The following is a 288358-nucleotide window of genomic DNA, read 5'->3' on the forward strand; positions in this document are numbered from 1 at the left end:
GACAAGTGATCATTCTGGAATAGAGGGGGGAAGAACAAATAAAAAAGTGCACAGAATGGGTTTCCAAAGTGCTGGTGATTTCTATGACTTAAGCTGAGTGGTAGGCACATGAAATTTTGCATTGTTATTCTAGAAAATATACACACAGAAGTCATTATGTGTATGTAATAATTTATTTATATACAGATAATGTGTATTCATTATGTATGTATGTAATGCATGTAATACACATAATGAATACACATTATCTGTATATAAATAAATTATTTATATAAAAATATAATGTTTATATTATAGGGGCATCTGGGTGGCTCAGTGGGTTAAAGCCTCTGCCTCTGGCTCAGGTTATGACCTCAGGGTCCTGGGATCGAGCCCCGCATAGGGCTCTCTGCTCATCAGGGAGCCTGCTTTCCCCTGTCTCCCTGCCTGTTTCTTTGCCTACTTGTGATCTCTGTCTGTCAAATAAATAAATAAAAATCTTTTTAAAAAATATGTTTATATTATATATGTAATGTCTTTCATAGTAGATTTCACAATAACAGAAAGGATTACTCTGGTAGTTATTTGGAAGAGATTAATAGACCCAAGGAGACAAGTAAAGCCGTTGATGCAATAGTGATAAAATAAAAAAGGACAACAAAGGTCACATCCCTTTTGAGATAGAATTAAGTACTTCGAATTAACTGGATGTGGGAGGTTGGAAGAAAAGAAAAATTTGACGATAATTCAATTTTTGAGCTTGCGAGGATATAAATTTTTAGGAACTAACAGAAAATTTCTGAAAGGGTAGTTATGAACCAGCAACAATGCTATTTTCTTTTCTTTTTTAAAGACTTCTTTTAAATTTGAGAGAGAGCGTGTGAGCAGGGGTCGGGGGGTGGTGATGGTGCACAGAGACGGGCAGAAGGAGAGGGAGAAGCAGACTATCCGCTAAGCAGAGAACCCCAAGCAGGCTCTAACCCAGAACCCTGAGATCATAACCTGAGCCCAAGGCAGACACTTAACTGACTAAGCCACCCAGGCACCCCAACAACAATGTTACTTTCATTGGAGAAATGAATGGTTCCAGGCAGGGAAGAAGGAAAACGTACTTTTTTTTCACTGTCTCTTGAATTCTGAACCACAGTTGTGTATTACTTGTTCTGTAGTAGCAGTATGAGGATGGAAATGACTCTGCCTGTGTTCCGTGATCCACTGATGAATTAGGGTAAACAGTAACCTTTTGTATTTACTCTAGGTCAGGGTGGGAGTGAGGGCTGACCACCCTCTGGTCAAGGGCTGACTCTTGCTGAGGTAAAACATGCGTGCTAGTGTAGCCCCCTCAGTAGGGCTATGGATGAGCAGTCATTGTGATCCACATGTTTGGTACAGCATCACAGAGAAAATGTAAATACTCCCAAGGCATTCCTTGTGGCTGCAATAGCACCATTGAAAGGTTATGAGTAGAGGCTGGTCCTTGACATTCTCTTACCTGCCCTTTCTGTGTTTTTTCCTATCAGGATCCCCTCCTGAATATATACATGTTAGCTGGTTCTCAGTAAACTGCTGACTGATAAAAGCCTTAAGGTATTAACCCTCCAAGGTGTTAATGCTCCAAGGGGGCGGGGTCAAAAAATCCTAAAAACAAACAAACAAACAAACCAAAAAAACCCAAAAAACAAAAACCTCAAAACTCAAATAAATCCAAATGTTATTGTGAGTTTTCTAATATTTATGTCTTTTCCATTGTACTATTTGACTAGTGACTAAGTCGGATCCCCCCTCTCACCTTACGTCATTTATGTAACATAAACATTTTGATCATTGTTTTAATTTTTATTCATACCTCACCTCATTTCACAAAATATTTGACACAAAATATTTGTGACACGCTCTCTCTCAAATATTTGTCACAAATATTCACAAAATATTTGACAAAATATTTGGCAGATCTGCCCATATGATAAAAATGATGAATTTCAAATAAGAAATTACAAATCGGACCCAGAGAAATAAAAACTAGGGGAGAAAGTTATATCCAGGCATAAAGGTAGAACACAAGTGAACCATTAGAATCACATTTCAGGCTTGATCTAAGATTCCTGGCAAAAGAAAAAAGGGAGACATGATAGGCTGCTAATCATCTGCTCTCCTTTCCCCCATCATTCCTCCAAAGCCCACCATTCCCTTAAGGGAAGTATGTCGTTTTTCCTAACACATGACCCGGGAAGAAAGCTCTCACGTGGGGCTGTAATGTTTTATTATTACCTCTGCACAATACCTGCATACCTCTGCACAATAAAGGACGCAAAGATCTGAAGAAAATACACTTTGGTGGAATTAAAATTGTGCAAATGGTTAACTTGTGCGTTGGGCAATGCAGGAAGAGTAGACGGAGCTGGCACAGGCTAAGGAGAAGCCTCTCTGGTCTTGGGATTTACAGCCAGTTGGTGGGGGCATGGTGAGCTGACCCGACTTGAGAGAGCTATGTATTTGTTTACCAATTTATATCTCAGTAGCAAATAACCAGGGATTTAAGAACCCTCACTTGTGTGCTTCAGAAACATCACGCAATCACCTGTTACAATTGCATCATTTTGGGGGGGGTTCATATGAAAATAGGGGAAGTGATGTTCACGAGAAAATTCTGTTTGCTGAACTTTGTGATTTATGTGTCATTTTATAGCATCTTTAAGTTGTTCTCTGCATGATTAAACGCCTTCATTTAATGGGCCACTGGGGAAATAATCTTAGTTTCTAAGGAAAAGTTTGGTTCAGCGTGTTTATCGATGCTCTGGGTGAAGGCAGAGTATATTGATTGAAATGGTAAAGGGCGCAAAGCTGGCCAAAGACATTTCTGTCTGTCTGTGGAATTTTTCCACACCATTTCCTGTTCTGAACGTCTGTTCTGTGTCGTGCTCTGTGGTCCCCACTGGTTCAGCCCCTCTCATCCCAGGATTTTGCTGCTGACCTATTTGGACCCACTTCTCCAGCTATGTCCTTGGCGCTGTTTCCAGCAGATGATCCGATGTTCTGACTTTGGCTCTGTGCCACAAAGCTCTGTAGTAAAAGTGCTCCTGCCTTCTCCTGTGCCTATGAGCCTGACCCAGAATGGTCCAGCGTGGTGTGTTCCCTCATGGTATGGGAGTGTGTGGGGGTGTGACCAGTGTTTGTCTCCTTTGTGTGTTGACTGGAGTCAAAGAATGAGGAAACCTAAATGCTCCTCAGAGTTGCTTCACAAAGTGAAAAATCTCCAAAGGGTATTCAATCATTTACCATTCATTCATTCATTCATTCATTGTCCATTGTGTGCTGGGCTCTGAGAACACTGAGGTAAAAATGACAGACACTGTCTGTCTTCACAGAGTTGAATTAATGGCAAGGGGGGAAATAATGTTAAGGTGGCTTTTTTTTTTTTTTTAAGATTTTATTTATTTATTTGACAGGCAGAGATCTCAAGTAGGCAGAGGGGCAGGCAGAGAGAGAGGGGGGAAATAGGCTCCCCGCTGAGCAGAGAGCCCGATGCGAGGCTCAATCCCAGGACCCTGAGATCATGCCCTGAGCTGAAGGCAGAGGCTTTAACCCACTGAGCCACCCAGACACCCCCCTCTTTTTTTTAAAGACAGCTTTTTTATGTGTGTGATTTATTTCCTATTTAGTTCCATGGTGGACATAGCTGATTCAGGTAAGAGCAATATGACCAAGTTGGGCTGTTCTTAATGGCAGCTATTAATTGATCTCGCAGGGTGATCCTCAGACTGGGGTGAATTTGCCTCTCACCCCCTCCCCAGAGACATTTGGCAATGTGTGGAGACACTTTTGGATGTCACAATTAGGGTAGTGCTACGTGGTGGTTAGAAGTCAGGAATGTTGCTAAACATCCCACAATGCATATCAAACAGTCACCCATGACAAAGAATTATCAAGTCCAAACTGTCAATAGTACTAAGATTGAGAATTCGTGGCTGGTGGGTGTTAATCGGAATGTTATTATTTTTTTTAAAGATTTTATTTATTTATTTGACAGAGATCACAAGTAGGCAGAGAGAGGGGTGGGGGAAGCAGACTCCCTGCTGAGCAGGGAGCCTGATGAGGGGCTTGATCCCAGGACCCTGAGACCATGACCTAAGCCGAAGGCAGAGGCTTAACCCACTGAGCCACCCAGGCGCCCCAATCAGAATGTTTTTGGGAGAGAAACTATTAGGAAGACTTTGTTTAGCCTGATATTCGTTATTATTATGAATGGCTGACATTTACTGAGCCCGTACTATATGCCAGGCATTATGGTAAACACTTTAAATGGATTATCATCTAAAACTCTACAGAGTGGGTATTATTACTAGCTCTGTTTTACAAATGGAGACAGGTTTAGTGGGGTTAAGAAATTGTCCCAAGATCTTTTTGCTAACAAGTGGCAGAGTAGGGAATTGAACCCAAGAAGTCTGGCTCTTCACTCTTTACTACCACAAACAGTTAGCATCTCTATCTTAGAGGCCAAGCCCCCCTTCAGCTGTTCCTTAGCCCATTAGAAATTGCTTTCGTGACAGACTGAGCTGGCTCAGGCCACTCTCCTTCATAGGCATCTCCTGCAAGTCAGAGGGGGAAAAAAAGGTTGACATGACAGTGTATAACTCAACCAATTTGGAAAAGAGACTTTAACCTTACCTAAAACATCAACACTTGGTTTATGATTAATGGTTCTCCCACATGGGGGTGCAGCTGGCACATTAATCTGACCCAATTAAAGAGAATCAACCAAGACTTAGTCTTATCGAATTCAGCTACAATTGTGTTGACACAGAATAAACCACAATACTATAAATAGCAGAATCGAGCCAACAGGCTCTGAGGCCATCAGCATTCATGATCTTACACTTTGGTTTTACTTTTCATTACTTTACTCTTCTGCTTTATTAAGAGCTTCCGGGCAATTTTTGCTAAAAATTTAGGATCAGGTCACATTTTTTGTTTGTTTGTTTTTGTCAGTTGGTGTTTTCTGAAGGCAAAGCAGCAGTCATCCATACCTTTACTTGCATAACAGTGCCGGAAGACTCCTACACTGTAATTCGATCTAGTTCCTCGACCCTATAATCTAACTGATAGAACGTAATCGAACACTGTGTCTGCCCATGTGATAGGGCAGAATTCCTCTGTCTTCTCGCCTGAGTACAACAGGCTTGTGCCACCCAGAAGAATGAAAAGGTAACTCGGAATATGTGGGGTCCTTATAGCCCAAGCGGATATCCTTATGAAGAAGAGGAAGTATGGGCCCCGCAAATTGCAGGTCAGTGTGGAGGGAGGGTGGTTTGGGCCCCAGTAGACTTCTGAAATGACTTGCTCTGAGAAATATATACGTGGATATCCACTTATATATGACTATAAATGAATGTATAAATGAAATGTATAAATGAAATGTGGGCTGTTTTATTTTGAGGTCCTGGAAGTATGTGTGGGTGTGGGTGTCTTTTTACAAAAAGTCAGTTCCCTGGAATTTCTCTCTGGTGGGCTGACCGTGAAAACACCCCTGCATGCAGGGCCAGTAGTGGGTTAAATATCAAGAATGTTGATTTTTTTTTTCTTATTATCTCTGTAGTATAAACTGTTACGTAACGGGGAGGTTGGCAGGTGAAGCGTTTTTGTGGGGAGGTGCCTTTTTCCTTGCTTGTCATTAAGACTGCTTATTACCTTTGTCCCGTATAATTCGATAGATCTCACAGACACTGATGAATCACAGACCCATACCCCTGAAACAAATAATATATTATATGTTAATAAAAAATGTAAAAAAAAAAGATCTCATAGACACTATGGCATTAACCTCCTTTGAATTCCTGGGGAATGGCTGCCTGGCATTTTTTGTTTCTTTTGTTTTATTTATTCTTTTGTCCATTACAAGTTAGAGAGAGGTTACATATATTCAACTGAGCAGTAACACAGGGCGGCTACCATTTATTGACGGCAGTGTGCCAAGGTCGGTACCGATCTGCCTTACATGTGCTCTCTCACTTCATCTGCAGGACGGGTGAAGTCTTACTGATTCTGTTACTTATTTACCCTCCTTCTACAGGGAAGTGAAGCTTTCTTAAGTAATAGGTTGGGTGAAGGCAAGGAGCTTGTTGGAAAGCAGCTAGACTGGGATGTGAATGCCAGTCGGCTGCAAGATGTGCATGATTCACTCCTCTCCCCCACTGGGCTTCCTTCTTAGGCTCGGGCTTTAGCTGAAGAGTTGTGGCCCGTGGAGACAATGGAATAAGAAGTGAAAGAGTAAGAGTCGTGGGAAAGGAGTGGAGCTTTCTTCCAGAAGACTGATTAGATATCATTTTGTTTCTCATTTTTCTCTGCCGGGTTCTGCTTCTGCATTTCACAATGATTCTGAAACTGGCAAATTGCCCTAGGAAGACGGATGGCACTTTCCGAATAGAGAAAACAGTATTTGCGAATTTCATTTTTAAGGGCAGACACTTAAAACGTTTTCCTAGTGTTATCGATCTCAGGCTTATTTCAGATAGAATTTCCTACCCTGTCCTGGTCTCATTAAAAGACAAATAGAAACTTAATTAAGACTCTTAATTAAGAGGCTTAATTATGGGGCACCCGGGTGGCTCAGTCAGTTAAGCATCTGCTTTTGGTTCAGGTCATGATCCCAGGGTCCTGGGGTTGAGCGCCACGTCCGGTTCCCTGCTTCTTGGGGAATCTGCTTCTCCCTCTGCCTGCTGCTTCCCCTGCTTGGGCTCTCTCTCTTTCTCTTTTCAAATAAATAAGTATACAAATAAACAAATACAATCTTTAAAAAAGAGGCTTAGTTACTACTGGTCATTGAGTTATAATTTCTATGCAAAATTTTAGATGTCTTTAGAAAGATGGTTCATAATACTTGGGCTTTGTGATCTTTACTCATACCATAAAACTATAGGAAAATAAGATATGTAGACTCTTGAGTGTTTTCTCATACTTCTTGACTCTTATCTGCTTTTGACTCAGCTGTTATACCTGCCAAATTTTCACCTGATTCATCTGCTAAAGGAGGTTGTAGGGTTGGTAGGGTGATAAGCTGGTGCTTCACTGTAATGTATAGTAACTGCTAATACTTATTGAACACTCAACTATCTGGCCCTGTGTGAAGGCTACGTACTTTACATCACATTATGTCATTCATCCTCACCGCACAATATGTGGGTATTAGTTCCATCCCCATTTTACAGATGATAAAACAGACACATAGAGAGGTTTGGAAGCTAGGTCAGATCACACGGTTTGTGACAGTCTGGACTCAGTCACAGGTCTGACTCCAAGGTCAGCACGCCCATCTTTGCCTCAATGGTGTCTGGGCTTCAGAGGAATGAGGGTGACATGTATGACAGCATTTTTTTCTTTTGTTTTCTACTAAAAATCTGAATGCTTTATTTTTAACCCTGACGCAGACTTAGGTCTATAAGAAACACTAGTAGCCTTCTTTACTGCAAATGGAAGGTTGAGTGATCAGGAAGCACAGGTTTGTGCTGCCACAGTTTAAATGCCTCAACCTGGTGTTAGAAAGTCTCTATTATTTTTCTAGTTTCATATCCCTGAACTTCCTTTCATGCACCCATTGCTCCAGCCACCCTCAGCATACCCCAGACATGCTTCACCTTTTTCTGTAACAAATTTGTCAAGGATTTAATACATGCAAGGCACCCCTTAAATTTGGGGAAATTTAAAGGAGAATAAACAGTCCACCACCTAGTGGGAATAGTAGTCATCCGTGAGATGCCTTTATTGCAGATTTTAGTATGATAAGCATCCCCAAAGAAAAGTACAGATAAGTTTCTATGGGAGCTCAGGAGAGGGAATAATGAAGTCTACCTAAGTCCTTGGCTTCTATGTCCCAGTAGCATTTGAGCTGGCCGTTGGCCAAGAGGATTTTGGCAGGTGGAGCTGGTAGAAAGGGCATCATGGAAGGCACTGAGCTCTGAAGGGCATGAGGTATCCAGGAAGAGACATCGTCCTGGCATGGAAGAGGACGGTATAAAATCAGACATAGTGGAAGATGAGCTTGCAAGGTGTTGGTGGAGAGAGGGCCAAGGGCCTCAAGTTCCTGATAAGGAAATGTGGATTTGGTTCTATAGGTACAGATACCATGAAGCTCCGAAGAGCTTCCCAAGGCCTATAGATTCTCTAAGATCTGCTGCACCCATCCTCCTTACTGCCCTTCTGCTCTCACTCCCTACGCTTCTCCCCTTCGTTCACTCAGCTCCATCCATCCTGATTGTCCGTGACTGCTCCCAGAATGCTCAGGGCTCACTGGTCCGCACTGGATGTTTTCTCTACCTGGAAAAATTATTCCCTATATATTTGCATAGCACACTCCTCTTTTCTCTTTTAGGTCTTTGGTCAAATAACACTTTATCAGAGACATTCCTCTGACTCCTGTTGACCTTAAAAGTAAAACAGCCTGGGTGCCTGGGTTGCTCACTTGGAAGGACCCAACTCTTGGTTTCAGTTCAGGTGGTGATCTTGCTGTCGCAGTATTGAGCCCCAAGCCTCTGGAGATGCTTAGAGTGCTCACCTTTTATCTTTTCAACTTTTTTTTGTCTTTTAAGGCCATGCGCCAAAGCATCACCTGGAATGCTTGTTTTAAAATGCAGATTTCTAGGTATGCCTGGGTGGCTCAGTTGGTTAAGCAGCTGCCTTCGGCTTAGATCATGATCCCTGCGTCCTGGGATTGAGTCCCACATCGGGCTCTGCGGGGAGCCTGCTTCTCCCTCTGACTCTGCCTGCCACTCTGTCTGCCTGTGCTTGCTGTCTCTCTCTCTGACAAATAAATAAATAAAATCTTTAAAAATAAATAAATAAAATGCAGATTTCTAGTACTTACCCTCTGATATAATTATGCTAATAATCCCAGATCACATGTTTAAAAACAGTAAGGTCTGTGTCATTTTCAGACTCTTATGTACTAGTCACAGACACTAAAACTCAAATGGACTCAAAAGGAGAATTTAGTGCCTCAAAAATAAAAATATATCATGTGTAGTTTCTTCCTTCGTAGTTGACCTAGCGATGTCACCAAGTCCTGTTTCTATTCCTCTCTCTGCTCTGCCTTTCAAGGGCTGCCTTTATTCTTGAATTCTACTTGGTGGCAAAAAGGTGGCTACAGTTCTAGATGTTAACTTTTCTCCCCACATCATTCACGATTCAGCTTTTTGGAAATTGCTCTGGCACAGAATTTGGGATTCATTCTTGCTGTTTGGCCTGTTCTGCAAAAGACCTAAGGAGCCTTAAGGAGGAAGAAAGGGGCGGGCAAGTCCAGCTTGATAAATGGTTTATTAAGAGGATTTAGGGACAGAAGCATGTGTTGGGGATCTGCAAGATGAGCAGCTCTCCACCCCTGCACCCAGTAAGCTCCTGCTTTTAAATCCTAGAGCCTGGGTCCTACGTGCTAGGAGACCACTTGGAAGGAAATGTTTGACTCATAGTCCTATCTCCAGAGCAGATCAAGGATGTTATGCCTGCAGGGTATACTTAAGGGTGTGGTTAAACAAGAAGAAAGAATGTGGTAGGGTCCTGTGCTCAAGAAGGCTTCAGGTGATGGAATGATTGTCATGGCAGATTTGTCCAAAATGGCGTGAGACTGGTTCACATAGGCCAAGACCATGTTCCTTCTTCATTCCCAACTTAGTCGTTGTGACCATTATGGGGGATAGGATATGCCGAATGGCTAAGCCAGCCAGAACCCGTGTCTAGAGCGGAGGGGGGCGGCTGAGGTTAACGCTGCCACAACCACATATTTGGTAGTGGTTGAGGGGTGAATGTTTCAAAAGCAGATTAGGGTGCTGTTGGAAGAAGAAGAGGAGAGAGAGGAAGCCAACGTAAGACTAGCTTCATGAAGTCTTTCTCTTTTAGATAGTTGACTTCTGTTCCCAATAAAATGTCCTGATAAAGCACAATGGTGTGGGTTGCTTTCTAGTCTCTATTTGGCAATATTTCCCCCTACCCCTTTCTGTATTTCTTTTCTTTAAAAATTTTATTTAGTTATTTGTCAGACACACACACACACTCACACACACACACACACACACACACACACACACACACACACACACAGAAAGCATAAGCAGGGGGAGTGGCAGGCAGACTGAGAAGCAGGCTCTCCCTCTCATCAGGGAAGCCTGATGTGGAATTCCATCCCAGAACCCTGGGATCATGACCTGAGCCAAAGGCAGATGCTTAACTGACTGAGCCACCCAGGTGCCCCCCTTTCTGTATTTCAAATATTTCAAATATTCATCACTCTCCACAAAAGCCCTACCTTGTCCCGTTTCCCCCTTAGGTGATCCCAACTTCTAATTCATAAAGAAAATAGAGGTAATGAGAGGCAAGTATACCATTTCCACCCCTTGCCAATCCAATTCATGAATTTAAGTACATTTACTCTCATTCATACCACCTCCTTGCTAATCGTAGAGTTGGGGTTGGCAACCTACAGTCTGAGAGCTTGCCATACATTCTTTTTTTTTTTTAAAGATTTTATTTATTTATTTGACAGAGAGAGATCAGAGATCACGAGCAGGTAGAGGCAGGCAGAGAGAAAGGGGGAAGCAGGCTTCCCGCTGAGCGGAGAGCCCAATGCGGGGCTTGATCCCAGGACCCTGAGATCACGACCTGAGCCGAAGGCAGAGCCCTAACCCACTGAGCCACCCAGGCGCCCCTGCCATACGTTTTTGTATATAAAATTATATTGGAAGACATCTATGCCCATTTGTTTATGTATTGTCTATGGCTCTTTTTGCAATTCAAAAGGGTGTTGAGTAGTCGCAACAGAGATCTTCTGACCTAAAAAGCCTAAAATATTTATTATCTGGCTTTTTAAAGAATTTGCTGTTCCCTGTCTTAGAAAATTCAGTGATCCTCATGTGATCAAGGCTAATCTTTCTCATTCTTAATCTTGTCCTCTTCCATTTCTTCAGATTAGTTAGGCTTTCCATCTGGCCTTGGCCTTTGCAACTCCACTCTCCTCTTTCCGTCTAATCTATCAGCGTGCTCAAAGACACCAGCCTTAAAACAATAAAACAAAACAAAACAAAGCATTCCCTTTGTCCTTCAACACTCTCACAGTGCCTGCCTTATCTCTTATTTTCCTTATGACCCAGGATTCTTGAAAGTGTTGTTTTCATGATCTCTCTCCTACTCACCTTCTAGTCACTTCTCAAACTGCTTAGTCTTACTTCTGTCCTCCTTGATTGTTGTTAGTTCATCAGTTAAACTAATCAGTTGATTTAATTAATTATATTTAGTGAATTAGCTAAAATATTTGTTGGGGTACCACCATGTGCCAGATTCTGTTTTAGACTTTGAGGACACAATGGAACCAAATTGGCAGAAGTTCTTGCCATTTGAAATTTGTACTCTAGAGGGGGGGGCGGACATGGAACAAAATAAGTAAAATAACCAGTATGTCAGAAAATGGTAAGTGCTATGGAGACAAATCAGTAAGGGAAGGGAGACAGGGAGCACTGGTGGGGGATGAGAGGTTCATGTGAAAAGATTCTCTGAGAAAATGACATCTGAGCCAAGACTAAAGGGAAATGAGGGTGAGTCCCTCCCTGCCAGAGGGAACAGGAAAGGCAAGAGCCCTGAAATGGGAATCTGTCTGGAATGTTCAAGAAACTGCAAGGACCAGTGTGGCAGTGAACAGGAATAAGGGGCTAAATGATAGAAGGTAGAGTTGGAGGGGTAATGAGAGGCTGGGTCCTGTCCCTTAGGGCTTTTTTCATGCCATTTTAAGACTTTTGGCTTTTACTCTGAATGATTTGGGACAGTATTAGAGGGTTTTGAGCCAAGAAGTGGTAAGATTTGACTTAGCATTTTATAGTATGTATGTATGTATGTATGTATGTATGTATGTATGTATGTATATATGTATGTATTGAGAAAGGGCATGTGCACGGGTCTGGGTGGACAGAAGGAGAGGGAGAGAGACTCTTAATTAAACAGGCTCCACGCAGAGCATGGAGCCCCACGTGGGGCTTGGTCTTACGACCCTGAGAACATGACCTGAGCCAAAATCAAGAGTCAGGCGCTTAACTGACTGAGCCTGCCCGGCCCACCTGACTTAGCCTTTTGATCCTTCCGCTGCTCTGTTAGGACTAGGCTGTAGTTAACACGGGCAGAATGAGGGAAGCTGGTCAGGAGATTGCTGCAGTTCTAGATGATGATGGCTTGGATATGGTTTGGTAGTGAAGAACTGTTCCAGTTCTGAATATACTGTGAAGGCGGCAGTGAAATCACCTCTAATGCAAAGACACTTGTCACTTCTAATTTTCTTTTTCTGTTATTTTTGACATTATATACTCAACACCTCCCCTGGCTGTGGACCCCAGGAGGAGTCCTCAACCAATAGCTGGTAGGAGGTGGGAGATAAATATCAGAGCTCCTTTGCTCTTTGGGTGAACTGGGAGGCAAGTGGTTGTACACCATGACTCAGTGCATCCAGGGGGATCAGCTCCAGTTGCCTACTATGAATGGTGACTGGGTCTGAAGACACACAGGGTACTGGGGTTGCCTTCCCTTTCCTGCCCCATTCCTCCACTCTTTAGATGGCATTCTCGGCTCCTCCCAAATAGATGGCTCATGCTTGATACCTTCTCCAGAATCCGAATCTTGTGGAAACTGAACATACACTACACTGCGCAGTCAGACATATTCTAAAAATTAATAAGGCCTCAGTGGACCCATGTTATGCTATAAATGTTGATTTTCAATTTACAGTTCACATATTTGCAGTTAAAAGCCCCTTCTTAACAAATAGTTTTGGGCAATTATAAAATGGAAAGATTGAGAAAGCTTCCTATTCCAAATAATCCTGAAGCTTTCCTTTTCCACCTGTGAAAATAAGAAATATATATTTTGTCTTCTTCCCATTTCTTTTTATTTTTTTATTTTTTTATTTTTTAAAGATTTTATTTATTTATTTGACAGAGAGAAATCACAAGTAGATGGAGAGGCAGGCAGAGAGAGAGAGAGGAAAGCAGGCTCTCTGCTGAGCAGAGAGCCCGATGCGGGACTCGATCCCAGGACTCTGAGATCATGACCTGAGCCGAAGGCAGCGGCTTAACCCACTGAGCCACCCAGGCGCCCTTCCCATTTCTTTTTAAAAAATATTTATTTATTTATTTATTTATTTATTTACTCATTTATTTAGAGGGAAAGCTTGCATGAGTTGGGGAAGGGTCAGTGGGAGTGGGAGAGAAAGAACCCCAAGCAGACCCCATGCTGAGTGCAGAGCAGGAGGTAGGCCTCCCATCTCACAATCCTGAGATCATGACCTGAGGGGAAATCAAGATCAAGAGTCTGTCTCTTAACGGATTGAAGCACCCAGGGGCCCCAGTGTGCTTCCCATTTCTGACACAGAGCTTCTAAGACTTCGGAATTTCCTGAAGGATAGGAGTGGCAGGAGCATCTTTGCTTATTCATAACAAGTCATACCTGAGTTTATGCTACGAGGTGATTCCTGGGGGGCTCCTAGGTTGCCTCAGGATGGGGCTGGTTACCAGAGGAACAGACCACATGATTAGAGAGTTGGAACTTTCAGCCTCATCCTACACCTCAGGGGGAAGGGAGAAAGTCTGGAGACTGACTTTAGTCATCAATGGCCAATGATAAAAATGGAAATCAGAAAGCTGCTGAGTTGGTGAACACATGGAGGTGCTGGCAGGGTGACACCCCCAGAAAGAGGAGGGAAGGTCTGAGCCCCTCCCCCATTCTTGGCCTTATGTATGGTTTGGTGGTTCCTGATTTCTATGCTTTGTAATCAACTGGTGATCGGAAGTAAAATGTTTTCCTGAGGACTGTCAGCTTTTCTAGGAAATTACTGAATGTGAGGAGGGGGTTGTGGGCACCCCCAATTTATAACCAGTTGGTCAGTACAGGTGGACTGGAATCTGAAGCAGAGCTGTCTCTCGGAACTGAGCCCTTCATCTGTGCCGTCTGTGCCGACTCCAGGTAGACAGTAGCAGAAATGAAGCTGGTGTCTGCGGAGACTTGGACAATTGCTTGGTTTGGAAAGCAACCACATATTTGGTGTGAGAAGTGTTGTGGATAGAAACAGGAGAGAACCACCAAAACCTAAATTCTTTTAAAAGGGTATGTTTTCTGCATTTGAAAGGCATTAGCACACTAGGAACTTTGCCTGCTACAGGGATGAGAGCAAAGATCTGATTTCAGATCAGGTATATTCGTTCTATGTGGTTTCTAATCATGTAAAATCTAGGAAATTATTAATTAGACAGTAATTCTCAGTGCTTTTAAGAGATTTTCCTTTTGGAGCACTTTAGAAAGTTATTCAACCTAGAATCTGAAGTAGATTATTTTATAGTCAAAGTAGTTAGGGACAGTCAACATGTCATATAAGAAATCAAGTAATTAGGGGCACCTGGGTGGCTCAGTGGGTTAAAACCTCTGCCTTCAGCTCAGGTCATGATCTCAGGGTCCTGGGATCGAGCCCCACATTGGGCTCTCTGCTCAGCAGGGAGCCTGCTTCCTCCTCTCTCTCTCTTCTCTGCCTGTCTCTCTGCCTACTTGTGATCTCTATCTGTCAAATAAATAAATAATAAAAAAATCTTAGAAAAAAATCTAGAACGTTTAAAAAAAAATCAAGTAATTAAATCATTTGTGTTAATTTATTATTTCTAAAAGTTTTTAAAAAAGTTTTTAAGAAATCAAATGCTTACAAATCCTAATTTACTTTGACAGTTAATTAAAATATTTTAATCAAGTGTAATTCTTGTATATCCTATTTTTCACATTTGCTTAGGGTCTTTGTACTAAAAATACTCTCAGTATAGAAGAAATATATAGTGTCTTATCCACATTTACCTCCAATATATGCAAATTAAATTTCAGGAATCTCAGACAGCTCTTCCCTTTATGCACCTAATTATGTTCTGTAAAAAAACAGGTGAGTTTGGGGCGCCTGGGTGGCTCAGTGGATTCAACCATCTGCCTTCAGCTCAGGTCATGATCCCAGGGTCCGGGATGGAGTCCCTCATAGGGCTCTCTGCTCAGCGGGGAGCCTGCCTCCTCCTCTCTCTCTGCCTGCCTCTCTGCCTACTTGTGATCTTGTAATCTCTGTCTGTCAAATAAATAAATAAAATCTTTAAAAAACAACAACAAAAAACACAGGTGAGTTCTACTTTGTCTTTTTAATAGTGAAAGCAAAAAAAAAAAAAAAAAAAAAAGAAGAATGGAAGATCCTATTAAGTGAGCCAAAGTCTGTATTCTTGTTATAATTCTGGTTCTTTGAGGATTAATGGAGTAAGCTCCAATCTGTTTACAATTAGTTTAAATACTTCTCAGACTATTTCTGGCAATTTTAAAATCCCTACCTGACTAGGCTTTGCCTACTTAATTATATTTCATTTTGGGGCCCCATTACCCTCTGGATAAAGTTCAAATTTTTAACCTTTTGTACCAAGATTCTTTTCCCTTTCCTCCCACTTCATTCTCTATGCTGGAGCCAAATGGAACTTTGAACCAGCCTTTTCTCTATTGCATCCCGGGCTATGCACACCTCGTTCCCTCAGTCTGGGGCTTTGACTTTGTGTCTTTCTCCTTCCCATTTTCCTGCCGCCTTCCTCCCTCTATAGGATGGCTTTCTCCACCTGGTTAGCTCCTATTCAACCTTCAAGTCTAGGATTCTCTGGTGTTTTTGTTTGGGCTGTGTTCTTGATTTTATTATTTTTTTATTTTTAAAATTTAAAAAAAAAGACTTTATTTATTTATTTGACAGAGAGAGAGATCACAAGTAGGCAGAGAGACAAGCAGGGAGAGAGGGAAAAGTAAGCTCCCTGCTGAGCAAAGAGCCCGATGTGGGGTCTGTGGGGCTCGATCCCAGGACCCTGAGACCATGACCTGAGCTGAAGGCAGAGGCTTAACCCACTGAGCCACCCAGATGCCCCATATGTTCTTGATTTTAATCCTAGCACTTGGCACAATGCTAACTAACTAACTAACATGGTACACAGTATTTGCTAAATTAATGGATGCATAAATATGAAAATGTATATTTGATGTTATGAGAAATAAAACATAATTATGAAGAGAGATATTTAATCTAAAATATATGTTGACATATTTTAGGATAAGCAGAAATTATTTTTGTTTATGTGCATGTCAAATTATTCATATCATGTTTATCCCAAAATCATAAAGACAAATTATACTTCAGATATACTCTGAAGAATGACATAGATCCTAATGTAGGAAGGCTTGGAAGGCCTTGGAAGACATAAAGTATATTTTTCCTCCATGGAAATCAATGCAAGTATAGGTGTTAATGACAACAGCAAGAATAACCATCAGTTCAGTGATTAGTTTATGGAAAAGATTATTTTCTCCTGGAGTTGCTACACAGAGGTGGGCACCAGAAACCTAGAGTTCCAAAGGGGCATCAAGGGTCCCCATGGGAACTGCAGGGAACAACACTTGTGCCCCAGGCTTCTGGAACAGAACGATTAAAAGAATGTGAGCCAGAGTGGGGGAATTTAGGAATCCACTGAGGAAGCCTGAATGGAGTCATTGGCCCCCGTTGCACTCTAGGGATAGTACCATGGCTACAAGCAGTCCGAAATGAAAGACAATGTTAACTTGTGCCTTGTGGGGATGTCGTCAGTTGATAAAAAGAACCTCTCTGTGAGTGTCTATTTTGCTTATGTTATTGGCAAGGGGTAACTTAAGCAAAAATACCTAGATCCAAAGAAATATAATAGTTTGAGTCTTGTGAATATCCGATTTTGGAAATAATTTTATATTTAATATAAGCTTTAACATTAATAACAAATATTTAGACAATGGCAGCACATCATGGTACTCTTATTTAATTCTACTATTATTCCTGTGAATTAGAAATTATTATAATATCTATTTAATGTCAGAGGAAACAGTCTAAGATTATATACACAGTTGGTGATAGAGCAATACCTGAAGCCTGGCTTCTGATTATAAATCCAGTATTTTTCCCATGACTCCAGCTGCAAATGACTGCTTTACATATTGAAGTGATTCAGGTAAGTTCATTTCCCAACATTTTAATTACTAATTTATCCAGTCATGCTCTATATATTTTTAGAGCATCCATTTTGTGGCAGTTTCCTCATCTATAAAATGGCAATAATAATAGAACTTATCTCATAGGGAACTGATGTGAGAGCTGAGCTATAAATTGTGTGCCTGGTTTTCAATAAAACTTAATTGTTATTATTTTTCTGATAGAAACGTATACAGAATATAGTAGTATAGTATAAATTAAATGGGCATGTGAGGGAACATTAGAAACTTGAAACCACAATATGTCACTAAAGTGATGGTAATGAGGAGTGAGTAGTGGCACACAGAATATTATTTTGGTGGTGATGGGGGTGAGGAATGGCACACAGAATATTATTTTATATATTTTTGGAGAAAAAATGTTCATTTTTAAATTTCCTCTCCAAAAAAAGAGTAGGAATGACAAGTGTAGCTGGATAAATTCTGCAAGTTTTGTTTAAAAAGTTTTATTTATTTATGAGAGAGTGTGATGGGGAAACGGGAGAGGGAGAAAGAAACTCCAAGTAGACTCTGTGCTGAGCATAAAGCCTGATGTGGGTTTGATCTTATGATCCTGAGGTCAGGACCTTAGCCCAAACCAAGAGTCAGATACATAATCAATTGTGCCATCTAGGCACCCCACATTCTGTAAGTTTTAAAACTGTATTGAGTGTTAGTCTATTTGAAAAATGTGGTAAATTGACCAGTAAGTTGAGCACCATTAAGTTTATCAACCTAGCTATGGAACTTTCTTTCACCTTCTAAAAATTATGTCATTCTTTACCAGCTGCATCAGTCAAGGATAAGATGATTATTGAATTGAATTTTTATTGTTAATGTTCACTAAATTTCTCAAACTATGTTCTATAGAATAATGGTTATGCTATTAAAAATAGACAATTCAGATTTTTAGAGAAGCCATATGACAACAAGAGATAATGCAACATCTCTTATTTTTCCATTCTGAGCTTAAATTATTTCAATATTTTCTCTAAAATCTTGAAGGAAAGATATTTGGCATATACATTATTATTGCTTGACATTTTATCATCTCAAAAGTTTAAGAACCCATGAGCTAAACAATGTAAGATGAGCTAAGTTAGGAGAAAATTGAGAAAAGATTATTGGTATTAGCGCAAATAATGAATACTGGTCTTATTTCTACCACGGGTCAGCTATGTGACTTCAGAAAATTAATTACCCTGGACCATGGGGGTAATTGATTCTTCTTCTCTTTTCTTTCCTCTAACTGCCCCATCATTTTTTATGAGTGGAATATTTTGTAGTAGCTCTCCATGCTACCCAGCACTCTCCCCTCCCATCCCCAGGTAGGGCCTCTGCTACCTTAGGCTCTACCAGGGTGTCTGTTTGAAAACTGGAACTAGCTGATCTGCCAGGTCCTTCCAGGTTCTTACCATCTTTGATTCTGGTTGGGAGTTCTTAAACATGCATTGGTGATCAATGTGATGCAGAATATGGCTGGGTCAGTCCACGATTTTAGCATCTGTGGGCAACTATTTCATGGTCACTTTATCTACATATTTTTGGTATTCTGATTGTTCTGTAATAATAGTTTGTGATTGTAACTATATATATGTATAAAGCTAAAGATTACTTTAAATTATTTTGGCACCTAGCAAGGAATCAAAATATTTAAACAATTCAAATTACTTTGAATTTTAAATTACTCAGAAAGATAGGTTTCCTTGTTTCACAGTTAAATTGAAAATTAATTTTTAGAAAGAATTCAAAGTACATATTCTAAATATTTTTTTACTTATGACTGAAAAAGCAACTAAAAGCACATTCCCATTATATATTCTAATAAGAAATGATGCTTTGAATAGTATAATAAATGTCACAGTTATCAGGTCTTTGATTAGCCTAAGCAACTTTTTCCTTGTCGTTCTCCAACAAGAGAGAAGAGTGTCCTTTTTTTTGCAGTTAAATGATAAAATTTGGTTCTTTTACATTTTTCATCACATTTGTTCTCATCTGAATCTTCTATCAGTGCTTTTTTCTGATCTTAGAACTAGTCACACTAAGTCATCACTGGCCTGCATTCAGTTCTGGAACACAATTTATAAGGGATATAGACAAATTGGAAAAGAAAGTCACTGGACTTGAAGCCCTGCAATTTTAGAAAAGGTTGAAAAAAATGGGGATTTTAATCTAGGGAAGACTATGAGGAAGCCGTGGCCCAGAGAAGCTGCCTTTGCATTTTTGAAGAGGTGTTATGTGCATGAATGACTACGGGTGTTCAGTATGGCCCCACCAGCCATATTTTGGTGACATATTTTGAAGCTACCTCCTAGAGTGAGTTTTCCAGTTCTGCAGGTACACACACTGGTCCGTACACTGTCTCTCAGTGCGTGAGAGACAGGATTCAAGTGATGTTTGTAGAGTTACTGTTGTTGAGACACTTTTGTACTGACCTGCTAGAATTCTCTGTATAACATTACCTTCCTTTTCTTCTTTGAGTGACATTTAATTTTCTCAGTATTTTCTTTATGTGTGAAATGACTTTCTTTATTGTTGTTTAAAATTAAAGTCATTTCTGGGGCGCCTGGGTGGCTCAGTGGGTTAAAGCCTCTGCTTTCAGCTTGGGTCATGATCCCGGGGTCCTGGGATTGAGCCCCACATCGGGCGCTCTGCTCAGCGGGGAGCCTGCTTCCTCCTCTCTCTCTGCCTGCCTCTCTGCCTACTTGTGATCTCTCTCTGTCGAATAAATAAATAAAATCTTTAAAAAAAAATTAAAGTCATTTCCTAACACTTTTATTAAGTTGGATGATTGGAAAAAGTTTCTTCCATTATCTTCCTCCATTGACTGAAATCATGCCTTTATTATGAAACTGCAGCCCATAGGAACACTGACCTCAGGATAATTGAGGGAATAAAGTGTTTTATGATGTCACTAGAACCTTGGCGTGGATGTGTGCTGTGCGTGCACTAACTTGTTTACAGTTTTTCTTGTAGAATATTCCATATCTTTTACATTGTGCAGATTTTGGTTTAGAGAGATTTGATTATACTGATAATCACTTATTTGTCTTTTGTGCAACATTAAAATATTAGAAAGTCCTTAAGAATTTCATTATAATATCCATATTGTAAATGTGATAAAGAAAAAGAAAGTTTTTCATTTTGAGTTCTTAATTTTAAGAACTTCTATTTGTTCTGGTCGTAATTCACTTTTCATGACCAAGATTTCTGAGCCAGAGAATTATATGAAAGGTTTTTGTAAATTCATTTTAGAAAATAACAAGAGGAAGTTCAGTTAAAGTTGCTTTCTCTGAAAATGCAGATTTAGAGTTCATTTCACTAGACTATATAATGAAATTAGAAGTTTATGTGTTGTATGAGAATTGAACTTCTTTTTTTCACTCAATTTTTCTAAAACAGTACTGGGATGAGAGGTTTTTCGGAAATTTTGCAAGTGAATTTAGATTCTACACAAATGTTAAATAAGCAAATTTGGAAACAGATTACCACCGCTGAATTCAGACTTCTGAACAAAAGAGTTAAGTTTACTGAGACATTCATTTGCTTTCCTTTGCCATCTTTCACATGAAAAAAACTGTTAGAATTTTTCAATACAATAATTTGATTTGGCCAACATGGTTGTTAACACCAGATTGTAAGACTGGGGTAATATCAGGCAAAATTCAAGTAATTGAATGAGCGAGGACAACATATTTGAGAGATGTTTTCCTCTTTTAGAACTCCATAGCCATTGCCAGTGGCCTGTAAGACATGGAATGCATCTCAACACAGAACACTCACTACAATTCATCTTTCAGGACTTTTATAGTTTCAAAAACTCTTGAGATTTTTTTTTTTTTTTCAAGTGAAGATTAGAGTATAGACGGTGCTGTTTGGGTATAGGGTATCAGAGGTGCTCTTTAATGATTCTTCCAGCTTTACATTTTTGTGGTCTAAAGAACTGGATGTTAGGTTTTTCTTTTTACTCTCTTACAAGGACATGTTTGATTAGAATTGAGATGTTCTATTTTTTCTGAATACCTATGAAATACATCCATATATTTTTCTTATTCTAGCAATGAAAAAAAAAATCAAACCAATCAGGCTTCCAAAAAGCACCTTCTATTTGCTTTCCGTTACAGTGTCGCTTTTTGGAAGAGTTAGCAAAGCTGACTAAAGGGGTTAAGACCAAGGAGTTGAGTTCTCCACGCTCGCCTCAAAGCGCTCCTTGCAAGCTGGCGGGGCGGCTCTTCACGGGTGCGCCCCCTTTCTCCCGAAGGCGGGCGCAAATCCCTCTCTGGGTCTGGAGAAACCACTCAGGGCGCATGCTCTTCTGATGATGGAGCCGTAGCGCCATTTTCATATCCAAGGGACTGTCCTCTAATTAGGCGCGTCCGCAGGGCACCCGGCAATAAAGTTGTTCAGTGTGAGGAGCTTCCCAGAAACAAGACAAGGGCTTTTTGAGGCGACCCACTCCCTGCAGCGCTTCAGCGAAGACTACCTAAAGAGATTCTTTTGTGTTAATTTCCCCCGTGTTCTAGTGGCCCTCTCCGGTGTCGCCTGTTCCGCCGGTCTCGCTCCCTCGCCCCCCTCCTGAGCCGAAGCAATGTAGATGTTAGGCATTTTGCGCCCGCAGTGGTGGCCCCACTGAGAGGACATGGGGGGATCGGATGGGAAGGTTTCCCCCCGTGAGAACAAAGCACAAATTATACAAAAGTCAGTGTGTGTAGAGGAAATCGGTACATGTTCTTTGGAGCGGGGAGGTAGCGCTTCTTTTAAAAACTTTATCATTTTTTAAATAAAGATGAAGATCCGTCAGTGGTGGAGGGAATGCGGAGTGCTTGAAAGATTTGCTAATAGGAGGCTGGGCCGGAGATCTGAGGTATTAAGAGTGTGTGTGTGTGTGTGTGTGCGCGCGCGCGCGCTCGCGTGCTCAAGAGTTTAGGAGAACGTGGGTGAGGGCGAGAGAGAGACGGAGACGAAAAATCTAAGAAGGCTTAGTGGGTGCAGAAAAGGGGGCGCCGGCGCATCCTTGCCAGTGAAGCCGAAAGAGCGCCCTTCCCGACATCCACTCCCTACTCCACCGTTTCATTCATAAGTTTCTGGTCTGGAGGCCCCGCCCGGCTCCCCTGGGCCCAGAGCCCCGTTTCCTGCACAGCAATTGGAGGACGGCAACAAAGCCTTAGCAACTGGCTCCTAGTGACCCGCGGGGCGCCTGGTAACTGGGGCGCGGGGCCCGCACCGAGAAAGGAGCGGGGCTGTCCCTTTAAGGGATGGCCGCAGAGCCGTGAAAGTGGAGGGGGCTGAGGGAGGGCGGGGAGGAAGGTCTGAGGGCGGACCTAGGGGGGAGGAGGAGGAAGAGTTGCTGCTGAAAGGAGGTGGCGAAGGAGGAGCCGGAGCAGCTGCTGCCAGCCGGCGGGCACCAGAGTCCTGCCCGCTGTCGCACGAGTAGCCACGGGCGCGATCGGGGCCAGACGTCTCCTCCTCCATGATCACTTTGGGAGCGGGGGGAAGACTTTGCCCGGCTGTGAGAGCTGGTCTGCGTTTCCCTGGCGCCGCGGCGGCGGAGCAGCAGCAGGAGCCGGGTCCGAATCGGAGCGGCCACAGCCTGGGGCGTGTGCGCCCCGCGCGGAGCGGGCTCGGGTTCCCCACGGAATGTCCCCGGGGCGCCCCGCGCGCTGACCCCCCAGCCGCCTCCGCCTTCGGCGCCTGCTGCCTCTCTCGGGCGGGCTCGGTGTTCGGGACTGCAAGCTTCCCGGCTCCTGGGCAGTGGGGAAGCCCCCGGGGGCGGGTGACCTCAGCTGGCCACGACCTAGTCCTCCCCCGTGCGTATCTCGCTTAAGATGGCAGCGGAGTCAGGGGAACTAATCGGGGCTTGCGAGTTCATGAAAGGTGAGCAGCAGCCGCTCCGCATCCTCCAACCCTCCCTCGCCCCCAACTCTTCACTTCTACCCCTACGTCCCAACCGCTGTCTCCGGCTTTCCCCGGGCCCCTGGTGTCCTGCAGCCGCTGCGCGCGCGCTCGTCCCCTCTCTGTACTACCTTCTCCCCGAGGACCCCCTGCTTCCGGCTTCTCTGTCTTTCTTGCGTCCCTGGTTCCCTCTGCAGCTCCCTCGGATGGCCTTCCCGCCCGGTAATGGGACAGCGCCGGTTTCGGTCCGGCTTCTGCACACAGCAGCCCGTGGGGATCCTGCTCCGGTTGATTTTTTCCGTCTCCTTTATCCTGCTCTTGATCGCCTCGGTTTTCGGGACACCCCCCAGTCACACCTCCCTGTCTCTTCCTCCCTTCCTCTTCTTGAAGTCTTCGGAGCTGCAGGCTCGCCTCTCTTCCCCTTCCGCAGCTGCTGAGGTCTGGAGATGTCTGAGCCAAACTTGCATCTCCAGTTCTACGGGTACCCCCAGCTTCTGTCCGCTCCTGCTGGCCTGAAACTGGGGAGATGTGGGAACTCTGCCCCCACCCTCAGCCCCTAGCTGAGTGTCTCATTTGGGTCCCCTTCTCACCTCTCTGTTGTGCTCTTGGGTCTCTGGGTTTCTGGGAGAGATCAGGTTTCTGCAAGAATTCCACGTGTTACTGGGGTCTTTAAATAATGGGTAGCAGTTATTATTTTGATCTTTCGTGTATTATCACCACTCTCCACGTTCAGCTGCCCTACTTCTCATATGTTTTCTCCCGTCTTTTAAACTTGTCTTTCAGATCGATTATATTTTGCTACTTTAAGGAATAGACCAAAAAGCACTGTAAATACCCACTATTTCTCCATCGATGAGGAGCTGGTCTATGAAAAGTAAGTTTCTATTTTTTTTTTTTTTTTTCTCAGTCTTTTAGCCTGTTGGCTCTTTGGTGAGGGAACCCTATGCACCTTTATGGCAGTTTTAGTCACATACCCCCCTCCCCCCACAAGTGGTGTGAGTCACAATACCATTTTTTAAAGACTCAGGTGCTTGGGGAGAGGTGCAGGCAAAGTTAACATAATGTGAACCTGTCAACACCCCACTCCTTTTAAACCTTTGTCTGTATTAGCTCTTCTTGCCACCACCACAAATTGCAACTTTCTGTTACCTAACACTCCCCAGAGTAGGACCAGGGAGACTCTCTGTCCTTGCTAGCCGCTGTAATTGGCCTGTGAATCAGCCGGGGAGTATTTATGGGGCACCCACAGAGTACAGGGAAGTGTGTGTATTAGGAGCACTTCAGCTTTCCAGTTCACAAGGCTTCTGTTGTCTCGCAGGATGTTTTTGTTTCTGCAGCTCGTTTTTGGAAAGTGGGACATGTTTGGCTGGAGGTAGCTGTACCCACGTCTTATCTATGAGTAAGGTTTTACCTGTGTGAGAAATTATTGGGTGATTTTCTTTGGGTGCCCCCAAGCTTCAGAGTATTACTTTCTTTGTCTTTGAGGAAGTGGTATGGGAGTGCTGATTTACTTTCTTCGGTTACTTTGCCTCTGTGGGATTAGGATTTGAGAGTGTAAAATAAGAATAGGGAACCGTTTTCTGTGAAAAGCAATTAATTTACAGGGAAAGGATTATCTTAGTACTTTTAAGGGCAGTAAAAATTTAATTAAAGAGAGATAAACCTCCACTCAATAAAAGCAACAGATAATAAAGAATAGGAAGGCTGAACTGACTTGAGTGTGTTCTCCTTAAAAGAGCTGGTGTTGCAGAGTAGTCCAATATATTTTAACTTAAACATTTGAATTTGACTTTTGTTGTTTAACCAAACATGCAATCACATGAACAGAGTTTAATGAACCATAGTGAGCTTCCTCGGACTTGTCACCTTAAAAGGGATTTTGGCTGATCTGCCTAAGGATTTGTAGGTACCACCCAGGCATTTGAGGAGTGAAAGTATTCTCCACTTTTAGGAGCATTATCTTTTATTTGAGGGCAAACCATCTTTAACTGTCCCTTCACCATAGGGATTTTTGAAACTGGGGTCTTGGGGAATTTCTCCTAGTGGTGCTGGAGGCAGGAGGCTTCTTGAATGGCTGAAGGCTGAAGTGGGAATGAAAGAGCCCTTTGCTGCTGCTTATGAATGCCCAGAGTTGCGGCGGCAATGAGGTCTAAATCCGTGGTGTCAGATTACAGCTCTGCCCCTAGACAGAATGGAGGACTGCCGGGCCTGCTCCCTGACCCGGGGTACCTGGATGACATCACTGCTGTTTGTTGAGTGTGCACTCTGTTGTTGGCAATGTGCATTGTTGTGGCTTTGTTTTCATGAGGTTAGGGTTTGGGGACCTCTTGTGCGTCTGAGGGTAGGGACTGTGTATTTGTCACGGTGTTCCATTCTGTAGTGACTGACATGCCGGAGGCAGTTAATATATCACGAACAAGCTTCTGTTGTTGAGGTCTGAGTTACCTCTTTAGGGATGGCTAAAGATGGTTTGCCCTCAAATAAAAGATAATGCTCCTAAAAGTGGAGAATACTTTCACTTAGATCTAGCAGGAATTGGCCTTTAACCACTAAACACAGTTGTTGGATGGTTTTTTGATTGTAGTATTGAGCATATGTGAGGAACTGTTTTTGTGTATTTTAGGATAGGGAGACAAATCCCATTCCTCTTACATTTATTCTACTGTACTTCCGGTGTCTTATAAAGAAAGACTCGCTGGAGAGACCATCCCATTTCTATTATAAGTTTCGATATCTTCTGAAACTATGACGAGGACTCCAGTATGGGCAGAGCATACATTTCTCTTGGTTTGGACTTGCCCAGCTGCCTTGCCACAGCGGTGGCCATGGTTCTGATTAGCCGTGATTCCATCTTTTTTGTGACCCCCCCAACATATTACTCATGGCTAGGTGCTGGAGAGTATGGCGATGATGAATGCACATAGGACCTTTTAGGAGCCACAAGCCTATAGGGAGAATGACAGTAGTGCAGTGAGCAGTACAGATAGAGAACTGTCTTCAGGTTAACATAGGCCCTGTGCTAAGAGGAGTTCCCAGGCAGGTGGGAGCATATTTGGTTGAAGTGTTTAGAAAAGGGCTTCCTGGAGGACTTACAGTTGGCTTGAAGGATGGACAGAGTTTTATCAGGAGAGATCCCAGAAACAAGAAAGCAAGGATGAGAAAGGAGGCTCCAGAGTGGGTTCAGGGACTAGTAAGTCCCCCAGTTTACCTGGGGGTATTCAGGTCTCATGGGGGTGTGCATTATGAAGTTGAAAGGTCAGCAGGGTGTAGACTGAATGGCGGCGTGGGGATCTGCCGTTTCAATGGAAGCCTTTGGACTCCTGCATGGTTTTGGGGAAGTCCATGGTGTGACCGGAATGGAGCTAATGGCAAGTAATAGCAAACATTTACTGAGTGTTTAAATGTATGCTAGGTGCTGTTCTAGGTGTCCCACAACTTTTTGTTTTCACAACAATTCCATGAGGCCGGCGCTGTTATCATCCTTAGTGTGCAGAGATGATGAGAGTTAGGGTACAGAGAGTTTAGGTAACTTACCCAAGGTCACAGAATGAAGACGTAGCAGAGCTGGAATTGGAAACCAGACCCTCTGGTTCTGAAATACGTATATCTTCTCTCAAAAAGTTAATATTATAGTATCATCTAAGATGGGTTAGTGGAAATAGAAGGCCACTTAGAAAAATTCTAGAATGTTCAAGGGGAAGAAATAAAGGCCTAGAGTAGGATTGGTGGCAGTGGTGGTAGAAAGAAGAGCTCTGAATCCATGTGACTGGCAACAGATTAGGTGGGTGAGTTGGGGGTTGCTGAGGCAAAAGAGGAGGCAAAGAAGTCCTTAAGACTACCTCGGTCCCAGGGAGCCTGCCGGGGCCATTCACTGAGCACGAAGTAGTGTGGAAGAATTGGGATTAATGGGGACATCAGGCATTCCATTTTGATCATGTTGAATTTAAGGAATTTAAGGGTCATTACATAGACTTGACGTTCTTAAATTTGGGGAGTTTTCCCCAAAGGGTTGATAAAACTGCGAGAATGGTGTGATTTGGGGGAAGACAGAGGAGATGTCAAAGTCCGTATTTCACAGGCAAGGCTAGGAAGAGAGGAGCAAGGGAAGGAAGAGGAAATAGAGAAAGAGGTGGACAAACGGTGGAGAGAGAGAAGAAAAGAAAGAGGGGCAGAGGCCTGGGAATTCATCTTGGCAGCGCTGCTTCTTTGGGAAGGGTAGGATGAGAGATTCTACAAAGCCCCTGGAAGCATGTATAGTAACCTGTGTTCTCTCTGTGGAGGATGTCCTGTGGGGAGAAAAGTCTTGACCGTCAAATCATACTGTACACCTCTCCAGGGAAAGGAGTGTGTTTACATACATTATCACACAGGCCTTATACAGCCTTATAACTGTGTACTTACTCACTGAACATATAAATGAAATACCACCTCTCTGGCTAAATTATCACCTTGGAAATGCAACTATTATTTTTGAATCAGGAAGTAGACTCTAAATATTAGGCTGTCGGTCCCCTGGACGCAGCTGTGTTTTGCACAGGTGGTTAGTTAGTTCTAAGAGGAATGATAGCACTCCATGATTGTAATGGCAACCTTCTGAGAAGCCGGTGGAGAAGACTTAACAGAGTAGCACCATGAGGTGAGGTGATTTATTAGAAATGAAAGTCTGAATTTTCTGTGTGATTTTAATACAGAATTTATCACCTTAATATAAAGGCCTGAGCAGTTTTAGTAAAATATGGTTGATAAGAAAGCCATACATTTATCCTTGGGTTACGATTTCACAGATCAAGATTAAAAGCAGAGTATAGGCTAACACACCCATGGGACAAAAATAGCCCAATAAAAAGGGAGCCTTTCAAAGATTTATCTGTATTTGATTAAGCTACAAATAACACGCAGCTCTCCAGAAAGGCTAATTCTTTGGGTTTTGGAATGGGGCCCTGTAATCCAAATAGAGGCTTACTTTTTATAACTTGGCTCACATATTTTTGGCTCAAAAGTTAGCGAGATGAAATATGTTAATTGTTGTAACCTTTGTATGCCCCTCCTGACTATGATGATGGGAACAGGGTTGGATGTTAACACATGGAAAGCCAGTTTGCTGTGAAGGATAGTGTAGAGGGTCTCCATTTCTAGCCGTGTCCACTTTTATCTTTCCTCTCACTATGTTTGCAAAGGAAAGGTATTGAGAATGCAGGAAAGAACTTTTCATGGACATACTCTGGGGACTGAATATTAAGCAGTTTCTGAAGTGACTTGAAGCATTTCACCCACTGTTTTAGTATGGAAGAATGAGCAGCCTCTAATGAGGACTAATTAGCTCAATTGAAGATTTAAATAATTTAAAATGTTCAGTTTTCATTTAAACTCTATTAAGGCACCCTGATATTAATGCAGCCAGGGATTCTTGGGTAAATAATGTATAGAAGAATGATTTCTTTTATAGTCTATAGAAGAGGTATGAGTCAGAATGTGGATTAGGACATCTTTGAGAGAAATACAGAAAAACTTCCCTCGCCTGGAAATATTTGTGGGAATGGAGTGAGAAGGAACCCTTTTTATTTTTGATTTTTGTTTTCAATTTAGTATGTGGCAGGGGTGCCTGGGTGGCACAGTCCTTTGGGTGACTGTCTCTTGGTTTTGGCTTGTGTTGTGATCTCAGGGTCATGAGATCAAGCCCCTTTTCAATTCTGTGCTCAGAGAGGAGGTGGGTGGAATTTCTCTTTCTCCCTCTGCCTCTGCCCCTCCTGCTCGTGCTCTCTCTCTCTCTAAAATAAATAAATCCAAGATATTTCAAATAATATGGCAAGGAGGTTAATTTAATGGAAAGGCTAGTGCTTTTTATGGATATGCTCAAATATATGATCTTATAGCATCTTAGGGCCATCATTTGGTGCCCCAGCTCTCATTATCAGTTGCTATGATAGTGAAAGAAGAGGAGATATAGTTGAATTTTGGAATAAAAAGCAAATCACAACAATAGCTTACATTTATAGTCCCGTGCCAGGTAGTGTTCTTGTGCTCTGTATGCATTCACTCAGGCTTCAGAAGAACCCTAGGTGCCATTATTATGACCATTTTAGAGATGAGGAAGCTGAGGCTCAGAGGTCATTGAGCTATAGTTAAGTTGTTGAGCTGGGATTTAGGCTGTGGGTAATTGGCCCTGGAGTTCATGATCTTAGGCTTCTAGCAAGCTCCCAGTTGTCTTGAGCTGGAGGCTGGTGGGGAGGGTGCAGAAGGGCTTCGCCCCTCCCTGGCAGGCCTGGCCCTTCTAACTTGAGCGGTGATGGCTTTGGTTAGAAGTGAGCTGCTGACAGTGTGAGCACCGCCTTTATGTCTAGGCCGTATCTAGGAATATGTGCTGGTAATGAAAATGATTTTTCCACTTCCACTTTTGTGGGTGTAATTTTGCTTTTTTTTCCTCCCCCTTTCAGTGGACTAAATAAATTAATAAATAAATTGAATAAATTATCATTCCATATTAATAAGATGGATGAAAACAAAAGAAGCCCAGCTTCTGAAAACTTCTTTTGCAGGCTGTCTAGTGAAATGTTGTTGGTTCTTAACTGTTGTAACTTAAGATATAATCGTTTCTACATAGAATTCTCCTAAAAACTCAGAAAGAAAACTCTAGCTTTAAAAGATGATGTGTTTACCCCTTTCTTCTCCCTTTCTCCTTTCTTCCATCCTAATTTTGCAAAAATAACCCAGCAGTGTTCAGTGCTACTTTTTCTTCTCTGTTTTGAACATGTAAGTTTTAGGTGTGTATGTATGTGTATGTGTATATATAACCACCAAGAGTACCACATAGTATATGTGATGAGGAAATGCACATTTCTGTGTATACATGAACCAGCCAGTTCTAAATTCAGTGGCATACTAGAATCAAATTTTACTTTCTAGGTATTGATTTAATTGAATACTTGCTATGCACTGATGGTGCAATCTGTTGGGTGGCCAACTCTTGGTTTCAGCTCAGGTCGTGATTTCAGGGTCATGGGGTTGAGTCCCGAGTCAGGCTCCCCACTCAGTGTGGAGTCTGCTTGAGTTTTTCTCTCCTTCTGCCCCTCTCCCCTGAGTGTGTGCTCTCTCTAGGATAAATAAATAAATCATTAAAAACATACTTGCTGTTTTGACTTATTAGACCTTCATAGTGGGTAGTCTATCTCTAATCTTCATAAGGACAAATTATGATTCAGTTCTTTCAGTTTGCTTGAGATGAGCCTGACAAAAACACAAAATTTAACTAAGGTGCTACAGACTCAGTTAAAACTCAGTGCGTCTTAATCAGGCGGCCTGACAGAGGGATCCAAATGGCTGTCGGAGTGTCCAATGGGGAGCTGTCTGCGGTCCAAGTTCTTTCTATGCCAAATCACCACGGGGCGGCTTCATTATTTTGTTTGAAGTAGATTCCTAAGACATCAGATGTTCTCATTTGTAAGTTCATAAACACATTCCAAAGCCCGAAGCAAATGACTTTTACTTACCCACAGCTTTAATACACCTTTGTGCCTAAAAGAAAAGGAAAAGAAAAAAGACCCTTGACGCATTTTCATAGGAAGTGAAAAAAAAGAAACTTAAAACTTAGAAATGGTTGGAAATTGCTGGAGAAGGAACCACCATTTAGGTGAGCTAGCTTTCAGTGTGGAGTTCTGGGCTAAAGCTTTGGGGGTACACAAATACATAAGGCAGTGAATACAAACATAGTGAAGGGCAAAATATGGCAAAAGCTGCAAAGGTATTTTTTAGGAATCCAAGAGACATGGAGATTATTACCACCCAGGGTGATAACAACTTCATAGAGGGGTTTGAACTGGCTTTCGAAGGGCACAGAAGAGCAAAGAGTGTATTTTACCATCTCTGAGGACATGTACTACCTGTTTTTGTTTACCATTATATATATCCCTACAACCCAGCACGGTGCCTGACGCACAGCTGGTGCTCAAGAAATTTTAGCTGAATGAATGAATGAGCAGAAGAGGAAGGAAAGAAAGTAGAGATTCCAGTGTTTGGAGTTAGCAAGATTCTCTTAGGTGAGGCAAAATGTTTGAATGCCTAGAGGTCCCCGGTGAGGTTGGACACATAGTTGGAGACTACATGGTAGAAAACCATTTGGACCTCTGTTGTGCGGGTTTATCAGTGGCAGAGAGCTCTGGTATAGGCTGTGAAGTGGGGTCTGGTTAGGCTGTGGGAGGACTGAATTACAGTTGTAGCAGTGGGAACAGAAAGGCCAGAGGGAGAACAGGGGGAAGAAGCTAGAAGGGATGGATTGACTGTGTTTGGGATTGACCAGGTCAGGGAGGGGGGTGGTGAGGAATTGGATATGTATGTTTAAGATTTCTGGTCTGGATGACTGGGATGAAGAGATACATTATAGTAGGCAATTATGTAAATCAGAGAAAGGTTTGCCTTTTTAGTGCTTGGTTTTGTTTTGGGAATAGGGAAAGGAAGTAAAAGGGGGGTTTACAATGAAAGTAAAAGGAGGAATCTTTGTCTTTTGTGATCTTTAAGGAGAAAACAGACAATGCTTGCGCAGGAGTTTTAGATATTTACTTGTTTAAAAACTGAGAAGGTGGATGGGACAGTGATCTAAAGTTCCTTTCTGACTCCCTGATTTGAACTGGGCTTTCTAAGCTACGTGTCAAATTCATTGTTTCTTTAAAAACAAAAAAACTTTTTTTGAGCTTTACTTTGAATTTACCTAAAAAAAAAACACCTTGAATTTTGGGGGATCTGGGTGACTCAGTGAGTTAAAGCCTTTGCTTTCGGCTCAGGTCATGATCTCAGGGTCCTGGGATGGAGTCCTGTATCAGGTTCTCTGCTCAGCAGGGAGCCTGCTTCCTTTCCTCTCTCTCTGCCTGTCTCTCTGCCTACTTGTGGTCTCTCTCTATCAAATAAATAAATAAAATCTTAAAAAAACAACAACAAAAAACGTGAATTTTGTTAATCCTCTAAGTACTTCCAGGACCACCAAAGAATCAGATGTTGAATGAGAACCATCAAAATATCACCTTATCTATTGAAAGTATGTACTGTTTATTTCTGGTTCTGACAACTTGGAAACATCTGGTGAATGATCACAGTTCTTTGTAATTGACAGTGAGTTCCTTTATAAGAAATAGTGTGTGTGAATTATAGTTTTTGAATAAAATGTTTTTTTTTAAAGATTTTATTTATTTGAGAGAGAGAGAGAGAGAGAGAGAATGAGCAGTGGGAAGGGCAGAGGGAGAGAGAGAAAGAGAGAAGCAGACTCCCTGATGATGTAGGGCTCCATCACAGGACCCCAGGATCATGACCTGAGCCAAAGGCAGAGGCTCAACCAACTCAGAGCCCCTGAATAAAATGTTTCATGTATTAATCTATACACTTTAATATTTTGGTCTTAACGCTGTTCACATCCTATTGATGAAGAATTTGCTGGTTTGGACTTGTTCTTTGGTTATAAAATTTAATTTTGTTTTGGAGAACCAGGAAAGATGGTTTATTTCACATTTGTTCTCCTTGGTGGGTATGTTCTAGTAATGCATTTATCTGGTTGTGTTTGGGAATGTGGCATTCCAGGGAGGCAGCTCTTACGAGTCAGTTGGGAAATCACATCTTGGAATATGAAAACAGTTTTATAATTTGTGGAACTTTTCTTTTTTCTTTTTTTTTTTTTTTAAAGATTTTATTTATTTATCAGAGGGGGGGGGAGAGAGTGAGTACAGGCAGACAGAATGGCAGGCAGAGGCAGAGGGAGAAGCAGGCTCCCTGCCGAGCAAGGAGCCCGATGTGGGACTCGATCCCAGGACGGTGGGTTCATGACCTGAGCCGAAGGCAGCTGCTTAACCAACTGAGCCACCCAGGCGTCCCTTGTGGAACTTTTCTAAGATGAATGTGTATTTCCGCCTTCTTGAAGAGTTTACTGCTTATGATTTACCTTTTGTTTTTCTGTAATACTCAGACTCTATTACTATAAGTTCATTGGTTGTACAGTTTCACTGTAATTCAGGGATGGTTTTAGCTGCTTCTAAGGAATGAAGGGCTTTCGGTTTATGTAGCAGATGGTGCCTGTTTGCTAAACATCTTGTTATCTTTTAGTGGTTTTAATTTATTCAGTCAGTTTTTATTGATAGCTGACTACTAGGAGTTGAGTACATTTTAGGTGCTGCTTACTATTGGGTTAGCTATTGACATTACTATCAGTGTAGCCGCCCCTAATCACTTCCTCCTCCCTATGGTCTTATGAGTCTAATATACTATGGACGTAGAAACCAGACATCATATTTTATTGGCCTTTGGTACAAAGTAAGACTAAATAGACCCTGTGTGAGAATGGAACTTTCTTATAAACACAGCTAAAGAGCGTGGATTTTGGGGCACCTGTGTGGCTCAGTTGGTTAAGCATCTACCTTTGGCCCAGGTCATGATCCTACGGTTCTGGGAGCTAGCCCCACATTGGGCTCTCTGCTCAGCAGGGAATCGTCGTCTTCTCCCTCTTTCTCGTGCTCTCTCCCCATCTCTCAAATAAATAAATAAATAAATAAAATCTTAAAAAAAAAAGGGCATGGATTTTGTGGCAGGCTTTAGAAGAAACAGTATGACTTTGTTTATTGGCTCACTTATAATTCTCATTTTTATTCCAGATTGGGATTTCTGAATTGGGGATCCTTGAATAACTGATTTATTTATTCATTCATTTTTTTTCCTCCCTCCCTCCCTCTCTCGTTCGTTCCTTCCTTCCTCCTCCCTCCGTATCCTCCCTTTTCTCCCTTCCTCCCTCTCTTTCTTTCTTTCTTTCTTTCTTTGCCTGCCTGCCTGCCAGCCAGAGAGGGAGAAGGGGGTAGGGGCAGAGGGAAAGGGAGAGAGAGAATCTCAAGCAGGCTCCATGCTTGGTGCAGAGTTGGACATGGGGCTCGTTCTCACGACCCGGAGATCATGATCTGAGCTGAAATCAAGAGTCAGCTTCCTCACTGACTGAGCCACCCAGGTGCCCCAAAGAACTGATTTGTTACTGTATACATTTCTCTTTCTTTTAAGAGGGCATGGTATTGATACAGCATTTACATTAGTCTTGGTAGTCAGTTATTGATTCTCTGCAGCTGGATTAATCTGAAATGTTAAAGACTTTTTTTTCCCCCTAAATATGAGATAAAAAGGTTTTAAAAAGGCCTCTTCTAGGAAGCTGTGAAGGATGGGCTTGTAAAAGAGTGCCTTTCCTGTTCTGATAGCCCCTAACCGACTTTGCACCTGTTTCACAAGCCCCAAGCAGATTGGCTGCCACTCTAGAAAACCCCGAAAGTAAAGGCTTAGGATGATTTTAATGTGGCAAAACTCTCAGAACTGAAGGGGCTGCTAGGACAAAAGGAATTGGGGCGATGTCTAGTCAGGATGAATCTTTTCAGACTGGGGGTTACTTCTGGAGCAGGCCACCTGGGGAGCTAGCCAGTAGTAAAGATACAGGCTGAAGCGGGGTGGTGGGGCTGGACTCTAGACCTTTCCTGGCAGCAGAGAGGTGGGCCATCCTTCTGTTCTCCTTTCCCTTTACTGCCTTTATGTCTTAGGTCATTTTTGTTAATTTTGTCCAGTTAGTTTTATTATGTGACCATCGATAAACAAAATGTAATACCTGATATCTCTCCCCACATTAATCTGGTGTATGGCTTAGAAGGATTAAATGGAAACAGGCAGGGTTTTTGCAGATGAACCAACCACATCTCAGTCGTTCATTCCTTACTCAGTCATCTCTGTGTCAGGTGCTAGGGATGTAACATGACAGTGAGCACATTCAAACCCAGCTCCAGGTTCCTGGAGCTTCTATGGTCCAGTGGGCGATAGGGAGGATATTGGTCCAATATTCAGACATAGGATTATTTGTAAGTACTCTGAAGGAGAGATCTAAGAAGCACATAACAATGGAGCCTGGCCTGTGGGGGTGGGGTGGGAGCGTAGAGGGATATGTGAAGTGGGGTGAGGCCCGTGGTGGGTGTGGGGTCAGGGAAGAAGTCTCTGAGGAAGTGTGAGTAGAACTGACACCTAAAGGGTAGGTAGAAGTTAATTAGGCCTGGGAGGGTGAATGTGCTAACGGCCTGAGGCAGGGACTAAAAGGAATAGCTTGGCTGGAGCTTACTAGTATTAAAACCAGGAAGATGAAGCCCCAAAGAGAGAGAGAGAGAGGTAGGGGCTGCACCAGCCTGGGCCTCACAGGCAATTATGAAGGTTTTGCTTTTAATTCCAAGTGTTTAGAGGGGTAATATGATCTTCACTGGGTTTTAGAGTAATTGTTTTCCTTTCCTTTAAAAAAAAAAGAAAAAAAAAGATTTTATTTATTTATTATTTGGGAGAGAGAGAGATTGAGAGAATGAATAGGAGGAGGGGCAGAGAGAGAAGCAGACTCCTTGCACATTTGGTCTTAAAGAGTGGAGAGCCTGACGTGGGACTCGATCCCAGGACCCTGGAATCATGACCTGAGCCGAGGCAGACACTTAACCGACTGAGGTGTCGAGGCACCCAATTATTTTCCTTTTCAAGGCCTTCGTTGCTTTATGAAATGTGAGGAGGGTACAGGGCATCAGTCATCATTCTGTCTTCTATCAAAGCTGTGAGTATGCTGTCTGCGTAGTCCTCTCTCCCTCAGTATCAGCCATTGAATAAAGAGTTAACTTTTATACTGCTTGAGAATGTTTCTGTGGGAGTGAATTTTAATTTTGCCAGTGCATTCCTGAAGAAATCTCCTATTGTTTTTATTACTGTGAGCCTCAGAGGGGGGTTTTCATTAATTGACTTGCTCCAAAGAGGGAAGTCACAGAACGAGAGACTCTGATGCTGGAAGCTTCCTTGATACCATCTAGTCTGTTGTTTGGCTTTAGGGCAAAGTGGCAACACTAACCTATTTTACAGCAGCAGCAAGGCCTTGTTCCTTGCCCCAGGGAGGGAAGGTACTAAGCAGAGAAAACTTTATCATATTTCCGGTGTTGTGGACTTTCCTAAAAACCCAGAATAATGTACCAAAGACCAGGAGTCAGAGTGGATACTGGCATTCTCCCCTTCTTTTACGATCTCAACAAATGTCAAACTTTATGCAGGCAAATAAATGGTAATGAGATCAAACTTGCTACCTTATGAAGCCACTTTGTGGTCTGTGGGTTTGTTCCCCAGCTGTGCTGAAAGGCCAGTGAATTTCAGGGAGGAAACTGAGGTTCTTCCCCTTCTTTTTTTTTTTTTTTTTTAAAGATTTTATTTATTTATTTGACAGAGAGAGATTACAAGTAGGCAGAGAGGCAGGCAGAGAGAAAGAGGAGGAAGCAGGCTCCCTGCTGAGCAGAGAGCCCGATGCGGGACTCAATCCCAGGACCCTGAGATCATGACCTGAGCCGAAGGCAGCAGCTTAACCCACTGAGCCACCCAGGCGCCCCGGTTCTTCCCCTTCTTTGAGAAGATATTCTGAAGGAAATGTACCCAGACTCAACATACAGGGAGGGTGGAATGCATCCATTAGGGCCTGTAGCCCTTGGGAAACATGTGAACTGTTGAATGGGTTTGACCAATATGTGTAACTATAGAGTCATAGACTCTTTTTTCTTTTTTAAAGATTTTATTTATTTATTTTTGGAGAGAGAATGCAAGTGAGAAAGAACATGAGCAGAGGGGAAGGGAGGGACAGAGGGAGAGGGAAAGGAGAGGGAAAAGCAGACTCCCTGATAGCAGCCTGACAGGGGACTTGATCCTAGGACTCTGGGATTATGACCTGAGCAGAAGGCAGATGCTTAACCAACTGAGCCACCCAGATGCCCTAGAATCTTAGATTCTTTCGACTCTAGTATATATGCATACACACACACACACACACACACAGAGTATATATTATATCTAATAGCCTATAATGTATATAATAGCTAGAAGGCTGGTATATGATATGATATGATATGATATGATATGATATGATATGATATGATTAAAACATTTGGAAAGAACTTTAGAAGCCTTAATTCAGCAGCTTCATCTGAGATGAGGATGTGGAATCCCATAAGGCACCAGCCCAGAGACACTGAGTGATCAAGTTGGGATTTGAACCCCTTGCTTCCCAGTGGTCTTTACTTTTCTGTCAGACTCTATATGACTGACATGGAGCTAGGGAGTTTCTCTGATGTGCCATCTCTCTTCCCTGGAAGTCAATGTCAGTGTGTGGTTTGTTATGCCATAAGGGCTTGAATGTAAGCCTTGAGTTATAAGGGCTTCGCAGTGTACTTTGATCTTAGATTAGTGTTTGCTGAACAGTTGAAGCCTTTTTGAAATTTGATTATTATGAGTTTCAGCCATATTAAGAACTTCATCATCCCACTGGAGGGGTGTGGATAATATTCCAGTTATAGAGGAAATAATAGGTGGTGCGTAGAGCCCACGGGTTGCACTGATTACTGTCACCAAAATTTTAGACATATTCACACATATATAAAATCTCACTGTACTTTGGAGGTACTTACTGTATATAATCTCATATAATCTCACTGTACTTATGCTACTCAGCATTTATCACACTGTGATAATGTTTATTTGTCTTTTCATTAGTTGGTGAGCTCCTTTTAAGTAGGGAATAGTCTGCAGGCTTTCAGTAAATATTTGAGTGAGTGAGTGAATGAATAGACAAAAACTGTCAGCAGTGATGGTAAAAAATTGAAGAGTTGGTATGCCTTACAATAATCTTATGGAATTTTTCCATCCTATTTATAAAGAAGTTAAACAGTTTTCTTGTGGGGGCACCTGGGGGCACCTGGATGAGCATCTGATTCTTGGTTTTGGCTCAGATCATGCTTAGGGTTGTGAGATTGAGCCCCATGTCCGGCTCCACATTCAGTGTGGAGTGTCTGCTCAAGATGATCTCTCCCTCTCCCTCCCCTCTTGCCCCTCTCCCAAATAAATAAAATTAAAAATTTTTTTTTGCATTGTCAGCACTCTGATGAATATACTAATTTACAGTGCCTGACCCAGAGTAGGTGGTCATAAACTTTGTGGAATGAATGAGTGCTGCTTGGATCATGGTTTATCTTTTTGCTGAGGAGTTGAAAATTTTTAGATGAATCTTTTGATACATAGAATAAGATACGATAGTGCTTTAAGGAACAGTTTTTCTGAGAATGGACCCACTTAAATTAGAGTTTGTTTGTAAAACCAAACACAAAATAATGATATGTCATACACTTCATAAGTCTATGAGAAGAGTTAGACATTTTGGGTATAACCAAAGGTCTTCTAGGCCCAATTTATATTTTACTTCGCATCTGTAGGACCAGCACTATGGATGTTAGGTGACCCTGTGGGTATTGGGTGACCCTGTGGGCAGTGGATGACCCTGGTAAACGATTGCTCTGATCTTGGGCTCCCATTTTTTTTTTTCTTCCCAGAAGGAGATGATTCTCCCTTCCCTACTTGCAAGACTCCACAATTCTTTGAACTTCTTTCCTTTTGAAACAGGAAAGAATTTGATTTTAGCTATTTATACTTGCCAAATAAAAGACAGATTGACTGATTTTTACTGAATAATTCATGAGTTTCATTCTGGTTCTTGACCCATAATTTGCCAACCTACAAGGGAAAATTTACAAATAGATAAGAGATTAATTTGTTGGTTTGTTCCTTCATTGCTTTGGAGGGGAAGCTGAAGGTATCTGAAATAATCAAATAATATATCCGCGGTTTTCCCTGCCCAAATGAGCCCAAATGAGACCAGATTACCCCTCCCTCCCCTGTCCAAGAAAAAGTGGTAGCCATTGCTTGACTGTGGCTCTGGAGGGCTCTTCCTGGGAATTGCCAGAATGGAGAAGACTATTTAGTGTCATTGACTTCAGGCTTAGGAGTCCCCTCTGTCCTTAGATTTTTCTTTCTTAGATCTCTACAGGGCTCATTTTTCCTCCTCATTCACTTTCCCCGGGTTGATAACTTCCATTTCTTCTCTTCTACCCTGAGCCCAACTCCTTCATTCTCCTGCTTTGCTTACAAGTTGCCCAAGTACATATTTTACACTCTCTAACACATTTGATTTATTTCAATTGATATCAGTTGGTTTTTGTATTTTTATATTTCTCTCTAGTAAATGTGTTTCCATTTTCCCCCACCTCGGGTGAGGAGGATTCTTATAAAGAAGCATGTTGTTGCTAGGTATTTACTCAAAAAATACAAAATACTAATTCATAGGGATATGTGCACCCCAGTGCTTATAGCAACATTACCTACAATAGCCAAGATATGGAAATAGCCAAGTGTCTGTTGATGAATGGATAAAGAAGATGTGGTATGTGTGTGTACGCACACCCACACCCACACACACACACACACACACAAACACAGGAATATTACTCAGCCATGAAAAAGAATGGAAACTTGCCACTTGCAATGACATGGGTAGAGCTAGAGACTGTAGCCAAATAAGTCAGAGAAAGACAAATACCATATGATTTCATTCATATGTGGAATTTAAGAAACAAAGCAAGTGAGCAAAGAGAAAAAGAGAGAGAGAGAGAGAGAGAGAGAGAATCCAAGAAAACAGACCCTTAACTATAGAGAACATACTATGGAACCATAGAGAACAAACTGCTGGTTACCAGAGAGGAGATGGGCAGGAGGATGGGTGAAATAGGTGATAGGGATTAAGGAGAGCACTTGTGATGAGCCACAGGTATTGTATGGAAATGTTGAGTCACTATATTGTACACCTCAAACCTAATACTCTCTGTTAACAAACTGGAATTTAAATAAAGAAGTAAAGAAAAAAAAGAAGCTTATTTTTGGAAGGTGTGTTCTTTATTCATGGTGCTTTATTGTATCAAAGTGTGAGCAGCCATGACCATTTTCCCCGCAATGATCTTGACATTTTCAAAATGTATTTAGCCAGTCAGAAAACAATATAAAAACACAAAACTATATTATTATAAATACATATATATTCTTAGAAATGCCAACACTTGTGAGGAAGGAATATATAAAATGGCCTTAAGATAGAGTTTGTTAGCTTTGTATTTGCCTGCAACAATTCTGATTTTTTTTCCCTAAGGTTTTATTTATTTATTTGACAGACAGAGATCACAGTTATGCCAAGAGGCACGCAAAGAGAGAGGGGAGGAAGGAGGCTCCCTGCCAAGCAAAATGCCTGATGGGGGGCTCCATCCCAGGACCCTGGGATCATGACCCGAGCCGAAGGCAGAGGCCCTAACCCACTGAGCCACCCAGGCGCCTCAACAATTCTGACCTGTTTTTAAATTGCTTTTGGCTGTACAAAGGTTTTGACTGCATTTCTTAGTATGACTTGAGGCTCACTCCCCTTTTTGTGAAATATGAAAGCTGGCCCACTTAGCTTTAAGATCTTGTGATGTGGGAAACTCTGGGTTCAGGTTGCTTTTCATCTACCCTTTACCTGGTGTCGTGGTCAAGATGCAGTATAGCTTCTTCTGTGTAGCTGTCTCATGCTCTTCCCGCAGCTTGTTTCTTTGAGGGACAGTAGAGGAGAGTGGGGTCAGGATCCCTTCTATTTCTCTCCTCCCCTGCTCTGGGTCTCTAATTGTCTTTTTGGAAATATGACCTCCTTGAACAAAAGGGGAGAGGAATTCCCAGAGCCTAATTTTACTGTTGGGAGCTATGTGAGCCTCTGAAGGGGAAGGACCTCCATTTCTTCAAAGATTTTATCCTTACCTCACTCAGGTTACTTGGCAATTTCTCCAGTGTTTTATACTTATTTTTGTTCTCCTCTTATCTTTTCATCTTGATTGGTGTTTTCTGTCATTGCAGAACATTGTTGTTATTTTCATTTTCCAAATCAGTAGCCATTGCTACATGTAGCTTTTGAATGCTTGAAATGGGCGGCTTAATATGATGGGAGAACTGAATTTTTAATTTATTTAACTTTAATATTAGTTAATTAAAATTTTTTTATTTGACTATAGTTGACATTCCATTAGTTTTAGGTGTACGACATAGTGATTCAATATCTCTATACATTATACTACAGTCACCACAAATTTGCTACTGTCAGTCACCATACAGCACTTTTACAGTACTGTTGACTATATTCCCTGTGTTGTAGCTTATATCCCCATGACTTCTTCATTCCATAACTGGAAGCCTGTATCTCCCACCCCTCTTCACCCATTTTGTTTGCTCTCTGGTTCTGCTTTGTGTTTGTTTATTCATTTGTTGTTTTAGATTCCACACATGAGTACAGTCATATGGTATTTGTCTTTCTCAATCTGACTTACTCCACTTATCATTATACCCTCTAGGTCCATCCATGTTGTCACATATGGCGTGATCTCATCCTTTCTTATGGCTGAGTAATATTCCGGTGTGTGTGTGTGTGTGTGTGTGTACATACACACCACTTCTTCTTTATTCATTCATCTGTGTGTGTACACTTGGGTTGGTCCCATATCTTAGCTGTTGTAAATAATGCTGTGATAGAAATAGGGTATATAACTTTAATTAATTTAAATTTAAATAGCCACAGGTGGCTATTGGCTACCATGTTGGAGAGTACAGATCAACTTAAGGACATGGTTTGTATTTGATGTTCTTTTTCCTGTCTTATTGGAGTATACTAGTTTAGTTATCTGATGTTTGGTGAAAAACAGGTGTGTTTGTTAACCATGTTGCTTCCAAAAGTAGAGGTGGCTAAGTGGGCTCTGCAGTTAGAAACTATACAGTTTGAAACTGTAGTTGAAAATGAAGTTGGCTTCTAATGGTTAGTACGAAACTGGAATTAGATGCTTCAAATTTTTTGTGCTTTCCTGAAATTTATTCAAAGTGAATCTGAAAAGCTGATAGAACCATAACTAAAAATTCTAGATTCACCTTATCTTTAAGCATTCATGTTTGAGTAGGAAAAAACAAGATATATTAGACAAGAGTGTTGCTTCCAATAACTCAAGGACAAAGAAATCTTTGTAATAGAAACAGGGCTGTTTTCATCATGCTGGGAGGTGCTTATTTTTAGATTATTTTTTCATTTTGATTCATTTGAGTGGATTTTTGTTGACCATCCAAGATGGGTCAGTAATTAGATATAATAAAACACAGTTCCTTTTTGATTCATAGGTATTTCCTTTATACTTACAGCAGTACACTGGGAACTTTAGAAATATATCAATAACTTTTTACATCAGATTATTGCAAGTTTCCTTTTTTGGCAACTCCGTGTTTTTAATTCTCATGAAGCTTGTATATAGGGACAGCTAATTTTGGTGTTACCTAGAATATAAGTTCCAAAATATTACCAACTTGATTAATGTAGATAAAATATACAAGTTTAGGGGCATCTCGGTGGCTCAGTCAGTTGTGCCTGCCTTGTGTCAGGTCATGATCCCAAGTGTCTGCCTTGGCTCAGGTCATGATCTCAAGGTCCTGGGATCAAGCCCAGATTCCTCAGGCTTCTTGCTCAACAGGGAGTCTGCTTCTCTCTCTCTCTCTCTCTTTCCTCTGCCCTTCCCCCCTGCTCATGCTTTCTCACCCACTCTCTCAAAATAAAATAAATAAAATCTTTTCTTTTTTTTAAAGATTTTATTTATTTATTTGACAGACAGAGATCACAAGCAAGGCAGAGAGAGGCAGGCAGAGAGAGAGGAGGAAGCAGGCTCCCCGCTGAGCAGAGAGCCCGATGCGGGGCTCGATCCCAGGACCCTGGGACCATGACCTGAGCCGAAGGCAGAGGCTTTAACCCACTGAGCCACCCAGGTGCCCCAAAATAAATAAAATCTTAAAAAATAAAAATACAAGTTTAGTATTGCTATGTAAGACAAGTGGCTCCTGGCAGATTTGATGTAGTGTAGTGACATATCTATGGCACTCTAATTTAAGTAGCAGAAAAAATGTAAATGACTCCCTCAAAATGAAAGTCTTTGGGGGGTGGATTTTTTGGGAAACTTGTTGATATTTAGTAAATTTATGGTCTAGTGAAATTGAACCTGAGCATTAGTGAGCAAAATAGTCTAATGAGGGCTCATTTATTGAAGGTCTTTATTATGAGCAAGATATTCTTCTCAACCTTTATGGATAAGATACAGCCCTAGAGAGAGAGGCTTACTCTGTAGTTGGGCAGGTAGGATCTACACTTAAAAAAAAAAAAAAAAGCTAATTGAACATTATGTAATAGTGTCTCAGATGGTAAGTTTTGGGAACTTTGAGAGAAGGGTAGTTTTTTCTAAGGGTGACCGGAAAGGTAGGATTTGAACTGGATTTTGAGGAAGTTAGAGAGGAGCAGAAAGAGGAAAAGGAGGGCATGCCAGCCAAGGAGACCAGTGTGAGTTGAGGCTTGGATTAAGAATACGCTATGGAAGGGCACCTGGGTGGCTCAGTGGGTTATAGCCTCTGCCTTCTGCTCAGGTCATGATCCTGGGGTCCTGGGATCGAGCCCCGCATCGGGCTTTCTGCTCAGCGGGGAGCCTACTTCTTCCTCTCTCTCTGCCTGCCTCTCTGCTTACTTGTGATCTCTGTCTGTCAAATAAATAAATAAAATCTTTTACATTAAAAAAAAAAAAGAATATGCCATGGAGTATTTGGGAATAAGGGATGGACATGGGTGTTGGAATATAGATCCTATATGGGGTCCTTTAGGAGATAAGGTCATCCTGGAAGCTAGGGGCATGAGGTGTAGGGCTTTGATTGTTGGGCCAAGGAATTATTCCGAAGAGAGCAAGGAGCCATTAAACATTTTTGACCGGTGGGAAGAAATACGAGAAGTGAGATATTATGAAGATAAATCTTCAGAGTGTAATACAGAGTGGTTGGGCAGGGGAGAGGCAGAATTTAAACATTAAGGATGTGAGATGAAGAGACTCTGCCCTTTCGTTGCTAACATAGGAAATGGACAAGCAAGGGATGACTTAAAAGTAGTGGCTTTTCTGGTATATGAGAATTAAATTGATATTTATTTGTTGCCCTTTTGTGACTGCAAGTTTTTCCTGCCTGAGTAACTGTTAGAAGCAAATGTTTTGAGTCTGGTGGGCTGATTTGAAGGAAGGGTGGGTTGAGTTTTAGCTGTTCTTGAGTTTGAGGTGATGGAAGGACCTGTAAATGTGAGGTTCGGAGGTAGTTGAAGATGAAAAGGCTGATGCTGGGTCTCAAGTGTGGAAGCAATCGATCTCTCTTCCATAGGGTTATCTGTGAAATTCATGATAGTAGGTACGAGAGAACCATGGACTGCTGACTATAGCCTGTAGATGTCCCAGGTGGGGAGAGGGAGAAGGGTCTGTGTGTCACATGATGCAAAGTTCAAGGAGAAGGAAACTGAAAGAAGACCGCTAGATTGAAGATCCTTGAGAACTGAGAGCAGTGTTTGAGGAGAATAGTTAGTGACTGAGTAGGTGATAAGTACAAGGAGGAAGTGAACATATGTGTTATGTTCTTGTTGCTTCTTTTGTTGCCTGTTTTTCAGTCCTTGTCCTGAGTGTCCTGGCAGGGAAATAGGAGGAGGTAGAACTCAGAATTGTCCAAACAGTTCCCTGTTAAGAGACTGGAGACTGATTATAGTGATTTGTGATCCTCTGTAGGGTGAAACCACGAGTTATTTGGGCTCTGCGAATCAGTTATATATTGAACCTTATTCTTGATGATAGCTGAAATTTGCAATTTTAATGAAAATGAAAATGAGTATTGATGTTACTGAAAATTATATTTCTACTAAATACTACTTTTTTATTTTAAATCTCAGTTTTTATGCAGATTTTGGACCTCTGAACTTGGCAATGGTGTACAGATACTGCTGTAAACTAAACAAGAAACTGAAAGTGAGTATTACGGTGATGTTTATGTTTTGGTATTAAACATTGGGACTTTGACCACTGGGATTGCTGTGCATACACCATTTAGTTAGGTAATCTTGATCTCTGGATATTTTTATAAGGAGTTCACCCAGAAGTTGAAACTGATCCATCTGAGTATTCCGTAAAGGACACGTTAACCTCTTTCATTTTTCAGGATGAATTGAAATGTGAGCTGGAATGAAGTCATTGGAATAGTGATCTAAGAAAGAAAGCACAAATCCTTTCAGGTTGTTGTTTAATGAGTCTATCAAATTCCTTCCTAGGATGATTTTTCTGAAACCAGGTGATAAAAGGACTCATCCCTGCATGGCAGAAGCTCTGGAGCCTTTCCTGTCTGATCAATATTGAAAAAATTTTTCTTTTTACCTTTTATTTTTATTTATTTTTAAAAATTTTTTATAAACATATAATGTATTTTTATCCCCAGGGGAAGAGGTCTGTGAATCGCCAGGTTTACACACCTCACAGCACTCACCATAGCACATACCCTCCCCAATGTCCATAACCCCACCCTTCTTCTCCCAACCCCCCTCCCCCCAGCAACCCTCAGTTTGTTTTATGAGATTAAGAGTCACTTATGGTTTGTCTCCCTCCCAATTCCATCTTGTTTCATTCATTCTTCTCCTACCCCCTTAACCACCTGTGTTGCATCTCCACTTCCTCATATCAGGGAGATCATATGATAATTGTCTTTCTCCAATTGACTTATTTCGCTAAGCATGATACCCTCTAGTTCCATCCACGTCGTCGCAAATGGCAAGATTTCATTTCTTTTGATGGCTGTGTAGTATTCCATTGTGTATATATACCAAATCTTCTTTATCCATTCATCTGTTGATGGACATCTAGGTTCTTTCCATAGTTTGGCTATCGTAGACATTGCTGCTATCAATATTGAAATTTTGACATATTTCTTGAAGGTCATCTTTGTAGAATTAACAGCTGAGATTGATGAACTAGTAGTGATACAATAGGGACTTTACCTGTTATGACAGAATTTGGGTTATACATGTGGTATTCATCTTTATTTTTGATTTTACCTGTTTTTTTTTTTTTCCTCTTAAACTCCAAACATATATGAGGAAAAGCAATATGTATACTCCTGGTTTTGGTAAAGTTATTTCATCACATAGAAAGGAACATTTCTTTTTTTCTTCCAGTTTTCTAAATGAGGATCTTAAATGTAATGTTTTGGTTTGGAAGGTCAAATACCACCTAGCATGCTGTTAAAGATGACTGGTAAATTACAATGCTCAGGTCATTTATTCTTTTTGCTGGTTAAAATGTAACTGATGTGACACAGTATAGTGCCTTGTATATATTAGCTGCTTGGTGATTGTCTTTTGATTTGATTGATTTTTATTGAATTTAGGTATAAGACAGCTGTAGTAGAGAATGTTCTGTAAAATATATTGTGCATTCACAGATTTTTGCCATTGATCTGAAAATGCTAAATGGTCATGAATGAATACCAAAGATATTTTTTTTTTAGTCAATCATTTTATAACATAAGATCTGTTGGAATCAAGTGTTTAAAGAATTAATTTATAAAGATTATCTGATTTGAAAAGATGTATGTAAATTCCTTTAACTGATCTACATTCTTCAGAAAAGAAGCTACTGCCTATAGTTTAGAAATTAAAGGTGAAACTTTTGTAATCACCAAGGAAGCAAATAATATCCTAAGAAGGATTTAATATAAAAACATAAAGTGAAGTTTTAGTAGATGAATTAACAAGGAAAGGGTAGTTCATAAATAATTAAAGCTTATTTCTTCCTTTTGAGGACCTAGGAATTTTTTTTGCTTTCTTGATTAGCCCTCTTAGTATGTAGTTGGTATGAACTGGGTATTAACAATTTGCGACCTATTATTTAGAAGATTGAAGAGAAGAGAATCATTTTGAAAATAAATTTTTGCTCTGACTTGGTGTTACGTAAGAGAAGTTGGCTTGAGTAAGGCTATTTTTCTATCATATTCAGTACCAAACCCTAGAGGTAAGTGTATACATGGATCTGTTTCAATTTGTTTTCATTTACAAAGCTTTCTTTCAACATTATATGAAAGCTTAATAGAGTTTAGCAATCCCTTGGTTCATTTCAGCAATCAGGTAATCTGATGGATTCCTAGAAGGACATTTAGCTTTGATACAGCTAGTGGGCACCCTGTTATTTGCCGAAGGAATGAATGTTCAAAACCCAAAAGTTAGTAAGTCATGGGTTGTTTCGAAGCATCCAAGTAGAATCTCTATATTAGGAGAAAAAGACTGACTTTACCAATCCAAAGCTACAGTTGCTTCAGTCTTATGGAATCTCAGTTTCTTTAGCTATAACTCCAGGATTATCGAGCTCCCACAGAGGGGTGGTTAGGATTATATTAGAAAATATATAAAAGGTCTTTGCAAATTGTAATGTCTTATGCTGAAGAAAGTTACTAATGGAACATTTATGACCTTGGGTAAGAAATAATAGTAAGAGTTTTTCAACCCAGCTTATGAATGCCTTCTCAGCCCCCTATTATTATTTCCACATTCAAAAGCTATCTGAAATAATTTTAGGAGTTGAAATGACCATTTAGTCCAGCCAGCTAATTATATCAGTGCAGAAGGGGAGGCCCGGGAGAAGCAGCTCAAGGCTGCAAAGTCAAGTAGGGGCTCGATTTCAAGGCTCTTGACTTACTCCTGCTCCTCTCCACCTTCTTTGCTAGCGGAGCCGCTGTGGTTTATAATCTTTCCAGGTGTGCTCACAACACTGCCCCAGCTGACTTCACCTTATCCCACAGGGGTCTCGAGACTCCTCTGCCTTGTTTGTTCTGGGGACTGTGACTGCCACTCCAGCTGCTTTTCTTCCAGGAACCCAGACTCCAGACTTGGCTGCTTTGAGTGGACCCTTCTCCTTCCGTACCTCCTGCATTCTGTCTGCCTCACCTTCATGTAGTCTCCAGGCCCTCAGGCTCCCTGTTGGTGTTTCTCGTCTGCAGCCCATGTTCACCCGTCTTGGGCACATTCCTTCCATGTCTTTCGTCTTGCTTGCCTTGACAGCTGCCACCCTTGCTGTCTTCCCCAGTGGATGATTTCATGCGCTAACTCACTGATTTCCCGGAGATCACAGTACTCCCTTGACAACCAGCCACGCACTTTACCCTGAGCCACAGTGGTTGCTCCACATATGATGCCTTGTGACGTCCAGTCTGACTTGAATACCTTTTCTCTGGTTTGGTCACTCCTTGTTTTTTACGCCTTCTAGGATCTCCTCATCCTATGGGAGAAGGTGGGAGGTGCCTCCCGTTTTCCCAGAATTCTCTGTGCAGATCTCTATTACTGAAGAATGATAATTACCTGTTGGCATTGCTCTCTCTCACTAGACTAGATGCTCCTAGGAGGTGCGGATATGACATATAATTCTGTGTCCCCAATGCCTGGCATAGGGTCCCCAGACACACTGAAACTTCTGTTGATCTTAGCATGAACTTCATGATCCCACTCGACTTGACAGGTCCTCTTTTAGCCTCTTGCCTTTGGAGGTTTCAGAATACTGTTGACATCCTCACTATGCACTGATTTCTTTTTTCTTTTTTTTTAAATTATTTTTTTAAAAAGATTTTATTTGTTTATTTGACAGAGATCACAAGTAGGCTGAGAGGCAGGCAGAGAGAGGAGGAAGCAGGCTCCCTGCTGAGCAGACAGCCCGATGTGGGGCTCTATCGCAGGACCTTGGGATCATGACCAGAGCCGAAGGCAGAGGCTTTAACCCACTGAGCCACCCCGGTGCCCCTATGCACTGATTTCTTAATCCTTTTCTGCCTCACTTTTGCTTTACTTACCCTGCTGAAACCGCTCTGGTGACCTTTTTTTTTTTTTTAAGGTTTTATTTATTTGAGAGAGAGCGTGCACACGAGTCTGGGGGAGGGGCAGAGGGAGAAGCAGACTCCCTCCTTAGCAGGGAGCCAGGTGTAGGGCTCCATCCCAGGATCCCAAGACCATGATTTGAGCCGAAGTCACATGCTTAACTGACTGAGCCACCCAGGCACCCTGATTGGTGACATTTTAAACACCAGATATGACAGTGTTTACTTGGTCATCAGACTCTACTTCTCTGAATAATTTGGCACTATTTTAACTGATTACAACTTAGAATAATTCTGTGGTGTGGTTTCCTAGCTCTTTTAGGCATGTCTTGTTTTCTACTTCGGTAATTTTTATTTCTTCCAATAAAGCTTTTTATGGTTTTTTTTTCTCCTTTATTTGATACCTTATGTAGATAGGTAATATTTTGCAGTGCATTCTAAATTTTTAATTTTTATATTTTCAAAAGGTAATTTTTTCAGGTTGATGATTTGAGGTAGTGATTTATTGCTATTTTTCATGTGCGTCAATATGCATTCTATTCCCAGTGACTTTCATTTTAATTATGTTGATTAGAATGGAACATTATCCATCAAACATCTACTTAGATTAAAAAACCAAAAGTAGGGGTGCTTGGGTGACTCAGTTGGTTAAGGGTCTGCTTTAGGCTCAGGTCATGATCCTGGGAGGGAGCCCCATGTTGGGCTCCCTCCCTGCTCAGCCTCCCTGCTCAGGAAGGAGGCTGCTTCTCCCTCTTCCTCTGCCCCTCCCCCTCAGCTTGTGCTCTGTCTCTTGTTCTCTCTCTTGAATAAATAAATAAAATCTCAAAAAAAAAAAAAAAACCCCGCCAAAACCAAAAACCACAAAACAAAAACCAAAAGCAGAAATTACTACCATCAACAAAAAAACCTATTTAAAAAAATTTTAAACTGTATTTAAAAAAGTATCAGCACTAAGTGTTGTGCAGTGATAGGTTGTAGTTCGCAATTTCTGGTCAGTAGTTTCTGTGATGAGGAAAGCAGTCCAAAGAAGGAAGATTTATTGAAGTGAGAAAAATTGGTAAAACTGTATTTGTTGTTTATTGTAAAATGCCATCAGTGATTGAGAGGCTAGACCAGAACTTAGTAATTTGGTATTTTAAGAGATCCATAAACCCCTGAAATTATATATAAAATTTTGTGTGTATTTACATTTTCCTCTGAGAAGACTCATAACTTTTAAACCAGTTCTTAAAGGGATTCTTGCCACAGACAATGGTAACAACACAGGGCTAGAATATACAGGCTTCTAAAAGGGAAGATGGTTTCTAGCAACGTAGTGATATTTTAAAAAACAATACCTTCTTCATACTTAGTCATGTAAGAAAATCTTTCAATGACTGATACAATAATAGGAAAGTTTTATAAACATATGGTTGAACTAGCTTTTCCTAAAATGGTCACTACGGGTTTTTTCTTTTTTTCTTTTCTTTCTTTCTTTTTTTTTTTTTTTTAAAGATTTTATTTATTTATTTGACAGAGAGACAGATCACAAGTAAGCAGAGAGGCCGGCAGAGAGAGAGAGGAGGAAGCAGGCTCCCTGCTGAGCAGAGAGCCCGATGTGGGGCTCGATCCTAGGACCCTGGGATCATGACCTGAGCTGAAGGCAGAGGCTTTAACCCACTGAGCCATTGAGGCGCCCCGGGGTTTTTCTTTTTTTTAAAAAGGTTTTATTTATTTATTTGACAGAGAGAGCACAAGCAGGGGAAGTGCCAGGCAGAGGGAGAAGCAGGCTCCCTGCTAAGCAGGGAGCCAGATATGGGGCTCCATCCGCACCCTGGGATCATGACCTGAGCCGAAGGCCGACGTTTAGCTGACCGAACCACCGAGGTGCCCTAGTGGTCAATACAGTTTTAACCATTGATTTCACTTTCCCTCTGAGAAAACAAAAACCTCAGTCTGTGGGAAACAAAACAAAACAAAACAAAAAAATAAACCTAAAAGCATCACTGAAAAAAGGGGACATTTTCTAGGACAGTAATTTCTTTTTAATACTGCTTTTACGATTCAGCAGGACAATTATAGTAATCTTGAGGACTGCTTTTAAAAGGTTTAAAAGAATATTGATAGAAGTGTAATTTTAAATGTACAAAACATCCCACATAGCCCTTTCAGGGTAAAAGAAAGAGGGGGGGTGCTGGTGAAATGGACGATTGTATTAAAGCATTGAAAGTGCCTGGCAGATGGTGGGGGCTCAGGGACTGTCCTTGTTGCTGAGTGAATCAGTGCAGTAATCCTATCCACTAACCAGGCACCTGCTATGGTATCAGGTGATTATACACAAGAACTCTTTTGATATAATGATCAGACCACCCTCTTATTATAACTACAAAAATGTGTTGAGATTTCTTCATGAGGTTATCTTCTGTTTCAGGTTCATAGGCTTTGGGGGGAAGAAAAGCAAGTTGCATTTTGGAGATAGTTGATGTAGTTTAAAGAGGTATCGTGTTCTAAAGCAGTGTTAATTCACATGGGAGTGAGCGTACGTAAAGTTAGCAAGACACGGAGTCCTTCCTGATTCCCATTTAGAAGTCTCGAGGCAAGAAGATCCCCATTAATGGAGAATCCCCAAATTTCATCAACCAGATTATCATCATGGTCAAATAATCCTGATGAGCAACTTTTCTCTGACGTGTTCACTTCTGCTCTGATCAAATGTGCCATTTCACTGATGAAACATACTGGGTTTGAAATAAAATGGACCATACAGAGACATCTTTTTCTTTTTAAAGAAACTACTCAACCTATTCTGTTTTAGCTCAAAATAAAAACCTAAACCATATTTTGTTTTGTACAGCCAAAGAAAATTTTCAAGAATATCCCTTTCCTGGGAAAGTTGGAGGTAAAACATGTAGAGGTCATGGCTGCTGACAGGAGGACCTGTTCATTTTCTCGCTTTTGCAATGAGATGACAACTGATTGCTTTGGAGACGCTGATTGCTGCGGCCATTACTGGGCTAGCCTAGTCACCTGTAAGAGAATGATGCGTTGGTCACCACGGCCCCAGAGCTATAATCTACTTAATCTGAGCACCATCACTGGCCAAGCTTGCTTGTTTAGGGAAGTGCATGGGCTCTGTTTTTTTTTTTTTTTAATTATTATTATTAATTAAAGAACATATTGTCCAGGCTGCACTAATGTCTTCCTTAGCTCTATCAGGCTCATTCACACGGTTTAATTAAACATGGTGTCCCAACCAAATGACTTGAAGATTTTACTTCTAAGCATGGCAGACAACTTTACCAAAAGGCTGCTTAAAAATCTGTGTTTCGAAATTATGCATTAACTCTTTGTGTGTGTGTGTGTGTGTGTGTGTGTGCACGCATGTGCACGAGCTCATTTTGGTTTTGAGCTTAATTACACCACCTGGCGCCACCTCTCGTTTTTGAATGGTTGAGTAGTTTGTGGTCTCCTGCCCTACGCTGAACAAGTGCATGATTTGTATATGGCACCGCCATCCGAGTATAGCCTGGGCTCTCTGTGATTCCTGTAGCATGTCAGCATTTTCTCTCTTTGAATTGCCGTGGCTTGTTTTTCTGCAGGAGTGAGGTCTCCAGAATGCAACCTTTCACACAGTGTTCTTTTATGAGATAGAAAACGTCTGACTGGGGTCAATACCCTTATCTTAATTTTTATTATTCTCTTGTAGCCGTCGGAGTACTTTGGTTTACAAGTACCGTTAAACATTTATATGCTAGATTGCATGCCTGTCATGATTTTCATAGCAAGTGGTAAAACTCTGACTCTCAGGTAAGCAGTCCAGCTCTGGAAATTTCTGGAGGTTTGATCGTATATTTAATTGATATTCAATACTATATTCTAGATATACTATTCAATAGATATTCAATACTATATTGTATCTCTTATCTATTTTTTCTAACCTTGCTAAAGGAAATAATTGCTGTCCCTGTAATTAAGATCATTCCATTGGTCTTTGCTCTGTGATGACTGCATCCCTAGATAGTTGTTCTCTTTTGTTTGTAATAAGCCTTGGTCAATATTTCCCCCTTGGTTAGCATCAAATATTCATTAGACTGGGAAAGCTTATGAGGCTAGAGACTAAGGTTCTGCTCCCTTGTTACCCCATTGTTCAGCACCGTCTTTGACACCTAACAGCTGCTCAATTCATGCCGATAAAGCCAATAGAACTTTCTTAAGCCACAGTATCTTGGTACACAGATCTGGCAAACTGGTTGCCTATGGGCTACATTCAGTTTAGTAGTGTTTTCTTGGGCATGAATGCTGTTTAAAATTTTTGAATTCATGGTTGACATCTGTAATTTATGAAAATTTCCATTTAATTCTGGATTTTTGGCTTCTCTTAAATATTAAAGTACGTGATTATGGGCCCAGATTCCTACATGGGAGTAGGAGGATGGAGCTAAGTCTGCTTGGGATAGGGCATGCTTTTCTAGTTTACCAACTTAAGGGCATTTGAACTTGGAACTTCTGGAATAATGCCATTTAAGGCAGCTCAGTTATTGAATCATTAAAGGATCTTTTCGTAAATTGTTATCATCTGGAATGCAAGAATTTACAAATTGTGATACAGTTTTCTGAGGAATCTGGGGAAATGTGTTTTTAATAACATGTTTTTAAAAGGCATATGGAATTATTTGGAGTTCCTAAGATAATTTAAATATGTCTTTTGGGGCTACTCGACCAAATGGACAGTGTTTTAGTAGTTGTGTAAAACATTTCCAGGGGTTGACCAGTCACAATTTCATGTAGCATAGCAGATTATCAGTGTGCTGTCCCTAGATCAGCATTACTAAGGAACTTGTTAGAAATAACATTCTTGGCCCAGCAATCTGTGTTTTAATAAGCTCCCTAGGTTACCCTAGAAGCAGCCTGTTAACAAAATGAAGTATAACAATAAAATATAATTTAGATTGATATATTTTTAAAGATTTTATTTATTTATTTGATAGAAGGAGAGAGAGACAGTGAGAGAGGGAACACAAGCAGGGAGAATGGGAGAGAGAGAAGCAGGCGTCCTGCTGAGCAGGGAGTCCAGTGTGGGCCTCAATCCTAGGACCCTGGGATCATGATCTGAGCCAAAGGCAGACGCTTAATGACTCAGCTACCCAGGTGCCCGATATTTGTTTTTTATTTCTGAAAAGTTTTAGTAATAATTGATGATTAATTCAACCAATTCTTTTTTTTTTTTTTTTAAGATTTTATTTATTTGATAGAGATCACAAGTAGGCAGAGAGGCAGGCAGAGAGAGAGGGAGAAGCAGACTCCCTGCTGAGCAGAGAGCCCAATGTGGGGCTTGATCCCAGAACCCTGGGATCATGACCTGAGCTGAAGGCAGAGGCTTTAACCCACTGAGCCACCCAGGTCCCCCCAATTTTTTTTTTTAAATGCACGTTTATTTCTTTTTTCTTAAGATTTCTGTTTTTAAGTAATTTCTACACCCAGCAGGGGGCTTGAACCCACAGCCCCGAGATTAAGAATCACATGTTCCTCTGACTGAGCCAGCCCTGTTGGCGGCCCTGTTGGCCCGAGAATTATTTAAATTTTGAATCGTGAAACTTGTTTTGGCTTTATAATTGGGATTTACACAAACAAGCTCAGCAAGAGAGTTGTGGATTTCTTCCATCTACCATACTCGCTGAGAGAACCCCACTCTCTGGGACCTGACATAGGAGATGTTGGCCTAGTGTGATAAGCCAGGCCCTCTCTGGCTCTTAGCTTTTGTTCTCTTGGTAAAGCAGAGACACAGAATTCTCATTATTTAAGCCTGCCCAGGACCTCTGGTTTGGGAGTCACACTGTTCTGGTCAAATTGGACCCCTATGGTAGTGTTTCTATGCTTTAGAGAATGATAGAATGTAGCAATAAATGTTAGCTGTCCTTATTAGAGAGAGCTGTCTACATCCACTTAGGTTAAGAGGGTTCAGAAGGCTGTATATATGTGAGTGGGGGCTGCAGGTTATCATTTGTAATTGGTCGTGTGCAGGCTTGCTTCAGAGCAAGCAAATAGTCCAGAAGTCTTAGTATTCCTTCTGTGATATTCTCCTCTTTATATTTAAGACTACGCTCGTTTGTTTTATCAGGTCCTAACTTTGTTATTGTACAGTGTTTTTGTAATGTCTGAACTTCTCATGTAAAGCAAAAAGTGTCTGTAATAGAGCAGGTAGCTCACTGAAGCTAGAGGTGGTGGTCTAACTTTGCAAGTGCTTTCCTTTTTTTTTTCTTTTCTTTTTTCTTTTTTTAAAGGTTTTATTTATTTCTTTGAGATAGGGGAGAGAGAGAGAGAGAGAGGAGAACAAGTAGGAGGAGCGGGAGGGGAAGAAGCAGGCCCCCTGCTTGCAGGAAACTGATGCAGGACTCAATCTCAGGACTTGATCTCAAGACCCTGGGATCATGACTTGAGTGGAAGGCAGATGCTTAATTGACTGAGCCACCCAGGTGCCCCTGCAAGTGCTCTCCTTGAAGGGCCTGGTCAGCATACTGAACCACAGAGGAGTTGCACCAAAGTAAGGAAGACGCAGTTCAGTTTGGAGGCATGAAGTTTTTTCTTGGTATTAGCGCAGAATCTGAGAAAATATCTACTGGGCTCATTCATAAATCAGAGTCCTCTTGTCTCTAGTCTGTACCTTTCTCTTCCAATGGTAAGTTCCTCCAGGAAAGATCTTGAAGTTCTTTCTTCAGGGATGTTTCTCTAAAGGGACTTGAGTCATTGGTGTCTCCAATAGATTGTACTGTTTCTTCTGGAATACTTTAATATGTAGTAGGTCATTTTTTAAAACTTTTTTTTTTTTTTTAATTTTTAAGTAATCTCTACACCCAGTGTGGAGTTTGGATTCATGACCCCGAATCAAGAGTTGTATGCTTTATTGACTGAGCCAGCCAGACGCCCCATCCTTGAAATTTTTTATTCCAGGACCAGAATATTTGCTATGTTATGATAACATTGCTGGTGTAAGACTGGGGCAGGGTGACCTATGAGAGGAAGGCCTGGCCATGGTCAAGAAGGAAATTAGGACAAGGCCAGTAAGACATAAGAGTTTTCTCTGTTATCATTTATTGTGAATTAGTTTTGACTCCTTGAGTGAGAACTGAAACTTTGTGTTCTGACCTGGGACTCACTGGCCAACCTTCACTAGGCGGATCATTTTTTGACTGTAATGCTTATGAGACTTCACTGAGAAAAACAAGAGAATTCCCAAAATATCTATGCATGGTAGATGCTAGGAGCTTAAAAAATTTTCCTGAAAGTTAGAAAGTTGTAGTTAAAAAGTTAGTTGTTGTAATGTACACCATGATGATCCTAGTTAATAATACCATATTATATATTTGAAAGTTGCCAAAAGAGCAAATTTTAAAGGTTCTCATCACAAGAAAAAAATTCTGTAATTATGTATTGTGATGGATGTTAAAAAAAAATCTGTTTCCATCCTATAGGCAGCTTCCAATAGGAGATATTTTAAAATAGTTAAAATTTGAAGGTGTATTTTGTGAGAATATTCATTATCTGATGTATTTTCTGAAAGCTTATAAAGTTGAATTTGTATTATATTTACTTTAAAAAATTTGTAGGTTTTAGTGAAAAGAAAGTTTCCTTTAGAATTTCACCGTCTAGCTTCATTATAGGATGGTCTCTGCAACATATACTAAGGTATATCCCATACACTTTAAAAGAAGAGTAAAAGAACAAAAACCAAGCAAATGCAAAACGTTTGAAATCATCCAAAAAGACTATTGGTGACAAAAGCACAGCCTTATGAGTTTGTCCCTTTTGGTGAATGGATTTGTAAAATAAAGTTAATTTCACATTATTAAAGAATAGCAATAGTCTGTTGTGAAATCTAAATTCTTCCTGGAAAAGGGCATCAAAACAGACAATCCAAACTTCCAGATCAGTTGTGGGTATTTTCTTCCCCACAGGTGTTTCAGGGAACCAGGAAATGTAATTAGTGACAGGCTGGGGGCCAAAAGAGCTGAGTCCTCATGTTTGTGGATGGCCAGCCTGTAGAAGGCAGTCTTTAGGTTTGGGATCAGACACCACAAAATCTGCTTAGGTTTTACCGGCCTTGACTCTCCTTTCGGTAAATCAAGCCTAACTTACTGATGGAGAACAATAAATGGCCAAAGCAAGCCAACAAATAATAAAATAACAAAAGGAAATGTCCAGTGGACAATGGTTTCAAACAGAGGAAGCGGGTGCCTGGGTGGCTCAGTTGGTTAAACATCCGACCCTTTTTTTTCCCTTTTAAAGATTTATTTATTTATTTGAGAGAGAGAGAGGGAGAGAGAGCAAATGAGCGGGGGAAGGGACAGAGGGAGACGGAGGGAGAGATCTCAAGCAGTCCGCAGGCAGCTGCAGTTTCCACTGTGCAGGGAGCCCTACATGGGCTCAGTCTTAGAATCCTGAGATCATGACCTGAGCCAGAACCAGGAGTCAGATGCTCACCATCAGAGCCACCCAGGTTCCCCTAAACATTGACTCTTGATTTTTTTTTTTTTTAAAGATTTTATTTATTTGACAGACAGAGATCACAGGTAGGCAGAGAGGCAGGCAGAGAGAGAGGAGGAAGCAGGCTCCCCACTGAGCAGAGAGCCCGATGCGGGGCTCGATCCCAGGACCTGAGATCATGACCTGAGCCGAAGGCAGAGGCTTAACCCACTGAGCCACCCAGGCGCCCCTGACTCTTGATTTTGGCTCAGGTCATGATCTCAGGGTTGTGAGACTAAGCCCCATATGGGGCTCCATGTTCAGGGGTAGGTCTGCGTCTCTTCCTTTCTCTCTCCCTCTGCTCCTTCACTCTGTCCCCCACCCCTGCTTGTGTGCTGTCTCTCTCTCTCATAAATAAATAAATAAATAAATCTTAGAAAGAAAACAAACAACAAATTGTGGAAGCAAGGAGATATGTTTCAGCACTATTGATAGTGACCTTGAAGTCTTTAGATAACTTAAGTGCATTGACTGAACTGAATTGAATAAAATGTATTTTTAAAGCTTTATTTCATAGGGGTATTTTCATAAGCCTGTCTGAAAATGAGGACTTCAGTCATGAGACCCACTTTGAGGCAAAACCTTCCTTTTCGAAGTTCACTTTAAAAGAGCAATGCCATTTTCAGAATAAGTGATTCTTGATTAGGAAAGAAATGCCTAAAGGAATGGTGAGGGTTTCCAGGCTCATCGCTGGGATACATATAGCTGAGTCTTCTGTGGTTTCATTAAAGCTGGAACATTACAGCTTCATGTAGAATAGACGTCAGAACTGGAAGAGTTTCGCAGGTGGAATGAAGGTGAATGAAGAAGGGGAGGTCGTCGAGCTCTCTCACATTTTTGAAGGGGCTGTAAAAGCAGGTACTCTGTGGGTTGTGGTCAATGTGTAAGGTATAAAAAGCTGCTTTTACAGTCAGTTTGAATTTACAGACGAATATTAAAAGGTACCTATGTATCTGCATTTTGAAAACTATTTGTCCAAATGCTGTAACTGTTTTGACATATGAGGAAATTGAGCAGATTTCATTGAGTTGCATCAGGTTCTCATTGTTTTATGTTTGAGTTTGATGACTATTTTGATTTCACTTTAACAGCTTTTTACTTTTCATGTTTAGCATGTATATAGCATAGCCAAGCTGCTGATTTTTGGATTTAGTTGAGTACTTGAGCATGCAGCATATTGCATGCTATAATAGAGCAGGTGCTTAATAACTGTTTGCTTGAATCCATGTATTGTATTAAGATGTTTGCTGATATCACCCTTTTGATGCATTGTCTTTTCCTATTAACCATTTATTTTCAGATAAGTAAAAGCAGACTTCTCTAGAACATTCTAGAAAGAAAATATGAGTATTGATGCTCTGTTAATATTACTATTAGTGCTCTTAGGAAAATAGGATGATTGACACATTTAAAAATAAACTAAATTATGAAAAGTTCAGATAACTTTTCTGGGAGTGGGTATGGTATTTAGGGAAAGAAAAAGGATGAATAATTACTCAGCCTTAAAAAAAGAACTTGCCATTTGTGTCAACATGGAAGGACCTAGAGGGTATTGTGCTAAGTAAAATAAGGCCAAGAAAAGCATATATCATATGATTTCACTTATATGTTGAATCTAAAAAACAAAACAAACAACAGTAACAACAAAGACCCCCCACAAACAGATTATAAATACAGATAATGGACTGGTGGTTGCCAGAGAGGAGGAGGGGGTGTGTGGGGTGGATGAAGTAGAAAAAATGGGTAAAGAGGTGCAAACTTATAAACTAAGTAAGTTAAGAAGATGAAAAGTGGAGCATAGGAAATATAATCAATAATGTATTAATGTTTTATAATGACACATGATAACTACACTTATCATGATGAACATTATAGAATCAGTATGTTGTACACCTGAAACTAATAAAACATTGTATGTCAACTGTACTTCAATAATAAAAATTCAAAAAAGAGAAAAGATGATTAGATTTTACATAAAAGATTAAGTTTTCAAAAATATTCCCACTAATAAAGACACCAGTAATTTAATTATTTCCCATTGCATGTCTCCCTTCTTGGAGAGAAATATCTGTTCTGTTGTCAAATTTGCATCAGGATTTGGCTGCAAAAAGTCTATGGCCAGTAACCTTCCACCCTCATGTACAAATGGCATAGAAACAAAAGTTGAAAGTTGTTACATTTCACTGATTATGACACATCTTGGAAGTTGAGATGTTTATCTTCTGTATATTTTAACATTGTCTCTATAGTTACACTCTTTTTATTCCCTCTTTTTAGTCATACAGTTTATCAAGAAAGAAAATAGTGCACTACACCTGTTTTGATCAACGGAAAAGAGCAAATGCGGCATTTTTGATAGGTGCTTATGCTGTAAGTACTTTTTCACGATTATTTTCTATATTCAGGCCAAAGGAATGCTACCACTGTCACATAAAATCCAGGCCACTTTCTCAGTGGAATTGGGAGATGGTGAAAATTATTAGCATGCTGGAAATGGATGGGGACTACTATCCATGGGGTGTTAAACTCCCAGATTTTATTTCTTAGTTGCTAATGAGAGAATTTTAGAACTGCAGTAGGTAGCTTGGATCCCGCAGTTGTACAGGTGTTTCTAAAAAAAGAATATCCAGAAAGAATATTTCTAGGTAAAAGAATATATAGTAGATTTTTATTTTTATTTATTTCATTTTGTTTATTTTTTAAGTCGGCTTCATGCTCAGCGTGGAGCTTGAACTTTCAACCCTAATATCAAGACCTGAGCTGAGATCAAGAGTTGGACATGTAAGGGACAGAGCCACATGGGCACCCCTATAGTGGAAGGTCTTTTTTTTTCCCCCCACTCCAAGAGAGAGGGGTGGGAGGGGCAGTGGAACAGGGAGAGAAAGAAAGTTAAACAGGCTTGCAGGTTTCATGTTGGGCTGTCTCACAACCCTGATCATGACCTGAGCTGAAATCAAGAGTTGGATTACTGAACCATTTTAAGTGCCCCAGTATAGTGGAAGGTTTTTAAAGACTGTTGACTGTGCCTCTTGCCAAAGAGGAAATCATAGATTGCATGGGGACAGGTTATTAGTATTATTTTGATCAATCTATTTATTAATCTGTACATGTGTTTGCAGTAGGCAAACTATTTATAAAGCCTCCATGTATTACCGCTTCCCTAAGAACTGGATAGGACTTTCCCAAAATAATTTTGATTGGAATTTTTATTCTCTGTAATCGCTAAAATGTAAACCCAAGTTCCATGTGAATGTGCTGGAAAGTTTTGGTGTGATTATTTCTAGAATTTTCTATATATACTGGGATTGGACAAAACTTGGAAGGCAGAAACCATCAGGGCTAACACTCCTCTGGAACCTGTACTAGCTTTTTAGGGACATATGTGATACCCACTTAGGAGTATGTTGGTCTAAAGGCAGGAGACTGAGGCGTCCTTTCCGATCATCCTTGGGGAGGGTCTTTGCTTCTCTGAAGCCTAGAAGCACATGCTGTGGGAACCTTTCAAGGGCCTCCTTCTGAAGATCTTGACGAAAGGAGGTACCAGCTACTATCCATCAGATTCTGCCACATCAAACCAGAAGCCATGGGGGAAAAAGACCAGAGGTGGCATTGGAAAGACTCTCAGTTATTTTAGGGTGCAGGCTGAGAATGGTGACCAGCAGACAGCCTGACTACAGCCTGGGGCCTTGTTTCCAGGGCTGAGATGTCCAGCTCTGCCCCTGATGTAGCTCCAGTAAAGCCTGGTACCATCCCTTGCAGTACTTTTCCTTCTCACTCTGTAGGCAGCATGGTATAATATCAAGAATCGTGACTAAAAACATTTTTTCATCCTGAAGCGTCTCTGGGATGATGGCTAAGCCACTTTATCTCTCTTCACTTGATTTAGTTTCCTTATCTGTAAAATGATAGGGTTGGCTATAATGACCTCTAGGTTTCCTTCCAATTCTGAGGATATGAGGATTATTTGCAGTGGTAGCCAAACTATTGCTTTTATTTTAAAAGCGTGCACAAAAAGCTGGCTGTTGGCCTGAAGCTTCAGTGAAGTGTGCTGGTAAGCTGAATTAAGCAGGCAGACTTATTTTTCACTTTGCGTTGATAATTACTACTCTTACGAAACTGAGAATTGGCACCGTGTTTAGAATACGGAGCGCTTGTAATAACCTCTGGATTCCAGCCACGTGAGCAAGCATGTCTTTCCTGAGGGGTCTTGTGATGCGTGTAAATGTTCTCTGGGAGTCCTCTGTCATAAGGGATTGCCATCAAGAAGAGGTCATCCGCTGCTCTCTCCTCTCCTTCCTCTCGTCCCTACCCTCTCCTCCTCCCTCTCTTCTTTTTAATGCCCAGCCTTCCTGTTTCTGGGGTCATCCTTAATTTCATCAATGGTACCTCTAGAGTTTTGAAAGGAAGTTCAGTTACAACAGATGCATTGAGCTTGGGATACGATACATCTACCGCAGACGTTTCCACCACGTTAGTGCAACCAGATGAAGGAAGGATAGTCTCAGCAGGGTTGAAGAAGTGCTGAGGGCAGCACGAGCTAGGGATCCATGCTCATTACAGTCTAGAGAAGCCATGTAAAGTAATTATTCTTGTGCCGTTCGTTTCCTAATTGATTTTCTTTTCCAGTTTTGGAAATGCATTCCCCAGAAAGCTTTTTGACACAACGCTTAAAAAAGTGAAAACCAAGAATTATCTTCTTTCCTTAAAGAGAATTTGGTGTCTTCGTGTTGTGTGTATGCATGTAATGGCTGGCACAAGTTTTGTAGGAAGAGAGTCAGTAATGTGCCTTATACATATATCTCAATGAAGTTACAGATGTATTAAATGTTGCTATTTGGATAAGCTGAAATCTTCTGGGGATCTTCCTATTATTAAGGTCAAATATCCAACTGCGTGTTTGTATCTCCACATTATATGTTTAAAAGATATCTCACACTTGTTTATTTTTTTAAAGATTTTATTTATTTGATGGAGAGAGAGAGATCACAAGTAGGCAGAGAGGCAGGCAGAGAGAGGAAGGGAAACAGGCTCCCTGCTGAGCAGAGAGCCCAAGGTGGGGCTCCATCCCAGGGTCCTGGGATCATGACCTGAGCTGAAGGCAGAAGCCTTAACCCACTGAGCCACTCAGGTGCCCTGGTATCTCACACTTATTGTGGCAAAACAGAATTTTTATTCCTTTTTTCTATGAACCTATTTATTGCCACAGTCCCTGCCTACTTAGTAATTGGACTACCATCAGTGGCTTGCTGAAACAAGGAATAGTAGTTATTTTTATTCCTCCTGTTTCCTCTTCCCACATATACTCATCAGTAAGTTTGAACAGCTGTGCCTCTAAAACATATATTGAGTCAGAATACTGCTTTCCATCTCTGTTGTCCCCTAGCTCTAGTCACTGTTGCTGTTCACCTGGATGACCACCAGAGCATCATACACTGTTTCCTTTTTACACTCTTGGTTTTGTTTAATCACAGTTGCCACACAATTGTCAGAAGAATCTTTAAAAAATATAAATTAGATCATTCACGGCCCTGTTTCAAATCTGTCTAGTGCTTGCTCACTGTTCTTGGCATTAAATTCAACCTCCTTACCAATGCCAGTAAGATCCTCCCTGATCTGGCCCTGCCTACGCCTTTGTTCTCCTTGCTCAGGATGCCCCCATCACGCTGGCCTTCTAACCATGAAAATCTCAAGCTTATTCCCACCAGAAGGCCTTTCTGTTCTTTCTGTCTGAAGCATTTTTACCTAAAACCTTTGCCTTCCTGATTCCTTGTCATGTCGCTTCCTCAGAGAGACGTCTTTTCAAGTGTTACTCTGCCCTCCCCACCCCTGTCACCCTCTAGTCCCTTATTGTTTTGTTTTCTTTATAGCACTCTGCTCTATGAAATTATCTGAGTCATTTATGTATTTGCTTGTTTATTATCGCTTTCTGAGACTAGAGGGTAGGAACCTTGTCTGTTCTGTTCATTGCTGTGTCTGGGAGGGGATAAAACAGTTAACAAGGGGTTAGGCCCAGCAGTTCGCCACTTGAATTGGAAGCTGGCCACCATGGAGCCTTCCTGTTATGCTGAGTCATGGGGAAGTCCAGCATGGGGGGAGTCCCAGGGAAGAGATGAGGTGGCCGGTTTGGAGGGGCGTGGGATGCTGCAGATCGCAGCTATTTACCAACTGGTTGGGATCTATTTCAGTATTTCAGCACTGGGCATCAGCTTAGAACTGTGCCCTGCACATAGTAGGTGCTCTGTGTCTACACCATGAATGAACAATGCGATGACAAAATATGGAAGAAGGAAGGAAGTTAACTCCCTTGAGGTAACTTCAGAGGGAAACAGAGAATGATCATATCGGACATGAAGTGTAAAGTGGTATCTTCGTCATTACCAGAATGCTGTGATCTTGACTGAGTCCACTCTGATCTTTAAAGATGTAAAATCAAAGCAGAGATCAGAGTCCAAGGGTGCCAAATTGGATAAATAGGGCAGTACCTGCTGCATCAAGTCACATCATTACCTTGCCTTTTTTCTGAATGAACTTTTTTTTCCAATTTTTAAAATTATGGTAAAATACATACAATTTAAAATTTACTGTCTTGCCCTTTCTTTCTTTCTATTTATTTACTTTTTAAATATATTTTTTAAGGACTTAATTTATTTGTCAGAGAGAGGGAGAGAGTGTGCATAAGTAAAGGGAAGGGCAGGCAGAGGGAGAAGCAGGCTCCCCACTGAGCAGGGATCCCGATGTGGGACTTCATCCCAGGACCCTAGGATCATGACCTGAGCTGAAGCCACCCAGGAATCCCTTTAATTATTTTTTTAATTGAAGTATAATAGACATGACATTATATTACTTTCAGGTGTACAATGAAATGATTTAATATTTGTGTATATTGAAAGATGATCACCATGCTAATAAGTCCAGTTAACATTTGTCACCATGCATGGCGACAAAAACATTTTTTTCCTTGTGATGAGTTTTAACCTCTTTCAGCATACAGCTTGATAGCTTTGGATGCATATGTATTGTTCTGCAGCTGTCCTATCTTGCTTGTGAGTGTGACATCTTGTGCCAAAGACTCACGGCTTTGCTGTGTTTTCTCTGTTAGATTAGGACTTTAAGTATGTCACACAAGCTTTTGCGTTTCTATTTTCTTATCTTGACGTGAGGGAGAGCCTTTTTACATTTTATCTCATAGCACTGTCATGAGTATTAAACCGGAGATAAAATATAGAACACCATGTTCAGTAGGAAATCCACAAACCCTTCTCTGTGGGTGATTCTAATGTCAGGGTTGCTGGAATGATGTGGCCCCTGGAGATTACAGTGAGGCTGAACTGATACCATTTCAGGGAAGTCCCTCCCCATGAAGTATCTCTTTATTCCTGAGCTGTGACATCATCCTTCTTGAGATGAAGGGCACAGGTTTTAAGAAGAGATCGACTTTGTCAGGAAGATGTTTGCCTTCCAAGACAGTACTCAGGGTGGAGTTGGAGTTGGGGGTCAGGATGCTTGGACCATAGTGGCACCCACAGTACTCTGACCTGAGTTTGAAGAGGGCAAGCATGAATTGTTTAGGTTCTTGCTACATGCTTAAAGACCAAATCCTTGCTAGTTACCATCTTGTTTTCAGTTCACAGAAGTATGATAAAGAGGTCAAGGACAATTTGGATCAGCCCCATGATGACCAGAGGATTGGAAAAATAATATGTGTGAGAAGTTACAACAAATGTGATGGTTTAGCTTAGAAAATGAAGTTCGGAGTTAAAGAATTAAGATTTTTTTTTTCCTCCCAGATATGTGGGGGATGCTTAAGCAGAGGTGGTAACCACAATGTATTTTCCTTAACCCACTTGTTAAGTCCTCACATTGCTAAATAAGGGGTCTAATTATGGATTAACTGGAACTGGGCTGAGCCAGATGTCATGTCTGAATTAGAGATGACAAGGCTAAGTTCTGTAGACTTTATAATCATGTCTATGTCTGCTATTTATTCTGGAGACTGCACTTAACGCCTTAGTAGTTATATTCTACCTCTAAGTCTACTACTAATTGCAGAGAAGCCATTCTCCATCTGGCGTAGTGGTTGAGAGCAGCGACTTGAGCAGAGAGCCACAGGTTTGGCCTTGAAGCTGCTTGGTAGTTTTATGTCTTGAGCAGGTTATTTAACTCATTGAAATTCCTGTGTGTGTGTGTTTTTTTTTTTTTTTTCATCTTTAAAATAGAGATAATAACACCCCACCTAACATAGTTGTGGTGAGGACTTCTGGAGGTCATGCTCATGCAGGTGTCCTGGGGCAGGGCATGGCATTTTAAGCATTTAGGAATAGCTGGCGGCTGGCAGAAAAGTGTGGTCTCCCAGAAAGATTTCTGAACTATTGTCTTACTTCCTCTGAGGAGCTGAAGCCTGTTCCTCCTTTCTCCCCTGTTTTACACTTAAGCCCTTCCTTGGCTCAGTGACACTCAGATGGTTGTTTATCTGTTTATTGCTTAGGATAAATCACTGGAAGGTATAGGAAAGAGATTATTTTATTTTATTTTTTTTTGTAGGATGCTATTTGCTTTTTAAAGGAAGAAACTGTACGAACCAAGCAGATTTCTCATTTTTGAGATGTGTATTCAGGCATTCTTTAGTTCAGTAAATATTTATTTAGCTCAGATGAGCTTGACCTAGCAACCCAGCACTGTGGTGGGCTCTGGGGAATAAAAAAGATGAAAAATAGAAAAAAGAATGAATGCCTGGCTTAAAATGGGGACAGATAAGTAATAAATAATTGAGAAAAATGTGCAGTGGATGCCAAATTGGATAAATAGAAATCAACAAGTGTTTTTCCAGCCCTTATACATGAGGCCTTGTTCTGGGAGTCGAGGATGCTAAGCTGAATAATTCTATGCCTTCTGGGGAGGGTGTTTGGGGACCAGGGTCAAAGAGGGAGGGGCCAATGATGACCAACCCCAGTAGGCCAAGTTGGTGAAGGAATATTGAGGGGGGTGGGGGAGAACAGCATGGAGGGGAAGATGTTCTCTTGGGGCAGGAGGGGTTGGGAAATGATTAAATATATTTTAAATATCTAGTTTGAAAAGGGGATAACTTAGTGAATTTAATTAAAAAGTTTTTTTTAAAAAAAACTTTTTTAAACCTTTAAACCTTTTTAAAAAATTGCTTATTTTTTCTTTTATTAACATGTAATATATTATTAGCCCCAGGAGTACAGGTCTGTAAATCATCAGGTTTACACACTTCACAGCATTCATCATAGTACATACCCTCCCCAATGTCCATAACCCAGCCACCCTCTCCCTCTCCCCCCCCCCCCCCGCAACCCTCAGTTTGTTTTGTGAGATTAAGAGTCTCTTATGGTTTGTCTCTCTCCTGATACCATCTAAAAACGTTTTGTTTTGTTTTGTTTTTAATTTAAAAAGTGGCATAACCCCTTATGGAAGAAAAGTAGGAAAATCCTCCTGCAAAGACATTATTCTAAACCTGAATAGTCACTGACATATAACTTCAATGTAGTTTTGTCAGCCTTTTTTCACTTGGCTTCCATATGTTTTGCCTTTTTACTACTTAGATGATGAAATAATACTCCATTTAGAGGGCATACCATTGTTTGTTTAACATTTTAGACGCCTCTGCAACATTTTGTTACTATGTGACAAATATCATTTGGCATTATGGGTATTTCTTGTTGTGGATTTTTGTCTTTAGGTCACCAGAAGTGGAATTAATAGATTTTTTTAAAATGTAAGCATTTTATAAAAAGATTTATTTATTTATTTGAGAGGGAGAGAGAGCATGTGTGCATGTGAAGGGGAGGAGCAGAGGGAGAGAGAGAATCTCACGCAGACTCCCTGCTCAGCGTGGAGTCCAATGCTGGGCTCCATCCCATGACCCTTAGATCATGACCTGAGCCAAAATCAAGAGGCAAACGTTTAACCCGTTGAGCCACCCAGGTACCCCTAAGCATTTTTTAGGTTCTTGGAGCATATTACCATATTTATGCCAGTTTGTACTAGATTTGACAATATGTGAAGTAAATCTCCTGTATCATATACCTTTGCATATTGGCTGTAGACATTAAAAATCTTGAAATACAATTAGTGAAAATGATACCTCATTGTTTTACTAATCATTTTTTGATTATTAATGAGATTTATTATTCTTGCATTTATCTGTAGCTTTATTAACTTTTGACTAGTTGGTGTTTTGCAAATCTGTTTTCTGTATTTGGACCACTAAAAGTTGAAAAATAGGGCACCTAGGTGGCTCAGTGGGTTAAAGCCTCTGCCTTCGGCTCAGGTCATGATCCCGGGTATCTGGGATGGAGCCTCACATTGGACTCTCTGCTCGGAGGGGAGTCAGCTTCTTCCTCTCTCTCTCTCTGCCTGCCTCTCTGCCTACTTGTGATGTCTCTCTGTCAAATAAATAAATAAAATCTTAAAAAAAAAAGGCGAAAAATAGGGGCACCTATGTGGCTCAGTCATTAAGTGTCCGCCTCCGGCTCAGGTCATGATCCCAGGGTCCTGACATTGAACCCCACATCAGGCTCCCTGCTCAGCGGGAAGCCTGCTTCTCTCTCTCCCACTCTTCCTGCTTGTGTTCCCTCTCTTGCTGTGTGTCTCTCTGTTAAATAAATAAATAAAATACTTTTAAAAAAGTTGAAAAATATCAGTCTCTTCTTTCCTCTAAGAAAATCATTTGTTTCGGGACTCCTGGGTGGCTCAGTCAATTAAGTGTCTGACTGCTGATTTTGGCTCAGGTCATGATATCGATCAAGCTCTGAGTTGGGCTCTATGCTCAGTGGGGAGTCTGCTTGAGATTCTCTCTTTCTCTCTCCCTCTGCCCCTCCCTGCCCCACTCTTGCTCTCTCTCAAATATGTATATGTATGTATGTATGTATGTATATATATTATATATGTGTATATATATATATCATATATATATAAAAGAAGTCATTTCCCTGAATCTAATTTGTAGCAATAGATGTAGACCTCTAGAAATCGCACCCATCAGTCCAAGTTTCTGTAAGAAATTAGGAAGTCCATAAACCTTCTGTTTAAGTTCTGTTACTTTTCAAAAATGCTGTTAATAGGTACATACATCTGAGTACAAAGGAACTGCTGATAATGGATCTTGATTATTAAACACCTAGTGGTCTACTGAATACACAGAAAATTATATTCGGAATAGTATTATTTAAAAGTGGTTCATGTAGATGTGCTTATACCATTGAAAAATGGTAATCTAGGTCAACTAACTCTGAATTTGTTTTTGTTTTTATCATTTGGGACAAACATGTTAGTCTTCTTAATCTCTAACGTACAATTCATCTGTAAATTGCAATTTCAGAACTGCTTTAACTTGTCATCAAAAAGCTATAGGTTAAGCATGTGTTATCTAAAAACAGGTGAAATCATCAAGAAGAATGTTGATTCAAAATAATAAAGGCATTTACCTTAAGTATTTACTGAAATAGTAATAAAGCGGATGTCAGCTGGTAGTGTTCTGTCCACCTCTGTGGCTTCTCAGTACATCTAACAGATAGCGTTTGCTTCTTCTGCTTATGGAAATTGTGGAGAGGAAGGGAGGTGTGGCTCAAGGCTGGGGCAGGGCAACTTCCTGTTTTGCAGTTCCTTCCTTTCAGAGCTTGATAGGCAAGAATGCTTTTGTAATGTTGCCTGTAAATGGGCCAGACGGGCTTTTATCGCCCTGGGCTTATATTTTTGGTGGTTTTAAAAACAGGTGAGGCTCCCGAAGATCATACAGCATTTTCAATTTTAAACTCTTTGAATTTGGAAACTCTGTTAGTTTTCAGCATTTAGGAGGAGCAATATTATCTTTCATTCAACCCTTCTGCCCACCTTGCATGTGACATTTAGCTGTGGGCCAGGAAAATCAGCTGTTTGCATTTGATTGGTGAAAGGTGTGTTTCTCAAGTTTAACTGAAGAAATCTTTTCAGTATTTTTTTTTTTCTTCTGCTCTCCTTTTGGCATCCTGGTAATGAACTTCCTCTGAGCTGTAAATAAGCTCACACATTTATATGCACATACGTCCATACACGCGCGCACACACACACACACACACACACACACACACACACGTGCGCATGCCCATGAGCACATTGTATTTAGTACATAGATTTAAGTGCTGATTCACTATGCTTGCAGCAGTGTACCCACCGATTTTCAATCTTAGTACCCTTGAAGAGGCATATACTTTCTCTGTGAGAAAGCTTATGTCCATAAAGCTTATGTCCCTCCTTACATACTGAATTAAGGGGATGTACTTTCTCACTGCTTAGAATTGTGCATTTACCCGTTTATCTTTCCCTTTATGGAATGGAGCTGTGTTTTAGTTCCTCACAATAGCCCCAACATCTAGAACACTGCAGGACATATCCTAAGTGCTCAGTAAATATTTGTGGCTTGAATGGCTGAATGCTTAATAAATAAATATGAATAACATTGATAAATAAAAGTTAATCTTCCACCATTCTTGAAAGTTTAATAGGGAGTAACTTAAAATCTGTAGTACATAAGAATAAATTATGAAGTCAGGACTAATTGTAAAAATAATAGCAAGAATCCTAGTGTCTTGATGTACTAATTTATACTTTTAAGGTTACTGAGTAACAAAATATTTTATATAACTCTGCAATTTTAGAACTGAAATGGGCTTTGTTAATATGTATAACCATTTGATATCAGTATTATAGATGAGAATCTTAATTTTGGCCACTTGAAATGTATTTGTAATGCCTGATGTGAGTGCAGGTGATTGGCCCATCAGGGTTAGTCTGCAATTAACACGCCCTATGTATGTTTGCCTGGGACTCACCTGGCAATTATGCAAGTTGGAGCCATCTCTGCTCAGTGTTATACAAATATCTGGACAGAACAGACTCGCATTTAGATGTATCCCCAGTGAAGCACTATAAACTTCCTGCTCAGTGAGATATTTATGAGCATATATACAGAATTTTTTATATATATATACTAGAATATATGCAGAATATAAACCTCTGGAGGTAATACGTCCAAGTTCTATGCAGAATGAAGTTATTTGGCTGCTGAACAACTGCCATGGTGATTTCCACCATGGTAAAAATTTATATTGGATCCATTGGATTATGTTTTTTGTTTTCTCTGTTGTTGTTTATTGTGTCTGTTGTCTAAAAATAGATATATGGTAATTTAGAAAAGTAGACTCACTTTTGCAGAACCCTGAAGGTACCACTGTAAGAAATTCACTCGGAAAACTCTGCTCCAGTCCTGCTTCCTCATGTTTCCATTGGAGAATCTGAGCCAGAGAGATCAGGTACCTTGCCCAAGGTCAAATCCAGTTAGTGAGAGACTAGAACCCAAATCCCCAAGTTCCTATTTGGAGCTTTATTCATTCACAGCATGTAACTGAGCAGCGCTAGTCTTGGAATAATGCTATAGCTACATCATAATTTTCTGCAGAAGAATCAAAATCACATGTAGTGTGGAAGGGCAGAGCTTTCCAGTTACAAAGCAGTGTTTCACTCAGTCATGCAGTTTCTTTTCCAGGTAGCATCTGAGCTTTAATTCTGGCTAATGGGGCTAACACTCCAAACACCTTAATGGAGTGGCAAATGCAGTGGCAGTTCTGCTGATGCTTGCTTTGGGGATCTCCATGGGTAACTTAGACTAGGTCTAAGTGTCAGGAGTGATAGGAAAACAGGAGAACCAAGGACCAGCATGAAGCAGTTCAGGCCAGATCTCAGGACAGCGCTTTCCAAGCTTCTTTCACTATAAATACCTCAGTAAGAACCATATTTCACACTGCCCTTTAGTACATATGATTCACATGTATAATCGAAACAAAATGTTCATGAAACAATTCTTCCTTTACAATGGGTAAGGTAAACTGATTTTATGTTCTGCCCTATTTTATGAAAAAAAAAAAAAATCTTTACCCTATTAAATTGATTTTGCTACTCAAAAATGGGTAGTTACCTTCTGTTTGTAAAGTACAGCCATTGCAGAATCTGTGCTTCGATCTGAAATGTATGTGCATGCTGTTTAAGGTATCAGTTTTGGCACCAAATATCCAGGTGACTGTTTGGCCCGTCTGGGTTAGCCTGCGATTAAACATGAACAGCTAAAGGAAAATGGAAAGTGCTCTGAACTCCTCAAAAAGCTCCTTTGTCTAAATATCAAGATGTCCAGCTGGCTTCCACATGACATTGATTCAGTTGATAACTTGATGGCTGGGAAAAGCTGAGTCTTGTTTTAAGACCTCAAGTAACTGCAATTTGTCTTATCTTACTTTCATTTGAATCACTATGTTTCCCTCAAACTCCTACACATCCCCTTCTTCCTGGCAGCCAAAAAGTGCATTTATTCACTTGTGACAGCCTTGAATGAGAGAAGCCTGTGCACAGGTCAGCGCTGGGGGCCCTGGGGAGCCAGTGCTGAGCCCCGGTCTCTGAGTCTGTTATGGGACTGCCTTGTCCAGTGTAGTTTCTGTGTTCATGCCGATGGTACGTGATGCCTTATGCACTTCATGACATCTAATCTTAAACCTTAGGTTTGTAAGAGTTTTTGAATGCATAATTTTAATCTATGTAAGTTTCATTTCAAGAAATCTCTTCTGTTTGATGTAGTGAGTAAAATAGCCTTTGTCCCCATTGTGGACAGTGAATTGAAATAAAAAGCCTTCTCCATATGTATTTCCTGAAATTTTAAATAAAAGAGAAGCTAACTGGAGCTCCTGGTGAGGTTACTGTGTGTTGAGTTATTCCTAAGACCTTTAGTGCCCCAAACGTGGTGACTGCATGAAGAAGCTTAGCCAAGCCCATGGCAGCTACTAGGTTCCCATGTTAGTGCCACTCTGCCCTGTGTGTCTGTCTTAGTTCTCCTCTTTATTGCTCCTCTGCCCCAGCCTTGTGTCCCCTGTGCTTACCCCCCTCAACCCTCATGACAAATGCTTGTAGAGCCCCTAAGTTTTCATTATGGAAAACTAAGCTTTTATGATGAGGACCGAGAACTGGGGATGTAGTTAGCAAATTCAGTTAATCAAAGTGAGTAGTGGGACTAGGAAAGTGTTACCTCAGAGCAAAAGTTGAGGAGTTGCTACAGTACCTCAGAGCATGACTGAATAGGGGAGTAACATTCATGGTCCATAGTTTAAAAATAATGAGTAGACAGACAAGCCTTTCCATGTGAACATAACGCACTGTGGGATGAATCAGATGTGACACTTGTGTTGAGAGGTGGTGTGTCAGTCATTTAGTGGGGCTTGCTTTGAGAAATTTCTAAGTAATAAGAGAAAACCGTAATTCCCTTCTCAGAGCAATCTTTCCTGATTTTTTTCCCCATAATTTGTTTGCCTACTCCTTCCCTACTCCCCATCTGCTTATTTTGTCATTTCTTAGTATTTGACCCAGACGGTTAAGCAATGCTAGCTTTTCTTTTCTTTCTTTCTTTCTTTTTTTTTTTTTTTTTAAGATTTTATTTATTTATTTGACAGACAGAGATCACAAGTAGGCAGAGAAGCAGGCAGAGAGAGAGGAGGAAGCAGGCTCCCCACTGAGCAGAGAACCCGGTGCAGGGCTCTATCCCAGAACCCCGGGATCATGACCTGAGCCGAAGGCAGAGGCTTTAACACACTGAGCCACCCAGGCACCCTGCAATGCTAGCTTTTCTTACCTCATCTTACAGTGGATTATGTCTAGTATCAGCTACTAGAATAAACTCCTTGCAATCACTTGCTTTGCCATCTCTCTCCCACTAGAGTGAGCTCCTTGAAGGAACGGGTGACTCTTCCTTTTGTTTGTATCCCCTTGACTGCGCACACCAGGGTCTTGGCTGCTTTAATTTGAAATCAACTGCTTGTTAGAAGTTATGGGAATGGACCCATCCTGTACAAAGAATTGATGGATATGCTGTAACTCCTCTAATAGCATTGTGAGGTATTGTCTGCCTTGGAATTGGGGACACTTAAGATGCCCCTTGTTGGATGTGATAAGATATTTCTGTTCCCTTCAGAAATGTCTGAAAAGTTGAGAAAATTCTCAGTGTCTGCAAGTGAGTAGTAGTTTTGGCAGCAAACTACATCTTTTACCTGGAGCCACATTTTACATTTTTATTCTTTTCCTGGAAACACATCTGTGAACTAATGGAAAGAGTGACAAAATGGGATTAACATTTTAAAACAGTTTCTAAAATCATTTTCTTTGCTTGTTTCCAAGCAAAAGTATGAATTAAAAAACAACCACATCCATTTTTAGGACATCCTGGCATCGGGCTATGCCATTATTAGCAAAGAGTTAAAAAAATATATTAGATACTACATTTTATACATGTGTACTCACTGATGACAATATTTTCCTTCTGAATTCATGGAAGAGGAAGTCAGATTTAAGTTGTTGATTAAGATCCTTCTAATACAATAAAGGATTTTGGGATTTACCCAGAATGTGGGCCACTGGACTCTTTCTATAAACTCTATTTTGCTTTTTTAAAGGAATATTGGTTGACCTAGATCTGAAGTTAAATACAAAGACTGCAGGATGGATTCTGGCTTTTACTGAATCTACTCTAGCAATTCCAACAATAGTTTCTCCTCTGGAGAATTGTTCCAGTGGAACTGTGTACAGAACAGTGATTCTTCCCTAAGTTCCAGAAGCAGACAGATCTTAGAGAGAGATCCTCCCGTTGCCCTGCCTGCCCACTCCTACCCTTCCCCACAACTCCTCCTGACTGCACTAGGAAACCCAGAGAAATTAAGGAATTTGACCCAAGAGACAGAACAGGGAGGGACCAGAACTCCCTTCCTTTTGGCGTTTCCATCCTTCTTCCCCATTCGTTAGCAGCCCCCAGCTTACTGAGGCGCCGAGAGTCCCAGTTAGCACCACTGTGTGAAATAACCAGTTTCACTTCTCTTACACTTGGCCCTTGGCTTCCATTTATGGCTGTTACTCACCTACCACTCCTAGTTCTCTCCATGTGGCTCCCCTTCATCTTTGATTTTTCCCTGCTACTTCCACCCCTTTCTGCTCCCTCTGTTTCTGATCACTTCTCTCCTGTTGCTTTGTTACCTTCCTTTTCCTGCTCCTCCTTTCCTCATTGGCTCCTTATGTAGAAAAGCAGTATTGTCATAATTTGAGTTTTATGGTTACATGTCACAGAAATTGGCTCTGACTTGCTCACGCGTAAAACTTGGATTTTTGTGATTTACCTGTTAGCTTAGTCGAAAGAGGGAAGTAGAGGGCTCCTGTAGCCTTCATTGAGCTTATATTCTGCCGTGGGACAGCAACTCTGTGGTAATAGCATAGCGACTGGCTGGCTGCTTCAGATTGGGAGTTGAGAGAAACCCTCCCTGAGGTGATGACTGTTAATCTGATGAAGAGGAAGAACATTTTAGGCAGAGGGAATAGCATGTAGAAAGCCTTTCGAGGTGGGAATGAACTTGGTATGACTGAGGGTGCAAGAGAAAGCTGAGGTGGCCGGAACACAGGGGAAAAGGGGCTGAGGTCTCTGGCAGGGCTGTTGTATGAGGGGAAGAGTTTGGATTTTATTCTTTACGAGGGAAGCTGTTGGAGAGTTGAAATGATCTGTTCTGCACTGAAAAAGGTTTTTTTTTTTTTTTTAATATTTATTTATTTGACACAGAGAGAGAGTGCATAAACAGGGGAGCAGCAGGCAGAGGGAGAGCAAGAAGCTGAGCAAGAAGCCTGATTCGGGACTTGATCCCAAGACCCTGAGATCATAACCTGAGCTGAAGGCAGATGTTTAACCATCTGAGCCACCCAGGCGCTCCTGAAAAGGACTTCTAAAACTCATCTTTCAGTACTCTGCTTAAAGCTCTCCATAGTACAGTTGGCTCTGGGTTTCAGATTTCTCTTATGCTACCATGCCGTAATGGTCTGATTATTTACATGTCTGCCTTCCCTACTGTCTTCATTTCTGTGTCCCTAAAATATAACTCAGACCCTACTAGAAGACCCATGAATGAAGAAGTAGATTTGTCACATGGGTTGTCAAGGGCATAGGCAAAGCCTTTTGTTGTACCCTTGGAATTTCACAGAGAATATTGACCTCCTTATCAACTATCACTTAAAGCTAATGAAATAGTATGTATTTGTAGTTCTGTGATAGAATTCAGGTATTTAGCCTCACTTCTGTAAGACTTATTATAACAGCAGTTCTAAACCATGATTTTGTGTCAGAAATACCCGCAGGCCAGACTTCTCATATCTGGTGAATCAGAATCTCTGGGGAGAGAAATCAGGATATCTTAAAACAGTTTGAAGTTTTTTTCTGAGGCATATTCGAAGTTGGGGATCCCTGGCTTCTATTAGAAGATATAAAGTTAAAAAAAAAAAAAAAAAGAAGATAGGAAGTAATGTAAAAGGGCTACTCCTGAGGTTAGGAATATATCTGACTTGTTCTTGGTGTCTGGTACCAGTAATTCTTTCCTGAATGAAGAAATGAACCACCTGTGTATAAAACTGTGGCAAATTCTCTGCTCATCTACTTCTTTTCCTCTCTCCTTCCTTATTTTCCTTACTACGAGTAAATCTGTCCTCCAGTCTTGCTGCTGATCAACAGACAGCTTATGAAATCCCCGAGCAGAGTGAAGGAGGGGGCTTTCTGAAAGCAGTGAGGTTTTAGCTACAGCAGTGAGCTGGAAGGGGAGGGAAATTTCCAGTAGCTGCAGGGAAGGTGGATAGACATCCTATATGTTACATATATTGGCTATGCATGCAATAGATCTGTTGGTTGGATTTAAGTTACTTTTATTTAAGGTGGAATCGCCTTCAGTTGTTTCAGTTGTACTGTGTGTGGAATTAATAAACTTTCAGGGAACATGGTTACTTCTTTAAAAGATCTATACACATTTCAGAATGATTAATTCCATTGTGTTCTTGAAGGACAGTTCTGTCGTGTGGCATATATTTGAACAGTTTGGACTAAGACTCAGAAAAATGGCCCTGGAATCCTTTCTGCAAACACCTGACTGATGGGCAAAGCTCTTGTTTCTCCTGCTTTCTCTAAGCAACAAATCTTTGTAAATACTGGAAGAGAACAACCAGTTCCTTGTTTGTGTTCATTGTTGGTTTTCTATTCTTGAGTCAATTCAAAGAACAGTAGCTTACAAGTTACTAGGAGATTCTAGATCTGAGATTTAGTTCACATGCTATGTGGATTCTGTCTTAGAAGTTTGGATAACATCTCTTCGACAAAACTTCTTCAATGTGGAAAAGGATAAGATGCTTATATTCAAAAAGGCTTCTTTTTTTGTCCCCCAGGTGCTTGCTCTAGTTACTAAAATGAATACATTTAGTTGTCTGGTCTACCTCCTACCTCTGCCTAAGCTGCTATAATTTGCTGAAAGTTCAGAGGAAGCAAGCCATACTTTGGTCATATTGCTTTCCCTCCCTGGTTGGGTTCCATTCCTGGTGAGTTTGGCAGTCTTCCCCCTGTGTTTGTCCTGAAAGTTTCTGACCTTTCTCATCCACTTTCTTTCCCAATTATCTCCCTTTGGTTATAGCAAGAAAATCTTTCTCCTCTTGTATTTGCCACGACTCCTGTTGCCTCAGATTTGGAATCAGTCCTAATCATAATGCCAAATACTGAGGAAAACTCTGCATTTTGAAGTGAAATTAGATACATTAAAATACCAGTCAAGCATTTGAAATCATTCAAAGTTCACTTTCAAGTCATTCAAAACATGTGCGTTGGTTTCCTCGTGTTTTATTTTTCTAATCCAGGCTTTCCTCAAGTATTCGCATTGAGGGAAGAAAATTTAAAACGCAAACATGCCTCTTTAATTTAATTATTTTGTTTTAGTTTTTAGTCTTTGAAATCATGTTTTCCACCACAGTTTATTTTAGATGATTTATTTATTTTTAATGATTATCATGGACTCCACGATCATTTTTGGACTAGCCTAAGAGATGGACAACCATAAGATTTTATCTTTGGGAAACTATTTCCAGAGATCTAAATATTAACCTTTACAAATACACTTTTGGAATATGATTTAGCTACAAGTTGAAGACATTCTATAATTGGTTATAGGTGTTAAGAGAATTTAAACATTGATGCTTGGTCTGTTGTAGATCTGTTATCTACATGTTCATCATAAAGGAAGTTATGGTCTTTTCCTTCTAAGCCTGATCAAATTCAGTCCTTGCTTTAAGGAACACATCACTGTTTTTGCTTTTCTTTCTTAATTTGAGAGGTTTTATGAAATAAAATTCATACTATATCCAGAAATAATCCGTGAAACTCAGCATGAGGAATTTTTGACATGGAACCATTCCATTTGAGGGTGTTATTCAATTAATGCTCTGGAGTGAGTCTGTTTTTCTATTTCCTATAGAGACTGGCTTCTGACGGTGTCACAGGGTTATGTTTACCTGTGTGTCGTACCATAACAGCATTATACTCAGCTTGTGTGAGACTAGGGACTCAGGTTTTCTTGGGACCAAATATTTTTTCCTTTTCCCCTTTAAAAGGGGCTCTTTAGACTTCTGCGTGCTAAGAACATTGGTTTAGCATTTTTTTGGTTTGCTTTAATAAGGAGCTGAGCTAGTTCAATGAAGTCCAAGCAGCTCGGCGATGTCTGTGTTGGAACATGAGCCGTCTCCAGACAGGAGAAGCCTGAAGTGTTACTGAGATCGGCTAGCAAGGGATGTGTGTTCATCCAGACTGTAGATGTCAGTTCTGGGCGAATATCTTTGCAGGCTGCTAACATTCCACTTCCTGTCAAATTAGGAAGACACAGAGGGCTAAGGTTGTCTACGATCTTCCTAAATTTCCCATCAAAGGAGCTGCCACTGGTTTCACTCTCTTCACGCCCACAAGAGGCAGAGATAGTATTTCTGTTCTAAAAATGAGTTCTCAAATAAATAAAGTCCACTGTGTATCAAATCTCGAATTCAAATTAAAATGTAAAGAGATGAAGTTGAGACTATTTCAGAACTAACATCATGTCAGCCAAAGAGTATGGTCATCCCTAGACCTTGTTCTCTTAAGGATGCAGATGAGTATTAAGTATTTTTAGGGCAGAAATAAGTGATGGGGATGGAGGCCTGGCATCAGATTCTGCCTGACTTCTAGACTTAGTGTGGCCTCCGTATTTGTTTAGCAAATGCATGGTCTTTGCAGGCCTCATAATCTGTGATTTATAATAGACTCAAAACTGGAAGAACAGGGAGAACGACTCACCTTGCTTTATAATGTGTTAAAAACAAGGTACATTCATTCTTGTTTTAATTAGGCTATTCAGTACAACAGATTTTAAATAGACTGAATAAAATAAAGGCTGTTTTAAATATTCAGTTGCTTTTCTGGTTTGCAATCGGACTTAACTATCTAATTTGTAAGTGATTGTTTAACACTGAATATTTTTATTTCCATAAACAATGAGAACAAAAGTAGAATCAATGTGCATTTGTGGGATGTTTGGCTTTCTTTTCTTTCTTTTTTTTTTTTTTTTAAGTTTTAAAGCTTAATGTTGATATTGTTTTCTTAGTCACTGATTATAATGAAAGGAAATGATTAAGAAGAGAAATGTTGCTAAAAAGAGTAAAATTAGACATTTTGTTTGTACTTGCATATGACGGTTAAACTTAATGCTATCTTCAGGAAAAAGTGGTTTATAAATTAAGTGCCCTGACACTTAAGAAGTCTGAGAATCATGCGGGGCACTTGGGTGGCTCAGTGGGTTAAGCCTCTGCCTTCGGCTTAGTTCATGATACCAGGGTCCTGTGATCAAGCCCCGAATCGGGCTCTCTCTGCTCAGCGGGGAGCCTGCTTCCCCCACTCTCTCTGCCTGCCTCTCTGCCTACTTGTGATCTCTGACTGTCAAATAAATAAATAAAATAAAAAGAAAGAAGTCTGAGAATCAAAGTGTTGGGAGCCAAGGAAGAGACTTTAAAAGGTTTATTTTTTTTTAACCTTTTTCTTTTTTTTTTTTTGAATTTTATTTTTTTTTCCAAAATTCATTGTTTAAAAGTTTTATGTTTCAACTCTTTGCAGAGTTTCTCACCTCATGGTGTGTTTTTGTAGATGTTCATTCGATGGACTTTGGTGGCTCATTCTTTGCTAGTTACTGGTAATTGCTTTCCTCTCCTAAAAACAAACCTTGCCTACTGTTCTTATTCACATAAGGAAAAATGAGTACAGCATCAGTTCTCTTCTGGCTACATGTACTTTGTTGGGGAAAGATGTGGGCCACCTCAAGGATCTTCTGGTATTTTGACAATGGGTTTGATAAAACAGAGTCCACAGCATGTATCTTTTTTTTTTTTTTTAAAGATTTTATTTATTTATTGACAGAGAGACAGTGAGAGAGAGCATGAGAGGGGAAAAGTTCAGAAGGAGAAGCAGACTCTCCACTGAGCGGGGAGCCTGATGCAGGACATGATCCCAGAATTCTGGGATCATGACCTGAGCCGAAGGCAGTCGCTTAACCAACTGAGCCATCCAGATGCCTCACAGCATTTATCTTATGATTGTTGGTTCTAAGGCACCAGGAGATGCATATGGCCATTTGAAGAGGCAGGACTGAGAATAGGGTCAACATGGGTACTTTAAAATGAGAGGACAGAGTTAAATGATGGTCTGTATGTTACAGTCTTAGTATCTAGCCATCATGGGGGACATTTACAGCCTCATGTTTCGATGTTTGTACACATAGACAGGCCTTAGGACTCCGGGGTCAGAAGTAACAGTCGTGGATCCAGATTCCCGTGCATTCACGGGTCAAAAGGAGAAAAGAAATATTTTGGGACCAAAGTTTATCTCCTTTCTGTGGTCCCTTGCTATGGAAGAGCTGTGTGCGTAATACAAATCTGAGCACTTTACATATCATATCAGTCCATTAAATCTTCCCCACAGTCTCATGAGGCAGTTACAGTGCTTATCCCTATGTTACAGGTAAGGAAGTAGAAGCACAGAGAATTCATGTAATATGGCTCCGTGAAAGAGCCTGGATTTGAATCCAGGCAGCTTGGCTGTGGACTTGGGGTGCCTGACCATTGCACTTGATCACCTATGCTCTATCTAGCTAGGTGATCCATGTCCTGTGACCGTGTCACATTTGTTCTCACATAAAACACACCCTTTCTCTCTGCTGTTTGTGCATCCATCAGACATTTTTTGAGTATGGGCCACGTGCCAGGCAGTGTTGAGTCCTGCGCACAGAGAAGAGGCAAACATCCTGCTTGACTTATAGTCTAGCCAGGGAGATAGACTGAAATCACTCTGGAAGACTAACTTGGGTAAAAATTTGAGGGAGGAAGGCAGTGCACTTTGAGAATGGAGGGAGGGGCCTGATCTCATCAGGTTGCGGAGGAAGAAGCCTGCCCTAGCAGAGTGGCTTAGAGCTGTGGTCCCAAGGAAGGGAAGAGGTAGCCATCTAAATGCGACCATGTTGCAAAGAAGGCTTGAGTCGAGTCAGGGTCCTTTGCCGACCGTTCCCCAGTCCTCTTTAGAGCCCTTGTTGTCAGCAGTTTTGAGTTCCTTAACGAGGTTGTGGACTGTCCCCATGTCCTGGTGTGTATGCAGGTTCCCCTGCAAAACTGTAAGCATTAAGTACAGACACATTGATCCTTGGTGACTTGCATGTTCTCTTCCACCTCCTGCTTCCTGCCGTTTACCAGGTGTTGGGAGTGGTAGTGGGTAGATTCCAAACAGACACGGGAGAACTGGGACAGTGAATGTCTGGGTTAGGCAGTGTGCTTGGACCCTTGAAATACTTCGTATAAGCTAATGCACGTCATCTGAGCTAGAGCTCTTACTTGTAGAATCAGTATCTGTCTTACCTTTTCTTTTAGTACATCACTGAAGAATTGATTACATCTTGTCTGATGCTCTCAAATAACTGGGCTCTGAAAGTTAATTTCACTAGCTCCCTTGGGCATTATCACTAAAATTGTAGGGACACATTTAGAAAGTCTCATTCACTTGATTATTATTTAAGCTAAATTAACTCTCCAGGGTGGCTGCATTGTAGAACCTTACATGTTTAAAGCTAAACATATATTCCCAGAGCATCTATCTGATAGGAGGCATCGTAAGGCTTATAAAAGTATAAAAACAATAAAAACATGTCTATTGCACTTAAGGAGCTTTATACTTGGGTTTAAAGGGAAATAATTGCGACAGAGCTGTCAGGAGCCCATCAGGAAGTGGTTAGGAGGGCTGTGGGGAGCCAGACTGCCTGACTCCACCACACCCTAGCTGTGCGACCTTGAGCAACCCATTCTCAGCATTTCATGTATAAATGGAAATGGGTTAATAATGGAACCAACTTCAGGGTGATTGTGAGAGGATTATTAAGCCAAATTATGTCAAGTGCTTAGAATAGTACCTGGCACATAGTATGCACCCTGTAACTTTTTATTATCACCTTCGTTATCATGGTCATTATCATTCTTATAGTTGAATCTAAGGAATTGGGGAAGGGTTTCTGAGCTTAAGAAAAAAATGCATGGCAGGGGTGGTATTCAAGTTAAGTTTGATGAAATAGGAAGGATTTTAATAGCATAGATGGTTTGGAGTATCCCAGAAGAGACCTCAGATGAAGGTGTGAGGTATGCTTCTGGAATGGTGAGGCATCGGTTGGCACCTTGTCTTGGTGAAGGGTGGGCAGTCTGGCTGGGGTTTTTGGGCAGGATTGAGACTCTCAGAGTCCTGTTCCAGAGTTGCTGGAGGAAGCGGGAGGGGAGGCAGAAAGAAACCTTGTTAGACCTAGAGTGTGGTAAGAAGGGTTTGAAATAAGGTGATGGTATAGTCATGACAGAAAGGTCAAATGCAGATTCACCGGAAAACTAAATGCAGTTAAAGATTTAGGGCCCTTAACGTGTTTGAGCCTCTCTCTCTCTCAGGTCATTGGAGGGAACTTAAGTGGTGGTTTTATAAAATTGAGAAGATACTTGTATATTTTTCTTTCTGTCCCCAAATCTTCTGTTTCAGCCACTCAGGCGGTAGAGGCTTTAGACAAAGAATCAGTCTGGATATTGATTGGATGAGGATGGACACAATGGAATAGAGAGGCCAGGGTCACAGGTGACTTTTGAGATTGAGTTTGGTGGACCGGGAGGAACTCCAGATGACAGACACGAGGATGGTGGGAGAAGCCAGTGAGGGAGCAGTGCTTTCAAACTAAGTGGGGGCTCTACACTGATTAGCTTCACCAGGGAAACATTCTCTTATTACTTCTGCCCATCCCTGTCCTCAGTTGCTGTCTTGCAAGTACGATAAGTTATATGGGGCTTGGGAGAGAGGCCTGTGCACGACTGTTAATTAGTGGAATAGAATCCAAAGCACATATTCTACAGAGGGACATCTTTGTAATGTCCCCATTTAGTACTCTGCGTATGCTAGAACTACCTGTATGAAAATTTTAAGGAAAATTTCTCTTTTGTTTAAGTTTTTCATATTTAGTAAATTTTAGGGCTTCTAGACTGTTTTTAACATCTGTTTTCTGGTAACTTCTCTATTTTGAAGAAATTTAATTGACTCAGAAATGGTCAGTCTGCTAATCTCACAGCAATCATGTCAGTGTTCTGGTGGCAGTACCTGAAGGGGAAAGGCTGTTCTCAGCATTTGTTTCCTCTTTTATAAATAAGCAATGTAGTAAACCAGTAACAGGAAATCAAATGCCAAAATTAAAGAATACTCTCTCAGATGACCAAATCAAATCCTCAAGAGTATTTCCGCTTTACAGGTCACAGAATGTAAATATAATTAAAATAGGGGCACAGGTTTCATCTTTAGCTGTATATGGGATGTGTGTCTGTGTTGCCTTTTATAGTAAGTCTTTTTTTAGGAAAAAATAGCACCTAAAAACACAGCTAAAGACAGAACTGAGACAAATGTCCCCAGAGAAAGACCATCAGCCAATTTGTGACTAAAAGTCTGGTTTAGCCCTTCTATATTAAGTCATTTTTTGTTTGAAGAATCACTTTTTATGTATCAGAGGGATTAAATGATCTGAATGGAGAAATACCATTGTAAATTTTAAAATGCTTCTGAAATTTATGTATATTATTTCTGGACAGGCTTTAAAGATTTAATGACCATAGGATTTAATAAAAAGAAGTGATTTAGAAATATTTTTCGATTAATTTAAAGAGGATTTTATTTAATTTCCCAGGTTGGACTGCTATTCTTCTATAAAATTAGCCCAAACATGATATTTTGAAGCATTGTTTCTCAATGTGTGGTGTGCACAAACTTTTAAATATGGTAAATTATGTATTTTAATATTCATTTATGTCTAGAATCTACATGGCAGATGATACTGGTTTTCTGTTAACAGCAATGACATAAAACACTTCAGAATAAATTGATTTAAAAGAGTGTGTCTGTTTAAGGAGAAATAATAATACATGGTCCTATGTATGGTGTCAGAAGTTAGAAAAGTTGATGTATGATTTGTTGAAGTGTAGAAAACATTGCCTTATTGGTAAATCATATAAATTATATCTTACAGTACCATAACTTAAGTGATATTGTTAAATAAAAACCTCACAGCCATTGGTTGGTTATTTATTTATTTATTTATTTATTTTTAAATACTGGCTTTTAAAGAATCTTTTAGTAAAGAAATTGAGAGAATTATTTGGGTCCTTGGTATTTGGCATTAAAGTTAATTAAGCAAAAACTCAATCACTTTATTTTACTTATTTATATATATATATTTAAAGACTATTTATTTGATGGAGAGAGAGAGACACAGCGAGAGAGGGAACACAAGCAGGGGGAGTGGGAGAGGCAGAGGGAGAAGCAGGGTCCTTGCTGAGCAGGAAGCCTAATGGAGGGCTCCATCCCAGGATCCTGGGATCATCATGACCTGAGCCGAATCCGAGCCATCTAGGCACTCCAACACAATCACTTTAACTGGTTAGCTTCTAGTAAGTTAAAAATAAGAACATGTCTGTCCAGTGCTATTCTATTGAGAGGTTTCTAGGAATTCCTGGCAAGAGTGGTATACTTTGATAAAAGGCATGTCCTCACTCCTCCAGGGGTAACTTAGCAGTGGTACATACATCAAGCACTATGCAGAAGTCTTTTGTTAGTTTTACCTATCAAAAGTTTGGGAAGATTCTTTCAGTTTGTGTTTATCTATGCTAATATCTAGTGAGGAGAGAGTAGACAATGTATGTTTTTCCTCTGGGAGGCAGGAAAGGAAAATTAAAAGATTTAGAAGATGCTTTGAAATTAATTTTATTCAGAAAATATTTTTTTAGAGATATTAGAATATCTGACAACCAATTTTTGATATTAAATTTGGTTTTATTTTTATTATATTTTTATTTTTTTAAAAGATTCTTTTATTTATTCATTTCAGAGAGAGAGAAAGAGAGCACACTTGTGCAAGCCAGAGAGCATGAGCAGGGAGAGGGGAGGAGGGAGAGGGAGAAGCAGGCTCTCTGCTGAGCAGGGGGCAGATACAGGCTCTATCCCAGGACCCTGTCCCAGGATCCTGAGATTATGACCTGAGCCTAAGGCTCAGGTTAACCAATTTAAGCTCAGGCTTAACCAACTGAGCCACCCAGATGCCCCTGGTTTCATTTTTAAAAAGAGTAGACATTTACTATTTAACTGATTTAGTTACTCTACATTTGAAAAACAAATTAATCTATGTCTGTACAAAATGTAAGACGTGGAGATAGTAGAAAATGTCAAGTAGAAAGTATTCCTTTCTTCCTCCAGTCCCTTTCCTTGTCCTGTTCTTCAGATACAACTACCGTTACCAGTTTGAAGTCACCTAGTTTTAGAAGTCAAGTGGTCATGATCCCAGAGTCTCAGGATTGAGTCCCCTATCTGGCTCCCAGCTGTGCGGGGAGTCTGCTTCTCTCTCTGACCTTCTTCCCTCCCATGCGTTCTCTTATTTTTTCTCACTCTCAAATAAATAAAATCTTAAAAAAAAAACAAAAAAAAAGTCAAGTGTAATGGTGTTTTAGGAATTTGGAAGAATAGGAATTTTTGCCCCCCATTTGTGCTGCTGTTGTGTGTGTTTATATTTTTTAGCAGATTACCGACTTTGGAGTTGGATCTTTGAATTCTAACTCTGTCAAAGAGCAGCAGTGTGAGTTTGGAAAGTACCTTGCCTTTCTGGGCTTTAGATTCCTCAGCAGCAAGGCTTAATAAATGTTTTTATTATTCCCAGTTTTAGTCGGGCCTAGTTTGTCTCTCTGTCTCACTTTCTCTTTTAATAGGAGACATATCTCAGAAGATGTGGCATTAAGAATCTTTAACAAAAAAATATTCGTGACATGTTCTTTTTGAGAAGTAAATTTGGTACTTTAATGACCCTAGCATGCATACAGTAAGGCACTCATTTATTACGTTTCACCGATCATCAGGTTGTAAAAGGTCATTGTATTTACCTGCCCCTGGACCCTTCCGGGAATTTAGATGGCCTCTGCTGGGTTTCACTTTGCACTTATTAATAATTTAGCACTGGGATAAAAATAAAAACAGACTCTCATCTTACAGTGTGAGAACATGGGTCATGTGTGCTAAGTCATGCAGGTAAGATGAGTAGCTAAACCCTGTGGGGTATCCAGGTTAAAGAAGTATTTCATGTGGTCTTTTGCCTCTCTTGCAGAATGGCTGCCCTGAAATTAAAGGGAATTAATGTAATTGCTGCTGAGGAAGGAAATGTATTTTTGCTTTTCAAAGGTTGCTGTCTGAGCTTTAATTATGTCATGCAAACACAGAAGCGTTTTCCAGCAGCTTTCCCTTTTAGCAGAGGTAGTCAGCTTTCCAGTAGTGCTGCATCTTTAGGCTTGAGAAATCACCGCATTATTACCGTCTCTATTTATAGGGTATAACCTCCCATTAAGGCACAGCAAAATCCTGTTTTCATATTGGTTACTGAAAGTGGGCTTTAAAGCCAGGGTTGATTTAAGTGGATTTTTCTAATTATTGGAGCTGCAACTAGAGCTGTGATTCTCTTGTAGAATGAGTGACTCACGCCTAGATCATTCTTTACAGTGGTTTCATTTTCTGGGCTGTTCTTGTTTCACGTTCAGTTGGCTTTGGTTGGTGTGTCTCTATCAGACCGTTGGGCTTGCTTGTCAAGTAGTACAGAGCTTTCTTTCAAAGGCTTTAAGTCTATTTTATATATTTATTTTAGTTTTCTTTCTTTAGAAGACAGAATTAAGATGTTTTCTAGTCCTGAAAGTATTAATAGTTAAAAATGCATGTAATATATTGCTAGTGGGCTAGCTTAAAACTCAAAGGAGATTTGCAAGTAAAGAGGAAGGCCCTGTTTTTTTTTTTTTTAAAGATTTTTATTTGTTTATTTATTTATTTGATAGACAGAGAGAGATCACAAGTAGGCAGAAGGCAGGCAGAGAGAGAGGGGGAAGCAGGCTCCCCGCTGAGCCCGATGTGGGGCTCGATCCCAGGACCCTGAGATCATGACCTGAGCTGAAGGCAGAGGCTTAAACCACTGAGCCACCCAGGTGCCCCGAAGTCCCTGCTTTTTAAGAACTGAGACCCTGGCACTCTTGCTGAAATGCACAGGGTTTTGAAATAATGCCATTAATTATAGGTAGAGAGGATCTTTGGGGATAAAATTTGATTCAAACTATAGAGGAAAAGGACCAATGTCCTCAGCTCAAAGTTAAGATATTAAATTATACTTAGAATATAATTGGAGTCTGCCTACGGTTTGTACTGCTCTGCACAATTTGGCCACCACTTGGTTCTCCTTCCCACGTCCCAGCCACACTGAGGATCTCTCTGTCCGATCACCAAGCTCTTTCCCTCGGCAAGGATGGTGCCCTCGTTATTCCCACTGGCTGGCAAGTGCTTCCTCCTTTCCCCTGCTTTTCCATGGCGTGTGCCCTGCAGATCTTACCCTACAAGTCTCTGAGGGAGCCTTCTCTGTGCCTCCCCTCAAGCAACCCCTTCCTATTCTCTTTCCAGAACGCTGTTTATTTCCTTTTTAGCACCTATCTCAGAATGTGTTTGTTTTGTTAACTATTGTCTTTGCCCCATAATGTAAAATCAAGAGAGGTACCAGTACCATACAGTGCCTAGCACATATTATATAGTCAAGATGTTGATTAAGTTGTTTACTGGTTTGAAGAGCTCCTTTTTGTTTCTTTAAGATGAGTTTATCATGCTGGGCCAGAGGGATTTAAGTATCCTCGGTATCAACAGTCAAGCCAGTGTGTTTTCTAGTGCTCTTTTTAAAAAAAATTCTTTTTGAATATTTTTATTTATTTAGTTGAGAGAGAGAGAGAGCAGAAACCCAAGCAGACTCCACACTGAGCATGGAACCCAGTGTGGGGCTTGATCTCACAACCGCAAGACCACGACCCCAGCTGAAACCAAGAGTCAGGGTCTTGACCGACTGAGCCACTCGGGCGCCCCTGAGGGTCTCCTACCCACATTCATATGCGTTGTTGTGTTGTGATTTGATTTTACTGTACTTTATTTTATTGTACTGGGAGTGCACAGTATAATAATGAAAGTAGAATTGTTCTGTTCCCAAAAGGGAAAACTCTGCCATTGTATCCATTCACTGTGCTTTGTCAACACTCCTGGATGGCCTCTATGGGTCTACGCACCGTCTCGAAGCTCTTACCCGTTTCTAAGCCCGAGGTGGCAGCTCAGCTTCAAGCTGAAAAGGAAATTTTGGTGGCTTGGTTGCTGTCCTTTAAAGGTTAGCATTATCACCATGACGGACAGTTGTCAAAGTGGAAAAAGGGAAATGCAAATTTGGTGGGTAATTAAATTAGTTTTGTGTCATTCTTTGGTGGTGTTCTAAATGTTGCTATTTATCTGTCTTAGGTAATCTATTTAAAGAAGACACCAGAAGAAGCCTACAGAGCACTCCTATCTGGCTCAAACTCCCCCTACCTTCCGTTCAGGTATAACTCTTGGGAGACTTGGGCTAATAGCGCTTGGTTAGACAGCAGCCACTGTCGGGTTGGAATACCATGTTTTTAACTGTCTTAAGACTGTGACCACGATGTTATACAGAATAAAATGAGTTGGTAGTTCTTATTATTTTATTTTTGCGGAGTTCTTTCCCCCCCTCTCTAGTAGGAATAAAATAGCATTTTCCTTTTAGGAATTAATTTTCTCCTTGAATTCCTTCTGCATCTTGACCTTTCAGCACAGAGTGGCTGATTTATGAGCTAATAACCATGTGAAGACTTGATTTGTTAGATTTCAGTACTCTACATCATTGATTCATCCATTTATTCTTTCGCTTCAGGGCACGAGTGAGCCCTGACTGAATGTGGGGTCTGGGGATAGAGAATAAGACCCTCAAAGTACCTTCCCAGGGGCATATGTTCAATGGGGACCCAAAATGACCTTTTTAGCCCATGAATCTAGCTTATATATTGAGGAAGGCTGTTTCTTATTACAGTGTTAGAAACTACTATTTAAGTATCAGCTGCAAAGGTCATTTAAAAATTTTAGGTAAACTTGAACTTGTTTAAAAAATGAAAGGGAACATACAGCCAAACTCCCACAATGGTTGTTTCTGTTAGAATTGTGAATATTGATAGATACATGTGAAATGATGTATATATATTTTGTAATATTGCTTATTTTTGTATCCAAATCTACAAGCATTTGTAATTCTTTTTTTTTTTTTTTTTAAGATTTTGTTTATTTGAGAGAGAGGGTGAGCAAGATAGCACAAGCAATGGGAGGGGCAGAAAAGGAGGGAGAGAGAGAGAGCGAGAGAGCGAGAGAGCGAGAGAGAGAGAGAGAGAGAGAGAAGCAGACTCCCTGCTGAGCAGGGAGCCTGACATGGCGTTTGATCCCAGGTTCCTGAGACCATGATCTGAGCCAGAGGCAGACACTTAACGAATGTATGTATTTCTCATTGCTGCTAATCTCATAATTGCCAACAATAATGAAAAAAAGGAAGAGTGAAGTTTGAGAGACCTCTTTGTCAGTCTTCCTTACTCTCCTGTGAACTCACAGAGGGCAGGTCCTGGTGCCTGACACTTGAAAGTGATTTTAGCAAATATTTGAATGAATAAATCAAGGCTAAATCCCTTCAGATCCAAGGGATTCTCATTTCTGTTTCTCAGGCCATAGGAGGGAGTGTTAATTAGGCACAGGGTGGTGTCGAGGTTGGGAGGAGGAATGGGGGAGATACTGCCTACTGTGCTTAATTTGCTTGATCAATGTTTGATAGTCTCAGTGAAGTCAGAGAAAAGTAGTGAGTGGAAAATATCTTCCAGTTCTAGGGTATGAACTAATTAGCTATTGAAGGGCACATAAAAAGTGACAGATATGTATTAGGAGCATTTTAACATGGAGACAAAGCTTGTTTTTTACTTCCACTTCTAATGGCTTCTATAATTTGAAAGCCTTTTGTAAAATACAATTCTAATTTTTAGAAAAGGCTAATTATTTTGGTCAGTTTGGACTTCTGTAACAAAGGAGCATAGACCGGTGGCTTATAAACAACAGAAATGTATTTCTTAGTTCTGGAGAGGGGATCAGGGTGGTCATGTTCTGGAGAAATCCTTCTTCACTGGGGCAGACTTGTGTCCTCACGTGGTGAATGGAAGGCAAGAAAGGTCTCTGGGTACCTTTTTCTTTTTTTTTAAGATTTTATTTATTTGAGAGAGAGAAAGAAAGAGTGGGGTGAGGGGCAGAGGGAGAGGGAGAAGCAGGCCTCCAGCTGAGCCCCGAGTTGGGAGCCCAACTCAGGGCTCTATCCTAGGACCCGGGGATCATGACCTGAGCCAAAGGCAGACACTCAGCTGACTGAGCCATCTAGGTGCCCCTCAGCTGAGCTTTTAAAGATAGATAAGGGTGTTGAGAATGGAGGGGTCAGATTAAGCACAGGTATGCACTACGGAAAACCCTGGCATTGTGAGGTTTCTGAGTTGACCTCAGAAGTTCTCTGTGGGAGGAGCACAGTGTCTGTGGTGATATAGGGGCCATGTCTGCCTGGGGATCACTGAGGCCCTTTTCCCTGGGACAGTGAGGGCCTATTCAATTTGTTTGCTAAATCGGAAATATGTTTGCAATTTTTCGGTTGTTAGTTTGAAAAATAACACACGCCTGGAAATTATAATGCTGTAATATTTGGAAAATTGTAATGCCAGTCAGTAGGTCCACTGGACAATGTAATTGTTTAAAAATTTTAAGTGGAAAATGTATATTAATTTTTATGCTGGTGATATTTTCCATTCAGAAGTCAAGGGAGATGTATTTCTGTTTCATGAGCTAGATGACCCTTGCTATCCTTAATTGTCAATTTAGGTGAAGATATTGGAAGAGGAGGAAAGAATAAATTTTTTTAAGCATAATTATATGTTTAGCTTCTATGTGCCAGGTAATTAATTTGTTTCCTGAGAACTAGAATTTTTGACTAATTAAAATCAGAATGGAAGAAAAGATAGGAAGAAAATTATTATTACCTAACATAGAATTAAGCAATAATTATTATAATTGTAGCTTATTCTTCCAAATTATTTTTATTTAAATATTTGAAAATATATTTATATTAACATGGCTCAGAAATTAAAAAAATTTACAGTGAGAAGTCTCTCTCCCACCCTTGATCTTACTCTCTAATTTTTTCTGGATAACTTCTGGTATTTGTTTCTTCCATATCCTTCCAGAATTTCTTTATGCACATATAAGCAAATAAAGATATATGTACATTTTTAAAAATTCCAGTATAATTAGTGTACAATGTTACATTAGTTTCAGACATACAATATAGTGATTTAGCTATATAATATATAGAATATATGTCATATATGTAATATATAGAATGATAATATATATAGAATAATATATAAAATAATAATATATAGGATAGTGATATGTAGAACATTACTATACATTACTCAGTGCTCATCACCATAAGTGTACTCTTAATTCTTTTTATCTATTTCACCCACCCCCCCCCCTCCCCTGCCTCCCCTCCCCTCTGGTAACCATTAGTTTGTTCTCTATAGTTAAGTCTACTTTTTTGTCTCTCTCTTTCTTTCTTTGTTTTGTTCCTAAAATTTACATATCAGTGAAAACATGTGATATTTGTCTTTCTCTGACTGACTTACTTCACTTAGCATGATACCCTCCATATTCATCCATGTAGTTACAAATGGCAAGATGTCATTCTTTTTTATGGCTAACATATATATTCTTATTTTTCATTTTTAACACAAAATGTAGCCCATTGCATACACTGTTCTATACCTTGGTTTTTTGTTTTGTTTTGTTTTTTTTTTTTCAATTAACTCGCCTTGGATATCTTTCATATCAATACACAGAGAGCTTCCTTTTCCATTCTGTATTATTTCTGTGTAATATACAAAATATACAAGAACGCATGTAACCACTTGACGGGTAGACATTTAGGTGGTTTCCTATCATTTCTGTTGTAGCTTTTCAATTCACGTGGTCTGAAATGTATTTTAGAAGAAAGAAACTGAGACACTACTATGGAGAAAACTATAGTGTGTGGTTAGATGTAAAGGGATTTTAGTAATCTGTTTGCGTAAAGGTACTCATTATATGAAAAAAGAATGCTTAATGAAAAGATGAGGCATTTGTTTCTGGTTTAGGCACCTGTTTCCTGCTAAAAGTTTGACTGTAACTTGAATGTAACTCTAAGTTTTATCTTTCTGATAACCTAAGAAATCAAGAGTTGTGTTTATATTAACCTATATTTCTAAATCCAACTCTTAATTTAAATGTATAAACCATACATTTGAAGCAGAAAATACCACAAAGTGGTGTATTTATAATTTAGTAAAAAATATAGTTGAAGGAATAGTACTGGTTTTCTGGAATTTGACTAAAGAAGCTTACTTTTTTCCTAATGCTGAGGTAAGATGTGAGTTGATTTTAGTCTGCAGTCCAGACTAACTAAGGCTAATCTAATGTTAACAAGAATCGTCTTATAGTTTGGGTCAGCCATCATTGCGTTGGCCTTTATTTGTAATTTGGATTCTGTGATCCATGAAGTTTTTTTATACCATTTGTTGTTATACTTCTATCTTCATCGTCTAGATTTCTTTTTAATATGCTGTTGCAGTAATACTTTTACTTAAAAAATAAGAAGGCTTAAAGGGACTTCATTTAAGTGTAGTCGTTTTATTGTTGAAAATTTTTAAGGGGTGCCTGGGTGGCTCAGTCATTAAGTGTCTTCCTTCAGCTCAGGCCATGATCCCAGGGTCTTGGGATTGAGCCCCCCATTGGGCTCCCTGCTCTGCAGGGAGTCTTTTTCTCCCTCTCTCACTCCCCCTGTTTGTGTTCCCTCTCTCTCTGTCAGATAAATAAAAAATCTTTAAAAAAAAAAAAAAGGAAAAATTTTTAAAAATGAAGACCAGTTTGAGGGCTTCTCAAAGTGTGGTTTGCGTCTTTATATGCCTTCTTAGACCGAAATGCCTGTTTCCATTTGTTCTCTAGATTCTTAGTGTCTTTCTAGTAAAAGAGTTTTAAGTTTGAATGAGTTTGGATATGAGTTTGAATAATGTTGTTCTTTGAGATTTATTCATTTAACAAAAATTTATCTAAACAGTCTCTTCTGTAAAGGCTTTCCTCATTTTTCTAGAGAGGGTTGGCAGGTCTTTCATCTGTAATTCCCTATTATATTTTGTGCATTGCATTTTGTGCAGGCTCCTTCACATTTTACACATACATGATTAGAACAAATATCTTGGGGCGCCTGGGTGGCTTAGTCGGTTAAGCAACTGCCTTTGGCTCACGTCATGATCCCAGGGTCCTGGGATCGAGGCCCGCATCAGGCTCCCTTCTCAGTGGGAAGCCTACTTCTCCTTCTTCCTCTGCTGCTCTGCCTGCTTGTGCTATCTCTTGCTCTGTTAAATAAATAAATAAAATCTTAAAAAAAAAAAATAAAGCAAATATCTTGGGGCACCAAGTGGTTCAGTCAATTAAGCATCTGCCTTCTGTTCAGGTCATGATCCCAGAGTCGTGGGTTTGAGTCCCACATGAGGCTCCCTGCTCAGTGGGGAGTTTGCTTCTCCCTCTGATCCTCCCCCTTCTCGTCTTTTCTCTCTCTCACTCTCTCTTTCTCTAAATAAATAAATAAGTAAAATTTTTACATTGAGATGTAATTGGCATCAGCATTTTATAAGCTTAATGTGCACAGCATAATGACTTACTTGACATACATATATTGTGAAATGTTTATATGATAAATTTAGTTAACACTCATCACTTCATATAGTTATAAAATATTTCTTTTAGATAAGAACTTTTAGGATCTATTCTCTTTGCAGCTTTCAAATCTACCAGACAGCCGTGTTAACTGTAGTCATCATGTTGTAGATGACATCTTCAGTATTTATTTTATGACTGAAAGTTTGTACCTTTTGACCACCTCCACCCAATTCCTCAATTTACTGCTTGTTCTTGACTGCATTAATTATAGCAGACTTTAGAGATAGTTGAATTTCTGACTTGGTGTGACACTCAAGGAGTGTTTGTTGTGACGTTGCTCTTTGCAAGTCAGTCTTAGTTTCATTAAGTTAATGGAATTAAGTTTCATTTAATTGCGAAGAAGTTGTGTCCAATAATGTACCTTTGCTTCTGTGGAGGATGACCAGTGAGTTTGTCTAGAGTGACTTTGGCTAGGGGCAGCTGGGTGGCTCAGTTGGTTAAGTGTCTGTCTTTGGCTCAGGTCATGATCTCAGGGTCCTGGGATGGAGCCCTGCATCAGGCTCCCTGCTCAGCGGGAAGTCTGCCTCTCGCTGTCCATCTGCCTCTCCCTCTGCTCATGCTCTCTCTCGCTCTCAAATAAATAGGTAAAATCTTTATAAAAAAAAAAAGAAAGAGTGACTTTACCTGAAAACTAGAGGAAAAGGGTATTTTTTCACCTACTTCAGTTCCTTGAGTCCATCCATCTTTAGTGTTGGCTTGGCAGTTGGTCTCAAGGGAACAAGAGGCTGTTCAGTTCTGGGGTCAGAGTCAGCAGAGTTTGAATTGGCAAGCCTAGTGTGAATCTTTTTAGGTACTTTTCCTTTCACTGTGTTACCAAATTTATAGTCTATACTATTGACCAGTTGTTCCATGAATTCATCTTAATTTTGCTTGTCTAAGGCCTCATGAGACTACCAACTCTTAGTGGAATTCTCATATTGTCTTCTTGGCAGTCAATGGCCATGGTTTTCAAATCCACCTTCTCTGATGTTCATAAAACAGTGTTGGTGAAAATGCTCAGCTTTGTAAAACACGGAAAATTGCATAACTCTTCTTTTGATTTCTTTTGTGCTTTTAAATTCATTTTATAAAACTTACTTCTTTGTTTATGGGTCAAATAGGGCAACATGGTGAGTTTTTTTGGTATTTGATAATGGCTCATAGATGTCCTGAAATCAACTTTTTTATGACATATAATATAAAATGGAGAATTTAACTGTATAGATAATAAATAGCATCCAGGCTCCCAGTTTTGATGACAAATATAGAAAGCAGGATTTGAGAAACAATGAGTAGGTGTAGAGGTGAGGTTAAGGTAGGGTGCTGTGTTGACACCCACTGGAATCAAGCTGGTTGGACATTGAATGTTCTCTCTCCAGCTGTCTATTTAGTTTTTCTTTTTTGGTGTTGGTTTTTTGCAGGTCTCCTCCTGGATAGGTGCAGGAATGCATTTTTGTGTGACTGTTTTATTTTAGGTTAGAGAGGAGGCTAGAACTTAGAGGTAGTATTTCCCAAAGTTATGTTGGTTCTCATATTTGGTTTTTAAAAGTCTGAGAGGCTTTAAAAAACGCTGGTGCCTGGGTTCTGTTCCCAGGAATGTTGACATAATTGCTCTAAGGTATTGGGTTTGGGTATTGGGATTTTCAAAAACTTCCACAAAATTCCAGTATGCTGGTAAGGTTGGAACTACTGCTCTATACGATCTACCATGGCAAAATAAAAATAAAAATAAAAAGATTCAAAGAAAAAGTTTAGAACTCTTGGGGATTTAGAAAGCACATTCTCATTTTAAAGATTTTAAATGGTTCTGAGTAATAAAGGAACCTGTTTAACTTCCTTTAACGCGGACTTTTCCAGAGTACTTCATTCTGAACCCCTTTCTACTCCCTCACCCCAATTTCTGTTAATATCCGGCAGCACCAGTATTCTGAAACACTCTAGGACACATTTCCGGATCCACACCTGTGTGGAACAAAATAGATCGCTTGGGATTAGAATAATACGCTACCATTTAATGGAGCTGTTTTTGTACTATTTCCTGAGAATCTTGGAAATAGATGGCTTATCAAATAATGGCATTTTATCTATGATGAACAGGAACCTGCAGCTTTTCTCTTAGAAGAACAGGTGTGAGGCCAGAAAACCTTCCTTACCAGAGGGACCACAAAACTCCCACCAGCAGTCCTTTCAATTGACATTGAAATGAATCAATACTGTTTGTATTAAGGGAGAGGTTTGTTGTGTTTTGGGGATGACCCCTAGTGATATCCCTGTTGCTGAGCTGTGTCTTAATGTGGCTGAGTCTTAGTGGGAAGTCTCTGAAGCAATTACTCTGGACCATCTGGGCATGCCAGAACTTGTAGGTCTCTTAACAAAGGCTCAAAGGGGTCAACCACTTAGAACTTGGCATTAGGCTGCCTTCTTTCTTCTAAAGCAAAATAAACATGTGCTGGTAGATGTTAGATCTAATTATAAAATGTATGTCTTCACAGAAAATGTTGAACTAGATATTTGTTAGCTTAAATATGATATTGTGATTTTTGTTAAAGTTTATTTAGCGATTAACTTTGTATTTCAAAAGAACAGTTTTCCTTACCATGTTTTTCTTTGGAGTATCAACAATGTAGAAACAAAATTTATTTTATGCTTTCCAGTGTATCCTTATGATGGCTATCCTTCTGCTTTACAGTTTGACCTTTGGGGTGTATTTCTGCCCCCTTGGATCTTTAATAAACCTTTGCTTTTAATGCTTAGTGTGATGAGAAAGATCCACATTAGTTTTGATAGTGAGGATATATATGCTAGTTTCCTGAGTTTTGAAAATAGATGGGAGTCAATGGCTTCTCCATTCCAAACTGGTCAGGCTGTTCTCAACAGCCGGGATGTGTTGAGTAACTTGGACCACTAGGAAAAGCAGACTCTTTATTAGATTTTTCTTGTTAAAGTAGTAAATAAATGCCATTTGTCAGGGTCTCTATGACTCACTAAATACACGTAAGGAAGTGAGTTATGCCTATTCTATTTTTTTTGGAACCCAGCAGGTACTTCAGTGGTTTGAGTTGTGAAAGTTGGTTCAGATGATGTTCTTTGTTATTCCTATTTTGATGGTCCCAGATCTGTGTTACCACGTTTCTATAGAAGAGTCAGTGCCAAGCTTTTGTACTCTTTATATAGTACATTTCTGATAGCCAGTCTTAGTTGATAAAGGTGGTTTAGAAAAGTACATTAATTTAATGTATTCATATTAGTTTACTACAATTACAGTAATGAATTACATTTACGTTAATGAATGTAATTATTTTGTTGAATGTCTTTTCAGTACCTAATCTAAAGGCAATTTGCTACTATTTATTAACTTTTAAAAGATTTATTTATTTTTTTATTTGAGAGAGAAAGCACATGGGCGTGCACGAGCAAGGGAAGGGGCGGAGGGAGAAAAAGAGAGAATCCTCAGGCAGATTCCTTGTTTAGTATGGAGCCTGATGCAGGGCTCTATCCCAGAACCCTGAAATCATGACCTAAGCCAAAGTCAAGAGACAGCCCCTCAACTGACTGAGCCATCCAGGCGCCCCCAATTTACCACTATATTTATCTGTAAAGCAAAATTAGTGTGGTTACATGGTGTCACTCACATCTTGATAAAAAGCTCTGAGCGCAGTGCAGGGTTTGTTTTTTTTTTTTTTTTGGTGCCTATTATTGCTAGTTCTGGACAGAGTCTATTCTGCTGACTTTATGTGACCTTTGGAGCCATGATTTAGAGATGAATTTTTACATATCTATTTCTTTGGATGAACAGAGTGATTAGTGTGTAGCCTTATTTTCAATCTAAAAAGTGGGAGATTCTGTGTTCTGGTTTTTGTTAAGTAGTGGTCATGCTCACCTTTTGGCGCTTCCCTATGAAGCCATTTGATTTTGCTCTTTGATTGGTGGTAGATTGCTTTGTTCTTCCCATGAATGCTCAGCAAATACCTTTTTTATCTTGTAGGCTTAGATATAATAAGCAATCAGCTCTTTCTTTTCCCCGGACCTGGTTCACATGTGTCAGGGATTTGTTCAGTGATTGGAAGTCAAGTATGATTTGGATAATTATGTGTCGTATTTTGGGGCATTGTCTACTTACCAAGTATCCATTCAGTATAGTCTAGAGCCGAACTACCCAGTACAGTAGCTACTAGCTAGCTGCTAACTGCTAGCTATGTGTGCTTTTGAGCATTTGAAATTTGTTTAGTCCAAATGTTTTAAAGATGTAGTAAAAAAAAAAAAAAGGTAAAATATCTTCTTTGTAATTATGTTGATTATTTGCTGAAATGATAATTTTTCAGATATACTAGAATAAGAAAATACCTTACTCATTAATTTTACTTGTTTCTTTTTACTTTTTATAATATGGTTTTGAAAGAAATTAAAATTACATATTTGGCTCTCTTTTGTGGATGGCATCATATTTCCGTTGGACATTAAGCTCTTGACTGTGATTTTTTTTTTCACTTTAAACTTTTTTAAAAATTGATTTTATTTTATTTTTTCAGTGTTTTAAGATTCATTGTTTATGCACCACACCCAGTGCTCCATATAATACATGCCCTCCTTAATAGTCACCACCAGGCTCACACATCCCCCATCCCCCCCTTCCAAAACCCTCAGTTTGATTGTGTTTTTGCTACTATACATAGTTTATGACTAAATATTGTTTTGTATGATTTTTGTTTTGAAAGGTCAGTAGCTCCCAACCACTAGAGTTGTTCGAATAGAAGTTTAATGATCTCCTGGTAATGATTGTTTATTCATTCATCAAACATCTACAGCATCTTAATATCTCCAACACCATTCTGGACTCTGGGCATGCAGAACATAAAGGACACACTTTCAGTTCTTAAGAAGCTCATGATCCTCTGTCAGTTGTGTAGATGGGATTCAGATCAGTGCTTGGAAGGGTGCTTTCATGACCTTTGAGATCCTTTCCAACCCACTGCTCTGCAGATATTTGCATACCTCCTAACCATTTGTTATCCAGAGAACTGGCAGAGAATTTTAGGATCAAAACATATGTAGATCATAGTGTCGCCAATATTTCTTCATCCATTTACTGCGAGGTCTTTTTTTTTTTAATGATTTGATGTATTTATTTGACACAGAGAGAGATCACAAGAAGGCAGAGAGGCAGGCAGAGGGGGAGGGGGAAAGCAGGCTCCCCACTGAGCAGAGAGCGGGGACTCAGTCCCAGGACCCTGAGATCATGACCTGAGCCAAAGGCAGAGGCTTTAACCCACTGAGCCACCCAGGTGCCCCTACTGTCAGCTCTTTTTACTCTTTGGATTAGTCTCTGTATTTTAAATCCTGTACCTCTGTTCTTCATTCTTTCTTCATTTCGAACAACCTCATTACTAGAAATGCTTTCTCATTGCTTTGTGTGAATATATTCTCTCATCTGCAGTTTCATCTCTTCATTGTTAACATTTACAAGGTTGCTTCTTTCTGAGTGATGTCTGAATGCTTAGGTACAAGCAGTGGTATGTCGGTAAACTGGCTCTGTAAGTAGAAGGTGTTTCTTGATTTCTATGGTGTAAATACACCCACCAGTACTGATATGGGCTCTCAAAATTCCTGAATATTCAATAATCACTTATGGGAACCCATAGGAGACAGTTCTATGACAAGAGTGGATTAAGCCCTTTCTCTTTGTATCTAATTGTGCATGGTGGTTCTTGTTTTCTTAAATTTAATTTTTCTTCTATAGCTTCTCTGCAAAATAGATGCAAAAATGTAAAAATAAAAAAAGTCCCAACTGCTTCATACTCATTCATTTAGTTTTTCATTCAACAAGTATTTATTGACTGCCTACCACTCCCAAGGTCAGAGTTACTGGATTTTTATAATCATTTCATAGTTGCTTTGTGGTTCAGTTGACTATTATGCTGGATGTCACATTTAAAAAGAGAGTTGTTGGGATAGATGGTCAAGCATGAGGCTGGGTTAAATTTGTATCTGGATGTGTGTAGACAGCTGTTGGCGGTAATATTAGTCTTCCATATTGGGCCTAGAGACATATGATTTATTCTTTAGCAGAGAAGAATGATTAGAAACCCCGGGTGTTTGGGGTATTAACTTATCCCTGAATGAAGAGCAGCCTTACGTTTACCTGCTTAAGAGAGTTAATGCAATGCTTGGCCAGACTATCCTGACAGATACAGGGAAGACCTGTGGTTATTCCAGGCAGCGTGGTGAGCCCATACCTTCTCCTGCACTTGACGTCTGTGGACTTCAAGTGGTCCTTTATGGAGGAGGTAACAATACAACGTGCCCTCTTATTCAACTCCATAAATATTTGGCTCAGTAAGTATAGATAAGTGAATGAATAAATACATAGATAAATGAGTAAAAAAGCAAACCAGGAGTTAAGAGTTGGAAATTATAATTGCAATAAAAACTGTGGAACTTTAAAACTTTCTATCCACATCAGTATCTTGATTTAAGTTCTAAAAGCTCTGTATAGTCTCTCCAAAGTGTCTGGGTTAGAATAAAGGTATGATTAATACCACTTGATAAGCTCCTTTACTTCATTGAAGTGCCTAGTCGGTATCTATTTTGTGCCAGGCAGTATGTCAGGTACTAGGGAGAGAGGAGTGAGTAAAAAAAATGTCTAGATCCTGCCTTCTTTGAGACTATTACAGAGAGAGCAGCAGAGTCAAATAAGAATGCCACAATATAATATCAACTATAGTTAAGTGCACTAAAAAAAAAAGCTGGGGACCTGCTCCAGCTAGGGTGGTATTGAGATTTGTCCTCAGAGACATTGATCTGTGTGTGAGCTGGGCTCTGAAGACTAACCTAGTCAAAAGCAAGTGGGAGGACATGTGACCAGCAGGAGCAAAGGTCCTGTGGTGAGTGCAGAGGGCTCTATCTGAGAGGTTAAGCAAGGTCTTGTGATGGGCAAATTGTGTGGGAGCATGATATGAGGAGGCTTAGGCAGGCAGGGTCAGATACCCACCAGGCCTTGTATTTGTTGACGATTTGAACTTTCCCATGAATGCAATGAAGTCAGTGAAAAGTGACTGGATCAGATTTACCTTTAAAAAAATATCCTCTGGCTGCTGTGAGAAGCCTGATCAGGAAGGTGAGGCATGGGTGTGGGAAGGCTGTTGCAGGAGTTCACCTGAGAGGTGGTGGGGAAATTGAGGAGAAGTCTGTGCAGGCAAGAGGCAGTTAAAAGGGAGAAGCAACAAAGCATGATGGCAGACAGGATAAGGAGAATGAGAGTTGGAGAGACATCTGGGCTTTAACTTGAGCAATTGTGGAAGCTGAATCTTTTAGGGGACAGACCGTGCTGGAGAACCGGTTATTGTTGTTGCTTTGAGGTCGGGCAGCTGCAAGAGTCTTCTCACACAGTGAGGTGCCTTAAGACACCCAAATGGGAAGGTCACGTATGTGGTTGACTATCCTGTTTTTGCAGTTTTAAGGAGTTTGTGCTAGAGAGAGCAATTTGAGGGTCATTGGCAGACTGATGGCAATTTATATGGATGAGATTGTGTTGGACAGTTTTCCAAATGTGCTCCTTCCCACCAGCAGCATCAATAGCCCCTGGAAACCTGTTAGGAATGCAGATTCTCCAGTCCTGCCCTGGATCTGTTGGATCGGGACCTTGGGTGGGGCCCAGTAAGCTGTGTTTTGGGAACCGCTCAGGTGATGCTGATGCACTCCATCTAATTCTGGGCTAGGGAGAGAACATGGAGTGACAAGAACTTGAGTCTGGGATTGAACCTTGAGAAGCTCTAACTTATAAGGATGGAAGGTGAAGGATGTCTTTGCCGAGGAGACTGGGTAGGAGCCATGTCTGGAGAGGTAGAAAAAAAATCCAGGAAGCCAGTGAAGAGAGTATTCAAAGGGGCGAGATACTTGTTGCCGACAAGTTCAGTCAAATAATGCTTGGGAAATGTCCCCTGGGCTTGGAAGAAGCAGATCTAGAGAGATAGAATGTAGATTACTGACTGCCAGGGGTTGGGAGGGAGAGGGAGCAGTTACTGTAAATGGACACAGAGTTTCTTTTTCGGGGAACACAACTGTTTTGGAATTAGTGGTGATATGAATTGTGAATATATCAAAAGCCACATCATGGTGAATAGAAAGAAATCACCGAATTGTGCACTTTAAAAAGGCTGAATTATGAATTTTATCTCAATTAAAAACAAAGCTCCCCTGCCATCCCAGCTTTGCAATGTGGAGATAATTGGTGACTTTAGTGCAAAATGTTCATGGCATGGATGAAAGAGGAGGGAAAATGGAGGCCAGGAGAGAAGACATCCTTCAGAGAAGTCTCGTTTTAAAGGGGAGGCCAAAGGGAGGGTGGTGATTGTGGGGAGATATCAAGTCCAGAAACTCTGGGATGGTTTTTCTTCTTTTAAAGATGGTGGAGACGTGAAAGTGTTTAAATTCTGTTGGGAAGGACCCAGGGGAGAGATCTGGAGAAGAAAGTGATCATCAGTTGTGTTGAATAACAATACAGTTTCAGAGTTGAAGGGACTTCTTTGGTTAATGATGTTTTCCTAACCTGGATCTCCATTTCATACAACAAAGTAGGCGAAAAATAATCCTGAAGCAGTCCTCTGATTCAAACTTGAACACTGCATGGGGGCAGGAATCCTGCTGTCTTCCAGGGCCAACCATTCTATTTTCAGATGGTCTTGACTATATTAGGGGATTGAGAGAAATTAGCAGGGAAGAACTCATTTATCAGATGGGAGATAATGTTTCTTTTATAGAATAAAACTTCTCTTCTTCTGAAATGGACTTTAATCTTATTTCCATCATTTCCTTCATTCTCACTCCCCAAAGGACCCAGTGCTGCCAATTCCTGAGCCTTTGGGGAAGTTTCTGGTATTCGTTGGGTTGATTCTCTTTTTCACTGGTACCTTAACATTCAGTTTTCTTGGTTTTGTAATTTATCACCATTCATTTCTCTGATTTCCAGCTTTTGGGATTTTATTGCTACTCTCCACTCTCTTCTGAATGTGTTGGATTCCATTTTTTAAAAGCCTTTCAAAATTCTCTCTTTAGTGTGGTTTTGATAGATATTTGTGTCCAATCTGCCACCTCTACCTTCTCTCTCCTTTTTAAAGATTTTATTTATTTATTTGACACAGAGCACAAGCAGGGGGAGCAGCAGGCAGAGGGAGAGGGAGAAGCATGGACCCCATTGAGCAGGGAGTCCCATGCGGGGCCTGATCCCAGGACCCTGGGAGCATGACCTGAGCCGAAGGTAGCCGCTTAACTACTGAGCCACTCAGACTCACCTTACCTTCTCTTTCTCTCTCTCTCTTTCTTTTTTTTTTCTTTCCACCAGAGGACATGTAACCTGTTTTCGTATCCCTTCACTTTTATGGTTACTCTCCTTTGACTAAGTAGGAGGTGGGTTCTACTAATTAGCCTTTTCTCTTGCTTGTTATGGGGGCAGGTTTTGGGAACCTATTGTCTTCCTGTGCCCTTCATGAGGATTAATTACCTTGAGTAATGGGTATAATCTCCTTTGGTGTTTCATCTCCTTTCCCCTTTCCTGAGAATGTGACCTCATTTTATTGCAGCACTTATTATATGTCAAGCCGTAAATTTCTCCCTGCCTTTCCAGCCAGCTGTGACTGCTTTGTGTCCTGATTCTGTGCCATGGCATGTTTAACTGGCCCTCCTCTCTCTGGTCTGCAGATTTGATCATCAGGTCACTAGAGCTCTCTTTTCAGGCCCTGGGAAAAACTGTGCTGGGTTAGGACAGGAGATGTCATGATTGTCTCACCAAACTTTGCAGACAGAAAGACTGGGTGATTTATTTATAATCGTTTCTTTTTCTGATGATTGATACATGTGAATTTATTTAGGTGACTCTAGGCATAGGAAAATATATTTCAGAGAATAAGGAATACCTCCAATTCCTAAAATTGTTTTACTCTTTTAAATAAAAAGAAGTGTTTTTTTTCCTATTCTTTACTAAAACATTTTTATTTTTATTATTTATTTATTTATTAAGATTTTGTTCATTTATTTGACAGAGATCACAAGTAGGCAAAGAAGCAGGCAGAGAGAGGGGGTGGGAAAGCAGGCTCCCCACCAAGCAGAGAGCCAGATGCGGGGCTCGATCCCAGGACCCTGAGATTATGACCTGAGCTGAAGGTTAACCCACTGAGCCATCCACACATCCCATAAAGCAGTCATTTCTTTTTTTTTTTTTTAAATTTTTAATTTTTTATAAACACATATTTTTATCCCCAGGGGTACAGGTCTGTGAATCGCCAGGTTTACACACTTCACAGCACTCACCATAGCACATACCCCCCCCAATGTCCATAACCCACCCCCCCTTCTTCCAAACCACCTCCCCCCAGCAACCCTCAGTTTGTTTTGTTAGATTAAGAGTCACTTATGGTTTGTCTCCCTCCCAATCCCATCTTGTTTCATTGATTCTTCTCCTACCCTCTTAAGCCCCCATGTTGCATCACCACTTCCTCATATCAGGGAGATCATATGATAGTTGTCTTTCTCAAAGCAGTGATTTCTAATCTAAGGTCTGTGGAGAAAGTTTAGAGAGTTGCTGAATTTGTATGGCCAGAAAAGTGTCTTTGTTTTCATTAATCTTATAACTGATAAGATTACATTCAATTATAAATATTAGAAATAAACTATAGTAGTATTAGCAATATGAATGACTATCACAATAGAAATTACAGATATTCTTATATCCCATTACAGTTTTTGCCTACATCTTATATATTTTACATATCTTATTTATGTTCATTCATTCTTTAAAATTAGAGTCATTAGTAGATCTACTAGATCTTATTATATATTAATAAAATAAGTAAATTATTAAGTAAATATTATGGTATTGTACGTTTTTTATATTTTGATAAATTTGACTGTATTAGTTTTCTGGTATTCATTTATATTTTATTTTATGTCTTTAAAAACACTATTCTGAGAAAAGGGGTTCACAGGCTTTATCAGATTGCTAAGGGGTTCATGACACACAAAAGATTCTGAACCCTGTCCCAAAGAGACAAGTGCCTACAAAGGAATATGTGATTATTAATATAAACCATTTTATCTTGGATGTCCTGCTCTGCCTTTTTCTGTTTTTGTCCATTAAAATTTGCTTCTTAATATGTGGTTCATGTCTTTACAAGGTATTTGGAAAAGAGGCTGTTTTGATTTTCACTGACCCATGAGTTCAGATGGCATTAAAAAAAGAAGTCTCGAAATCAGATTTACTTACCAAGAATAACCCTTTCTATTTCTTTAGGTTAACGAAGTTTCAGGACTTAAGCATTTCTGTTAAGTCGCTTTGCTAACTTACTGTTTTTATATGAGGTTGTCAGGATGTTGAAGCAGTCATAGGGTCAAGTTCCCTAGGATGGTTGTGATATAAAACTCAGTTTTATGTTAATTATTTATGTTATATTTTATGCTAATTATTTTAAAGCCCTTCAGGGTCATTTTCTCCCCATGGACATCATCACCTGGCACCTTCCCCACTGCTGCCCTTGAACTGACTTTGTGTGGTACATTTGACTTTGTCATTGGCCGATCCCTCCCTGATAGCTCTGTTCCTCTGGGTCAGCAGTGGGGGCTGGGCAGAGACACAGAGCCTTGAGGTCAAGTTTCTTGCCTTGGACACCTTGGAACACCGCTAGTGTTAAAGCTCCAGTGCCAGTTCTTGCTTAACTGACCTGAACTTGATACTTCAGTTTTATGTTGCCTAAAGCAAGTCTGCTAAGTTGCTCTAAAAACTTAAATAAAGTATGAAGTACTCAATTTTCGGTGCAATAGATTCCTAATCCTTTTGATACAATACTTCATGGTGCATTAGAAGCTCCCATGGATCCTGAGGGGAGATTGTTTGGAAGCATGACTGCATTTTCCATAGTGTTTTGTTGGGGGGGAGGTGGGGAGTTGATGGAGGGGTGGCATTTAATCCATGAAAACAGCTAGCTTCTGCTGACCTGCCTGCGTTGTCCTCACATATTTATGCTCATATTTACTATATTTCTGATGGGTGGTTGTTCCTCTGTATGAATACCTTTAGTGACTCTGAATCTTTTCCTTAGTGAAACAGTCCAGTTCACTGTTAGTAATATCAAGGAGAGTCATAACATTTATTAGGGGCTTCCTGTATGCTAGGCTTTTATATGGAGGACTTTATATTTAGTAAATGCATCTGACAACAATCCTATGAATGGTAGTGACTATCAGTAACATCATTTCAGAGATGGGAAACTCACAGAGGTAAAATTAACTTGCTCACAGTCCCAGGCAGTATGAGGCAGAGTTGGAATTTGAACAAAGGCAACCTGACTACAGAGCTCAGGCTCTTAGATCTGGTTTTCTTAATTCTGCCTATTGGATTAAAGCAATTTCAGAAATGCTTCAGTTAAGCTGTAGGGGTAGTTAACTAGTAGGATCTGATGTGTTACATTAATTTACCATTAATTAAATTAATGAAAGCTGTGAAACCAAACAAGCAGTCTTCAGTTGACTTTTGTTATTATTTGAATATTCTGAATGTACATTTTTAGTGTCATTTCTTTTTTGTGTGTGTTTATAGGGATGCTTCCTTTGGAAATTGCACTTATAATCTCACCATCCTCGACTGTTTGCAGGGAATCAGAAAGGTAATAATAATTCTCCTTGCTATAGTTGGTGCAGATGTTTCAAAATATGAAAAAGGAATAATGTCAGTATCCTTGCTTGTCACTGGAGAGAAGACAGGCAGTTAGCAAAAGGCTTTCCACTTCTTGATGGAATGATTGATGTGTAAAATACAGACCATCGGGCAAATTGAAGGGTGTCTGGGGTAACTCTGTAACTCCTGATTGAATTAGAGGGGGTTTCCCTTCCTTATTTAAATTATTTCTCTTCCCGGGCAATTGTGTCTGTCTCTGTGCCTGTGACATTGCTTTGTCACTGGGTCAGCTTCCTTATGAAGCCAGCACTTGGTGTGGGAGAGATAGGAAGCCACTGCACACCTCTGGTAGTGTGGAGGGGAACATTTCCATGTTGGTTTCCTACCTGGATATTGTTACAGTAGTAAGTAGGCCAGATATTATTATCTCATTATTATAGATGAGGAAACAACCCCAGGGAGGTTAAGCCATTCTTAGGGCTACAGGGAGCTATTAGCAGGGCTAATTCTAACTCACATTTCTTTATCAATTTGGAGCTTTCTAACATCCTATTGGGGCATCTTATAAATCAACGGTTTGTCAAAATGTGGGGCTCGCTAGAGATGCAAATTCTCAGCCGTCCTTGGAGACTGACGGAACCATAAATTATGGGAGTGAGGCCGGGCAGTCTGTGTTTGACACTCTGGGTGATTTGATGCACTTTGCAGTTTGGAGGCATAGATTAGTTATTCATATGTATAATGGAGAAGTGAATCCAAAATATTTTTGAGAACTTTTAGAACATGTTCTAGAAGCATTGATTTACTGAGAAGTCATGCATGCTATCCTGTGAAGTTCTTTTAAAAAATATTTTTAAAGATTTTATTTATTTATTTGAGAGAGAGAGAGCATGAACAGGGAGAGGGTCAGAGTGAGAAGCAGACTCCCTACTGAGCAGGGAGCCCATGCAGACCTCCATCCTAGGACCCTAGGATCATGACCTGAGCCGAAGGCAGACACTTAACCCACTGAGCCACCCAGGTGCCCCTATAGTGTGAAATTCTAATGAAGTTTCAAAGTACATCATTCCATCTTGAACATATAGCCATGATGTATCACTCAGGAATGTACATGTTGCATAGCCCGTGGGCAAGGGTCATTATGGACTGTAGATACACCAGGAGAATGATTCTTGTTCTAGTTTCTTTTCTGATGTAAGACTGATTTTGTTACATTTTAAATTGAGAAAATTCGTATGATCGGTATGCTACTGTTATGTATGTTTGTTTTTGACTTAGATATTTCATTTAAAAATGAATTTAAACTCTGAAAGTTTAAGATAGTTTCAAGTATTTTTCTTTCCATTTAAAGACTGTCAGCATACTGTAGCCCCCCCCGCCATAAGTAGTGTCTCCATCCTAGACTTCTAGTAGCACAAGTTAAGAACATGTATGGAGAGATAATTCAATATGTAGTCCACAACTATAGGATTAAAAAAGTTAGCCGGAGGTGGGGGGGAATGTAATTTATTTATTGTTATTGTTGTTGTTATTATTTTGCCTATTCTGCCACCTGGTACAGGCTGTTTTTTTAAATAGATGTATGAAGTTCAGAAAGAGTTCACATTGGAATATCCCCGCCTATTATGGTAACTTGGTAACTGGGTATAGAAATTTATGACATCCTTCCTGTTAGAGAGGAAAGGTGTGACTTTGTTCATGGATAAGGTCTTCTGTAAATTTCTTGTTTCATCAAGAGCTGGGGCTTTTTTTTACTCAAACGTAGATGAGATTTTAGAAGATCTGACAGATATTAAACATTTCCTTAAGCAACTGAGACACATTATCCCCCTCCACACTTACATAAAGCCCTGTGTTGTGGGCAGTTGCGTGGCAGTGAGGACCATATTCCTAAGAGTGTAGACAGAGTATGGCTGCATTTTTGCCTTGTTTGGAAGCATATCTTTCTGATTTTGTTGCATTGGCATCATCATAAGCATGGTTTTACCTGGGTGTGAACTACACACAGAAACATAAGCAAACACACACTTCCAATGAAGAAATAAGGAAGGACAGTTATAGTCCTGGCTCTGTTTTTCTCACTTCTTTCCCGGGAATGGTACAGATGGATCTACTAAGTTGCTATATTTAAAGGTGAGATAATTGAAATAACTTGCTTTGCTTATAATAGTAGGGGTTGACTAACTCAGCAGTGTCAGGATTTATCATTTATAAGAATCACCTAGAAGGCATATTAACATGTTGATCCTACCCCCAGAGAATCACATTTAATAGTTCTGGGATATGGGGTTTAGGACTCTATATTTTAAATCTAAATTACTGAGTTGCTTCTTTTGCAGGTGATTTGTGTTCTGCATTAAAAAAAAAAAAAGATTTTATTTATTTATTTGACAGACAGAGATCACAAGTAGGCAGAGAGGTAGGCAGAGAGAGAGGGGGAAGCAGGCTCCCTGCTGAGCAGACAGCCCGATGAGGGGCTCGATCCCAGGACTCTGGGATCATGACCTGAGCTGAAGGTAGGGGCTTAACCCACTGAGCCAACCAGGCACCCTGTGTTCTGCATTTAGGAAATGCTGGTCTCGAACATATTTTTGAAGACAGATGTCCTGGAGCTTGGCTTCATAGTTTCTCCAATTTTTAATGGTTCGAATATGTAACTTTTAAAAGTAACAGTGGTTTTGTATTCTATTACACTCTGTACAGCTTCATGATTTATAAAATAAAACTGTCCTCTTCAAAATATTGTATCTGAGCAAGCTAGATAGTTTTTAAAAGTTCTAAATCATTAGTTATAAAAAAGAGTAATGAATGTGTTCTTTGTGTTATTAAAAAGTACCAGCTCTTCCTCTAAATTGTAAGAGCAGACAAGTACACTTTTATTCTGTCAGTAACTATGACCATAAAACAAATGCTCTCGAGAAGTTTTAGGAACAAAGAAGGGCCTATGAAGTAAAAATGCCCTTTTTGCTAAGTATCTCATTAATGATCAAAGGAAAACAAAACCCCCCAAGAATAATTGATTTTTCTTCTCCTATCTGAAAAGTTACTGTTATATATCCTATCATTGTTTGATATGAATTAATTGCCTGGTTCCCAATAGGTTTTAACTCTAGGTTTGCTAATATGTTCCATTTTATATACATAATTAATTTACTATATACAAAACTAATGTAAATAAGGACTCTAGATATATTTTGCAGGACAAATTTTCATGCTTTTCTAAGTGTTAAGTCCCACTTGTGAGAAAGTCTCAATGCACACTTACCAATGTTAGAAGGTGATTTCTAGATATGCATTTTAAACGAAAGGTTTCAAGCTTTTCAAACTTCAGATTATTAAGAATTATTTGTGAGCAGGAATTCTAGGAATGACTAGAGGACTTACCAATTTGGTGTGGAAAAACTAATTCAAATTCTACTTCTAGGGATTACAACATGGATTTTTTGACTTTGAGACATTTGATGTGGATGAATATGAACATTATGAGGTTTGTACATTTTAATTTTTTACAAGCTATAATTTCATTTAATTAAAATCTCCTGTGCTCCACTCCCCCGCCCTGTTCCCTCCCCGGCCCCAACACTCAGGTATTGCCAATTGCGTGGCTTCTACAGTAAAAGCATTCTGGGAGTTTTCTATAGCTGTCAGTTTTGTCCTTTCAGCTTTGGTTATTGCCTTTGAACCAGGAATACCAGAATTTTAGTTTGGGAAAATGTTTAGTTTGGGAAAAGGACTATTATCTATAATGTCCTTTCACTAAACTTCCGTTAACAATTACTTTGCACATTTAATTTATAAGAAAAAATAATTTCAAAATGTAGTTTGATAGAGAAACTGAGTTACTGTTATTTTAAAAATTCAGATTCTGTTTAAAACAAAACTTTACTTGTAGTATTTTTGTTATATTATAATATTTTTTGACTGCATAAATTTAATTTTTAAATATGGCTGAATTTACCTAGTTCTATGAATTGGCTGAATTTTTTTCCCCATTGCATCATGGTGGTTTTGAGTATTGTCTTGCCTGTTCAGTGATGCAGAGTTTAGGCAAGGGCTGTCCCAGCTAGGTTGCTGTATAAGGAGATGTTGAAGAAACAGCTTTTCTGGAAGATGAGAAGCCTGTAGAATTCAAGTAGGCCCAACATTCTATGGAGGTGAACTCACCTGTTGGGGTTCTCCAGACGACTTGTGAAATGTATCACCACTCTTAGTGAGAGAGGGCAGCTCTTCCCCCTTTGCGCTCTAGTTCAGGATCTCTGTTTGGATATCCTGTTTACAAGTTAAACTTAACCAGTCTGAGAAGAAACTGACCATCTTTCACTCCACTATGGTCTTCTGCTTCATTCATCTGTATTAATGGTACCACCTATCCTGCAGTTCATCCAGGCTCAAGAACAGGAATGCTCCTCTTTCTCTCCCGAATCGAACCAGTATTTGAATTCCTGGTGTGTGTTTCATCTTCCCTGTGCTCTCTGTTCTCCCTTCCTTCCTCTGGCTCAGGTGTGGTGCCCTCTCTTGTGGACGATGAGAAGCACTCTCTAACGAGCACGGGTCCTTCTTCTCCTGTTGGTCTTTCACCCGCGTGACTTGAGGGATCTTAGAACAGAACTCTCATCATTCTTGGCCCCAGACTGCATTGCTCTGCATTAGCATGGATGGGCTCCAGCCCACCTCCAGAGCCTTGTCTCCTGTTCGCTTACCGGGCGCCGTTTGCATGCCAGCCCCACAGAGCTGCGTGCTCACTGCTCCCTGAGTGTCCCCGTGTCCTGGCTGAGCTTCCTTTCTGCCACATGCCCAGCCCTTCTAGCATTCCCTCTCCTCTGTTTTGTGTGGGTCACATCTACAGACAGAGCCTTACTCTCTTGAGCATTTTCTCCCTTCAGTTTCATGGGTTACAATTTGTACTTTCCATGTTTCCTGTATCTTGTTTTTATTTTTCTTGCTGGATTGCAAATTCCTTGTGGATAGGACATGACTACGTGGAAAAATACATACTGAATACTTGGATAGAAAGGTTTAATATCATAAAAGTGCTATTTCTCCTCAAATTAATGTAGTACAATTTATTAAAAATCTTGAATTTTTTTTAACCATAAAAGCATGGTTGTCATGGCATTTTTAGTAGCAGCAAAAGAATCCCCCCATCAAACCCCACCCCCACCCCCAGCTAGAAACAGAGACTGTGCACTCATAAGGGACGATTGAATGATTTATAGTTCATACACACCATGGAATGTTATGTGCTGATATGAAAAAGTGAATTTGAGCTGTAGGACTTGTCTTGGAACGATTTCTATAATACATTGTTTAGAAGAAAAGATACAGATAAGTGCTTATAATATAATCCCCTCCTTTAATTAACAGTAATGAGATCCCATTTAACCCATATATGTGTATCTGTATTATATTAGCAGAGCTGATTTCCTGTGACGCTAATAAAACTGAAATTTTAGAGGACCCCCCCACACTTGTGTGGGCATTTTTTAAGGTCCTATACCTAATTTTGTATTCATAATTTTGTATTCTTTTCTTAAAGTGGACTTCCAAATTAGATGTTTCATGCTCCATGTATATGAGCATGGAGAAAATGATATGGCAAAATGCGAAGTCCATTTCCATTAAAGGAGATAGTGGGGTGGACACTCAAGAGGAGGAGGAAGGAACAATACCACAATAAAAAGAAAAAATTAGTTGGCATTTTACTTATTCCTTCATCTTTTTTTAAACCTTAATGTGGATGTTGAGAGGTAGTTGGAAAAGCTGTTGAAAAACCTGAGACAGTAGAGTTTAATTCTTGCAAACCAACCAACTGGCCAACTAAAAAAAAAAAAAAAAAAGTCTGTTAAGAATGTGGTCACACCCTTGCCTGAGTAAACAAACAATGTAGTAACAACAACAACAACCCAGGTGGTAATGGGAGGCAGGATGTAAGTGGTGAACATTTGAAAAGTTTTCTGTCAAATTACTTCCTTTCTGAGAATGATATATCCATTCTATCATAAAGCCCAGGAAAAGAAAATCACAAAGAGAAGTATGCTTTTTGGGGAGTGAGCATGTCATAAATGCTACTTAATGAATAAATAAAGGAACTCTGTTCCCGACAGTCTGTGGGCCTGATACTTGTCATAATTTTGCTCGCTCTTCCCTCACCTGCCTTAGTGAGTTTGGACAATGGGTGAACTTGTGGGATAGCTAGAGACACATATTTTGTGTTTTCCAACAAAGTTCGTATTCCAATGGAGACATTGTGGTTTTCAAAGTAAAATTTTATCATTGACAGCAAATTAGGAGACAGCAAGTCTTGGATTAGTGGGGAACGTTCAGGATGAAGTTTTTCCAAGACACTTCTTGACGGAACTGCATTTAATATATAATTTGGCTCAAGAAGAAGCCTATATTAATGAGACTGCATCTCAGTGTGAGACTGAAGGGCAGTTTTATGATAAGAATGCCAAACGTTGTTAATGACAAGATCAGCAGAACATAAGAAATACTCACTTTATGAAGTCTACAGGTAAATCTCCAGCCATTCTGCAAAGGGTTATATCCATTTTCCTCCTGTGATTCCTGGGTCTAGAGCAGTGCTGTCCAATAGAAATATAATGAGAATTATAGATACTTTAAACATTCTAGTAGCCACATTTAGAAAAAGTAAAAAGAAATGATAAAATTAATTTTAATATATTTTATTTAATCCAATATTCCCAAAATATCATTTCAACATGTAATCAGTATAAAAATTATTAATGAAGTATTTTACATTTTTATTTTTGAACTAAGCCTTTAAATCTCAGCATGTAGTTTGCTCTATGGCACATCTCAGTTTGGGCTAGTCACTTTTTTTTTTTTTTTTTAAGTAGGCTCCACACCCAGTATAGAGTCCAGTGTGGGGCTTGAACTCATGACCCTGAAATCAAGACTGAGCTGAGATCATTAGTTAGAAGCTTAACCAGCAGAGCCACCAGGTGCCCCTGGACTAGTCACATTTCAAGTGCTCAGTAGCTACATGTACCTAGAGGCAGATTCTGTGGGGACGGTCTTGACCATGAACTATTGGAGTCCCTCAGAATGACATAAAGCCTGGTATAAACAGAACAGGTTATATGGCCTTGCTTTAGGTGATTTAATTATTCACATAAGAGTTAAAGCCCTGTCATATTTAGAGGGGTTTGGTTAAGTTATCTCAGACTCTTGCTCTGTTTTCATGGGACTTGCAGAATGGCCCATTAATTATCGATGAACAAAAGTATCTTCCAAAATGTGGTCTCTCATTTACCACACTGTGGAACTGTGCATTCTTCACCTTGGGGCTGATCAAATAGATGTAAATCTGACAGCTATGCTGCAAAGGTCCCATAAAGTAACTGCAAGAAGATAGCCCCAAAACTTGCCCTAAGAATCAGTGTCCAAACAATCATACTTTTCTAACAGGTTTCTCCAGGTATTTTCTTTTCTTTTCTTTTTTTTTTTTTTTTTAAAGATTTTGTTTATTTATTTGAGAGAGAGAATGAGAGAGGGAAAGAGAGAGCATGGTGAAGGGAGGGTCAGAGGGAGAAGCAGGCTTCCCATGGAGCAGGGATCCCCATGAGGGACTCGATCCTGGGACTCTAGGATCATGACCTGAGCTGAAGGCAGTTGCTTAACCAACTGAGTCACCCAGTCGCCCCCTATCTCAAGGTATTTTCAAAGAACTGAGAGAGCAGTCACTCCTGTGAAACATGGCCATTCATGGGTTTACTTGAAAAGTGGAAATAGACCTTTGGCCTATGGGAACAGCAGTGAAGATGAAAGAGCTTGAATATTGAAATTATGTTTCTGTGGGTATGTGAGGAGCTGTACCCTCACATACCTCTATATGGCAATTGCTCGTGTAGGATAATATTCTGCTTGTGAGGCCCTGCAGTAGCATCCATACACAGAGTCCGCCTTCTGTCAGCCTTTTTTAAACTCTTTTTGGGGGAACTATCCTTAACTTGCCGAAAATGAATGGTGCTGCTCTTGGGCATTATTTTAAGTCATTATTCCTCAAAGAGAGCTTGAAGTTGTGTCTTTTGTTTTTTATTTGGATGTCTCTGAGGGGCTTTCTACTATTGACCGGAAGTCTGCCGTCTTTGATGATGTCTCTATGTTGGCCAGAGCAGCATCCTGTCCCCGGGAGAGGGGAGGAGCAGAGAGGGGCAAAGAAACAAGCTTTAGGGGCAGCATGTGGAGATGCCTCCTCATTTATTATTCCATCCAGAATTTGGCCCATGTAATTGCAAGAAGTTGCCTTAAATACTCTTTTGGGGATTAGATGGAGTTTCAAGTTTATGTAATGCCTGCTTCAAAAATGAAGAAGTTACGTCATGCTTGGACTTATTTTATATCTTCCACGCTTGGACTTATTTTATATCTTCCACTATCTTTTTTCCCCCCTTGTGAATCATTCCTTTTTTGAGAAAAGAAAAAAAAAAGTGCTTTCTGTGAAGTAGCATTGTCAGTGTGAGGATAGTTCCCAGAATTATTGACTTGACACTTTGCTTTCACAAGCTGCCAACCCGGGGCCACTTTACCAGTGGTTACTTGATGGGTGCGGTTAGAGTTGCCCCTGGTTACTGCAGGCCGGGTGCCGGACCGACGGGTTACTGCCTGCTTGAGTGTGGAGACACAGTACGGGGCCTTCTCTTGTTTCTCTCATCAAGGCGCACGTGGAAAAGGATAATATTTGCTCAGCACCCTGTGATTATAGCTCACAGCTGTCGATGACTGGCCTGGGGCCTCTGGCTGCCCTGGTCCCTGCCCAGGCAAATCCATCGTGTTTCACTGGGTGGAAAGCTTTGTCCAACAGAAATAATGATGTACAGATCAACCTTTGTTATGTGAGGGTCAGGAAGCTGTATCGTACTCTTTATGGCCTCAATTGATAACTTTTCAGTTTGCTTATTGAACAGATGTTTATTAAGTACCTCCTGTTTTCTCAGTATATTTGCTAGGTCTAATACTTTCTTTCTTTCTTTTCTTTTTTCCTCAAGAGAGTCCCTACAGTATCATCTCTTCATGTGTGGGATTAGAGCCTTTGTTCTTATCATCTGCTCTCTTAGAATCCATATATTTTTGCAGAAGTTATCATGTCTGACCTTTGTCACAAGCCCCATCTTCATGCTTATCAGATGAGTTATCTACACAGAATTTCTCTTTTGTCCATGGCAGACTGAATGTGGGAAATTTTGCTCCTGAAATAGTCTAGTAATTAATAAGTCATTATTATTGGCTATCCACCTACTGGGTGTTCTTCTGGGAAAAGAGCATTGCTATTCTAGAAGGTGACTTCCCATAATCTTAGCCACATCACAACAAGCCCACGTGGGAACTGTTTATGAGAAAGTGTTGGTCAATTCTGGATGTCTGGGAGTGGGTCTTGACTCTTGGGTCTCTTCCATATTACTGTCAGTGTCTTAGAAATTGAGTCTGATTATATCAGTCTCCTGCATTGGGTCCTCTCTGGGCTCCACACTAACTGAAATTGTGGAAGAAATGCAAACTCCTTAATACAGTCCCAAAGGCCCTCTTGACATGGGATTTTCCTTCCCCTCCACTCTTGCCCTTTTTCCTTCCCTTCCCAGACCCAACGCCACGTAGTTTCCCAGACTGCAGCATTTCACACTCTGGTTCCCCCTCGTGCCCACCATCCCTCCTTTCCTGCCCACCATATTTACGTAGATGTGTCTAAGTCATTCCCAGCTCTTTGGGAGCTCTTCTCACACAGTGTTGCTTGATGCTGTTTACACATCTGTGTCTTCCCTGCCCTCTGGCTCCTTGAGGTCAGGAACTATGTTTCATTCATCTTCGTATGAATAAGTATTCAGTAGTGTAGTATTCTTATAGCGGGCGCTCATTAAATGTTTGTAGAATGAAAGAATAAATAAATGATTAAATGAATACTGAAAACAGAAGTATAGCACCTTCCCAGATCTTTGATATAATCTGTTAGAGGTAACTCCTTTTCAGTGGAAAGTGACCATGACTTATTAATGAAGAATGCATTCTGATTTTGTAGTACCACTCCTGGGGAAGAAGGTACTGACTATGGCAGACAACATCTTCAAATGATGTTTCTTTCTTTCTTTTCTTTCTCCCCACCCCCGCTGGAGTGAGAAATCTAGGCTTCAGGAGTGAGTTTTTGTTTTTGTTTTTAAAGATTTTATTTATTTATTTGAGAGAGAAAGAGAGTACGAGTGGAGGCAGAGGGGCAGTCGTGGGGAGAAGCAGACTCCCCGCTGAGCAGGGAGTCCAATGTGGGGCTCGATCCCAGGACCATGAGATCATGACCTGAGCTGAAGGCAGGTGCTTAATGAACTGAGGTACCCAGGCACCCAAGAGTGAGTTTTTTTGTTTTTGTTTTTTTTAAACCTGTTATGTGCCACACAGATTGCTAGGTATTATAGTCTTCAACTAGGCTACTCTGTAACATCAGTTTAGGTTAATATATGAGCAGAGACTGTCCCCGGGTTGACTATGTCATCCTTCACTGCAGTTAATAAGTAAATTGTCAAACTGGGTGGTATAGACTCCTCAGGTCAGCCTTCTGTATATACCTCATGCAGGAAGCTTAGGTCTCCCATTGCTCTATGCACCACCTCAGGTCACCAGTAGGAGTTACTGCTGTTGAACACCCGAGGTATGTTTCAAGGCTTTGCTTTGGATTAAAGTTTGTCTACCAAACTAGAGTGTAATATGGGTGTTGCTTGCTTGGTCTGCCCTCTTCTTCATGGGTTACTGAACTAGAAACATGGCAGTTTCCACCCTTGTTATTTCTCGTGAATTCCTGCCACAGGACTGGAGTTAAGCAAGCTCCAGAATGCAGGTAGGTGAGCATGTCCTCACCACCTGGAGGCACCTTGGAAGTATGCCTCCAACAGGGATTTGACAACTGAGCTGTTAGAAGCATCTCCTGAAGCTATCCTGCAGTACTGATTATACCACTCAAAGGCTCCAAGTTCAAGGGAGCAGAACGCCTTCCTGGACACTGTAGCTACTAATGTAGAGGGACCCAGTATTGTCACACCTACTGATCCACTATGCCCATTCCTGGCTCAAAGATCATGTTGGTTAACTCTATAAAATGTTTTGAGGTCTACCTTGTCCTAAGAATTTCCCATGGTTTTTCCTTCCTCTTTAATTGCTGTTTGGTTTCTGTCCAAGCTTCTTAAGAGAGCAGCCTTGACTCTGTTATTAGTCAGTCAGTTGGTGATGGTCTAGTTTTTACCTTTGTGAGTCTCATGAAACTTCCTTGCCCATAGAAGAGTCAGCAAACCAGATGGTCGTGTTTGATTTCCTTCCTACTTGATTTGTTCTGTGGCCACTCTCTAATTCTGGACACCCCCTTTCCTTCCCTAACTTCTAAGGTTCCATCCCCCACTTTTCTCTTCCTTGCATCTCAGGCCATCTTTCTCAAGTTTCCTTTGCAAGCACTTTTTCTTCCTTCGCCCACCTGAAATGCTGCCCTTCCCTAGGGCTCTGGTTTGTTGTTGAACATGCTCGCTGTGAGTGAGGGCACCTGCTTCCAAGTTTCAACAATCGTATATGCCACAGGCACTCAAATTGCCATAATTTGAGCAGTGGCACCTGTAAACGTGCCCTGGGTTCCTGCTGCCAGCGTCTGCATCAGCAGAGGCATCATTGGCCTGGGCTGCTGGGCAGTCTCCTAAGGGGTTTCTCCCACACATGTCTCCCCACCCCAGCTGGAGTGAGCAGAGGTGAAACAGTCATCCACATAGGGCCCTCCTCTTTCCCTCCACCACATTGTCTCTCTCAAAGCGAATCTAAATTAATAATCTAGAGTTTAATTATCTAAAGCCAGATGGCATGGCATTTTAATTTAAACCAAATAACTCAAATATTTACTTTGCTTTGAGAACATAAAATGCCAATTACTGCAGTATATTTGCATTTATGTAATACAACTATACCAACACTATTTTATTGTTTCAGAAGCTAGGGAAATATAAGGAAGGTACTTTTTAACAAAAAAAAGGGAGACTTTGTAGTTCTGCCTTTTTGATTTTTCAAATAGTTTTGTACCATCATTACACCTCTTATATGCTTCTATTATAGCTCTTTTCAAAGTGTAATGCAACTTTTTTTTTTTTAAATTGGTATCTTAGTCTTGGCTTCTGTAACAAAAGTACCATAGACCGGGTGGATTAAACAGCAGTTATTTCTCACAGTTCTGGAGGCTGGCAAATCCAAGGTCAGGGCACCAGCAGATGCAGCGTCTGGTGGCTTTCTTCTGTGGCTTCATTCTCTGTGTATCTTCTCATGGTAGAAAGGCAAAGGCACTCTCTGGGTTCTCTTCTATAAGGACGCCTATCCCATTTCTGAAGACGCCATCTTTATGATCTGATTGCCCCCCCAAAGGCCCCACTTCCAAATATTATCATACTGGGATTAGGTTTTGACATATGAGTTTTGAGGGGACTCAAACATTCCGTCCATAGCAATGGGTACAAGATAGAGCTAACAGCACCCACCTCATAGGGCTGGTGCATGAAATGAGTTGCCTATAACAGAGTAGAGCCTGGCACACAGTCAGAGCTATCTATGTATTTGCATCTGTTACAATTACTGTTCTTTGTCACTCCCACTTGCTTTCAGGCTCCTTAAGAGCACAGAGAAAATACTTTTTATTATTTTGTGTGTGACACCAAGTTATAGTCTTTGAGAAATAATAAAGGCTCAGCAAATGTTTTAAGGAATGTTGAATTGTGCTTAAATACTGTTTGTCCATGTTGCCCTAGAAAGCATATCTGTTGATAAAGGGAATCAATCCTGTAATTGTTGACCTCAAGGTCTGTCTTTCCTCTTTTATTGTCTGTTTATTACAATGGTAAAATGCCAGGTGATTTTCAGTATTGGGACTAAAAAATATATTTGTGACCGTAACAACAGAGACATGCCTTACCAGCATAGATATATTTCTTAAATGTTATAAAAATTTATGTTTTCAAGTCAAATTATGTTTGCTTTTTAATTTTTCCAGTTTTTTTTTAAAAGATTTTATTTATTTATTTGACAGAGATCACAAGTAGGCAGAGAGGCAGGCAGAGAGAGAGAGAGAGAGAGGGAAGCAGGCTCCCCACAGAGCAGAGAGCCCGATGCGGGGCTCGATCCCAGGACCCTGAGATCATGACCTGAGCCGAAGGCAGCGGCCCAACCCACTGAGCCACCCAGGCGCCCCTATTTTTTCAGTTTTAATACTTATTTACTTTGCAAGAAAACTTGATTTTTCCCCCCAAAATTTTATTTTAAATGCAGCAGCAGAGTTAGATATTTCAAAGAAATCTGGTTGTAGACTGCTCTTTTGTAGGCTGAAGAATCCATAGTAAAGTGAATATTGACACTTATATATATGTTTCAGGAATCCAAACTTTTATTTTTATTTTATTTTCTTATAGTAAGAACAGGTGCAGTTTTCCTACATAGTCCTTGGTAGGCAGGAGGCTTTGGAATGTAAGAGATAAAACCATCTTCTTGCCTCATCCTTGCTGAGATGTTTGTAAAATATGGTAGGGTTGGAAAGTACTTTCAGTTCCTGTCTGACCTCGATTTCTTTGAAGAGTGTGTGTGTGTATTTAATTAGAAAACCAATTTGTGTCCTCTTAAATATTTTATTATTGATAAATATTGACATTTGTATAATTCACTGTGAGAGAAGGCACAAATATTAATTTGGGAAGCTTACCGAAGTAAGCTTATATTAGTCAGTTGAAATCTGTGACTTTCTTGTTTTTTTTCAGATTTGGATCTAAGACCCAAATCTCATTGTTTACCCCATCAACCTTATCCAATATTATCTAATGTTTACCTTTTTGGGTAGGCAGATTTGCCTACAAAACCTTTTGGTTTTGTGAGTGATGTATCTTAGTAAGTCCACTGTCTTTCTCCATATGATTGATTATAAAAGGTTACTGTTTAACCAAACTTCTATAATCCAAATAAATGGATGTAGCACAATATATTTGTCTAGGCTTACTTTGTGGTCAAGGATACAGAAACAGTGAACATAGAAACCAGTTTTCTTTTACTGTTCATAAAGAATTGCCTTTAGCCTTTTGGTGATTAGAACATACCTTTATTTTGGAATTTTTAAATAGTGTTTTAAGTATATTAATTACTTAAGGAGGGATATTGGGTCATTAGAGACTGCTTTCTTTAAATAAGAAAAAGTTTAATTACCATAGAGAGTTATATATTAGATTCTTTATTCAAATTGTTATGAATAGATAGTTTTGCCCGAGATACAATTTGGTATATGGAATCATAACACTCAGTAGCTCTGAGATTTTATTTCTGGTATTATGCAGATACTACATTTATTATAGTTAAGATGAATGCAATTCAGACATTTATAAAGTGTCACTAAAGTTTCATTTATAACTTCTTATGACTGAAAAGAAACATCTCATTTTAAACATAGAAACTGTACAGCTAAGTTTTGATTTTCATGAAAATTGGAAATGGTAGTAGTAGCATAAGTAATTAAAGTAGAGGCTTCAGTGTCCATCATGGTGTTACTCCAGTTAATCTAACAAATACTCAGAAGTTCTTACAGTAGAATGAGGACTGTATTTGGTACCTATTCTTGCCGTTGAAGTGTTTGCCATGTGGCGGTGGAGGAGAAAGCTTTTCTAATGGATAGTCTTGGCCCAGTAAAGAGAACTGCTTTCCCAGCCTGTGGAGGTATCTGTGCAGTGCTAGAGAGCCTGGAGGGTGGAGATGGGAGACTAGAAGCTGGCCTGGTGGTAGGATGGGGGTGAGGGTTGTGGGTGGGCTAAAGAAGGCTCATGTGAAGAAGTGATGCGTAGGTTTTACAATGCATTGCACAGATGTTCCCCACTTCCCTGCAAACCTTGGGTGTCTTCAGCCCTGCCCCAGTGTTCTATGGGTTTAGAGGCACATCAGGAAGAGAAGGAAATGGAGGAGATCATGGAGCAGTGGGAGGATTCTGGGCCCCTTCCCTGGTCTCCAAGCCTTTTCTGAGGATCCTATAGAGAATGTAGACCAGAAGTTGACAACTGGTGATCGAAGTTGGCCCACAGGTGTGTTTCATTTGGTTTCATTTTATTTAAAAACTTAACTTAAAATAGTCAACATGAGGTATAGAGAGATTCACATAAAAACCCATTCAGCAGGTCAGCCACCTTCAGTTAGCCTTTTCTGCAGGGCGACTCTTTAGCCGGAGCTGAGGATCCGCCGGCCTTTACTTATGTCTCTCACTTGGCCTGTGTAGCTGTTTGAGTTTGTAGCCCCTGCCGGAGACCGTGGTGGACTCGTTTGTGGTATACCTTGAGGGTCTGATGATCCTCTGTTCTTCACTCCTGCCTCCTTCTGTTTCCCAGTTGAAATATCAGCATTGACAACTGTAGCGACCTTAAAAAAAAAACAGAAAAAAGGAAGTGTGTTCATTATGACCCTGATATTTATAATTTTTTTTCACTCTTTAAAATATGTTTACCATGTTCATGGAAAGTGCTGATACTTCCTTTTATCTTCTCTCCCTTTATTTATTGTGAGGATAAGCAATGTTTGTTTTTATTTCATTTCATTGCAGGATAGCCGGGAGACAAAATTATTTTAAGCAAAGTACCTCCACTTTAAGGTTTTATAAACTTTTCAAACAGTCTAGGTAATAAAGCTTTTTCTAAAGAGGATTGAAATATCACTTTGAGAATCAGATGCATGTTTTTATTTTAAGTTGTTTAACGTTGCCTTCATGAATGTCCAATAGTACTAATAGAATGAAAAACAGTTTTATTTGTAAGGGTTTCCTAAATTGTGTAAGAATTATAAAATATTTTTCTTCTCTTTTCTCACAAATTTCTACCAGCGAGTTGAAAATGGTGACTTCAACTGGATTGTTCCAGGAAAATTTTTAGCATTTAGTGGACCACATCCAAAAAGCAAAATTGAAAATGGTAGGTTTGTTCTTTACTTTGCCATCCAAAAATTTATTTCAGTTCATCTTCAATTTCTTAATTTCCTCATATAATCCTTTCTTTTGATACTATTCCCCAAAGAATATTTATTTATTAAAAAAATTGAGCTGTAGTAATTAGTGTGTTAAATATTACAGTTTAGTATGTGGATTTATAATCCTGTTTTAGAACTAGAAAATTTGGGGGGGCACCTGGGTGGCTCAGTTGGTTAAGTGTCTGCCTTCAGCTCAGGTCATGATCCCAGGATTCTGGGATCATGTCCCGCACCGGGCTCCCTGCTTCTGCCTCTGCCTCTGCCTCTTCCTCTCTCTGTCTCTCATGAGTAAAATTAAACAAACAAACAAACAAACACACACACACCTAAAAATAAATAAATAAATAAAACTAGAAAATTTTTAAATTGCCATAAATAGGCACTTTACCTGACCCAGTTATCAAAGAACAATCTGAGAAGCAAGCTGGTCAAACTAGTAAATAGATTGTTGAATTCTCTCAGTGGTTCTGAGATTTATTTGGTGGTAGAGTGCTACATTAAGGTATTCTTTGGGGAACATCATGTAGAACAATAACAAGGGTGATGATAATAGGCGTCATTTATTGAGCAGTTGCTATGCGCTAGTTGCTATCTGAGCAACACATTGTTTCATTTAATACACACCTCTATGAGATACAGGTACATGTATCTCCATTTTGCAGAGGGAGAAACTGAGGCTTATGAGTAGGGAGTTTGCCCAGAGTAATAAGGGGAACTGGTTCTTCATCCCAGAGCTGAGCTCCTAAACATTGCCAGTACACTGATCTGTTTATTTCCATTATGACAATGAGAACAACTTTCTAGCTCCCAGTAATTAAATTACTCACTGCTATATGTATAGCCAGGGGCATACATACTCAGGAAGACAAAAAAAGCAAAACAGTGAAATAAAATCAGCTATGTGAGTTTTCCCATTAATATTTTCTATTTTTTTTTCAATTTACCAATATTCCTAGAAGACAAGTAATGATAGGCACCAAAGGTTTAAGAACAATTTATGGGAAGAGTACATAAAATTTAAAAATTTCACCTGTGAACATAATAGCCCCCCCCCCTTTTTTTTTTTTTGTTGCTCTTTATCTGGTCATAGACTTGAGACATTAGTCTTTTAGGGAACATAATCTGAAACCCCAACTTTAGATTTATTCTCCTTTTATCACCATTATCTTCCTAAGGATTAATTCTAAAATCTAGTTCCATTGTATATTGTGAATCATGCATCCAGATTTACTGATTTATTTGAGCTCCCACAGATATGCTGCTTATTTCATGCCTACGATGTATCTTCCAGAGAACTCTGAATCATGGATTCCCTGTGATGGGTGATGCAAGTCTAGAGAGTTAAGCTACCAAGTAGAAGGCCTGTGTACTGAAGCCAGAATTACATCTTCTCATTCATGAGTCTGCTAATGAATTTATTTTATTCCAGACATTGATTAACCTCTGTCACATTGGGTTGTCATGAGTAACATGTTAAGTGCCTAAGGAAACTGCTTTCTGGCACTTGGTCTTTAAAGACAGAATTGATTTGATTTACCTTTGGCCTTCTGTGCAAAATGATCTGACTCAGACCCAGAAAATCTTAGAAGGTGTTTAGTTTCAGTCGTGGCTTTGTTGGTGGGCGTTTGTTTCATGAAGTTGAAAGAATTTTGCCATTTAGGATTCCTGTGATTTATGACATTTTCTTCAAGAGAAGGTGAGAAGTGTAACTTATAGAATCATTTAAAACCTTTTTAGGGAGCTAATACACACTTATATTAAAAAAATAAAATGCAGATAAATTAATAAAAACCACATAAGGGTGACCTATAATCCTACCCAAGTTTTCTAGGGCTAAGAGTTGGTGGTGGGATTATGGGGGTTTTAATTTTCTTTTCACCTGCTTCTCTGTATTTGCATGCACACATATTTTTCCTCTTCCAGTGAATACACACACACACATACACACTTAAAAAAATAAACCTTTCTTTCTTTATAAGCATAGCATTGTGATTACTTTTTTAAGAAAAATTTTGTTTTAGAGAGAGAGAGAGAGTGTGTGTATGTGAACGAGGGGAGGGGCAGATGAAGAGGGAGAGAGAATCTCAGGCAGGCTCCCTGCTGTACACGCAGCCCCATGCGGGGCTCGATCTTATGATCCTGAGATCATGACCTGAGCCAAAATCAAGAGTTAGCCACTTAACCCACAGAGCCACCCAGGCGCCCAATGATTACTATCTTATATCAGCTTTTTTCACTTAACATATCACAGACTTCTTTCCATGGTAGTAAATGTTGATTTTCATTATACTTTTCTATGACTGCTTTGTATATTATTCAGTAATGTGCCATAATGCTGTTACTTTTTGAATGAGATCTACACTGTTTACAGTTTTTCACTTTTCATGGTTGGCAAATGTTCATACATTTCTTTGTATTTCTCCTTTTCCCTCTAAATTCTTAAGTAGTCAGATCAGTAGATAAAAGACTGTGAATATTTTGTGTGACAGTTCTTTTTTTTTTTTTTTTTTTTTGGAAGAGCAGCTGACCTACAGTATTGTATTAGTTTTCGGTGTACAATATAGTGATTGGATATTTTTCTCCATTAGGACATGGTCCCCACATTCAGTCTAGTTATCATCTGTCAAAATGCACAGTTGTTACATTATTAGTAACTATATTCCTTTGGCTGTATATTACATCCATGTGTCTTGTTTTTTTTTTATAACTGGAAGATTGTGCCTTTTAATTGTCAAAAATCTTTAAAAATTCCTTTTGGTTGCATACTATAATGTTGGAAAATAATTATAGCTACATTTGCTTATATGTCAGGAATGGGACTGATAAGACTTTTGCACATGTATTATCTCTCTAAGAATCAGAACCACCCTCGAGGGAAGGTAGGAGTTATTTTTTGGAAGAGAAGGTAGAGAATCAGAGGAGTCACCTCGCTTTCCCAGATTTACACAACCAGAAAGTGGCAGCATGTGGGTTCAAACACAGGTTTCTTTGATTCCAAATTGGGTGTTCTTTTTCATCTTACTGCAGAGGAAGTATATGTTCACTATAGAAAATTTAAGCAATATGGAGAAAAAGTCACCTGCAATTATATAATCTAGAAATAAACACCTAAGATGCTGCTCTATGGGCATCTTTTTTTTCCACCTATGCATCTATTGTGCCCTCTTACGTTGAGGGAAAAAAGGTCTGAAATAATTTTGTGATGGAATTAATAGACTTGATCCAATTACAGTGAAATCTCGATGCTTGTTTTTTGTTTTGTTTTGTTCTGTTTTTGTTGTTATTTCTTTCTTTCTTTCTTTTTTTTTTTTAATTGAGAAACTGTGTTTTTGAGGAGGCTGAAAGTCATGTTAGGGTTTGTTAATAGAAAAGGTAGATTTTACAGAAATTAACACTCAAATAACTGTTGCTAGGTTGTAGCCAAAGAAGCCTTAAAATCCTAGAATCGGGGCAGAATGTGTTGTAAGAGTCTTAAGGGTGTGTTGTGTCAACAAAGAATAAGAGTTTGTTACAGTCATCTTTGTCCACTTGTTTTGGTGGTGGGGAAGAGAAGGGCTCTAACTTTTTTTGGTTTAATAAATTTGAATTGATACATGAATAATAAAGCAGTAGAATGAAACACATTTTGGATCTCCAGTTTTCCCAACTATACCCCAAACTCTCAGGTGGCAACATCCTTCTCCTCTCTAAAAAGAAAAAAAGAAACACACACACACACACACACACACACACACCAGAAAGACAGCCTGAGGCAGGGACTGGCAACAATCTGAAGCCCGTTCAGCTTGGTCATATAGTTAGAGAAGCAGGTGTGTAGGGCTTGGGCAGTGGAACCTGACTGTGCCCCTTACTGGTTGCATGAACTTCCCAGAGCTCTGCAACTTCACTGAGCATCATTTTCCTCTTGTATGTCAAACAGGGGAAATAGGATGCACAAGCCAGGCATCTAGTGACGATCAGAGATACTAGATGAAGTGTCTTGCACAGTGTCAGGCACATAATAGGTGCTTACTAACAGATATTCTAATTACATTGTTCTCATTAATGAGTCTAAACATATTTTATTGCTTCCTACATTTACCTGCCCACTTTGAAGTTTTAGCTTAAAAAAAAAATTTTTTTTTTTTTAAATTTATTTGAGAGAGAGAGAAAGAGCTGTGGGGAGATGGGTGTTGTGGAGGGGAGGGGCAAAAGGGTGGTGGCAGAAGCCTACTCTCCCTTAAACTGGGAGCCCATCCTGGGAATTCCATCCCAGGACCTGAGCCGAGGGCAGATGCTTAACGGATTGAGCCACCGAGGCTCCGCAGAATTATACGTTTAACAGTGACTGGGTGGACTAGTCATTTGACTGCTGTTCTTCAGGGTTCTAACTTTAAATGAAGGGCAAGGAAGAGAGGAATTTTAAATTACCCCGCTCTGAAATTCCTTGTTTGGTCGGCTCTTGGGCTCTGCCGGTGCTTTACTGCTGCCAGGGCGCCATCTAGTGGCCAACTGGAGGAAAGGGCTGATGAATGCTCTGTCTTGCTCTGCACGCTCCTAAAACCAGTCCCAAATGCATTGATAATGCCTGCAAACAGTTATCCAGAGGTCATAGGATATTGTCATCGTCATTAATTATAATCACTTGGAACACTTTTGAGGATTTTAAATAAACCTGCTCACCAACTGTAGGAAGCGTAGCCCCTAATATTCATATAACGTTCCACTGTTTGAAGACCTAACAGAGTCAGGTTGGATCTTCCTTGAAATGGGCCCCAGCGCAGGACCCGGAATCTGAATGCCAGGACTCAAATGCTGCCTCTATCTCTTACTAGCTGTGTGTACCTGGGCTAGTTTACTTTTCTGGGCAACAATAACTGGGTAATTGCAAGGTTTAATGAGATGATCCATATGAGGCACTTCATTTAGTGCTGGGCATATAGTAATGCTTAGTAAATGTTAGTTATGATTATTATCATTATTGTTATTATTCCAGTGTCCTATTGCTATATTTGAATAACTGTCCAGTTTTTTTTTAATCCAGATAAATACATAGTTTCTCTTAATGGTTGGTTTAGGTATATTTATTCCTGAGAGAGATTAATCTACAAGAAGAAACTTCTTCCTCCTCCTCTTAGTGGAGGAAGAGAGGGGACAGACACCAAACCAACCATTAGCACATCTGGTGACAGGTGCCATCCCAGAGGTGCCAGGTATGCTAGGAACCTAGGGTCAGAAGTGCTCATCAGCCACACCAGGGGAAGACTTCTGTGTGTTTATGAGCCCTCTCCTTCCCATTCTTACATGATAGAAAAGCTCATTTCCTTATGCCAGCTGATGTGGTTTGAAGTGGGGTCCATAAACCACCAGCAAAGAAGGAATTCTTGAAATGTTTCCAGTTCAAAGAGGTATTTTTACTATAACCTGGGGACAGGACCTGTGGGCAGAAAGATCTGCCCCGGGATGGTGAGGAGCAATTGATCAGATATTTTGGAATTAGGGGAGGTAAAGAGAAAGGAAGTTTCCAAGAGGATTTTCGTATGTTAAAGACTTAGAGGATGCTGGAGGCCTAGCTATTGTCTACCTCAGGTTGTTTTCTCCTCTGGCAAAGCATTAAGACAGTTGGGAGTTCCTGGAGGAATGTCTTACTTGGCCTGTCTCAAGTATTTGTCAGTGGGCTGCAGGTTATAAGGAAACTGAATTTTATCTGCATTTCCTTCTTGCCTTTGTTTCCTACATCACCAACCACAGCTCTTTTCTCCTGTAGGCTGTAAATCTTCAGCTGGAAAATAATTTGAGTTAAGTAGGAGAACAGACTTGTTTTTTCCAAGTAGAAAACTGCATCCATTTTCTCTAAATGTGTGTGTGTAAGTTATTGTTTCTACACAGAAGATTGAAAATAAGCTCTGTATTACCTATTTGCCTAGAAGCAGCATGGCCCATGAGAATTGTGTATCTGGGCCATGGAGTAGTTTGATCTGCCTTCCAATTCTGTCTCTATCCATTGTGTGACCTTGGCCAAGTATACCAGTTAGGGCTCCTGGTTGCAGGCAGCAGAACCAACTCTGGTAAAATAAACCAAAATGGCATTGATTGGAATGATGCTGGGGATCTCACAGCCCACAGGGGAAGACTAGAGAATGAGACCCAGAAAAGGAACAGGATCCAAGGGAGATAATGTCTCAGCAGGGTCCAGGCAAGGAAATAGAAACCACACCATTTCAAACAGAGGGAATTTAATACAAGGGGTTTGTTACAGAGGAGGCTAAAAAGGAAAAGGGCAACACTGAAGAATCCAGAATATTATGGAGGAAAGAGCTCCTCCTGCCTTTAGAAAGGTAGAAAGTGAGGTCACCAGAATCAGGGGGCTTGGAAGGGGAGCCCGACTGGTATTGGGAGCCCTGAAGGGAATGCCACCCAACTACCCAACTAGTCTGTGCATCTGGGGACTAAGGAGCGGAGACCAGGTAGATGTGGGGCAGATTGGTACTGGGAGTGCCATGCTGAGCCAGAAGCTCTGGGTGCTCCTGTCACCTATGGCTGAGGCCTTGCTGGCCCCCACCCAGAAGCCCCTTCTCCTTCTTCTGACCTCTGGTCACTCCATTCGTGCTTTGGGCCTCCTGTGTGTTGAACTGATAATGTGAGCCAGCCACAAAGGTCCTCTGCAGACCCCTGCTCCAGCATGGGAGGGTTGGCTTGCTGATGAGAGAAAATAGGAAATAACCAGCATATGCAGAGTCTGAGGCAGTAGGAAATACGGCCAAGGGCACAGTGCGGAAATTGCTGGTTAACTTTCTGGGCTACTGCCGCCTATACACTCGGGGGCCACCATCATGAATGGGTACTGAATGAGACTGTCTCACCCAGTATGCCCTGAGTCAGTGAACCCTGCATACGTTACAGATACGGCCATCGGGGTGCTGAGAAATTAGTCCCCTGTGAATCCCTGGGGCTGTTGGCCAGGTCTGCAGTGGCCAGAGCAACCCCCTACCCCCACCCCACCCCGGCAGTCACCTCAGTTGACTGGCCAAGTCTAGGTCACAGGTCTGTAACCCAGCGGACTCTGTAGCTCCGGGGAATATTCACACAATGATGGATCCACTGGAAGCAGAAGGTGGTTTAGGGGCTGACCCCCCGTGGCCCCCCCATCCCACCCCAAGTGAGAATGTCTACAAAAAAATTACTCAATTTGTTTAGTTTCTCCATCTGTTAAATGGGGTTTACCATTCTTACTTTAACAGGCTGTTCTGAGAATTATAGGAAAAGATATACAATGGTGACTTATACATGGTAGGTGCTCAGTAATTGTTCATCTCTTTTGTGGGGGATTGTACTGTACATCTAAACGAATTACCTGGCAAAAGTCTTTGACTGTAGTTGACAAGTATTTGTCAAGTGGAAGAAAAGGCACAAAGAATCATACCAGCAGCCTCCTGGGCACCTCTGACCTTTGAGTGTCCCCGGAATGTCTTTGTTTTGGCTTGGGAGGAGTGTATGTCCCCAGGACTTGAATCCTCTGGGTCGAGGTTTCAGATTTTCATGAGCGATTTCCAATACTCAGAGGTTTTTTTTTCAAACCCTTCTGTGGGGTGAGTGTGTGTGGTGTGTGTGTGTGTGTGTGTGTGTGTGTGTGTGTGTGTTTACAGCTCTTCAGACTGTGGCTTTAGGACTGTGCTTCCACCTCTTACTCTCAGGAAAGGCCCGTTCCTCCTGAGCCCTGGTGAGATTCCTACACTTGATCGTGAAGCGTTTGTGGTGTTCCCGGGTGTGTCAGGCGGAACGCATGCCTTTTGCTCACAGCTCCGTTTTCCCTTCAGGCTATCCTCTTCACGCCCCTGAAGCCTACTTTCCTTATTTCAAAAAGCATAACGTGACGGCAGTCGTGAGGCTGAACAAAAAGATTTATGAGGCGAAGCGCTTCACGGACGCGGGCTTCGAGCACTACGACCTCTTCTTCATAGACGGCAGCACGCCCAGCGACAACATCGTGAGGAGGTTCCTGAACATCTGCGAGAACACGGACGGGGCGATCGCGGTTCACTGCAAAGGTGCGTGCGGCCCCAGCGGCCTCTCTGGAACGCCAGGGGGCCGTCAGCAGCCAGTCGTGCGAAACCAAACCAGTCAGTGTCTTTGGGAAAACAACACAAGTCGTTTTGTTTGAGAAAACTGGAACACCAACCCATTTAAATAACCCCTTTCTGAGGCAAGGTTTGCTTGGATGTGAATAATCGGTGGAGGTCTGGCTTGTCCTAGCCTTGCCTTATCCAGCGGCTGCTCGCGGACGCCGGGCAACCACCACACGCCCGTCTGCGGGCCGGCAGGAATGCCTTGAACGGGTGTCAAGAGGCAAGGGTTGTTAGTGGGTACCCCTCCCCCCAGAACTGCCGACCTCCTTTCTACCCTCCTCCACCCTTGTGATATATAATGTTCTCCTTTTACAACCCAGCTGTCTGGACCCCCCATTTTGTCCTCTACTCCGTGCTTACCTTACCGGTCTTTTGCATAAGGGACCAGAGTGTCTTCCCTGCCATTGCTAGCGGATGGATGGCAGCGTCTTGCTGGCGAGCTTGCTCGCTGCACATGTGTTAACTGTTTCTTTGAGTGAACTTGGTTATGTAAAGACTAGGTTATATAAACGAATCTGCTCTCTTAGGGGTGGGTGCTTTCTGGGGCAGGGGTCTTTCAGATGATGGGAGCCCTAAGGTTGCCAGATTCAGCAAATAAAAATACAGGATGCCTCGTTAAATTTGAATTTTTGGTAAATGCACCAGTACTTTTTTAGTATGTTTCCAGTATGTCACGGAATATACATTCTGCATTTTATCTGGCAACCTCGTGTTGGCTACTCAGAAAATGTGAAATAACATTTTCTCTAAGCCTGATTGTTAGACTCTGAGGAGGATCAAATTACATTTTAGATTTTCCAGCAACGTGCAAGGTCTTCTACTGGGGTCTTTGGAGTGACCAGAGCCCTATCTGGCCACTTGGGGATGGAGACTAGTTCCTCACACCGCAGCATCTAGTCCTGCCACGGGGTGGCGCTGCTCTCACGATTTTGAGTCCGAAGACGGGTTTCTGTGGAGTTTATGCTAATTGTCTAGTAGGTGTTGGGGATTGTACTGTTCTTTTCAAGTGCCTAGTGCTGCTGTAACTGACTTATTCAGACAAGCATGGCTTTGGTTCTGACAGAAATTAAAATACCATTTTGTAGGCCTTTGTTTCTATGTTTAAGATTTGAGTAGGCGGCGGTACTTGGCTGACATGTGAGCGGCACCGGGAAGCCGCGTTTCGCCTGAGACCCGGGGAGATGGCGCCGAGCTGCACATGGCCCGGAGTCGGATGAAGGCTCTGTCCACACCCGCGGAGCCGCGGCCACCCCTTCTCTTCCCGTTTCTTGGCAGGATGGGGCCCTGACACGCAGGGCATCCTATCTCTCCGATGGGGTCCACGTGGGGGGTCGGGCTAGGAAGGTGTCTTATTTGCTCATCGGAGAGGGTTTTCAGTTCTAATCAGGTCGAGGTGGGGTGGTGGTGAGCTGGCCCGTCCTCGCTGGGGTCCATCTACACTCTGACTTTGCCTTTCCATCTCGTTTTGTTAAAGATGGCCCAGGCCGGAGAAAAAGCCTGCATTTCGCACATTTCAAATAACGGTGGACCTTGAGAGCTAGTGGGACCGTAACAGCTACCAAAGTTCCGTAGGAGATGTTCGTGTGCTCTTTTTCAAAGTTTGTTTTTGTGTCACAAAAGTTCGTATTTTTCCTCCAATTAATTTGACCTTATTTCCCAGTCCATTGATTTTATGATTACCAAGTCATAGAGCTTATCTGTGTGCCACATGTTGGATCGACAAATTCGGGGAAGAAGAAATGCAAGACTGTCATTACAACTCAGTATCTCTCTCTCTCTCTTTTTTTTAAAGATTTTGTTTGTTTATTTGACAGATAGAGATCACAAGTAGCCAGAAAGGCAGGCAGAGGGAGAGGAAGGGAAGCAGGCTCCTTGCTAAGAAGAGAGCCCGATGCGGGGCTCCATTCCAGGACCCTGAGATCATGACCTGAGCCGAAGGCAGAGGCTTAACCCACTGAGCCACCCAGGCACCCCAGTATCTTTCTCTTTTTAACTGAGTATAGTTGATTCACAATGTTATATGAGTTTCAAGTATACAACACAGCGATCAGACAAGTTTATACATTATTCTTTGTTCACCACAAGCACAGCTCCCATCTGTCACCATAAAATGCTATTATAATACCATTGACTCTATTCTCTCTGCTGTGCCTTTTATTCTTGTGATTTATTCATTCCATAACTGGAGGGCTGTACCTCCCACTCCCCTTCACCCGTTTTGTCCCTCCCTTCATTCCCCTCCACTCTGGCAACCACCAGTTTGTTCTCTGTATTTATGGGTCTCTTTCTGCTTTTTCTTTCTTTTTTTTTCGATTCCACATATAAGTGAAATTGTATGTTATTTATCTTTCCAACATATTTCACTTAGCATAATAACCTCTAGGTCCATCCATGTTGCCACAAATGGCAAAGTCTCTTTCTTTTTTATGGCTGAGTAATATTATGTTATCTATACATCTATATCTATATCTATATCTATACACACACACATACACATACATACATATATACATATCTATCTATCTATCTATGTATATACATATATACTTCCTTACTCATTTATCTGTCAATGGACACTTAGGTTGCTTCCATGTCTGGCTCTTGTAAATATTGCTGCAATAAACAGGGGTGCATGTATCTTTTTTTTTTTTTTTTAAAGATTTTATTTATTTATTTGACAGACAGAGATCACAAGTAGGCAGAGAGGCAGGCAGAGAGAGAGGAGGAAGCAGGCTCCCCGCTGAGCAGAGAGCCCAACGCGGGGCTCCATCCCAGGACCCTCAGATCATGACCCGAGCTGAAGGCAGAGGCTTTAACCCACTGAGCCACCCAGGCGCCCCTGCATGTATCTTTTTGAATGAATGTTTTCATTTTCTTTTGGGTATCCGTATCTCTCTTGACAGCATTTTTCACTTAACTGAAATTATAAGAATGAAACTCTATGATGTTCAAAATTCTTATTATAGGTATTCTCTGTTTTATATCTTAGATTTGTGAATGTTAACATTTAAAAAAATATAGTATGGGCATATGAGTTGTATGTGTGTGTATTTTATACTGCAGAGGTTTATATATATATATATTTGTTTTTTAATTTTTTATTTTTTATAAACCTATATTTTTATCCCCAGGGGTACAGGTCTGTGAATCACCAGGTTTACACACTTCACAGCACTCACCAAAGCATATACCCTCCCCAATGTCCATAATCCCACCCCCTTCTCCCAACCCCCCTCCCCCCAGCAACCCTCAGTTTGTTTTGTGAGATTAAGAGTCACTTATGGTTTGTCTCCCTCCCAATTCCATCTTGTTTCATTGATTCTTCTTTTACCCACTTAAGCCCCCATGTTGCATCACCACTTCCTCATATCAGGGAGATCATATGATTTTTATTTAAAATCAGAACTGTTAGTATTGAGGTGAGCTCTTCTATGGGAAGGTCACATTCACATGTGGTGACATCTTTTGCATAACGTTATTTCATTTGCTTCCACTTGTACACACATGTAGGACTCCTTTATAAAAATTACACCTTCAGTTTAATTACAGCTGTATTGCTTTTAATAGCATACTTATCTACTAGAGGCCTGTTAATTATTTTGACATCTGCCCTAATTAAGTCAGTTTAATTTTCTGGGAATTGAAGCATCACTGAGCATTTTAACTGAAGTACAAGGAGGAGGGAGAGAGAATCTTAGCCTATGTCACATGAACTTCTGTAGGTGCTGGAAAGGGAATGAAGATGTTGTGCCTCTACATAGAGTGCTAGATAGAGAGACGGACTAGAAATTGATTTGCGGGGAACGTGTGAAATCTTACTGAAGAATTGGTATCTATAGTTCACTTTCTGGTTGATAAAAGGGATGGCTATTAATTTTTTTGAAAATTTCTAGCACAAATACTAATTTTAAAAAATGGGAACACTGTGATGTTCTGGTATGTGATTGTTGATATTCTGTAGGATTGCAGAAAATGCCGGGAACTATAAGGGAATCAACATTTAACTTGGTATAAATAGAGTACTTTTTAATGTCTTGTCTTGCTGTGTCAGGGAGCCTTTAATTATGAATGCTTTAAGAAATTTGTTAAAGTTTTTATAGAAACTTGGTGAAATGTTCCTATTCTGTTGAATTGTGGTAAGAACTCCGAACTATTGAGTGCTAAGTACATTCTTTTTATAGATCTAAATTATAGACTCTTTTTAAAAGGGGGAAGCAACCTCAGTTTCAGAGAAATTTGAAAATTTTCTGCACCACCTTTTTTGGTTGTGAGTGTGTGTGACTGGGAGCCTAACCGAGGGAATGGGACAGCCCCTTCTTTGCACAGGGCGGGGAGCAGGAGAAGGTATGGCTGCCTCCAGAAAGACCATTTCCTCTCCAGACAGACACCCACCTTGGTGGCTCCAAGGAGGGACACTAGAAAGTCCCTGCACGTTGGTTTCTATGCAGGTTCCTACAGCAGGCTGTCTTGCTGTATTTTATCCACACAGTTACCTGTAGTCTTGTCAAATGTCTGAGACTTGAGAATTTGGCAGATGCAGAGAGTATCTGCTCTGGACAGAAGCAGAAAGGCAAATTAAATTACTCTTCACTCTAATATTAAAGCAAGATCCCCACTGAGACCACAAATTACTCTTTTTTAAAGAATGTTGACATTTGGTCTGGGACCAAAGGTACTTCAAATGGTAACAGGCTACACACATGCACACACATGCACACCCCCATCTAATAAAACATTAAAAATATAATTTTTAAAAAGGCGAAATGGGAAGGGAATGTCAAGCATCTGTAAACATGAGCTTGATTGTAATTTCATTTGCATTTTTAAAATAAAGATTTTATTTTTAAGTAGTCTCTGTGCCTAATGTGGGGCTCAGAACTCACAATCCCGACATCAGACAGTCGCATGTTCCTCCAACTGAGCCTGCCAGGTGCTGCTCATTTGGATTTTAATGTGTACTTTCAACCTGGTATTGTTGCCTCAAAGATGGAGAATCCCCCCCCCCCCCAGGGGTGGGTTGTGAGGAGGAACCATTCTTTTTCTTTGTAAAACACAGATTTACATACAGTACATAGAGATACGCAGTTTACTGTGGCAGTAACATTTCATGGGAGACCATCAGGAAAAATGTCTTAAAGAGGCTCTTGGAGGAGGCAATCAAGAAAAAAAGATTGAGAAACACCGATTTAGAGACCGCTTTTTCACACTTTTAAATTGATGGAACTAGAATGCATCTGAAAATTGGTAACATGTCATAGTTTAATTTTTTCTTACTTAGGTGGAACTGAACTAATTAATGGTGCATATCACACCATTAGGCAACTTGATGGTAACTTAGATTTGCTGAGACACCTGTGTATTTCCAACTACTGGAGAACTAGAGAAGATGCTCTTTATTATTTGACCAGCAAAACGGACAAAAGGGCTCCTCCTCTGGGGGGAAAGGTTCTTAAGCATATTAAAAACAAAGCTGTCTACTTTTCATTTCCTTTTCTAACTAAATGTTTTCATGGATGAAAATGACCTTGGATCACTTTTCCAGGCCAGATATAGCAGTTATCTTTGATTTTCTCTGTGACCCAGTCCACATGTCTTTCTAACTCAGCCCCTCCTTTTTACCGCCATGGTCAGTCCAGCCCCGTCTTTGCCCCTTCCGGCCCCTCTGTGCACCCTCCTGCCCCAGCCTCCAGCTGCTTCCCGGCTCCCCGCTCTGTATTTTCCAGCATTGTCCGTGTGCTGCTTCCAGATCTGTCTGCTTTTATCACAGCACTTTCTTGCCCCCAAAGATATGCAACTTTATTTTGCCCTTTCCATTGGTTAAAGGAAAAAATACTTGTTTTTTACATGATAGCAGTTGTATGTTTATTAGCTATTGATCATATCAGGAATTCTGCAATACTTTTTAAAATAGTTGAATTTTGTTCATGAAAGCATCATCTGTGTATATCTAAGGAGTAATAATGCACATACCCAGGAGATGGGACTTAATCAGTGCTCAGAGCACAGTGGACCTGGCGTTGGGGACTCCTAATGATAACTCAGTGGTCCTTTGTGTCTTTGGCCTATGACTAGGGACCTATTCACCTAAACCTGGGCTCTTCCATTTGACTCAAAGGTGCTCTTTTTCCTGGTCTTTTCCACACATCCGACCTTATTCTGCCCTCTGACACACACTGACACGTTCTTCAGCCAGGCTTTCATTTATCACACCCTTTGCTGAAAATATTCTGTGACCTTCCTATTCTTTAGAGTCTGCTAAAGTCCATGTCAGCAATGACACCTTCTTTGAAGACACCAGCAGCTCCCCCAATACCTCCCTCCTTTCTCTGAGAGCCTAGTTTCAGTTCAAACTTCTTTTCTTTGTTATTTTTTCTTGCTTAATATTCTGCAACTAGTGGGATACTCATTGTAGTAAAAAACTATATCCAGTACTTGCTTATATCCTTGTCCTTGGAGCAGAACCCTATCCTGGGCATCTTGAATAAGAATTTGAACGGCTGAAGTTAATGTTTAAAAATAAAGAAAGAGCTACTCTCTTTTTCTTTTCTTCTTCAAAAATTTATTTATTTGAGAGAGAGAGCGAGCAAGTATGAATGAGCAGAGGGGCAGAAGGAGATAATCTTCAAGCAGACTCCCCCTTGAGCGCAGAGCCCGACGTGGGGCTCAATCTCATGACCCATGAGATGGTGACCGGAGCTGAAGCCAAAAGCCAGATGCTCAACTGTCAGAGCCACCCAGGCAACCCAGAGCTACTTTATTCTTCTATAAGAAAAAGTGCAGAGACTTTGGGTGGCTCATTGGTTAAGTGTTTGCTTTTGGCTCAGATCATGATCCTAGAGTCCTGGGATTGAGGCCTGCATCAGGCTCCTTGCTCAAGGGGGAGCCTGCTTCTCCCCCTGCCTGCTGCTCCCCTGCTTGTACTTGCACTCCCCCTCTCTCTGACAAATAGATAAATAAAAACTAAAAAAAAAAAAAAAAAAAAAAAAAAGGAAAGGTATATATGATACAAACAGATTTTAAGTAGTGGAAAAATAACTGCGTACTGTAGAACTTACAGTACTGAATTTAACTCCAAGAAGCCAGATATGGAAAGATTTAGAAAATGTTTGTAAATGAGCTTTATTGTTCAGTCCTGTATACTTCCTGAGGGCAGGCATCCTGCTTATCTTCATAGTTCTGTTTCCAGATCTTTTATGGTACTTTGTACACAGTGGGTCTCAGTCAGTACCTGTAAAATGAATGACAGGATGTGAGACAAGAGTGGAAGGAATTCTGGGAGGAGAATCAGGACTGTGGGGGCATGTTAGTCCTGGATTCTGTACTCCCTTGTTCTATGAGTCAGTTGGTTGCTGTCTTTGGGCCTTCATTGTTCTGGTATAGGAACAACCACCACTATCAAGAACCTGTGGCTTGATAAAGTTTTTGAGTATTTTTGCAAAAGGAGGAAGCCAGTGTGATTTTTTTTTTTTTTAAGTTCGGCTAAAATGCAAATCAGGTCCTATCACTTTTATTTCTTTGGAGAGAGGGAAGGACATACATCAATTGGTAAAAATACTTTGAAGAAATAAATCAGAGTTCACAATAACCAGTATTTCATTGAAAGTCATTTTTGGAAAGTCATTTCTAGCCGTATTACATAATCTTATGTAACAGAGAGTACATTCAACGTAAAGAACATAAGCGAACACCAAAGTTCTTAGAAACTGCAGGAACCCCGGGGAAGTGAGATTTGAGCACTTCTGTTCGCTTTGTTCTTCCTCAGCGGACTGTGCGCTCTCCCGAGGGCAGTGACCCTCTCTCTTTTATTTGTCACTGTGCCCTCTAGCTCCTAGCATGTTTCCTGGCAGGTCTCAAGTGCTCCATCCATATCTACCGACTGAGGCAATCATGAAATCCTGGGCTCTGATGGAGTGACAGGGAAGTCAGACGACCATCTGCTAGAGGCAGTATTGAAACAGCTGTGGACTAGGGAGTCGGTGAGGCTTGATGACATCTGTGGCATCTTCCAACTTTGATCCTGTGATTCCTTATTCTATGATGAGTTAAAAAGAAACTAACCATTTAAACAAGCTCTAACATGGGTCATGATAATACGATCAGTTACATGGCTGACTCAGATCATACAAACTGTGAACTGTAGATTCATCTCAGCCTGGGCTGGGGTCTGGGATGGGGAGGGTGGAGACACCTGACAGGTGATATTCTGCAAATGCTTGTCATGGGGCCCGCATTGTCTTAACAACATCCACAATGACAGGCATTCCCAAAGGCCCCCAGGGGTCGAACTTGATCGTTTTTTCAAGACCCTTGCTCTGATATGTTCTTATATAGTCTTATTTGAATTGTATGATCTATTTTTAGAAGATCTTTTGTGTTAGAATTATCTCTTAACTCCACATCATGTAAAAAAGCATTGAATTATTGTTTGGGTTTAAAACACTTGTGTTAGACAAAATCATTGCAGTTTGGGGCAGGGTTTGATTTTGGTATTTTTATGAGTGCCTTTGCTATATTTTGTCTTTCTTGATCTGTTCCCTTTTTTTTTTTGCAGCTGGTCTTGGAAGAACAGGGACGTTGATAGCCTGTTATGTCATGAAACATTACAGGTTTACACATGCTGAAATAATTGCTTGGATCAGAATTTGCCGGCCAGGCTCCATTATAGGACCCCAGCAGCACTTCCTGGAAGAGTAAGTATATGGCCTCCATTATCATATTATGTCCTTGTTCTGATCATTTCTACCTTGTGTCGTCCTGGTTGTGGACTAGGTCAAGCCTGTGCTTATAAAATGACTGCACTGTGTGAGATGTCTGTGCCTCTAATGGAATATTGTTGATTTGACAGCTAATGCATTCTAACTTTGTACCTTTTTTATCTCTCAGATCAGGTGAGAGAAGAAAATCACAGAGCCATCTCTGCCTACCTTTTTTCTGTCATTTTCTATGTGTGATCTGGCTACGGTGCAATTTTCTTATGTCATCCTACTTGACACTTTTCATTCTTTTCTTTTGTTTGCTTGTCTAAAAGCAGAATGAAAAAAACCACAACTAAGGTCCATCAGTGATGCCGGTGACATTGCTGCTTTCCTGACAACGAACTAAACTACTAGAGTAGCTGCAGGTTATGAGTTACCAAGGAAGAAAAAAAGAGAACTGAGTTTTAGTCCTGGCCCTGCCACTAAATGGCTTTAAGACCATTATTTGGAAGAATACTTACAAATCCATCTATCCGTTCATTCATTCACCCTCATGAAGTGTTTGTCAAACCCCATCTCCTAAAGTGGAGAGATTTAACTCATAAGGGAACGATCCTTCCTGGTTTCCCTGTAAAATTTTAGAAATTACCACTGATTTATCCACTAATAAAGGGAGGAGATGAAGTTAGCATTAGCTGATTTAGGTCCAGCTCTAAAATGTTACCAATTATTTCTTATACAGAAATTTCATTTTTTTTCCTCTTTACGCTGTATGGCTATATCTTGAATAGCATTCTTTTCTATATAATTAATTCTTTTCTTGTTTAAATCATTTTCTGTTGGTGAGAAACAAATGATTTGTGACTTTGACAAGAGGATGCTAGAAGTGAGCCATAAGCATCTGAAATGATTAACAGGATTTGAGGAATCCTGCTGAGGGATTACATTAGTTGTGTGTGTGTGTGGGGGGGTGTAGATAAGAAAACAGTGCTGGAAATGTGAATTTATATCTTTACCTCGAAGAATGAAATGGAAGTGTAGTGAATACACAAAAAATACCAAGAAGCAGGATCATTAAGAAGATAGAGGTTCCTAGGGTTAGCCTATGAGATACAAATAAAGTACTTCCAGTATTTTAGAGGTTTATTCTTTATCAGCTTCTCAGTCAGGGTTTCTGCTATTTTGCTTTCTGTGCACCTAGAGCATGGAGCCCGGTGCCCTGTACCTACCAGCCACTTGTTGTACTGCTTGCTCGCCGAAGTTAAATAAATGGCTTTAGGATTAGGAAACAGAAACTGAGACACTACTAAGCCTGGTTCTTTTCCACTGTTAAAACCATTGTTGGGAAGATTGTTCCTTCATTAGTTACCTACTGAATACTCATCTTGCTCCAGGTATGGCTCCCAGGGTGAGGAGATGTAGCTGAGAATTGTACCTCGTTTTCCCCCTGGGGTGTGGGATACCACAACCCTCCTGCTGTGTGCCTGTGCACCCCCCACCATGCCTTCTCTCTGCCATATCTGAAAATACCAACAGAAGAAATTAGGTTTTTTTTTTTTTCTTTTTTTCCCATTTCTAGTACTTTGTTAGAAAACTCAAGGTATTTCCTTTGGTGTGAGTGCATATTACAGTTTTCTAAGTATTGTTCTGTAAGAACTGAGTTACAGGAATGACTTCCTTGCATAACTGAAGCATTAAAATCAGTCATTAATTACAGTTATTAAATTGAAATCAGGCCTAAAATAAGTCATTAATGCTTAGATCAGAACCTTCCTGAAGGCAGGTTCTCTGTCTGAGGCACTGGACCTTCTGTGCGTTGCAGTAGTTCTTACAGAGCCAGTGTGGGGAAAATGCCTGCCTAATTCCCAGGCTTTCCCGGGCTTTATCAGATCACCTCCAACAAGGTGAAGGTCTAATCTGCTTTGTGCTCTGAGTGGTACTAGAGGAACTATTGTGCTAACTGGACTGTGTATACTTCTCTTCTCCTCTCATTTTTTTCTTCCCAAGCCTATGTCTTGATGTCCCCATAACAGAAGACATTGCTTAGTGCATACGTGATGTTCATTCTTCTGACACTTGTTCCATGCACACTCTCTGTCAGGTCGTACTCTTCGGCCTGGGGTTGCAGCAGGGAACTTGCCAGACAAGGTCCTTTGCTCCCCGGTGTAGTATTTCTAATGGAAAGCATGTAAGTTTATATACAGGATAATTTCTGATGGTGCTATGAAAATGGAGACTAGTGGTGGGGGAGAGGGGTGATTACAGAGGATGGGAGAGCCCTTTGGTCAAGGTTTCTTGAAAGAGAGCCAGAACGTTGAGGGTGAGAAGGAGCCAGAGCTGGCAGTCTGAGTTGTGTCCTGGGTAGCACACACGCAGAGGTCCTGAGACGGGAACACGTGCAGCACTTCTGAAGCCCAGAAAGAAGGCTGGTGTGGGGAGAATATAGTGAGCTGGGAGGGGGTGGTTTGAGAGGTCGGCTCGCCCAGTTTCTGCCAAGTGAACACACCCATGTAACCACGCTTCAGATCAGGAAATGGAACAATTAGCAGCATCCAGAAGCTCCTCTTTGTGCGCCTTCCATCCACTCCCCCAGTTCTTTGGCTCATCTAGTCATTACACTTCTAACACCGGAGACGAGTTTTGCCTTGTTGTAACTTTGCACAAATAGAATCAGTATGTATGTCTGGCGGCTTCTAGTCAACATTAATTTATTGTTACATGTAAAACTAATGTGTTCATTTTCGTTGCTGGATAAAATTCCATTGTTTGAATATGTAATATTTTAGTTCTTCTTTTGATGGATATTTAAGTTGCGTCCAGTTTGGGGCTCTTTCCTATCTTTGGTCCATCTGTCTTTTAGATGAATACCTGTGAGCCGTTCATTCAGTTATAGTGGGTATCACTAAAGACTTTTCCAAAGCAGATCGCCACTGTGGATTCCTATCAATAGCAGGTGGGAGTTCCACTTTCTTCACGTGATTACTAAGACTTGATATGGCAGTCTTTTAAACTTAAGTCATTATACTCTGCTTGTAGTGGCAATTCGCTTGTAGTTTTAATTTGCTGTTCTCTGTTGACTAATGTGGTTGAACTGTTCATGTATTTGTTGGCCACTTGTGTTTGCCCTCTCTTTTTTTAAAAGATTTTATTTATTCATTTGAGACAGGGAGAGGGAGGGAGGGTGGGAGGGAGAGAGAGTGAGAGAGAGAGAGAGAGAGAGAGAGAGCGAGCATGAATCAGGGGGAGTGTCAGAGGGAGAGGGAGAAGCAGGTTCTCCACTGAGCAAGGAGCCCGATGTGGGACTTGATCCCAGAACCCTGGGATTTTGACCTCAGCTAAAGGCAGACGCTTAACCATCTGAGCCACCCAGGCGCCCCCATGTATTCTCTTTTATGAAACACATTTTCAGATCTCTTACCTCATATTGGTAGTGGCTGTCTTTTTCTTGTCGTTGTGTAGGAGTCTTAATATTCTGGCTAATGCACACTGTCCATTCTATGTAATGCAGATATATTCTGCTTCTCTTGGGGTTTGCTATTTTACTCCATAGTATCTCTTGAATAGAATTTCTTGTGAGAATTTTTATGATCTACTCTCTTAGAACTTTAAAATATGCAAATACAATATTATTAACTATAGTCATCCTGTTGCCTATTATATTCTCAGAACTTATTCATCTTATAACTGGAACTTTGTAGCTTTTGACCCTTTCCACCCATTTCTCCCACCCCCTACCTCTGGCAGTCACGAGTCTGTTATCTGTGTCTGTGAGCCTGTTTTTTGTTTTTGTTTTTGTTTTTTTGTTTTTTAGATGCCACATGTAAATGAAATCATAGAGTATTTGTTTTCCCTGTGTAACTTATTTCATTTAGTGTAATGCCCTCAAGTTCTATCCATGTTGTCACAAATGGCAAGATTTCCTTTGTTTTTATGGCTGAATAATATTTCGTTATATATAAATGCATTTTCTCTATCCGTTCATCCATCACTGGATGAAGCTTAGATTGTTTCCATTTGGCTGTTGTAGATAATGCTGTAACGAACGTGGCGGGGGGTGCAAATACCGTTTTGAGTTAGTGTTTTCATTTTCTTGGAATGAATGCACAGAAGTGCAAGTGTTGGATCCTGTGGTAGTTCTATATTAAATTTTTTGAGGAACCTCCATACTGTTTTCCATAGTAGCTGCACCAATTTACGTTCCCACACACAGCACACTGGGGCTCCCTTTAAATCACTTTCTGGTTTCTAATGCCATAGATTTGTTTTATTTGCTCTTGCCCTTTGTTTTCTTCTCAGAAGATTGTTTTTTCAGATACATTCATGTTCAGTATGTCAGTAGTTTGTTTCTTTTTATTACTTAGCATTCCACCTTGTGAATGTATCACGATGTATTGACCCATGCAACTGTTGATGGGTATTTAGGTGATGTTTCGGTTTGGTTGTTAGGAATGAAACTGCTGTGACAGTTCTTCTGTAAGTCTTTTTGCAGACATATGTCTTCATTTCCTTTATTTAAATACCTAGGAATGAAGGTCACTGGATCATAGGGTTAAATATAGTTTAACTTCATGAGGAATGAAGTTTTCCAAGGAGGTTAAATCATTTTATATATTACTTATTGGAGTATGAGTTCTAACTGTTCCACATTGTTGCCAACATCCTGTTTTGTAAACTTGTTTTTTGGGCAGGAGTGGAAGACATTCTGCTTGGTATGAAATATTGTATTTGTATTTTCCTGATGGCTAATGATGTTGAATATTTTTTTCACACATATATGTATCTTTTGTGAGATGTTTGGCCAAGTCTTTGCCTATTTAAAATTTTTTTGTTTCTGTTGATTGTAGTGGTTCTTTACATATTTTATGTCATTATTTTATTTTATTTTTATTTTCAAAATAGATTTTGTTTCTTTCCCAAATGTTTTTGCAGAATTTCCAAGGTATTATTTTATTTTAAAAAATATTTGTTGAAGTTACTATAAAACAATTATTTTTCACAGTACTATATACAGAGTTGATGGAAAATATATTGTTTTTCTACAAACTATATAATATTAGGAAGAACAGTTAAAGTTGTATGTCACAGCTTTACAACAGGTATTTTTGCTTTTCATTGAGATTTTTTTAAAAAACAGATTTACTAATTTAAGAGAGAGAGGTAAGGAGCATGAATGGAGGTAGGGGCAGAGGGAGAGGGAGAAGCAGATTCCCTGCAGAGCAGGGAGCCCAATATGGGGCTCCATGCCAGGATTCTGAGATCATGACTTGAGCCAAAGGCAGACACTTTAACTGACTAAGCCACCCAAGCACCCCAGTGAGTTTTTTTTAATTGAAATGTAACCGACATATAACATTTTATTAATTTCAGTCATACAACATAATGATTTGATATTTGTATATATATTTTAGATACAAGTCTTTTTGTCAAATACATTGTGCTATATGTCTTTCAATGAATAGAATTTAAAATTTTGCTGAGCTTGATTTTTGAAAATTAACCATGTATCTTTCAACCTTACTAATTTCACTTATTAGTTCTAGTAGTTTTCCTTATTGCTAAGATTTCCAGTACAGTGTTAGTTGGGGGTGGTGAAAATGGACATCCTTGTCTTGCTCTCGATATTAGACAGACAGCGTTCATTCTTTCACCACTCAATGTGCTGTTAGTTGTGGGGCTTTCACAGATGACTTTTATCTGAAAGAGGAAATTTCCTCCCAGTTCTAGTTTATTGAGAGTTTCTATTAACAGTGGGTATTGAATTTTGTCAGTTTTTTCTTTTTTTTAAAGATTTTATTTATTTATTTGACAGAGAGAAATCACAAGTAGATGGAGAGGCAAGCAGAGAGAGAGAGAGGGAAGCAGGCTCCCTGCTGAGCAGAGAGCCCGATGCGGGACTCGATCCCAGGACCCTGAGATCGTGACCTGAGCCGAAGGCAGCGGCTTAACCCACTGAGCCACCCAGGCGCCCCTTGTCAGTTTTTTCTACATCTATCAAGATAATCGTATAATTTTTTCTTCTTTATACTGCTAAATGTGAACTACATTGTTTTTCTCATGTGAAGTCATAATGGCCATGATGGGCTTTTATGTCTTCCTACGGTGGATTTGATATGCTAATGTTTTCTTAGGGATTTTTGTATTCATGTCATGAGAGGTAATGATGTGCGATTTTCTTTTCTTGTAATACTTTTTAAGTGTCAGTATCAGGGTCATGCAGACTTCATAAGATGCATTGTTTATTTTCTGAAAAGAGTAATATAAGATGGTATTACTGGATTTGAGGGATGGGCTGGGAACTTAGGAGATAGAAGTGTTATTTGGAGATAAGGGTCTAGTTGATGTTGGATGACCTGGAAAGGTTGGTCTTGTGACCAATAGGGGTAAACCAGGGCCTGCACTATGAGGGGTTTGGTTCTGAAAGTCTTTCAGAGTCAGGTGGGTCATCGGTTGAGGCCATGGGCTATCGGCCATCAGAAGACTTTCTATTAAACAGTTCCTGGGGATATGGTGGCCAAGGGGCAGCGCAGAGATCCCCACTGGGACCACTTGCTTAGGTGTCTAGGAGGGGAGTGTGGGATACCTATGTAATCTTTGCTACATTGCAGGGTGGTGCTATGGCCCATTGGGGCCACTGCTGGGTCACTGAAAGCCTGAGGTGCTGTGGTGACTACACACTTCTATTCACTTCCTTCCTTATTTTTTTAAAAGATTTTATTTATCTATTTATTTGAGAGAGGTAACAAGTATTGTGGGGGAACAAGTATTGTGGGGGAGGGGGACGGGAGAGGGAAGAGAGAGAATATCAAGCAGACTCTGGGCTGAGTGTGGGACCCATCTCAGGGCTTGATCCTAGGACCTGAGATCATGACTTGAGCTGAAACCAAGAGTCAGAGGCCTAACCTACTGAGGCACCCCTGACTCTTTTTTAACTATCCTGTCTGGAAAGTTTATTTCACATTTTGCATGCCTTTCTCTAACCATTCTAAACATAACCTCAACCCTTCTCCTAAGCTATATATATATACACACACACACACATACACACACAAGCACATACAAACACATACACTGTTAATTCAAGTTTTTATTTTGCAATAATTATAGATTAATGTACATTTATAAGAAGTAATAGAGAGGGTTCCTATGTATTTACTCACTTTCCCCAAATGTGAACATCTTGCAAAATTACAGTATAACATCACAATCAAGATATTGACGTTGATAGAGTGAAGGCACAGAGACCTGTCACCACTAAGAGTTCTTCACATTGCCATTGTACAGCCACACTCATGTTTTTCTTAAAAAAAAAAAAAAAGAGATTTTATTTATTTACTTGCAAAACAGAGAGCAGAGCAGGAGAGAGAGAGAGAGAGAGAGAGCGAGCGCACGAGTGGTGGGGAGGAGCAGAGGGAGAGGGAGGAGCAGACTCCCTGCAGAGCAGGAAGCCCAATGTCAGGCTCCATCCCAGGACCCTGAGATCATGACCTGAGCTGAAGGCAGAGGCTTACTGACTGAGCCATCCAGATGTCCCTTGAGAAGGTCTTTATACATTAAAGGTACTAACTTTTTGTCTGATAAATATTTTGAAAATAATTTCTCTCAGTCTATAATTTGTCTTTCATTCTCTTAATAGATTCTTTCACAGAGAAAAATTTTAAATTTTGATGAAGTCCCATTTATCATTTTTTCTCTTTTTTAGATCATGCTTTTAGTATCAAATCTAAGGTCTCTCTGCTTAGCTCTAGATCCCCATAATTTCTCATGTTTTTTCTAAAAGTTTTGTAGTTATGTGTTTTTAGTTAAGTTGGTGATTCTTCTTTTTTTTTTTTTTTTAAGATTTATTTATTTATTTATTTATTTATTTATTTATTTGAGAGTTGCGAGCAAGCATGAGCAGGGGCAGAGTGCAGAGGGGCAGAGGGGCAGAGGGAGAGAGAAAGGGAGAAGCAGACTCTTCACTGAGCAGGGAGCCTGACCTGGTGCTTGATCCCAAGCCCTCAGGATCATGACCTGAGCCAAAAGCAGACACTTAACCACTGAGCCACCCAGGCACCCCTAGTGATTCATTTTGAGTTAATTTTTGTATGAGGCACGAGACTTACGGTGCATTTGTTTCTTTTTGCGTATGGAGGTGCTCTGGCACTATTTGTTAAAATAGTTTTCTCCATTGAATTGCTTTGACATCTTTGTTAAAAATTAGATTGACCTATGTATCGCTCTATTGCTTTGTTCTTTATTCTGTCTGTTCCATTTGTCCTTCTAATAGCACACTGTCTGGATACTGTACCTATATAGTGAGTGAGCCTTAACGTTGGAAGAGTGGTTCCCCTACTTTCTCTTTCTTTAACAAAATTATCTTAGGAATGCCAGATTCTTTTCTTTCCTGTGTAAATTTTAGAATAATCTTGTCCATGTCTACAAAAAGTCATGCTGTGATTTTGATAGGAATGTGTTAAAACCTCTTTATTGGAGAATTGACATATTTAGTACTGTTAAGTCTTCCAGTCCCTAAACACAGTATGTCTCTTCATTTATCTAGATCTCCTTTGATTTCTTTCATCAGTATGTGTAGCTTTCAACTTTTACAAGTCCTGTTTTGTTAGATCTACACCTAAGTAATTTGCTTTATTTGCATGATTATAGATAGTAATATATTTTACATTTCAGAGTCCATGTGTTTATCACCAGTATGTATAAATACAGTTGATTTTCTATCTATGTTTATTTTATATCCTGAAATGTGTGTGTGTGTGTGTGTGTGCATGCACGCACACACATGAATTCCTGGGGATTTCTACAAAGGCAATCATGTCATCTACAAATAGGGGCAGATTTATTTCCTTTCCTATCTGCATATCTTGTCTGGTCTGGTCTTTTCTTTTCCTCTTTTTTCTTTTCTTTTCTTCCCTTCCCTTGGTGCATAGTCTGAACTTTTAGCACTATGATGAATAAGAGTGGTGAGAGCAGACATTCTTCACTTGTTCCTAATCTTGGGCTTGGGGGGAAGCATTCACCATTATATTGAATGTTAATTAGACGTTTGCTATAGATGTACTTTACCAAGTAGAGGAAGTTCCCCTCTCCTTTCCAGAGAGTTTTATCATGAATGAGTATGGAGTTTTGTCATGCTTTTTCTGCATTGATTGATCATATCTTTTTCTTTGGTAGCCTGTTAATTTGGTGGATTGCCTTAATTTAAAAAAACATATTAAATAAGCTTTGCATTCTGGGAATAAACCCTACTCAATATATTATAAATGAGAGTCTTGCAAATGTGATCAAGTTAGGGATCTTAAAGTGGAATGATTGTCCTGGATTAATCTAGCAAGTTCATTCTAATCATAGGAGGACATAGGAGGAGTTAGAAGAAATGCGATGATAGAAACAGAGATCTAACTGACATACTTTGAACATGGAGGAAGGGGCCATAAACCAAGGAATAAAGGCAGCCACTGGCAGCTGAAAAACCAAGGAAACAGATTTCTTCCTGTAGAGCCTCCAGAAAGGATCAATCCTGTCAATACCTTCCTTGACTCTAGCTCAGTGAAAGGGATACTGACCTTCTGACCTCCAGAACTACGTGGGAGTAAATATGTCTTCTTCTGAGCCATGAGGTGTGTGGTAATTTGTTACAGCAGCTTTGTGTAGATAGGAAACTACTATATCTGCATAGTGTACCAGTAAGGAAATAGGTATAGTGAGATACACAGATCCTCTGTGAACATGGGCATTCTGAAATTCTCTTATTCATCATATTTCTACTTTAGGCTGTTCAGAGTAGGAGAGTCCTCAGATGCACATGTTATTTAAGGAATACTGAACTACAGCAATGTGTAAGATGAATCAGGTGGAGGGAGATTGAAAAGAGACTATCATCATCTAAAGAGGTCAGCTCTTGTTGAAGGGGCCAGAAGTTCGACTGAGGAATTAGAGACAGGTGGGGACCAGAGCATCTCAAGGAAGTCAGTCTCAGGCTTGGAAGCCTGACTAATGGTAGGAGAGACGAAGGGCTTTGAAGCCTGACTAATGGTATGAAAGATGAAGAGAGTGACACCATCGATGACGCAAAAGCATGAATAAGTAACACATTCATTAGGAGAGAAGTAAGAGGATTAAAAAGTTATCTGACAGGCTTTCATCTGTCAAAAATGACTGCATTAGGTTAGAAGGATTGTATTCTTTCAGAGGTGAGAAATCCAATCGTTGCCTTTTGGGTAATGTTAATTCTAAATCTGTGACTTTAGGGTAGAACATCCTGTTAGTCCTTGAAGACTAAAATATGGCCAGGTGTTTGATTTCTGCGTCTTCAAGAAAATTTCCCCTTATCTCACCAGCAGCACAAGGGGTGTTATTAGCATCCTTGTGAGTTGATGAATTTATGTATTGGCAGATCGAGACCTTTTCTTTGTTATAGTCTGAAATCTTATATTTGATTTTTTCCCTAGGATATAAATAAAATTGTTTACAAACCATCAAGTGATTTTTTTCTTTTACTTCAAACTGTTGTTCTTAAGCTAAAAAATCCATTCTGACCCCAAAATATGTGTTCTACCAAGCATCCTCAAAATTTTTAAAAAGAGGCACAAACACATCTCTCTTATTGAGTGAAGTCTAAACCTATCCTTTTCAGGGACAGCCTGTGGAAATACAGAGGTGGGATCAAGCTGCTTTTATGACTTGTTTGATTCTATTTATTGAATGTTCAGTTGTGGTGTATGATGACATCTGGATCATGATCTGTTAATGATTTCATTCATAAGAAAGGAAGCCTTCAAGGGCCGGTACTGGGTTCCCACGGGGACTTCAGTGCATGGATATTTGCAATGATGTGTGATATAATGATACTGTTTTCTTTTTATTTATGTATTTATTTTTTAATTTAAAATTTTTCATTAAGATATAATTGACATAACATTATATTAGTTTCAGGTATATAATGTAATATTTGATGTTTGTAAATATTGTGAAATAATCACCACCTTAAGTCTAGTTAACATCCATCACTAAGTTTATACCTTTTGACTTTCTTCAGCCATTTTGCCCACTTCCCATCCCCCATTTCTGGCAACCACCAATCTGTTCTCTTTATCTATGTATTCGTTTTCATTTTTTTTCCCTTTAGAATTCGTTTATAAGTGAGATCACACGGTGTTTGTCTTTCTCTTTCTGACTTATTTCACTTAGCACAATGCCCTCAAGGTCCATCCATGTTACTGCTAATGGCAAGATTTCCTTCTTTTTTATGGCTGGATAATATTCTTTATGTATGTATTATGTATATTTTGTATATTTTTGTATGTATACATGTATTTATGTATATATTATGTATATTTGTGTGATTTATATATCTGATTTTGTGTGTGTGTGTGTGTGTATGTGTATGTGTGTGTATTCACACTTTCTTTATTCATTCATCTATTAATGGACACCCAGGTTGCTAGTGTGTCTTTGTTGTTGGAAATAATGCAGCAGTGAACATAGCAGTGTATATATCTTTTCAGATCAGTGTTTTCATGCCATGCAGAAGTGGAATTGCTGGATCATATGGTAATCCTATTTAAAATTCTTTGAGGAGCTTCCATACTATTTTTCATAATGGCTGCACCAATTTACATTCCCACCAAGAGTGCACAGAGGTTTCCTTTTCTCCACAATCTCTCCAACACTTGCTATTTCTTGTTTATTTATTTGCTTGTTTTGATAATAGCTACTCTGGCAGGTGTGAAGTGATATCTCATTGTGGTTTAGATTTATATTTCTCTGATAATTAGTGATGGTGAGGCTTTTCATGTACTTGTTGGCCATCTGTATGTCTTTGGGAAAATGTCTATTCCGATCCTATGCTCATTTTTTAATTGGAATTCTTTTTTGCTATTGAGTTGTGTGAGTTCTTTGTATATTATGGATATAAAACCCTTTCAGACATGATTTGCAAATATTTTTTCCCATTTGGTAGGCTGCCTTTTCATTTTGTTGGAAGCTTACTTTGCTGTGCAGAAGCTTTTTAGTTTGATATATTCTCACTTGTTTATTTTTGTATTTGTTGCCTTTGCTTTTGATGTCAGAGCCAAAAACTCAATGCCAAGGCTGATATCAAGGAGCTTATTGCCTGTGTTTTCTTCTGTTTTATGGTTGTAGGTCTGATGTTCAGTTCTTCAATTCATTTTGAGTTGACTTTTGTGTATGGTATAAGACAGTGGTCCAATTTTATTCTTTTGCATATGGCTACCCAGTGTTCCCCGCACCATTTAAAAAAAATTTTTTTTTAAGATTTTATTTATTTATTTGACAGACCGAGATCACAAGTAGGCAGAGAGGCAGGCAGAGAGAGAGAGGGGAAAACAGGTTCTCCACTGAGCAGAGAGCCTGATGCGGAGCTCAATCCCAGGACCCTGAGATCAGGACCTGAGCTGAAGGCAGAGGCTTAACCCACTGAGCCATCTAGGTGCCCCTTTCCCGCACCATTTATTGAAGAGACTGTACTTTCCCCATTGTATATTCTTGGCCCCCTTGTTATAAATTATTTTATCTTATATATGTGGGTTTATTTCTAGGCTCTCTATTCTGTTTCATTGATATATGTCTGTTTTTAATGCCCTTACCATACTGTTTTGATCATTTTAGCTTTGTAATATAGTTTGTGATATAGTTTCCTGATCATACAGGAAGTATGATGCCTCCAGATTTGTTGTTCTTTCTCAGAATTGTTTTGGCTATTTGGGACCTTTTGTGGGTTCTATACAAATTTTAGGATTGTTTATTTCTGTGAAAAATGTCATTGGAATCTTGATAGGGATTGCATGGAGTCTGTAGATTGCTTTGGGTGGCATCAACATTTCAATATTACTTCTTCCAATCCATGAGTGTAGAAGTTCTTTTTACTTTTAAGTTTCTTCCTGACACAGAGGACTCACGTAAAGGCTAAATCTGGACCCTGCAGGGAGTTTTGTCTTTGTAAAGTAGAACTTTCATTTTGAATAAAGTCATCTTTAAGGGAGTGACAGTTTTGTGGTTGGATTCTCTTTTCATTCCTAAATTTATAAATAAAAAATTCTCCCTTTCTGCTTTATTATCAAAGATAGTCTCATCAACGTCCTGTCAGTTGGATGTTTGTCAACACTCTAATTTAGCTGTAAGTTGTCTTAGTGCTTCTTAAATATTAAAGTGTGTAAGAATCACTTGGGAATCCTATTAAATGCAGTTTGGGTTCACCAGATCTAGGGTGGGACTTGAGATTCTGCATTTCTAATAAGCTCCCAGGTGATATGATGTGGCTGGTCCTCCAACCACATTGTATAACAAGGGTCCATGGGTCATTCTTCCTCTGTAAATATCACTTATGCTACGTTCATTTTGGTGCTTAGAGCATGTGGTAAGTTTCACATTTGGAAAGAGCAATTCTGGAAATTAGTAGTTAAACCATTGCTTTTTATTTTAGGAAATTACCAAAAGTAAAATGGAGAAAACCTGCTCAAGAAAAAAAATGGAAGTATTCTTGAAAATGTCTAAAAATAATGGCTTGAGTTCTTAATTATAATTGATTCCTACTGTTTCTTTTGGTCATTTTTTTAGATACATGTAGTGGTCTTAGGAATATGTATTAACATTTTGTATAATCTATTTTAAAGTTTTAAGAATTTATCTTTCCTAAAATACAGAAATTGAAACTTGAACTATTATAAACGGGAATTTAAAATAACCATAGACAATATCATGGTTTACTTATAAGAATAACAAGCACAGGGGTGCCTGGGTGGCTGAGTTGTTAAGCGTCTGCCTTCAGCTCAGATCATGATCCCACGCTGCCCAGCTGGGAGCCAGCTAATTCCCTCCCCACTCATGCTCTCTTGCTATCTCTATCTCTCTCTCTCCCTAATAAATAAATAAAATCTTAAAAAAAAAAAAGAATAAAAAGCACATTGCATAGGTTCGAGTTTGCACTATTTGACAGTCACATTTTTGCAGTAACACTCATTTATAAACCTCTAAATTGCTCTTCATTTATTCATTTATTGACGGCCAATTGTATTGGATATGTTGGCTAAGCAAAAATTAAACCTTTGGGGCGCCTGGGTGTCTCAGTGGGTTAAGCCTCTGCCTTCGGCTCAGGTCATGATCTGGGATCCTCGGATTTAGCCCTGCATCAGGCTCTCTGCTCAGCAGGGAGCCTGCTTTCCACTCTCTCTCTGCCTGCCTCTCCCCCTACTTGCGATTTCTCTCTCTGTCAAATAAGTAAATAAAATCTTAATCTTAAAAAAAATTAAATCAGTGTGGGTCCAGTATTAAGGATATGGTATATATAAGATTTGTGGGCAATGTGACATCAGAAATTTGCCCTGAAATATTCATGTCAATTACTAAAGACAGGCGATTGAGTGGTTTTTGTTTCATTTCTTGTGTGAAAAGGGTTAGAGGTGGGAAAGAATGTCTTGTAAGCAATAATGCATCCGGTTTAGTTGAAAAGTTTGTATTTTGCCGTAATACCACCGAACCAGCTTCTGACTGTGGAGGTCTGTACCTAAACTAGAGCTAGCTTTGGGAACTCTTGACTCATTTCTTCTCTTCCAGCTACATTTTTCACGTGTGTTTCAGAATCAGGAACCTTCCCTTCTACCCTCAAATTCTGTCTAAACAGCTTCCTAGTAAATCTTCCATTTGTACTAAAGTAGGAGTAGAACTCATTGAATATCTGTCTCCTTTCCACTTCCTGAACCTGTGGTACTGCTTTCTGGTCTTCCCTTGATCCCAGGTTAGACCATTTCATTAGTCCAGTTCTTTAAACCGGGAACCATCTTGGTTTCCATAATAGCCATGGGGCAGTGGAGTAGGAGGCATGCAGGGCAGACTGGTACCCTAGTCACGGCTAGAGTAGGCCTACCTCAACCTACAGTGTGGGCTGGGTTTCTATATAGAATTGCTGAATGGTGGCTTTGCATGGACACTGAGGTTGGGTATGCATCTAGGATGGAAGAAGTGATGAAAATGAAAACGAAGAGTTAAGGTGGTGGGGAGATAGGCTTAGTTTGGACTCCAGAATGTGAAGGAGAAATCAGCTACAAACAGAAGAAGCTGCACCTGACTATCATTGTGTTCTGAATGCAAATCCAGAAATAGCTGTGACAGTGCAACTGAGCAGGGGAGGGGCAGAGGGAGAGAGAATCTCAAGCTGCCCCTCACTGCCCCCGTACCCCTGCCCCCACCACTGAGCAGAGTCCATCATGGGGCTCCATCTTGTGACCCTAAGATCATGACCTCAGCCAAAATCAAGAGTAAGATGCTTAACCGACTGAGCCACCCAGGCGCCCCTTGAGATTTTTAAAAAGAAGGCTGTGACTTCACTTATAAAGAAGCCAAGCTAATTATTTTCTCAGGTCTCAGGCCTGACTAACCCAGGGCCAGGACTCGGACAAAAACTCTTGACCCCCAACACTGGCTATCTCTCTCCAAAGGCTCTGTTTAAATCAAGACAGATCTCTTCCTGTTATTTCAAAGCCCATGCTCTTTGGTAAAGGGTTGTTAATCTCATGCTGTTTTAGAAAATCCACGATGTTACCTGTGGATTTACTTTGTGCTGGTGTGTTAACTTTGTAGGATTTGATTTTTAAATGCTAAATACTTAAAAATACATGTTCTCCTTCTTGTGTTTGAGATGAGGCTTTTAAGGAGTAACCGACACCACAATAAAAGCCAGCGCAGTTCCCTTGTCAATAAAAAAGGGATTTGCGTGAAGTGCTGCTTTTTCATAAGGAGCACTGCATAGAGCATCACTTAGCAACACACAAATCAGCTTTGACACCTAATTCATCTTTAATATTCAGGTTCAAATCAAGTCTTTCCCGTGATGGGACAGATGGAGTCTTTGAAACCAAGCAAGCGAAAGGTGTCACTTTGTAATTTTCATCTTTAGGTTGGCAGCAGCATCAGAATCTTCATTTTGGAATTGGAATTTTTCCAATTTCCAGTTCTACATGCTTCATTGTGCTGGGCAGGGTCCCGCATGGACATGTTGCTGCTTGCTTCTGTCATAATCTCTGTTTCAGCCAAATCAAATGGCCCGTTTTCCCAAACATACTGTGTACTTTGATATCACTATTTCTTCAAGTCCATGTTGTTTCTTTGCTTTGGGAAAATTCTTTGGTGGCTAAGTTCTGCTAATCTTTCTAGCAACTTTTGAATTCTCAGGGACCTTGTCTCTGCTTCTTTCAGACTAAGCTAAGGGCAAATCTTGGTCATAGGTGTTAATACTGGATTTCAGTTGTTTGCTTTCTTTATATGTAACTGGAACTTTTGAGGGCCGGGATTTCTGTCATTTATCTGTATATCCCTATCCTTTCTGTATGTTTCATTTATCTGAATTTCTCACTGTCTGTGGCAGAGCTGAGTGTTCTCTCCCTGTGAAACACTAGTTCTTTATTACTGAATCTTTTGACCAGAGGCTCAACATACTCATTTATGAATTTAACAGTTATCTTTTGAATTGTTCATAGTGTGTCAAGTATTATGCTGTATGTTTACTTCTACTTTGGAAGGATGTAAGAATCAACCAACAGATAAAGAGTTCTACTAGATGTAACATTAAGTGGAAAAAATCTGGAGGAAACAAAAAAATTAAAGCAAGGATTTCTGAAAATGTAAGGTAGCAGGGAGGCTATACCATGGTGTTATGAAGTTTTTCACAAAGGAAGCAAAAACTTAAAATGGTTTTTGAATATGGATTTTTACAGTTGGTACAGAAAAATTGAAAGTGACTCAGTGATTGGGGTAACCCCATCAATTTCTATATCTTAAGCTGAGAAAATATTCCTCAGTGGTTTGCTTCCAAAAAAGTACCTTCTGCCATAATAGAAGGCAGATACCACCACACTCCTTCGTGAACTGGTATGTGTAGATTTCTGGAGTTTTTATTTTATTCATATCTTTAAAATTTCATTGGCTTTTGTTTTAAAATTTAATCCATTTTAAAACATGCTGGAAATTTATTTATTCATTTATTTAAAAATATTTTATTTATTTATTTGACAGAGAGAGAGAGGCAGTGAGAGAGGGAACACAGCAGGAGGAGCAGCAGAGGGAGAGGGAGAAGCAGGCTTCCAGCTGAACAGGGAGCCCGACACAGGGCTCAGTCCCAGGACCCTGAGAGCATGACCTTGAGCTGAAGGCAGACACGTAACAACTGAGCCACCTGGGTGCCCCCATGCTAGAAATTTCTTAAGATAATTTAAATGAATTCCAATTTTAGAACAATGCTAGGGATGTTACATTAGTCTTATATGTGGACAGCATATTATATATCTAAAGCTTCTATACTGTCTGTCTCAGAAATAAGACTTAAATTGTTCCCTTTTCCTTTTGCTTGGTCTGGAAAATACTGAAAAGTGAACAAAAATTAAAAGAAAAAAAACACCTCTTATTTGGAAGTGGAGTAGGATATTATATTTATTTTATTTTATTTCTTTTCAGTGTTCCAGCATTCACTGTTTATGCTGCACACCCAGTGCTCCATGCAATACATGCCCTCCTTAACATCCACCACCAAGGTCACCCAAACCCCCACCCCCTCCTCTCCAAAAGCCTCAGTTTGTTTTTCAGAGTCCACAGTCTCTCATGGTTTGTCTCCCCGCTCCGATTTCCCCCAACTCACTTCTTTGCATCTCCCAATGTCTTCCGTGTTATTCCTTATGCTCCACAAATAAGTGAGACCATATGATAATTGACTCTCTCTGCTTGACTTATTTCACTCAGCATAATCTCCTCCAGTCCCATCCATGTTGCTACAAAAGTTGGGTATTCATCCTTTCTGATGGAGGCCTAATACTCCATTGTATATATGGACCACATCTTCTTTATAGGATATTATATTTTTTAAAAAAGAAAGCTTCCCAACCATCCAGTCCTATCCCACACTGTTAATCTTTGGACACTTAGTAAACTGACTCCTTTCTAAATGTATGTATAAATACTATTGCTAAAACAATGTAGTGATGTGCTGTCTGCTGTCTTTTATGATAGCAACATTAAAGGTTCCTTTCCATACTAACACTAGCTTTGTTCTGCTTTGATCCATCTATCTATCCGTTTATTTATCACTTATTTTTCTTATAAAAGCACATGAGTCACATTGTTTTAAAAAAGTCCAAACAGCGTAGACATGCAGTAGAAAGTAAAAGTTTCCTTTTATTCTTGGGAGTAACTGGTCAATATGTTGCTGTATGTTCTAGATAACTAAACTTTTGGTTAAATTATACTTTTTTAATACAAAAAATGACATCATACCTTCCATTCTGTCACTTAAATTTTTCTTTCACGAATGCTTTATTTCATAACTGCTCTTCTGTTCTTTATTACTACGTGGAGGTCCAGCCCAGGGCTTTTTACTGGCTGTATAATATTTCACAGGGTGGATGAACTCTTAATAAGCTTGTTTGTCCATTCTGTATTTCCAGTTTTTTCTTTTTTTTACAAATAACACTGCACTAAGCATTTTTGTATCTTGAATACAAGGATATAGCTCTAGGGTGATACCTGCATGGATATGCTTGGTTGGAGGCATTGCACATGTAAAATTTTGCTGTATAACTTAAAACTTAAACTTTTCTTAAAGACTTTCAGCAGTATTTAATCATAAACAAAAATTCTGATTTGTGAGTAAACTCTTTTAAAAAGGAACGGTGGATTCCTTTCTTGAGGGTCCAGTGAGAGTACAGTTCAGGGAGGATATTTTGTCATGGTTTTTCTCCTCGTATTTTAGCCTGAATGTTATTTGGAAACTTTGAGAGAAAATACTCCTTAGTCTTTCTATTGCCTCAGAAAATAAATCTATGTTCTAATTGGTAGCATCTCCTTGATAATGCTATTATTTCCCTGGATGTTGATATTCCTTATGATGAGTCATAAGTTTAGCTTAATTCTCTTTTGTCAAGTATGATGTAGAATAGAATGAAAACTATCTAATGGGCAGTTTATCTTAAAAGAAATGGAGGAAGGTGACTCTAACAATAAAAATTTTAAACCCAGACTATCATTTTTGTTTACGTATATTAAGTTCTTTTCCTATAACCTTGAAAACAGTTATAATTGTACCTTATTTTATATAAGAAAACTTACCGATGATGTACATTTTCTGATTCTTCAAGGATAATCTAATTGATGCTCTATACCTTGCTTTTGGGTGGTAAGAGTGGGTTTCTAGGGGCACCTGGGTGGCTCAGTGGGTTAAACCTCTGCCTTTGACTCAGGTCATGATCTCAGGGTTCTGGGATCGAGCCTCAGCAGGGAGCCTGCTTCCCTCTCTCTCTGTCTGCCTCTCTGCCTACTTGTGATCTCTCTCTCTGTCAAATAAATAAATAAAATCTTAAAAAAAAAAAAGTGGGTTTCAAAAATTGTGTTTTTTCATGCTGCCACACACAATTAAGGATTTCGTAATCTTTCAGGTACTCTCTGTTTGATTCCAGTTTCTTCACCTTCCATCTTTGAGTCCAGTTCACTCCGGCTGTTTTTATAGACATATCAAATTGCCATTTGAGAAGTATCTTATAGATTTCAGATTCATGTGTAAAAGGCAAATGGGCTCACAGTCGTTTTTCTTTGTTGTAAGCATCTAAAAATCTCAATAGGCAACTCATGTATGGTACAGACATATATTGGAAGATAAGTATTTGTTTCATATAGCACTTTAATTTATTTAATTTAATTCATATAACTTAATTCTGACTTTCAGAAAATGACTTTTAAAAAAAATCTCAGATTTCATAATCTTTCTAGTCTGACTTGTAAAGGTTTATCTGCTAATCTTTTTATTTCTAAGATATTACTTTAATGAGATGATAGTAATTTATTTTACAGATTATTTTGTTTTCTCTCCTTTTTCCAGAAAACAGGCATCGTTATGGGTCCAAGGAGACATTTTCCGATCCAAGCTGAAAAATAGACCATCCAGTGAAGGAAATATTAATAAAATTCTTTCTAGCTTGGATGATATGTCTATAGGTGGAAACTTATCTAAAATACAAAACGTGGACAGATTTGGAGAGGTGAGTTTTCCTCAGGAAGATTTTCGTGCCTCCTTAGGATAAAGTTCTGTATTTCTTTGTTTCCCAGCTGAACGTATATCACATAGCAATACCGCTTTCCTGAAATGCTCAGAGTACCAATATTTTTAGATGTGGAGTCATCTACCTGTAAAACAAGAATCCAGAGCAAAGAAAGCAATTATCCTTAGAAATAAAAAAGCTATAACTTAAGGAGCACAATTATAAAGGAGGCCATTCTGGTTTGGAGACTATGTACAAAAAGGAGACAGGATAACAAATTTTCTATTTGAAGATGGAAGTGGATATAAAGAAGAAAGAATTAATGTGGCAATTGAAGACACAGCCTATGCCACAAGTGATTTTTTGAAAGTCTCCAATTCATATTGATTTCTAAAATCCAGAGTTGCAAATATCATTAGGAGCAAATTTTTTTTGTGTGTGTGTGGCTCTATTATAAACAAACCATTTTAAACAGCTGACATCTGTGGTCCCATTTAATCTTTACAACTAGCTGGTAATAGGTAAAATCAGCAATATTACCTAGGCAATATGATCTCTCTATAGCAAGGAAACTGAATGTCAGAAGTTCTAACTTTGGTTGCTTCCAATCCACATCTGTCTGATTCGGAGTCTGTGTTTTTTCTGTTATACCGTGCTACCTAAAAATGTAAGTGACTTATAACAGGTAGGATCATGGGCATTTTTGGAGCTGGAAGCAACATGGAAATCATTTGTCCTACTTCCCCTTGTGTGTGGATCCGAAGCCAGGGGTCCCACCGAATCCCATGACTTGCTTAAGGTCATGGAGTTCTTTAGTCGTGAGACCACTTTGAGACTGTGAATCTCCCTCCTGGTTTAGCTCTTTCTACCACAGGATGAAACTAAGCACTTGGTTTATAGTTGTATTTTTATATCCCTGAGGGAGCAAAAAGAGCTGTTGAAAATATTTAAACAGTGGGGCATCTGGGTAGCTCAGTTGATTAAGTGTCCAACTCTTGGTTTCAACTCAGGTCATGATCGAGGGGTCATGGGATCAAGCCCCATGTCAGGCTCCCTGCTCAGTAGGGAGTCTGCTTGAGATTCTCTTCCTCTCCCTCTGCATCCCCCCCAATTCAAGTAAATAAATCTTAAAAAAATATTCAGGCAGCAAGTGTGGATTTGCCTTCTATTAGACGGTGACCTGTTGGGCCTGGACAATATTCTTGAGCAAAAACTGTGGTTCAAGTTTGGCCCTCAGGGAACCCAAAATGGAAGGATGCCTCTTAGCTGCTTTAGGTCAACAAGTGACATGCCAAACAGGTTTCTTTCACCGAGAAAGATAACCAGAGTGCTTGGCAATAGGTTGAGTAGGCTTCCTTCAAGGACACAGGATGGAGACTGCCGGAAGAACCAATTTTTCAACCCTGTGGTCTCTAATCCAGGACAGCCACTGAAGAAGTGGCTAAGTTTACTTGTGTTGAATCATCTGTCCTGACAAAATGTAAATCTTAGCCAAGGTCATGTTGATGTTCAGAGCCCTTGTTGACTTTTTCTTGTCTCTGTGTTGTAGTCTGGCCTATTCAAAGCAAACAAAAGGATCTGAACTGACATTTTAATGTGAAAGTATAGCTAAGCAAGAATGCTTTCCTTGCTCTGGTCAGCATTTCCTTCTTAGGTTTGTTCAAGTAAACAGTGCTTTGAATTATGACTTCTGAAAAATACACATACAATCTATCCATCCATCTGGGAAACATATTTATCTTATAGGAATATAATGTTTTCTATATCATAATCACATTAAACTAACATCTTATAGTTAGAACATTTTGTTCTCATGCTTTTTTAGATCTCAATTTGTTGAATTTAAGACTAACATTTATTTATCACTGAAGAATGAAATATGAAATTTAAAGTAAGTCAGTTTTAAATATGAGCATGTGTTCAGATATTGGGCTGTTTCTCTTCCCCTTTCTTATTCCTTGCAACCCTAGATTAATTACTTTAGCTCTAGCCATTCAGAAGTATGATTTTTGAAATTAGAGCACAGAAATACAGGAATTTAGAAATACCACAGAACAATGGTGTGGTTAAGATTTCAGACAGTGACATATACATATAAATAGGTGAGATGCATTGCATAAATAACACTTTTAAGCCCTTTTCTCGCCATTCTTATCTGGTGCTGGCTCCAGAACAGTACATGAATATGGGGAATTAGTTTACTCAAAAGTGAATGTAATAGAGGGAGTAACATCTTTGTCATTCTTGTGAATTCCAAATGGGAAAAGAAGTTGAGAATACTGCAAGGATTTTAATGTTTTCAAGTTCTAGACCATGTTCAGGATAGAAGCCCATAGGAATTCTGGGTTTATTAGTTTGTACATAAAGTGCAGAAAAAGGTGCTATTCTTCTAGAGGTTGCTTACTACCCCCTCTTTTTATAAGTAATGTCAAATTGAAAATGAGATACTAAATTATTTTTCTGTTTCCCAGGCCTATAGGAATTTTCCTGGGATTGGTTGTTAGGAAGCTCTGTAATTACCTGATTGAGAAGGTTTGACTATGTAGTTTTTCAGTGCCCAAGAGGTGGGCAAATAGACAAAAAGGATCAACCGGAAGGATTCAGGCCACGGGAATGGGCGAGGCTGCAGCTGTAATGAATTCTCTTTGCCTGCTTAGAGTTATGAAAAATCTTTTTAAAATAGAGGCTTTACCTTGATTGAATCTGGTCTTCAGTGCTGGGCTAGGCACTATGAAATACACCCAACCCATCCTATGGGGATGGGTTAGGCTCTAGGTTAGGCTCCCTGCTCGGTGCTCCTGCCTTGCTTTGTATTTTTCCTCCATGGTCCTTACATCTCCTCCCTGGCCTGGTGATACTCATTTTATGAAGATCGAGGCTTCTGTCTGCCCACAGGGCCTTCGTGAATGGTGCTTGAAAGAATGAAGAAGGCTTATGGTTTCATCAAAAACAAACAAGAAAACAGACATGAAATTGATAATAATCCAAGCTATCCAAAGGTAGTCTGTGCGCAAATACAACATAGTACCAGCAATAAGTGCTCACTTAGACATGCCAGGGCCCGAGGGCCCATCATGCATCGGGGTTATTAAAAAATGTTTTTAAGAAGATGGAATTTAAAACACTTTATTTAAGGGATCAGTACTTAAGGAGTTAAGGGAGGAGCTTAGAATGTAACAACCACCTAAATAGTACCTACTATGTGCCAGGCACTGTTCTAGGCACTTCACACGGATTAATTCTTTTTTTCTTTTAAGATTTTATTCATTCATTTGAGAGAGAGAGAGAGGATGAGCTGGAAGAAGGGGATTAGGAGGAGCAGAGGGAAAGGGAGACGCAGACTTCCTGATGACCAGGGAGCCTGACATGGCGCTCCATCCCAGGACCCTGAGATGATGACCTGAGCTGAAGACAGACACTTAACCTGACTGAGTCATCCAGGCATCCCCTACATGGGTTAACTCTTAATTCTTATAGCAGCTATAGGAAATAGGCATTGTTACTAGGCCTCCTTTAACAGAAGGCATGACTGAGGTAGAGAAAGTCAAACTGTCTCTCCAAGATCCCAGAGTACACAGTAGAGCTCTCAGTTAGACGTCGGTGCTCTGGCTTCAGTGTCTCCTCTCAGCCACCCACCTGAGGCCCCTCTCCGTACCCTGCTGCCTCTCTATGCGGTCCTAAGTGTAGCTTTAGTGTATTACATCAGTCAGTTTGGACAGAACTTTAGCCAGTCTGTCGCAGTAGATTTCTCCTGGAATTGTGATTATTAACTTTTCCTTCTCTGGGGTGATAATCCAATAGTAGCACACCAATCAATCAGATGCTCTTGACTTAGAGATATTAATTAGGTACAAGTGCTGCCCCTTCCACCAACATCACATAAATTGACAGGTAAATAAAAATATCATGTTTTAGTTAATTATTTAATTAACTAATGTTTAAAGATCTTGTTTTTAAGCAATCTCTACACCCAGCATGGAATTCAAACCCACAACCCTGAGATCAAGAGTCTTGCACTCCACCGACTGAACCAGCTAGGTGCTCCAAGAATATAGCTTTTTAATCATGTCACGGAGATACTGTGATTTATAAAATCCTTTGCTCTTTTATACCTAATGCCCGTGTATAGAGTGTATCTTAGAAAGAGAAAATCCATGAAGTAAAAAATCAACTCTCTAAGACTCTTCTTTCAAGCACCGTTCTTTCTACTCTTGGGACCCCTATGGCATTCCAGTTCCATTCTGAATGCCACTGGGATTCGGGAGAGGTTCTAGGACAGGAGAGTGACAGTACAACAGAGAGCGAGAGTTTGGGCAGACTTCCCTGGCTGTGAAGGAAAGGGGTGCTGGGGTCTGTGTGGCCTGGGGTGGGAGACCAGGAAGTTGGTGAAGGGGGAGTGGTCCCAGGGGATAAAGGTCTCAACAGTGGCAGCCGAGGAAGGAGAGAAGACAGACTTGGGGGCTCTGATAAATCCAAACTTTACATGATCAGAAGTAGCTTGTTATGAGATGGTATCTTTGCCTTTCCTCAGCTTTCACATCTCACAGTTTCAGCATCTGAGAGCTGAAAGAATTTTGGAGATGACCCAGCCACCTTTCCCAGCCAAATCACTTAAACCTACTAAAAATCCATTATCATCTTTCTCTTCCAATCCTTTCACTTCTATTTTTACTCATTTCTATTTCAAACTCTCTTTTTATGTCATTTTTCTATTATAACTCTTCCGTCTTTTTTCCCTAGTGTGCTATATTTTGTCTAATAGATTTTTTTCTTAATGGCACACACCACTGCCTCCCCAGTGACTTACTCTGTCACCATCAGATTAATGCGTTGGTCAGTCATTACTTATCCTACTGAAACCTATGCATACATTTTATTTTCTTTTTCATCTTGTCTATATTTAGAGAACAACCGATGGCATAAAATAAATCTTTCTAGTTTGCAACTATAATTTGTTCTTTAGCTAGACCATCATCTGTAAATAAGCATATCTTTTGAAATGGTCTTTCTTTATGTATTTTAGTTTGCTCTCATTTTCCTGCCTTTATGTAGGGCAGGCTGGTATCTGAATGAAAGAGCTGGTACTTAGACCCTCCGGAGGGCAGTGATGAGTCTGACAACAGACCTACCTCTTTGGGGAGCAAAAATATGAGGGTCTTCCCTGGACTAGGCTTTCTGAGTTTGTACCACCAGCAACCATGTGACTTTGTTTCTTTTCAACAGATTTTAGGGGATTCAAGCAGCTCAGGGCCAGAGAGGATATGCACGGAGACTCTGGGGGGAGAGGGGCTGGAGCACAAAGGAAGCCTAGGCTAGGTTCCCTGCATTCACCAGTTGTGACTACTTATCAGTTATTTTAAGGAATAAATTTGGTAGAAAGAATGAGACCTCCCAGCACCTGTTGAGAAGCCTTCAAATGGCCGGTCGCAGGTCTACCGTTTCTTGGGATTGATTCATGCCTTCATGAGAAAAGGAACTGTGTTTCCTAATATTTTTTCCCTTCACAGGTGTTTGTGTTCGAGGTGCCCAGAGCTTAGTTCTATTCATGTCTATGTCATACTCAGGATTCCAGAAGGCCAGTGTCATTTTTCTTCCAGCTCTCTCGTTTCTTAATTCCGTCATTTAATTTAAATGTATTTTGAATAACATTGTAAAACTTTTTGTCAAGATTTTGAAGGCTGTTAATCCCCTACTGAGAATTTTATGGCTTATATGTCCTGTGCCTCTTAGTCCTAAAAATGCCTGAAGCTTCATACAAAAGCCACAGAAATAAAATAAAGGATGATACACTGAGATAAAAAAAAATTACGTGATTCCCCCCCTTCATTATTCCCTTCTTCCTCCTAATGTCCTCCATGCTATGCTTACATTCCACAAATAAGGGAAACCATATGATAATTGTCTTCTTCTGGTGACTAACATAACATAATAAAAAAAGATGGCATGATATATATTTTAGTAGATTTCTTTAGACCAGTATTGCATGTCTGGATCTTTTCCCCTCCCCCTTCCATCCCCAGGTCCTGATTTAAGCGTTCTCACACCTAATCCAGTCTGTCACCTGTCACCAGACCTCTGCAGGAGCCACTAAACTGTGCCCCCCCCCTTCCCCAACAAAGAATTATCTTTCTCCCGTTCATTCTCCTTGCAGTCACCATGTAGAAGAAAATGTTTGCTACATATTCAAATTAGGGTTGTGTGTGTGTGTGTGTGTGTGTGTGTGTGTTTAATGTAAAGAATGCTTAAAAATCAGTGTGAAAATGCCACATACACAAATAAAAATGGGAATCCTCATGGCTGGTAAACACTCTCTTTTATTTCTACTTTCCTAGAAATTAAAGAAACACAAATCTAAATGACAAGATCCTGTTTCTGCCTCTCAGGTTGTGTGAGATTAAAGAATGTAGGCAATATTAGCAGGGATTTGGGGAATAAAAACTAAAGATTGCCAGTTGGAGGTTGAAATGGAGGACCGTTTGAAGAAGCATGGCGGAAGACCGTACAATGCGTTTAGAGGTTCCACTTCTATGAATCCATCTTAAGACAGTGTGTAAAAGCCATAATATCATAGTACAGTGTTTAAAAGCCATATGTATAGAGGAAGATGTTTGTTGGAGCTGTTTATAGTGATAAAAGACAGAGAACAGCCTGAACCAAAGGAAAAGAAATGAAATTTGGTGTATCTAGACAATGGAATTTTATAGAGCCACAAAGAATAATAATAGAGAGGTTTGGGAGGTTTTGGTTTTTTTAATTTCTACTGAAATACTTCCAACAATGTATCTTTCAGGTGAAAAAGTAAGTTATAGGGCAGCATATATGTAACTCAACCTCTTTGTCAGGAAGAAGTATGTTGGGGGATGGTATGTATAACATGGGGGAAAATCTGGAAGACTATATGCCAGAATGCTAATGGGCTTTGCTTTTTGATGGTAAATATGTTGGTGGTTTTAATATTTTTTACACTCTTATCTGCATTTTGTCATTACATAACAAGTATCATAGGGAAAAAATAAATATATATATTTATATATTATTTTATATATAAAATAAATATATATTTTTCCCCTATGATACTTGTGTGTTTGTGTATATATATATATTTTTTTTTTAAATTTTTTTTTTCCCCTTTAGAAAATACATGGTTTCCTTCTCCAGAGGTTGAGAGGAGCTGGGACTTAATAAGTAATGTTTTCTTTTTCTTTGAGAGCTAGGGTATTTAAGTAAACTCCTTAAGAGAAGGAGCTTCAGGGGTGCCTGGGTGGCTCAGTGGGTTAAGCCTCTGCCTTCGGCTCAGCGGGGAGTCTGCTTCCCGCTCTCTCTCTGCCTGCCTCTCTGCCTACTTATGATCTCTCCCTGTCAAATAAATCTTAAAAAAAAAAGAGAGAAGGAGCTAAAGTAGAAAATATATTAAATCTGGCTATTTAGGGGTGTGGCTCTCTGTTGCAGTGTTTTCATTGTTTTCTACATTGGAAATGTATTATATTTAAAAGATTTTACCTTTCAGATGCATAATGAAGTGGGAGAGAAAATACTTGTAACTTGTAACATAACCATAATGTAAAACATACTATTTTTTTTGTTTAATTCTATATCTTGTTAAATTAGTATTTATTTTTTCCAAGTAATATGTGATCACACTTTTAGAAGTGTCAAAAATTACTGAATTCTAATAAAAAATATCCATCCCCTATCCCACCTTTCTATTCTCCTAGACCAACTCCCAAACCCACCCACAGAAGGGGGAACCTCTAAGCAAATGATACCGGCATTTTCACTACCATATTTCTGCACATCAGTGTCTTGCTTGTAATGCTATTTAAAACAGTTTATTGATTTTGGACATTTTTTGATTGCCTCCTGGTTGTGGTGGATGGGATTTTAGCTTCCCCCTCCCCTGAGATGTTACTCTCACTCCCCTGTGCTTCCCAGTACAGCTACATCATAATTTTGGGTTAAAACCAATAATATGTCATTATTACTGTGTAAGAATTGTTCACTCTTGAGGTTGGTAGTCTACTCTGTTTCCTTTGTTGAACCTCTCTTTGTTTTTCCCAGAGTTAATTACCTATTTTTGTGGTGTTTTATATTTATTTATTTTTCATTTACATACAGTTGACACAGTGTTATATGAGTTCAGATGTGAGTTAATTGCCTTTTTATTTGCAGAGTTTTCTGTGTATTTTTTTTCCTTGGGGAAAAAATAAGGCTACTCCCTCCTCCCCCTAGTTGTGCCAAGAAAATTTTAATTTTTTCAAAATCTTGACACAGCCAAAAAACTTTACCAAGTTCATTCTTTTCCCCAAGAGGCTTCTTCTTTCCAGCCTGGATTGGCTGCTCTCTAGCCCTACTCTACAGTTCCAAACTGAGCCCTTCTTTTTATACTCTGCAGTTAGAGTCCTAATTTTCCTGGATTTCCTCCTGTCTTCTTAACTTTTCCCTGACATACATCCTTTAATAGTTTTCTCAGAGAGATTGTGTGGGAGGTCAATTTTTGTGTATTTGTTCTACCTTTATGTCTATTGGGTTGAATTTGGGAATTTTAGGTTGAAGCTCACTTTTCCTTAGAATCTGAAGGTACTGGTGCCTGGGTGGCTCAGTCACTAAGCGTCTGCCTTGGTCTCCCATCATGATCTCAGGGTCCTGGGATCGAGCCCTGCATGGGGTAACCTGCTCAGCAGGAAGCCTGCTTCTCTCTCTTCCACTCCCCCTGCTTGTGTTCCCTCTCTCACTAGGTCTCTCTCAGTCTGATAAATATTAAATAAAATCTTAAAAAAAAAAAAAAGAATTTTGAAGGCATTTCAGAGTTAGGAATACAAAGATCCTCCTGGTTGGAAGGACAAAGGAGCTTTCCTGGCTTTCCCACAAAGGTGCCCATTGGACAATGAACCTGACCAATAAGGGTGAGGATCCTGTCAGGTCATTCAAGAACCCAGTTCCATATTCTAAAGACTCCTACTGTGTGCCGGTCCTTCCGTCAGTTACAAGTAACTGGTAATAACACCCATGTTAATGGCTGGGTGAAGCTAAGCCCACCTCCTCAGGTGTGCCATCCTGCTAGCAAGCCTAGCTTTCAGGCCTGCCTTATTTCTATTCCTGCCGACTTCTTTGGGTGTAATGGATTTCTCCCCACTGGGGTGGTAAGGTCTGAGATAGTATAACCAATTCCTGAAGACTTTGTAGATGGGCAACTTATGACTTTAAGACAATCTTGTCTGACTTTAAGCTTCCATGAGCCTGTGACAGTTGAACAGGTGTTCTTTGCCAGCATGACCCTTCCTGTGACCTTGGTCTGCTTCACTCCATACTCATTCTTCAGTACTCAATTAAAGGATTTCCTCCTCTAGGAAGCTTTCTTCTTCATTATTTCTTCTTTCGTTCCAGGTGTGTGCTTTGTATGTCTGTTTTGCTTTTTCAAGCTCCAACTTAAAGTAGTAAGGTGTGGTCTTTTTACCCAGGACATGCCTAGAGACCCCAGATGTAGCCATGCAACCCAACCTATGTGGCGGGGAGCAAAGAAGTGTTTTGAGTCAGGAATGGCTATCAGAAATGACTAGAATATGACAGGGAAGTATATTTCTGTATATCTTTTATCAATTAAAAGTTTTAGCTTTAAAGACGGGAGAAGACTTTTATGGCTGCAAGGAATTAGCAAATTCAAGGCATGTGAATTATTCAGGAGAGAAAGTGGGCAAAATAAAATCTTTACTGGTGCAGTGTTAGTGTACTGTTGTATTTGGGGTCAAGAAGTCTGATTTTAAAATCATAGCTGTTATGAAGAGCTTTAGGGAGCTTGGGCAATATTCTTCTATGAGCACCTCCTTTTTTTCATCTTTATGGGCAACAGTGTCCTCCCTGCCCTGAGTTGTAAGAATGAAATGTGAGCTAGCATGTGAAGAGACCTTGTATGGTACTTCTATTTTTCAACCTATAAGACTTATTTCAGCAGGAAACACTTTCCCAATCTAGTAAGCTTTAACTCCTTCTGGAAAGGTCTTGGGTGCTTTTACTGGTGTTAATCGAGCCTAGTAAGTTGTTGTCTAGATATCCTAAATTGTTTTATCTTCCATTTTTGTAAATAAGTTATAACATTTGCAGTGACTGATCCTAGTTGTCTCTGGAAACATATTTGTAATGTATCTATTGAGTCAGCCTGTATGTGAGCTATATTCCAAAGCATGATTTTGTTTCCATGAGAGTCTCTTTGGCTGTGGTCCGTTGTAAGAAAGAGCTCCTTTTAAATTCTACCACATTCATACCCAAGCTTTGATTTGAAGTTTAACCAGTATATTTAATTGATGAATAGTTGAACATTCTTTAGTATGTGTGTGTATATGTGTGTGTGTGTGCGCGCACACAGACATAATGCTGAATTCATAGTGTGTTAAAACTATTTAAGATAATCTATATGAAATACATGGTTTATAGTCTATTAAGAAATCTATGTAAAGCAAAATTTTTCATAATAACTTTTCTATGGAACATGCATTTTTTTTCCAGAGTAATTTAGAAGAGGATGAGGATGTGGAAATGAAAAACAGTATAACCCAGGGAGACAAACTACGTGCCTTAAAAAGTCAGAGGCAGCCACGCTCCTCACCATCCTGTGCATTTAGGTAGGATCCATTTTAAACTTTTAAGTTTGTATTGTGCCTCCATTTGTGGATAGAGCATTTACTCTTCTCTTTTGAATATCATTCTGCAAGAGCCATGTTTACCTCTTGTTTTCTGGTTTATTACTGTTTTGGGTAGTTTATTATCCGGTCACTGTTGGGAGCAGCTAAGCTTTAGAAGCTTACAGACAGCAGCTCCTGCAAACTCTCAGCCTCTGGAATCCCACCTTAAACTGCGGTGCCCTCGGGTGTCCCTGGGACTGTGCTCAAAATTCCGTTTGGAATTCTACTCTTCCCCCATGAGTGGGTGTCCTGTCTTACAGGTGTGCTGAGACTTTCGTTTTAAATCTAGAGAGGGCAGAAAAGTACTAAATGCCAAGCTTTGGTATGTCCTTGCTCCTTAGCTTAGTGTTCTGTATCTGAGAATTGAATAACCAGTTCTTACCTGTGTCTGTAAAGTTATAACCATCCTGAGTTTGAAGTCTAAAATTACGAATCAGAACCGATTGATGGAACCTGACTTGGGATCACACTATCTGGAACGTGCTCCTGGTTCAGATCAGTTAAAAAAGAAAGTCTTCAGGATCAATGTAGGTGCAGAAATCTGTGAATATCTTTTAGGTTCCTTACTGTAACATACGGGGTGGTGACAAGTTCACAAATGATTATAATGGGAAATGGCTACTTTTTAAGTGAGACACAGGCACAGCAAGAGGGGTGTTTTGCCAGCATGATAACGTGTCAAACAGCTTCACAGAGAGTTTAGTTTTCATGTGTTATCTGGGAGGATTAGAACCCAAGTCGAATTAGGTCTGAACTTTGAGTACTGGTTCCCTGACCTGAGGAAAGAAGGTTTATGCGGCCCAAATTCAAGGTGACCGTTTTCTATAGCAACAGGAGAAGATGGGATAGCAAGACTGATGCTTAGTAGTAACCGCCAGCTGCCACAGAAAACTAAAGAGACTTATCATTCACTGAGCAGCTACTATGGTCAGGAGCCTTGGTAGGTGCTTAGTTTCAATATGAGGATTAACTGAGTTAATACAAAAGGTACGTATCATCACCCACATTTGGATTGGTTGCTTGAGCTTAGAGAGGTTCGATCCCTCCCCTGTGGGACGGAGTTGGAATGGAACTGCTAGTCATACCCAGTACTGTGCAGTGTGTGCTCTGCTTGCTGTGGGAACCATCGACGTCTGTGGAAGGTTCTTCAAGACCACTAATCTCTTTATTTGCCCTGTTTTCCTTTGAAACTCTTAAGAAATGGCTTTATATTGCTTAATTAATTTCAAACAGATGTAGATTTTATTCTGAAGAAATCATAAGGGGCAGGGAGGGATAAATTGGCATATAACTTGACACATAAGTAGGCAAAAGAAGTAAGAGAATCTCCACTACCCAAATTTTAGAAGGTGATTCCAGTATGATTTTTCTAATTCTCTGAAATTTTTTTGGAATTGAGTTTTTCCTAACAGCATCATGGTTGAACTTTTTTTCATCATCATTGAACTTTTTTTTTTTTTTTAACTACCTTCTGATTTAAAGCAATTTGCTGTAAATTAAATTCAAGATGAATCAAAATGACTGAAATGGGTTTCCTGCTGGTTCTGGGATTTGTTTTAGAAACGGGATGAGTACTGATATCCATTTGGGAGGTTTCCCCCTTTTACAAATTTAGTATTTTTACTGGTCTGACTCCACATGCTCTGCCTTTTGGTCTTTGATTCAATGTGTGAACCCAGTGATGCATGAGCATTTGTCTTTGATTTCCGTAGGTTGGAGGATATGAAAGGGCACCCAAGAGCAGTGTCCCAGCCTATCAGGTACTGTTACTGAGGTGAATTTCTAGTATCTTGTAAATAAGTACTCACCTTTAGATACATTTCCCACCCCCAAAACTGGTGAAAATAAATTGTGTACAGCTTTTCACTTTTTAAGTCCCTTCCTTTCTGTTCTGGATTTTTATGCTACACCTTATTTTTAATGCTCACCGAGAAGGGGATTTTGGTTTTCCTGAGGTATCCGTAGGTGTGGCCACTGGTAGTGACATCAGTGCAGTCTGTGCTTCCGGCACGTTCTGGGGTCTCTAAGAAACTACGCTTGCGTGGCAAAGTGCCTTTCAATCCAGTGACCAAGTTTGCCTTGAGATTTTAACACTTCTGTTAGCCCTCTTCCCCCCTCATTTTACATGTGTTTGTTCTTTATTTTCTAGTCTTATTTCCTTCCCCGTCCTCCATCTGAAGGGGAAACATTAGTGTTTGTCTCTGGAAAAAATGCCCCCCAAACAGTCCTGGGGTGGTTTCAAGGCACCAGTGGTACCAGAGTGCTGTACATGCCTTGATGAGGGCTTGGACATGTTTGCCAAGACTGTTGATAAGATAGGGGTGGAAAGCTGATTCACCTCTCACCTCTGACTCTTATGCAGCCCAAGATTTTAGGGTGGTTTTGTGTGGGCATTTCTGAGAGGGCTCAGACTTCTCCAGAAACTTGAGCTGTTTCCTTGTACCACTTTTCCCTTTCATGTTTTAGAGACAAAACATGTACTTAAAATGTTGTTTGGGGGAGAGGATGATGAAGGAAAGAGTCTACAAGTAAGTAAGCTTTTCTAGAACAGATAGGAAAGCAAGGTCCAGGTGCGTTTAAACAGGTTTGGTATTAAAACCGTGACTGGACCCTGGCTGTCCAGGTTTGAGTCTCTTTTCCCTCAAACATTAATGAACATCCTCTCTGAGTCTGGCACTGGACTGAGACTGGCACTGGGAATAGAAATGAGAGACAGTCCTTTGCCCTCAGTGGAGCTGATAGCAAAGAAAAGAAATACCAATGAAATATGGCATGAGGGCTATGATTTACCTTGAGAATATATGATGAAACAGGATGCTTACCCTGCCTGGGAATTCAGTGCTTGCTCTACAGGGTACCAGCTGTTTTGACCAGCAAAGTATAAGCAATGGAACGAGGCAGATGGAGATGGAGATGGAGGGGGAGTAAGGGAAGGAGGAGATGCTCTGGCAGCAAAAACAGCATATGCAGGCTGGACACAGGTGTGAGTGCTGTCCATTCAGCGAACTCAGAACAGTTTGTGTCACTGGAGGAGAGATGTCTAGTGGGAAAGCGTGGAAAGAAGGGACCTGTTCATAAAGGCTAAGGCCAGATAGGAGGATTTCATAAGTACAGCCAAGGAGCTCAGGCTTTCTGGGCACCGAGGAAAGATTAAATGGTTTAAACAGCAGAGCGACATAATTAAATATTTTAGATTCTACCGGAGGCTCTTCAGAATTTGAATTTTAAGGAAGAAGATTACAAGATGTTGCTAGTAGCCACGAGAAAGAGTAGTGATGGCCTCAGCTAGGGCAGCTGCAGAGCGGAAAGAAGAAGACAGATTTAAAATATAAAGGAGTAGAATCTAAGGACGTGCAAAGAATGAACACCACCATCAAAGAAGGGATGACCAACAGGGCAAGATCCTGGTGATGGACAGGACTTTGGACCCTGGATTGGAATCCCAGCTCTGTCCCTTGCTCACTGAGTGACTTTGGATGAGGAGCTTTTCCTTTGTGGCTCTGTTTGCTTACTTGCAGAGTGAGGATTGCTGTCTCAACTACCTCACAGGGCTGTTGTGAGGATGAGCCGATTACCATCTATAAGGTTCTCAGAAGAGAGCCTGACGTAGAGCAAGTGCTCCGTCAGCCTTGACTGCTGCTCCTGTCACTGTTATCGTGACCTGCTGCCATCTCTTTAATGTTACTAGTTTACCCTGTCTTAGGTGATTGTAAGTGCTGTACATGCCTTGATGAGGGCTTGGACATGTTTGCCAAGACTGTTGATAAGATAGGGGTGGAAAGCTGATTCACCTCTCACCTCTGACTCTTATGCAGCCTATCAGGTACTGTTACTGAGGTGAATTTCTAGTATCTTGTAAATAAGTACTAGAAATGTTACTAGTTTACCCTGTCTTAGGTGATTGTAAGTGCTGTACATGCCTTGATGAGGGCTTGGACATGTTTGCCAAGACTGTTGATAAGATAGGGGTGGAAAGCTGACACAGCTTTTGTGTGACATTTTGCCCTTTTTTTTCTCCACAAAGATTGACTTCGTCCCCACAAGGATCTGCAACTACTTTGAAGACCTCGAAAGTGGCTTTGTCCCCTTCAGCGACAGCCAAGAGGATAAACAGAGGTTCTTTGTCCTCGGGTGCCAGTATAAGAAGGTAATTTTTCTCTGCTTCTCAGATTCTGGCGGGAAGTAGAGGGAGGCCATAGCACACAACGGGTTTGGCTAAAGTTTGTCAGAGGAGGGGATCATGGAGAAGAGGAGGAATCACAGACGGCTCTGTGACCCTCCGGGGCTTCTGTTCTGTCTCACATGGCGGGACAAGGCTGTGGAGGGAGAACCATGTGGCTTCCCTTTCTGTAGTGAAGCTCCAGCTTGCCTAACACGATCAGGAGATTGGAGTTCCGTGGCACAGACTAATGCTATGTGGTATTGTCATTTCTCCTGCCATGGGCAGAGACATTAGAATGAGTACGTGTAAGTTAAATCTTACACTGAAGTCTACGTTTTGCTCTCCTGTTATATGGCCCTCTTCATTTACTCTCTACCTCAGGACGCATAGAACCCCCAGATGTTCTATCTCAACATATCCAGGCGGAGTGGTTACGCCAGCTTCTTGGGTCTTAATTAACTGCTTAGACAGGAAGTTAACCTGTGTAACTCAAGGCCCCATACGATACCATCACCAAGAGCCCTGAGGAAGCCATTTTGTCACCATGTGCATTGATCAGAACTGTCTGCATCCCATTCCCCTCATGTCCTAATTATGTGTTTTAGAAACATGAACTCCACATGAGTCTACATCGCTGTCTATGTCCCCCCTCCCCAACCTGTGTTTTCCATTCAGCTTTTCCATAAACTCCCGGCTAGCCAGTTCTCTAGGCAACTTGAATGCCGCAACACAGGAGCCAGAGAACAAAAAGGCCTCCTCGTCCTCTAAGGCGGGTTTCGTAGCCAGTCCACTCACCAACCTCTTGAACGGCAGCTCCCAGCCGCCTGCCAGAAATTACCCTGAGCTCAACAACAACCAGTACAGCAGAAGCAACAACAGCAGCGGGAGCACCCTGAGCAGCCAGCCGAGCCCCCACAGCGTCAAGACGGAGGAGCACCCCACCCTCCTCCGGCCCTCCTACACCGGCCTCTCTTCTTCCTCCGCGAGATTCCTGAGCCGTTCGATCCCCGTAAGTTCGCAGACACCACCTCTCGGTCCTCAGAACCCTGAGCGCAACTTTTGTGCCTTGCCTTCCCAGCCAAGGCTGCCACCCAAGAAATTTAACAGCGCCAAGGAAGCCTTCTGAGCGATGCCTCCCCTCTGTGCTGTGAAACTGTCTATGCACGTCCATTCTGCTGGCTCCTCTTCAAGTAAATGCCAAGTTTCAACTGGGGGTTTCTTCCTTCCTTTCTTTTGGTCCTCCTCCTCCCACTCCTTTTTAGGTGATCTCTCTTCCAAGGGAAACAGCTTTCATTCCCTTCGTCGTGGACACTGTTGACTCAGGTTACTTTTCGGTGAAGTTTGCGATTCACTCAGGGTCGCTGGTGCCAAGCCAGGAGCTGATTCGTTCGATAGAAGGTCTTGGCTTTGGTTGTGGTGGTGGTAGGAATCATCGCTTTTCCCCATCATGTTAATGAATGAATTTCGGAGTATTTAAATGTGGAAGGTGCTGAGTGAATAGGACCTTTCTCAGAACTAACCATTAGGTCCCTGAATAAGTCACCTCCTGCAGGGGACTGACCCTGCAGAATTAACAAAATGGCAAACGGAAGGTGTTGATAAGGAAGGATCACAAGTCGGTATCTGGGATGTAGGGGAGGGGAAGGCAGAGTATCAGGAAGATGTTTAGAATTAGCCATCACTCTTCCAGAGACAGGATGAAAGATCGCCAAACACATTCTCCCCATGAGCTCAGGATATAGGTTACCAAGCCCCCCCCCCCTTTTAACCAGAAATCCCTGTTTGGGTCAAATCTGTTGCTTCACCCCATGCTGTGAATCACTTCAGTCACATATTTTGATTGCCTCAAAGGGAATGGAGATCTATGAGAATGTGAGCTTTGAGTTGAGAGAATAAGGACAGAATGGGAAAGAGAAATCAATCTCAGAGATCAAAGAAATGTGAATTGGAATGATTCCAGTCTGGGCGCAAGGCAGCTCCAGAGTCCTGAGAGGGCTGGGACCCAGACTCCTTCATGCCCGCTATTCTTCAAACATGTCCTCAGCCATTGTCCAGGGAGAGGCTGATTTCTGCAAGGGAGCAGGGGGAAGGCAGTGTGCCTTTCTTGGGGAACAGAGCCCCATGGGAATAGTTAAACGAGACCCACTTTTCTTAGATGGTGGTTTAGGGACCACCTTTCCTAACACGAGGACGCAGTGCATGTGTGTGTTGGTTGGACACATTACAACTCACATCCCTACCTCAGCCTCTCTTCAGAGGTTTTTTTCCCCTCTTCTGTGCACACGCAGTCCTTCCTGGCATGTACAATTGACCCTTGAGCAACACAGGCTTGGACTGCAAGGGTTAACTTATTCACGGATTTCTTTCGATAAATATGGTACAGTATGTTTTCTCTTTCTTATGATTTTCCAAATAACATTTCCTTTTCTCTAGTTTACTTTATTGTAAGAATACAGTATATAATACATATATTAATTGTTAATGTTCTTGCTAAGGCTTGTCAACAGTAGGCTATTGCTAGTTAAGTTTTAGGGGAATCAAAAGTTTTGAGGATGCAGATTTCTTTTTTTTTTAAGATTTTATTTATTTTTCAGAGAGAGAGGGGGAGAGAGCGAGCACAGGCACACAGAATGGCAGGCAGAGGCAGAGGGAGAAGCAGGCTCCCTGCTGAGCAAGGAGCCCGATGTGGGACTCGATCCCAGGGCGCTGGGATCATGACCTGAGCCGAAGGCAGCTGCTTAACCAACTGAGCCACCCAGGCGTCCCGAGGGTGCAGATTTTTGACCGGGTTGGAGCCAGCACCCCAACCCATGCATTGTTCAAAGGTCAACTGTGTAATTTTCCCCATAAGATTTTATTTCCCATGATATTTTTCAACATTATTTTAGATTTCTGTGTAGATCAGGGCCCCAAGCAACTGCCAGCCCACTCTACCCCTTAATTTGCCTCTGATTCCACTCTATTATGGGTATAGGTATATCAGTAAAGTTTAATCTTAGTAATTCGGGGGTTCGATGGAAAATTATAGGTATTTCCCTTTTCACAACAAGGTTTACAAATCATGTGCTTCCCAGCTGGAGTTGAATTGTCAGCATTTTTGTATGCTGATTGTGGGTCAGCCTCATTTTTAGACCAGAGTACAGATCTGTTCATTTTCAGAAACAGTGTTACACATACAGATATGTAGGTAATTACATACATATCTTGCTGATTTCGTGGCTAAAGAGTTAGGGAAATCTACATTTGCAGCTGAATACTGAAAGCATCAGGAGCTTGACAACGAATAACATTCTACTTTTTCTTGGATCTCAGTTTTTCTCTTGGCTGTTTGAAGTATGGGGATACATCTCTGGGTGAATGTTCATCTCCCCACCTCCCATATTTGTATAATTTAGTTTTTGGTGTCATTCCATATTTTATTATTTGTCTTCACCTCTCCTCCTCCTCCCCATCCCTCTCCTGGCCTGAACAGAATGATTTTCCAATAAGTAAATTTAAAGTAATAGTCTGTGTGGGCAGCTGCTGCTGTTCCCCTCTTCTGCCTCTTAAATTTGTCATCTTATTGTAAAGAGAAGCATTTATAAATAGAATTGCCAGCATGACAACATTTTCCTCCTTCTTACCCTCCCGGGAAGTAAGAAGTAGCAGGTCTCTTAGAGCTGACTTTTTGCTCCTTTATCTTTGCCTAAAAAACCTCTGTGGGAGGGAAGGCTCCCAAGTCCTACCCTGCTAGCTTGCTGGTAGAAAGTCTAAATTCAGATGGAAATTCCCATGTTATGTGGAATAAAGCAGGAGGTGGTGAATTGTTTCCCTTTATCGGTCCAATACAGCTTTTCTCACTGTGGGTTTCTTGCCTAAAGAAGGTGGTCCTTCTCTCCAGGGCTTCCTAAGCTGTGGGGCATGTGGCCCCTGAAGAGCAAGGAATAAATCACTCAACAGAAATGTTTTCAAATCCTTGGGTAGGAAAGGAAGTCTGTATGGCAATATCCTCCCAGCACCTTTAAGAAAGACCCAGAAACTCCTAGGGGATGAGGGTGACGTGTGTTTAGAGGGAGTCTAATATTTTAGAAGCTGCAATTAGCATCTCTTGAAAGCTGCAATTGCTCTCTCACTTTATGCGGCAGTTCAGCCCCCAGAAAAATGTAAAAATGATTTCCTTGTTCTGTCATTAAATGCTTTAACACAGAAAACAAGAGCAAATGTTAAGGAATTCTTCTGGTGGTGACAGAAAGCTGAGAAACCATCTGATTTTATTTTTATTTATTTGGCCTCTTCTGTGAGCCTCAAGGTTTGTACTGCCCAGGGCAATGCACAAGGTTTCATATTTATTAACCTACTCACTGTTAAAAAAAAAAAAATCAGTTTTCCCTCCCTGACATTCAGAGGAGTTTTCAAATGCTTAAGGAATGAGGGACGTGTGACTATGGTGTGGGTGGGGTGGAAGTATTTTATTAAATTAAAATTACTTGCAGTATCTGTCTTGAATATTTGCTCTGTTTTATTTTTAAGAGACTTACTGCTGAATTGCTATTCATCTCCGCTGTCCTTACCTGACCCCTCGAGTCTGGGTTAGGTCATGATCCCTTCTCCATAAGCTCTTCTATACCCTACCTTGGTCTAAATCAATACTCTCCTCGCTCTGCATTTTAACCATCTGTTCATTTCTCTGTATCCCCCACTAAGACTGTAAGCTCTGTGCGGGCAGGGACTGTGCCTCTGTTTTCTATGCCATAGTTGTATGCTCTGTACCTAGCATACAGTAGGCACTCGTTAAGTATTTCTTGAATGAGTGGTTGGGTGTTTACATGAGTCAATGTGTTAAGAATTATTGCCTCCATTTTAAAGATTAAGAACTTAAGGGTTTGAGAGGTAAAATATTTCGTCCTAGGCCTGACTGTACCATGAATATGCAGAGGCATAATTTGCACCTAGGTCAGTTTGACTCCAAAAAGCACATTCTTTTTGATTACATTATGTCACACATATACTGTGGCAGGTGTTTAAAAGACAGGGTTAGCTAAAGGATATCTCATTGTTTCAGGAGAGGTTAAGTAAAGATGTGGAGAAAGGGTAACACTTTAGTTGGGTTTTGGAGGATGAATAGGAGCCTGCTGGAAATCTAGTGAGAAAATAGGAAGAGGAGAAATGGTCACTTCAGGCAACATTGCAATCTATAAGACCAGAACTGCAGCCTTGTACTATAGTTAGACTCTAAGCTTCTGAAGACAGGTAGATATGGGTTCAAATTTTCTCTCTTGCCATGTCTTATAGTGAATATTTTGGCAGGTTATTTAACCTTGCTGAGCCTCAGTAAAGTGAATAATGGGAATGAAAATAAACAGGGGCATATCTAGGTTTTGTGCACCCTGAAGTTTATACAATTTGGTGGGACCTATGTAAGACAAAGAAGACAAGTAATTTTTGTGAAATTTACACAACATAAGGCTGTGTGCTTGGAAAGGAGTTTGTGTGACAGTGGGGCCTTGAAGGGTATAGGGTAGTGATCACAAGATCTTTGTAATAGGGTGGTTGATTATTAGCTGAGGAGGTAAATCATATGCAGTAGTTTACCCAGTTGCTTACAAATGGTGCTCAATTCTTGCTAGTTATTATTGTTTTAAGAGCAGTGAGTGTTCCAATGTAAAAAGTCAGGGGAGATCACCTGTAGATGAGGCCGGAAAGTTAAGCTGAAGCCAAACCGGGAAGTAAAGCATGAGGTGTCGTAATCTTGTCAGCAGAGTGACTTGATCAGATCTGATCTGATGAAGACAATCCTGGCAGTTGTGTGCAGGACAGCTCTTGGTGGAAACCCTCAAGGCAGGGAGACTGGTTTGAGCCCTGTCTGCTATCCTCCGTCCCTGCTCAGCAGGTGTCCTTGGGTAAATGCTGTGCTTGGTCAATAATTATTGCATGTTTTATTTACTATACACAATAGTATTGATGCTATTAAATAATCGTATATGACCAACAGATCTACCATATTTTATAATTAATTTTTAAATGATGTATTTATCTTTGTAAATGAGAACTTAACTACCCAGAGGAAAATTGTGGTCCTTCGTAAACATCTTTTTTATAGATGTTTTTTCTAGATCTTTTTTTATACAGCGAGCTTTTTGAGGAGTTGTAAAATAATGTGCTTTGCTATAAAATATATATACATACAGATGTTTGTATATGTAGAGTCAGGTTGGTTATGAAGAACTTTCCATCACTTTGGTGTCGGAGTGGCCATTAAGCTTTGCTGTATGGAGTGGCCTTTTGGAATAAGCTTTTGTTGTATTGATGGGTAGGGTACATAAGTATAAATAAGCTGTTCTGTGATAAGGTTCTTCTGAAAGCTGCTCTGGGCATCACCTATTAAAACTTTTTGTGATTTTACTACTGTTCCTCAGCAGTAGCTTCTACGAAGCTTTGCTACTCACTCGTACATACTGGTCTTCAGACGTTTCCAGAGACGTTCTCACGGCAATGTTGCAGGTGATGTCGATGAGGCCATTCACTGTCTCTCAGAATTTCCCCCACTTTCCTCTATTCTGCTGCTTTCTCATCTTTGTTGTTTTTGGGTTAGCCTCATGGCTGATCTTCCTAACTCAGTCTCTCCATTAATTCGTACTGTAAGTAGGGGCCCAGGCTCTTTGTGTCAAGGGCCCGATAGTGTTTTGGGCTTTGTGTCCCAACTCTTCAACTCGATACTTAAACAGATGGTGTGGTGGTGTCTCAGTGAAGTTTGATTCACAAAAATAGGGGGTGGGCTGGATTCGGCCCCTAATCTATAGTTCTCCAAGCCCACTTTAAAACACTGTCAGGTAAGAAAGAACTGATCTCATCGTTATACTCACCTGTTCAAAAGTGACCAGGAGGGGTGCCTGGATGGCTCCGTGGGTTAAAGCCTCTGCCTTCGGCTCAGGTCCTCTGCCTTCAGCTCAGGCCCCGAATCCTGAGCCCCAGCATCGGGCTCTCTGCTCAGCAGGGAGCCTGTTTCCTCCTCTCTCTGTCTGCCTGCCTCTCTGCCTACTTGTGATCTCTCTCTGTCAAATAAATAAATAAATAAATAAATCTTTTTTTTTTTTTTTTTTTTTTTTTAAAGTGACCAGGACTCCCAGTGCTGGAACAGTAATCCTGAATTACTTTGCTGAGCTTCCAGGCCTTTTTCCCTCAGGTCCCCTTCTCATATCTCTGTACCTTATTTACCTGCTTGTCCCTGAGTGGGTTCCCTTGGCCTCTTTCCCCTCTAGGTTCTCATTATTGCCCACCTCTTGGCCTTTGGAAAACCCTTTCTTTTTTTTTTTTTTTTTTTTTTTTTGCATTTCAATGACTTTATTGAAAGGTATATCCCTTAGTACCAAAACATAATGGTAGTTGGTTAGGCTACCTTTGGGAAAATTGAAGTTATCCACAAAACACAGTTCACAAAACTGTAAGATATATTGTGGTTCTTTGGTTTATTTTCTAGTGCACATTTACCCACAACATGATGTCAGAACTGGGTACAGCCATTATGGATGAACTCAGGCTACTTGCTGCACTGAGTAACTGTCTACAACACTTTTAATGCCGTAGATCTCCTTACAGTCACTGACTTAATAGAAAATCTTGAATACTACCTTAACAACTTCATAATTATGAAGATGCCTACTTACATTTTTTTTTTAAAGGTTTTACTTATTTATTTGACAGACAGAGAGAGATCATGAGGCCTACTTACATTTTTAAAGACTTTCTTTTGGCACAGGAGGGGCAATTAGTGAAAGTATATTCTTTTCCTTTAAAAAATTCTAAATTAGAAGCAATAGCAGTTTTTATAAAAACAGCCCTCATAACTTCACTTCAAAAACTTGCTGATTTAACACTCCAGAAACTTTTACTGGAAAACCCTTTCTTGAAACCAACACCCCCCCCCACGCCCTCTTCACCAGTTTCTCATTCTTAAAGAGATATGCTACCTTCTACCTACTCTCTGAAGCCTTCCTCTGCAAACCGGCCCCACCCGACGTTTTCCTTTTTAACTAACCTTTCTCTCGGTCCTGCCCGTGATGCATATTTAGGACTTCATCAGCAGGTGCTCTTTTTATAACATACCTGAGCCTCTGTGTCAGTTTACCTGTTGTCCAGATATATGAGGCTTGTCTCCAACTTTTAGACTTTCTTTGAGTGTCAGTATACAAAGTTTCATAAAGTTCTTCTATAGGGTATGGTTTCTAACATACTGCTAGACACGGGAAGGAATTAAAAACAGTTCCTTTGGTTTGCATTTGAAAGGACAATTGAAGTGAACTATTGTGTGCGTACTTATGTTTGACCCTAGCGTTCTCCTTATGCTGAAACTGTCATTAACGCCGTTCCCTGAGTGAGGGGGAGCAGCTGTGTTTGTACTCCGCCGGTTAATCTGCTCTCTGTGGATTGAGTTCCCCATCGCAAACTTACTTATTTTTTGGAAATCATAAGGCAACTTGAATTTTTGCCTCCAATATTACTTTTGTCCCTTTACATTTATTTGTTGGTTATCGCGCTTCTTTTTTATTGACGTGGACACATGGGCACACAGGGTTACATTACTTTCAGGTGTGCAACAGTGATTCGACATCTCTCTGCATTCTGCCATGCTCACCACGAGTGTAGCTCCCATCTGTCATCATACGATGCTATGATAATGCCATCAATTATACTCCTATGCTGTACTTTTCATCCCTGTGACTTACTCGTTCTATAACTGGAAGCCTGCATCTCCCACTCCCCTTCTCCCATTTTGTCTGTCCCTCACCTACGTCTACTCTGGTAGGGAGTAGTTTGTTCTCTGTCTCAGATTTCACCAGGGCCAGACCAGCGCTGGTAGCCTGTGAGTAGGTTAAGTTCTTCTGTGTTCTGGCATGAGTCAGAAAATATATATAAATATAAATATAAATATACATATACATATACATATACATATAAATATAAATATAAATATATATATATTTACTTATATAAGGAATTAGTGATCCTTAGAGTAGGACTTGGAATAAGATCAAAATACTAGATCCAGCCCAGTAAAACGCCCAGTTTGGAGGAAATCTGAGTGATTGGCATGTGCATGAGAGCTTGCTTCATTTTTACTTTGGACTAATGTTTGTGTGACGGTGAGGAGCTACTTATTGATTGTTTGAACATTCGTTCCCAATAAAATTCTTCTACTTTCCAATGGGATGTTAATAGCTTTTCTGGATTTAACCTTCATGTCTTTCCTCTCTGCCTGTTCCCCACTCTACAAACTGTCATCCAGTTGTGATTTTAATTTTTTAATTTTTTTTTTTGAAGTTTTTTTATTTATTGGACAGAGAGAGATCACAAGTAGGGAGAGAGGCAGGCAAGTTGGGGGAGGGAGGGGAAGCAGGCTCCCTGCTGAGGACCCTGAGATCATGACCTGAGCCGAAGGCAGAGGCTTTAACCCACTGAGCCACCCAGGCGCCCCCCCAGTTGTGATTTTAAATATGATCTTGAATCACAAATCTTAAAGATTAAATATTACATTTAATACTAAGGATCAGTACCAGCTTTCTAAGCTGTATAAACATTTAAGTTGCTGTGTTTTTCCCCTCTTCTCTGTGTTGTGGCATTACCTTAAATGTGATGGAATTTTCAGCTAAAGGATGTTACTAATACCGAGAACATGAGCTCCATCTTTGAACTGCATCTTTGTCCTTTATTTGGCATTGGTATTCTTTTGTTCCAAGGAGACTGAGATTGTTACTTGACAAAGCATCAAATTGTTTGAGGTCAGCATGGTTCAGATGGTGCCTTTAACTCTGCATATAAACTGTTAGGTACACACCGTGTTTGCAGATACAGCTAAGGATCTTTTCAGTTTCCAGGGTTAAACCGTGGTTTACATTAATTTGCTGTACAAAGCCGGTCAGCTGTGTTTGACTCTCCATTTGAGAGGACTCTTTCAAATACAGAACTTCAATCTCAAATACATCAGAATTAGTGCCTTCGTCGTTCAATTTAATTTGACACTTTTCTTAGGCGATACCAAAAACACTGCTAAGTCAATAGAAAAGAGTCATTCTAATCTTGCTTTAATTGTTCATTTGGCCAGGAGCAGAGAGATTTTTATATATGTATAAAGACTTGTCCAATTAAAAAAATTATCTACTATATATATGTCTACCATAAGTACAGTATTTTTTTTTAATGGAGGAACGTGAAAGACATATAAACCATTGCCTCCCACTAGATGGAAAGCGCCATGAGGGCATCTTCTGGTTTAACTGATCGTCTGCCCTCATTTTTCTGGGCCCTTCTATCTGGCTTTGTAGAACTGTCAGAATCTGCTTAAAATACCAGTTTCCTAATGTCCTTTGCTTAAAAAGCTTCTTTGGTTGAAGAACAAAACCAATTTTTCGGAGATTTGTCTCTTTCCCCCTGAAGTTCTACAGTTTCACCATAATATACCTAGATACAGACTCAGTATAGTTTCTGTTTTGGAGCCTCAGTGTCTGCTTTCAATCTCAGGGCGGCTGGCTTGTTCAGTAATGGAAAGTCCTGAGGCGTTTTCTTCTTGGACATTGTCTGCCTTTCCCCTACTTCTCCTTTTGTGACACCCCCTAGACTTATGTTCAGTCTGTCCTCAGCATTTCTTACCTTCTGCGTTACATTTTTAAATTCAGTTGCTCTGGTTGTGTTCTGATTGGATTCCTCCTGCTCTTTCCCAAACCATTAATTCTCCTTTAACTGTGTCCATTCTGGAAGGTATCCCCAACCTACTGACCTTTTGGTTTCAACGGCTCTGTCTTTTATTTCCAGCATTTCTATCCATTCTTTAGGACAGCCGTCTGTTTTTCTTTGGGCCTGCCTAATTTTATTTTGTAACTTCTCATCCTTTTTATGGGTATTCTTCATGTTTTCACCTTGAGGATCTCAGATGCCAGGCCATCATGAGATGGTTTCCTTATTTGCATTTTAGCAATATGTGAGCTTTCCTCTCCTGGCTGGAGGCTCTGCTAGTTCTCTTGGTGTTCATGTTCCTTATGTCATGCATTTAGAATTTAGAATTTTAGAATTCATTTGCAGGTTTACACTGGATAGGAGTTTTTGCTTCTCTCCCCTCTCTCTGTGATTTCCCTTCCTCACCCACTGGCTTTCTTCTTGGTTCTCCTTGACCCGCCCCCTCTCCCCCCAAGCCCGTGTCTTCGAGTCTAGAAACAGAGCTCAGGACCCAGGCTCTGTCCCTTGCTGAGCTCAGCAGGCTTCTTCAGGCAGGGATGCAGCTCTGCATAAACCCTGGCCCCAGGGCAATTGGTTGCCTCTTCTCCAGCCCCCTTCCCAGGTGGGAGAGCCTGATTCCAGCCCCAGTTTCAGTCCTGGGGCCTGGGGCCTGTAAACCCTCAGGAATGGAACACGAGGCCACCACTCCTCCGTAGCCAGTGACCTACCGCCGTGACTTGATTTTTTTGTGGGCCGTAAAAAAGCTGACCATATTTTTGCACCCTGCGGTTTTTTTTTGAACATTTGTTCCCAATAAATTTTTTTTTTTTTTTAAAGATTTTATTTATTTAGGCGGGAGGGAGAGGAAGAGAGAATCTGAAGCGCTGAGTGCAGAGCCTGACTCGGGGGCTTGATCTCATGATCTGAGCCGAAACCGAGGGTCAGCCGCTTAACCGACTGTGCTTCTCCCACACACATTATCCTCACTTGGCTTTGTGAGGGTGAGAGAGCTCTCTGGGCCTCAGTTATAGGAAAACTCATCCCATTCACGGAGTCCCCCCTCTTAGGCCTCATGGTCTCCCGAAGTCTTCCTCCTAATACCATCCTAATGCAGGTTAGGGTTTCAACACAGGAATTTGGAGGGGGTGGGGAAGACAAACATTAAGACCGTCGCAAGCAGTAAACTAAGAGAAAATTAAAACGTGTCTATTTGAAAGTGAGCAAAAGAAGGTTGCCCTATTCCAGCCTAATTCCCCTTATTCACCCCTTAAGTTCAAATTGCTTTCCCTCTGGTGACTCCCAAATCTTTACGGTGAGGGGTAAATGCTGGCTTCTGACGTTTTAAATACTGACTTTAGACACTCCTCTCCTTTGAAAACTCCACCCAGTGATCTCCTGCTCCTTTTGTCCCCATCACTGCCATCTACTTACCTTCATGCCTTGAGGACTCTGGCTTTACTTTGCAGCTACCAGGCTACTGCTAAGTTTCTCCAGAACGTCTTCGTGATCGTGACAGACCTCTTCTTCAGTGACTCAGTGAGTCACTCCGCTGTGCCAGGCATTGGGTATCCGCTTCCTATATACATTATCTTGTTGATTTAGTCCACAATTTAAAGATAAGGATATCAGGACTCAGAGAGTCAGTGACGTGGCTAAAGTCTCACAGCTACTCTATTTGAAACTTTCTTAACTCGGGTGATCTTTATTTTTATTCACTTGGAAGTCCATTTCATTGACCTTTTCGTCACTCAGCGCATTGCTTCTGGTACCTTGAATCCTGGGAGGCTCTTCTCAGACAGTTAGCCCACTACTAACCCTTCCCCATGACCTCTCTATGACCCCTGCCTGCCTCCTCAGCCCTCTCTGTTCCCTGCCTTCTGTGACCCACAGAGTCCTTTCTGCTTTCTCTTTCCAACATTCTGTTATACTTGGGACTTCCTTCTGTAGCCACTTGATTGCTAGCCTCCAAAATAAGATCAATCCGACCATTTCCTGTCTGTTCGGAGTCTTTCTTTCTAAGCACAATTGGTGAAAATGCCATCACCTGGCTGCCAACTGACTCCATTTCAAATGAAGTTGTAGTGCCTGGCCCTTCAGTGCTCAGGAGTACATTAGTTATCCCATTTTGGCTCCCTTGCTCTTCCTCACACCGGCTGTTCCAAAACTTCTCAACATTCGTTGTCAACACTGCCACTCCAGCCTCCTGGGGCTGGTTGACTTTGCCTTGAGTCCCACTGAGAACCTAGAATCTATCAGGAGTGATTTCCCTTTACTGTCCTCTTTACCTCAAAGTGTGCCTGCATCTGACTTGTCCTTTTTTTTTTTCTTCCCTTTGGATTATAGGAATCATTACGATTTACCCATGGTAATTCTAGTCCCCTGTATTGTTCTTTCCAAACCATTCTAGGGGGTTGCCTCATCCACTTCCTTCCTCCTTTATGTCTTCAGTCTCTTACCCTCCGTTTTCCTATCTCCTCACTACAAGCAGGTGTATCCGAATTGGTCAGAGTGGCCTCGCCAGTCACTTCCCTCAGTCCTGTCACCTCTCGCAATGTCTCCTTTTTTTTCCAGATAAGATTTCATTTATTTATTTGATGGAGAGAGAGCTACAGAGCACAAGCAGGGACAGGGGCAGAGGGAGAGGGAGAAGCAGACTTCCCACTGAGCAGAGAGCCCCCCCATGGGGCTCTATCCCAGGACCCTGGGATCATGACCTGAGCCAAAGACAGATGCTTAACCGACTGAAGCCCACCAGAAGCCCACCACGTCTCTTTATGGCCAAACTTGGGGCAAGAGCGGAAACCCCCCATTCTGGTAAAGGTCTCTCCCACAGGCTGCCCTTGACTTCTTTAAGGCCACATCAGATGATCTCCCTCTTAGTCTCTTTGCAGCATTTGACAATGTCAACCACCCTTTTTGTCTATTATTTTTTGTCTCCTTTGAGTTTTAGAATGCTATTTTCCCATTTCTTTCCCTCCCTCTCCTTTAAACTATTATCTGTCTTCCTCTGCCTGCCCCTTCATGATTTTTCCCAAGACTCTGACCTTGGCCTACGTATCTCCTGGGCATTGGATCTACGTGTCTAACTTCTTATGGGCATTACCCGGGACAGAATACATGCTCCTTCAATTGCCTGCTCCTCCTTTCATTCCCTTCCTTAGTAACTGTCACCCAAGCTAGAAATCTGGTATCCTCTTTGACACTACTCCTGCCTTTCCCTCTGCACATAGAGCCACTCAGTCCTATCCGCCATCCCTCTGAGATGTCTGGTTTTCGCTCTTCCATTCTCATCACTGTTGCCCTAATTGAGGTCTTCACGAACTATCAGAATAGCCCTTTAAATTTTCTTCCTGCCTTAAGTGTCACTCAACTTCCATCTTTTCTCTATACTGCTGCCGGTGTTAGATTTGTAAGACACACTGATTAAACTGTTCCTGTGTTCCAAATTGTTCATTGTCTCTGCTGTGCCTGTGGGGTCCTGTCTGGAACCCGTGGCCTACCACTAGGGCCCTTCCCAGACAGACCTTGTGCCCCACCCCCCACCATCTCTCTCCAGCAAATCCCACCAGGCATGCTGGGTACTCTGCTTTTCCTCATCTCTGTGTGGTTTTAGAATTTCTGGGCTGGTTCCACAGTTGTTGGTTTTTTTTTTTTAAGATTTTTATTTATTTATTTGACACAGAGAGACATAGAGAGAAAGGGAACACAAGCAGGGCATGTGGGAGAGGGAGAAGCAGGCTTGCTGAGCAGGGAGCCCAATGCAGGGCTCAATCCCAGGACCCCAGGATCACGACCTGAACCGAAGGCAGACATTAACGACCGAGCCACATAGGTGCCCCTACAGTTACCTTTTTGATGCAGCATTTGTGACCCATCTTCCTCGACTCTCGTTGAGGGGGGCTTTGTTCATATCCCCTCCACCCCTCCACGTGGGTCTCGTGGGGCTTCGTTCATATCCCCTCCACCGCTGCTCTCATATTCTAGTTAAACTGTATGTGGTTCTCTCTTCTCTCTGCTGGCTTTCAAGCTTCTTAGAGGGCATCTTTGTTGTCTCAGGTTCCAAAGTATAGTGAGTGTCTCATAAATATTTATTGAACTAAAAATTGGATAATATATCTAGGACCGTGAATGCAAAGCAAAGAGCGAAGGTGCTTAGGAGCCCATTATCGCCCGAAGCACAGGAAGCACTAACAAAACAGAAAACAGATTTTCAGTTTTAGCTTTAATATACAGTTATTTGAGAGGTTTTTTTTTTCTTTTCTTCTAGAAATGTGGCTTTACTAAAATAAGAGACAATACATTTTAATCGAGCTTGCATCAGTATAATTTTGGAGTTCAAACGAACTGGAAACACTCACGAATGGTTGGCTGAGTCAAATAGAGTGTCAACAACAATCTGTCATCTAACAATTGAGCTTTTTGTGATTGTTGAAAAGCACAGATGAAGTTCACTCAGAAAAAAAGAATCTATTAAAAGTTAGGTAGGAAGGTGAAAGAATATTTTATATAGCATTTTATTTAACCAAAATTGGCTTGTTAAATCTTGGGGTCCCCGAAATGCTTCGAGAACACTATAGAAAAATGCTATAGAAACACTATAGAAAAAGGCTGATTTTACAAAAAAAAACCTTAGCCTCTTTGTGTTAATATAATGCCAATAAAGCCTTATCCAGCTATGTTTCTCTACTAGTGATATTGGAGAAGTATTATTATGTTAGCAAGGTCCAAAACTCCCAGTTTCTGAAAACACATTTGTGGAAATGGGTATCTGTGAGCACATTTTGTATGTTGGTAACTTACAAGCAGTACAAAAACCAGAAACTCTTTCTTGCAAAGCCATAAAGGACCCCAGAGTATAGAAGCATTTATAGATAACCTTATTATTCTTCAGTGTTTATTTTTTTCCCCATTTGTTCATTAAAATTCAATCCTGGAGTTCTATATAAAATAAGATGCCATATTGTCAAATGTATTTTTTTTTTCTTTCAATTATCTATGCCATGAAAACAAACTACTTTGAAAGGTGCTCTTTGCCTCTGAGTTAGAACTGAAACCAAGGGTAGCAAAGTAGACTACTTTCTCTTCCTTAAGGGACTTGGCAAGATGGGGAAATGCAGAAGACAAAAGGTCAGTGTGGCAAGAGCCCATGGTGGTTGTGAGTCAGGATACTGACCCAGCAGGAAACTCACATTCCAGGTCATAGGGCCTTTGTTCTAAGTTATTTGAACATAAATACGTCATTTCATTTGGTAGCAGAGACCTAAATTTTTCATTATTCTTTACAGCTTGCTGTTTTTTATAGTCATCGCATTATTGTATTTATTAACCATCTTACAGTATTTATATCTGTAATTATTAGACATTTTTCTACCATGATTAGGTAACTGGGCTGTTTAAAAAAGAAACACCTCCAGAATAGCTAAATTTTTAAAGTCACTACCTACATCTGCCAAAACAGATTAGTAGCAAATTTCCAGAACAGAACAAATTGTCTTGATCTCCTTACCTAACACTTTGTTTTATGTCAAATCTAACTGCTTTCAGGGAACAAGACTTCTTGATGGAAGCTTATATTTTGACATAAAAATTTTGGGGGCTGCAAGTGTAAGGTAATTTTATCCTTATTTTGAAGGCTGAAGATTGCTGTATTATTAGTTTTATGGTATTCACACTATAAAAAACACCATATATTCATGACAGACTTGATCTGGTCTTAGCTTAGGTCAAACTTACTAGCTCAGGAACTTGAGTATCCTGTTTGAGAAATTATATGTTTATCAATAAGCACTACCTTGTAAAGTAATATTTACACCTCAGGTGCCTCTTCTTCATAACCATAACCATTGTCATTCCTGAATTTTTGTAAAAATTTCAGTATTAATTTTATGATAAACATTGGCCAAGCAGAATTATAACTTTAATCGGAGTACTTAAGCTTAGGTATTTTTGTAAAGAAAATTTCTTTTTAGCATATTCCTAAAAATTACTTTGGATTCGGTCCTAAAAGGATTTTTCATTTTAAAATGTCTGTATCTCCTTAATAGTATCATACATACTGCTTTCTCTTTTTGTAATTTAATATTTCTTTTCTCAGCCAGGCTCATAACCTGCTTCCAGTTATTATTTGTCTGTGTTAGGGTGACAGACGATGTCCAGTTGACTATGCAGTGATCACAGGACAAAAGCTAGAAGTGTCTTGAGGTGTTGGACTCTGGTGTCCAAGGGTTTGGGCTTTAAGTCAGCCTGCAGAGCTCCACCACCTCCTCCTTGTGTGACCTAGGGCAAAGCCTTTCACCGCTCTGTGCCTCAATCTCCTCATCTGTAAAATGACTCATTTTACATATATAAATGTAATACATATAAAATGTTTAGAACTGTACCTGGTATGTAGGAAGTACTCAGTAAGTGTCTATCACAGAGTAATGGACCTCTTCAGTCATAGATCTAGTTTTTTAAGAATTCCAGACAGTGGTACTTTAATCTATTTCCTGAATAATAAAATCAATAGTTTTTTCAAATGTTTATGGAGTACAAAATACATTGGCATCTTTGCTATAAAAATTAGCAGTGCTAATAACTGGTTATTGTGTTTTCTGGGATATTTATTGGTAACTTTAGGATACAGCTAACAGACGAGCCAGAGGCCCTCGACACAGCCCATCGTGGAAGCGTGTGGAATCTGAATTCCACTGTCATCCCACATGATTGCTTCCGCAGTGAAAAGGCCGTGAAATACTAGTTACGGTTTTTTCGAGTGAACACATCTCCTAGACTTTAACAGTTCTCTTTCTTCCCTAACTCCACTTCCATTAAGATTTTTGTTTTAGACTGAAAATGAAAGGAAGGTACTTGTTTCCGAAGTGCTGATGTCAGAATAATTTGTCAAGCCCAATGTATTATTTCCTTTAACTTTGTTTCCACCATATAAAGAAACTATGGAAGAATCTGGGTCTCTTATTTTTATCCCCCAGGGCCAAAGGTATACTGTTGCTGTTTAATAATGATTTGTTGAATGAATTAACCAGCACGACAGAAGGTCCGTTCTTCAGCCAAACTATGTCTTTATTTGTTTAAGGAGGATCCAGAGCCGATGAGGCAACATGAAGTGAGCCCACGGGGTGGGAGGCGAGGGAAGGCATCAGGGATTGTGGGGGACAGTATCTGCAGGTTGCATTAAACAGCAGCCGAGTTTACGATCTCTGCTGTGTGTAAGGAGAGGCTTCTGCCCGGAGGCAAATGCGAATATTTACTTCATATGATTGATAGATAGCCCTAAAATTATTCTGGAATGTTTGTTTTCCAGGGGCATCACGATTCCATAAAAGAAAGAAAGATAGGTACCCACCCATATTTACCCCCTATATATTGATACATATTAAAAATACCTTACCTGGAAGAAAGTTTAACAAAGACCACTTGCCTGGTGTCTGTTCATTTGCTAGATCTCTGTCTATTGAGAACTGATGGAACTTTAGGGATGCTTGCAAAAACAACTCTGTTCTAAATTTATGGCAATCTGAGGAGCTACGTAATTGCTGTCAGTGGTAGCATGAATAACTTTTCTAATTGGAACAAAAGCCACATTTAACTATTCCTACGAAAGCATTGGTCCGTGTACAGCATGCACACTTTGCAGTCTTGCCGCTGGGGAGACCCTACGGCTCTGCCCTCCCTGCCTACTTGACAGACTTCAGAAGAAACTAGGAAAAAGCAGCCAGAAAAGTCAGAGTCCATTTTGAAGCTCTGATTGTTAGGAGGGCAACTGGTGGGCCTACACGTTACATGTACGAGAGCTTCAAGGCATTAGACTGTTTTGGTTTTTTTTTTTAAGATTTTATTTATTTATTTGGCAGACAGAGATCACAAGCAGGCAGAGAGAGGAAGGGAAGCAGGCTCCCCACCGAGCAGAGAGCCGGACGTGGGGCTCGATCCCAGGACTCTGGGATCATGACCTGAGCCGAAAGCAGAGGCTTTAACCCACTGAGCCACCCAGGTGCCCCTATTAGACTGGTTTTACTGGACTTTCTGGCTTACCTCTTGGGCTCTCCATGAGTTCAATTCTACTTAAAGGATAATGCCCTACTTGTTCTTCTTCTTTTTTTTTTTTTTTTTAAGATTTTATTAATTTGACAGAGTGGGATCACAAGTGGGTAGAGAGGCAGGCAGAGAGAGATGCTCCCCATGGAGCAGAGAGCCTGATGCGGGTCTCAATCCCAGGACCCTGAGATTGTGACCTGAGCCGAGGCAGAGGGTGAACCCACTGAACCACCCAGGTGCCCCAATAGTGCCTACTTCTTGATCGTCTCCCCTGTTCTGAATCCTTGGCGTAAACCATTCTGTAGTGAGAAAATCAACCTGTCAAGCTTTTACATTCTTCCTAACATTTCCGTTCTCCGTCTTCACATTACCCCTCTACCTGGAAACTTGCAGCCTCAGAAACCACTCCCCCCCCCAGCCTTCCTTCCCACTCTTTGCCTCCTGCTTTGCTTATGTACAGTGTTACCGTAACCCTCTGCCCATTACTGAATGTTGACACCTCTGACTTTTCACTTTTCACTCTATGTTTGTGTGATGGTGTGGGCTCTTGCCTGTCTGAGGGCAGGCTGATCGCTTTTTGACGCTGTAAATGGCTGCCCACAGGGTATAAAATGCACAAGGATTGTGAAGCAATGAGAGTGAACAAAGAGAGTATGAATCCTTTTGTAGATGATTTGCCCAACAGATTCTTTTTACTGATATGCCTACTGTCAACAAAATGCACTAGTCTCAGAATTGAGAAGACCTGTGAATACCAGGCTGCAGATAACTTTGAAAAAGAATTATTGGGGGAGGAGAAAAGGACATTTGGCAGCAAATCAAGTAAACTTTGTTGTTGTGAGGTGCTAGATAAGAAGAATTGTGCAAGAGAATTTGTTCATGTTCAGACTGATTTGTGTCCCCCCCCCCCTTTTTTTTTAATTTTTGTGTTCCCTCTCTTTAACTGCTGTTTGCTGCTCAAAAATAAGTATCTGGCAAATTTTTTTGAGCTATCTTTATCTTTTCCTTGTTAATATCTATTATCAGTGCATTCTTAAAAAAAAGATTTCATTTATTTATTTGAGAGAGAGAGAGAGCACACGTGTGTACTGGAGAGGGGTAGGGTGAGAGAGGGAAGCAGGCTTTCAGCTGAGCAGGAAGCCCAATGTGGGGCTCGATCCCAGGACCCTAAGATCATGGCCTGAGCAGAAGGTGGAGGCTTAACGCACTGAGCCACCCCAACACCCCTTATCAGTACATTCTTGATTACATATCCCCATCGTGTTCGTTCTATGTGATTATCTAACATGATGTGAGGGAGAGATTTGCGTTATTTATTTTTCTCGAAAGCTGCCCACTATTGTGTATGACTGCAAGATTCTTCTACACAAATGCTTTTGGGTCTTAAGCTTAGATTTCAAAGCTAGTAGTGCTCTGTGTCCTCCTAAATGGAAAGGATTTGTAAGCTATATATTAAATTCAAGCATTCTTAAGGAACTTACTTAAGCTACGGCTAATTCTACTGCATTAGAAGCACTATTTGATATGGATTAGATGCAATAAAGTATATATAATCTTACAGTTTATTCTAATAAACCTCAATTCAGTTACAGGTGTTGTTTAATATCTTTGAGTCAAACTTAGTATTATTGCATAAAAGCTGAGAAGTGAGTTTGATGCCACCCATCAATTTGCATATAACACTCAGTTTTTAACTGCTACAAACAAATCGTAAGCCTTTTAAAATACGGTTTTCTCGCAATCACATCACATAATTGAGTTTCTTATTCTAAGCAAATGCTTTGTGGGGTTTTTTTTTCATCCTTTTCTGTTTTCTGCTAGTATATTTCATTGATCTTTTATATAATAGATGCAAACTGTCTCTTTGTTGAAGGAGGAAGCTGCAGGTGTATTACCAGTTTCGCATGTGATGGACTTTAACCTCGGTTTCTGTCTCTCCCCCACACAGTCCCTTCAATCTGAATATGTTCATTACTAAGCCCCCGCCACTCCGGTGAAAGCGCTCCGCTCTTAGACACCAGGTCTTCATCTGGACAAGCAATGCAGAGAGAGAAAGAGAGAGAGAGAGAGAGCAGCTGCTTGTCGGAGGAGTCTTTCTGCCTTCCCGCCTTAAATGAAGGAGAGCGCTAACATAAGACCTTCAAGAGACTTGAAACCAGAAAAACTCTGGCTAATGACTACACTAAATGCACTGAAACTAGGTTTATAGAGCTGTCCACACTCAGACAGTTGTAACGTTGAATTTGGTATCTTGAAAGGTTATTTTTAATGTATTTCGGTAATACATCTGTTATTACAATTACATGTACAGTGTTACATTATGTATGTATTGTGAACTTTAAGAGACTATTTTGATAAATTTATACATATATAAAATTATGGAAAAACTAGACTATATTTTGACTTAGATTTTTCTTGCTGTTTGCTACCAAAAATTTGTATTTTGAATTTGTTTAGTATGGTTTTGTCTACCACGAATACAATAATTCCTCTTTATGAAGAAAGAGTAAGGGAGAAAGTTTTTAGAAAGTGATTTTTATGTTCCCATTCTGAACAGGGCATATCAGTTCATCCTTTTGGGGAGTCAGTCAAATATGATGAGTTTATCCAAGCTGATCTCTGGAGAGAGGAGGTTGATTGGTTGATAGGACTTATTTAGACTACTTCTTTTCCCTTTGTTTTTGTTGCCGAGCCATTTCATTTCTCATCCTTGGGGGGCTTTAAAAAAATTTAACATCCAGTTGGAGATCAGAACTCCCTGAATGTTTCTCCTGAAAACACAGCTTGTCTCTGTGTGAAATGACTCAACATTCCAAATGCCTTTATTTCTCTCCTCTCACAAGAGCCCTGACCCCAGTTAGGACATTCCACGCTTGGTACGAGGTTGTTGTCTGTAAGCACACATGGTCTGGCACCTGTTTTAAATCAATGAAGAGAGAAAACTGGGAAAAAAAAAAAAAAAAAAAAAAAGAAGATGCTGCTGCGAAGTAGTTCTCTGTATCAAAGGAGATATGTTTGAAACAGATGACGAACACCTACCACACAAGCTAGCGTATCAGAAGCCTGACATGAGAATGAAGGGACTCCTTAGAGGTGTTCAGGGCCCATTTATTGAGTATAATCTTGTGTTTTGGCCTCAGAAGCCCAGAGGCTTCATTTCTCTGGGCAGCTGGGAAGCCTTCGATGCTAATTTTTTCCCATGCTGCCTCAGAAGACACCTCACACAGTTAAATGGATCCACATGAAGTGCTCTCCTTGCCACCACTGAGTTATTTATAATCTGTTTATTTGTGGGGGGAATGGGGTACCTGGAGGCCATTACACATGCTTCAGCAAAACATCATGTCCATGCTTTCCATTTTAAAAAGGCATTTGAATGGCTGTTTGGCTCAGGTTCGTGACTTAAACTTCAGTAACTGCAGTACCAAATAATTGCACTAAAGCTGATGGGGAAAAAAAAATGAATTGTATGTTTTAGGAGTCAAAAATTAAAATAAGTGGAATGAAATCATAAAGCTTTTCTTAAGCCAGAATTGTAAAATATTTTATTATGAGTTGTTAAAAAATAAAAAAAAAAAGATTGGTTAGTTATATAGGAAGATGGTAGTATTTAAAAAAAATTATCCGTGGAAAGTAATTCAGATGACATTCGAGAAGTGGGGAAAAGGGAACCATGTTGACAGTTTGAGTTCTGTGAACACTAATTTGTGTGCAGCTATTAAAATGATTGTAAAATTGACTACTATAAATTTCCCATGATTATGTGTGTATATTAGTCATAGGTATCTACATGTGTATGTCTTAAAATGATCGGTACACATGTAGATACTGAGACAAACCAAGAAGTGTATGTATATAATATAGAAAGTATATAGCAAAGTAATTCTACTCCAAAAACAAAAATTGTTGACATGTATTTTGTTATGAAGTTTACCTTCCAAAAGAGATTTTGTTCTATTTTAAAGTGTAGAAGAATGCACTGCTAATAAATAATAAATGTTTTATGCAATTTATGTTTTCCCTGACTTTTATAATTTGAAATTTGAGTTATCAATGTACCGAAGTCTCTTTGTAATTTTATGTTTGATCCAATCTGGTTGGTGCCTTTCAAGTGTCTCAGGCTCTCCATTCCGGATTTTTAGTTTATCTTTCATTGACTTTCCAGGTTGTGGCCATTTTTTGAAGTGTATGACAATGAGCACAAAGAAATCTTTGACTTTGCCTTTCGCAAAAGTCGGATAACGTCAGGATCTCGCTGTCTTTCTCTCTCTCATTTTCTTTTCTGTTAATAAAACACTGATTGTGATCCGAGTTTCGGTCCTGCTTGGTCATTTATGACTATTGGGTGATCCACTGGTCATCAGTGCCTTTTGAGAAGAATGGCCTTTTTTCTTAAAGGAGCAACTATGGAAATAAATCAGATGAAACAAACCTCACCACTTGGATGTATGTCCTGAAGAGCCAGCTTGAGAATAAGAAACTGCACTATTAATTCAAGATATTTTATGCATTAAACTGGATCTCTCTGGGTTGTGATGTTTCTGAGGTTTTGCCCTTCTCTTTTGTCTTTCAAAATTTTTTTTCAGCGCACATAGGAAAGGGTGTGAGTGGGAAGGTAGTTTCACTTCTTGAGTTGAAAAGCTGCCAATTAGCAGTTCTCACAACATTGCATGAGACAGTTGGGGTACGGAGGTTGTCATAGGACCACATCTGAGGGAAGAAGAGTTCTTCGGAATTCATGAACCTGTGTGGAAGGGCAGAGAATCTTTTTCTTCAGATTTAGATCTTATTAAAAAAAAAATAGTAAAACTAATCCATTAATTCCAACAGATTTCTTCACCTAGCCGTCATGGAGTTCACATGGTTTTGTTGTCGATGTTAATTGATTTATAAACCTCCAGACACACCCAGGGGGGTTAACCCATGTATATATTCAGCTGAGGTGCAGCTAACAGCAGGAACATGAGTTTACCAACGATAAGCCACGGAAATGTATTTTCAAAATTGTTGGCACTCGTATGCTTCCCTTTGTGATATTTCTGAAACCGTCAATATGCAAAGTTTCTGCTTGAACCAATGGTTGGTCTGTCAGCTGAATGGTACTCTGGTGTTTCATGTTGGAGACGGAGTCTGTGCTCTTTCCCAAAGTACCCTTGGAAGGTAGAGTTAACCGTGCCGGCAGAAGCCGTGCAGTCCTCTCTGTAACACACAGCAGAGCGAGAATTCCGTCCCTGCCTGTCTCGTCTGAAGGCTAATTAGGGAAATTTCCAGCTATGGCAAGATTGAATTTATAGCACAAGATAAAACTCCTCTTATTTACCCATAGGTCTCACAGTAGTGGCACCCAGGACATAGAAAGTAGAAAATAATTGTATTAAGTTATTTTGAGCTGGATTGAAATGTTAATATATTCCCACCCAGTTCCTTCTCTATGGATTGAATTATGATAATCCTATCAAGAAAGAAAAACAGCTTTCCTTGGGAATTTTAAACTTTTCCGGTGAGGACAAGTAGAAACTTCTAGTGAAAGACTGCTTTTAAGGCAGCCTACAGTTCTTTGGAACCGGTTTTAAATGGACAAACGTAAGTTAACTGACCTTTTCACTCACCAGACCTCACTTTAGCCAGCAGATGACTGAAACAGAGATGATTCACGTCACCACTCGCTGTTTCTCCTTTGGTTCAAATCAAGTGGACCGAAGCTGTTCGGAGAGGTTGGTCTGCAATTGAAAAATGAGTTCAGGGTAGTAACTGTGAAAATGACCCCAGCTGCAAATGTTTACCTTGACATTAAACTTGGGATTCGGGGGTAATGATCTATCAAATGTATTTTGTTTATTTATATTATGGGTCTCTCCCAAAAGGATTTCAGCTGGCTACAAAGAATGGACCAGGTGTACTACGGAGGAGCAAGAGGGGCTTCGGACACCCAGTTTTTGAGGCAACTGATGCTGGGGCTTGAAGCTGAGTTGAATAGCACACTCAAATGTCATAGGATATTGGTCCTCACGTCCTAGGCTGGACAAATTTACACTAAATGCTCACCTTCGTTTGCCTCTAGGACTCCTTATGGGAATTTATTTTACTCAAAATGTTAAGAATAGTACAGTATGTGATTATTAACTGTAAGCTCTCTCCTGGACAGTAGATCTCTAAGGCTTACTCATCTTATATAACTAAGACCTTGTTCTCTTCGACTAATTTCTAGGAGGGTAGATCTTAGCTTACCTCCCTTTGCCACAAAATAGTAATAATGACAATTATTATAAGAAGATGGGAGGAAACTTTTGGAGGTGATGGATAAGTTTATGGCCTAGATCGTGGTAGTGGTTTCATGGACTTTCAGGTACTTACCTCCAAACCCATCAAGTTGTATACATTAAATCTGCACAGCTTTTTGGTTGTCAATCGTGCCCCAATAAAGTGGTTTAAAAATGTTTCGAAAAAGAGATGATCTCCAAGTGAGATTGTCAATCTCGACACCCAGATCTCCAAAAATGATTGTCAGGTACATAGAATAGAACGTTGAAAAGACAAATTGAAATCAGGGATCAGAATAGTATAATGATAGTCTATAGAAGTATCTATCTATCATTTATCTAGTGTACGTCTGGCCTTTACTGAGAGCTGATGGAGATGAAGGCGGGAAGTGTAAACTCTGCCTTTTTGTATTTAGAATTAAACCTGGAAGATATGGGGGTCCTAGAGATTTGAGATTAAAGGAGCCAATCTGTTCTTGTCTTAGAAAAATAAAGTAAGACTTGGGAAGAAATGAGATTTTGCCCTTCTCTTTTTTAAAAATCCAGGTTTCGGGTGCATGGGTGGCTCGGTGAGTTAAAGCATCTGCCTTCGGCCCAGGTCATGATCCCAGGTCCTGGGATCAAGCCCCATATCTGGCTCTCTGCTCAGCAGGGAGCCTGCTTCCTCCTCTCTCTCTGCCTGCCTCTCTGCCTACTTGTGATCTCTGCCTGTCAAATAAATAAATAAAATCTTAAAAAAGTGTAAAAATCCAGGTTTCTTGCTGGCAGAGAGACTTTTCACACCGCACTGCACATTCAGAGAGAGATACCCAAGAAGCAGGTTTCAGGCAGTGTTTTCAATTCTAGAAAGATAGTTAGCTTCTAATGTAGCTTGGGTTGTAAATAACATGGCATCTCCTGACTATGACCGACGGGGTTTTGGATAGGCCTAGTCTTTCCTGATTTGAGAAAGATATACAATATTCACTTCTCTCCCTTGACCATTCTTTACATTAATTTCCTTCACAAGTACAATAGCCAGCCTGAGATTTTCCAGCTGCTTAAGGCCGAGTTAGTACCTTTATCACTTAGATCACATGTCTTCAATGACCGTGGAGCCATGGCCAGGGGCCGCATCAATGACAGCTCTGCAAAAACCCTAAAACAGAGCGGAGACCGCCGGCTCAAGAGTGTCTTGGGTCCAGGCAGCACAGAGCATCAGCCTTGGGGTTCACCTTCTCAGACACTCCACCAGAAGCTGAGTGAGGGACACTGGCTCCGAGATGACTATCCAGTCGTGATGAGAAGTGAGAGACCCTGACACTCCACCAAGCTGACTAACTGAGATTTTACAATAGTTTGATCTATTTTAAAGTCAAATCCGTTGGGAAAATTGTCCCTAATTAAGGATTCCTAATGAAGTGACAGGTGGTTGGATTTTTGGTAATCCGAAAGAGGAAAAGTTCATCCATCTGGTCTGGAAGAGAGCTGAACGTCAGTGACTAAGCCAGGAACTAATTATCAGCCATTCTGGAGCTAGGAGAAGGCCTGTTTGTCAGGGTCCCCAAGGTCACACCCTCCTACCACCCCCACCCCCGCCTGTTTCTATGATTTTTTAGGATTCATATGACTCAGCATATGTCTGCATTCACAGCTAAGATTTATTACAGTGAAAGAAAACAGCAAAATCAGCAGAGGGAAGACGTGCACAGAGTAAGGTCTGGAGGACGCCAGGTGCAAGCTTCCAAGGGTCCTCTCCCAGTGGAATCACATGGGATGTGCTTAATTCTTCAGCGACCAGTGGTGACAACACAAGTGAAGTGTTGTCCACCCTGGAAGCTCATTAGAGACTAAGCACCAATGGGGTGCTTATTACTGGGGCCTGGTCAGGTGAGTGCCCTCTGATTAGCCCGAACCAAAATTACAGACTTCCTGAAGGAAAGCAGGCATTCTGCATAAACTTCAGCATCTGCACAGTCTGGGCACAGCGCACCGCCACGTCATTAGGAGATGTCAGGGCAGGAAGCTGCTTCCAGATGGAAGCCAAGGCCAACCTTGAAAACGGGCCTTTCTAAGGACACCAGTCTCGTGCCCACTATGTAAACACATTTTTTTTTTTTTAAGATTTTATTTATTTATTTGACAGAGAGATCACAAGTAGGCAGAGAGGCAGGCAGAGAGAGAGAGGAGGAAGCAGGCTCCCCGCTGAGCGGAGAGCCCGATGCGGGGCTCGATCCCAGGACCCTGAGATCATGACCTGAGCCGAAGGCAGCGGCTTAACCCACCGAGCCACCCAGGCGCCCCTAAACACATTCTTTTTTTAAAAAAAGATTTTATTCATTTATTTTTCAGGGAGAGCATGCAAAAGCAGGGAGAGTTGCAGGCAGAGCAGGCAGAGGTTGAAGCAGGCTTCCTGCGGAGCAGGGAGCCTGATGTGGGGCTCGATCCTAGGACTCTGGGATCATGAAGTGAGCCAAAGACAGAGGCTTACTTGACTGAGAAATAAACACATTATTGTACACTGTGTTTTAGCAAATTTTGTAGTAATCAAAGCCCATTTAAATGAATGTACAGTTTTACTTTATGAAGTTGATCCATAGTCCCTGTTTCTGAAGACTTCTTTGTAGAGGGAAGGAGTTGCGGTCTAGTAGAAAGGAATGCTGTCCTTTGGGTCTTCAGTGCTCCAGATGGGCCAGAGTTCTGTTTTCTGGTTTTTGGTTTTTTTTTTTTTTTTCCTTAGAGACAGAGCCAGAGGGAGGGACAGAGGGAAAAGGAGAGAATCTTGAGCTGAGCTGAGTGCCTTGCCAGGCAGAGCAGAAGCCAAGGATAGATCGCTTAATCAGCTGAGTCTCCCAAGTGCTCCTCTGTTTTTTTCTAAACAGATAAAATCAAAAGTGGTTTCCTTTCAGGGAAAACTAGAGTAGGAAAAACGTCCTGAATCATCTTTAAGAAATAAACTAGTCTCGAAATTTTGCTCCTAATATTTACCTATTTTTAATAGGTGAAAGAAATTTTAAAAATAGGTTAATACAGCTTTTCTTTTTTTTAAGATTTTATTTATTCATTTGACAGACAGAGATCACAAGTAGGCAGAGAAGCAGGCAGAAAGAGAGGAGGAAACAGGCTCCCCGCTGAGCAGAGAGCCCGATATGGGGCTCGATCCCAAAACCCTGGGATCATGACCTGAGCTGAAGGCAGAGGCTTAAACCCACTGAGCCACCCAGGCACCCCAAAGTTAATATAGCTTTAACAAATCATGACTTCAAAAATATTGAAGTAAAAAAGTAATTGAAAAAAATTAAAAAAAATAGTGACCTCAATATAAATAAATACAACAGTGAGGCTTTAAAAAAGGTATACTTAAAGCTATAAAAATAGAAATTAAAATGATAAAATATTGATACAAATTGCTAAGCTGTTTTAAATGAGGTAAACAGCAAATCTAAAGAATGAGACATTGAAAAAAATAAAGCACTTAGGCACTAAAAATTTAAAAGGATGAGCTGGAATAATCTAAAATAAATGAAGAATAAATTTTAAAAAGACCTGGATTTTCCAAAAATTAAACAAAAGCACCAAATAAAGAAGTTTATAACATTTTCAACAAAGCAACAGGGCTGCTTGTGCAGAGAATGTTACAAATGCCCACATGCTTCCCACTTCGCCTGATCCCCAGGTTGAGCTACTCTGGACAGGCAATGTGCAAGTCAAAATTCCCAAGAATATTCTCGAGAAAAGACCTATGAGCCGGACATTTCGTCAGCAAAAATGATCCCAGTTATATTTCCAAGCTGCTATCTGCAGACTTTTCTTATTTGAGAGACAGAGAAAGAGAGCATGAGAAGGCGGAGGACGAGAAATCGAGGGAGAAGGAGACTCCCTGCTGAGCAGGGAGCCCGATGCGGGGCTCCACCCCAAGACCCTGGGATCATGACCTGAGAGCAAGGCAGACACTTAATGACTGAGCCACCCAGCACCCCCCCTCCACCTTGGGGGAATGTTAACAATACGTTTTTTGAGTGTTATTATAAGCCAGACAGTGCGCTAGATGCTATAAATCTATGTTAATCCATAAGTTATCTTGCTAGACATTACTGAGAGTTTTTAGGTGGAGGAAGCAGACGTGGAGAAGTGAAAGACTTGCCTGCCCAAGGTCATACAGCCAACAAGCCGTCCAGCCCAGATTTCAACATGGCCTTAATGGCAAACCCAAGTTCCTGACATGTAGCCAGTCTGATGGATGTGAAAGGGCACATCAAAATAAAATAACCAGAAACATCTCAAGCAAGGCAGCTATCAGCATGTTAAAGCTTCAGGCTGGTATACACATTGTCAAACCCAGAAAAAGTTTGGTTAAAACATGCATGGCTTTGAAAATAGAACATGTTTTGGGGCAAGGAGCTTCGAGACATATATAAAATAATAATCTCTTGCTTGTTCTCAGCTAGCAGGCAGAATCTAAAAAGTCTAAGAATTCATACCCTGGGACCTGATGTAAGAAAATGCAATTCTTAAAATTGTTAAAAAAAAAATTGTTTTAATGTAACATTGAAAGGATTAGTTGGCCAAAAGGCAGAAAGTTCAGATTTGAGATTTCCACAGAAACCGGCCCCTGCGCTATTGCGGTCTGCTCCAGAAAAAAAGCAGCCCTTTCTGTGCCCACACAATGAGCAAGATCCAATAATCAGGTTGAGGTTGTTAAGGTATTCTTTAGATGAATTTTAACATTGTCTTAATAATAAACCCTGGGCAATTCTTTTCAAAGTTGTATTGTTCTTTGGGTTTCAATGGGCTTAAACACGATGCATTAATGTACCTGACTGTATTATAACTGGAATTCTACTTCATAACATATTTTATGGAAAGCACGTATTGTGGTTTTTACTCAATATATTACTTTTATTTTAAGATGTAATGTGATTTAAAAAAAAAGATTTTATTTATTTATTTTACAGAGAGAGAGAGATCACAAGTAGGCAGAGAGGCAGGCAGAGAGAAAGAGGAGGAAGCAGGCTCTCTGCTCTGCTCGATCCCAGGACCCTGAGATCATGACCTGAGCCGAAGGCAGAGGCTTTAACCCACTGAGCCACCCAGGCGCCCCATGTAATATGATTCTTGTAAAAAGAAATCAGAGGTTTATAAGAATAAAAGATTTAAATCCCTCAAATGGGCTAACCTGAATTGTGTTAACATATCGTATGTCCCAATCTTTTTTCCAAAAGCATGTTCTGCACTCAAGGAATGACTCTGTCTCAGTATCTGGAATGTTACATGTTTTCTTATTTCTACACAAATATGTCCAGTGTTCCAAATGATGGACTGGACAAAAACAGGCCTTTGTCCCCTCTTGCGAATTACCTGTTAAGGCTTCTGCTTCCATATTTTAGTCGCCACATATTGTCAGTCGTTTAAGTGGCCAGTTTACTTTCCACCTTCTTCAGGAAGCCTTGCTGTGTTTGGTGAAGTGTAATTTTTCCTCCTCACTAGGCTGTGGCATCATTAATTAACATATGTTTTTTTGTCGCTCTATCCCAGGTACCCGACTCATAATAGGTACAGATGAGACCCTTTGATTTCACTTGACTTCTACCTTTTCCTATTTTCTCTGAGGGCTTCAGAAATACATCTCCAGAGATTTCATTTTCTTGGGTAGATTCTTAGCCGTTAGATGTAGAAATCTGAGTGAAGCCTGGTTTGAGATAGCTTCCTGCTAGGAGCAGCCCTTTGAAGAGGCTTTTTCAAAAAGGATTTGGGAAAGTTCAATGGGCTGCTGCCTCTGGTGTCTTTGATGGCCTACAGAGAATTGAGGCAGTGAGAAAGGAATCAGAGAAGGTAATTCATACTGACCCCCAGAGACTGGAAAGTTGACTGCAGATTGCTATTTTATTCATTCATTCATCCGACCAAATTTAGTGAGCAGCTACTGGGGACTACAGATAGAACTAAAACCTCTGTGCTCAAGCTCCTAGTCTTTTGAGGAACACAGACACTTGAACAATGGCCATCCATTTTGAGGATGCCCTTTTCCTGGGAAATGCTGGTGTTCTCGAGGGAGGGGCCAGGGTGTGGATAAAACGTGAAGAGAAGGTGTGGTCAGAGGAGCGCGTGTTGAGATGGGTTTGAAGGCAGCAGGAGGTGTAAGAGTAAATATTGGTATCCCTTTTTCTAATTAAAAACCCGGATGTGTTCATCTGGCAAAGAATGAGAAGAAACAGACCAGTGGAGCCATCTGGTAGCGTGACTCCCACCAGCTCTCCACCCCAGCATGCTCTGTTTCTAAACTTTCAGGTGATACCAAGAGGAAAAGAGATGGTTTGTAGGACAAAACCCTTACTGCTTCTCAGATGACTAAGAGATGAATAACTTTTCAACACCATAGGAATATAACTTTTCAGACTCTCCATTTCCTCAACTGGCTGCATTTAAAGGCTGTATGTAAATTTAACACAGAAACAATTGTAAAGTGAGTTTCATATGAAACTACGATTTTTAATCCTGACTGGATTAGAATCACCCGGGGAGTGAGTGTTTTTAGAATAATGGCACCAAGGCCCTACCCTAGACTGGCTGAACCAGAAAGTGGAGCATGAAGCTTGAAACTGTTTTTCTAAGCTCTTTCTTCCTTCTGTTCCTCCCTCTCGCCCTTCCATCCTTCCTTCCTTTTAAAAAAAAAAACTTCTCCAGTAATCCCTGGTAAACAGCAGGGTTAAGAAACTGGGAGAAGAAAGCCAAGCTTTCCAATCATTTGCCGTTGTCTTTTTAAAATAAGATTTTAAGGGTGCCTGGATGGCTCCATCCGGTTAAGTGTCTGACTCTTGATTTTGGCTTAGGTCATGGTCTCAGGGTCATGAGATCCAGAGATCTCCATGTTGGGCTCCATGCTCAGCACGGAGCCTGCTTAAGATTCTCTCTCTTCCTCTGCCGCTCCCTGCTGGAGTTCTAAATAAATAAGTAAATAAGTAAATAAATAATATTTTAATTCTTTAGGATGGCTTTCACAACTGACACTTAGGTTGAGATATGATAGACTAAACAGTATTCTCTTATCTATCAGTTAACAAACATCTTGTTCAAGGGATGATGCTAGGAACTGTGCAGGAATAAAAAGAAGTAGGACAAGTACGAGAAGGCATCTTCTCCATGCCTTCATCATGTCTGCAAGGAGTTCACAATCCAGTTGAGGAAATTATATGATCATGTATTGGTTGGTCTTTTTGGTTGTGAGAGATACCCAAATTATCTTAGGACACAAGGGGCTTATAGAACCCAAGGACTAGGAAGAGGCGGGACTTTCAGGGACAGCTGGAACCAGGAGGAATCCCTTATCTCTTTCTCTACCTGGCAGATAGTATGACTACTGACAGCTGCCACAGGCCACCGCTTTGGCTTTAGTCTTTAGTCACCTGGAGAGACATTGGTGGACTTTCGGTTCCAAGTTCATACCCAGGGGATGGGGCTCACATTCACCTCTAGACTTATAAACCATATCTAACAGTTTGAGGGAATTGGGATCACAGATGAAAAGGGCACCTCTCTTTGACATCAGGTAAAGGATAGTTTAAGTGTCCTAATCCTCCCAAAAAAGTATGAATAAGGAGTTTTCTGAGCACTGTACAAAACAAATGTGCACTACACTTGTATAGCCAGACAAAGATATTACACGATAGCACTGGAGAACAAGGTGGTCCAGCAAGTACAACCAAAAGATGGCAGAGAGTATTGCTGTACCTGACTCGAAGAAAGTTGGACTTTTGGAGCAGCCTCTTTGCAGATTGGATCCGTGCACACATTTAGTTTCCCCACCAGATGTGAGGGTTGAGGGGTTGGTTAGGAAGAAATGAGGCAGTGCTCATAGGGTGCTTAGAGCAGATAGTGTCCGCCTAACCCCAACAAAAGGCGAGCAAAGAGAGTTTGGGTTTTATCTATGGTGTTGGAAGGACATCTAAGTGGATATGTGGATATGCAGTCCCAAAACGTGGCGATGTCCTTAACTCTTAAATTCCATGATGAGAGGCTTCAAACACATATTTGGCAGCTGTTTTCACAGAGGCTCGGGAAGCTGTGTCTAGCATCCAGGGGTGTTTTTCAAGGATTATAAAATAAAGAAATACGCTGAGAAAAGGCTGTTGGAAACTGACAGTGCCAATTTGCTTCCCGAGCAGGCTCCTTATTTCTGAGATGAGGAAAATAGAATATATTAGTTTTTCTAACTACCCGTGATTGTCTCAATGAGGTAGAAACAGGATAGGAGCTCCTGTTGTCTTATTTGTTTCCTGATCAATCTAATTTAGACTTTAAAATCACACGAACAGTTTCTCAGATTTTTCTCAACATATTTCATTTGTTGTCTTCTCAGTCCTGTTTAACTCCAATTAAGGATGATAATGATTGTCGCCAAATACGGAAGAGTGTATGATCTTTTTCCCATCAGTGACATAAGAGAAAACACACACACAGAGCACTCTTTGAAAGTAATTTGATCTCCTCACTTCAATTATCTTAAATAATTCCTAAATGCTTGAAAACAGAAACTGGATGGTCTCCATCCAGTCCCTATCTCTACTAGACAGAAATATTTTTTAAGCACATTTTAAAAAATAAACTATATTAAACCCTTACTGGAAAAAAAGCCACTTCTGGACAGAGACCAAGCCAAAGCAATTTTAGTTTAAATTGGTTTTCCTGGAAAAGCTGAAAATGTAGTTCATAAAAGAAATGCTTTGGCAACTTTACAAATCAACATTCAAAAACTAACATGATCAGTCTCCAAAGCCTCTGCTTCGGTGATTCTCAAATACTAGTGTAGAAAAGAATCGCCTGGGGTGCTCGTTAGAATCAGATTACTGGGCTCAGAGAGTAGCTCTGATCCAGACCCAGGTGACTTTGGTATAGGAGATTTGAAGATTACCGTTCAACTCACTTTGAGAAGACAAATTTAGGGCTTTATAAATTGATAGAGCTAGAAGGAGGAGTTGTGTTCATGTTTATTATGTTGTCTTGTGTGTTTATAAACTGCCTCAATCTCCTAGCCCACTTCAGTGGGGACACCTGTTGAGTCTCATGGGACAGCCTGATTTACGACATAGATCAGTCACTACATATGTCTGATTTGGGGTAAGTCGTTTACTGTTTTAGGTTTGGTTTTCTATAAAGTGAGGACAGTGAATGACATCAATGATTCTTAACCCTTTCAGTTTATAGACTCCTTTGAGAAGCTGAAGTAATTACTTAATCTTCTCCAGAAAAATGCACAAACACACACACACATGTTTGCACGCAAATTTGGGGAGGATCACAGTTTTCTTAAAATGCTTCGAGGGACTTGCTGTGGCAGTGACTCAGCACTGGAAAATTGGCTTATCTAAATCTAGGTTTCATATGGCACCCCACACTCCCTCCAGATTTGTTCTTTAGGAGAGTGTGTCCCTTTACACCCTCCATTTACCTACCCCCCACCTTGGGAATCACCACTGTCTTGAGTGTGTGTGACACACTTACACACGGGCCACTTCATGAAGCTCTTTGCATAAATTTAATCATTAAAAGATTAAATTTACCCCCCCCCCAGCTCCAGGTAGGTGACATTATTTGCATTTTACAAATGAGAAAATTGAGATCTGTAAAGGTGGAATAACTTGCCTGCAACTACAACCAGGCTCTGGCTTTTACCCCGAGCTCTTAACCTCTCTGGCGGGGCTCCTCAGTCTGCGCATCGCTGACATTTTGAGCTGGATAATTCTTTGTTGTAGGATTCTGTCCTGTGTATTGTGAAATGTTTAGCAGCGTCCCCTAGTCTCTAGCCATTAGATGGAGGGACACCCGCTGCCCCCACATGTGACAATTAAAAGTGCTTCCAGACCTTTCCAAATGGCCCGCAACTGAGAACCATACTCTATGGTACTCCCTGATAGGGAAGGCTACCCCTGGAGTGAACCGCTGTTTCTGAGGCGAGGTGAGGTGCTCTCTCTCTCAAGTCCGAAGGAACAGTGGAAGAAAAGTGAAGAACCATCGTTGTGAGGCCTCAGGTATCCCAGATCATTTTCAGCTCCTTGATTTTATAAATGCGTAATTTCTACAAACTCGACCATTGAGTTTTCTCCTAATGGTAAATGCTCTCACGCAGCTGAATGGCTCCTTAATCAGGACGTAAAGCAACCTAAAGCTGTCGTTCCTTTGCAAAACCTCTTTTACCGTCTGAAGAAGCTTATACCGACGTGATTCTCAGTTGTGTGTGTACCAAGAGACCAAGATCTGAGGAAATAACAGCTGGGGTTTGAAATGGGATTTTGGACGGTGTCAGCGTCGTGCTTAGGGAGGGTGCTCTGTGGCTTGGCTAACAGCAGCTGGGAAAGGCACAGGAAATGACCAATTTTTCACTGTTGCCACTCACCCTTTGGTTTTTCTAAACTATGTGAGACAGTTGCTAGAGCATGTTTTGGTGGGTTTTGAAATCGAGTACTAGGAAAAATACACACTGAATCCTGTCAGGGGTGGTGGGGGCGGGGTTGTACGAGCGGGGGTTGTTATCAACAAAAGCTCTATTTAAAAATAATTTAGTGGCATAAAGCATGAGGATGCGGTTACATGAAGCTTTTAAAGTATTTTTAAAAGATCAGTAATAACAATGCTTTGCTGCATGACTCCGACTCCTGGTTGTCTCTCTTGAGAAAGTAATTGAAATTGAAATCTTGAGCCCACATATCAAAGGTTCCCAAGGGACCTATTCAGTCAACAAATGTTTCAGTATTTATAGTGTGTCAGGCACTCTGACCAAAAAGAAAGTGTTGCCCTTGACTAGTTTATCATTTGGAGAGAGAATAACCAGTCCCTGGGGAGCCTGGCTGTGGCAGCAATACATGCTTGGGTTTGGGGGCACAGAAGCTGGACAACCGTCAAGAGGGACAAGAAGGACTCCTTGCATGAGGTAAAGTCTGAGCTTAGGCTTGGAAGATGAGTAGGACTTAGCTAGGCAAAGGTGGGGGCAGATTACAAAGAGGCAGCCTGGGGAGTGGTCAGCCCTGAATGAATGGACATGGCTAGCGGGGAGCAAGAGGAGAGACTGAGGCACACTCAAGGAAGGCAGGTCCACAAGGCCGGGGAGGGAGAGAAGGTCTGGAGAGGTGAGAATGGCAGAGGTTATGGGGGATTGTATGCAGGGCTATTTTAAGACCTGTGCAGACCTCAGCAGGGCGGAGGCCCGGATCACACGTCATATCGAACATATGAAAATGTAGCCCGATCCCACCTTAACTGATTTGCAGTTGACTATTTTTTAAATTTTTATTTAAATTTTAGTTAGTTAATATACAGTGTAATATTGGTTTTAGGAGTAGAATTCAGTGATTCATCACTTACATACAACACCCAGTGCTCATCATAGCAAGTGCCCGTCTTTGTCCCCATCATCCATACAGCACATTCCCCCCCTCCCCCCTATCAAATTTTCATTTGTTTCCTATCTCCCAGAGTCTCTTTATGGGAGCACCTGCGTGGTGCAGTTGGTTAAGGGTCTCTTGGTTTTGACTCAGGTCATGATCTCAGGGTTGCGAGATCGGGCCCGTGACGGACTCCTCGAAGGGTCTGGTTGTCTGCCCCCACTCTCTTGCTCTTACTCTTTTATAAACAATAAAAAAATCTTAAAAAAAAAAAAAGAGTCTCTTGTGGTTTGTTTCCCTCCTTCCTTCCCCCCCTTCCCATATGTTCATCTATTTTGTTTCTTAAATTCCACATGAGTGGAATCATATGGCATGGTCTTTCTCCAACTACCTTATTTTGCTCAGCATAATACTGTCTAGCTCCATCCATGTCCTCGCAAATGGCGAATGTCATATTATTATTACAAATATATATTTACGTAATGCCATATATATGTGGATAAAGAAGAGATATACATTATAATGTCATATACACGTGGACAAAGAAAATGTGGTAAGTATAATATTTATTATATTTATATATATGTACCACATCGTTTTTATCCATTTATCAGCTGATACACATTTGGGATCTCTCCATGGTTTAGCTATTGCAGTTGACTCTTCAATAGCTTATTAATTTTTGTTTCAAACTTTTCTTTTTTATATTTTATATTTCAAAGCCAGGAGTTCTTTTTTTCCGCTATTAAGCATTTTCAAAGAATCTCCCAAAGCTGGCATGCTCGAGGCATCATGCTTAAAGGGCCCAAATGACAACAACATTATTTTAAACTTGCAGGTTTAAACCCGGGTGAACCTGGTAACCGGCTTCCCTCTAAGGCCTACTGTCTGCTCTCCTCTTTTTCCTGCCCTTCCCGGGTTCTGGTGGGACATGCGATCACTCAGCTAGCGTGGCCCCAGCTCCTCCTGCAGCAAGCAGCAGCCAGGGGACTGAGGGTTTCACTATTTGGGGTGTAGGCTGAAGTGCTAGGTGAACTTTTCAGTTCCGGAGGCTGGCTGCCCCTCTTTCTTCTTTCCTCATCTCTGCCAGCTAGCATGTGATGGGGCAGTGGTGACATGATGTCATCCACGCAGACAAGGATAGCTCCCGAAGGCAGTGGTTCTCCAACTTTAACAAGCATCAGAGGCCCTCGGAGGGCTTGTTAAAACAGATCGCCGGGCACCACCACCAGAAATTCTGATTCAGTGAGTCTGAATCATTTCTAACACGTTCCCAAGAGATGTTGATGCTGCTGGTCAGGGATCACACTTTGGATACTCCTGTTCTAAGGGTTGGGGGGGGAATGAGGGGATCGCTGGGTTTCTCTATTACCTGGTGTAATAGATCTGCCTTCTACCTGCACTGTAAGAGACGAATCAGTTATTCATTTTTTGAACCTCCATGGTTTTGGGTCTCCCTGTTATATCAGCTTTATATACTGGAGCTAATCCATGTTACGGAATTTCAATTTAACCAAGGGAGGCAGTGCAATGCGGTGAATGGGTTTGAATCCCAGTTATGCTACTGTCCAGCTATGTGATCTTGGGCAAGTTGTTTAACTTACCAGTTTAAAAAAAAAAATCATTTCCCAAATCATTTTTGTGACTCAGTTTTCTCATCTACCCAATGGATCCCGGGGGACAAGTTCACCCAGAGCTCACATGCCCTTTCTAGCCCGTGTTCATCCACAAGGACCCCAGAATTCCCTGCCCAGTGGCCAAGAACACACTTTCCTGACCTGTGTGGATCTCTGCTCTGGCTTTGCCCTTCTGATGGCTGATTCTGCCTTCCATCATAGGTCTGAGATGGTGCCAAGGGATAGCTATGTGAGAGGGGTGTGGTTGGGACTCGGATGGACAGGCTGGAGTGTCCTACCTATATCACACAGGTCCCTCTGTCATATAATGACAGAGCCAAGGGTAGGGAGAGAAGGGGATAGACTGTGGGACGGAGGCAAGTTTGCCAAGTAGTCCCATTCCAGGAGCACAGAACAATCTATGAATCTGAGAATTCTAAATTTGAGCCCAGCTTTCCGGTTGTTATGAAAATATATTTGTCAAGTTAGGAGAACAGAATATTGTTTAACAGTTGGATGGCTTGATTTATGATTTAAGAATACTTAGACATATAGCCTGTGCACTTATATCTGGACTCCCGCCCTGGCTTGTAAGTTTGGAGGTAAGCCTAACTACCTTGTAGGTTGGACATAAGGGCCAAATGAAACAATAGACAAAAAATCCTCAGAACGCGGCACCTGAGTGGCTCAGTGGGTTAAAGCCTCTGCCTTCGGCCTGAGTCGTGATCCCAGCGTCCTGGGATCGAGCCCCACATCGAGCTCTCTGCTCAGCAGCGAGCCTGCTTCCCTCCCTCTCTCTCTGCCTGCCTCTCTGCCTGCTTGTGATCTCTGTTTGTCAAATAAATAAGTAAAATCTTGAAAAAAAAAAATCCTCAGAACAATGCTGGGTACCTGCGGTATGTGCTTAGTAACGTTAGCAATGATGACGCTTAGGATTCTCCTGAGCACAATACGGTCTTAGTTGAAAGAACTGAAGCATAATAGTGACATTTGCTCATTATTTCCTCCAACAAATATTGATTAAGGGTTTATTATGTGTCTGGCATTGTTCTGGGAGCTTCCAATAATGTGAGTAATCAATGCAAAGCTCCTATTTTCAAGGAATGTACATTAGAGTGGAGGGTGGGGAAACATAAAAATAAAATGTAACACCTGTGAAGTGATGTCTTTCAGTCTTAGAAAAGATCGCTTTGGTTGGAAGGAGGTAAGATGGTAAGTAGATATCAATTAGGTGCTTGTTGGGATAATTTAGAAAAGAGGTGCTCGTTGTCTGATAGCAGATAATAATAACACAATGAATAGAATTCAGTGAACAGATTAAAAAAAATTACTGTGTTAGAATGAGGACACTTGGTGATTGATCGATACAGGGTGGAATCAAAAATGCCAGCTGGGATTCTAAGTTAGGCATCAGGATAATGGTGATGCTGGTCCCCTGGACTGGAATATAGGAGAAGGAGAGATTGGTTTGGAAAGCAGAGGAGCGGATCCGGTCTGGACATTGGGGTTTTGAGATGGTCACAGAACACCTAAGTAGCCACACTGGGTAGGCAACTTTGCATATGGGTAGAAGTTAAGCCAGGTGGCGGCTGTCTCAGGGGTGAGATCGGATGCAAGCGTGGGGTGGGCACTGGGTAGGAGAAACCCAGCCCCTCTGCCAGGAGCCGGAGTGAGCTTGTGCAGGCGGCCTGAGAAGAAGAGGGAGCACGGCGGAATTTTTCATTCGGTTGTGGTAAAACTGGCATTTTGAAACCAAGGGGAAGGAATGGGTCAGGGTAGAGAGACTGGACATACCTCAGAAGGGTGGCTGAGGGGACAAGTTCCTGCTGAGGGTAGGAGGAACGAGGTGGTCATGAAAACCACTTACCAAATGTTTCACCATGGGAAATAACCTGAAATCATTTATATAGCCACCCATTCCCTGATTAAGTAATTATTTATGCACTACCTTCTACATGCCAGGCATAGTCCAGGCGCTGGGAATGAGCGAGAAACCCTCCATGCTCACCCTATTTTATGTAAGCTCAATGGCGTCAAACAAAACCCACACTAAATACAGATAAAAACTTGCCCCCTGGTGCGCCAGGGCTGCAGAAGTCATGGTCTTCACAGAAACCTGAGTGAATGAAAGGTGTGAAAGCCTCTCAGCAGAGGATTTTGCTCATTCCCAGAGGCATCTCATAAGGCAGCAGCTGGGCCCGGGAACCTGGAATTCAAATACTGCCTTGGTGTGAGAGGAAATTTTTATTTACTCATTTAAAAAAAAATTTTTTAAAGATTTTATTCATTTATCTGACAGAGATCACAAGTAGGCAGAGAGGCAGGCATGGGGGTAGGGGGTGGGGGGTGGAAAGCAGGCTCCGAGCAGAGCAGAGAGCCCGACTCTCGATCCCAGGACCCTGGGATCATGACCCGAGCTGAAGGCAGAGGATTTAACCCACTGAGCCACTCAGGCACCCCTATTTTAAAAATTTATTGAAGACAGTGTCTTTTTTCCACTGTATATTTTTTCCTGCTTTGTCAATTATTTGACCATAGAGTTGACTGTCCATATCTGGGCTCTACCCCAATGTTTATAGCAGCAATGGCCAAGATCGCCAAACTGTGGAAAGAACCAAGATGCCCTTCAACGGACGAATGGATAAGGAAGATGTGGTCCATATACACTATGGAGTATTATGCTTCCATCAGAAAGGATGAATACCCAGCTTTTGTGTCAACATGGACAGGACTGGAAGAGATGATGCGGAGTGAAATAAGTCAAGCAGAGAGAGTCAATTATCATATGGTTTCACTTATTTGTGGAGCATAAGAAATAACACGGAGGACATAGAGAGATGGAGAGGAGATGGGAGTAGAGGGAAATTGGAGGGGAGATGAACCAAGAGAGACTGTGGACTCTGAAAAACAACCTGAGGGTTTTGAAGGGGCGGGGTGGGAGGTTGGGGGAGCCAGGTGGTGGGTATTATGGAGGGCACATATTGCATGGAGTACTGGGCGTGGTGCATAAATTAATGAATTCTGTTACACTGAAAAAAAATCAAATAAAAAAATTTTTTTTAAATATTTTACTTATTTATTTGACAGAGAGAGACCACAAGCAGGGTGAGCAGGAGAGGGAGAAGCAGGCTTTGCTGAGCAGGGATGTTGGACTCCATCCCAGGACTCTGGGATCATGACCTGAGCCGAAGGCAGGTGCTTAACCGATTGAGCCACCCAGGAGGCCCAAGAGGAAATTTTTATCTCAACAACAAAGTTTAACTCTAAATAATTAGAGGACTCTCTTGCATGCGTGCTGTGCTTAATGTACTCAGAGGCTCAATAAAGACAAATGACCACAGGCAGAGGACAATGGCAAATTCTCTTCAACATCAATGAACTTGACATCTGAACCTCTCAGTCCTCGGAAGAGCAAATATCTGGTTCTTCTCTTTAATCCCCTAACTCAATTCATTCCACTTAATTACTGCCTATAAGGGCTAAACCCATCAAGTCAGGCTTAGCACAAACCCCATTAGAGTTGTTAGCGGTCATTACTTAACACCATTCTTTGAAAGGGAGAGGGGAAAACTGAGGGAGAACGTCTTGCACTCCATTCCTGAAATGTTGCCCTATGGACAGCCGGGAAAGGGTTCAGACTGTAGGACAGAGGACTACAGCACACGTTAGGCAGAGTACACATGTTTCTAGAAGAATGTTACATTTATGTGTGGGGATTCACAGAAAGTTTGAAAAGAAAGGCCTTGGAAGTCACTGAGTGAAAGCTTCTTTTTTGACAAGATGACATAAACGACCCATCACAAGTCCAGTTGGTAGATGCTCAACGTAGAACTCGGTGTCCTGAAACCTGACGGAGCATTTTTTTTTTTCAACATAGATACTTTAAAAAAAAAAAAGATTATTTATTTATTTGACAGAGATCACAAGTAGACAGAGAGGGAAGCAGAGAGAGAGAGGAGGGGGAAAGCAGGCTCCCCACTGAGCGGAGAGCCTGATGTGGGGCTTGATCCCAGGACTCTGGGACCATGACCCCAACTGAAGGCAGAGGCTTTAACTCACTGAGCCACCCAGGTGCCCCCTCACCAAGCATTTTTTCCATTAGGCCAGGTTACCATATTCCATACTGAGTTCAGTTTTCAGATAAATGATTTTCACAGTGAAAATTAATTTATTGGGGGGGGGTAGGAGGGAAGGATGGCTTTTATGGAAAATTTCCCATGCGGAATGATTAAATAAGAACCTGTGTCAAATTAATTTCCAACATTTGACTGCAAATCTCCACCTAAGATCACAGAATAAAAAGTTCTCAAACAAAGAGCCATCTTTGTCATTGACACTGTGCATTATTCAGGTTTCTTTCTATCTCCAACACCTACTTTTAACTTGACCATTTCATCTTTACCCTCTAACCCTTTCATTCCTGAACACAAGCCAAACTCTGGAAAGGAGTTTGATGATGAGAATAAAATCAAAATGATGACTTAAATGGAGATTTGGGGGATTTTCTGTGGACAATTGTCCAGCCTTACTACAGAAAACATGAATTTCATTTAGAATACAAAGTAATTCTCCCAGCAAGTGTGAGATGGAAGAGATCAGTCCTGGGTACTGGGAGTATATTCATCCCTTGGAAAATTCTTGCCCACAGAATGCATGAGGCTAGGATGAAATATATTAGGAGCATATTAAATTTTATTTGAACACGGGTGAGAGGGGGGAAAAAAGGAAAGAAAAATGAAGCGGGGTGAAAAATCAGGTGATTGAGAGAAAGAGAGAAAAGACAAGACAGAGAAACTTGTTAATTACAGGACTTTCTGAACAAGATATTTTTTTCCTTTCACAAGATAGAAGCTATTGAATAATTCATGCCAAGCGTGGAAAGGCTGCCTTTTCCCTGGGAGATGTATAACTGAGCACGAGAGAGCTTCGTGTGGGTTCACCACATCAGGCACCACTCTTGCTTCTCGAGCTCAGCTTCTGCTTCTGCAGCCAAGCATCTCTGCTTCTGCTCCCTGCCTGCCTGCCCTTCTGGGCTTGCAGCCTGCCACTTGACTTTCCCCAGCCCTGCTGCCAGCTGAGAAGTCTCCCTGCAGCTGCTGGTTTCTGCCTAGGACCATGTGTGTGGATGCTGCTTGGGAGAAGCCAGCCCTGGCTCCTGGCACTGATCCCAGCTGAGTTTCTCCTGTTGATTTTGGGACCACAGATGCTGCTGTGAGGAGGTATTTCCCGGCATCCCTGCCTCTGCCACTGCCAGCTGAGGATCAGCCCCAAAGTAAGGTACGCCCCTCAACCCCTCTCCCCTGGCATTTCCCGCTGCTGGGATATCTCTGCTTTGTCCTGGAAACTAGGGGCTCTATCTGGCAATATTCCCAACTGTGTGCGTGTGTGCATGTGCATGTCTGTGTGTGTGTGTGTGTGTGTGTGCATGCATGAGTGTTTGTGGGGAGAAGAGGAGACTCTTGGTATTGCTCTGTCCCGGGCTTGGGCTTCCCTGGTGCCTGCCGAATGCAAAGAGGCCTTTCCCCTGGCACTGGAGACATTTCCGAGGCAGGCACCCGTCATCTGCCACCCCCGTCCTCCTCGAACTCCCTCTCTCCCCCTCCCCCAGCCCATTATTCTGCTTCAGCCTTTTGTGTCGGTGGCAGAGGCTGAAGAGATGTCTCTGCCCTCCCCGCAGGCGGGTGTCAGGATGGGCCACGCTGTGAGAAGCTGATGCTAGCTCGCGAGGTGTGAAGAGTTGGCCAGAATGACCAACTCCTCCTCCACGTCCACCTCCTCCACCACCGGGGGATCGCTGCTGCTGCTCTGCGAGGAAGAGGAGTCGTGGGCGGGCCGGCGCATCCCCGTGTCCCTTCTGTACTCGGGCCTGGCCATCGGGGGCACGCTGGCCAACGGGATGGTCATCTATCTCGTGTCGTCCTTCCGAAAGCTGCAGACCACCAGCAACGCCTTCATTGTGAACGGCTGCGCAGCGGACCTCAGCGTCTGCGCCCTCTGGATGCCGCAGGAGGCGGTGCTCGGGCTCCTGCCCACCGGCTCGGCGGAGCCCCCCGCGGACTGGGACGGCGCCGGCGGCAGCTACCGCCTGCTGCGGGGCGGGCTGCTAGGCCTGGGGCTCACCGTGTCCCTCTTGTCCCACTGCCTAGTGGCCCTGAACCGCTACCTGCTCATCACCCGGGCGCCTGCCACCTACCAGGCGCTGTACCAGCGGCGCCACACGGCCGGTATGCTGGCGCTCTCCTGGGCTCTCGCCCTGGGCCTCGTGCTGCTGCTCCCGCCCTGGGCGCCGCGACCTGGCGCCGCGCCCCCGCGCGTCCACTACCCGGCCCTGCTGGCCGCCGCGGCGCTGCTGGCGCAGACGGCGCTGCTGCTGCACTGCTACCTGGGCATCGTGCGCCGCGTGCGCGTCAGCGTCAAGCGGGTCAGCGTCCTCAACTTCCACCTGCTGCACCAGCTGCCCGGCTGCGCCGCCGCCGCCGCCGCCTTCCCGGGCGCCCCGCACGCGCGGGGCCCCGGGGGTGCGGCGCACCCCGCACAGGCCCAGCCCCTGCCCCCCTCGTTGCACCCGCGGCGGGCGCAGCGGCGTCTCAGCGGCCTGTCGGTGCTGCTGCTCTGCTGCGTCTTCCTGCTGGCCACGCAGCCGCTGGTGTGGGTGAGCCTGGCCAGCGGCTTCTCGCTGCCCGTGCCCTGGGGCGTGCAGGCGGCCAGCTGGCTCCTGTGCTGCGCGCTGTCCGCGCTCAACCCGCTGCTCTACACGTGGAGGAACGAGGAGTTCCGGCGCTCCGTGCGCTCCGTCCTGCCGGGCGTCGGCGACGCGGCGGCCGCCGCCGCTGCCGCCACGGCGGTGCCCGCGGTGTCCCAGGCGCAGCTGGGCACCCGCGCCGCCGGCCAGCACTGGTGACCCGGCCAGGGCCCGCGGGAAACAGGGATGCCGGCTTCCAGCGTCCTTGGTCGGCATCGCCTCCTGCCCTTGTAAAGTACCCCCTGTCTGAACGAAGACTCCTGCAGGCCAAGCCCAATAAATCGGTGCGAAGATTTCGCCTTTGACCCCAGTGGAATACCTGGGAACCGAGGTCTCTCCCTAAATGGGGTCCCCGAAGTCACTTTGAACAGCCACCTGGTTTTTAGCCTTTGTTTCTGTGTTTTAGAGAAACCCTAAAGTCGAAACACCGGACACTTCAAGAACTTGCTACCCTGACATTTTAAAAGAACAGGTTAATTTATTTCAGCACTGTTTTTGAAAAGAGCTTTGATAACGTATTACCGTTCCCACTTTCATCGTCTTATAATAGAGACGAAGCGCCTCGAGTGTGCATAAGCCAAAGGAAGTAATATTGATGAAGGAAATAAGATATAAGAAGTATTTAAAAAGTAACTTATCTTTGATGATGCTTCTCTTGTGATTTGGCCTTTGTATGAACCCGGAGAATGAAGCCACCGACGTGCATACCAGTAGGAGCTACCATGAAGACTTCAAGCCCTTTATTCTTAAAAGGGTTTTTATAAAGTCAAATCACTGCCGAATGAGATAGAATCTTGGCCAGTGAGAAAAGAGAAAACAGATCTATTACTTTACACCTGTTTTTGCACTTCCAAGAGTGAACATTGGCATTAGGCGTTAAAGTGAAAATTTCCCCTTGTGTTGATTGATGGTCTGAGCCAGCCATGGAATTTTGAAAACAAATAAGGAGGTTATCTGTTTTAGGTACCAGTTTCATGTTTTTATAGCATGCACACTTGATGCTACCTTCATTTTGTAATCAGTTTACTTGCCTTATGAGTGTGATTGCAGCTTTGAACACTCTGTACTATAATGGTTGCTAAGGAGAATAAGTCCTTCTGTTTTCTCTTTAACATTTAAAATATCTCAATGCACATGATATAATTAAACACTAATGATACCATGACTGCATAGCTAATCTTAGCTGCTATTGCATGCTCCTAGATGCTAGAACTTACTGGGCATGTGGTATATATTAAAGCAATACCCATTAGACAAGGACATTTTACTTCTTCCAGACACCAGAAGAAGTGACCTTCAATTATTTGAAAAGAGACGCGGAGATACCCTGGCTACTTACGGTTCTTGTCTTGACCCAATTTATGACCCAGTTGGGACTTTATCTTGCAAATGGAACCACAGTCAGGAGGGATCAATAATGGTGGTTTTGGCTCTGCGAGGCAGTCTGTGTTCTCTTAGGGTTTAGACAAGCCACACATTAGAACGCAACATTGTTTTTTAAGTAGTTCTTATATATATTACCTTGACACTTGACATTAATACTGTGTCTGTTGAAGCAGGTGTAACAAACTCAGTTCTATACAGCAAACAGTTCAAATGGGAATCTGTTTTGAAATGTATGATTTGAGGCTTGTCTTCGGTTTACTAAATTTATTTAGAAATGGATGAAACACAAAATCATGTGAGATCACTTTATAAAATTAAAATGGGAAGTAATTTAAGATAACCATCTATTAGCATTATGACTGCTAACTACATCAGAACTGGGGCTGAACCTCAATTAACTGTGAGGTTCAGAACAAAAACAGCTTACTTTGTCGCACTCTTGAACATCGTTAAGTTAGGACAGTGGGAACCTGTGTGCATTTGAATAATTATGGGAGTTGCAGGAAACTTAGACATGTTTGTAGTAAAACAAAACAAATATGTTCACTACCAATAATAGGTCAGCAGTCATTTTACTAATATCTCCCCTTTGTGCATGTATCATTTCTCTCTCACTAAGGTTTCATCTATTCCCATTTTCCTTGATTCAAATATTTAACTATGATTCAAATGTTTAATTAAAGTTCAAACAACTATTTCTCTGAGTTTTTTTCTTCTGTCTCTGGTTTTCTTGCCTACCTCCTTGAGAACACTGTAACAGAGGACACCACCAAAGCACCAGTGATGAGAGTCACTTCCTTGTTCCTCCTTTATTTAATTTTATTTTTAGTTTCTCAAATTATTTCTACCTTATATAATTAAATAGGGTTGTATGCCAGCATTAAAAAGAAATAGGTATGATTTCCTTTCTGTAAGCATAACTGAATTGGGGAATAGGTTACAAAAACAACAGAGCTGAAGATTTTCCTTTGGGTGAGCAGGATTGGGGGGGGGCACTTTCCTAATCTCTACCAAAGAGATCTTCTTTTAATCGGGCCTTTATTTCCGTTTCTCACTGTGGATGATGTCGATGATTTCTCCTGCCAATCCCCAGAGCATTTGCCACACATATAAACTTAGCTTTTCAGGTACCTGGTATCTGGAATGTTTCTGGTTAACACTGGGAACCATCTTAGGCTGGCTCATTGCCATTTGGGAGACCTACTTTAGGTCACATTTACTGGTAATTAACTCCGCAGGCCTGATTCACTTTTAATTTCCAAGTAGCAATGATGTGTCTAAAAATGCCTTACTAGGGCAATAGCTGGAGTGTTGGAGTTATTGCTTTTACAAATTAAGTTAATGGAGATTGTGTTCTTATTTAAATGAAACCACATATTATCCACTCAGGAATAAAACATCCTAATTGCTGTTGTGGGCTGCCCTACTTTGCTTTTTCTACTTTATTTTTCCTTTAGGTGTATGCCTCTTCAGACACATAGCACCTGCTGTCCACCCCACCCCCAGGCCCCTTGGACCTGAATGGCTAAATTCTAGGATGTCACCGAGATTATCACTAGCACTTCTCTCCTTCTACAATGAAGTGTTTTTTCATAAAAAATAATTCTATTGTACAAAGGCATCCACAGATGGTTTTTGTTTTAAACACCACAGGGCTTTAACTCTCTGACCAGACCCTTTGAAAAAATTTGCTCACCGGGGCGCCTGGGTGGCTCAGTGGGTTAAAGCCTCTGCCTTCGGCTCAGGTCATGATCCCAGGGTCCTGGGATCGAGCCCCTCATCGGGCTCTCTGCTCAGCAGGGAGCCTCCTTCCTCCTCTCTCTCTGCCTGCCTCTCTGCCTGCTTGTGATCTCTGTCTGTCAAATAAATAAATAAAAAATCTTTAAAAAAAAAATTTGCTCACCAAGAGAATGTAGGTCTGCTCTGGCCTTCTGATGACAATCATATAGGTCAAATTCATTGTTCCATGTGTAAACTTTATTCCATTCCCCCAGGCCTCAGACAATGCTTATCTGGTTCTTTGGTAGTCCTAGGAGCTAACTTGACAAAGACATTGTGGCATACATTTAAATTCAAGAACATTGAGAAAAATTATAGATGGTGCTTCCTTTCAGAGGCCTGCTTTTTTTTTTTTTTTTTAAGATTTTATTTATTTATTTGACAGCGATCACAAACAAGTAGGAAGAAAGGCAGACAGAGAGAGAGGATGAAGCAGGCTCCCCGCTGAGCAGAGAGCCTAATTCAGGGCTCGATGCAGGGCTCAATCCCAGAACCCTGGGATCATGTCCTGAACCGAAGGCAGAGGCTTTAGCCCACTGAGCCACCAGGCTCCCCCAGAGGCCTGCCTTTAATGTTTGTGGGTTGTGGGGCAAGAATGGAGTTCCAGATGGGAGTTCTTGGTCTGTAGGAACAAGGTAGGGGTGGGGGGACCCTTTCTTTCTCCCTCTACTCTCCCTTCTCATACCTTTAGGGGGTCTCATGCATATGTGAGCAGCCTCAGCCCACGGTTCAAAGCTCTGCCTGCATCTACCCCTCAAGCTACCCCCTGCCCACCTCTAGGATTTCGTGGTGCCCACAGAGGGGGAGAGCATGTCCTGGAGGTGGCCTCGAGACAGGTAGGCAGGAAATTTCTGGGCTCCAGGCACCATACCAGGACTTATGAAGAAGCACAAGCTCAGATGGGGGCCTTTCCTCGGGTCTCCTTTCCCTGTGGAAAGGAAAGTGACCCGAGGAGGTTGGGAACAGGCCCTTTAAAGCAGGTTGGGACCCATGTATCTCAAGTCTGAGGTGGGTACCACTTTCACATAGGTCCTCCTCAAGTAGCCTCTCCTAGCTCCTCCCACCGGCAGGAGTTCCTTAATCAGGTGCTCCCGGGGACTGAATCCTATGAGACCTGATGCTGCAGGTAAGGAGCACGTTGAGGAGGGAGTGGGAAGGTTGGATGCATACGTGGGGTGGATTATACAGTTGCCTTAGCTTGTGTGTCCTTTTGCAGATTTTTACGATGAAATTTGAAAAAAGTAAAGCCAAACTCGGAAAAAAGAAAGATGAAAAGGAAGAAGGAAGTGAAAAAGTAAAGAAAGAAAAGTCATTAATGTGCCTAAGATAAAGTAACAATTAGATAGAAAAAGGGGGGTGTGAGTCTTTTGTTTGACTCCATAGCATGGGAAGTCACCACTGTGCTATAGGATAAAATCAGAAGTTTTTAATCAGGTGTGGATTCCCTCCATGGTGTGACTATTCCCCAATTTTCCCAATCTTCTTTTTCTCTTATTTGCATCCTTTGCTATAGCCTGGGTGGTCTTTGCCATGTTCTGTGTCTGACACTTGTTCATTCAAAGTCCTTCCTGGAGTGTCCTTGAATCTCATCACTTACCCAATCCCCTTCCTTCCTTCCAAGAAGGTTCACTGAGGTTCTAGCTTCTCATTAAAGCCCTGCACATTCCCTGACCACTGCCCCCACATCCCAGCCATAAGCTCTGCCTCCACAGAATTCCTGTGCTGTGTTATTTTCACCCTGTGTTCCCTTGTATTATCTCTGACATAATGTGTGTTGTCTTCAAAACTGGTTTCTTTTTCATTCCTTTGATTTTCTTTTCTTTTTTTTTTTTTTGAGCAAATCCTGTCTTCTATCTTTTACTAAGTGGTTACCTGAAATATACTAGATAATTCATATATTTTTCTAGTTAAGGACAGTAATTTTAAAAGGAAAAAAGATCTGGTTATTCCCCTTGCTTGTGTATTTTTCTTTTACTGAAATTGACCGAAGAATAAATCACATTTCTTAACTCCTTTCTTGCCAAAAGATATCCCAGAGTACTAATATGGGACTATGAGCCATGTGTATAAATCACAAACTGTCGGTCCTGTCATCTGGGGGAGATTTATACTCCTGTTATGCAAGTTCTGTTCATATTCTGAACAAATATCAGTAATTATACATACAGTGATTTTGCAGGGACTTGCATAGAAAAGCTGTGTATTTTTGATTTCTAAAATCCTTAGGCATTGCTAATCAATGACTGTGCCATTTTGTTGGATTTCTGGAGAAATAACCGTGGGAAGGTCTTTTCCTGTCTTGTCGGTTCACTGAATGGTACACCTGGAGAACGTCCAATCCTTGCCTTTTTTTTTTTTTTTTAATTTTAATTAACATAAAATGTAGTATTTGTTTCAGGGGTACAGGTCTGTGAATGATCAGTCTTACACAATTCACAGCATTCAGCATAGCATATACCTGCCCCAGTGTCCATCACCCAGCCACCTTATTCTTCCTCTCCACCCCCCAACAAGCCTCAGTTTCTTTCGCGAGATTAAGAGTCTCTTATGGTTTGTCTCCCTCCCTGGTCCATCATGTTTCATTTTTTTCCCTCCCTATACCCCACAACCCTCCACCCTGCCTCTCAAATTCCTCATATAAGAGATCATATGATAATTGTCTTTCTCTGATTGACTTATTTTGCTTAACATAATACCCTCTAGTTCCATCCACATCATTGCAAATGGCAAGAATTCGGGTTCTTTGATGGCTGCATAGTATTCTATTACACACACACACACACACACACACACACACACACACACACACTTCTTCTTGATCCATTCATCTGTTGATGGACATCTAGGATCTTTCCATAGTTTGGCTATTGTGGACATTGCTGCTATAAACATCTGGGAGCACGTGCCCCTTTGGCTCACTACATTTGTATCTTTAGGGTAAATACCCAGTAGCGTGATTGCCAGGTCGTAGGGTAGCTCTATTTTCAACTTTTTGAGGAACCTCCATACTGTTTTCCAGAGTGGCTGCACCAGCTTGCATTCCCACTAACAGGGTAGGAGGGTTCCCCTTTCTCTGCATCCTCGCCAACATCTGCCATTTCCTGACTTGTTAATTTTAGCCATTCAAATTTAGCCATAACAAATTAAACTTGCTAATTTTAGTCACACATAGCCTGACTGGTGTGAGGCAGTATTTCATTGTGCTTTTTTGTATTTCCCTGAAGCTGAGTGATGTGCAGCACTTTTTCATGTGTCTGTTGGTCATCTGGATGCCTTCTTTGCAGAAATGTCTGTTCATGTCCTCTGCCCATTCCTTGATTGGATTATTTATTCTTTGGGTGTTGAGTTTGATAAGTTCTTTATAGATTTTGGATACTAGCCCATTACCTGATATGTCATTTTATGGGAGAAGATATTACTCCCATTCTGTCGGGTGTCTTTTGGTTTTGTTGACTGTTTATTTTGCTGTGCAAAAGCTTTTGATCTTGATGAAGTCCTAATAGTTCCTTTTGCCCTTGCTTCCCTTGCCTCTGGTGCTTTTTCTAAGAAGAAGTTGCTGCGGCTAAGGTTGAAGAGGTTGCTGCCTGTGTTCTCCTCAAGGATTTTGATGGATTCCTGTCTCACACTGAAGTCTTTCATCCATTTTGAATCTATTTTTGTGTGTGGTGTGAGGAAATGGTCCAGTTTCATTCTTCTGCATGCAGCTGTCCAATTTTCCCAACATCATTTGTTGAAGAGACTGACTTTTTTCCATTGGACATTCTTTCCTGCTTTGTTGAAGATTAGTTGACCCTAGAGTTCAGGGTCCATTTCTGGGCTCTCTCTTCTGTTCCATTGATATATGTGTCTATTTTTGTGCCAGTACCATACTGTCTTGATAATTTCAGCTTTGTAATAGAGCTTGAAATCTGGAACTGTGATGCTGCCAACATTGGTTTTCTTTTTCAATATTCCTCTGGCTATTTGGGGTCTTTTCTGGTTCCATATAGATTTTAGGATTATTTGTTCCATTTCTTTGAAAAATGTTGATGTTATTTTGATAGGGATTGCATTAAATGTGTAGATTGCTTTAGGTAGCATAGACATTTTCACAATATTTGTTCTTCCAATCTATGAGCCTGGAAAGTTTTTCTATTTCTTTGTGTATTCCTCAAATTCTTTCATATGAGAACTTTACAGTTTTCTAACTACAGATTCTTTGCCTCTTTGGCTAGGTTTATTCCTAGGCATTGTACAGTTTTGGTGCAATTGTAAATGGCGGTGACTCCTTAATTTCTCTTTCTTCTGTCTTGCTCTTGATGTATAGAAATGCAACTGATTTCTGTGCACCAATTTAATATCCTGACACTTTACTGAATTCCTGTATGAGTTCTAGCAGTTTTAGAGTGTAGTCTTTTGGGTCTTCCACAAAAAGTATCATATCATCTGCAAAGAGTGAGAGTTTGAATTCTTCTTTGCTGATTTGGATGCCTTTTATTTCTTTTTGTTGTCTGAATGCCAAGGCTAGGACTTCTAGTACTATGTTGAATAGCAGTGGTGATAGTGGACATCCCTGTCATGTTCCCAACCTTAGGGGAAAAGCTCTCAGTTTTTCTCCATTGAGAATGATATTTGCTGTGGGTTTTTCATAGATGGCTTTGATGATATTGAAATATATACCCTCTGTGCCTACACTGTGAAGAGTTTTGATCAAGAAAGGATGCTGTACTTTGTCAAATGCTTTTTTAGCATCTATTGAGAGTATCATTGGTTCTTGTTCTTTCTTTTATTAATGTATTGTATCTCATTGATTGATTAAAATTAGCATTTGTGACCATCTGTTTTTGTTATCTGCTTTGTGGACTCAGAGAAAACAGCCTTCCACTTGTCTCAATTTCTTCCTGTCCTGCAAAGGACCAGGCAAACAAGCATTCCCATCAAAGGTCTTGCCTTCCTGTGGCAGGGGGCCCTTTCATGTTCTCCAGATCCACTGGCCCACCATTCCTGGTAGGGTGGGTCCATGCAGGCCCGTGGCCACAGGGGGGAACAGTGTCAGCTCCCCGGGGCCCAGTGAGATCACTGAGGCAAGGACCACAACCAGATGAGGAGACAGACCGTGAAAACACCACACCCTCCTGCACAGGCCTATGGTCTACCTTAGGTCATTCATCCCTTGCATACTGACCACTTCCTTAGGCCCACTGCCCAGCACCCCATAACCAGAATTTTTTACAACCTGATACAGAATGAAATGGAGTAAGGCCCATGAAGTAAAGTCAAGTGTTTTCGTTTTTTTTTTTCAAGATTTTATTTATTTCTTTGACAGAGAAAGAAAAAGAAAAAAAAGAGGAAAGAATGTGATTAGGCTGGAGACTAGAACAAACCCATGTGCTAGATTTAGGGTGTATTTTGATCTGTTAGAAGACACTGTATCCCGAAATTTTAAGGAAAGAACAACCTATATGTATACAAAAAATAAGGTTACCTATAATGAAGGGTTAGAATATGACAATAACAATGAAAATTTAAAAAGATTTTTAAAAAGGTATTATAAGATAAAATAGTTTTTAAAAGTTAAAATAGGGGGCGCCTGAGTGGCTCAGTGGGTTAAAGCCTCTGCCTTCAGCTCAGGTCATGATCTCAGGGTGCTGGGATCCAGCCCTGCTTCGGGCTCTCTGCTCAGCAGGGAGCCTGCTTCCTCCTCTCTCTCTGCCTGCCTCTCTGCCTACTTGTGATCTCTGTCTGTCAAATAAATAAATAAGATCTCTAAAGAAAAAAAAAGTTAAAATAGGAAAGAGGAAAAATTTTAAAAACAGAATAGAATAAGAATGAAATAAAATTTTAAAAGTTTAACTTTGAAAGGCTAAAGAATCATGGGAAAAGAACCATCAATTCTATGTGTTGCATTCCCCCAGCACTGGCATTTTGCGGTTCTCATTGATCAGTGAACTTTGGTCTTAGGTGGATGCTCTTGTGGATCTTCTTGGGGAGGGGTCTGTTGCAGTGATTCTCAAATATCTTTGCCAGAGGAAGAATTGCACTGCCCTTACCAGGGTGCAGGTTGAGTTATCTGTTCAGGTTCACTCTTGGAAGCTTTTGTTCCCCAAACGTTTTCCGTAGAGCTCTGGAGGTCAGAAATGACAATGGTGCCCTCCCAATCTCTGGCCTGGAGGAGCCGAAAGCTCGGGGCCACACTCTCCAATCACCCTCAGAGAAAGCAGTTAATCCCTCCCGTTTCCCTGGTCTCTGGCTGCGCTCCGTGCTTACCCAGCCTGCGACCGACCGAGCATTTCTATCTCTGGCTCACAGCCCCATTTGAAGTCTCCAAACCCAGCAGATTCCTGCCGTGGGCTCCCATGCTGCTTCTCCTAGAGGAGAAAGGTGAGTTTCCCCGGATCTGCCACTTGTGGGGTCCCTGCTCGGAGAACAGTGGTCTGACAGTGTCTCGGATAATGGGTTAAGATAACCCCAATCTGAAAGCTCACTCCTCGGCTCTGTCTCTGTAGCTGGCTTCCTTGCTCTGATGCCTGGGAGCTCTGCCATGTTCAGACACTCCTAGTCTTTCTGTGACCCCGAGGGAGCTCAGGCCACACTGTCCCCGCGAGCGCTCCACCCCTCTGGAGCAATGACCCTCAGTGGAACAGACTTCTAAATTTTGTGCTCTGCTGCTCTCGCACGCCAGTAAGTGGCTGACAGAGGGTCCTGCCCCACCCCACCCCCACCCCCAGGCTCTATCATCCCATATATTGTCTCAGATTCATTTCTCTGCAGGTCCTACCTTCCAGAAAGTGGTCACTTCAGCATTCCTAGAATTGCTGCTCTTCTTCTCTTCAATCTCCTGTTGTGTTTGTACGTGTTCAGAATGGTTTGATAACTATCTAGCTGAACTCCTGGGACTGGATGAAATTTCGATTTCCTACACCTGCACCAGCTTGCTCCTCCCGCTGCTTGCTATTTTTATTAGACAGAACGTGCTTTAGTTTTTGATCTTTCCTCTTCTCAGGTAGTAGGAAACTATGTAGCATCATTTGTATGGTAATGCTGTAACAGATACACTTTTTTTTTTTTTTAAGAGTTTATTTATTTATTTGACAGACAGTAAGCACAAGTAGGCAGAGATAGAGGGAGGCAAGCAGGCACCCCACCAAGCAGAGAGCCCAATGTGGGGCTCCATCCGAGGATTCTGGGATCATGATCCAAGCCAAAGGCAGAAGCTTTAACCCGCTGAGCCACCCAGGTGCCCCAACAGATATACTTCTTTTAGCCAAATGAAAGTTCTATGAAATGTCAATGTGGTTGAATTAAAAAACTTGTCCTTATGAAAGTTTTACTTCTTGAAAATAAGTTTTTAAAATTTTTTAAATAAATTTCCTTAAATTTGTAAGATATGGAAACATAGGAGAAAGTATATTACCATAGTTTCACTTCTCAAAGATTATCACTCTTTCTAAAAAAAATTTTTTTTGAAGATTTTATTTATTTATTTATTTGAGAGACAGAGAGAGAGAGAGAGCATGAGCAGGGAGGGAGGGCCAGCGGGAGGGAGGGAGGCTGATGCAGGGCTCAATCCCAGGACCCTGGGGTCATGACCTGAGCTGAAAGGAGACACTTAACCAACTGAGCCACCCAAGTGCTCCAAGATTACCATTCTTAACATTTTACTTTACTTATCCACTCTTTTAAAAATTTATTTTCCTCTTGCACTTAATTATACATAATTACAGCCAGAAAGTACATGCTGACATATATTTAAAAAGTGTAAACAAAAGAAAGATGTTGTAAAGAGGAACCTAGTGACAGATACTATTTACCACTTGTGCCTGTAACAGTTAGAATATCTTCACTACAAGGCACCTGGGTGGCTCGCTCAGTCAGTTAAGTGTCTGACTCATGTTCCCAGTTCAGGTCATGATCTCAGGGTTGTAAGATTGAGCCCTGTGACAGGCTCTGGGCTGGATTTGGAACATGTATGAGATTCTCTCTCTCTCTCTCTGTCTATGCCCCTTCCCCTGCTTGCAGGCTCTCTCTCTCTCAAAAGAGAGATGGTGAGAGAGATCATTACCTCAAGTGACAGACTACCTAGCTAAAACTGGCTTACACAATGATGACATTTCATCATCACAAATGAAAAATCTGCTGGTAGGTGATTCTATAACTTGTTCAATAGTATCCTGATGTCTTCAAAGTTCTTTGCATCCTACTCCGGTGACCTCACTGTTGTTGCTTTATGGTTCCAAAGTGGCTGGGGTGATCACAGGATAGGACAGAAGAGAGGGAAAAAGGCTTTCCTTGCTTGTCTCTCTTTTTCATAAGAGGAAACTTCATGAAGGTCTCGAAAGGACTTCTCTCAAAAGGCTAGAAGTAGGTCTCATGGCCACCCCTAAAGGAAGCTGAGCGCTGAAAATCTGGCCTGAAAAAAAAAAACTATGAGAAGTCTATCCAGTGCTTGTCAATGCACATGATGGACGGTTTGCCATCTGTGCTGCTCTCTACCTACTTGGCGGATCTTACCACTTTTTCAGAACTTAAAGCTGACTTGCAGGTTAAAATCAGTAACAATTTCCAGGGTCTAGAAGTCATCTATTTTAAGTCTGTTGTGCTGAAATAGGATCTTCTGTGACCCTTACTACTTAGCTTCTTGACAGTGAGCAGATGGAGTGTGTGAAAAACTGCAGTCTACCAGGCCTCTTCCTGTCTCTGTCCCTCTCACAGTGGTTTTCTCCTGCTGTGGGCAGAGCAGGGCAGAAGGCCAGAGCAGCCTCCCGGGGCTTCCTCAGACAGCAGGACCGATGCACTGGGATTGTTTCCAGATCATGGTCAGAACATACTGGGGTCTGGAGTTGGCCAGGAAATAGCACCCCTCTTCACTTGCTGACCGTGTGATAAGGAAGAACATGAAGTGTACAAAGGGTGAAGGTCATCATCATCTCCATAATAAGAAAGGCTACGTGGGAGGATGCAAGTTAATGTGAGCGCCAGGACTCCCTCCTGACCCATGTAGTCCTTCAAATAAGCAGGTCAATGACCTCTCACTGGTCCGGGTGGAGAGGGGAGGCCAAACAGATCACCGTTGTTACATTTTTGCCTATTCACTAGGTAATTCAGTCCACCTCCAAGAGGTAGATAAAGAGAGGCAGCAAGACCAGCCAATATGTTTTCTCTTGGAGACCAGATGGATGACAAGAAGGCATTTGCCTCCAAAAGTATAGACCTTATGATATCGAAACAGGGTGCCCTCAGGAGGGGCAGGCAGATGATGGTGGAGTCACCCAGATGAGCCAAGGATCTGCTTTCTGTCTGCGTTTATCAACTAAAGGAAATCCACCCTCATTTCTGGCAATAGGTGAACTGCCAATTGTATCAGGGAGTATTAGGCAGGTGCTATTTCAATGAGACATGAAATGCAAACTTCAGGTGTAAGCGAGTGCAGGATCTAGATCTGGGAAAGAATAATTTCTGCCGTATTCTGAAGTACGACTGAAGGAAGAGACGCTCAGCTTGGGAAGAGGAGACCTTATGGAAAAATAAGGCTCTTTTTACATATCTGAAAGGTTGTCAAGCAGAGTAATAATGCCAGCTTCCGTTTACTGATAACATACTGATAACTGGACTATGTACTTGAGAACGCGTCACCTTATCTGATTGTCACAATAGCGGCATGAAACAGGCATTGTAACTCCTTTTTAGAGTTGAAAATGCTGATTCTTTGAGAGGTAGACTTGTTCAAGGTTGCCCAACCGGCAAAGGAAAGAGCTGACAATTGACCTTGAGTCTGGCTGACTCCAAAGCCTGGGCTTGGAGACGCAGCACACAGTTGCAGGGGAGGGAGAAAACATGTGCAGTTCTAGAGGTAAAATTTGGCTTAGTGGGTGGGAGATAGATTTCAGTTTAATATGAGAAAAAACTTGGTCTCCATTATAGGTGCTCGAAATAGTATGGGCTTTCTTAGGAAATTGTGATTTTCTTAACACTTGAGGAATTCAAGTAGGGTGTGGAGGACTAACTCTGGAAAGGATGTCTGTATTATGTGGGAAGTTTTATCAGATCAACTCTGAGATGCCTTTCAAATAGACTTTCTAGGATTATATAATATTTCTTCTGCGTGGAGTTGACAAAATCTTTGTTGCCCTGGGCTTATCACTTTTCCAGTGATAGTCAGAAGGAATGTGTTGGGCAAAAAACTTTACCCATGACAGCCAATAGAATAGAAGAACAAGGTTGGGTGACCCCATCTTGGAACGTGAATATGCCACATTTTTGGTGACTTTACCCTGTATCTGGTGTTCTCTCTTGGTCTGCTCTTTGTTCTCACATTGTTCTCAAACTCTTATGGAATCTAGGCTGAAACAAGTACATTATACTTAAAATTACTTGGGCTAAATAGCAAGGCTGTATGGGCTACGTATGTCACTTAAGAACTTGTGTAAGCATGACACTTGAAGACTTTTTTTTTTTTAATGATTGGAGCAGATAGAGATTGTTTGGATGTGAGATGAGCTACTGTTGGGTTCCAAGTGAAAGCTACCTTTGATGAAAATTCCTGGTTTAGTTTCTCATGTGACAAAGTCCCAAACAGATTTTAACCAAAGTCTACTTGTATGTTTAGACCTGGCACAGCAGACTGACAATCTGGCTCCTTTTAATGTTTTGACACAATGAAAGAGAAAGACTGAAATACTAAAAGTTGCCAATACAAAAGCTTAGTACTGAGCTATTTTGGATTTGTTGAAGACTAATAATAGACTGTAGTGTATATAATCTAAAATCTTTAGAAATGGTGCTTTCCAATTTACTTGAACAAAAATTTTGAAACTCCTCAATTTATAATCACTGGGATTTCCTGGTATGAGAATATGGAAATGATGCCACTTACCTTCTTGTTGTACTAAAAGCAAATATGGCTTTCTTTATTATCTTCATCATTGTTGTCATTGTTGTCATGGCCATCATTATCCTCATCATCATGGGCACCATCAAAAATTATTTACCAACAGGGGCTGCCTGGGTGGCTCAGTGGGTTAAGCCTCTGCCTTCAGCTCAGGTCATGATCTCGGAGTCCTGGGATTGAGTCCCGCATGGGGCTGTCTGCTAGCCTGGGAGCCTGCTTCCTCCTCTCTCTCTCTCTCTCTCTACTTGTGATCTCTCTCTGTCAAATAAATAAAATCTTAAAAAAAAAAAAAATTTACCAACAGCTCAACGCAGAACATTGAGTTACAAATAAATTAGCTTTTTCTGTTTAGCAAACTACCCCCCAAACTGTGATTTAAAACAACAATCACTGATTGGCTCAGGATTCTGTGGGTTAGAAAAGCGGATGGAGTCATTTGAGTTCTTCTTCTGGTCTGCTGAACCCACTCTTGAGTCTGCTGTCAGCTGGTAGTCCATGGTCAGCACACCTGTCTGACATTTGAGTAGTTAACTGTTGGCTGGGCTAGCGGTTGGATGACTTGGCTAGGCCAGGCTTGTTCCCCTGATGGTGATCTCAGTGTCACGTGTCTGCTTCTGCTACATTTGCTAATGTACACTGACCAAAGCAAGTGATAGGGCCAACCCAGATTCAAGGGGTGGAGGAATAGAATCCATTTCTTAGTGGGACTGTCTTCAAAGTCACATTGCAACAGTGTAGATACTAGCAGGGAGAGGATTTGTGGCCTTTTTTTGCTTGTGATGGACCCTACTTACTAACACATCATTTTTGTTCCTAAAGGTTCTCAGAATCTCACTATGGAGCTAGAACATAGGTATGAACAAATAACTAGCACCCTGAAGTATATGTGCCAATAAAGTAGAACAGAACAGGGAATGATCCATGAGGTTGGGATTGCTTCACCGACAATGTGGGATTTAAAAGAATGTAGGTGAGGAAAGGTATCACGACTACAGAGGAAGGTAGCAAAGACATTGTATTAGTTTTCTGTTGTTGCCCTAAAAGCGACCAGAACCTTGGTGGTGTACATTAACTCAAGTCTATTATTTAAAGTTCTGCAGTTCAGAAGTTCAGTGCGGTTTCACCAGGTTACAATCAAAGTGTTGGCAGTCTCGTTCCTCTCTGGAGCCTGTAGAGGAGAATCCATCTCTGGCTCATCTCTGTTGTTGGCAGAATATAGCTCCTTGCCATTATAGGATTGAGGTCTGTGTTTTGTCGCTGGCTGTAAACGGAAGACCATTCTCAGCTTCCAGAGATCATCACCTGGTCTCCTTCTTCCATCTTCAGAACCATCAATGATGAGTTGAATCTTCATGTTTATCTCTGACCTACCTTTTGGCCTTGGTGGCACTTTTTAAGGACTCATGAGATTTAGATTGGGTCCACCCAGATAATCCGGGATAATCTCATTCAAATTATTTAATCTTAACACAAAATCCCTTTTGTCTTGTAAAGTAACACAGTCAGCAGGCCCCAGGCATTAGGACTCGGCATCTTTGGGGGAGTCATTATTCTGCCCACGAAATACATGGAAACAGAACTGTACATAGTGTGTCTGATTGCAAAGAGTGAAGTTAAAATAGGGAGAAAGAGGTGGGAGGTAAAATAGAACTAATCCAATCACATTCCTTCTGCTTATCCTACTTTGGGGCCAGTTTTACGACCGGCCCCTATACCTTCCTTGACAAAAAATAAATGTTTTAGGCCTCCTTAGTGATTCTGAAACTTTTTCTTCATACCCTTGTTAACTAAAAAATGTATACCAAGTTTTAACATTTGCGGTTAGTATTATAAAACAAATATTTTTTAAAATATGAAATTACACTTTAAGTCTTTCAATATGCTTAAAAAGCTACACATCCCCTCCCTACAATTCATCTGTGTGATCTACAGGCCCTCTGTTGTCTTCCCCAACACCAGGAAATAGGATTCACTCTGTGAGACACCTCATCTGCGCTGAAGCCCTGTTTCAGCTGACAGCTTTGACCTTGTCTATATCACTTGTTAAAGCAGGAAGTGGCCTGACTGGCATGAAACACACTCTCATCTTTAGGACCTTATATAAACTGCATTTTCTGGTGGGAGCCTACAGCTCATGTTTCTAGGACACAAGCATATTTACAAATATGGTTTAAAAATTTCTATTTAGGGGCACCTGGGTGGCTCAGTGGGTTAAAAATTTCTATTTACATGATGTCAGCTTCTTATTAACCAGTTGTATCATTGTGGAACATCATGTCCCTGACTAGACCCGCAGCCACATTTTTGTTCTGTTCTCCTTGTGGTGAGTTTCCCCTGCGAGCTGGAATTTGTGGTATCTACAGAAAGTCTGAAGGACCATCCCTATTTTCAGGAATAGCATCAAGCAGCCCCGTAAAGGCTCTTTGAACCTCTGAGCTGGGGTGGAGATTAAAGGAGAAATGCTCTTTGCCTTAAAGACTGTTTTTCTTTCTTCATAAAAGCAATCAGCCTTACTTTACTCTGAAAAATGTTAAGAACAAGAGAACTCATTTGCAGAGATGAAAACCTGAAAGCATAAAGGAATGGTAATTTGCTGTAGCTAAAATTAGACCCCACCTTGATGCATTTATATCACGTGGGTTGTTAGCAGCGCTGTCCAGCTTCATCTGCAAAGAGATGACGTCAGAGCTGGCAGCCAGGTATCAGATTCAGTTGGTTTTAGTGTGCTTTTCTTCCAAGCGGGATGCATTTCAGTGATTTCCTCTTCAGACTCTCCCCACAGACATAAGGGGGAGGTATAATTATCCCATTTTTGGTTCTAGTCATTTATCGTGACACTACATATACCCATGAAAACTATATAGTCACAGTCCCTGCCTCCAGGGGACTTAGGTCCAGGAGGGGAGAGAAACACAAGACAAATAATTACACATTCTTTCATTATAGTTGGGATAAGTGACAAGAAACAGAATGGGAAGTGCCATGAGCATTTATAAAAGGAGGAGCTCAATTAGTTTGGATGTCAATAAAAGCCCAAGGAAGTGACATTTAAAAGACCTGAATAATGAGCAGAAGTGAATCAAGTGATGCTGAATGGGGAGCTGGAGGAGAGGGAAGTGAGCTCCAGGTGCCTTCCAGGCAATAGTCTGCAAACTCTGAGCTGAGGGCCATAGTTCCGCTTTTCACTTGACTTCCACTCTTATTGTGGAAACAAGAGACCCAGAAGATTCCAAAGAGTCTCTGTAGGTGAAGACAGTCTTTCCGCCACAAAAAGCTTCCTGGGAGAAGCGGCAAGTGACCCCTTGTGCCATCCTATTAAATTGCTTACATCATCACTATTTTTTCAAAGAATAGTTTTCATTTTAAGAAGAGGAGAAGTACAGAGCTAATGTTTCAGATCAAGTGGTCAATTTCAATAAACATTTCACATTAAAAAATTTTTTTTTGTTTTAATTTTCAATGAAAGCCAGTCTTTGGTGTGAGTGCTCACCTAGCCTGTACTACACTTCAGCTCAGTGGCCATGTCTTGAAACTTGTGATCACCTGCAAAAAAATCTTAACATTCAAAGAAGCTTCTCTTTGACCACCATCTTATGTCCTTCCAGATCTCTCCTTGGACACTGTGTCTATACAAGTTCTTTGATTTTATTAAAACATCCTTCCTTTCCTGGAACTCTCCATATTTTCCCAATAGCCCTTTCTTCTACCTTCAATTTCTTTCTGATCCAGCTTAAACAACAAGGTCCCTCACTTCAAACGCCCTTGACAACATCCTCATCTCTGCTTGACCCATTGTACTCCTTTGTGCTCAAATGGCATGAACCCAAACATGCCATCAAAATCTTGGCTTTCTATCGTCCTATATTTAGTCTGACAAATGTTCATGGAGGGTGTCACAAAATCACAAGGATGAATGCCATTATGAATCCATGATCTTCAAGTCTGAGTCAACTATCACACTGACTTGGTAATCTATCTAGTTTTTCAATGTCATCCTTACTTAGAGCTCTCATCACCTCATCACCTTCCTGTTTGTTCTAAGTCATCCTGAGAGGTCTCTTGCTCTCTGCCAATCAGTTCTCCTCAAGCAGCTACAAAGAGTTTTCTAAACCTAACCCAGGTCATTGCATTTCTTAGGCAAAACACTATCCACTTGTCTGCCTGAATTCCAAAGACCTTAGCATGACATATAAACTTCTTCATGATTTGGTCCCTTCTGCAGCATCTACTCACAACTCAACACACATCTTGCTCACTACAGCTCAGTTACATGGAACTCATGGAATTTCCTAGAATGAGCAGTGCTTTTCCTAGCCTCTTGAACTTCATAAATTATAGCATTCATTTAGAAATCAGGAAACAGCTCCCTCCTTCTCTACGTTTTCTGACTTTAGGAAATCATCTCTGACCTCCCAAAACTGAGTTAGGTATTTTCCCTAAATGTTCCTTATCTTGCTAATTAGCAATATTTTTTGTTGTTTACTCTTCTGTATCCTCTGTAGGCCATAAATTCCTTGAAGGCAAGGGCCATCTATATAAATGTTAGAAGCATGAAAGAGAGTCCATTGACACTGGGACACTGATCTCTTCACTGAAGCCATCTCAACAGTTAAGTTCCCACCACACCTGTTTCTTCAACCTGGATCCTTCACACCAGCACTTCCATGTGTTCAAGCTGATACCATAGCAAAGAAATTTTTTCTTGATCAGCTATCTCCATTTAGCTCCTGCTTTATTTCTCTTCTTACCTTTGTAGGCAAGCTTCTTGAAAGAGGTGTTTTCTCTAACAAGAGAAAATTTTCTTTTGTTCATCCAACCCACTATTTCTCAGTTCACCAGACTCTCTTGCTTACCAATGACATCTTTGTTGCCAAACGTAGTGAACACTTACCTCACTTACATTCTTGGAAGCATTGTGCATTGTTGCTGTTCTTCCTGCTCTCTCTTTGTCTCCTTGGTGGCTCCTTTTCATCTGCCCATATCTTAGATGCTGGTTCTCCCAATGTATTCAGTCTTGGCCCTCTTTCATCTTTAGTGCCCACAATGTCTTTCAGGAATATTATCCATTCCAGTGGGTCAAGCAACCATCCATATCCTGCTAATCTTTGTCCAGAGGTATCTCCAGAATCTTACATTTCTATTTACCATCAGTATTGAATATACACACTCGGATGTTCCACCAATCCTTAAATTCAAATTGTCCAAATCTGAAATCATGAAATGTCCTCCCCAAAACTATACCTCGTATGTTTTCTGCTTCAGTAAATAACATCACAGTTATTTAACTTCTCATTCTCCTTTGTCCTTACTCCCACTCCCACAAAAACTCTCCAGATTTGTTTATCTTTGCCCCACAATTCTCTGTTTCCTTTCCTATGGTTTTATCTCTCTAGTGAAAATTACCCATCTGACCTTGCAGGTTGTCTATCTTTTCTAGTAGAGACTTTAACCTCTTCACCACTGAGCTCTTGGTTTCAGCATTGCTTTGTCTCTTAGCAGTGTGTGGCTTTCCTAAGCTTCATTATATTTTTGTTGAAAGCTGTAAGACAGGAGATTCTGAGGCAGAATCTGTTTTATACCTGGAAAGGGGCATATCTTTCCTTCTGTTAGGTCTTTGGCATGGGGATTTGAATTAACTTCAGAATTAAGCTGGGTTTGAGGCTTGCTGTTCCCGGAGTTAGTCTCTGTTCCACAGGCTTCAGATGCCTCTGGTGATACTTTGTGTTTCTGCTGGGGCTGCTTTGTCGGTGGGTTTTCATAATGTTTGCTCCCTCCTTAGATTTAGGTCTTCCCTTTGCATTGCGCTCACAGGGAGCCCGTCTCCATGCTCTCGCAACTCTCCCAGTGTATTCCACAGTTCTTTTTACTTGATGTTTGCCAGCCTTGAGTGGGAGGAGAGGGGAATTTTCCATTCCACTGATTAAGCTTTGGTTGTCAGCGGGTACCCTGTTCCTGGGTCTTGGGATTGTCACTTTTCCAGTGCTCCTACCCCTTTCCCAGTTGTAGTGCTAGCTCCATCAGGTGTTCCTTCCCTTTGCTTGGAGTAGAAAGTTATTCCTTAATCTTCCCCAACTACAATGGGTTTTCATCTGAGCCCCAAGAGCTGCAGTCCTTCCTATCACATTGGCCACCAGAAACTGTCAGCTCTTCTTTTCTTACTTCTTTATTATAGATTCTTTTTCTTCACTGGCTTCTGTTCCACCGAGTTTTAACACACTCAAGTCTTTGTCCTGACAGCCAAAATTATTAAATGAGTAGTCTGTACTCCCTGAATCTACTTTCTCAGCCCTTCCCCATTCTCAACACTTTCCCATCAGGCCCCCACTATTCCTGTGACATTCCTCTTGTCAAAGTTTCCAGTGGCCTCTTTGACACAAAATTCAATTGACTCTTGACTGTCTTTATCTTGATTGGTCCATAGTCAGTGTTTGGCACTGCGGACTACAATCCTCAGAGACCATGCTTGACCTTCTGCACCTTTCCCAGAACATCTCGGCAAGATAATGACTGAGAAATAGGAAAACAAGTGCCAAAAGAGTAACTAAGCCAGTCGCACTTCAGCAAGCCAACATTATAGTCAATTTATTTATAGTGCAGCATAAATTGTTCTTAAAAATTAAAGATGGAGATGATTGGAGGCATCTGGTTATAGTAAGTAAGTACTACATGGCAGAGTCCAAATGAGAGGGCTTTCTTTATTTATAATTACTCTCATTTTTTTTATCATTCGTATCTATTATTGAATTTGAAATTCTAATTTAGTGTGCCCCTGGGTGGCTCAGTGGGTTAAAGCCTCTGCCTTTGGCTCAGGTCAGGATCGCGGGGTCCTGGGATGGAGCCCTGCAGTGTGCTCTCTGCTCAGCGGGGAGCCTGCTCCCCCCCCCCCAATCTCTCTGCCTGCCTCTCGGCCTACTTGTGATCTCTGTCTGTCAAATAAATAAATAAAATCTTAAAAAAAAAGAAGTCTTATATGTTTTCTAATTCGGAGACAGTGGGTTAAATTTCAGACATAATCTCTTTGTCTACGAAATCTTCTGAAGCTTTAGGACTCCTATACATTTATTCGGGTGTTAATCGCTAAGGGTTCTTTCTGAACACTTGTGACCGGGAAATATTCATTGAGCAAAGCTGCCATTATTTATTCCTTTTGACACAAATTAGCACAAACTGTCCCAGCACATTAAGATAATGTTTCTGACAATGAAGATAATTGACAGAATGGTTTTCATATTGTACGCAAATTAAAATATGAGAAAACCATTATTCTTCCTTCTGTGAGTCCAGACCTTTAAAAAAAACAAAACAAAACAAACAAAAAAAAACGACTGATGGGACAGTGGTTAAAAACTTTTGAGTCCAGTAGTCACTGGCTTCACCACTTATTAGTTGGGCGATCTTGGGCAGGTTACTCAACATGTCTGATCCTCATTGTCTAATGTGTAAAAACAGTAATTCATAGGATTTTCGTAGTGTCTGAATCATAATTCTGCCGAGTGCCTGACATATAATAAGCACTAAACAAATGATAGCTATAACTAGTAACAATATCATTAGGCATTAACTATATTAAAATGAAATGGCATGCATGTTTAAGGATAATTCAACAATGCATTCTAGCCTCGAGCTTGACAATTCCTTTCAGTTTCAGTTTAGTCAAATTTAGCAAGTATTATCTGAGAGAATTAAAACTAGTACTTCATTTGTTCACAGCGAAACTGAGAGAAAAGTACAGGGATTTCCTGTATACCTGTACTTGACACTATCAGAGTAGTACATTTCTTACAGTTGATGAACCTACATTGACACGTCATAATCACCCATTGGTCTATCATTTATATTATGGTTCACTCTAGTGTTGACTGTTCTATGGGTTTGGATAAATATATAATGACATGTATATATTACTATAGTATTATACAGAGTATTTTCACTGTCCTAAAAACCCTCTGTGCTCCTTCTATTCATCCTTCTAATCCATCTTCAAATCCCTGGCAACCACTGATTTTGTTATTTTCTTCATAGTTTTGCCTTTTCCAGAATGTCATATGGTTGGACTCATAGAATATGTAGTCTTTTCATATTGGCTTCTGTCACTTAGCAATATACATTCAAGATTCTTCCATGTCTTTATTTTTTTTTTTCAGCATAACAATATTCATTATTTTTGCACCACACCCAGTGCTCCATGCAATCAGTGCCCTCTATAATACCAACCACCTGGTACCCCACCCACCCACCACCCGTCCTTTCAAAACCCTCAGATTGTTTTTCAGAGTCCATAGTCTCTCATGGTTCACCTCCCCTTCCAACTTCCCCCAAATCCCTTCTCCTCTCTAACTCCCTATGTTCTCCATGCTATTTGTTATGCTCCACAAATAAGTGAAACCATATGATAATTGACTCTCTCTGCTTGACTTATTTCACTCAGCATAATCTCTTCCAGTCCCATCCATGTTGCTACAAAAGTTGGGTATTCGTCCTTTCTGATGGAGGCATAATACTCCATAGTGTATATGGACCACATCTTCCTTATCCATTCATCCATTGAAGGGCATCTTGGTTCTTTCCACAGTTTGGTGACCATGGCCATTGTTGCTATAAACATTGGGGTACAGATGGCCCTTCTTTTCACGACATCTGTATCTTTGGGGTAAATACCCAGTAGTGCAATTGCAGGGTCATAGGTAAGTTCTATTTTTAATTTCTTGAGGAATCTCCACACTGTTCTCCAAAGAGGCTGCACCAACTTGCATTCCCACCAACAGTGGAAGAAGGTTCCCCTTTCTCCATATCCCCTCCTGTCTTGCTAATTTTGGTCATTCTAACTGGTGTAAGGTGATATCTCCATGTGGTTTTAATTTGAATCTCCGTGAGGGCTAGTGATGATGAACATTTTTTCATGTGTCTGATAGCCATTTGTATGTCTTCATTGGAGAAGTGTCTGTTCATATCTTCTGCCCATTTTTTGATATACTTGTCTGTTTTGTGTGTGTTGAGTTTGAGGAGTTCTTTATAGATCCTGGATATCAACCTTTTGTCTGTACTGTCATTTGCAAATATCTTCTCCCATTCCGTGGGTTGCCTCTTTGTTTTCTTGACTGTTTCCTTTGCTGTGCAGAAGCTTTTGATTTTGATGAAGTCCCAAAAATTTATTTTCGCTTTTGTTTCCTTTGCCTTTGGAGACATATCTTGAAAGAAGTTGCTGTAGCTGATATCGAAGAGATTACTGCCTATGTTCTCCTCTAGGATTCTGATGGATTCCTGTCTCACATTGAGGTCTTTTATCCATTTTGAGTTTATCTTTGTGTACGGTGTAAGAGAATGGTTGAGTTTCATTCTTCTACATATAGCTGTCCAGTTTTCCCAGCACCATTTATTGAAGAGACTGTCTTTTTTCCACTGTATATTTTTTCCCGTTTTGTCGAAGATTATTTGCCCATAGAATTGAGGGTCCATATATGGGCTCTCTACTCTGTTTCACTGGTCTATGTGTCTGTTTTTATGCCAGTACCATGCTGTTTTGGGGATCACAGCTTTGTAGTAAAGCTTGAAATCAGGTAGCGTGATGCCCCCTGTTTTATTTTTGTTTTTCAACATTTCCTTAGCGATTCGGGGTCTCTTCTGATTCCATACAAATTTTAGGATTATTTGCTCCAGCTCTTTGAAAAATACCGGTGGAATTTTGATCAGAATGGCATTAAAAGTATAGATTGCTCTAGGCAGTATAGACATTTTAACAATGCTTATTCTTCCGATCCAAGAGCATAGAATGGTCTTCCATCTTTTTGTGTCTTCTTCAATTTCTTTCATGAGTGTTCTGTAGTTCCTCGAGTACAGATCCTTTACCTCTTTGGTTAGGTTGATTCCCAGGTATCTTATGGTTCTTGGTGCTATAGTAAATGGAATCGATTCTCTAATTTCCCTTTCTGTATTTTCATTGTTAGTGTATAAGAAAGCCACTGATTTCTGTACATTGACTTTGTATCCTGCCACGTTGCTGAATTGCTGTATGAGTTCTAGTAGTTTGGGGGTGGAGTCTTTTGGGTTTTCCATATAAAGAATCATGTCATCTGCAAAGAGAGAGAGTTTGACTTTTTCATTGCCAATTTGGACCTCAAACTCAGTGCTCTGAACCTTTAGTAAAATGGCAAGGAAAGATTTGTCAAGTTTCTGCCTTCTGCCTTCATTTTGTGATAGAACATTTTAGTCCATTTGCACAGACAATCCTCTCACTAAAACAACTAAAGGCTTCAAGGCAATTTTGATAGGCCTGAGCTGGGAAATAAAAATAATTCTGAGATTTGAACTCTGGATGAACTTCACATATTTTTAGCAGGCTTTTGTGGGTATTTAGCAGAGCCTATTACTGTTTTTGATTAAGACTGGAATTTCAATTGCATTTGGGATTGTAAAAATATTTTTTCATAATGTCCTCCTTCTCCCACCCCGCCTCTCCTCATTGTTGCACATCTTCTGCACAATAATTCTTTCAAGGTAGATGCTATGGGTTACTTGACCATATCTGTTGGTGACTGTGGCATCAGCAGCTGGGGCAGCAAAGTGCCAGCTGGCTGGCCAGCCCTCTGAGATCTTCCCACCCTGATTAGTTTCAGATGTAACATTGTAAGGGCAGGCTCTGGTTGGAAGAAGGTTGTAAATAAAACTGACAGCCTGTAATTTCCTCCTGTCTTTTGTTTTGAAATTTGCAAGTAGATTATGTGAGATGGTAGTAGGACTTTCCAGATCTGTCCCCTTGAGAAAAACAACAAAAAAAAAAACAAAATAAAAAACCACAATTTACTTCCCTTTTCCTTATTTCAAGAGTAGCTCTACTCTCCTTAAAAATTACATGTATTTTTTCAACTATGTTGTTTATCACAAGTCCTGCCTTACATATCACCTTAAGCAGTAAAGTAACTTCGTTAATATTTACATTTTAGGAAAAGAAAGTTTGTGCATTTTACCGTTGTATAAAAATAGGCATTAACTTATAGTGTTGAAGGATGCAGACAGTCAGATACTCTTTGTAGAGAAAGAGCCTCATAGTGAAGATTATAAAATGTCTATACAGATAGACAGACAGACAGATACACACACACACACACACACACACACACACACACACAGCGGTAGTCCTAGGTTAAAGCAAAAAGCAACTGCCTATACCACATCTTGCATGACCTTAAGAACACTCACTTCCTCTACTATAAAAATATTGGCTTTTGACTCTCGCCTGTGGACATGTGACATTTCATTCATAAGAATACAACTTAGGTAAATTTTATCATATAAGTGAAAGTGCTTTTTTCTACTGTTTTTAAAGCAGAGGCATTGTGTTTTGGAATTTTCATCTGCAAAATCAGTGAAAGTGAATATTATCAGTTACCCATTTAGAATAAATAAATGAGCAATTACTTATATTGATAGAATACAAAATGTTTCTTATAGAACTGGACCTCTCTTGCACATGTGCCTCTCCCGCCACTATTTAGACCAATTAGATCCCACAGGAATATGAGCATTTCGGTTTGAAATTTCCTTGATGCATCACTCACCCCAGAGATGCTGGCTTACCCCAATTCCTGGAACTCAGTAATTAAAGTGTAAGAGTAATTTTATAAACACATTAAATTAAATGAAACACATTAAATAAAACATATTGAATTAAGTCAAATTGTTCACAGTGGGTAATTAATAAATAATAATAAGGATATGGCCATTAGAAGAAAAAGGATATGGCCACTAAAAAGATGTTGAGAAGGAAGTGAACATGACATGAACATGACATGCAGTGAGACAAGAAAAGGAAATAAAATACACACAGATTAGGAAAGAAAAAAATAAAACTGTCTTTATTTGCAGATGAAGTGATTTTTTTTTTTTTTGCAATTCAACATTTTAATAAAATTAGAATATGTACAGCACATTCAATGCTAGCATCATACGAAAGCAATTACAACAGCTACAGTGACTTCAGGTTCAGTTATTACATTCAGCAAGCTTAAATCCACTCTTACATGATTTTTGAAATCTTATTTACTAACTAAAAATATTGCTTACTGATAGAATTTGTTCCAATGCAATTGCTGAATGTACAAATCACTGATTATGCCAAGATGATAAAGATAGCCCTGTGTTTGAGGATTGCAATGTCACCAGACATTCACTGAAATAGACACACACACACACACAATTAAACAAGACCCACACAACAATCATCTGAGAATCTGGACATTTTATTTATTTTTATTTATTTATTTATTTATTTATTATTATTATTTTTTTTAACTTTTTATTTTTTATAAACATATATTTTTATCCCCAGGGGTACAGGTCTGTGAATTACCAGGTTTACACACTTCACAGCACTCACCAAAGCACATACCCTCCCCAATGTCCATAATCCCACTTTATTTTTTTAAAAGATTTTATTTATTTGTTTGACAGACAGAGATCACAAGTAGACAGAGAGGCAGACAGAGAGAGGGGAAATGCAGGCCCCCTGCTGAGCAGAGAGCTCAATGAGGGGCTCGATCCCAGGACCCTGGGATCTTGGCCTGAGCTGAAGGCAGAGGCTTTAAGCCACTGAGCCACCCAGGCACCCCAAATCTGGACATTTTAAATCACTGTTTTGAAGTATTTCAGTAATACCTTAAGACAAGTGTATCAAAACCTTGTCATGATTTAATTCCAAATTGCCAATTTTGTTTTTACTAACATCAGAAAGTTATGGCAACACTGCCAATGCCAGGTCTGCTTAATTTGACTAAAGAGTTTGGTGTAACTTAACATTGAAAACTCATGCTACCCTGAAATATGTAATTTCAGGCATATGGTAACATTTGACATTCAAGTACCAGTGTTTTTGCATTGTCTTTTGGTCAAGATTCTTTAAACTTTCACAGAATAATTTTTACTTATTTTTTAAAAGATTTTATTTATTTATTGGAGAGAGACAGAGGGAGAGAACAGGAGGAAGGCAGAGGGATAGGGAGAAGCAGACTCCCTGCTGAGCAGGGAGCTTGATGTGGGGCTCGATTCCAGGACCCCGAAATCATGACCTGAGCTGAAGGCAAGTGCTTAACCAACTGAGCCACCAAGATGTCCCTCAAAGAATAACTTATAGGCTTATAAAAACAGATATTTGTCAAGATGCTCAATAAATATTACATAAACTAACAGCAAAAAGTGTTAAGAAATCTGAATGAAAATCCAAATAATTTATTTTTTTAAAAGATTTTATTTATTTATTTGACAGAGATCACAAGTAGACAGAGAAACAGGCAGAGAGAGAGGAAGGGAAGCAGGCTCCTTGTTGAGCAGAGAGCCTGAAGCAGGGCTTGATCCCAGGACCCTAGGATCATGACCTGAGCCGAAGGCAGAGGCTTTAACCCACTGAGACATCCAGGCGCCCCATCCAAAGAATTTATAAAGCAAAAACAAAAACTCTTGGAACGAGCAAGTGGTTATAGCAAGACTAGAGGATACAAGGTTAAAATACAAAAAGTTGGGGCACCTGCGTGGCTCAGTCAGTTGAGCACCCGACTCTTGATTTGGGCTCAGGTCATGATCTGAGGCTCCTGAGATCGAGCCCCACATTGGGCTCGATGCTGAGCATGGGTCTGCTTGAGATTCTCTGTCTCCCTCTGCCCCTCCCCCTGCATTCTCTTTCAAATGAATAAATAAATAAAATCTTAAAAATACAAAAAGTCGATTGCTTTCCTATACGATAAAAACAAACCATTGGAATTTGAAATTAAAAACACAACACCATTTGTATTAACACTAAAAAATGAGATACTTAGGTATAAATACAACAAAATTGAAGGAAATCAAAGATCTGAATAAATATATATTCCATGTATATGGATAGGAGACTCACACTCATCAACATGTCAGTTCTTTCCAGCTTGATCTATAGATTCAAAACAACCTTCCCATGTTCCCAAATCCCAGCAGTTTATTTCGTGAACTTTGGTGGACTGGTTGTGAAGTTCATCTGGGAAGGTGACTGACCAAGAATGGCTAATACATCGAAGAACAAAGTTGGAAGATTGACACTGTCAAACTTCAAGTCTTTCTATACAGCTACAGTAATTATGACAAAATTGGTGTTGGTGAAAGAATAGGCAAATACATCAAGAGAACAGAAAACAGAGTCTAGAAATAGATCCACACAAATGGAGTCAGATGATCTTGACAAAAGAGCAAAGGCATTTCAATGAAGATTGGATAGCATTTTCAACAAATTGTGCTGAAATAACTGGACATGTATGTGTAAAAAAATTAGTCTAGACATAATTTTATACTTTTCAGAAAATTTAACTCAAAATGGATCATATGCCTAAATGTAAAACACAAAACTATAAAACTTCCAGAAGATCCCATAGGAGAAAGTTTAGGAGTCCCTGGGTTTGGCAATGGGTTTTTAGGTAAGCATGAAAATGAAAAACCTTAAAAATGAAACCTTAAAAATGAAAAACCTTCTGTTTTGTGATAGATGCTGAGAAGAAAATACGAAGAAAATCGCAGACTGGGAGAAAATATTTGCAAAATTGATATCAGACAAAGAACTTGTACCCCAAATATATGAAAAACCCTTAAAATTCAACAATAAGAAAACAAACAATCCAGCTTAAAAAATAAACAACAGATATGAATAGACACCTCACCAGAGAATATACAGATGGCAAATAAGCATGTGAAAAGATGCTTGAAAGCATATGTCATTAAGAAATTACAAATTAAAATAATGAGATACCACTACAAACGTATTAAATTGTCCATTATCTGAAAAACTGATAATAACAAATGCTGGTGAGGATGTGGAGCCAAAGGAACTCTGATTTATTGCTGGTGGGAATACAAGGGGTGCAGCCACTTTGGAAGACAATGCGACTATTTCTTACAAAGTTAGATGTATTCTTATGAGATGATCCAGCAGTTGTGCTCCTTGGTATTTACTCAAATAAGTGGGAAAATTAGTTGTCCATTAAGAAACATGCACATGAGTGTGAATAGCAGCTTTAGTCATAACTGTGAAAACCTGGAAGCAAACAACACGTCCTTCGGTAGGTGAATGGATAAATAAAGTGTGGCACATCCACACAATGGAACATTATCTGGCACTAAATAGAAATGAACTGTCAAGTCATGAGAAGATACGGAGCGGTCTTACATGCATATTGCTACGTGAAACAAGTCTATCTGAAAAGGCTACGTACTTTTTTATTTCAACTATATGGCAAGCCGGAAAGAGCAAAACTATGGAGGCAATAAAAAGCAGGGTTTACCAGGGATTTGTAGGAAGGAAGGGAGGAATGGGTGGATGGAGTATAGGACAGTTTAGGGCATTGAAACTCTCTTGCATGGTATAGTCCTGATGGACACATGTCATTACACATTTGAGAACACTATGGATCTGTACAACACACAAGTGGACCCTAATGCAAATTATGGACTTTAGTTGATAATAGTGTATCAATACTCATTCAGTTGTAATAAATTTATATATTCATGCAAGAAGCTAATAAAAGGGGACCCTGTGTGTGTGTGTGTGTGTGTGTGTGTGTGTCGGTTATGTTTGTGTGTAGTTAGTGGGGGATATTGACGTGGTACTTGAGAACTTTGTGTGCACTCTGATTAATTTTTCTGTAAACCTAAAACTTCTCTAAAAAATAAAGTCTATTGGGGTGCCTGGGTGGCTCAGTGGGTTAAAGCCTCTGCCTTCGCCTCAGGTCCTGATCCCAGGGTCTTGGGATCAAGCCCCGCATCGGGCTCTCTGCTCAGCAGGGAGCCTGCTTCCCTTCCTCTCTCTCTGCCTGCCTCTCTTCCTACCTGTGATCTCTCTGTCAAATAAATAAATAAAATCTTAAAAAAAATATATAAAGTCTATTAAAAAATGGGATCGGGGTTGTGGAGATACAAAGGCAGATGATTTGGAAATGAAACCGTTTGCTTCACCTAAGGACTAACTAGCGTTGACTGTAGCTCCTCTCACCTTATGGCCTTAATTGGCAATCTGGCTACCGCCTGTGCCTGAGAAGCTGCTCTTGCTGCCACCCGTGGCCACTGTAATCTTCCAGCTCTCCCTAGTGATGACATTTCCTTCAAGAAGTCTGGAGAGAATCCTTCTCCTACAGGTATCAAACTGCTTTGGGCTTCTTAAAGCTACTGGGCACCTGTGTTTTGTTTTGTTTTTTCCTTAAACCGCAGAGAAGCTTCCTCAGGACAGGGTCAGAGTGTCAAGGTGACTCTAACCATTGCTGTTCCTAAGAGCCCCTGTCTCTTCTGAATATCAACGATACCCTCATCCTCAAAAGGTTATCCTCAAAAGGTCAAGTTTGTGTCTCCAACCCAACTCTTCCAAGTTTATTCCACAGTTTTAATTCCTGGACCTAATCATCAGTCAGAAATATAAATCATCAATTACAAAGAGAGGAAAAAAAGTATTTAAAAATGGGTCCTCTTTGCTGTTTCTTTCGAGAAGCCCTAATATTTCTTAGTGACCCTGGTCACTCCTGTAGGGACAAGTTGATTTGTCTCTTCCTTGGACTCTCATCTCACACGAAATTAGAGATACCACACTTATCTCATTAACCATTTATTTTTGTATAAATACAGGTCTTTTCTAACATCATAAAAAGATATTTTGTGTCAGTTCACAGGAATTGCCCTTGGTCATTGAACTTAATAATTCTGGATGTCCTTGAGTCTATTTTAATACCTTGTTATGGATTTATTATTTGTTAATTAATGGAAGGTACATGCTCTAAAACCTGGGTGGCTCCGCCATCAACCACAGGTCTTGACCTCTGTGTAAGGATTCCAGCACGCCTTTGTAACCTGAGAGAACCTCAGTTCCTAGGTTTGTGGATTTGAGGTCTGTGTTTCACAATGATCTCAGACACTCACTCCCTGATATTTCACTCCTCTCACCTCACCCCTGCATCCTCACTTCCTTCCACGCCTTCCTGGACCCTGGCTACCCCTGCTGCCCAGTGTCACATTGAACCCACGTTTTCCGCTGTCTAGCAGGAGAGACAAGATGCTAAAAATAAGTGGGGCCCCAATAAGATTTCTCTCTAAGTGAACCAGAGATCTGAAAGGCAGAAAGGCTGCGAGGAAGTCTTGGGTTGAAGAAAGATAGTAGGAGGACGGCTGTTTTGCTGTTCTCTGGACACGCTCCTCTGAGATGGGGGAGGTGATTCTGAACCCCATGTTTGTTTGGATGGTGAAACTCCAGGGACTTCTGTTGAACAGAGTGTTCCCAGTTCCAGGGCAAGACTGCTGAAATCGCAAAACTCAGCCTTTAAAATAACATCTCTCTGGACAAGGATCTCTGGGGCCGGGCACAGGGCCTTGCATATTGGAATGAGACAAAAGGTAACCATGGGATTTTGAACTTACCAAGTGGGGAAAGGCTGTGGGGGCCAGGGAGTTGCTTCTTCAGTTTAAAAAAAATTTTAGGAGAAAAATGGACAGTTTTTATAAGCTGACCAGGTTGTTGGCAGATTCTCAGCTATTATCGTCACTGTGGATGGTATCTGGAAAAACAGAGCTGATCAAAACTAATGATTGCCAGGGGCTTTGGACCTAACATCGTATCCCTTTCTCGGTCACTTTTAACTTTGCAAGGTGATGTTTCATTTAGGGTAATTAGAATGCTATTATAACCTATGAAACTGGGAGCCATGATTTATATTTCCGAGTTGGTTTCCTTTCTGTAAATTGGGTCTAAAAATGATTTGGTGTGAGAAATAAATAAGATCTGAAAGGAAAAACCCTAACACATAACCTTAGCGCCTCTGCTCTTCTCTTTACCCTGCTCTGTTTTAAGGTATTAGGGACAGATGATAATTTTGGACAATTTTCATAAATGGACGTGGTAGAGACAGTAGAGGGTTCCCTTTCCTGCAGGTGACAGAAGAACAAGGAGACCGTTGTGGACAGGACAAATTAGTCTCACTTCTGGTGAGGGAATCTTGTCAAGGTACTGTTTTCTTGAGGCAGACCCACCCACAAATTGGATGTTTGGACAATCAAGAAACAACCTATGGCTTTAATAGGAAATGCCACTAGTTAATTTAAAAACAAAAAACATAAAAGAAAAATGAAAACACTCCGGCTTGGCATAGTCACCTGACAACCAAATCACAATCTGGCTCTACCACTGACTTCCATGGACCCAGAAACCCCTTTTATTCTCAGAGACCTCTACCGCCACTTCTGCACAATCCTTTAGGCTCCAAATGAAAGTAGATTTTGTTTGTTTGTTTTGTTTTAAAGAAAACCCATTGACTTTTTTCCTCCTTACTGTTCTTATTTAGACTCCAGGAGCAGAGAGTGTCCCTGGACAGTTTGGAGCCGCTCCAGGAATGCTAACCTTTTCTGAAGGGGGTTGCTCTGCAGGGGAAATGCTGGCTTTTCAAAAATACCTCCTCTGAGAGGCCATCAGCTGCCTCGTTTTTGCTCAGTCAGGGAAATTTCATCCTCAGATAAGGGGTTTGGGAATAGTTGGCTGTGATTACCTAAAAGACTCCACAAGGACGAATGTCCAGAACACAGTCACCCCCGTGACAGGAACCAAGGTCTCTTTGTTTTTACCCTCTGTAGTTTTTCCTGCATTCTTATTCTATCTGTCTCAATCTCATGCCCTGTTCTGGGTCTGGAAGGAATCACAGCCATTGGACGTATGCCTGGAATAATCTATCAAGAACCATTACTCCTTTCATTCATTAATTTGTTAGTTCATTCATTCATTCCTTCATCTGAGTAGAATTTTATATTGTTAAGAAACATCTGTTACATAACATCAATGTTTTTCTAACCACATCTCACGGAGAGGATGCTGACTTCCTTTGTTTGGTTCCTCTAAAGACATGTGGAAGCAGGGTTTTTAAAAAATTAAGTACTTCGGTGAATGGTATTTTGACTCTTCCTTCTTCTACCCGCCCCACCAGAAGGCGGTTGGGACCCATTTAACTGGAAACATTCAATTTTCCAGTTTTGCTCTCCCCTCAGGAACTGTGAAAGATCAGAGAGGAATCAAGAGGGCATACAGTGGACAAGTAACAGGTTCAGGCTTGAGTGTGCCAACGGGAATCCAAGTCCATCCAGCACCCGGCTAAGAAGGAAACTCTTATTCTGGCAAATGCACACTCCTGAGGGTTGTAGGCTGCTCTAGTTTGGGTCTGAAGATGCAAGGCACCCGGTGTGTCTTTCGCATTCTCCACATCCCCATTATTCAAAGAGTAACATCATGCAGTGTTTACATGTTAAGAGATTTTTCTGTAATTATGTCCCTAATACATCCTCAGGGAGGGTGTTATAAAGACTGTAAAGAGAGTATGTCAAGAACTTCATTAATCTACGGTGTATCATATATAAAGAGAGCATTTGCTTATACCCTGAAGGGATGTAAGTGAGATTTTATATTCACTTATCAAATCAAATGTCAGCCAGAATGCCATTTTGAAATAGAAGTGACTCAGTGCAGTGAGCAGGCCCCCAGGCATAAGTGTGAAGCAGCTAAAGTTGCTCTTTGATGTCTCCCATCATTTCTGCTTTTCTCTCTCCCCCACTTTAACAGTCCCCTCTCTTCCCACACTACCCTGTCCTCATCTCGCTCTCTCTCCTCTTTTATGTCCAATCTCCAGTATCCAGAAATGACCCCAAACCTATTCCCTCTAGAGGCTAGAAATGACTCAATTTGATTTTTCACTCATGGGACCTGGAATATAATAAAAAGAGAAAAAAAAAGAATGTAGACTTGAATGTGGATTTTCATCCATCTGGGAATTGGGTGGGAGGGTCTTCAAGGGATGAGAGCTTCCGGGAGCGCCTGGAATCAGGAGGCATAGGCGAGCTGAATCACCCCTGTTGTTGGACTTCTCCGCAGCACCCGACACACTGGCAGCTCCCCTTTCTATAAAACCCTCTTCCACCTTGGATTTCTGTTATCCTACTTCACGTCTCCCCCAGTTCACCACCCAAAGCATCTCAGATTCCTTTGATGGATCCATCTCCATCAACCACCCTTCAGAGATCAGTCTCAGAAATGTTTCTTTCTTTCTTAGCATGTCCCTCCAGTTTGCCTTGTTCATTTTCATGGCTTTTGTGGAGATGACCTGTAAATTTTTATGTCCAGCCCCCTGAGTTCTAGACTCATTCAAGTGTCTGGTGGACATGTCCAACTTAAGATAGCTAAATCAAGCTGTTGCTTTTTCTCTCTAAAACTTGTTTTGCTTGTCTACTGGCCTTTTTATTTCAGTAAATGGTACCACCAGATGCCTGGTTTATTGCTTATGCCTGAGATCTAAGAGTCATCTGTGATTCTTCTCTTCTCTTGCCACGGCATCATCAAATCCTGTCAATTCGACTACCTGAATATATCTGAACTCCTTTGTCATATCTTGTCTCCTCTTTTGTCCTGTTTCCCACCCCATCAAGTTCTTACTCAACCTAAAAGCAAAAGTGTAGTGGGTAAGAATACATACTCTGGGCCACCTGGGTAGCTCAGTTGGTTAAGTGTCTGCTTTCGGCTCAGATCCCAGAGTCCTGGTATCCCTACTCAGTGGGGAGTCTGCTTTTCTCTCTCCCTTTGCCCCTTCCCGGGCTTGTGTTCTCTCCCTTCTCTTAAATAAATGTATATCTATTTTTTTCAAAAAGAGTGCATACTCTGTAGTGATAGGACCTGGGTTTGAATTCTTACTGCCACTTATGATGTGAATTTTGGCAGTTTATTTCCCCATTCTGTTTTGTAGTTGCTTCAGTAATAAATCATAATAGCGCCTGTCTTTTTTTTTTTTTAAGATTTTATTTATTTATTTGACAGAGAGAGACACAGCGAGAGAGGGAATACAGCAGAGGGAGTGGGAGAGGGAGCCTGATGCAGGTTTTGATTCCAGGACATTGAGATCATGACCTGAGCAGAAGGTAGACGCTTAACCATCTGAGCCACCCAGGCACCCACAGCACCTGTTTTATAGAGTTATAATTAAATGAGTTTTTTTCCTCTTGAAAAAAAGTGAGTAGTTATTCCATGCTTGAAATCCTTCAGTGGTTTCCTATGTACCTGATATAAAATCCAAGCTCCAAACCAAGGCCTCTGTGCCCCAACTGGCCTGGCCCAGTTTTCCACCCTGACCTCATCTCAGCCCATTCTTTCCTTCCCTCATTGTGATCCAGAAGCACGGGTCTTCTCTCAGTTTCTCAGGCATGCTAAGCTCCTTGTTGCCTCAAGAAACTTTCTGTCTCGTTCTGCCAAGAAGCTCTTCCAATGCTTGACTCTTTTGCCCGCTTCAGACTCAAACTAAATGAGTCTCTTCTTAGCAACCTCTTCTGGCCATCCTATATAAAGTAAGTTCTCTTTTTATTCTCTGCCACAAGTATCTTATTTGCTTCCTCCGTATCCCTTATCAAAATATTTAATAATTTTTTGTCTTTGTTTCCTGGTAGGAATTCCTACCAAAAGGTAAGTCTTGTGAAGGCAGGACCATGACTGTTGTGTTCATTGTTGGATCAATACCTAACATAATACATGGCATACAGTAAGAGCTCCCTGTTTGCTGTATAAATGGGATGAACAACTGTTAAGCCAACCTTGACTTTCAGTAGAATTTAAGTGTAAGCCTGAATCCAAGTTCTGCAGGATAGATCAGACAGTATGCCAACAGGTTCTGGTCACCTGACCTGCTTTGTTGTTTGATGAAACAAGCAATACAGTGCCGTGTTGTCAGCTAGTGAAGGAGAAGTTGTCCTGGGCACAGAAACCAGGAGCCTTGGGCTCAGTCCAGGATCTGATAGCAGCCAACTCTGTAACCTTGAACAGTTTCCAAGTATTTCAGAAACCCACTTTCCTATCGGAGAATGAGAGTAATTGGAATAAGCAACCCTTTATTTCCCCCCAAACACAAACAGTCTGTTTTGGTCGCCACATTTTCTGGGCAGAGAAGATAAAATCACTACACCATTTCATTTTTTGTGGAAGAGATAAATCACATGCTGAATTTTAGGGGAATCAAAGAATAACCAAGGGGTGCTTGCACAGATTCTCTTTGGGGTATTTTAAATAGGTGATAATTCATCCATTCAGCAATCATTTATGGACCACCGCATGCTCCCTGAAGTTGTGCTCACTGTACCTTGTCTGAAATTTTTTTTTCGTGCCTTTTCTTTATTTCTAGAGTACATGCGCACACATATGTGTGTGTGCGCGCGCGCACACACACACACACACACTCATGTACACATACATCTTCAACCCTCAGCTTTTTACCCTTTTCTTCTTCTTCAGCAAAATCTTTCTTGAGTTGCTGGCAGTGGGACTTTATGGCAAAACTTCCAGTTCAATGTTATTTATGCTACATCCCAGGATGTTCTCAATACATTCCCTAGACTGGACCTTAAAGATCATAGGTTTGAAACTTTAAAATTGTTTTATTTTAATTTTTATTTATTTATTTGTTAGAGAGAGCACAAGCAGGCAGAGTGGCAGGCAGAAGCAGAGAGAGAAGAAGCAGGATCCCCCTGAACAAGGAGCTGGATGCAGGACTCGATCCCAGGACCCTGGGGTCATGACCTGTGCCAAAGGCAGCGGCTTACCCAACTGAGCCACCCAGGCGTCCCTGTTTGAAACCATTTTAAAGACTTTAATTTCTTCTCCTCTTTACTGAATGCAAAGTTTTTGCAGTGAGAACTCCAAGAGAGCCCAGTTCAATTTTGGATAAGTTTAATGGTTAGACACTGATCATCAGATGTTGGAGAGTTGATGCCCCTTATCCCTACCTCATCCTGCCTCCTTGCAAGGTTTGGGTGGATATGAAGACAGCTGGCTCTAACTTCCCGAGTAGTCTGAAAGCTATTCCCATAATGATATTTTGTCTTTTCCTTTTCTCTTTTTTTTTCTTCTATTGACTATGTTACCACACAGTTCTGTAATAAGTTTCCACTTCTTATGCTAAAATTATCTCTTGTGAGAGGCTGAAATTTTTAAATAGAATGGATGATATATTTTGAGGCACTCCAAAATAAATATTGGGGCTAGAGAGACAATTAGAGTAGTGCCCCAAGCATTATCAAAAGGAGTCTCTGTGGGGCGCCTGGGTGGCTCAGTGGGTTAAGCCATTGCCTTCGGCTCAGGTCATGATCTCAGGGTCCTGAGATCGAGTCCCGCATCGGGCTCCCTGCTGAGCAGGGAGCCTGCTTCCCTCTCTCTCTCTCTGCCTGCCTCTCTGCCTACTTGTGATTTCTCTCTATCAAATAAATAAATAAAATCTTAAAAAAAAAAAAAAAAGGAGTCTCTGTGGGGCGCCTGGGTGGTTCAGTGGGTTAAAGCCTCTGCCTTCGGCTCAGGTCATGATCCCAGGGTCCTGGGATCAAGCCCCTCATTGGGCTCTCTGCTCCAGGAGAGCCTGCTTCCCCCCTCCTCTCTCTCTGCCTGCCTCTCTGCCTACTTGTGATCTCTGTCAAAAAAATAAATAAATTCTTTAAAAAAAAAAAAAAGGAGTCTCTGTACCAAAAAAGCAAGCTCTTCATGGGCCATAAAGAAGCTAGCCAAGCCACATGTTCTTGCACATCCCTCACATTTAGGATTATATCAATTAATATGCTTATTAATTTCAAAGGGATTCAGCTGGGCTGAAGAAACACCAGTCACCTATAACTGATTTTGGTCTAGATACTCCTTTTAGTTATGGGCAGCCAAGAATCAAAACCATTGGGGGAGAAATGAACAGGATGAAAGAGAGGCTCCAAAATGGAAACAAAAATGGAGAACTAAATCCTGAGGAAATCAGATTAGTACAGGAAATAGGAATTTAATAAAATTCAATCTATGTGGCTCCAGAAAGATTTGAGAAGATTTTAAACCATAAAATAGTTGCAAAGGAAGCAATTAGAGAACATAAAGAGCTTTAGGAAATTTAAAACTTGATTTCCAAAGCATTTCATGCCCCTCAGTAAAAAGGTTGAATGAAACAGCTGACAACAGAATTAGCAATGGAAAACAGTTCTGCTCAATAGAAATATCATGCAAGGAGTGCCTGGCTGGCTCAGTTGCTAGGGTGTATAATTCTCGCTCATGGTGTCGTGAGGTCAAGCCCTACATTGATCACAGAGCTTACTTTAAAAAAAGATAGAATAAGAAATACAACTCAAGTTATATGTATAATTTGAATTTGTCTGGTAGCTACAAAAGTAAAAAGAAACAAGTGAAATTAATTTACATAGTTATATACCAATACATTTAACCTAATATATACAAAATATTATCATTTTCACATGTAATCAATATAAACCATTATTAGTGAGATATTTACATATTTATTATTCTTTTTTTTTAAAGATTTTATTTATTCACTTGACAGACAGAGATCACAAGTAGGCAGAGAGGCAGGCAGAGAGAGAGGAGGAAGCAGGCTCCCTGCTGAGCAGAGAGCCCGACAGGAGGCTCTATCCTAAGACCCTGGGATCTTGAAGGCAGAGGCTTTGAACCACTGAGCTACCCAGGCACCCCATATATTTATTATTCTTGAGGTATTGATGAAATAATTACAGGTTACTGTAAGAAAACTTTAATTTTTTATTCCAATTGTTTGAAAAGTAGATGTATATTTTATACTTATAGCACATCTCTGTCCAGACCAGCCACATCTCAAGTGCTCGGTAGCCACTTGTGACTAGTGGCTACCATATTGGACAATAATAATTCAAGGAGGTTGAATTGAAATCATTATCCCAGAATATAGTAAAAGAAGTATGAGAGAAAAATTAAGCTCCAAAAGGGATACAAATATTCTCTCAGGAATGAAGAAGAGTGAGGGTGAGTTAGAGGTGGTGGTAAAAGTTCAGGTGAGACAAGATGAGGATTTAGCAGTGAGGTCACAGTAGAAATGGAGGTTGTTGGGAGGATATGGGAGCCCTTTGGGTAGAAACATGGGGTTTGCTGGCAGATTCGATATGGAAGATCAGGAAGAGGAAGACTGAGGCATAGCTCTTAGTTTTCAGCTTGAGTTATTTGATGACCAAAAGGCTCTAATTTGAGGGGATACAATACGGAACATAGCCCAAAATTTGAACCAGAAATACCATCCAATATTCTGCTAAGCCGATCTTTTAGCAGCGCATGGTAAAGCCTTTCCTGGACATAGGTAACCTTTCTTCTTGCCTTCATCTCTTGTAGTCTGAAAAATAATTTGCATATTTGTAAATTAAATTAAACTAGCAAAGAAAAGGAAAAGAAACTGGTCTCACTTTGAATACAGTTGTTCTAATAAGTCTGTAAAGAGCATAAAAGTGAACCAACCAGCAGAAACAACAGTGACTGATAATGGGGAGAGTTCAAACATGATTCCCGTTAGTCTGTATTTCAAGGACTTTGAGAAATTGCCCCCTTCCCCCACTCTTTTCCTTAGCACTTTTCTGGAAATAAGGGCTTTCTGAGTCTTTTTGTTTTGTTTTTTTATTTTTTTCATTATTTAAAAAAATTTCAGTTATAGTTAACACCTAATGTTACATTAGTTCCAGATGTACAGTGTAGTGATTCAACCTATATTATGCTGTGCTCACCACAAGGGTAATTCCATCTGTGACCGTACAACACTGTTATAATACCATTGACTATATTCTCTACGCTATGCCTTTTATTCCCATGACTTATTCATTCTATAACTGGATTTTTGCTTCAGTTCTTAGCATTGTCTGTTTCTCAGAAATTGGTTAGAATTAATTAAAAGAAGCCAATTCCTCCAAGTTCTTTAGTAGGACAATTTTATTATTGTTTAAAAAAAAACCCCGAAGTATTAGTGAATTTGGTTTTATTACCTGAATATTCATTATAATTAAAACATGTAGGGATTGAAATCAATACATGCATAAGGTTTACAGTATACAACATGTTTTCATATATAATTTCATCTAATCTTCACAATTGTCCTATAAAGTGTTATTATCACTTATATTAATAGGTGAAGAGGTGTATACTGAAAGATTTGTTAACATAAGATAATGTATACAAAGTGCCTAACAGAATGACTGGCAAATAATACACACTGAATGCTATCTAATAATGCTAGTGGTAATAATAATATTAATAATGATGATGATAATAATAACAATATCAACTTACTCAATGTCACTTAAGTGGTGGTGCTGAGATTTGAACTCAGGAATCCCTGATAATTTCGTGAGCAAATTAACTTGTCAAAATGAGTCTGTCTTTATTCATTTTTTTATTATACAAGTAATGTACTTACACAGAGAATTTGATAGAGCAAAATAAGTCACTCACCTATAATTCTACCATTTCAATATAATAGGTATTATCACACAAAATGATTTTAAATTTGTAAAGGTTGCTTTAAAAAGTATTGCTGATGTTTTAATTTGCCCTTTTTGGAACCTTCTACTGAGTAGAACTATAACTTAAAAGTATCTAGATTATAACTTAAAATATAACTTTAAAATATCTAGATTATAGATCTAATCATTCTAAATAAAAGTTACTTTGGACATTAACCCCTTATGAGATATATAGTTTGCAAATATTTTTCCCATTCTATAAATTCCCTTTTCACTTTGTGGATTGTTTTCTTTGCTGTGCAGAAACTCTACAGTTTGATGTAGTTCCACTTGTTTATTTTCCTTTTTGTTGCCCGAGTTTTAGTGTCAAGTCCAAAAACAATCATTGCCAAGATCAATGTCAAGGAGCTTTCCCCCTATGTTTTCTTCTAGAAGTTTACAGTTTCAAGCCTTATGTTTAAATCTTTAATCCATTTTAAGTTGATTTTTTGTGTATGGTATAAGATAAAGGTGCAACGGTATTCTTTTGCACGTGAATATCCAATTTCCCAACACAATTTATAGAAGACTATCCTTTCCCCATTGTGTATTCTTGGTTCCCTTGTCATGGATTGGTTGACTGTATATGTGTGGGTTTATTTCTGTGGTCTATTCTGATCTATGAGTCTATTTATTTTAAAGATTTTATTTATTTACTTGACAGAGAGAGAGCGAGCAAGTACACCACAAGCAGGGGGAGTGTCAGGCAGAGGGAGAGGAAGTAGGCTCCCTGTGGAGCAGGGACCTCCCCCAGTGTGGGCCTTGATCCCAGGACTCTGGGATCATGACCTGAGCCGAAGGCAGATGCTTAACTAACTGAGCCACACAGGCACCCTTCTGTGAGTCTTTTTTATGCCACCACCACATTATTTTGATTACTATATCTTTTATAATATAGTTTGAAATGAGGATGTATGAATGCCTTCTTCTTTCTAAAGATTGCTTTGGCTATTTGAAATCTTTGTGATTTCTTGCAAATTTTAATATTTTTGTCATGTTTTTGTGAAAAATGCTACTGGAATTTTGATAGGGATCACATTAAATCTGTAGGTCAGTTTCGGTAGTACAGGTATTTTAACAATATTAAATCTTCCAGTACACCAGTCTGAGATGTCATTCTATTTCTTTGTATCTTCTTCAATTTCTCTCATTCATAGCTTTTTTTTTTTTTTTAAAGATTCATTCACTTATTTGAGAGAGAGAGAGGGTACAGGGGAAGAGGGGCAGAGGGAGGGGGAGAGAAGGAGATTCACCACTAAATGTAGAGCCTGACATGGGGTTCCATCCCATGACTCTGAGATCTTGACCTGAGCCAAAACTGAGAGTTGGATGCTTAACCAACTGAGCCACCCAGGTTCCTCTCATTCTGGTCTTATAGTTTTTAGTGTACAGATCTTTCTCAATAACCCAATCCAAATAATTTCATTAAAAGATGGGCAAAGAATATAGAGATTTTTCCATAGATTTCTCATATATGAAAAGATGCTCAAAATCACTAATCATCAGAGGAATAGAAATTAGAACCACAATGAATTACCGCCTCACACCTGTTAGGATGACTATTACCAAAAGACAAGAGATAGCAAGTGTTAGTGGGGGAGTAGAGAAAAAGGAGCCCCTCTACACTGTTGGTGGGAATGTAAATTGGCACAGCCATTGTGGAAAGCAATATGGAGATTCTTAAAAATATTCAAATTGGAACTACTATATAATCTAGCCAGCCTAGTATGGTATATATATCCAAAGAAATTGAAATCAGGGTCTCAAAGAGATATCTGCACTCCCATGTTCATTTTTTTTAATTAAATTTATTTCTTTTCAGCATAACAGTATTCATTATTTTTGCACTACACCCAGTGCTCCATGCAATCCGTGCCCTCTCTAATACCCACCACCTGGTTCCCCCAAACTCCCACCCCCCCCGCCACTTCAAACCCCTCAGATTGTTTTTCAGAGTCCATAGTCTCTCATGGTTCACCTCCCCTTCCAATTTCCCCCAACTCCCTTCTCCTCTCTAACTTCCCATGTCCTCCATGCTATTTGTTATGTTCCACAAATAAGTGAAACCATATGATAATTGACTCTCTCTGCTTGACTTATTTCACTCAGCATCATCTCTTCCAGTCCCGTCCATGTTGCTACAAAAGTTGGGTATTTGTCCTTTCTGATGGAGGCATGTTCAGTTCAATATTATTCACAATAGCCAGATATAGAAACAACCTACAACCTAAGTGTCTGTTCATGAACGAATAAGAAAATGTAGTATATGTATACACGATGGACTATTATTCAACCATAAAAAGGAAGGAAATTCTTTAATTTATGACAACATGGATGAACCTCAAAGACATTATGTTAACAGACAGAGAAAGAAAAATATTGTATGATCTCACTTATCTGAGTAAAAAAGTCAAACTCATGGAACTAGAGAGTAGTATACTGGTTACCAGGGACTGGAGGATGGGGAAACTGGTAGACATTGGTCAAAGGGTACAAACTTTCATCCAAATAAACAAATCATCCAGTTAAAAAATAGGGAGAAGACATGAATGACATTTTTCCAAAAAAGACAAGAGATGGCTACTGTTAGTCATGAAAAGATTCTTACTATAACTCATCATCAGAAATACAAATCAAAACTTCAATGAGACATTGCCTCACACCTGTCAGAATGGCTAAAATTAACAACACGGGAAACAACAAATGTTTGTGAGGATGTGGAGAAAGGGGAACCCTCTGACGCTGTTGGTGGGAATGCAAACTGGTGTAGCCACTCTGGAAAACAGTATGGATGTTCCTCAAAAAGTTAAAAATAGAACTCTCCTATGACTCAGCAATTGCACTACTAGGTATTTACCCAAAGGATATGTATATACTGATTTGAAAGGGCATATGCACCCTAAGGTTTATTGCAGCATTAACAACAATAGCCAAATTATAGAAAGAGCTGAAATGCCCATCAACTGATAAATGGATAAAGAAGAGGTGGTATATATATGCAACAAGATATTACTTGGCCATCAAAAGGAATGAAATCTTTTTTTAAAGATTATATTTATTTATTTGACAGAGAGCTCACAAGTAGGCAGAGAGGCAGGCAGGGGGAGAGGGAAGCAGACTCCTCCCTGAGCAGAGAGCCGATGCGGGGCTCGATCCCAGGACCCTGAGATCATGACCTGAGCCGAAGGCAGAGGCTTAACCCACTGAGCCACCCAGGCACCCCAAAAGGAATGAAATCTTGCCTTTTGCAATTAAGTGGGTGGAGCCAGAGTGTTATACTAAGTAAAGTCAGTCAGTCAGAGAAAGACAAATACTGTATCATTTCACTCATGTAGAATTCGGGACACAAAACAGATGAACATAGGTAAAGACAGGGTTAAAAGAGAGGGAGGCAAGCCATAAGAGAGACTGTTAGCCACAGAGAACAAACTGAGGGCTGCAGGGGAGGTGGGCAAGGGGATGGGCTAAATGGGTGATGGGTATGAAGGAGGGCACTTGTGTTGAGCACTGGGTGTTATATGTAAGTGATGAATCACTTAATTTTGCTCCTGAAACTAATATTACACTACATGTTAACTAACTAGAATTTAAATAAAAACTTAAAAAATTTTAAAAAATAAAATAAAATTACCCTAAATATGTAAAAAAAAAAAAAAGGTACAAACTTTCAATTATAAGAGGAATACATTCTGAGGGGATAAAGTACAGCATGGTGACTATAGTTAAAAATATTGTAATGTGGGATTTTCTGTGCTACCCAGGAAAGGGTCCATATGGTGGTGTCTGCGTTCCCATCATAACTTAAAGGGAAACTTTCACAATGTCCAGAGCCCTTGATGTCCTGCAAATGAAGGAGTAGAATGTCCTCAAATTCCCTGCAGCAGGGACTCACTTGGGTGGCACCAACCTTGACTTCCAAATGGAACAGTACAGCTACAAAAGGGAAAGTGATGGCATCTACATCATACGTCTGAAGAGAACCTGGGAGAAGCTTCTGCCGGCAGCTTGTGCCATTGTAGCCACTGAAAACCCAGCTGATGTCAGTGTCCTGTCCTCCAGGAATACTGGCCAGTGAGCTGTGCTGAATTTTGCTGCTGCTACAGGAACTGCTCCCATTGCTGGAGGCTTCACTCCTGGAAGCTTCACTAACTGGATCCAGGCAGTCTTTGGAGAGCTGAGACTGCTGGTGGCTACTGATCCCAGGACTGACCACCAGCCTCTTAGAGAGGAATCTTATGTTAACCTGCCTATCATCGCTCTGTATAACACAGACCCTCCTCTTCACTACGTGGACATCACCATCTCTTGCTACACAAGGGAGCTCACTTAGTGAGTCTAATGTGTATGCTGGCCTGGGAAGTTCGGTGCATGTATAGCACCATTTTCCGTGAGCACCTCTGGGAGGTCCTGCCTGATCTCTACTTCTAAGAGATCCTGAAGAGATTGAAAAAGAAGGGCAGTTTGCTGCAGAGAACTCTGTGACCAAAGAGGGATTTCAGGGTGGATGGACTGTTCCAGCTCCCGAGTTCACTGCTACTCATACTGAGGTTGAGTAGGTGCCCTCAGTGCCTAGTCAGCAGTTCCCTGCTGAAGACAGGAGCGTCTACCCTGCCTCGGAAGACTGGTCTGCAGATGCCACTGCTCAGGCCACGGAATGGGTAGGACCAACCACTGAGTGGTCTTAAGCCGCTTTTCCACAAAGGCAAACAAAATGGGAAGAAGGTTGATGGAAAATAAGCCGTTTCTCAAAAATAAAAAAAAATACTGTAATGTGGGCCTCACTGGGTTAAGCAAAAAACTTTTGGTTGCTACGCAGGTCATGATCTCAGGTTGGAAGATCAAGACCCCCATGAAGCCTGTGCTGGGTGTGGAGCCTGCTTGGGATTCTCTCTCTACCTGTCTCCTTCTGCCCTCCCCCACACTCTTTCTTTAAAAAAAAATAAATAAATAAATAAATAATAAAAAATAAATATTGTAATGTATACCTGAAATTTGCAAGAGAGTAGATCTTAAGTGTTTTCATCATATCAAAATAAATAAAAATGTGAGGTGATGAATGTGTTATTAACCTTATTGTGGTAATCACTTCACAATGAATACACATTACACAGTACACTTACAGATATAATTTTTATTTGTCAGTTATGCCTCTGTAAAGTTGTAAAAAGTTTTTGCAAATAAAAAGATGACAAAAAAGGAGAGAATTGTTATGAATGGAAAGGAGAAAATCATATCATTATAAGGAGAAAAGTGTAAACATGTTGGTAGTCATGGTTTTGGAAACACTAAAAATTTAATTTAATTTGATATTAATTTATCTGGTGGAGATAAAAACAGCGTTATGATGAACAATCTAACTTTTCTATATGTTTTTTGATTAGAATTATATTGTCACGTTGGGTATTAGGGGGAAATGTTTATCAATTTTCCCTCCTCATATACACACTATCAGTGTAAGTGAGACTTTACTCATACTCATAACTCTACTCCTTGCCTGCCTTCCCCAAATAATCCTTATCATTGAGAAATAACTTTACCCATTTAGACTGACCTTTAATTTTAAATGATAGGCATTACAAATCTAATTAGAGATTTAATTAAAATGTGACTTTACTAACCTCTGTGAGATGGATTTCTAAACTTCAGGAATAATATTAAAGTCTTTAGCTCATCAAAAAAAAATAAGTATGCTCATGGGACTTTCCAGAAGAAAAAATAATTTAATAAGCACCGTGAAACTACTTAGCTTGACTTCTATCCCTCAGCATTTCTTCTTGTTATCCTTTTTTAATATCTTCCTATCTAATTATCTTATCTCCATTCCCTCTAACCCAAATTCATCTTCCATGTAGATCATCCCATTGGGGGACTCTTTGAAGAACACCCACTTGATCACATTATTCTCCAACCTTTGCCCTTAATATCCTTCAGAAGCTCCCTGTTACCTTCCAAATAAGTCTGAACCCTTTGTCATGGCATACAGGGTACTTCGTGGTCTTGAGTCTGCCTATTTCCCCATTCTTACCCCTTTTTTGTTTCACACTGTACATTCATAGTAGATATAGCCACATCTGCAGTCTAAAGTTCCTAAAATGTGCTACTTTTTTTTTTTTTTTCCTCTGCCTTGGCATTTGCCATTCCTTTCCCCTGGAACACTATTCCAGGGTAAGTTTATCATCCTTTGAAAAACAGCTTGTACATGGCCTGCTGTTACTTATCATGACAGACCCTACTATGCCATGGGTTCACCACACCCTAATTCCTTTTCCCTCTGGAGTAGGTTAAAATGCTTTCCCAGGCTCCCTCAAAGCTCTGATTGTGAGCTTGTGTTCTGATGAAACCTGACCCCTAAAATCTCCTGGATGATATCCTGTTGTCTCCCTAGTTTCTGATCTTCTGACAGATGTAAAGGATTCAGTGGAGGACTCCCAGGTCCTAGGGGAAAGTGGAGCTACTAGATTGAGCAAGCCTGTTTACAGTTGGGCCATCTGAATAGGATCACCCACGAGGACTACGGCCTGAGCAAGGAATAAACCTGTATTGTGTGAGGTCCCCGAAGCTTATGGGTTGTTTGTTATTGCCATTATGCCACATCAAATAATAGACCTCTCTTCATGCCCTTTCCTCCAAAGACACTACCATTGGGACAAAGTTAAGTGTGAATAAAGCACCCATCTTCAGACTCAGACTAGGATTGGTTTATTGACGTAAATAAGAAAGAGAAAATTTTTTCCATCATAAAGTTCGGGTTGGGAAGACAGCTAGTAAATAACAAAAATTTGGAGTGTAATTTTAGGCCATGCTAATGCTGTGAAGCAAGATGAATTGCGGGGAGGGAATGGAGAATGAAGAGAGAGGGTCCATTTTATAATGTAATCAGGGAAGGCTTTTTGAGGATGTTGTACTGAGCTGGACAGGGTGAGGGATATGCCCCATGAAGATGAGAATACTAGGAAAGGGGATGGGAAGTTGAGGACCTTAGGTGGGAAGTAGTGTGGCTGCTTACAGCAGGGATTGCAACAACGGGAAGAAGACAAAGGAGGCCAGTATGGCGGGAGTAGGGTGAATGAGCAGAAGAGAGGCAAGATGGAGTTCAAGGAGGTGGGGAGGAGACTCCGATCATGGAGATTCCCTTGTGGAAATCAGGAGTCACTGGGGGATTGTTTGAAATGATCGTTTGAAATGATCGTTGAGAACATTGTGTGTCTTGGGTGTGGGCAGACCGCCACCTGGTTCCAGTGCCTGGGATCCAGTGTAGGCTCTCCCTCCAGTCCCTTCGGAGCAATGAGAGCCATAGGTAGATGCGTCGCAGCATATGTGGGATGCTTCGGTGCCTCCCTCATCTCCCAGCCTCACTTCGGATGCCATCTCACCTCAACTTTCTTGACATTTCATCCAATTATTTACAAAACTTTAAAAAAATATATTTTATTAAGCCTTTTTTGATATGTGGAAGGAAGATCTCAGTGTCTGGTCAACGAAACAGCCAGAACCTGGGTTATATCTATTTTTCAGTGAAATTAGAAGCAAAGTCTTCAGTCAGGAATGAGAGTGGGAGTGTGGATGGGAGGGAGAAGGAGACTGCTTATTTTAGAGAGCATTCACTAGGGAATGTAGGGTTTTGTTTTGTTTGTTTGTGTTTTATTTAATAGGGTCAGAAGGGATTAAGCAGGGATCAGTCATTGTGTTGAGGATTGTGGCAAGGGAAGGATTAAAATATAGAGTCCTTCCGTAAGAAATATAGACTAGTTGGAGAAACACTAAGTATGAGTAAGTAATTTAAAGGCTATGCTTCATTCTTTCAACCATTTATTTACTCAACAACAATTTACTGAAGATTAGAGTAGATAGCTAAAACACAGTCTCTGCTTAGAGTCTAATCAGGGTGATGGAAAAAAATGAGCTCTTTAATAGAAGGCAACGTATGGGTTTGTTAGAGGGAGCGTGTGGTCAAGAAAAGCTGTTGACAGAGGAGTTGAGCCTTGAAGGACATTTAAGAGACCCCAGGTTGAGGACTGGGACGGGCACGTAGGCGCACGCAGAGTAATGAAAGACACCATGAAGAACTGAGAACATAATGTAACTCAGAGATGATACAACTATTGGAGTTTGGTATGGTCAGGGAAGGCTGTGGTGGGAAGTGAGACTTGAATTTGGAAGGATCTGAGGGGAGGATCCTAGGGGGAGGAGTCCTTGGCTGGGAAGAGCATTTGTGACAGAGATGGGGATACTGAAGGCATGTGTTGAGGTGGTCAGGAGACGTGCCTGGTGTGCGGAGCCACCACCAGAAGCACCGTGTGTGTTACAGATCACCTTCTCCTCCCACAGAGTCGCAGGTGATGAGGTAGGGGAAAGGCTGACTGGGCTAGCGGGCTTCTATTGCCAAGGATCTCCAGGCTCTAACTCTGGTGTTCAATTGTCTTTGCATGAATATGAAAGGAAGCATTTTACTCTTTGTCTGTTCTGGTCTCATCAAGACATAGACCATTGTTTTTATTTTTATTATGTTATGTTCATCATCACAGAGTCCATCATTAGTTTTTGATGCAGTGTTCCATAATTCATTGTTTGTGTATATAACACCCAGGCCTCCGTGCTATCCGTGCCCATTGTCAAACCTAGTGTAATTTCCTCAGGCATTTGAGATCATCTAGGGATGGACAAATATCCCTCAGGAGGGAAGCTAGGTGGCACCACGTTACTGCCCAGCCACTGATCTTTCAGAGGCTAGGGCCCGCTGAGTGTTGAATACGTTTTGGTGAATGCAAAACTCTTTAGCAGAGCTTTGAGATAGTGGTCTGGAAGCCTTCTAGAGAAAGAAAAATCTGTTCTTTTGTGGTTTTTTAATGTAGTGAATCACTTTATTTGGCTGAGAATTAGCAGCTGGTGTGCCTGAATGATCCTGTGTGGGACATAATTCTGTTTGTAGATGGAGATGGTTCTGTATTTGGCTATTTGAGCAATTCTTTATTATACTCTGTAAGTAAAGCACTGAAGTGATCAATAATAGATCACAGTCTCCTTCTAAACTTTAAAAAGAAAAAAAAAAAAGAAAAAAAATGGTTTTTTTTTGTTCCTTAGTTAGAATTCAAAAGATAAAGATGGGAATTGAAGTTGCCTTCTTTTGCCGTGGAAGAATTAGGATTCCCCATCAAGGGCTAATGACAGTGAAATGGGTGTTTGCCTGCACAACCTGCTGCTGTTTTGATTTTCTCAAAGTTTTCTTTTCTGGGGAAAGTGGCACTGAGAGCTAGATGAATTTAATAACCCTTTCTACCTGATGTAGCCAGTCAGCAAGCTTCAAAAAGTAAGGTGCTTGCCTTTGCGGCAGAGAGAAACCGGAAAGGTGTCTAGACATCCTCCACTAATAGAACATGTTGGTCTGAAACATGAATATACTGTGGAGGAAGTGCACGGGAGAACATAAAGCAAATTTATCGAACAGGGAATAACTTCTGCAAAGCTTTGCAGTTTACATGAGAACTTTGGATCCTGCCCCCCATTTTTCTCTTGACTCCCACTTTTTATTGTATGAAATTGTCTGTTGTCTAAGTTAGTAAAACTGAACAAAACATTTAATCCTCCTCCTCTCTAATACATCAATTTCAGAGTCACCTCTTGCAGGAAATCAAGGGGCTCCATGGGCCGTTGACTATAGATGTTAGTTTGGGGTCAGTAGGATGCAGCTGAGGTGAGCTAGGAATTCCCCAAGACCATACAACGTGAAGAGGTTGGGAATTCTACTAACTGGCCACTACTATTTGAAGGGTGGCAGGAAGTGGAGGAGCTCGGCAGGTCAGATGCCATCCTGGCTCACAGGGCAGGGTCAGTGGGTTGCAGATAGAGCCCAGAGTCCTATGGTGGTCATGGATTGAGTAGAAACTGGACTGGACAAGAGAAGAAAGACTGCAGGGGTACAGACTCTGAAAGGTACAGGATTGACCAGTGAAAACCATGTTATGTTTTCCATTCCTTCCTGGCCACATGCTGATGTAATTTTTACAAACCTGGAATTAAAACCATGCTTAATGAATCCTAAAGTCTCTTCCTAAAGGAGGTGAAAAAGTGATTGAAACCAAGATTTTATTTATTTATTTGACAGACAGAGATCACAAGTAGGCAGAAAGGCAGGCAGAGAGACAGGGGAAAGCAGGCTCCTCACTGAGCAGAGAGCCCGGTGCAGGGCTCCATCCCAGGACCCTGGGATCATGACCTGAGCCAAAGGCAGAGGCTTTAACCCACTGAGCCACCCAGGTGCCCCAAAAGTGATTGAAACCAGCATCCTTTTTGACTTGCCCTGGATCGTAGTTTTATTGTCTTCATGAATAACTGCCTAGGTTATATTCCCAACATTGTATGAAAACACAGGCATTTGGGCCCTAGGACTATGAGTAGGTGGAACTGTCCTATTCCAAAATTGTAATAAAATTTGGCCATTCAGAATTTAATAGGGTGTCAGAACATGTGACAAATTTGTAGTTAGTGAAACAAACATGGTAGGCAAATACCCTGTGAGATTAATTAGGTCTCTGAGAGCCCGATTGTGGTAATGGGAAAGTTAGAATGAAAGACATATTGTGTTTCCTACCATGGGTCTGTGTGTGTATTCTGATGACCTTAGGTTAAAATCAATCAGTTGTGGTTTTGAAAAGTCCTGAGTATTTCTTCACAGAATACATAAATCAATTTGATTTTTAAAAAATGAACAAAAGCTAAATGCAGCTCTTCGTAAAAGGACTTGTTTCTTTGTTTACTAAAACTTTTATTGTTAAAATAGTTCTCTTCCTCTCTGTTACTCTGTCTACTGAATCCCATTGAGGGAACAAATTTCTTTACTTCACAGAATCAGGAAAGTCACAGAGATCTGAACCAGCCTGTAAACCCTGTGACTTTACCACAGCCCCAAATCATCATAATTCATAATCGTAGTAGGAAACACAGAGGATTCACTATGTGCTACAGTCTGCATTATGTTCTTTACACACATTAATCAAATTAATCTTCACCGTAATTCTGTGAAGTAAGTTATCAATTCATTAAAAATTCAAAGCAGTTTTCAGATATCATGTAAGGATTGCTGGAACCTTCTGAATGTTGTGAAGTTACTTGTAATCTAAAGTATTCCTTTCAGTTCTGCTTTGAAGATAATGTTCCAAGGATCTCTATTTCTCCCTAGAGTTCCAATTTCCCAAAGCAGAAAGCTGATTGGAGATTTGAGAAGAGCATCTCATTTCTTGAGTTCTAGGTAAGACACATTAATAGGACAAGGCTGGGACTTATTGCTTTTCTCAGCAGCTTTATTGAAAAGCACATAACATTCTATTCGCTGAGAGCAGATGTTTGTTCTGTTCTTCTAAAAAATGCATAATTGTGCATTTTATTGAAGCCAAAGCTAAAGAATTCTTTCTTTTTTTATCAGGTCAAAGGTAGGTAATAGTCTGGGGATAGTTTTTTTATTATACCAAGTGTACTCTGGTAGCTTAGATTATGACTGTGAATTGTCCCCCTGATAAATTCCTGGGGTTGAAGGATGTGTTTCTTGTCAACCAGACCCCCGTTTTCTTTTTTATTTATTTATTTATTTTTAATTTTTTATTTTTTATAAACATATATTTTTATCCCCAGGGGTACAGGTCTGTGAATCGCCAGGTTTACACACTTCACAGCACTCACCAAAGCACATACCCTCCCCAATGTCCATAATCCCACCCCCTTCTCCCAAACCCCCTCCCCCCAGAAACCCTCAGTTTGTTTTGTGAGATTAAGAGTCACTTATGGTTTGTCTCCCTCCCAATCCCATCTTGTTTCATTGATTCTTCTCCTACCCACTTAAGCCCCCATGTTGCATCACCACTTCCTCTTATCAGGGAGATCATATGATAGTTGTCTTTCTCTGCTTGACTTATTTTGCTAAGCATGATACGCTCTAGTTCCATCCATGTTGTCGCAAATGGCAAGATTTCATTTCTTTTGATGGCTGCATAGTATTCCATTGTGTATATATACCACATCTTCTTGATCCATTCATCTGTTGATGGACATCTAGGTTCTTTCCATAGTTTGGCTATTGTGGACATTGCTGCTATAAACATTCGGGTGCACGTGCCCCTTTGGATCACTACGTTTGTATCTTTAGGGTAAATACCCAATAGTGCAATTGCTGGGTCATAGGGCAGTTCTATTTTCAACATTTTGAGGAACCTCCATGCTGTTTTCCAGAGTGGCTGCACCAGCTTGCATTCCCACCAACAGTAGAGGAGGGTTCCCCTTTCTCCGCATCCTCGCCAGCATCTGTCATTTCCTGACTTGTTGATTTTAGCCATTCTGACTGGTGTGAGGTGATATCTCATTGTGGTTTTGATTTGTATTTCCCTGATGCCGAGTGATATGGAGCACTTTTTCATGTGTCTGTTGGCAATCTGGATGTCTTCTTTGCAGAAATGTCTGTTCATGTCCTCTGCCCATTTTTTGATTGGATTATTTGTTCTTTGGGTGTTGAGTTTGCTAAGTTCTTTATAGATTCTGGACACTAGTCCTTTATCTGATATGTCGTTTGCAAATATCTTCTCCCATTCTGTCAGTTGTCTTTTGATTTTGTTAACTGTTTCCTTTGCTGTGCAAAAGCTTTTGATCTTGATGAAATCCCAATAGTTCATTTTTTCCCTTGCTTTCCTTGCCTTTGGCGTTGTTCCTAGGAAGATGTTGCTGCGGCTGAGGTCGAAGAGGTTGCTGCCTGTGTTCTCCTCAAGGATTTTGATGGATTCCTTTCGCACATTGAGAGACCCCCGTTTTCTCCAGAAAGAGGGGGAATAACAACCCCACAGTTATTAGGGCTGTAACAGTTTCCTCACTCAGCATGACCTTAGTTTCCCATTTTCATAACCCAGGACAGTATGTTCCCTTTCAATTAAGCAGAAGCAGTACATGGTTGTTGTCAGTTAGTTTTGTTAGATGCTTGCAAACCTTGGAGGCTAGTTTTGGTATTTATTTCCTCCAGGAAGATCATGGGTTTGAGACAAGCTGAAAATGTTCAGCCTCTGCAAGATGATCCAGGGTATGCCCCATCTGGTGTCTTGAGACAGTCTAGAAGCCCAAGACCCACATGCCAGCTTCCCTGGTCACTAGCCTTGGGACCATGAGATAGTCACTCAATCTCTTGGGGCCTCAGTCTCCTCAACTGACATCAGGAAGATTCGATACAATATCAAAATACTGTTAATATTAATAATAATAGCTGACATTTGTTGGTGTTTTTCTGAGAGCCTTAGATGGCTTCTCTCATGTAATCCTCACTACAACACTTTGGAAGCCAGGAGCTAGTATTACTTCATTTCACAGAAGCGTTGACTGAGCTAGGGAGGGACTGGGTCATCCACTTAGTTTAACGCAGTGAGAGGTAGAGACAGTATTTAAGGTCAAATAGAGTCTATTTATTCTCCAAGTGTGATGTGTAGACCAGCAGCATCAACAATATCTGGGAACTTGTGAAAATGCAAATTCTTGGTCATACTCTGACTGACTGAATCCATATCTTTGGATGGGAGGCCCAAGAATCTGAGTTTTAACAATCTCTTTGGGTAATTCTGGTGTACATTAAAAGTTTATAAACACTGTTCTAGGAGCTGTGTTTTCAATCCCTATATTATGTTTTTCTACATTCAGTGAATTTTTCAGAGTGTCTGGAACATGGCTCAATTGACTTTGTTTAGTTATGTGGTTGTCTCCTTCCTCCCCCACTGCTCTCTGTTTGCCCTCCCTTCCTACGGCTGGGCGACTTACCCAGAGAAGGGCCTGGCCTAGAGAAGCGGCCAAGGGCATTTGAAGAGTATATTCTTCTCTTGTGACTGCCAGTACCCTTCCCTTGGCTCATGCATTATCAAAGGCAATGTATATTAGTTTTGCTGCCAGAAGCCTTCCTATTTTACAATTCAAAAAAAATGCACAAACTATTGGAAATTCATCTGAATATGAGACCTTGGTCCTGTTTAATGCATAAGCTTCCCCTCATTCCTACCAAAGGGACTCTGATAGACTTTATCTGTTCCAGGAGATTTTGAGGCTTTTAGGTATGCGAATTAACCAGAGAAACTGCATACTTCTCTTTTCTTGGAAAAAAGTCAAGTTATGTTTATGACCACCAACGATAACAGATGCTGTAAATACAAAAATCTGACATATAGTCAGATTGTTTATAAACCCTGAAAAGCTTTAAAAACACTTGCAGAAAAAAAAAACCCAAATGGAATTTTAATTTTTTTCTATGTAGCCTCCAATCGATCCAAGTCACCATCAGCTACCATACTGTTAATACATTTTTTCAAAAAGGTCCAAATTCCTCCCACTTAGTTGCAAATAGTGAGGGGTATGAAAGTAAGTTTGCATTTGAAGAGTGTTAAGAGCAATATAACTGAGAAAAAGAAAGAGAATTCTGGCAGGAAAGAGAAAAAGTATGTTTATGTATACCTTTATTTTTAGTTTCTAAGAAGTGCTATTAGAAAAATTCTGAAAGTATAATAAAGTACAAGAGAAAAATAAAGATCACTTGTATTTTCATGATTCAGTACTGTTAATGCATGTACCTTTTTAGACTTTTTTTTTTTTTACATATATAGACATTTGTATTAGAGATCTCTATTCTACCAAAAATTAGATCTTACTTTGTATTCTGTTTGGTAAATGCAGTGGGTCTCACTTCATGGCAACATGTGTAGATGTGTATAGCTCTCTAACTGTGAACAGTTAGATATAATTCTGATGTCCTTGGCTTCCATGTTGTGTCTACTGAGATATGACCAGTGTCATGTGTTCAGAATAGAGGGAAATGATTGGGGGGAACGTGCTATGCCTCCTATAGTCGGTCACTTCAAAACCAAATAAAATAACTAATGTGGAGCTCCTGAATCATTCATTCTATTGCCCATGGCTTGCTTGCCTGGTTGCTTATGAATTTCAATAAATGCATTTTATATTTACTAAATACTGTGCAGTTTTGCTTTGGGAAGTTCAACTCAAGGCACATTTCTGTGATTAATAGCTCCCTTCCCTTACCAATGCAGATATTCCAAAATAAAGTCTGATTTCATTTCTTTTGTTCTTTTTTTTTTTTCTTCAGGGAAATTCTGCTCCAGGGAAAGCACTTTTAGGGGGATTCCAGGGATCAAATTCAGGCCATTTGAACCATGTCTTAACTGTTTATTTATTGGGAATACTTAGAGATAAAAACCTTACCGTCAATCTTAAAGGGTCCAGGTTTAGGTTTTATCCACACATAAACTGGCTTGGGGCAAAACAAGAATTCCATGGAATTCACTGGAATTCCATGGTAGTGTTGAGCTAGTTGCCAGCTGGGTGCACTTTGCTGCCTTTTTCTCAAGCTGATTCTTCCTGAAAGCTAGACCAAGAATATTTCATTTTGGTGGCAGGTTTTTCTGTCTTTCAAACAGAAGGGCTCTCCAAGCACAATCTGGAGATCTCTCACACATTGCCGAGAGATGTTTACTCTAAAGACTTGCCAATTCAGAACAGGATAATCTGTCTGAATCTGATAATAGGCAGAGGTGGATTCTTTCTTTTGGGAAAGAATATTACCCGAAGAACATATAGGGTTGGAACACATGCAGAAGGGCCATCTCTTTCTGCTCCACATCAAGGCACTCAAGAAACAACATATACTGCTGTGGGACATGGGAGAACATAAGAACAGATTCTAGGCAACTGCTGAATTGTCCTCAGACAGGCAGAGAACATTTAAGCTCTTTAAGAATAAATGATTTTTTTTAAAGATTTTATTTATTTATTTGGTAGAGAGAGACACAGCTAGAGAGGGAACACAACCAGGGGAGCAGCAGAGGGAGAGGGAGAAGCAGGCTTCCAGCGGAGCAGGGAGCTCCATGTGGGACTCAATCCCAGGACCCTGGGATCATAACCTGAGCCGAAGGCAGACGCTTAACGACTGAGCCACCCAGGCACCCCTGATTTTTTTTTTTCCTTAACAGATCAGAATTCCTCTACCACTTCTTCCTAGGCAGATATGTATAAAACAATAGTTGTCTAGTGTATTAATAATTTTCACTTTCTGTTTCTCCTCTTTCTAGAGAATAGATGGCATTCTCTATAATTTGTAAAGTTTAAATAGAGACTATAAATTATATATTTAAAATGTAACAAGTAATTCTAGCTTAGAGGCTGGGCCTTAAAAGGAAATTAGAAAAACCGAACCATATATCTACCTTTAACCTTAATTCTGTGACTACCCAAAGTCAAAACAACCCACTGAGGATAAGCCACAATGGTTATTAGAAACTTGAGGGCAAAAATAGACATTCAAGAGAACAAAATGTTTCTAGAAACCTAATTTGATAATTTATGTAGATGTTCCCTCCTCAAGGAGGTGAGCATAACTTCCCAGCCCTTAAATATGAGCTGCTTATAATGACTTCTTTCCGAAGAATACAGTATGGAAAAGGGCACAGGGAGTAACTTTATAAAAGAGACACCAGGCAAACACCACCCAGCCAGGTGATCAACATTAACATTAATAACGATGTTGACAGCATTTAACTTTGATATCATGTGATGAGAATGGCACTTTGTGGTCTTCTTCCCCAAGACCTATAACCCCAGTGTAATCTTAAAAAAAAAAACACCAGGCAAAATTCTAGTAAATGGGCAGCCTACAAAATAACTGACCAGTAGTCCTCAAAATAGAGCCATCAAAAAACAAGGTAAATTTGTAAGGTTGCCATAACCAAGAGAAGGCTCGGGAGACATCAAAATTAAATGTAATATGATGTCCTAGATAGGATCCTGCAATAGAAAAATCAAATAAGAACTGCAGAAATAAAATATGAGCTTTGGTGGGGCACCTGGGTGGCTCAGTGGGTTAAATAAAGCCTCTGCCTTCAGCTCAGGTCATGATCCCAGAGTCCTGGGCTCGAGCCCCACATCGGGCTCTCTGCTCAGCAGGGAGCCTGCTTACTTCTCTCTCTACCTCTCTGCCTACTTGCGATCTCTGTCTGTCAAATAAATAAATAAATAAATAAAATCTTTAAAAAAATAAAAAATAAAAACAATAAAATAAAATATGAGCTTTGGTTCAGACACTGAATAAAGTATGGACTTCAGTTATTAATAAGGTATCAATATTGATTGATTAGTTCTAACAAATGCATCATTGCTATTGTGAGATGTTAACAATAGGAAAACCTGGGTGTGTGATCTATGGGAATTCTCCGTACTATCTTTGCAGCTTTCCTGTAAATCTAAAACTATTCTAAAATTAAAAATTTGTAAAATATATAATTAAACAGAAGCCCCCTGGGTGACTCAGTTGGTTGAATGTTTGACTCTTGGTTTTGGCTCAGGTTATGATCTCAGGGCTGTGGGATCAGTGTGGAGTCTGCTTGAGATTCTCTCCTTCTCCCTCCCAAACATGTGTGTGTGTGTTTGATATAAATAAAATCTTTTAAAAATATGTAATTTGACAAAAATATTTGTTTTTAAACATACATTTAATATGGAAAACCCATGCCAATATTGAAAAAGGGCAAAAAGGGTATCCTCAGGAGAGGGTATAGAATGGGCAATGGCCCCAAGTGAGAAAGCATGTAGTGAATTTGACACTGGGCATGGCTGGAGCACAGAGCATAAAAAGGATGGAGTAGTGAGAGATGATTCCGTACAAGTCAGTTTGGGACTACTCAGGGAGGGTCTTACTGCCACGCTAAAAAGTTTGTCCTTTCTATAGGCAATAAGAAGCCATCGAAGGCTTTTAAGAACAAAAGTGACTCTCTAACAAGTCTGGTCTCGTTGTGGAGAGCTGACTCATGCCAAAATAAGGAAAATGAATTAGCACAGGAAGTTAGAGGCAGAAAGAGCCCTCCTGCCCTGTTCAAGCCAACTAGGGAAGGCATATGACTAAATTAAGGCAATGACGTGGATGTGGGGAGAAAAGGCTGGTGAGAATAAGTTAATCCTTCTCCATCTGCACGTTATTTACTCATTCAGTAAGCCAACCTACAAATCTTGGGGTTTCTGTATACAGCCCAAAGGGTAGTACACCCCCTGGGAGGCTGTATACAGTGGCCACGTGCTCTGTGAATGGCGCCCCCTAGAGAAGAGCCATGGCAGGCCTTTAGGGTGCCCACTGGGCAGGCGCAGAGCTAGATGCTGAGAGAACAGTCTTGAACAGGACAGCTGTAGCCCTATCTACGTGGAGCTCTCCCTCCAGCCAGAGCCACACCAAGATCGGTGGCTACCCCGGGCAGGGGAATAATTTGGCATCCCTTAAACTGTGAGAGAGGGATCCCGGTGTTTTTAGTGGAAGTGTTCTGCCTCTTCTCTTCGGTCTAGAGCAATTTAGCTGTCCTCAAATCTGTGTCATCCAGCAAAGCAGAAGCCCTGGGGCTAATTCCTTCCAGCTCCTGAGAATGCAGTTAAACTTGTTGCTTTGATATTTTTCCTTCTTGCTGGGAGGCATTTATTGTTTCTTCCGTATTTAGTGCTCTAAAAGTGATGAGGTCAATGCAAACTGCTTCCTTCTTATGACAACCTGGCCGGGTTTTAGCATTAAGTGGTTTTGACTCACCTTTTAGACTGGTGTTTGGGATAGTTGGCTGGCTGGGTTTCCTCTTAATCCAGCCCTAGTCTAATGTAGAAGATAGACAGTAAATAAACCTCATGAATATTTCATTGGTATTAACTTGACTTTGTGACTTAAGTAATAGAATTACCCCAGCAATTCCCAGGCAAATCTCTTTACCATTATTCGCCCAGCCCATTCCTGAAGCTTCTAAGGGAATAAACAGCTTACGCCCCCATGGGACACCTTAGAGAAAGTCTGAATGAGGCCAATGTGCAAAGCAGCCCACCTGTGATCACCGTTCTCCAGATCCAGCAGATGCTACTTTCTCTCTCCCAGCAGAGTGCATGGGAGCAAAAGTCTTAAAGAAACATTGCTTTATGCTGACTATAGATTTTTGTCCAGAAACAAAGTCATTTCTCCAGATAACCAGCTTTTTATATAAATGCATAGAAATCACAGCAAGAGGGGCAAGAGGCAAGGTGGGAGCTTAGTTTTGCTGCCGTGTAAAGTCCCGTCTGTTGGATGGGTGGGGTTCCAAAGTGGAGAGAATAGACTGGGGGCAAGCAAACATTACCCTTTAGCTCTTTTTGGAATAGGCCAGTTGACATTCAGCAGGTTGGTCGATGAAGTTTGACTTCAGAATCTACTACTTACTCCTGAATAGTTTCCTGGCTGGTCTTTCTGTGTGCCCTTTTGTAGCTAGCTGCTCTTTCTCCCTCCCCACCCAGTCTGTAGTAGCTAACTCTAATCCAGATGGATTCGTCTTTCCTGGGAGACGGGAAGGCTTCTGTCCTGGAAAAACACTACAGGCAGGAGGTAGGAGTTGAGAGGGTCTGAGGGCCTGTGTAGAAGGGCTTGCTGGGGAAGCCTTCAGATTCACAGAGAAAAGGAGCTGCTCATTCAGCTGTTCCCTCAGAGGCAGAACAGAAAGCTGGGAGCTTTGTGGCGCTGCTAAGCCCCTGGCCTCCTGAGGGCATGTTCAGCAGTGATGCTGAGGAAACATCCAGCAGTCAGGAGATTTTTCTCTGTCGACTGTCTGACTTCACGGTGATCTCCAATTCTCTCACGTACAAGTTGAGCAGGTTACTTACCCTCCTGGAACACAAGCTGCCTCATCTGTAAAATGCGGTGACAATGGATACCACCTTGCAGGACTTTTGCTATGAAGGGTGAATGAAATGGCACCAAGCACGGTGCCTAGCATGTTGTCAAGCACTCAAGGCAGCTGGTAGCTATTCTTTTTTAAAAAAAGAAACCACACCAAGATGGCGCATGCTACTGTTTTCCATTCAGCTGGAACAAATACTGGTCTTGTTTCCACTGAGGGGAGGGTGGAGATGCATAGATGTGGGGCAGGGGGAGGAGAGTCTCAGCTCGACAGGATTGTGTCAGGCAGCTGGTGACACTGGTGCAGCTCAGGCAATTGCAGAGAGGCTCTGAGTGACACTTCTCCTACTCCCGAAAGGCTTAATGCCGAAATAATGACATGGATGACAGGTTTTCATTTCCCCCCCAATTTTCCTGCCTACATGGTTTATCTAGGGGCGCTATCTGTGTGCCGTATCTGAGGAGGAATAGAAAATTCTAACAAAGATGTCTAAAATGTATTACATTTTTGCATCCAAGGATATTACACTGCAAATCGATCCAGGGACTGACCTAACAGGTAAACAGAAACAAAATCATACCATACTTAAGATTTTAAGAAGCTGCATTCTGGGGCCAATAATTTGAGCACTCGCTATATTTAGACAAATTCAAATGGGAGGGGGGACCAAGTGACAGTAGTAGTTACTAGACATGAGGATGAGTTATTTAATGGAGAATAAGTTTCCATTTCTCTGAGGTGATTTGGAAGTGACGTTGCCCGAGGGATGGATGAGCTAGTGGGACAGCTCGAGTTCACTCAGCTCTATGCCATTCGGTGCAAGGGCTTGTGTAAATGCTTTCTCTTAGCCATTTTGCATAGCATCTCAGATCTAATTATATATTTTTTATCTTATCTCCTTTGCCAGCCAGAATATACCAGTATATATATTCAGCATTAATAGATTTACCTCTAGTCACTCATCCTGTAATTACAAAAACAATTAGCAGTAATACTAAGCATTCATATGTTTACTAGGTTATCAGGCTTGGTGCTAAGCCATTCAAATGCTTTCCAGTGTCTGAGTTCTACATTTTATATTTAACTTACTCCTTGACCATGCCAGCTGGGTGTCCCATAGGCATTTCAAATGTAACAGGACCAAAGAAGATTTGAGATTTGTTCTAGTGACTCGTATATTTTCCATCTTAGTAGATACGACTGACTACCCAGTTGTAGAAGACATAGCAGTCATCTTTGATTTTGTCATTTCACTTGTATTCTGTATGCAATCTCTCAGACTGTCCCGTTGTTCCACCGGCCCACTGCTCTCCAAACCCAGTCTCACCATCATCCTAGAACAAGCCCCCACCGCTCTTCACTTCGGTCACTGTACTCCCCTCCTATCACCTTCCACAGTTGTTCCCCTAAACCCTAAACCGTTGAACACAGAGATCAGCATGATTCCCCCTCTTCAATGTTTTACTATGCAAATGTTGAACTATGCAGCAGAGTTGAAATAATTTGGTAGTGAATATTCATACCTACGACCTAGTTTCTGCCATTAACATTTTACTTCTACACATTAGTTTGTTAGGGCTACCAGAACAAAATATCACACACTGGATGGCTTATGCAACAAAAATTCATTTTCTAACAATTTGGGAGGCCAGAAGTCCCAAAATCAAGGTGTCGGCAGGATTGCTTTCTCCTGAAATCTCTGTCCCTGGCTTGCAGTTGGCCATTTTATCATGTGTCCTCAGATGGCTGACCTTCGGTCTGTGTTATCTGCATCCTCATCTCTTCCTTCTGTGAGGATACCCCCCACTGGAATAGGACCCACCCATATGACCTCATATTACCTTAATTACCTTTGCAAGCTCCTATCACCAAATAACATTCCATTCCAAGGTACCAGGGGTCAGGACTTCAACATGTGAATTTTGAGATGACACAGTTCAGCCCGTGATGCATAGACTTGCTTTACTATATTTCTGGCCATCCATCTATTCCCCTGTTCATCATGAAGCCACTTCATTTGGGTGTATTTCAAGTAAATGGCAGATATTACTACCCTTCCCTGTAAAAGCCCTTTAGCATACTTATAATTAATGGGAGTTCAATAATTATGTGGGTATTTTTGTTTGTTTGTTTGTTTGTTTATTTTATTTTTTTAAGATTTTATTTATTTATTTGACAGACAGAGATCACAAGCAGGCAGAGGCAGGCAGAGAGAGAAGAGGAAGCAGGCTCCCCGCTGAGCAGAGAGCCCGATGCAGGGCTTGATCCCAGGACCCCGAGATCATGACCTGAGCCGAAGGCAGAGCCATCCAGGTGCCCCTGTTTGTTTGTTTTAATGTAAGATTTAACTCTTGAGTTTACATTTGCTGAGTTTGGGCAACTATTGAACCCTAATTCTTATCTAGTACAGCACATTAACTATGCCTTCCGAAAGTTCCCTAATCCCCTTCCCAGTCATCCTTCTCCCACACCTACCTCAGAAGAACTCACTGTTCTAAGTGTTTTCCATTATAGATGGACTTTGTCTGTTAGAGACTGTCATAGGAATGGAATCACATAGCACATTGTTGCCTGTGTCAGTAATTCACTTCTTTTTATTGTTGAGCAGTAGTATTGTTAATTTATGAATATATTGCAGTGTGTTTATAATTTTTTAATTGATGGATATGCGGACTTTTTCCAATTTGGGGTTGCTACAAATAAAATGGTTATGAATATTTGTACTTGAGTCTTTTTGTGAGTACATGTTTTCATTGTTTTGGATGAACACCTAGGAGTAGAATTCCTGGGTAGGTGTATGTTTATTTTTAAAAACAAAGTGATTTACTTATTTCGCTAAGCATGATACGCTCTAGTTCCATCTATGTATGATCTCTCTGATATGAGGAAGTGGTGATGCAACATGGGGGCTTAAGTGGGTAGGAGAAGAATCAATGAAACAAGATGGGATTGGGAGGGAGACAAACCATAAGTGACTCTTAATCTCACAAAACAAACTGAGGGTTGCTGGGGGGAGGGGGGTTGGGAGAAGGGGGTGCGGTTATGGACTTTGGGGAGGGTATGTGCTTTGGTGAGTGCTGTGAAGTGTGTAAACCTGGTGATTCACAGACCTGTACCCCTGGGGATAAAAATATATGTTTATAAAAAATAAAAAAATTAAAAAAAAAAACAAAAACCAGAGTGATTTATTTATTTATTTGAGAGAGAGACTGTGCTCAAGCAGAGGGAGGGAGAGGGAGAAGCAGACGACTCTGCTGAGCAAAGAATCTGACGCAGGGCTCCATTCCGGGGCTCATGACTTGAGCTGAAGGCAGACACTTAACGGACTGAGTCACACAGGTGCCCCAGAAGGATCTTTTGAAAATGTGTCAAATAATGTCATTCTTCTGTTTACAACCTCCCAATGACTTCCCATTGGACTTAGAATAACCAAGTAGAAATGACCAGAAAGATCAGACTCCTGTCTCCTTCCTCCCCTAGTCTCATGTTACTCCATGGACCACATCAACCCCCCCTCCCCCGCCTCTCTGGCCAGCTGGTCCCACTCCAGTCTTTTTCTTATACAAGCCAAGTGTGCTCCAAACTGACATCCTTGCTATTACCACAGCCAAAACCTTTATTCTCCCAACCTATTGCCTGGCTGATTCCAGCTCATCCTTCAAGTGCCAAAGTGTCACTTTCTTTGGAGAAAAGTGAGGGTTGGAGAGGTTAAGTTAGGAAATAATTCGGTATCACACAGATATGCAAATCCTTGCAAATAGGCAATCTGACTCCAGAGTCCTTGCCGTAACCATGCTAAAATATAAGCCCTCCTAGTACTGTATGTCTCCTGATAGCTTCTTGACTGCTCTCTCTCTCAGCCACCAATCATTGTCTATTTCACTTCAGTCTGTTTAATTTTTTCCCTTGCTTTTTTCCTGTTCCCTGAAACTATTCCTACTAAAGTCACCCATGAACACCCTGTTGTCAAAGCTGGTGAGAATAGTTTTCAGGTCATACCTGACTTTGCCTCTCTGCAGCATCTGACACTCTTGACATGTTGCGTTTGGCTTGTGTAAGCATATTCCTTCATGGTTTTCTCTGCTTCTGTAGCTTTTAGTTTCCAGTAGGGGCTCATTGTTCCGGTGCTTACCATTTAGGTGTTGGCGTTTCAAGGTTCTTCCCCTGGAGTTATTTTCATGGCGCTCTGCATATTCTCCTGGGAGACCTCATCTGCATCCATGCTTTTCATCATTGTCTACATACTGATTATCTTCTCAGTTAGCTCCCCAGCCTGGATTTCTTTCTGAACTAGAGACTCATAACTTAAATACCTATTAAACTTCTCTAATAGCATGTCCCAAAGGCACTGTGTGAGTCTCCAAAGATGGGCCCCCTGACAAGTCTGTCACTTTGCGTTGATTGACTCCCCTTTCCCCCAGAAGGCCCCAGTGAGATAGGGTCCTCAGTCTTCAAAGTCTGAGGAAACCCTCACTCCTTGAATCCGAGCTAACCCTGTGACCCACTCCTAACTACTAAATGATTTATAAGGCCAGGTTATTAGAAGCCTTGCAGTTTCTGCCTAAGCCTCTAGAAATGCTTTTCCCTTGGACTCTATCTCTTGTAACCCAACTATCCTGCTGTGAGAAGCTCATGTCTCCCAGAGAGGCTGCACGTAGGTGGAAAAGCCCTGCCGAACTCCTATCCAAAAACCAGCATCCGCTGCCATCCAGGCGAGTGAGCCATTTTGGACAACCAGCCCAAATGAGCCTTGCAAAGACTACAACCCAGTCAACATCTGACAGGAATTATCTGAGAGACTCAGAGCAAGAATTGCCCAGCTGAACCCACTTAACTCATCAACATGAGCAACAGTCATAAATTATTGTTTTAAACTATTAAGTTTTGGGGCAGCTGGGTGGTTCAGTCGGTTGGGCATCTGCTTTGGCTTGGGTCACAATCCCGGGGTCCTGGGATCAAGCCCCTTGTTGGGCTCCAGGCTCAGCGGGGAATCTGCTTCTCCCTCTGCTTCCGCTGCCCCCCCCCCGCTTGTGTGTATGCTCTCTCCCTCACGCTGTCTCTCTCTCAAATGAATAAAATCTTTTAAAAAATTAAAAACATAAACTAATAAGTTTTAAGATGGTTGGTTACATGGCATTGATAGCTGGGACAGGCATCTTAAGTATAATATTCCCCCACTGAACAAATTGTCTCTCTCCCGATCCAAGTACTTCTCTTGCATTCCCCATTCTGGTTAATGGTGTTGCTTCTACCCCAGAATGAAGCTAGAAATCATCCTTCTCTCCTTTCCTCCTTGATCAAATTCCACTCCAGTCAGCTTCCCTCCTACTTCTCTAAAGTCTATCATTGAATAGCTCCTGTGGCTCTCCCTTCCCCTCCCCCGTCCATATTCCCTTCCCCGGACCCTTCCCCATTCTCACCCGCTCAGTAACATTACTGTCTCCACTGGTGTCTGCTCACTGGCCCCTCTGATATCCATCCTCTCCTCTGCTGTCCATCATCTTCCTGAAATGTAGATCTGAGCTTGTGTATAGACCCTCTCATGGCTCGAGGTGCTTGGAGGCTTAAGTGCAAACTTCAGCAGGGTACGCAGACCCTCTCCAATCTGGCCGTTATCTCTTCACTCTCATTCGCTTCCGATGCTCCCTCATGACAAGTCTGTCGCTTTGCGTTGATTGACTCCTGTTTCCCCCAGAAGGCCTTGTTCTTGCATTGCTGGACCTGTGCACACATCTCTCTGGACACTGTCCTACCGGTTCATAGCTTGGGCTCGGATTCTGACTGTGGACTCGTCACTTTCTAGTTGTGTGATTTCGGCCAACCTGCTTCTGTCTCTGTGGATCAGTTGCCACAGCGGAACTACCTCATGTCGTTTTTGTGAGGGTTAAAAAAGATAAATGCCGGCAAAGAACATAGAACAGGGCTTAGGACATGGCAAACTCATCAGCAACACGCACATCGGTAAGCATTCGCTGCTGCGAGCTATCTTTATTTCCCTGGAATTCTGTCTCCAGCCCCTGCTGCTTTTCCTGTACTTACTTGCTCAGAAACTCCCATATGTCCTGAAGGACCAGGAACGGCTGGAACAGAGTTCTTCCTTCCCTGGCCCCCATGCCTTGTAGATGCCACTCTCTCCCTCAAATACTGCATGACTAGACAGAAACACTGGAACTTAGTCCCAGTGCCTGATACGCGACAAGGACTTAATACATACTTGCTGAGTGACTGATGGATGAGCAAAGGACCCAATGACAGAAACCAGGGCACAGAATATTCCCGGCCAGCTTGAGGAGACGAGAATTAGGGAAGATGAAAGAGCAGAGTGTTTTTGTGTCCGTGAAGCTTGGTTGTGGGATAGCACCACTCATTATTATGTTCCTTCCTCCCCCATATCACTGTGAGTTCTATAGACAGTAATGAGAATTGCACCTTGAGCCTGTTGCAGTACTGCCATTTGGCTAACCTTGTTTGCCTGCCCCCATCACTGGAAAGGGCAACCCTCCCCAAGGGGTCACACTGCCTGCTTCATTTTTCTCAGCACGCTCAATGATCTGCATTAATCCCAAAGTCCAAGACACCACTTCAAAGAAGAAATAGCTAAGACCTCGTTGCAATTTGTGCCAAAAAGGCCTGAGGAAAGTGCCCTCAAAGCAAAATGTCTTGCTCATACAACTCAGGGAACTCAAAACCAGAGCTTCTGACCAGTACTATTCGGGTTGATAAAAGGAAGAACTTGACTCCCTGAGATTTAAGACTGTCCTTACCTGAGCAGACAGAATCCTCATTTTGAGGATGTTTATGAATAAATAGGCCACTACTGAACATGATTTTCCAGGTTTCAGAGGAAGGAAATATATTTGTTCTCTGCATCAGGAAATAAAGTTACTGATCCCTCCCATCAGGACCCTGTGGTCTTGGTGGCCAGCAGCACTGGCATTGGGCAATTCAAGAGTGGAGGGGAGTCCTGCTTACTTAGAAATGTGCGTTCTTTGCAGAACATTCTCTCAGGATGACTCCAGTGATCTTAGGACTACCCATGCTGTGACTCTCAGAGTAGCTCTTTGGGTCCAACAGCTGTGCCCAGGGTAAGGGTGACCTCGGAGCAGAGGTACGCCGCAGTCTCCATGAGGGGGGACTAGGGCCCCCTTGCAGCTGTGGTTCTCACTGTCTTCAAAAGCAATGGCAGGGTTTCCTTCAGGACGACAGGGGAGGTCCTTTTGTAGAGACTACAAAGAGTCTGTGGGACACAAAATTTTCCACAGCCTCGGAGAAAGTTCCACTATAAAAACGAAACTGCGGGCGCCTGGGTGGCTCAGTGGGTTAAGCCGCTGCCTTCAGCTCAGGTCATGATCTCAGGGTCCTGGGATCGAGTCCCGCATCGGGCTCTCTGCTCAGCAGGGAGCCTGCTTCCTTCTCTCTCTCTCTCTGCCTGCCTCTCCATCTACTTGTGATCTCTCTCTGTCAAATAAATAAATAAAATCTTAAAAAAAAAAAAAACGAAACTGTAACTTATTTTGTGGTAAGTGTTCTGTTGAAATACATGGGACTGCGTTCACCCATTTTCTGAGCAAATATTTCTCGAGCAACTACTATGTGCCAGATGTACCTTAGCGGCAGAAGCTACTTCTTCACGTTTATGACCACAGCACCTGGTACAGCGCCTGGCTCATACTGTGGGTCACACACTCTATGCAACACGATTTCCCTCAGCCTGGCCTGAGTTCTGGGTGTGGCTGACATGTGGGTCTATAGAACGGGTCTTCTCTCTCTCTCTCCCTGAAGCTGATGAACATTTCACAGGACTTGAAACTCCTGATTTTGGCCTCTGTTATCAACGGAGTCATCTAACTACAGTCAGAGGGGCAGTGGCTATTAGGATTGCCAAGACACTATATAATGGGGATCTTCGTGGCTCAGCTCCTACTGTTGGGACTTCGGCAAGTCATGCTGGCTTAAAACCCTCCTTGGATAAACATCGCTGCTCCCTTGGAAATTCTGGGAGTTCCAGCTTGGTGACTGACCCCTCTCTGCTGTTTATCTATTTGTTTAGTGCCAACATTTCTTAAGCTTCCATTGCATATGAAATGGATTCTGGGAAAAGCACTGAGCTAAGCTCGCTGTCTGTAAGCTGGTCACATTTTAAGTGAGGATTGCAATAAATGACATATTCAAAGAGCTTAACCATTATAAACAGAGAAAATATTTCTATGGGCAATAGCTTGCATCTCCAGATACAGTCTTGCCTCAGTGTTTGGCTATGACACACCTCCTGTCACAGAGAAGAGAAGTAAAATGTGGGAACAGTAGTCAAAATATTACAGAATTAATGGAATCTTCTTTTTAGCCTTTGGGCCTTTGTACATACAGGTTCTCCCTTGTCTTCCCACCCTACCCCTCTATTGATCTAAATTAAACTTGTATTTTATTTCATTTTTCAAAGATTTTATTTATTTGAGAGAGGTAGAGAGAGCATAATTAGGAGGAGTGGCAGAGGGAGAGGGTGAGGGCTGGAGGCAGATACCCTGTTGAGTGTGGAGCCTGACTTGAGCCTCAACCCCAGAACTCTGAGATCACGACCTGAGCTAAAGTCAGACATTTAACTGACTGAACCACTCAGGGGCTCCTTAAACTCATATTTGAAGTATCAACTGGGATTTAATCATAGGAATCCTTGGTGACCAGCCTCTACACACACACACACACACACACACACACACACACACACCCTTACACTTGTGCTAGTTGCCCCTCCTCTGTGGTCCCAATAGCTCACTACAATTCTCCCATTATGATAGCATTTATTATAAGATATTGTGGGTTCCTCTCAATTTCTCTACATGTATCTTCCCACTAGAATGTAAGTTCTGTGATTGTTGAGACCATATCTATTCTTGTTCACCATCTTATTTCTTGTGGCTATAAAGAGTAGTAAATACAATAAATATAATACAATACAAAAATATAATAAACAGTTGCTGAGTGTGTGACTGTATGAATGTATGAGGGAATAAATGAATGGCAGAAGCAACTTCAGAGTAAAATCTTCATCGGTTGTCCAACTGCTTTGTGCAGTCACTTTCTAGGTATTTTATGGATTTTCATTTCTATGGGCTTATAAGGTTGTTCCAGGGATATAGTGTTTATTAAATGCCTCATTTACCTGTAAGATTTAGTGCTTTTTGCAGAAGAAGGATGGGAGCCTATTGATAAGAAAATCATAAACTTGGTCCCTGGGTTTTCATCTGCAGCTCTCTGCCTTGAATTGAGCTGCATCTAGCTTAGCCATGTTCACCCATTACTGTGGGCAAAGGGTTTGGAGGTGAGAGACAGACTAGGAGAGAGGGTATGAATGACTTAGAACAAACTACAGAAAGAATTCAAGAACCACATGACCCCCAAAATTCCTTTTCTACTGGAAAAAAAAAGTCTTTTTTGGGGAATATGTTCAACAAAACAAAACAAAACCAAAGTCTGTAGAAAGGACAGGGAATATGTTCCAGAAATGCAGCAGTACAAGTGGGTAAAATAACCAGCAGGGTTCAATTTGAAGTAAAAGAGTTTCATTTCAAAGGGCAAAGTGTGTTAACATTTATGATAAATGTTTGTGCTAAAGTATCCTTTCTGAAGGTCACCAAAGCAAGTTTTGAATTTAGCTTCCAAAATCCAGTTTTTGCTCTGTTGATTATTCGGGATTTTTTGAGTAAACAATCCAGGCAGAGCTCTGGACTCCACCCTGCTGTTTTCTACCTTCAAGGGTGGTCGTCCAGGAAGGATTTCTTCTCTGTCATAAAAGCCGGCAGTTAAGACATGTGGGACCTCCTGCCTGATATATCTTACACTTCCCAGAATCGTAGAAGATTGAGATGAATCATTCCAAGTGAAATGACCCCTGACAGAGAACTCAGAGGGTTGGCATACGTTTGCTGTAACCTTCTGAATGAGCTCTTCATTCAGTTTACATGTTCTTGAGAGGGCGCCTTCCGTAAGGTGATGAATGAGCCATCCGGCCTGCGGGGCCTCCCCCTGCCTCACAATACAGTGATTGTTTTCTCAG

At 40.9% G+C, this 288358-nt stretch overlaps 2 protein-coding genes, 1 long non-coding RNA gene and 1 pseudogene across 12 annotated transcripts; 3 read left to right on the forward strand and 1 right to left on the reverse strand.

The window, feature by feature from the left end:
• Positions 1-16949: 16949 nt before the first annotated feature.
• Positions 16950-196580, forward strand: CDC14A (cell division cycle 14A). 8 transcript variants are annotated; one of them, XM_082686495.1, is made up of 16 exons: positions 22351-22914; positions 23716-23806; positions 44603-44678; positions 59335-59427; positions 87848-87927; positions 105792-105858; positions 109294-109356; positions 121735-121822; positions 129674-129904; positions 138534-138672; positions 158549-158708; positions 169209-169324; positions 171097-171144; positions 173409-173531; positions 174222-174555; positions 194218-196580. In XM_082686495.1, the coding sequence occupies exons 1-16, from the start codon at positions 22866-22868 to the stop codon at positions 194245-194247; spliced, it is 1788 nt and encodes a 595-aa protein (XP_082542621.1). In that variant the 5' UTR covers positions 22351-22865; the 3' UTR covers positions 194248-196580. The 8 variants fall into 8 exon arrangements, with proteins under 8 accessions (XP_082542624.1, XP_082542621.1, XP_082542623.1 ...); XM_082686499.1 differs by having other exon boundaries at positions 22360-22914; positions 174360-174555; XM_082686498.1 differs by lacking the exons at positions 22351-22914; positions 194218-196580 and adding an exon at positions 16950-17021 and having other exon boundaries at positions 174222-175125.
• On the reverse strand, positions 120950-122359 carry LOC309842402. Its single transcript, XR_014299634.1, has 2 exons — positions 122266-122359; positions 120950-121277 (listed from the first exon to the last, which is right to left on the reverse strand). It is a non-coding gene; the product is annotated as an uncharacterized lncRNA (long non-coding RNA).
• A 19542-nt stretch (positions 196581-216122) lies between the features above and the next one.
• Positions 216123-220331, forward strand: GPR88 (G protein-coupled receptor 88). 2 transcript variants are annotated; one of them, XM_082687783.1, is made up of 2 exons: positions 216123-216771; positions 217177-220331. In XM_082687783.1, the coding sequence occupies exon 2, from the start codon at positions 217246-217248 to the stop codon at positions 218398-218400; it is 1155 nt and encodes a 384-aa protein (XP_082543909.1). In that variant the 5' UTR covers positions 216123-216771; positions 217177-217245; the 3' UTR covers positions 218401-220331. The 2 variants fall into 2 exon arrangements, with proteins under 2 accessions (XP_082543909.1, XP_082543908.1); XM_082687782.1 differs by having other exon boundaries at positions 216124-216776.
• Positions 220332-262433: 42102 nt separating this feature from the next.
• On the forward strand, positions 262434-263298 carry LOC309842818 (small ribosomal subunit protein uS2 pseudogene; annotated as a pseudogene). Its single transcript has one exon. The product of its transcript is annotated as a small ribosomal subunit protein uS2 pseudogene (transcript).
• Positions 263299-288358: the final 25060 nt, after the last annotated feature.

The sequence above is a fragment of the Mustela nivalis genome (genome assembly GCF_964662115.1).
Source record: "Mustela nivalis genome assembly, chromosome: 10".
Classification (NCBI taxonomy): Eukaryota; Metazoa; Chordata; class Mammalia; order Carnivora; family Mustelidae; genus Mustela; species Mustela nivalis.

What these genes read in the sequence shown, in the direction of transcription:
- CDC14A (XM_082686493.1), top strand. Translation starts at nt 22,866, where the DNA reads ATGGCAGCGGAGTCAGGGGAACTAATCGGGGCTTGCGAGTTCATGAAA. An exon ending in ATGAATATGAACATTATGAG is followed by an intron (nt 109,357 to 121,734) that starts GTTTGTACATTT and finishes AATTTCTACCAG; the next exon opens with CGAGTTGAAAATGGTGACTT. An exon ending in GCAGTGTCCCAGCCTATCAG is followed by an intron (nt 171,145 to 173,408) that starts GTACTGTTACTG and finishes TTCTCCACAAAG; the next exon opens with ATTGACTTCGTCCCCACAAG.
- GPR88 (XM_082687783.1), top strand. Translation starts at nt 217,246, where the DNA reads ATGACCAACTCCTCCTCCACGTCCACCTCCTCCACCACCGGGGGATCG.